At 43.6% G+C, this 233,578-nt stretch overlaps 3 protein-coding genes across 4 annotated transcripts; 1 reads left to right on the top strand and 2 right to left on the bottom strand.

Moving 5' to 3' along the window:
* Window positions 1-43,798: 43,798 nt before the first annotated feature.
* On the top strand, window positions 43,799-83,555 carry FAM3C (FAM3 metabolism regulating signaling molecule C). Its single transcript, XM_081211814.1, has 10 exons — window positions 43,799-44,094; window positions 66,810-66,868; window positions 67,606-67,710; window positions 69,130-69,159; window positions 71,327-71,450; window positions 75,201-75,259; window positions 76,670-76,720; window positions 78,103-78,187; window positions 79,600-79,726; window positions 81,242-83,555. Exons 1-10 carry the CDS (start codon window positions 43,814-43,816, stop codon window positions 81,329-81,331), a joined length of 1,011 nt encoding a protein of 336 aa, XP_081067940.1. The 5' UTR covers window positions 43,799-43,813; the 3' UTR covers window positions 81,332-83,555.
* On the bottom strand, window positions 81,758-98,830 carry WNT16 (Wnt family member 16). 2 transcript variants are annotated; one of them, XM_081211794.1, is made up of 4 exons: window positions 98,536-98,830; window positions 94,627-94,916; window positions 92,068-92,354; window positions 81,758-89,148 (listed from the first exon to the last, which is right to left on the bottom strand). In XM_081211794.1, exons 1-4 carry the CDS (start codon window positions 98,634-98,636, stop codon window positions 88,684-88,686), a joined length of 1,143 nt encoding a protein of 380 aa, XP_081067920.1. In that variant the 5' UTR covers window positions 98,637-98,830; the 3' UTR covers window positions 81,758-88,683. The 2 variants fall into 2 exon arrangements, with proteins under 2 accessions (XP_081067920.1, XP_081067921.1); XM_081211795.1 differs by having other exon boundaries at window positions 94,627-94,901.
* A 10,119-nt stretch (window positions 98,831-108,949) lies between these two features.
* On the bottom strand, window positions 108,950-232,495 carry CPED1 (cadherin like and PC-esterase domain containing 1). The gene is made up of 24 exons (XM_081211499.1): window positions 232,347-232,495; window positions 231,408-231,898; window positions 211,248-211,425; window positions 196,039-196,145; window positions 194,039-194,114; window positions 176,691-176,826; window positions 175,263-175,419; window positions 174,629-174,771; window positions 173,050-173,122; window positions 171,579-171,746; window positions 169,355-169,459; window positions 168,459-168,628; window positions 167,615-167,671; window positions 166,106-166,170; window positions 163,380-163,424; window positions 162,383-162,569; window positions 160,832-161,000; window positions 130,117-130,234; window positions 128,836-128,972; window positions 124,390-124,610; window positions 121,858-121,959; window positions 120,273-120,360; window positions 118,185-118,331; window positions 108,950-114,610 (listed from the first exon to the last, which is right to left on the bottom strand). The coding sequence occupies exons 2-24, from the start codon at window positions 231,663-231,665 to the stop codon at window positions 114,383-114,385; spliced, it is 3,135 nt and encodes a 1,044-aa protein (XP_081067625.1). The 5' UTR covers window positions 231,666-231,898; window positions 232,347-232,495; the 3' UTR covers window positions 108,950-114,382.
* Window positions 232,496-233,578: the final 1,083 nt, after the last annotated feature.

The raw sequence follows: 233,578 nt of genomic DNA, 5'->3' as shown, positions 1-233,578 counted from the left end.
AATCCCTAACCCCGGGGTCACAATTTCAGCAAAAATCTGACTTTTGGCAATTCACTCAAAAATGGTGCCAAAAGCTAGAAAATGCTCTCCTGAAAGGTTTGGCACTCGAAACGGAAGGCTTTTATCACAGGACAAGAAATCAGCCCTCAAAAACTTATCCGGCAGAAAATATTTTTTTGAAAAATCCCTAACCCCCCGGGGTCACAATTTCAGCAAAAATCTGACTTTTGGCAATTCACTCAAAAATGGTGCCAACCGGTTGCAAATGCTCCCCTGAAAGGTTTGGCACTCGAAACAGAAGGCTTTTTATCACAGGACAAGAAATCAGCCCTCAGAAACTTAACCGGCAGAAAATATTTTTTTGAAAAAATCCCTAACCCCGGGGTCACAATTTCAGCAAAAATCTGACTTTTGGCAATTCACTCAAAAATGGTGCCAAAAGCTAGAAAATGCTCTCATGAAAGGTTTGGCACTCGAAACGGAAGGCTTTTTATCACAGGACAAGAAATCAGCCCTCAAAAACTTATCCGGCAGAAAATATTTTTTTGAAAAAATCCCTAACCCCCGGGGTCACAATTTCAGCAAAAATCTGACTTTCGGCAATTCACTCAGAAATTGTTCCAAACGGTTGCAAATGCTCCTCTGAGAGGTTTGGCAGTCGAAACAAAAGGCTTTTTATCACAGGAAAGGAAATCAGCCCACGACAACTTAAACGGCAGAAAAAGATTTTTTTGAAAAAATCCCTAAGCCCCGGGGTCACAATTTCATCAAAGATGTGACTTTCGGCAATTCACTCAGAAATGGTGCCAAATGGTTGCAAATGCTTCCGTGAGAGGTTTGGCGGTCGAAACAGAAGACTCTTTATCACAGGAAAAGAAATCAGCCCTTGACAACTTCACCGGCAGAAAAAGATTTTTTTGAAAAAATCCCTAAGCCCCGGGGTCACAATTTCAGCAAAATTCTGACTTTTGGCAATTCACTCAAAAATGGTGCCAAAAGCTTGAAAATGCTCTCCTGAAAGGTTTGGCACTCGAAAGGGAAGGCTTTTTATCTCAGGACAAGAAATCAGCCCTCAAAAACTTAACCGGCAGAAAATATTCTTTTGAAAAAATCCCTAAGCCCCGGGGTCACAATTTCAGCAAAAATCTGACTTTTGGCAATTCACTCAAAAATGGTGCCAAAAGCTTCAAAATGCTCCCCTGAAAGCTTGGGCGATGGAAACAGAAGGCTTTTTATCACAGGACAAGAAATCAGCCCTCAAAAACTTAACCGGCAGAAAATATTTTTTTGAAAAAGTCCCTAAGCCCCGGGGTCACAATTTCAGCAAAAATCTGACTTTTGGCAATTCACTCAAAAATGGTGCCAAAAGCTTGAAAATGCTCTCCTGGAAGGTTTGGCACTCGAAACGGAAGGCTTTTTATCACAGGACAAGAAATCAGCCCTCAAAAACTTAACCGGCAGAAAATATTTTTTTGAAAAAGTCCCTAAGCCCCGGGGTCACAATTTCAGCAAAAATCTGACTTTTGGCAATTCACTCAAAAATGGTGCCAAAAGCTTGAAAATGCTCCCCTGAAAGCTTGGGCGATGGAAACAGAAGGCTTTTTATCACAGGACAAGAAATCAGCACTCAAAAACTTAACCGGCAGAAAATATTCTTTTGAAGAAATTCCTAAGCCCCGGGGTCACAATTTCAGCAAAAATCTGACTTTTGGCAATTCACTCAAAAATGGTGCCAAAAGCTTGAAAATGCTCTCCTGAAAGGTTTGGCACTCGAAACGGAAGGCTTTTTATCACAGGACAAGAAATCAGCCCTCAAAAACTTAAACGGCAGAAAATATTTTTTTGAAGACATCCCTAAGCCCCGGGGTCACAATTTCAGCAAAAATCTGACTTTTGGCAATTCACTCAAAAATGGTGCCAAAAGCTTGAAAATGCTCCCCTGAAAGGTTTGGCACTCGAAACAGAAGGCTTTTTATCACAGCACAGGAAATCAGCCCTCAAAAACTTAACCGGCAGAAAATATTTTTTTGAAAAAGTCCCTAACCCCCGGGGTCACAATTTCAGCAAAAATCTGACTTTTGGCAATTCACTCAAAAATGGTGCCAAAAGCTTGAAAATGCTCTCCTGAAAGGTTTGGCACACGAAACAGAAGGCTTTTTATCAGAGGACAAGAAATCAGCCCTCAAAAACTTAACCGGCAGAAAATATTCTTTTGAAGAAATCCCTAAGCCCCAGGGTCACAATTTCAGCAAAAATCTGACTTTTGGCAATTCACTCAAAAATGGTGCCAAAAGCTTGAAAATGCTCCCCTGAAAGGTTTGGCACTCGAAACAGAAGGCTTTTTATCACAGGACAAGAAATCAGCCCTCAAAAACTTAACCGGCAGAAAATATTTTTTTGAAAAAGTCCCTTAGCCCCGGGGTCACAATTTCAGCAAAAATCTGACTTTTGGCAATTCACTCAAAAATGGTGCCAAAAGCTTGAAAATGCTCTCCTGAAAGGTTTGGCACTCGAAACGGAAGGCTTTTTATCACAGGACAAGAAATCAGCCCTCAAAAACTTAACCGGCAGAAAATATTCTTTTGAAAAAATCCCTAAGCCCCGGGGTCACAATTTCAGCAAAAATCTGACTTTTGGCATTTCACTCAAAAATGGTGCCAGAAGCTTGAAAATGCTCTCCTGAAAGGTTTGGCACTCAAAACAGAAGGCTTTTTATCACAGGACAAGAAATCAGCCCTCAAAAACTTAACCGGCATAAAATATTTTTTTGAAAAAATCCCTAAGCCCCGGGGTCACAATTTCAGCAAAAATCTGACTCTTGGCAATTCACTCAAAAATGGTGCCAAAAGCTTGAAAATGCTCCCCTGAAAGCTTGGGCGATGGAAACAGAAGGCTTTTTATCACAGGACAAGAAATCGGCCCTCAAAAACTTAACCGGCAGAAAATATTCTTTTGAAAAAATCCCTAAGCCCCGGGGTCACAATTTCAGCAAAAATCTGACTTTTGGCAATTCACTCAAAAATGGTGCCAAAAGATTGAAAATGCTCCCCTGAAAGCTTGGGCGATGGAAACAGAAGGCTTTTTATCACAGGACAAGAAATCGGCCCTCAAAAACTTAACCGGCAGAAAATATTTTTTTGAAAAAGTCCCTTAGCCCCGGGGTCACAATTTCAGCAAAAATCTGACTTTTGGCAATTCACTCAAAAATGGTGCCAAAAGCTTGAAAATGCTCTCCTGAAAGGTTTGGCACTCGAAACGGAAGGCTTTTTATCACAGGACAAGAAATCAGCCCTCAAAAACTTAACCGGCAGAAAATATTTTTTTGAAAAAATCCCTAAGCCCCGGGGTCACAATTTCAGCAAAAATCTGACTCTTGGCAATTCACTCAAAAATGGTGCCAAAAGCTTGAAAATGCTCCCCTGAAAGCTTGGGCGATGGAAACAGAAGGCTTTTTATCACAGGACAAGAAATCAGCCCTCAAAAACTTAACCGGCAGAAAATATTCTTTTGAAAAAATCCCTAAGCCCCGGGGTCACAATTTCAGCAAAATTCTGACTTTTGGCAATTCACTCAAAAATGGTGCCAAAAGCTTGAAAATGCTCTCCTGAAAGGTTTGGCACTCGAAACGGAAGGCTTTTTATCTCAGGACAAGAAATCAGCCCTCAAAAACTTGACCGGAAGAAAATATTCTTTTGAAAAAATCCCTAACCCCCGGGGTCACAATTTCAGCAAAAATCTGACTTTTGGCAATTCACTCAAAAATGGTGCCAAAAGCTTCAAAATGCTCCCCTGAAAGCTTGGGCGATGGAAACAGAAGGCTTTTTATCACAGCACAGGAAATCAGCACTCAAAAACTTAACCGGCAGAAAATATTTTTTTGAAAAAGTCCCTAAGCCCCGGGGTCACAATTTCAGCAAAAATCTGACTTTTGGCAATTCACTCAAAAATGGTGCCAAAAGCTTGAAAATGCTCTCCTGAAAGGTTTGGCACTCGAAACGGAAGGCTTTTTATCACAGGACAAGAAATCAGCCCTCAAAAACTTAACTGGCAGAAAATATTTTTTTGAAGAAATCCCTAAGCCCCGGGGTCACAATTTCAGCAAAAATCTGACTTTTGGCAATTCACTCAAAAATGGTGCCAAAAGCTTGAAAATGCTCTCCTGAAAGGTTTGGCATTCGAAACAGAAGGCTTTTTATCACAGGACAAGAAATCAGCCCTCAAAAACTTATCCGGCACAAAATATTCTTTTGAAAAAATCCCTAAGCCCCGGGGTCACAATTTCAGCAAAAATCTGACTCTTGGCAATTCACTCAAAAATGGTGCCAAAAGCTTGAAAATGCTCCCCTGAAAGCTTGGGCGATGGAAACAGAAGGCTTTTTATCACAGGACAAGAAATCGGCCCTCAAAAACTTAACCGGCAGAAAATATTCTTTTGAAAAAATCCCTAAGCCCCGGGGTCACAATTTCAGCAAAAATCTGACTTTTGGCAATTCACTCAAAAATGGTGCCAAAAGATTGAAAATGCTCCCCTGAAAGCTTGGGCGATGGAAACAGAAGGCTTTTTATCACAGGACAAGAAATCGGCCCTCAAAAACTTAACCGGCAGAAAATATTTTTTTGAAAAAGTCCCTTAGCCCCGGGGTCACAATTTCAGCAAAAATCTGACTTTTGGCAATTCACTCAAAAATGGTGCCAAAAGCTTGAAAATGCTCTCCTGAAAGGTTTGGCACTCGAAACGGAAGGCTTTTTATCACAGGACAAGAAATCAGCCCTCAAAAACTTAACCGGCAGAAAATATTTTTTTGAAAAAATCCCTAAGCCCCGGGGTCACAATTTCAGCAAAAATCTGACTCTTGGCAATTCACTCAAAAATGGTGCCAAAAGCTTGAAAATGCTCCCCTGAAAGCTTGGGCGATGGAAACAGAAGGCTTTTTATCACAGGACAAGAAATCGGCCCTCAAAAACTTAACCGGCAGAAAATATTCTTTTGAAAAAATCCCTAAGCCCCGGGGTCACAATTTCAGCAAAATTCTGACTTTTGGCAATTCACTCAAAAATGGTGCCAAAAGCTTGAAAATGCTCTCCTGAAAGGTTTTGGCACTCGAAACGGAAGGCTTTTTATCTCAGGACAAGAAATCAGCCCTCAAAAACTTGACCAGAAGAAAATATTCTTTTGAAAAAATCCTAAGCCCCGGGGTCACAATTTCAGCAAAAATCTGACTTTTGGCAATTCACTCAAAAATGGTGCCAAAAGCTTCAAAATGCTCCCCTGAAAGCTTGGGCGATGGAAACAGAAGGCTTTTTATCACAGCACAGGAAATCAGCACTCAAAAACTTAACCGGCAGAAAATATTTTTTTGAAAAAGTCCCTAAGCCCCGGGGTCACAATTTCAGCAAAAATCTGACTTTTGGCAATTCACTCAAAAATGGTGCCAAAAGCTTGAAAATGCTCTCCTGAAAGGTTTGGCACTCGAAACGGAAGGCTTTTTATCACAGGACAAGAAATCAGCCCTCAAAAACTTAACTGGCAGAAAATATTTTTTTGAAGAAATCCCTAAGCCCCGGGGTCACAATTTCAGCAAAAATCTGACTTTTGGCAATTCACTCAAAAATGGTGCCAAAAGCTTGAAATGCTCTCCTGAAAGGTTTGGCATTCGAAACAGAAGGCTTTTTATCACAGGACAAGAAATCAGCCCTCAAAAACTTATCCGGCAGAAAATATTCTTTTGAAAAATCCCTAAGCCCCAGGGTCACAATTTCAGCAAAAATCTGACTTTTGGCAATTCACTCAAAAATGGTGCCAAAAGCTTGAAAAGGCTCCCCTGAAAGGTTTGGCACTCGAAACAGAAGGCTTTTTATCACAGGACAAGAAATCAGCCCTCAAAACTTAACCGGCAGAAAATATTTTTTTGAAAAAGTCCCTAAGCCCCGGGGTCACAATTTCAGCAAAAATCTGACTTTTGGCAATTCACTCAAAAATGGTGCCAAAAGCTTGAAAATGCTCTCCTGAAAGGTTTGGCACTCGAAACAGAAGGCTTTTTATCAGAGGACAAGAAATCAGCCTCAAAAACTTAACCGGCAGAAATTTTTTTTTGAAAAAATCCCTAAGCCCCGGGGTCACAATTTCAGCAAAAATCTGACTTTTGGCAATTCACTCAAAAATGGTGCCAACCGGTTGCAAATGCTCCCCTGAAAGGTTTGGCACTCGAAACAGAAGGCTTTTTATCACAGGACAAGAAATCAGCCCTCAAAAACTTAACCGGCAGAAATTTTTTTTTGAAAAAATCCCTAAGCCCCGGGGTCACAATTTCAGCAAAAATCTGACTTTTGGCAATTCACTCAAAAATGGTGCCAACCGGTTGCAAATGCTCCCCTGAAAGGTTTGGCACTCGAAACAGAAGGCTTTTTATCACAGGACAAGAAATCAGCCCTCAAAAACTTAACCGGCAGAAAATATTTTTTTGAAGAAATCCCTAACCCCCGGGGTCACAATTTCAGCAAAAATCTGACTTTTGGCATTTCACTCAAAAATGGTGCCAGAAGCTTGAAAATGCTCTCCTGAAAGGTTTGGCACTCGAAACGGAAGGCTTTTTATCTCAGGACAAGAAATCAGCCCTCAAAAACTCAACCGGCAGAAAATATTTTTTTGAAGAAATCCCTAAGCCCCGGGGTCACAATTTCAGCAAAAATCTGACTTTTGGCAATTCACTCAAAAATGGTGCCAAAAGCTTGAAAATGCTCCCCTGAAAGGTTTGGCACTCGAAACAGAAGGCTTTTTATCACAGGACAAGAAATCAGCCCTCAAAAACTTAACCGGCAGAAAATATTTTTTTGAAAAAGTCCCTAAGCCCCGGGGTCACAATTTCAGCAAAAATCTGACTTTTGGCAATTCACTCAAAAATGGTGCCAAAAGCTTGAAAATGCTATCCTGAAAGGTTTGGCACTCGAAACAGACGGCTTTTTATCAGAGGACAAGAAATCAGCCCTCAAAAACTTAACCGGCAGAATTTTTTTTTTTGAAAAAATCCCTAAGCCCCGGGGTCACAATTTCAGCAAAAATCTGACTTTTGGCAATTCACTCAAAAATGGTGCCAACCGGTTGCAAATGCTCCCCTGAAAGGTTTGGCACTCGAAACGGAAGGCTTTTTATCACAGGACAAGAAATCAGCCCTCAAAAACTTATCCGGCAGAAAATATTTTTTTGAAAAAATCCCTAACCCCCCGGGGTCACAATTTCAGCAAAAATCTGACTTTTGGCAATTCACTCAAAAATGGTGCCAACCGGTTGCAAATGCTCCCCTGAAAGGTTTGGCACTCGAAACAGAAGGCTTTTTATCACAGGACAAGAAATCAGCCCTCAGAAACTTAACCGGCAGAAAATATTTTTTTGAAAAAATCCCTAACCCCGGGGTCACAATTTCAGCAAAAATCTGACTTTTGGCAATTCACTCAAAAATGGTGCCAAAAGCTAGAAAATGCTCTCATGAAAGGTTTGGCACTCGAAACGGAAGGCTTTTTATCACAGGACAAGAAATCAGCCCTCAAAAACTTATCCGGCAGAAAATATTTTTTTGAAAAAATCCCTAACCCCCGGGGTCACAATTTCAGCAAAAATCTGACTTTCGGCAATTCACTCAGAAATTGTTCCAAACGGTTGCAAATGCTCCTCTGAGAGGTTTGGCAGTCGAAACAAAAGGCTTTTTATCACAGGAAAGGAAATCAGCCCACGACAACTTAAACGGCAGAAAAAGATTTTTTTGAAAAAATCCCTAAGCCCCGGGGTCACAATTTCATCAAAGATGTGACTTTCGGCAATTCACTCAGAAATGGTGCCAAATGGTTGCAAATGCTTCCGTGAGAGGTTTGGCGGTCGAAACAGAAGACTCTTTATCACAGGAAAAGAAATCAGCCCTTGACAACTTCACCGGCAGAAAAAGATTTTTTTGAAAAAATCCCTAAGCCCCGGGGTCACAATTTCAGCAAAATTCTGACTTTTGGCAATTCACTCAAAAATGGTGCCAAAAGCTTGAAAATGCTCTCCTGAAAGGTTTGGCACTCGAAAGGGAAGGCTTTTTATCTCAGGACAAGAAATCAGCCCTCAAAAACTTAACCGGCAGAAAATATTCTTTTGAAAAAATCCCTAAGCCCCGGGGTCACAATTTCAGCAAAAATCTGACTTTTGGCAATTCACTCAAAAATGGTGCCAAAAGCTTCAAAATGCTCCCCTGAAAGCTTGGGCGATGGAAACAGAAGGCTTTTTATCACAGGACAAGAAATCAGCCCTCAAAAACTTAACCGGCAGAAAATATTTTTTTGAAAAAGTCCCTAAGCCCCGGGGTCACAATTTCAGCAAAAATCTGACTTTTGGCAATTCACTCAAAAATGGTGCCAAAAGCTTGAAAATGCTCTCCTGGAAGGTTTGGCACTCGAAACGGAAGGCTTTTTATCACAGGACAAGAAATCAGCCCTCAAAAACTTAACCGGCAGAAAATATTTTTTTGAAAAAGTCCCTAAGCCCCGGGGTCACAATTTCAGCAAAAATCTGACTTTTGGCAATTCACTCAAAAATGGTGCCAAAAGCTTGAAAATGCTCCCCTGAAAGCTTGGGCGATGGAAACAGAAGGCTTTTTATCACAGGACAAGAAATCAGCACTCAAAAACTTAACCGGCAGAAAATATTCTTTTGAAGAAATTCCTAAGCCCCGGGGTCACAATTTCAGCAAAAATCTGACTTTTGGCAATTCACTCAAAAATGGTGCCAAAAGCTTGAAAATGCTCTCCTGAAAGGTTTGGCACTCGAAACGGAAGGCTTTTTATCACAGGACAAGAAATCAGCCCTCAAAAACTTAAACGGCAGAAAATATTTTTTTGAAGACATCCCTAAGCCCCGGGGTCACAATTTCAGCAAAAATCTGACTTTTGGCAATTCACTCAAAAATGGTGCCAAAAGCTTGAAAATGCTCCCCTGAAAGGTTTGGCACTCGAAACAGAAGGCTTTTTATCACAGCACAGGAAATCAGCCCTCAAAAACTTAACCAGCAGAAAATATTTTTTTGAAAAAGTCCCTAACCCCCGGGGTCACAATTTCAGCAAAAATCTGACTTTTGGCAATTCACTCAAAAATGGTGCCAAAAGCTTGAAAATGCTCTCCTGAAAGGTTTGGCACACGAAACAGAAGGCTTTTTATCAGAGGACAAGAAATCAGCCCTCAAAAACTTAACCGGCAGAAAATATTCTTTTGAAGAAATCCCTAAGCCCCAGGGTCACAATTTCAGCAAAAATCTGACTTTTGGCAATTCACTCAAAAATGGTGCCAAAAGCTTGAAAATGCTCCCCTGAAAGGTTTGGCACTCGAAACAGAAGGCTTTTTATCACAGGACAAGAAATCAGCCCTCAAAAACTTAACCGGCAGAAAATATTCTTTTGAAAAAATCCCTAAGCCCCGGGGTCACAATTTCAGCAAAAATCTGACTTTTGGCATTTCACTCAAAAATGGTGCCAGAAGCTTGAAAATGCTCTCCTGAAAGGTTTGGCACTCAAAACAGAAGGCTTTTTATCACAGGACAAGAAATCAGCCCTCAAAAACTTAACCGGCATAAAATATTTTTTTGAAAAAATCCCTAAGCCCCGGGGTCACAATTTCAGCAAAAATCTGACTCTTGGCAATTCACTCAAAAATGGTGCCAAAAGCTTGAAAATGCTCCCCTGAAAGCTTGGGCGATGGAAACAGAAGGCTTTTTATCACAGGACAAGAAATCGGCCCTCAAAAACTTAACCGGCAGAAAATATTCTTTTGAAAAAATCCCTAAGCCCCGGGGTCACAATTTCAGCAAAAATCTGACTTTTGGCAATTCACTCAAAAATGGTGCCAAAAGATTGAAAATGCTCCCCTGAAAGCTTGGGCGATGGAAACAGAAGGCTTTTTATCACAGGACAAGAAATCGGCCCTCAAAAACTTAACCGGCAGAAAATATTTTTTTGAAAAAGTCCCTTAGCCCCGGGGTCACAATTTCAGCAAAAATCTGACTTTTGGCAATTCACTCAAAAATGGTGCCAAAAGCTTGAAAATGCTCTCCTGAAAGGTTTGGCACTCGAAACGGAAGGCTTTTTATCACAGGACAAGAAATCAGCCCTCAAAAACTTAACCGGCAGAAAATATTTTTTTGAAAAAATCCCTAAGCCCCGGGGTCACAATTTCAGCAAAAATCTGACTCTTGGCAATTCACTCAAAAATGGTGCCAAAAGCTTGAAAATGCTCCCCTGAAAGCTTGGGCGATGGAAACAGAAGGCTTTTTATCACAGGACAAGAAATCGGCCCTCAAAAACTTAACCGGCAGAAAATATTCTTTTGAAAAAATCCCTAAGCCCCGGGGTCACAATTTCAGCAAAATTCTGACTTTTGGCAATTCACTCAAAAATGGTGCCAAAAGCTTGAAAATGCTCTCCTGAAAGGTTTGGCACTCGAAACGGAAGGCTTTTTATCTCAGGACAAGAAATCAGCCCTCAAAAACTTGACCGGAAGAAAATATTCTTTTGAAAAAATCCCTAAGCCCCGGGGTCACAATTTCAGCAAAAATCTGACTTTTGGCAATTCACTCAAAAATGGTGCCAAAAGCTTCAAAATGCTCCCCTGAAAGCTTGGGCGATGGAAACAGAAGGCTTTTTATCACAGCACAGGAAATCAGCACTCAAAAACTTAACCGGCAGAAAATATTTTTTTGAAAAAGTCCCTAAGCCCCGGGGTCACAATTTCAGCAAAAATCTGACTTTTGGCAATTCACTCAAAAATGGTGCCAAAAGCTTGAAAATGCTCTCCTGAAAGGTTTGGCACTCGAAACGGAAGGCTTTTTATCACAGGACAAGAAATCAGCCCTCAAAAACTTAACTGGCAGAAAATATTTTTTTGAAGAAATCCCTAAGCCCCGGGGTCACAATTTCAGCAAAAATCTGACTTTTGGCAATTCACTCAAAAATGGTGCCAAAAGCTTGAAAATGCTCTCCTGAAAGGTTTGGCATTCGAAACAGAAGGCTTTTTATCACAGGACAAGAAATCAGCCCTCAAAAACTTATCCGGCACAAAATATTCTTTTGAAAAAATCCCTAAGCCCCGGGGTCACAATTTCAGCAAAAATCTGACTCTTGGCAATTCACTCAAAAATGGTGCCAAAAGCTTGAAAATGCTCCCCTGAAAGCTTGGGCGATGGAAACAGAAGGCTTTTTATCACAGGACAAGAAATCGGCCCTCAAAAACTTAACCGGCAGAAAATATTCTTTTGAAAAAATCCCTAAGCCCCGGGGTCACAATTTCAGCAAAAATCTGACTTTTGGCAATTCACTCAAAAATGGTGCCAAAAGATTGAAAATGCTCCCCTGAAAGCTTGGGCGATGGAAACAGAAGGCTTTTTATCACAGGACAAGAAATCGGCCCTCAAAAACTTAACCGGCAGAAAATATTTTTTTGAAAAAGTCCCTTAGCCCCGGGGTCACAATTTCAGCAAAAATCTGACTTTTGGCAATTCACTCAAAAATGGTGCCAAAAGCTTGAAAATGCTCTCCTGAAAGGTTTGGCACTCGAAACGGAAGGCTTTTTATCACAGGACAAGAAATCAGCCCTCAAAAACTTAACCGGCAGAAAATATTTTTTTGAAAAAATCCCTAAGCCCCGGGGTCACAATTTCAGCAAAAATCTGACTCTTGGCAATTCACTCAAAAATGGTGCCAAAAGCTTGAAAATGCTCCCCTGAAAGCTTGGGCGATGGAAACAGAAGGCTTTTTATCACAGGACAAGAAATCGGCCCTCAAAAACTTAACCGGCAGAAAATATTCTTTTGAAAAAATCCCTAAGCCCCGGGGTCACAATTTCAGCAAAATTCTGACTTTTGGCAATTCACTCAAAAATGGTGCCAAAAGCTTGAAAATGCTCTCCTGAAAGGTTTGGCACTCGAAACGGAAGGCTTTTTATCTCAGGACAAGAAATCAGCCCTCAAAAACTTGACCGGAAGAAAATATTCTTTTGAAAAAATCCCTAAGCCCCGGGGTCACAATTTCAGCAAAAATCTGACTTTTGGCAATTCACTCAAAAATGGTGCCAAAAGCTTCAAAATGCTCCCCTGAAAGCTTGGGCGATGGAAACAGAAGGCTTTTTATCACAGCACAGGAAATCAGCACTCAAAAACTTAACCGGCAGAAAATATTTTTTTGAAAAAGTCCCTAAGCCCCGGGGTCACAATTTCAGCAAAAATCTGACTTTTGGCAATTCACTCAAAAATGGTGCCAAAAGCTTGAAAATGCTCTCCTGAAAGGTTTGGCACTCGAAACGGAAGGCTTTTTATCACAGGACAAGAAATCAGCCCTCAAAAACTTAACTGGCAGAAAATATTTTTTTGAAGAAATCCCTAAGCCCCGGGGTCACAATTTCAGCAAAAATCTGACTTTTGGCAATTCACTCAAAAATGGTGCCAAAAGCTTGAAAATGCTCTCCTGAAAGGTTTGGCATTCGAAACAGAAGGCTTTTTATCACAGGACAAGAAATCAGCCCTCAAAAACTTATCCGGCAGAAAATATTCTTTTGAAAAAATCCCTAAGCCCCAGGGTCACAATTTCAGCAAAAATCTGACTTTTGGCAATTCACTCAAAAATGGTGCCAAAAGCTTGAAAAGGCTCCCCTGAAAGGTTTGGCACTCGAAACAGAAGGCTTTTTATCACAGGACAAGAAATCAGCCCTCAAAAACTTAACCGGCAGAAAATATTTTTTTGAAAAAGTCCCTAAGCCCCGGGGTCACAATTTCAGCAAAAATCTGACTTTTGGCAATTCACTCAAAAATGGTGCCAAAAGCTTGAAAATGCTCTCCTGAAAGGTTTGGCACTCGAAACAGAAGGCTTTTTATCAGAGGACAAGAAATCAGCCCTCAAAAACTTAACCGGCAGAAATTTTTTTTTGAAAAAATCCCTAAGCCCCGGGGTCACAATTTCAGCAAAAATCTGACTTTTGGCAATTCACTCAAAAATGGTGCCAACCGGTTGCAAATGCTCCCCTGAAAGGTTTGGCACTCGAAACAGAAGGCTTTTTATCACAGGACAAGAAATCAGCCCTCAAAAACTTAACCGGCAGAAATTTTTTTTTGAAAAAATCCCTAAGCCCCGGGGTCACAATTTCAGCAAAAATCTGACTTTTGGCAATTCACTCAAAAATGGTGCCAACCGGTTGCAAATGCTCCCCTGAAAGGTTTGGCACTCGAAACAGAAGGCTTTTTATCACAGGACAAGAAATCAGCCCTCAAAAACTTAACCGGCAGAAAATATTTTTTTGAAGAAATCCCTAACCCCCGGGGTCACAATTTCAGCAAAAATCTGACTTTTGGCATTTAACTCAAAAATGGTGCCAGAAGCTTGAAAATGCTCTCCTGAAAGGTTTGGCACTCGAAACGGAAGGCTTTTTATCTCAGGACAAGAAATCAGCCCTCAAAAACTCAACCGGCAGAAAATATTTTTTTGAAGAAATCCCTAAGCCCCGGGGTCACAATTTCAGCAAAAATCTGACTTTTGGCAATTCACTCAAAAATGGTGCCAAAAGCTTGAAAATGCTCCCCTGAAAGGTTTGGCACTCGAAACAGAAGGCTTTTTATCACAGGACAAGAAATCAGCCCTCAAAAACTTAACCGGCAGAAAATATTTTTTTGAAAAAGTCCCTAAGCCCCGGGGTCACAATTTCAGCAAAAATCTGACTTTTGGCAATTCACTCAAAAATGGTGCCAAAAGCTTGAAAATGCTATCCTGAAAGGTTTGGCACTCGAAACAGACGGCTTTTTATCAGAGGACAAGAAATCAGCCCTCAAAAACTTAACCGGCAGAATTTTTTTTTTGAAAAAATCCCTAAGCCCCGGGGTCACAATTTCAGCAAAAATCTGACTTTTGGCAATTCACTCAAAAATGGTGCCAACCGGTTGCAAATGCTCCCCTGAAAGGTTTGGCACTCGAAACAGAAGGCTTTTTATCACAGGACAAGAAATCAGCCCTCAAAAACTTAACCGGCAGAAAATATTTTTTTGAAGAAATCCCTAACCCCCGGGGTCACAATTTCAGCAAAAATCTGACTTTTGGCAATTCACTCAAAAATGGTGCCAAAAGCTTGAAAATGCTCCCCTGAAAGGTTTGGCACTCGAAACTGAAGGCTTTTTATCACAGGACAAGAAATCAGCCCTCAAAAACTTGACCGGAAGAAAATATTTTTTTGAAGAAATCCCTAACCCCCGGGGTCACAATTTCAGCAAAAATCTGACTTTTGGCAATTCACTCAAAAATGGTGCCAAAAGCTTGAAAATACTCTCCTGAAAGGTTTGGCACTCGAAACGGAAGGCTTTTTATCACAGGACAAGAAATCAGCCCTCAAAAACTTAACCGGCAGAAAATATTTTTTTGAAAAAATCCCTGACCCCCGGGGTCACAATTTCAGCAAAAATCTGACTTTTGGCAATTCACTCTAAAATGGTGCCAAAAGCTTGAAAATACTCCCCTGAAAGGTTTGGCACTCGAAACAGAAGGCTTTTTATCACAGGACAAGAAATCAGCCCTCAAAAACTTAACCGGCAGAAAATATTTTTTTGAAAAAATCCCTAACCCCCGGGGTCACAATTTCAGCAAAAATCTGACTTTTTGCAATTCACTCAAAAATGGTGCCAAAAGCTTGAAAATGCTCTCCTGAAAGGTTTGGCACTCGAAACAGAAGGCTTTTTATCACAGGACAAGAAATCAGCCCTCAAAAACTTAACCGGCAGAAAATATTTTTTTTAAAAAATCCCTAACCCCCGGGGTCACAATTTCAGCAAAAATCTGACTTTTTGCAATTCACTCAAAAATGGTGCCAAAAGCTTCAAAATGCTCCCCTGAAAGCTTGGGCGATGGAAACAGAAGGCTTTTTATCACAGGACAAGAAATCAGCCCTCAAAAACTTAACCGGCAGAAAATATTCTTTTGAAGAAATCCCTAACACCCGGGGTCACAATTTCAGCAAAAATCTGACTTTTGGCATTTCACTCAAAAATGGTGCCAAAAGCTTGAAAATGCTCTCCTGAAAGGTTTGGTGGTTGAAACAGAAGGCTTTTTATCACAGGAAAAGAAATCAGCCCTCAAAAACTTAACCGGCAGAAAATATTCTTTTGAAGAAATTCCTAAGCCCCGGGGTCACAATTTCATCAAAAATCTGACTTTCGGCAATTCACTCAGAAATGCTGCCAATCGGTTGTAAATGCTCCCCTGAGAGGTTTTTTGGTCGAAACAGAAGACTTTTTATCACAGGAAAAGAAATCAGCACTCAAGAACTTAACCTGCAGAAAAAGATTTTTTTGAAAAAATCCCTAAGCCCCGGGGTCACAATTTCATCAAAAATCTGGCATTCGGCTATTCACTCAGAAATGGTGCCAAACGGTTAGAAATGTTCCCCTGAGAGGTTTGGCGGTCGAAACAGAATGCTTTTTATCACAGGAAAGGAAATCAGCCGTCAACAACTTAACCGGCAGAAAAAGATCCCGGGCTCACAATTTCATTTTTTTTGAAAAAATCCCTAAGCCGCGGGCTCACAATTTCATCAAAAATCTGACATTCAGCTATTCACTCAGAAATGGTGCCAAACGGTTATAAATGTTCCCCTGAGAGGATTTGCGGTCGAAACAGAAGGCTTTTTATCACAGGAAAGGAAATCAGCCCACGACAACTTAAACGGCAGAAAAAGATTTTTTTGAAAAAATCCCTAAGCCCCGGGGTCACAATTTCATCAAAGATGTGACTTTCGGCAATTCACTCAGAAATGGTGCCAAATGGTTGCAAATGCTTCCGTGAGAGGTTTGGCGGTCGAAACAGAAGACTCTTTATCACAGGAAAAGAAATCAGCCCTTGACAACTTCACCGGCAGAAAAAGATTTTTTTGAAAAAATCCCTAACCCCCGGGGTCACAATTTCATCAAAAATCTGACTTCGCCAATTCACTCAGAAATGCTGCCAAACGGTTAGAAATGTTCCCCTGAGAGGTTTGTCGCTCGAAACAGAAGGCTTTTTATCACAGGAAAATAAATCAGCCCTCGGCAACTTAACTTGCAGAAAAATATGTTTTTGAAAAAATCCCTAAGCCCCGTGGTCACAATTTCATCAAAAATCTGATTTTCGGCTATTGACTCCAAAATGGTGCCAAACGGTTGGAAATGTTCCCCTGAGAGGTTTTGCGGTCGAAACAGAAGGCTTTTTATCACAGGAAAAGAAATCAGCACTCAACAACTTAAACGGCAGAAAAATATTTTTTTGAAAAAATCCCTAAGCCCCGGGGTCACAATTTCATCAAAAATCTGACTTTCGGCAATTCACTCAGAAATGGTGCCAAACGGTTGCAAATGCTCCCCTGAAAGGTTTGGCGGTCGAAACAGAAGGCTTTTTATCACAGGACAAGAAATCAGCACTCAACAACTTAACCGGCAGAAAAATAGCCCGGGCTCACAATTTTATCAAAAATCTGACTTGCAGCTATCCCCTAAAAAATGGTGCCAAACGGTTGCAAATGTTCCCCTGAGAGTTTTGGCGGTCGAAACAGAAGGCTTTTTATCACAGGAAAAGAAATCAGCACTCAACAACTTAACCGGCGGAAAAAGATTTTTTTAAAAAAATCACTAAACCCCGGGGTCACAATTTCATCAAAAATCTAACTTTCGGCAATTCACTCAGAAATGGTGCCAAACGCTTGCAAATGCTCATCTGAGAGGTTTTGCGGTCGAAACAGAAGTCTTTTTATCATAGGAAAAGAAATCAGCCCTCGACAACTTAACCAGCAGAAAAAGATTTTTCTGAAAAAATCCCTAAGCCACACAATTTCATCTAAAATCTGACGTTCTCCAATTCACTCAAAAATGGTGCCAAACGGTTGCAAATGCTCGTCTGAAAGGTTTGGTGGTCAAAACAGAAGGCTTTTTATCACAGGAAAAGAAAACAACCCTCGACAACTAAACCGGCAGAGAGAGATGCTTTCGAAATAATCTCTAAGAACCGGGGGTCACAATTTCAGCAAAAATCAGACGTTTGGCAATTCACTCAAATATGGTGCCAAATGGATGTAAATGTTCCCTTAAGAGGTTTGGCGGTCGAAACAGAAGGCTTTTTATCACAGCAAAATAAATCAGCACTCGAGCACTTAACCGTCAGAAAAAAGATTTTTTTGAAAAAATCCGTAAGCCCCAGGGGTCACAATTTCATCAAAAATCTGATTTTTGGGAATTCACTCAAAATTGGTGCCAAACGGTTGCAAATGCTCCCCTGAGAGGTTTGGCGGTCGAAACAGAAGGCTTTTTATCACAGGAAAAGAAATCAGCCCTCGACAACTTCACTGGAAAAAAAATATTTTTTTGAAAAAATCCCTATGCCCCAGGGCTCACAATTTCATCAAAAATCTGACTGTCGGCAATTCACTCAGAAATGGTGCCTAAGGGTTGCAAATGCTCCCCTGAAAGGTTTGTCGCTCAAAACAGAAGGCTTTCTTTCACAGGAAAAGAAATCAGGCCTCGACAATTTAACCGTCAGAAAAAGATTTTTTTGAAAAAATCCGTAAGCCCCAGGGGTCACAATTTCATCAAAAATCTGATTTTTGGGAATTCACTCAAAAATGGTGCCAAACGGTTGCAAATGCTCCCCTGAGATGTTTGGCGGTCGAAACAGAAGGCTTTTTATCACAGGACGAAAAATCAGCCCTCGAAAACTTAACCGGAAGAAAAAAATTTTTTTGAAAAAATATCTAAACCCCGGAGACACAATTTCAGCAAAAATCTGACGTTCTCCAATTCACTCAAAAATGGTGCCAAACGGTTTAAAATGCTCCACTGAGAGTTTTGGGGTAACAGAAGGCTTTTTATCACAGAACAAGAAATCAGCCCACGACAACTTAACCGGCAGAAAAAGATGTTTTTGAAAAAATTGCTAAGCCCCGGGGTCACAATTTCAGCAAAAAATCTGACGTTCTCCAATTCACTCAAAAATGGTGCCAAACGGTTTAAAATGCTCCACTGAGAGTTTTGGGGTAACAGAAGGCTTTTTATCACAGAACAAGAAATCAGCCCACGACAACTTAACCGGCAGAAAAATATGTTTTTGAAAAAATCCCTAAGCAAATTTCAGCAAAAATCTGACGTTCTCCAATTCACTCAAAAATGGTGCCAAACGGTTGCAACTGCTACTCTGAAAGGTTTGACAGTTGAAACAGAAGGCTTTTTATCACAGGAAAAGAAATCAGCCCTCGGCAACTTAACTTGCAGAAAAATATGTTTTTGAAAAAATCCCTAAGCCCCGGGGTCAAAATTTCATCAAAAATCTGACTTTCGGCTCTTGACTCCGAAATGGTGCCAAACGGTTGGAAATGTTCCCCTGAGAGGTTTTGCGGTCGAAACAGAAGGCTTTTTATTACAGGAAAAGAAATCAGCACTCAACAACTTAACCTGCAGAAAAAGTTTTTTTTGAAAAAATCCGTAAGCCCCAGGGGTGACAATTTCATCAAAAATCTGATTTTTGGGAATTCACTCAAAAATGGTGCCAAACGGTTGCAAATGCTCCCCTGAGAGGTTTGGCGGTCGAAACAGAAGGCTTTTTATCACAGGACGAAAAATCAGCCCTCGAAAACTTAACCGGAAAAAAAATCCCTAAGCCCCGGGGTCACAATTTCAGCAAAAAATCTGACGTTCTCCAATTCACTCAAAAATGGTGCCAAACGGTTGCAACTGCTACTCTCAAAGGTTTGACAGTTGAAACAGAAGGCTTTTTATCACAGGAAAAGAAATCAGCCCTCGGCAACTTAACTTGCAGAAAAATATGTTTTTGAAAAAATCCCTAAGCCCCGGGGTCACAATTTCATCAAAAATCTGACTTTCGGCTCTTGACTCCGAAATGGTGCCAAACGGTTGGAAATGTTCCCTTGAGAGGTTTTGCGGTCGAAACAGAAGGCTTTTTATCACAGGAAAAGAAATCAGCACTCAACAACTTAACCTGCAGAAAAAGTTTTTTTTGAAAAAATCCCTAATCCCTAAGGTCAGAATTTCAGCAAAAATGTGACTTTTTGCAATTCACTCCAAAATGGTGCCAAACGGTTAGAAATGTTCCCCTGAGAGGTTTGGTGGTGGAAACAGAAGGCTTTTTATCACAGGAAAAGAAATCAGCCCTCGACAACTTCACTGGAAAAAAAAATATTTTTTTGAAAAAATCCCTATGCCCCAGGGCTCACAATTTCATCAAAAATCTGACTGTCGGCAATTCACTCAGAAATGGTTCCTAAGGGTTGCAAATGCTCCCCTGAAAGGTTTGTCGCTCGAAACAGAAGGCTTTCTTTCACAGGAAAAGAAATCAGGCCTCGACAACTTAACCGGCAGAGAAAGATTTTTTTGAAAAAATCCCTAAGCCCCGGGGTCACAATTTCATCAAAAATCTGACTTTCGGCAATTCACTCAGAAATGGTGCCAAACAGTTGCAAATGCTCCCCTGAAAGGTTTGGTGGTCGAAACAGAAGGCTTTTTATCACAGGAGAAGAAATCAGCACTCAAAAACTTAACCGGCAGAAAAATAGCCCGGGCTCACAATTTTATCAAAAATCTGACTTGCGGCTATCCCCTAAAAAATGGTGCCAAACGGTTGCAAATGTTCCCCTGAGAGTTTTGGCGGTCGAAACAGAAGGCTTTTTATCACAGGAAAAGAAATCAGCACTCAACAACTTAACCGGCGGAAAAAGATTTTTTTAAAAAAATCACTAAACCCCGGGGTCACAATTTCATCAAAAATCTGACTTTCGGCAATTCACTCAGAAATGGTGCCAAACGCTTGCAAATGCTCCTCTGAGAGGTTTTGCGGTCGAAACAGAAGTCTTTTTATCATAGGAAAAGAAATCAGCCCTCGACAACTTAACCAGCAGAAAAAGATTTTTCTGAAAAAATCCCTAAGCCCCGGGGTCAGAATTTCAGCAAAAATGTGACTTTTTGCAATTCACTCCAAAATGGTGCCAAACGGTTAGAAATGTTCCCCTGAGAGGTTTGGCGGTGGAAACAGAAGGCTTTTTATCACAGGAAAAGAAATCAGCCCTCGACAACTTCACTGGAAAAAAAATATTTTTTTGAAAAAATCCCTATGCCCCAGGGCTCACAATTTCATCAAAAATCTGACTTTCGGCTCTTGACTCCGAAATGGTGCCAAACGGTTGGAAATGTTCCCCTGAGAGGTTTTGCGGTCGAAACAGAAGGCTTTTTATTACAGGAAAAGAAATCAGCACTCAACAACTTAACCTGCAGAAAAAGTTTTTTTTGAAAAAAACCCTAAGCCCCGGGCACACAATTTCATCAAAAATCTGACTTTCGGCAATTTCATCAAAAATCTGACTGTCGGCAATTCACTCAGAAATGGTGCCTAAGGGTTGCAAATGCTCCCCTGAAAGGTTTGTCGCTCGAAACAGAAGGCTTTCTTTCACAGGAAAAGAAATCAGGCCTCGACAACTTAACCGGCAGAAAAATATTTTTTTGAAAAAATCCCTAAGCCCCGGGGGGATCACAATTTGATCAAAAATCTGACTTTCGGCAATTCACTCAGAAATGGTGCCAAACGGTTGCAAATGCTCCCCTGAAAGGTTTGGCGGTCGAAACAGAAGGCTTTTTATCACAGGACAAGAAATCAGCACTCAACAACTTAACCGGCAGAAAAATAGCCCGGGCTCAGAATTTTATCAAAAATCTGACTTGCAGCTATCCCCTAAAAAATGGTGCCAAACGGTTGCAAATGTTCCCCTGAGAGTTTTGGCGGTCGAAACAGAAGGCTTTTTATCACAGGAAAAGAAATCAGCACTCAACAACTTAACCGGCGGAAAAAGATTTTTTTAAAAAAATCACTAAACCCCGGGGTCACAATTTCATCAAAAATCTGACTTTTGGCAATTCACTCAGAAATGGTGCCAAACGCTTGCAAATGCTCATCTGAGAGGTTTTGCGGTCGAAACAGAAGTCTTTTTATCATAGGAAAAGAAATCAGCCCTCGACAACTTAACCAGCAGAAAAAGATTTTTCTGAAAAAATCCCTAAGCCACACAATTTCATCAAAAATCTGACGTTCTCCAATTCACTCAAAAATGGTGCCAAACGGTTGCAAATGCTCGTCTGAAAGGTTTGGTGGTCAAAACAGAAGGCTTTTTATCACAGGAAAAGAAAACAACCCTCGACAACTAAACCGGCAGAGAGAGATGCTTTCGAAATAATCTCTAAGAACCGGGGGTCACAATTTCAGCAAAAATCAGACGTTTGGCAATTCACTCAAATCTGGTGCCAAATGGATGTAAATGTTCCCTTGAGAGGTTTGGCGGTCGAAACAGAAGGCTTTTTATCACAGGAAAAGAAATCAGCACTCGAGCACTTAACCGTCAGAAAAAGATTTTTTTGAAAAAATCCGTAAGCCCCAGGGGTGACAATTTCATCAAAAATCTGATTTTTGGGAATTCACTCAAAAATGGTGCCAAACGGTTGCAAATGCTCCCCTGAGAGGTTTGGCGGTTGAAACAGAAGGCTTTTTATCACAGGACGAAAAATCAGCCCTCGAAAACTTAACCGGAAAAAAAAATTTTTTTTGAAAAAATCCCTAAGCCCCGGGGTCACAATTTCAGCAAAAAATCTGACGTTCTCCAATTCACTCAAAAATGGTGCCAAACGGTTGCAACTGCTACTCTGAAAGGTTTGACAGTTGAAACAGAAGGCTTTTTATCACAGGAAAAGAAATCAGCCCTCGGCAACTTAACTTGCAGAAAAATATGTTTTTGAAAAAATCCCTAAGCCCCGGGGTCACAATTTCATCAAAAATCTGACTTTCGGCTCTTGACTCCGAAATGGTGCCAAACGGTTGGAAATGTTCCCCTGAGAGGTTTTGCGGTCGAAACAGAAGGCTTTTTATCACAGGAAAAGAAATCAGCACTCAACAACTTAACCTGCAGAAAAAGTTTTTTTTGAAAAAATCCCTAATCCCTAAGGTCAGAATTTCAGCAAAAATGTGACTTTTTGCAATTCACTCCAAAATGGTGCCAAACGGTTAGAAATGTTCCCCTGAGAGGTTTGGTGGTGGAAACAGAAGGCTTTTTATCACAGGAAAAGAAATCAGCCCTCGACAACTTCACTGAAAAAAAAAATATTTTTTTGAAAAAATCCCTATGCCCCAGGGCTCACAATTTCATCAAAAATCTGACTGTCGGCAATTCACTCAGAAATGGTTCCTAAGGGTTGCAAATGCTCCCCTGAAAGGTTTGTCGCTCGAAACAGAAGGCTTTCTTTCACAGGAAAAGAAATCAGGCCTCGACAACTTAACCGGCAGAAAAATATTTTTTTGAAAAAATCCCTAAGCCCCCCCCGCCGGGGTCACAATTTCATCAAAAATCTGACTTTCGGCAATTCACTCAGAAATGGTGCCAAATAGTTGCAAATGCTCCCCTCAGAGGTTTGGCGGTCGAAACATAAGGTTTTTTATCACAGGAAAGGAAATCAGCCCTCAACAATTTCACCAGCAGAAAAAGATTTTTTTGAAAAAATCCCTAAGTCACAATTTCATCAAAAATCTGACTTTCGGCTATTGACTCCAAAATGGTGCCAAACGGTTAGAAATGTTCGCCTGAGAGGTTTGGTGGTCGAAACAGAAGGGTTTTTATCACAGGAAAAGAAATCAGCACTCAACAACTTAACCGGCAGAGAAAGATTTTTTTGAAAAAATCCCTAAGCCCCGGGGTCACAATTTCATCAAAAATCTGACTTTCGGCAATTCACTCAGAAATGGTGCCAAACAGTTGCAAATGCTCCCCTGAAAGGTTTGGTGGTCGAAACAGAAGGCTTTTTATCACAGGACAAGAAATCAGCACTCAAAAACTTAACCGGCAGAAAAATAGCCCGGGCTCACAATTTTATCAAAAATCTGACTTGCGGCTATCCCCTAAAAAATGGTGCCAAACGGTTGCAAATGTTCCCCTGAGAGTTTTGGCGGTCGAAACAGAAGGCTTTTTATCACAGGAAAAGAAATCAGCACTCAACAACTTAACCGGCGGAAAAAGATTTTTTTAAAAAAATCACTAAACCCCGGGGTCACAATTTCATCAAAAATCTGACTTTCGGCAATTCACTCAGAAATGGTGCCAAACGCTTGCAAATGCTCCTCTGAGAGGTTTTGCTGTCGAAACAGAAGTCTTTTTATCATAGGAAAAGAAATCAGCCCTCGACAACTTAACCAGCAGAAAAAGATTTTTCTGAAAAAATCCCTAAGCCACACAATTTCAGCAAAAATCTGACGTTCTCCAATTCACTCAAAAATGGTGCCAAACGGTTGCAAATGCTCGTCTGAAAGGTTTGGCGGTCGAAACAGAAGGCTTTTTATCACAGGAAAAGAAATCAACCCTCGACAACTAAACCGGCAGAGAGAGATGCTTTCGAAATAATCTCTAAGAACCGGGGGTCACAATTTCAGCAAAAATCAGACGTTTGGCAATTCACTCAAATATGGTGCCAAACGGTTGCAAATGCTCCCCTGAGAGGTTTGGCGGTCGAAACAGAAGGCTTTTTATCACAGGACGAAAAATCAGCCCTCGCAAACTTAACCCGAAGAAAATTTTTTTTTTGAAAAAATATCTAAACCCCGGAGACACAATTTCAGCAAAAATGTGACGTTCTCCAATTCACTCAAAGATGGTGCCAAACGGTTTCAAATGCTCCACTGAGAGTTTTGGGGTAACAGAAGGCTTTTTATCACAGAACAAGAAATCAGCCCACGACAACTTAACCGGCAGAGAGAGATGCTTTCGAAATAATCTCTAAGAACCGGGGGTCACAATTTCAGCAAAAATCAGACGTTTGGCAATTCACTCAAATATGGTGCCAAACGGAAGTCTTCCGGAGGCGGCGCGTTCAGCAATGGCGGTCCTCTTCAGTTGCTGAAGAGGGGCTCCGCGGAAAAGGGTCGTGCGCTGCGGCACAGCGACGACCCACTTAGAGAAACCACGGGTAGAGTGAGCCCGTGGCCGTGGGGTTCGGCGGGCACCAGAAGCGACCTCGGAAACGCAGAAGAGACCCCGTAAGGGGTATCGGAACGTGGAGGGGGTAGCGGTGCTGTGAATCCATCGCTCCTTCCGCGGAAGCGAAGCCGCGCGGCTGCTGCTGATCAGCGCTGACCTTTCTTCCTTGAACAACTGAACTGAAACAACTTACTCGTGAGTAAGAAACCTGAGGCTTTATTTGAACCTAATCTGGCGAAATTTGGCTGAAAGCGGGAGACGCTAAAAAGGAAGTCAGTCTTCCGGCTCTGTTTAAAGTATCGAGCAAAGACTTTTCTAAAGCGGAAGCTTTGAAAGGAGGTTAAAAGAAGTTGGAGTTTATTTTGCAAATTCGGTTTGGACTGTTTAAAATCTAAAAAAAAAGTGATAACAGTTTTACAAGTGGACAAAGACTGTGGTCCCTCTTTCTATTTTTTTTTTGTGGATTACAAAGTTACGAAGCCTGGCTCCCGGGCTGCCTGGATACAAGTAACATCGGACTGCGGTAACTGTATATAAATATAAAGTTATATTGGGCTACTTTGTAGTGGCAAAAAAAAGAGGAACTGTTGCATGCACCTTTGTTAAGAACCTTTATTCTCTGCAGTTAAAATTGAATGTGGAGGGTTCCCCCCCCCCCTGTTTTGGACTTTATTTGGCTCTTTTTTTGGGAACTTAATAGTAGGAATTTTCCATCCTTCCTTCCTTCCTAACTTTTTGGGAGCTCCCCCTACTGGATTGCAGAACTATTAGTCTCTGAGAACTGCTGGTTGACTTGGAACTTTTTATATCTGGATGTTTACTATCTTTTGGATTGTTTCCCATGGGATTTACAATTTGACCTTGACTCAGGGACAGCTGTGGAATGAGTGGCGCAGCAAAAACAAGGGCTGGAAAGAAAGCAAAACAAACTGAACTTTTGCAAACAACTTTGCCTGTGCAGCTACGTAGATCGTCTGTTCCAATTGTGACAGGTCTGCAAGAAGGACAACCTATACAGCCACCTCTTGGGGAGATGGCTGCTGGAGGGTTAGATCCTGTCTCCAAAGAAATATTGGACCAACTGGCAGCATTGAATAAGAAAGCTGATGAACAAGCAGCTAGATTTGATGAACAAGCTGCTAAATTTGACCAGGTGACAGCTTCAATCAATAAATTGACAGACCAAGTCACGAAGAATACACAGGCAATAGGCAATACTGAAAAGACTACAACAGAAAATCGAAAACTAGTCGAGGAAGTCAATACAAAAGCAGATGAAAATAAAAAGAGGATAGAGGAATTAAGAGGGGAGGTAAGACCACTGAGTAGACAGGTTACTGAACAGCAAGCGTACCTGTCCCTGGCAGAACTGAAAAACAGGGAAAGCAATCTGAGGCTTAGAAATATCCCAGAATTAGAAAAAGAGGACTTGATTAGCTTCTTGACAACAGAAATATCCAAGTTCTGGGGATTGGCAGAAGAGAAGGACTTTAAAATCGTCACCGCTTTCAGATTAGGAAGAGTGGTCAAGAAGGATAAACCAAGAGATTGCCTGATCATTTTGAGATCAAAGCAAGAAAAGGATAACATACTCGGCCTGCACTTTAAAAATTCATTGGTGATACAGGGAAAGACGGCAGAAATCTTCAGAGACATACCAAAACAACTACTGGATTTAAGAGCTACATATAAAGACCTAGCAAGCTTATTGAGAAACAACACAATCCCTTATAGGTGGGAATTCCCTCAAGGACTATCTTTTACCTTGAAAGGAAGGAAGGTAAGAATCAGAACAGCAGAAGAGCAAGAAAAGTTCCTAAACGACCACGGGGAGGACCTTCGGAAAGGAGTAGCAGGAGCCTGGCCACCTCCTTCGTTTGGCCTCAACCCGGTTCCACCTCCAGTCAAAGACGACAAAGGAGATACCCCCACTGGCTAATAAATCGATCCAGGATGTCTCTACAGCTTCTCAGTTGGAATATTAATGGCGCAAATTCTCCCGAAAAAAGGAAAAAGATTTTTCACATATTGAGAAAAGAACAATTAGATGTCATTTGCCTTCAAGAAACACATGTGACTAGGCTCCACAGGAGAGTGTTAATCAACAAGAGACTAGGCCAAGAATTTATTTCATCAGACAAGGTTAAAAAAAGAGGAGTAGTGATATATGCAAAAGAGAGCCTAGCACCAAAGTTGGTGTTTAAAGATGAACAAGGAAGAATTTTGGCGATTGAAATACAATCACAAGGAGAAAAATTTTTGATAGTTGGAATATATGCACCAAACGATGGGAAATCGGAATTCTATAAGAGGCTGCATGAGATAATGCTGGACCATATTGACTATACCAACATCATTTTGATGGGAGATATGAATGGGGTAGTCTCCACTTACATGGACAAGTCACAAAACCAAAATTTGAACAAAGACGGCAGACTTCCAAAGACTTTTTTTGAACTGACAGACAATATGGATTTGATTGACATTTGGAGGACAAAGAACCCTCTAGGTAAGGAGGGAACATTCTTTTCTGAGGCCCACCTATCTTGGACAAGAATCGACCAAATCTGGATATCTAGAGGACTGGCACCTAAGACAAGAAAAATAGAGATCTGCCCTAAAACTTGCTCCGACCATAACGCTTTGAAAATGGACCTGAGACTCACACCAGCTGGATCCTTCAGATGGAGAATGAATGACCACTTGTTTAGAGATCAGGAGATCGTGAAGAAGGCCCAAAAAACGATGAAAGACTATTTTGAAATAAATTTGAATACTTCGGTGGAAAAGAAAATAATCTGGGACGCGAGTAAAGCTGTTATGAGAGGGTTCCTGATACAACAGAACACCATCAAGAAAAAACTCTGGAATGGTAAAAAGGACAAGATTTTGGACAAAATAAGAGATGGAGAGAAAAAGCTGAGACTAAATCCAAAATCAAAAGAAGTTTTAAGAGAAATAAAATTCTACCAAACACAATATATGAAATTGATAAACCAAGAAATTGAATGGAAAATTAAACAGATGAAACAAAGATCATTTGAATCGGCAAACAAATGTGGGAAGCTGCTGGCATGGCAGCTGAAAAAGAGACAAAAATTGAACTTTGTTACCAATCTGGAGGTCGAAGGTGAATGTATTCAGAAACCAGAAGAAATTAGAAAGTGTTTCCAGAGATATTTTAAAAAACTCTATACCCAAGGACCCCAAGCAGAGATTGAAATAAATAATTTCTTAAAAAGTCATGGCCTTCAAAAGCTAACACAAGACAAACAAACAGCCCTGAACTATAAAATAACACAACAGGAAATTGAAAGTGCCATTCAGAACATGCAAACAGGCAAATCCCCAGGCCCAGATGGACTTACCTCCAAATACTATAAGACACTGAAGGAATATCTGATACAGCCACTAATGGAGGTATGTAATCAGATTTTGGAAGGGAAGGGGGCACCAGAATCGTGGAAAGAGGCATTCATCACCCTGATACCAAAATTGGAATCTGAAAAGACTCAACTTAAGAATTATCGTCCCATCTCACTCCTAAATGTGGATTACAAAATTTTTGCTGATATTTTAGCAAACAGACTGAAAAAAGTTTTGAATGAAGTAATTCATAAGGACCAAGCAGGCTTTCTCCCTGGTAGACATTTGTCTGATAACACTAGGAATATTATTGATGTTTTGGAGTTACTACAGACAAATATGAATACGAAAGCAGCTTCGATTTTCATAGACGCGGAGAAGGCCTTTGACAATATATCTTGGAAATTTATGAAGAAAAATTTGGAAGGGATGGGAGTGGGAAGGGCGTTTCAAAATGGTATTGAAGCAATTTATTCAGAACAAAAGGCTAAATTGATAGTAAACAGTGTGGTGACAGAGGAGTTTAAAATTGAAAAAGGGACACGACAGGGGTGCCCCCTATCACCCTTGTTATTTATTTCTGTCCTGGAGGTGTTGCTGAATCTGATTAGGAGGGATCAGCTGGTGGAAGGAATACAGGTCGGAGAAAAACAATACAAACTGAAGGCCTTTGCAGATGATTTGGTTTTGACATTACAGGAGCCAGAAACCAGCACAAAAAGAGCTTTAGAACTAATTTCTGAGTTTGGTCGGGTGGCGGGATTCAAGTTGAACAAACAAAAAACCAAGGTTTTGGCAAAAAACTTGACACCTTCAGAAATAGATGGGTTCCAGAAGGAAACAGAATTAAATGTGGTTACAAAAGTGAAATACCTGGGGGTCAACTTGACTGGGAGAAATTTGAATTTATTTAAGGATAATTATGAAAAATGCTGGTCGGAAATCAAAAAGGACTTAGAAACTTGGTCAAGATTGAAACTTTCCTTGTCGGGAAGAATTGCAGCAGTTAAGATGAATGTATTGCCAAGAATGTTGTTTTTGTTTCAAACCCTCCAGATCGTGGACAGAGTGGAATGTTTTGGAAAGTGGCAGAGGGATATTACGAAGTTTGTCTGGCAGGGCAAAAAGCCCCGAATATAATTTAAGATATTAACAGACGCAAAGGAAAGAGGGGGGTTTGCCCTGCCGGACTTAAGATTGTATTATGAAGCTGCATCCTTCTGCTGGATGAAGGACTGGTTTTTGTTAGAAAACACTGATGTCCTAGATCTGGAAGGGCATAGTAATGCTTTTGGGTGGCATGCATATTTGTGGTACGACAAGGTAAAGCTTCACAGACTGTTTAAAAACCATATTGTCAGGAAAGCTCTATTCATTGTCTGGACTAAATATAAGGACTTACTTGAAAGTAAGACTCCGAGGTGGTTATCACCGATGGAGGCTAAGGCCATAAAACTATGGAATATGGAGAGTGGCTGGGTAAAATACTGTGAGATAATAGAAAGAGATGGTGATACCTGGAGGTTGCAGAGTTTTGAAAAATTGAAAGGAAAGGTGCGAGACTGGTTTCATTATGCCCAAATTTTAGAGATTTTTAAAAAAGATAAAAAAATTGGTTTCCAGGTGGAAAAATCAAAATTAGAGACAGAACTACTTGAACCTAAGACGAAAGTGCTTTCAAGAATGTATAACTTGCTGCTTAAATGGAACACTCAAGATGAGATAGTTAAATCAGCTATGATAAAATGGGCACAAGACATTGGGTACAACATTATGTCTGAAGACTGGGAAAGGTTGTGGACCACCGGTATGAAATTCACGGCATGTAGTGCCTTAAAAGAAAACATTATAAAAATGGTATACAGGTGGTACATGATCCCAGTCAAACTTGCAAAGATATATCATTTGTCTGATAATAAATGTTGGAAATGTAAGGAGGCTGAAGGAACATTTTTTCACCTCTGGTGGACATGCCCGAGGGTGAAGGCTTTTTGGGAAATGATTTACAATGAGTTGAAAAAGGTGTTTAAGTATACCTTTCATAAGAAACCAGAGGCCTTCCTCCTGGGCATTGTGGGCCAGAGAGTGTCAAAGAAAGATAGAACTTTCTTTTTATATGCAACTACAGCAGCAAGAATCCTTATAGCCAAATACTGGAAGGCACAGGAGTTACCCACGCTGGAAGAATGGCATTCGCAGCTGATGGACTACATGGAATTAGCCGAAATGACAGGCAGAATCCGAGAACTGGGAGAAGAGGCAGTGGAAGAGGACTGGAAAAAATTTAAGGACTATTTACAAAAACACTATAAGTTATATGAATGTTGAGAATTTGCTAAGCTTTTGGGAAAAACATGCTTCAGTATTGAGATTGGTAAATGATGGAAACTAAGTTATGATTTAGAAAAGTATAAATTGCAGACTATATAACTAAATGAAAACACAAAAACATTTGAAATAAGGTACTAATTTGCTGCTTATTTTTATTGTAAACAAAGCAGGGGATGGAGGACGTGGGGAAGTCCGGTTGATCATGAAAATTGATTTGAAAAAGTGAATTTTCTTCTATAATTTCTTCTTTTCTTTGTAAAACCGCTTTTGTTGTGTTACTGACGATGTATTCTGACCTTGGAAAAAAAGCAATAAAAAATTATTATAAAAAAACAAAAAACAAATATGGTGCCAAACGGTTGCAAATGCTCCTCTGAGAGGTTTTGCGGTCGAAACAGAAGTCTTTTTATCATAGGAAAAGAAATCAGCCCTCGACAACTTAACCAGCAGAAAAAGATTTTTCTGAAAAAATCCCTAAGCCACACAATTTCATCTAAAATCTGACGTTCTCCAATTCACTCAAAAATGGTGCCAAACGGTTGCAAATGCTCGTCTGAAAGGTTTGGCGGTCGAAACAGAAGGCTTTTTATCACAGGAAAAGAAAACAACCCTCGACAACTAAACCGGCAGAGAGAGATGCTTTCGAAATAATCTCTAAGAACCGGGGGTCACAATTTCAGCAAAAATCAGACGTTTGGCAATTCACTCAAATATGGTGCCAAATGGATGTAAATGTTCCCTTAAGAGGTTTGGCGGTCGAAACAGAAGGCTTTTTATCACAGGAAAAGAAATCAGCACTCGAGCACTTAACCGTCAGAAAAAGATTTTTTTGAAAAAATCCGTAAGCCCCAGGGGTCACAATTTCATCAAAAATCTGATTTTTGGGAATTCACTCAAAAATGGTGCCAAACGGTTGCAAATGCTCCCCTGAGAGGTTTGGCGGTCGAAACAGAAGGCTTTTTATCACAGGACGAAAAATCAGCCCTCGCAAACTTAACCGGAAGAAAAAAATTTTTTTGAAAAAATATCTAAAGCCCGGAGACACAATTTCAGCAAAAATGTGACGTTCTCCAATTCACTCAAAGATGGTGCCAAACGGTTTCAAATGCTCCACTGAGAGTTTTGGGGTAACAGAAGGCTTTTTATCACAGAACAAGAAATCAGCCCACGACAACTTAACCGGCAGAAAAAGATGTTTTTGAAAAAATTGCTAAGCCCCGGGGTCACAATTTCAGCAAAAAATCTGACGTTCTCCAATTCACTCAAAAATGGTGCCAAACGGTTGCAAATGCTCCTCTGAGAGGTTTTGCGGTCGAAACAGAAGTCTTTTTATCATAGGAAAAGAAATCAGCCCTCGACAACTTAACCAGCAGAAAAAGATTTTTCTGAAAAAATCCCAAAGCCACACAATTTCATCAAAAATCTGACGTTCTCCAATTCACTCAAAAATGGTGTCAAACGGTTGCAAATGCTCGTCTGAAAGGTTTGGTGGTCAAAACAGAAGGCTTTTTATCACAGGAAAAGAAAACAACCCTCGACAACTAAACCGGCAGAGAGAGATGCTTTCGAAATAATCTCTAAGAACCGGGGGTCACAATTTCAGCAAAAATCAGACGTTTGGCAATTCACTCAAATCTGGTGCCAAATGGATGTAAATGTTCCCTTGAGAGGTTTGGCGGTCGAAACAGAAGGCTTTTTATCACAGGAAAAGAAATCAGCACTCGAGCACTTAACCGTCAGAAAAAGATTTTTTTGAAAAAATCCGTAAGCCCCAGGGGTGACAATTTCATCAAAAATCTGATTTTTGGGAATTCACTCAAAAATGGTGCCAAACGGTTGCAAATGCTCCCCTGAGAGGTTTGGCGGTCGAAACAGAAGGCTTTTTATCACAGGACGAAAAATCAGCCCTCGAAAAAACTTAACTGGAAGAAAAAATTTTTTTTGAAAAAATATCTAAAGCCCGGAGATACAATTTCAGCAAAAATCTGACGTTCTCCAATTCACTCAAAAATGGTGCCAAACGGTTTCAAATGCTCCACTGAGAGTTTTGGGGTAACAGAAGGCTTTTTATCACAGGACGAAAAATCAGCCCTCGCAAACTTAACCGGAAGAAAAAAATTTTTTTGAAAAAATATCTAAAGCCCGGAGACACAATTTCAGCAAAAATGTGACGTTCTCCAATTCACTCAAAGATGGTGCCAAACGGTTTCAAATGCTCCACTGAGAGTTTTGGGGTAACAGAAGGCTTTTTATCACAGAACAAGAAATCAGCCCACGACAACTTAACCGGCAGAAAAAGATGTTTTTGAAAAAATTGCTAAGCCCCGGGGTCACAATTTCAGCAAAAAATCTGACGTTCTCCAATTCACTCAAAAATGGTGCCAAACGGTTGCAAATGCTCCTCTGAGAGGTTTTGCGGTCGAAACAGAAGTCTTTTTATCATAGGAAAAGAAATCAGCCCTCGACAACTTAACCAGCAGAAAAAGATTTTTCTGAAAAAATCCCAAAGCCACACAATTTCATCAAAAATCTGACGTTCTCCAATTCACTCAAAAATGGTGTCAAACGGTTGCAAATGCTCGTCTGAAAGGTTTGGTGGTCAAAACAGAAGGCTTTTTATCACAGGAAAAGAAAACAACCCTCGACAACTAAACCGGCAGAGAGAGATGCTTTCGAAATAATCTCTAAGAACCGGGGGTCACAATTTCAGCAAAAATCAGACGTTTGGCAATTCACTCAAATCTGGTGCCAAATGGATGTAAATGTTCCCTTGAGAGGTTTGGCGGTCGAAACAGAAGGCTTTTTATCACAGGAAAAGAAATCAGCACTCGAGCACTTAACCGTCAGAAAAAGATTTTTTTGAAAAAATCCGTAAGCCCCAGGGGTGACAATTTCATCAAAAATCTGATTTTTGGGAATTCACTCAAAAATGGTGCCAAACGGTTGCAAATGCTCCCCTGAGAGGTTTGGCGGTCGAAACAGAAGGCTTTTTATCACAGGACGAAAAATCAGCCCTCGAAAAAACTTAACTGGAAGAAAAAATTTTTTTTGAAAAAATATCTAAAGCCCGGAGATACAATATCAGCAAAAATCTGACGTTCTCCAATTCACTCAAAAATGGTGCCAAACGGTTTCAAATGCTCCACTGAGAGTTTTGGGGTAACAGAAGGCTTTTTATCACAGAACAAGAAATCAGCCCACGACAACTTAACCGGCAGAAAAAGATGTTTTTGAAAAAATTGCTAAGCCCCGGGGTCACTATTTCAGCAAAAAATCTGACGTTCTCCAATTCACTCAAAAATGGTGCCAAACGGTTGCAACTGCTACTCTGAAAGGTTTGACAGTTGAAACAGAAGGCTTTTTATCACAGGAAAAGAAATCAGCCCTCGACAACTTCAACAGCAGAAAACAATTTTTTTGGAAAAATCCCTAAGCCCCGGGTTCACAATTTCATGAAAAATGTGACTTTTGGCAATTCACTCAAAAATGGTACCTAAGAGTTGCAAACGATCCCCTGAGAGGCTTGACGGTCGAAACAGAAGGCTTTTTATCGCAGGAAAAGAAATCAGCCCTTGACAACTTAACCGGCAATTAACTCAAAAATGGTACAAAATGGTTGCAAAAGCTCCCCTGAGAAGTTTGGGGGTCAAAACAGAAGACATTTTATCACAGGAAAAGAAATCAATCCTCGACAACTTAACCGGCATAAAAAGATTTTTTTGAAAAAATCCCTAAGCCCCGGGGTCACAATTTCATCAAAAATCTCACTTTCAGCAAATCACTCAAAAATGGTGCCAAACGGTTGCAAATGCTCCCCTGAAAGGTTTGGCGGTTGAAACAGAAGGCTTTTTATCACAGGACAAGCAATCATCCCTCGACAATTTAACCAGCAGAAAAAGATTTTTTTGAAAAAATCTCTAAGCCCCGGGGTCACAATTTCATCAAAAATCTGACTTTCGGCAATTCACTCAAAAATGGTGCCATACGGTTGCCAATGCTCCCCTGAGAGGTTTGGCGGTCGAGACAAAAGGCTTTTTATCACAGGACAAGCAATCATCCCTCGACAATTTAACCGGCAGAAAAAGATTCTTTTCAAAAATTCACTAAGCCCTGGGGTCACAATTTCATAAAAAATGTGACTTTCGGGAATTCACTTAAAAATGGTGGCAAACGGTTGCCAATGCTCCCCTGAGAGTTTTGGGGGTCGAAACAGAAGACTTTTTATTACAGGACAAGCAATCATCCCTCGACAATTTAACCGGCAGAAAATATTTTTTTGAAAAAGTCCCTAAGCCCCGGGGTTACAATTTCATCAAAAATCTCACTTTCAGCCAATCACTCAAAAATGGTGCCAAACGGTTGCAAATGCTCCCCTGAAAGGTTTGGCGGTTGAAACAGAAGGCTTTTTATCACAGGAAATGAGATCAGCCCTCGACAACTTAACCGGCAGAAAAAAATTCTTTTCAAAAAATCACTAAGCCCCGGGATCACAATTTCATAAAAAATCTGACTTTCGGCATTTCACTTAAAAATGGTGCCCAGCAGTTGCAAATGCTCCCCTGAGAGGTTTGGGGGTCGAAACAGAAGACTTTTTATTACAGGACAAGAAATCAACCTTCGACAACTTAACCGGCAGACAAAGATTTTTTTGGAAAAAATCCCTAAGCCCCGGCGTCACAATTTCATAAAAAATCTTACTTTCGGCAATTCACTCAAAAATGGTGCCAAACGGTTGCAAATGCTCATTTGAAAGGGTGGCGGTCGAAACAGAAGGCTTTTTATCACAGGAAAAGAAATCAGCCTTCGACAACTTAACCGGCAATTAACTCAAAAATGGTGCCAAACGGTTGTAAATGTTCCCCTGAGAGGTTTGGGGGTCAAAACAGAAGGCTTTTTATAACAGGAAAAGAAATCAACCCTCGACAACTTAACCGGCAGAAAAATATTTTTTTGAAAAAATCCCTAAGTCACACAATTTCAGAAAAAATCTGATGTTCGGCAATTCACTCAAATATGGTGCCAAATGGTTGCAAATGCTCCCATGAGAGGTTTGGGGGTCGAAACAGAAGGCTTTTTAACACAGGACAAGAAATCAGCCCTCGACATCTTAGCTTGCGAAGAAACATTTTTTTGAAAAAAATCCCTAAGCCCCGCGGTCACAATTTCAGCAAACATCTGACGTTCTGCCATTCTCTCATAAATGGTGCCAAACTGTTGCAAATGCTCCCCTGAATGCTTTTTCCGTGGAAACAGAAGGATTTTTATCATTGGAAAAAGAATTAGCACTCGACGTCTTAGCTTGCGGAAAAACATTATTTTGTAAAAACCCCTAAGCCACGTGGTCACAATTTCAGGAAAAATCCGACGTTCTGCAATTCGCTCAAAAATGGTGCCAAACTGTTGCAAATGCTCCCCTGAATGCTTTTTCCGTGGAAACAGAAGGATTTTCATCATTGGAAAAAGAATTAGCCCTCGACGTCTTAGCTTGCGGAAAAACATTATTTTGAAAAAAAACCTAAGCCGCGCGGTCACAATTTCAGCAAAAATCTTACGTTCTTCAATTCACTCAAAAATGGTGCGAAACTGTTGCAAATGCTCCCCTGAAAGGTTTTTCTGTGGAAACAGAAGGATTTTTATCATCGGAAAAAGAATTAGCCCTCGACGTCTTAGCTTGCGGAAATGTTTTTTTTTAATAAATCCGTAAGCTGCACGGTCACAATTTCAGCAAAAAACTGACGTTCTGCAATTCACTAAAAAATGTGCCAAACTGTTGCAAAGCCCCCTGAAAGGTTTTTCTGTGGAAACAGAAGGGTTTTCATCATCGGAAAAAGAATTAGCCCTTGATGTCTTAGCTTGCGGATTTTTTTCTTTTTTAAAAAAAATCCCTAAGCCGCGCGGTCACAATTTCAGCAAAAATCTGACGTTCTGCAATTCACTAAAAAATGGTGCCAAACTGTTGCAAACGCTCCCCTGAAAGGTTTGGCGGTGGATACAGAAGGCTTTCGATGCTCGGCTAAGAAATCAGGCCTTGAAGTCTTAACCTGCGGGAAATCATTTTTCTTAAAAATTCCCTAAGCCCCGGGGTAAGAATTTCAGCAAAAATCTGAAGTTCCCCGATTCACTCCAAAATGGTGCCAAACTGTTGCAGATGCTCCCGTGAAAGTTTTGGCAGTGCAGACAGAAGGTTTTATTATACATGAAAAAACCAGCCCTTGGCCCCCTATCCCCTCGAAAAGCATTTTTTGGGGAAAATCCCTCGCTCACTTGGTCACAATTTCACCAAAAATCTAATGTTATTAGAATAACTCAAAAATGGTTCCAAATAGTTGCAAATTCTCCCCTGAAAGGTTTGGCAGTGCAAACAGCAGGTTTTATCTTAGATTTAATCCATCAGTCCTCAGCCCCCTAACCCGCAGGTTCAAAATTTTGCGAAATGGATGTCTTGGTCGATGGTATCAAAGGCCGCTGAGAGATCCAACAGAACTAGGAAACAGCTTTCACCTTTGTCCCTAGCCTGCCGGAGATCATTGACCAGCGCAACTAAGGCAGTTTCAATCCCATGATGAGGCCTGAATCCCAGTGGAAGGGATCAAATTGGTCTGCATCCTCCAGGCATGCCTGGAGTTGTTCAGCAACTACCCGCTCAATCACCTTGCCCAAGAATGGAAGATTTGAGACTGGGCAATAGTTGGCCATATTGGCTATGTCTAAAGATGTTTTTTAAAGAAGCGGTTTAATAACCACCTCTTTCAGCAGGTCTGAGAAGGCTCCGTCACAGAGAGAAGCATTCACCACAACTCATGGATGGTTGTGGTCTTATGATTCATTGACCTGGCTTTGTACAGCTGCACCTTCAAGTCATGTGGGTCTCCCTTGATGATTCCAGTTTCCATCCAGACCTGGAGGCAAAGATAGTCCTCAAACAGCGACTAAATCTGCTTCCTCGGTAATGACATGGTCTGGTCTTAGCCTAACTCCTCCTATTAATGGCACCATAACTCATTCCTCCAATTTATTTGACACTTATAAACCTTAACTTTTACTCCCCTTCTACTCTTTTCCTGGTTTCCCATCTGCTATCTTTTCAACTGTGTTTTCTTGCTCTACAAAGTTGCTTTCATGACCTTACATTACTCCACATTGTAATCTCTACTGCTGAGTATTTTTGTCAGCCAGTTACGATTATTTTCTTGTTATAACATTTCCCCATATAATCTCTATATAATGTCCAGTGCTCTTTTAAATCCTTATTGTCTTTATATCGCAATCTATTTGTCATACAGTGGTGCCTCGCAAGACGAAAAGAATCCGTTCTGTGATTCTCTTCGTCTAGCGGTTTTTTCGTCTTGCGAAGCAAGCCCATTGAAGGATTAGTGCTATTAGCGGCTTTTAGCGGCTTATCTGCTGATCGGATCAGCTGATAAGCGGCTTAGCAGCTTAGAGAAAGGGGGGAGAAGGGGAAAAAACCAGCAGGAACTCACAAGACATTGTCGTCTTGCGAAGCAAGCCCATAGGAAATTCGTTTTGCGAAGCACCTCCAAAACGGAAAACTCTTTCGTCTAGCGAGTTTTCCGTCTTGTGAGGCATTCGTCTTGCGGGGCACCACTGTACTGGCAAATTCTATACATTCTAATATTTTAAGGTGCCATTCTTCTCAGGATGGTACGGCATCTGCTCTCCACTTTTTTAAAAAAAACAATATTTATTAACCAGCCAATCAAATCAAATCACATAAATTCTGAATTACAAAGCCGAATTTTAAATTTTGTTGAGGGGACCCATATTTCAAGATCCGAAGGGGGATTCTGATCATCTTCTTGCTACTGCGTTAATGTCCAAATCAGTCCAAACAAAGTTCATAATTCTATCCAGTCTTATCTTGCTGTTTCCACATCTCATCTTGTTCGTATATTTTCTCTTTTTTCTTTATGATCTCTTCTGATAATCTCCTTAAGCCGATAAACACCAATAATAATCCTGTGTGAATTTTTCCGTTCGTCCAATCCTCAAATCGAGATGGTTTCCATATATCATCGCATTCATAGATAACATCGCTCTTTCCATCATTAACCACAGAACTGTCATTCTTAAGGAGTTCTGAGGAGTTTCACCCACAATATAAACAGCTCTATTTCTCTATTTCTCCTCCCAGACTTAAGTCCTCCAACAGAACTTCCCAATATGGCGACGGTATTTTTAACTGCGTCATTCCAAAGCCCTTATACATTCCACGCTCTTCTTAAAACATGCTTTGGTTAGAAAGTTTATCTCCACACAGTCGTAAATCCACAGCTTAAGTCCTTCAAACGACATTTCTGACTTGTGAGGGGGGGGTTCTTGTTTAATCACATAGAGGAAAGAAAGGAAAGCTTTCCCCCCTCCCCCATCCAGTCCCTTTGCCATACCGAGTCTTGATGTATCTTCATCTGGTTAATTCTTGTTCTTCCGACTCGTCTTGTCTATCAGAGATCTCTTCTGTTAGCAGTCTTTACTCCCCCTCCTTCCTTGAAATATGTGCATTCGCTTCATCCTAATCATTTCTTTTGAAGTTCTTGCAGCTAGAGGCGCGGATCAGAGGCAGCGTCCAGGAGCGCCGAAATCCACAGGAGGGCATTCTGCCTAGTGCCCCCATCCCCACAAATTCGGGGGTGGTATAGGGCACAGCAGGCAAGGGCAGCCCCCCCCACAATCCTGGGGGGGGGTAGGGAGGCTATTTACTCCCATCACAGCCTCCAAATTACCTCGTGTGGGTTGGAGAGATGTTATTGTCAGCCATCTTCTGATGCGCCCCTAGTGGCCCCTCTGCGCTCTCCACTTTTGTGTTACCAGAATTCGGGCAGCTGTGGTCACATCCATCCATAGAGTAATTTGATCTTTCGGGATTTCTGTTGTTATTCCCAGAAGGAAATCTTCTGGGTTTCGGGGAATCGTCCTTCTAAACATTTCCTTAAGTTCATTATGTACTATCTCCCATAATTCTTTTATTATTCTACAAGACCCCCATGAATGGTAAAATGTGCCAATTGTTTCTTTGCATTTCCAACATAGGTCACTTTTATATTTAGACATTTTGCCTAGTTTGCTTGGTGTCAAGTATCATCTGTGAATGATTTTTGGGTAGTTCTCCTTTAACGTGTAACTAGCAGTGAATTTTAAATTTTGTTTCCACAAATTCAAATCAATATTATGACCCCCATTCAAAGGGCTCCATGCAGGTCGTGAGTGGAGTGAGGAGCAAAAACCAGGATGGGCCAGAATGCAAAAGTGGGCAGAGAAAACCCCCGTCTAGGAAAACAAGGTATTATCAAACTTGAAGGATGCTTCCCAGCCAAGGAGGTTGTAAGCCGGGCTGCGGGGAGCATGGCAGCCTGAGGAGAATCCTGAGGGCTGGATAGAGAAGCCTGGCGTCACATCCCGGTGTTACAACCAGGGGAAAACATTGCTGCAGAGACAAAAAGCCTGCTGTTGTTGGCCTAGTCCAGGCATCCCCAAACTCGGACCTGCAGAGGTTTTCACCCCCAATGTTCTGCCCAGACACTGAGGTCTAGCGCCGAGGGCCTTCTGGCGGTTCCCTCACTGCGAGAAGCCAAGTTACAGGGAACCAGGCAAAGGGCATTCTCGGTAGTGGCACCAGCCCTGTGGGACACCCTCCCACCAGATGTCAAAGAGAACAGTAACTACGAGATTTTTAGAAGACATCTGAAGGCAGCCCAGTTTAGGGATGCTTTTAATGTTTGATGCATTACTGTATTTTAATATTTTGTTGAAAGCCGCCCAGAGTGGCTGGGGAAGCCCAGCCCGATGGGCATGGTATAAATAATAAATTATTATTAATATGAATATTATTAAGGAGGCAAAAGGTTTCCAATATGTCACCCCCTCATCCCCAAACCCTAGAAACTGGGTTAAGAAGGGCAGCAAACTGCTTCTAGCTCAGGCTCTCCCAAACTGGGGCCTCCAGTTGTTTTTGGACTATGATTCGCATCACCCTTGACCTCTGGTCCTAGCTAGGGATGACAGGAGTCATAGTCCAAAGACAGCCTGAGACCCAAGTTTGGGAAACCCTGCTCCAGCCTCTGGCTTGACTAAGGTGGAATCTACACACATATAAAAAATGCTGTCAATATGCTTCTTCTCAAAACGTTTCGAAAACCACATTGAATTTGCCATAGCTCACCCCCGCCATCTAGTGTCACATTTGTATATTGCACCTTGCAACACACATTTTATTGGCAGCTATGTGGCTGAGTCCATATGTGGTTGTTCGGGGTTTCCTCAAGCTGGAGATGAGAGTCGGAAGAAAGGATTGTCTTCCTCCCCCCAAAGAATCCCAGGAACTGTGGTTTGCTAAGGGTGCTAGGAATTGCGGTTCCCAGGATTCTTTGAGGGAAAGCTGTTTGCTTTAAATGCACGATAGTCTGAAACTCTGAAAAACTGGGAATGCTGGTTGGGGGTGATAGGAGTTGTAGTTCTACACATCTGGAAAGTGGCAGGTTGGGGAAGCCTAGGATAGGCTGAGCATGAGATCAACCTCCTCTGGTCCACCGTAATAGTTGAAGCAGCAGGTAGGTCTGGAATTTCTTGAAACTTAAATTTTATTTTATTTTTTAAAATTCTTTATTACAGTTGCCAAAACCACATTCCATTCCCTCAATCGTACCTTACCTTATAATAAACAATCACATTTCTTGAAACTTTATTCTTTATAAATTTTATTTATATTTTTCATCATTACAGTTTCGAAAACCATGTTCACATTGAAACCAACATTTCCCTCAATCATATCTTACTTTATAATAAACAATGCAATTTCTTGAAACTTTCTTCCAGGCTGTCATTCTGTTTTTTTCTGCGCCATAGACATTTCTGTGAGAACACGCCCCAATTCTTTAGAAACAAGCGATGCCACTGCAAGGTCACCCATCTTAGCAAAGCCAGCACAGTAGGTTCTCCCAGCAAAAACCATACAATTAGCAGCTTTTTCGTAGTCCTCCCCCTCAAGTTTATTAAATTCTGCAGCCCTGGATTTTTATATAAAAAAAATCCTTCCTGTAGCACCTTAAAGACCAACTAAGTTAGTTCTTGGTATAAGCTTTCGTGTGCATGCACACTTCTTCTTCAGTATCTTAGTTGGTCTTTAAGGTGCTACAGGAAGGATTTTTTTTATTTTGACTATGGCAGACCAACACGGCTACCTATCTGTAACTGGATTTTTATAGGTGTTCTCCGTGCTGCTCTAAGTCCTTCTGAGAACAACAGAAGTTACTGCCAGGTTAATAATAATAATAATAATAATAATAATAATAATAATAATAATATCTGGCTGGGTTTTCCCAGCCACTCTGGGCGGCTCCCAACAGAATATTAATAATAATATGTAATATAGGATTGCAGCTTTTATCTGTGGCCTTCCAAATTTTGTTGGACTTCAGTTCTGATCAACCCAACCAGCATGACTAATAGTTAGAGATGAGGGTACAGTGGTGCCCCGCAAGACGAATGCCTCGCAAGACGGAAAACCCCCTAGACGAAGAGACTCGCGGAACGGATTCTTTTCGTCTTGCGAGGCACCACTGTATCATAAATCCAGTGCAATCTGGTGGCTCTAACTTTAGAGGTTAGGGCTGCCATATTTCAAACAGTGGAGCTTTTTTAAGCAAAGTTGTTAAGCTCTTTTTTAAAGTTTTGTCCAGAGTTGTCAAGCTTTTTTGGCAACATCGCAGAAAATAAAATAAAATACTGTTTTTGAGCTATTTTTATGGAAAGTCAGCAAAAACGGCACTGCCATCATGGGCTGCCTTACGTCCAGATTTTCCTGGACGTTTAGACGATTTTTGCCCACACACTGCTGCAGCTACAGTATTGGATAAACACAACAATATGTGGAATGAATTTATACAAAATGTAGTAGACTATAAATATTTATATTGGTAATAAGTTAATAATATGGAATTTATAAAAGAATGTACGGGTTAGGGTATTTTTTTATCTATTCATATCATGTTTCTCTCACCTTTACATAGTTCTGTGTTTTGTTCTTTTCCGATTTTTCTTCTTTTCGTATCACTTTACTAATTTATATTTGAATTTCCCCCCCCAATAAAATGTCAATTAATAATTGCCAAAGGGGGGGGGCACCTTTAAAGAAGGAAGAACTTTCAACAAAGAATGGGGGAGATATGCAGATTTTTTTAAAAAAAATGGTAAACAATTAAATACATCAAGCAGTTAAAAGAAATATGTTACTGTGCAGTATACAGTAATGGATAAAGTACAGTAAGATTAATTGGAAGTCAGTTTTAAATTTCTTCTCTATAAGTTTTATAATTGTGTTCAGTATCAGGAGTATATATGATAATTATATTAATCTTCTTGTATCTTATAGTGTGGTGGTTTGTTTGATTTTTCTGTTATTTGTTTGATTGTATGTTTGTTTACTTGTATGTACGTCTGTTTTCTCATAAATGTATTTATTTTAAATTAATAAAGATATATTTAAAAAGGTGACTTTTGCAGAAATACAAAGAGTAAGAAACAAAAGGAGCAAAGAAAGAGAGGCAAATGTTTGTATACGGTCATAGGCGCCGACTCCATGGGGCCTGAGGGGGCTCGAGCCCCCTCAAAAAAATTTTTTGGGGGGCTCAGCCCCCCCAATAATCTCGGGCGCCCTTCCAGCAGAGCGCCGCCGCCGTCCCCCGCCTCCTCCCCACCTGCTCCTTCGCCAGCCAGCCAGCCAGCCGCGTGCCCTAGTCGGAGAGCCCCGGCCGTCCCCCGCGAGATTAGGGAATCCCCGGGGGCGGGGGCTCCTGCCTCGCTGCTTCGCAGCACCACCGCCACTGCCAAGGCACTGCCGGAAATCCCGCGAGAACAGGGGAATCCCGACTGGCCACACCTCCCAGCCAGCCAATCGGCTGGCTGGGGGGCGTGGCTTGCCCTATTTAGGGCCGGAGCCACTTTATTTGCATATTCATGAGCTTATTTATTATTCATGAGCTTTCCCGCCCCCCCCCCCAATATTTTTTATAAGTCCGCGTCCCTGTATACGGTACGGCTGTCATATGTCCGGATTTTTCCGGACAATTATAAGGGTTTCAAAGGTGGAATTGACGTATGCGGGGAATATCCAAAAGGTGGCGCTTTGTCCTGGATCAATCAAAAAATCAAGTCAATCTAAAAATACTGAATGGTTTAGTTTATGCAAAAGATGCAGGAATTTATGGTATGCAAAATGAACAATAGAAAGAGAAGAAGAAAGTCTTTGATATTTTAAGGTTGTTTACATGAATATTCAAAATTGTAAAACTGAAAAACTTAATAACAATTATTAGTTTTTAAAATCACGCTTTTTGGCTTAAAAAATAGTTTGGGGGGTGTCCTGGTTTTTCACTTTTTGAAATATGGCGAGCGGCGACCCTAAGGTGGAGGGAAGTCTAAGCAACAACTATGTATGCAATCGTTATTTGACGATTATTGCTGCCTATTTGGAAAAACCTGAAAATAAAATTTATAGAAAAAAGAAAAAAGAGTTAATGGGTTAAATTTGACGGCGAAACTAAGAGACCCCAATGATGAACCTGCTTCTGGAAAACCCATTTTGGGCTATCCGTTGAAGCATCAAAATGATCTGAAACCGTGAGCTGGATTCGAGATATAAGAGGCGGGAATAAAAAAAGAAATGGTAAAATTAAGTTAGGGGTCATGATTATAACGATAGGGTTGATATTTTTTAAAAAAGTGAAAATCTTTGGCAAATCTTTTTTGAGATTTCATTGGCAAAATTGTTGAGCTGCTCCCCCCCCCCCGCCAAAATTTCGAAAGAACTGGACGTTTCCGAGCTATTTATGAGGAAAAGCGGCACGCGATCCATCCGCCCGGATTTTCCCGGACGCACAACCCGACACCCCTCGCGCCCCCGGCGTTGGCCTGCGTCCCGGGAATTCCGGACTTATGGCAACCCGCCGAAACGAGGGGGGGGAGGAAAAGGGGAACATAAAGAAGAATGCTATATTGTACGCGGAGTCGATTTGTTAGAATCTCAATAACCAGAGGGGGGTTTTTTTGTGTGTTTTTTGGTGGGGGACGACAATGCGGTCCGGGACACCGCACTCTGCGCTTGCCTCGGAGCGCTCTAGGTCTTGGAGCGCCTCAGGCTACGCGAAGGCCGCTGCGCCACCACAGGCGCGGCGGTCCTCCAGCACTAGGGGGCGGCACTCCGTCCCTCGCTCTGTGCAGCCGCTCTGGGCGGCCGCCGCTGGGTACGCATCGCGAGCCCCCACGGCGCATGCGCAGTCGGAGGAGGCGAGGAGGAGGAGGCGGCGGCGGCTGGAGCGAGGCGCTCGCTGCTGGTGGGCCGGCGAAGGCGGCAGGTAAGGCGGGCGAGGGAAGAAGAGCCTCCCCGGGAGGAGAGGCGCGCGCGCGTCCCCTGCGGCCTTTTCCACCTCTCCCTTTCCCTTCGGAAGCGGGGCTCCTTCTACGGCCTCGGTTCCTCTTTCGCGTCCGCCGTTCCTCAGCCGCCTCCCGGCTGCTGCCCGTCCTCGGCTGGGCGCCTGTGGCCGCTCACCTCGGATGCCGGCGGAGGAAGGAGGCTCCCCGGCTCTTCTCTTCCGAAAGGCGAGGGAGCCCGCGCGCAACGCAACACACGCAGCCCTCGCAGGGTTCGAAACTCGCGTTGCTCCAGGCGCATTTGGCGACCGGAAACGCTAGCAGTTTCTGAGCTTTGGGTGCAGCAGCCCTGCGCCTGAGATTTCTGGTGAAACCCGCAGAGAGGAAGGAAAGGAGGACCTTTTTCTGCCCCCTTCCAGCTACTCTCCGAAGACTGGAGAAGAGACCCTCTTCTCTAATCCAAGAGATGATCATTACTTTTGTATACTGCCCTGTGCCCAGGTCTTAGGGTAGTGTGCAACGAAAAGATCACAATATGAAAACACAAAATGCATAAGAAAAAGAAATCCCCCCATCACACTTTAAAAGGGCGTTGAATGTCAAATCAGCCAAAGGCCTGGTTAAAAAGGAACATTTTTGCTTGGTGCCTAAAGGTGTACAGTGGTACCTCGGGTTACAGAAGCATCATGTTACAGATGCTTCAGGTTACAGGCTCCACTAACCCAGAAATAGTACCTCGGGTTAAGAACTTTGCTTCAGGACGAGAACAGAAATTGTGTGGCGGCGGCATGGCAGCAGCGAGAGGCCCCATTAGCTAAAGTGGTGCTTCAGGTTAAGAACAGACCTCCGGAACGAATTAAGTTCTTAACCCGAGATACCACTGTATAATGAAGGTGCCAGCCAACTCTTCCTAGGGAGAGCATTCCACAAACAGGGAGACATTGTAGATAGCACAGTGGGAACTTTTTCACTCTCTTCCCCCACTCCTGCAGGCAGTTTCTAAATTCCCATTGTTCTAGTGGCATTTTGCAACAGCGAATTTCATTAGTGCGAGCAGTTTCTGAGCTCTGGGTGCAGCCCTGCGTCTGAGATTTCTGACGAAAACCACAGAGTGGAAAGAAAGGAGGACCTTTTTCTGCCTCCTTGCTTCCAGCTACTCTCCAAAGACTGGAGAAGAGACCCTCTGAAGAATATTAGGGGGGTGGGCAGGGGAAGGACTAGACCATGTGAAAAATGAATGTAATATTTTAGCTGCAGTTCGTTTGTTTTCAGTTTTGTATTCTTGTTATTAAAAAAGTGTGCCTAGATATTCCATTGTTGTGCCCATAACCTTGGTTTATAAGGTGCCGTTTCGCTCCTAGTTTCATATCTCCATTTCTAACACTGATGCCTTCACATTTATACTTTATTCAGGGAGAGCTTAGTAGCAAAAGGAAGCTTTCAGCTGAATACAGAAACAGTGATTCAAGAGCTGAAAGGAGCCAATATATAACACACATTGCGCGGTGGTTACAGTGTTGGATTAGGACAGGGTTTCCCTGTGCCATTTAGCTCCTAGCTTTCATATTTCAGTTTCCAACAATGACCCCTTGCTTTGAGTCTTGCCTCTGCCCTGAGCTTCCTAGGTTGCTACTCATGTCTTTCTCTCAGCCTCAGTCTACCCAACTGCAAAATGGTGTGTGCGTGCGTGCGGTGATACTGGCTGACTTTAGGCACTTGAGCCAACTCCTAGGGGCTGAGGTCCCTTTGATCGCTCCCAATAAAATATTTGAGGGGGCTGGCTCCCCTCCCAAGTTGGTAGGCGTTGCCATTCCAATGGTGTACATGGACCACATCATGTGATCCATTATGCAGGGCTGAGGTTAGCTGGGCACCCCCAATATTTTACTCAAGTTGGCACCCCCATGCTTGATGAAAGGGTCGCTGCTGCATAACACATGTGAAGCTCTTTGCGTGCTTGAAAACATTTTATTTTGTTTGATATTAATCCCATATATGCCCCCTTCCAACTCTGTGGTGCAGTGATTCTATGCGCATGTAGGTGTCCTGAGAAGTTCAGACTGCAAGGGTTAAATGAACATCCCAGAGCATTTACAGAGTGTGGTTCCCATGGTCGCTGAGTAGCCCCAGTCAGCTGCCACGCACCTGGAGCTGGGGAAGTCTGAAGTCCCAGCTCCTCCAGGAACTTTGAGCACCGACACTTCTTCCGAGAAATTAAATGCTGCTCTTATCCACGTCACCACCAGAGTGGTGAAAGTCTGCATTCTCAAGTCATTATCAGTGAAGTGTTGAGTCATGATTGTGATTTCCTTGTGCAAAGTTTGCAGGGAGGTCAGATGATGTTAGCCCATTGCTGATCATTTGTTCTGATTTGTTTGCCCTGCCGCATGAGGCAGTTGTTATCCCACACTTGCTGGTGCATTTTCCTGTCACTTATTGCAAAAAGCCCATGGTGTGGGTGGGTGGGTTTGCTGTACTTTAATTGTGCAACCCAAATGTGCAGTTGAATGCCACTTGCAAAACAGAGGCCTCTAGGTCTTTGGCAGTGGTTTTCAACCCGTGCGCCGTAGAACCCTGGGATGCCTTAAATCAGTGTTTCCCAACCTTTTTTGGGCAAAGGCACACTTGTTTCATGAAAAAAATCTCGAGGCACACCACCATTACAGCCCCGTGACGTCAGCGCGTCACGCCGGGAGGGACATGAATTGCTAGCAAATTACATAATCACCTCCTTGAGGCCTGGCTCATATTCTCCGAAGGCAGAACCCCATTAATTAACAGGACAGACTCACACCATAGCCAAGACGAGGGGGGAAAACCTCAGTCATGCACAGTCATGCACATGTGGGGGCTAAATGAGGACGAAGACCGGGCAGAGAGCAGGGTTCAAATCACCCCACCTGGCCAGGACAATCCCTGGGTGCTCCCTTGGGCCACTCGCCTGACCCACCTCGCAGGGCTGTTGTTGCGAGGATAACACGGGGAGAACCACGCGCGCCCCCGGGAGCTCCTTGGAGGAGAAAGCGGGCGATGAATGCAATGCACGAAATATATGAGAGGCAACCAGGTTTTGCAGGTGAGGGGCCCCCGCCAGCCTCCGCTTCCAACACCCGGCGCAACGACGCCGAAGTTTCCCCCCGGGCTTGGCTCGGGGAGCAGCGCTGCTCCCCCCCGGCTCCCCTTCGCCCTCCCGGCTCTCTCTGCCGCCCACTGGGGACCCCCCTCACCTGCCAAGTCCGGAGCGCCGGTGGAAGTTGCATGCATGCATGCAGGGCGCCGCGTTGCCATTGCATTGCACTGCACTCCATGCAACGCCTGCACGCATGCATTGCCTTGCACGCCCGCCAAGGGGTCTCCCCGCGGTCCGATGCGTCCCCTCCGGCGTGGATGCAGCATTGCAAAAATAACCCCCCCCCGACGCAGCCCTACCTGGGGGGCAGCCTCCGACGCTCCGCCCGGCCCGCCAGGCCACGCTGGGAAACGTAGTTCGCGCACCCCGCGCGGGCGCGGAGCCCAAGGGCGAGGGGACTACGGATCCCGGCAGCCCCCGCGCCGGGGACGGAGGGGGAGAGGCCGGGTGCAGGGATGGAGGGACGGGTGGGCGAGCGAGTGAGTGAGTGGCAGCCGCCAAGCCTTGGCCGAGAGCCAGGAAGGGCCTCCCCGGAGGAGGAGGAGGGAGGCGCAGAGCGGGAGGGAGGGGAGGGAACCCCAGGGGTCATCTAGTGACGGCGCCCCAATCGAAAATTTGACTAAAAAAAAAAAATTCGAATTTTTTAATTTTTCCCGCGGCACACCAGGCAACATCTCGCGGCACACTAGTGTGCCGCGGAACAGTGGTTGGGAAACACTGCCTTAAATGATGGTCAGGCGTGCTGCGGGCACCACTGGCCTCTGTCCCTCTTTCCTTCCCTCCCTCTTCTGATGCCCTCTTGTGTCTCTGCCTCCCAAAAAGGCTTGCACAGCTGTTTGTTGCAGCAGCCCTGGCTGCAAGCTCCCCAGGGGAATGGTGCCTCTGGTGCTGGCCAGGGGATGCTTCCCAGGCCCCTGTGGGGCAGTGTGAGGAGGCACCTCTCTTTGGGGCGGCGGTGGGGAGTTCAGACACACAATTAGCTGACAAAACCTTGTCAGAAAGGAGCATGCACAACTGCTATGAATTTGGAGGCACTACATATATTTAGAGTAGTTCTTAAGGCAGTTTGATGGAGCCTCTGACTGCAAAGAATTTTAAAAGGGCAGGGTGAATTGAGAACAAAATAATAAATGGGGTTTCATAAGGTAAGTGTTTATTGATGCTTGTTGGGACCACTATCATGCTTTCATGTCCTGCCCCTCTCGTGGGGGTGTGGTAGTAAAGGTTGCTGCAACACTCAGAGGAGAGTGCACATGCTGTCTCTCTCTCTCTCTGGAGCATGGCAGGGAATTGTGCCCTGTGACTCTGCCCAGGGAGAGGGCAGAAGCAAGAGAAATTGAAGAGGCTGCTGTTGCCACTTCCTTCTCTTGCTTGACAAACCTGGTCTGGCAACGTGGAGAATTTGAACCGTGGGGCTCCCTAGAGGGAGAACGCAGGCCACCCACTTCTTCCATGTGCAGTACAGTGGACGCTTGGGTTGCGAACGTGATCCGTGCGGAAGGCACGTTCGCAACCCGCAGCGCCACGTCTGCACGCACAGGTTGCAATTTGGCGCTTCTGTGCATGCACGACCGCCGAAACCCGGAAGTAACCTGTTCCGGTACTTCTGGGTTTTGGCAGGTCCGAAACCTGGAAAAACACAACCTGAAGCGTCTGTAACCCGAGGTATGACTGTGTAGTGTGGAGCATTCCAATCTCTTTGGTAACTAAGGTGAAATCTACACACATATAAAAAATGCTGTGAAAATGCTGCTTTTAAAAAATGTTTTAAAAAATACATTGAATTTGGCATACATGTTCTCTCTGATTTCCCCCCTGCATTCATTTACTTCCCCTTCCTTTGTTAGGTTGTAATCATCATCTAGAAGCAGGAGGCTGACCTTTTTTACTTTGTATAGCTCCGTGTAGGATATCCATTGGTAGATACCACATTCACACCCTTCTCCCAAGTGTTAGCAGTTTGTTTTACAAAAATAAAATATCTGACAGTGCTCAGTTGAGTTCAGTTGTTTTTTTTTGTAAGTGCATGCCTTTAGACTAGGCATTTAAAAAGCAGTAGAGGTCATACCTTTCTTGAATAGTTTAATTAGCGCTTGTGTGTGTGTGTAATTGGCTTGCATTTAAATGTGCATTTAAATGGTGCAAATTTAGGTTTTTGAGCTTGGTCTAAATAGATAAATGAGAAGGGGCGGGCGTCAAGGAAAGAAAAAATGGCACTGACCTTGGGAGACTATGTATAGCCTTTGGAGAGCATTTGGAGGTGCAGTGAGAGTGTGTTTTGACTATACACAATTTTGGCTTTACACGTGATCCCTGGAACATAATCCCTTGTAAATTGAAGGTCAACTCAATAGTACTTCCAGTCCATAGTAATTTATACCTTACTGATGAGCAATCCTAAAACTGAGTACAGAAAAGTGTTTATAGGGCTTATTCCTATACTTAACATTCTTTGTACAGTTTTCAGTCTTCTCCTGCAATTCTATTCACACGTGCCGAAGACTGAACGCAGAGTACTGAGGACTTGCTTCAGAGTAAGCATGCATGGGAATTGCACTAATAATATTATAGTAAAATATTGTACAGAAGGTCATGGGACAAAGGATTCCTTATTATCAAAGCACTACAATATTTGCCTTTCCAGCTGTAAAATAATAATAAAAAACCACAAGTGTTTGCACTGTAGGCTTGGCTTTTCTGATACCATGGCTTTAAATTGCTTTTTAATTTTCATTCTGAAGGTGAACTGTTAACAGCAGAGTTATTTTGCAGTTGCATGATACAAGCATGTGCATTTATATTGGGCCCCTGAGCATCTTTATGTATTGAGAGAGAGAGATTGTAGCCCTTAAGACTGGTGATAGATATGAAATTCTTCCTCAGGAAATAGAGGAAAACTGCACAGAATTCTGAACCAAAGTTTTTCAATGGTCCACAGTAGCTCCTTACTTCCTAGAAGCAACTGCATTAAGCAAAATCTCCGAGTCTTGCCTTTCCTGGCATGCAATTTTTGATAGCAGCCAGCTGTACAGTCTGCATGGGTGAGTTAAATTAAAGCCATGGCTAAAAAATTACCCTCCTGAAGAAGGTACATCGCCTTTTGATCCTTGACATGGTTTCCTTCACAACCCCTAGTTTAGCACTAAAGCATCGAACCGAAAATGCTTGTGGCCGCCACACATGATTGCCTTATGTGATTTCAGGCCAGAGGCAGAAGTGAGGAAGCATAGCGTGGGAAGCGTAGCGTAGAGAGGAAGCACAGCGGCAGAGCACACACTTTGCATAAAGAACGCCCTGGGTCAAACCCTGGCATCTTCAAAGATCTATAGCCAGCAGAGAGTTGATCATACTGGGCTCGATTAACCAGTTCTCTGGCTCAGTATTTTTGCATTTCTGTATTTTTCCATCTGAAGAAATGCATGCAATCTCGCTTTTATAAATTAAATTGAGAAATTGCTAGCCTACCATTTTTCCTTTAATGGTCCGTCTACTGATACACAAATTAATTTTAAAACACCTTTCTTTTGCTTGGGTTGTGTGGAATGAGATCTTTGGTACAATGAGATCTTTGGTACAAGGCCCGTTGGGAGTGCTGGGCAAAGTCAGGGTTAGCCAGACACCAGGTGCATTTGGCACCTGGCTTTTGACCACTTGCAACCTAGTGAGGATGCCTGGGTGCCAGGATGGAGCCATCTGAAGGTACATGCCTGGGGAATCATTGGAACTTGACTATTTTACACACTAAAACCACATCCTGTAGAAATCTACCAGTTACATTTAGTTGCGCAGTCAGAATGAATTTCAGAAACCAAAATGCTTTTTCCGTGCAGCCTGAGCAGGAGCGGTGTACAGCATTGTAGTTAATTGTTGTAACTTGTCTTCCTTTATTCCACCCCACCGCCCTGCTCACAGTTGTGAAGAATATTCTTACATTAGGAATCGTCTGTGTCACCATTCAGAAAAAGAGGCAGGAATAGGCTGATACAGTGGTGCCTTGCAAGACGAAATTAATCCGTTCCGCGAGTCTCTTCGTCTTGCGGTTTTTTCGTCTTGCGAAGCACGGCTATTAGCGGCTTAGCGGCTATTAACGGCTTAGCGGCTTTAAGAAAAAGGAAACAAACTCGCAAGACGTTTCGTCTTGCGAAGCAAGCCCATAGGGAAATTTGTCTTGCGGAACGACTCAAAAAACGGAAAACTCTTTTGTCCTGCGAGGCATTCGTCTTGCGAGGCATTCGTCTTGCAAGGTACCACTGTATACAGGCAGACTGCCCTGGATCAAGTGATGCTCTTTAAGTTCTTAACCGAGCTCAATGTTGTCATCTGAACTAGCCGGATATTTAACTGAGAATCAATCACAGGCAGTCCATCATTTGAAAAATAAGACTTTAAAGCTGTCTTGCCCCCAAATGGAAACTAGACATTTTGTTTGGCAAGCCTAACCTTGGTTTAAGGAACCATTTGGCACCTGGGCTTATATTATCTGAGTTTCTAAAACTGGGCAAAGTGTCTTCTGGTCAACCCCCTTATCTGTCAGTAGCCCTGGTGGGTTTAATGTGACTGCAGTGGCAGTGATCCAAAGAGCATAAAGCCAACTGTATAATTTCCCACAATGCCCCAGGGTGAACCCGGGCTGGAGCATTGTGGGAAATTTAAAGAGTGGCTATTCCCAGTCACTTGCCACTGCTCAGAAAGAAGGATCTAGGAGGGGCCCAGGGCAAGCTTTGTCCCTGGGCTCAGCCAGCTGCCCAGAGATAGCAGGTGCTGACGTATGCTTTCAAAATCCAGCTATTCTGCAATTACGAAACTGAAAAGGTGAAAGTGCACGCACACTTGGAGAAAAATATCTGAGGGCTTGAAAAAAAAATACATCTAATTATTAACCTCCAAAGGAACATGTAATAGAAAAATCATGACCACTGTTGCATAAGAACTGTTATTTCCTAGTTCTCCTTCACAGATTCTAACCTATAGTACTTTTTTGCAGAACAATGTGTAACATTTTGCAAGTGAACTTCCTTGTTTCCTTTCTTTGCCTCTGGTTCTTTAATTTGAGCCAGGCTTGCAAGTGCTGTTAGGATTTGGCACAGCTACATAGAGAAGGGATGGTTTCTGAATATTGGTAAAGCGCCTCTTCTGGTTATGAAATAAAACGCCAAATTCAATCCTGCATAGTCCTTCAAATAAACTTGTACACAGAAGCTGTTTTCTCTTAAGGGAGGTGCAGTTTTTGCAGCAAAGCCAACCAGCTGATTAGAGTTCCCTTCCCACTATGCCCTGCGACTCAGTAAACGGAACGAGATACGAGCTCTTTCCAGAGACAGAGATTACATTTGGCGTTGATCAGGTTAAGAAAAATGATAAGGCGTGGAGGTTTGTGGTGGGAAGGTATGGACTCGATAATTGATAAAGAGTTTCATTTGTAGTGCGCCGAGCATGTCCAATGGCAGCTATATATATCATAGAATCACAGAGTTAGAAGAGACCCTGAGGTTCATCTAGTGCAATATTAGTACTGAAAAAGGGAATCTGCTGCAAATCGCCTGGGGCAGTTTCTAGTCGCTGGTGGTGACCTGGCAACATGCTAATGAGCCTGAAGTAGTTGTGTGGAAATGGTATCAGTTATTAAGAAAAACAATTTGTAAATTAGGATTTGCATATCTGATGCCTAATGGCGTGATGTCAACTGTTTTAAAGTTTTATGTATAAGTAACGAGATTATTTCGCATTAAGTTGAATTAATTTGAATGCTGAGAATAAAGATTTAAGAAGCAGTGTTGACCAGTGACAGAAATTAGGCATTTCTTCAGGGGCAGTGTTAGAAACTCAGATATATAAGATAATCGCCAAATGACACCTTAAACCTGGGTTACGGTCACCACAACGGAATATCCAGTCACTTTTTTAGCAATGAAATTACTTATTATTATCATTGTTATTATTATTTCTATGCTACTTTATATTTTAAAGAAAAAATATCGAAGTGGTTTACAACACATTAAAATATCAAATATAGCAATCCAGAATAAAACAAATTCAAGGAAAATATTTCAGATCCTTCTCTAAATGACATTTTGCCATCCCCATATTCATTTACCTACAGTGGTACCTCAGGTTACATACGCTTCAGGTTACAGACTCCGCTAACCCAGAAATAGTACCTCGGGTTAAGAACTTTGCTTCAGGATGAGAACAGAAATTGGGTGGCGGCAGCAGTGGGAGGCCCCATTAGCTAAAGTGGTGCTTCAGGTTAAGAACAGTTTCAGGTTAAAAACAGACCTCCGGAACGAAATAAGTACGTAACCCAAGGTACCACTGTACTTAATTTATAGCGTTGCCCCACAGCAGAAATGCTCTAGGAAGGCTGTGGGGGTGTAGTGGTGACATTGGGTCAGTCACAGCCTCTTATCCTACCTCAGAGGGTCATTGTAGGAATTAACTGAGGAGGTAAGAGAACCATGTACTCCTTGGAGAAAAAGGTGGGATAGAAATGCAAACAAATAAGCTCTTCTGCTTACCTTACCTGCTTAAGAAATCTGGAGGAGCCAGCCAGATGGAGATGTCAGCTGCCATCCTGGCATCCAGACATCTCTATGTGGTCGCAATTGGACCTGTGCCAGACGCAAATGGGCAAGGCTGTGTGCAGATTTATGAAGGCTGCAATCTTGTAGACATTTCCCTGGGGAGCAAGCTTTATGGGATTAATGGGGACTTCCTTCTGAAGAAGTGTGTTAAGCATTGCATGGTAAGATGCCTCAAGTGTAGCTGCTGTCGAATAAGTGCCAGGAAGCTAGTATATATATATATATTTAAAAACTTATACCTGAAGCAAAATAGAAGACTTTTTTTTTTTGTATCAAAGGCTGTCGATCCACCCCCCACGCTTTTCAAGTTTAAGCGGGCCAGAATGATCGTGTTTTACAATCTTGCATGGGCACGCATGTGGTAGTTACTTATTACTAAATTAAGAATGATTAAGACAGGCTGGTGTTTTTAATACTGGTGCACCTGCTGTGTGTAATTGCAGCCTGCCACGGGTAAAGACCGTAAAGATTTTAGTGAATGGTTTTTCATCTTACCCGCAAATAGCTTTCTCGGAAGTTTAATTTGAGCAGTTTCTAAGAGGGCATTCTCCTCTCCCCGCCCCGTACCAAATAGTTCTAAGAACCATATTTTAGCTTCTGTTTCTGTACATTGGGTGAAAAATCTATATCAGAATCTGCATTTGATTTTTTTTATTCCATTAAAAAATGCATTACTATAGCTGTTACCTTAGGCGCATAGACTTGTGGAGAGGCTCCTTTAAAATCACTGGGATTTGCATCTGAGTCAACATGCCTTGTTGGATCAAGTGGCAAAAAGATAAGTTTCTAGAAAAAGTTGCTTCTTTAGATTTGGAAGCATGGGGCAGCAATTGTGAAATTGGATAGGTAGGCTGTTAATCTAACCCTGGGCAAGCCCTTTTCCCTCCAACACGTGTAAAGATAAGGAAGAAAATCATGTTTGAGCAAGGACATTGGGAGGAATGTGAATTTTCTGTTTCTCTGATAATTGCCCAGCCTTTGCTGTAAGAGCTCCCAAGCAGCCAAAGCCCCCATTATATTCCCTAATGTGGAGAGGAGTGGCTTTCTCTTTCTCACCCAAAAAAGGATTTTTTTCATTTCAGTATTTATTGCTCTGAATGGGAAAAAAAATGTGGGAAATGATGGACCTTGTGAAAGCTCTGGGCCAAAGTAACAACATTCCAGAATTTTTCAACACCGATTGCTTTTCAGAGAGTCAGATCTGGCTTATCCAGTTTTAAAGAAAATGCTATGTGGAAAGGAAACATTCTGTATGGAAAATAGCAGGAGAGATGGGCTTTAATGGGTGATTACTGATTTAAAAGTAAGGATTTGTGGGCAGAAAAATAGGGAATAGGTTAATAGTTAAGTAAAAGTCGAGCAGGAACTGAAAATGAGCAGCCAGTGGGAAATGAAGAGGAAGAAAATTGGGGGAGGGGGAATCAAAGATAAAATGCTAAAATATTTTAAGTTTTTTGAAATGTAATTTGGAAACGTATGTACTATTGAGCCAGCTAATACGGGTGGGAAGTGAAACATCGAGGAAGCAGGGTGGGAAGTCACTTTTAAATTTGCATGAAATTTGAATTAATGTGATGTTAAATTCATTAATTTTTTTGAAAAGTAATAAAAATTAATTGGCAAAAAACAAAGTAAGTAAACATTCTAAACTTTGGTTTTAGTACACTGTGGCACCAAAGTGGGGGTGGGGGGAGTGTTAGAGTGCTGGGCTAGGAACCCATGCAACCATGAACCTTGAGCCTAGACCACTTCACTGGGATGTTCTGAAGAGATAGATGAGGGAAGACCCATGTATGTAACTATGTTCTCCTTGGAGAATAGGTGGAATAAAGGTAAAGGGACCCCTGACCATTAGGTCCAGTCGTGACCGACTTTGGGGTTGCAGCGCTCATCTCGCTTTATTGGCCGAGGGAGTCGGCGTTTGTCCGCAGACAGCTTCCGGGTCACGTGGCCAGCATGACTAAGCCGCTTCTGGCAAACCAGGGCAGCACATGGAAACGCCGTTTACCTTCCCGCCGGAGCGGTACCTATTTATCTACTTGCACTTTGACGTGCTTTCAAACTGCTAGGTTGGCAGGAGCAGGGACCGAACAACGGGAGCTCACCCCATCGCAGGGATTTGAACCGCCGACCTTCTGATCGGCAAGTCCTAGGCTATATGCTTTAACCCACAGCGCCACCCACGTCCCCTAATAGGTGAAATTGAAATGTCATAAGTACAGTCATACCTCGGGTTGCGATCACTGTCGGTTGCACACTTTCAGGTTACAGACGCGCTGAAACCCAGGAGTACCGGAACAGGTTACTTCTGGGTTTCGGCGCTCGCGCATGTGCAGAAACACTAAATCACACTTTGCACATGCGCTGAAGTGCCGAATTGTGTCATGCATGCACAGACGCGGCACAGCACTGTGGGTTGCGAATGTGCCTCCTGCACGGATCACGTTCACAACCCAAGCTTCCACTGTACATAAATTATTGTTTAATGTTCATTTGAACAAGAAGATCTGAGAATGCAGTTTATAAACTGCAATTTCTGGAAGCTGCATTAAGGTTTTGTTTTGTTACACTAAAGTGGTGTATAAATTTTATGAACTCCTCTCATGTTCAGTGCTGTAGATCACCATTACCGGGATTTCAAAGGCGGAATTGACGTCAATGGACGCATTTAAACATAGCAGTAAACCATAGACCAGCTTTGGGTTTGTATGTAAGGTAATAAATTTGGAGCCGAATCTGTAACAAACTCCCGTTTCCAATTTTGTCCAAATGTGGGGAGGCTGGTTTATAGTAACAAGAGAGTTAGGTGTTTTGATAACAGCAATCAGTAGATCATTTCTCGAACTGGAACCTGGCCTGTTATCTCCTCGAGGGGCTTGGAATGCTTGGATACCAATCCTTGTTTTGATCAATTAAAGGGTATATCTTCCTTCCAAACCATGCTGGTTCCTTGTGTACTTCCTTCCGATTGCACTTGCAATTAAGCTACCTATTTACCCCTGAGAGAGGCAAAGGTGTATGATGTAACTGCAATTACTTTCAGTGCTAACCATGTCTTTTGATGAATTGTACGACATAGTGCGTAACAAGTGAGATAATTGCCTTTCTCTTTTGAGAATGTTTTTCCCCAGATTCATGAATGAATGAGCTTTTCCCCTCCCCATTGAATGCAGGTAATATCTTAAACGGAGAGATTCATTCAGCGTAACTAAACATTTTCTTCAAACATGGGCTTGATTCATATCTAACACCAAACTATGAATGTTCAAATGATAGGACTTTTTGTGCTTTCCCTGATTTTTTAATGATTTATTTATTGTAATACCCCCCTTGCCATATGTCTGGGTTTTCCTGGACATTTTGCCAATTTAGTAAAAATCCACCAGGCCACAGAATGGCTGCCCAATTCCCGGATGTGTCCAGGAAAATCTGGATGTATGGCAGCCATACCAAATGAGCCTTGTGTTTGCATGCTCCCTGCTTCCCTCACAAACTTTATCTCTCTCACTTCCCCATTCATGCAGAGCATCGTCTGCCATTTTATCCAAATTTTGCATACCATAGAGCAGGGTTTAGCTAAGGAGTCCTGCCAGTGGAAGCCCTGTTCAAGGACTTCCACTTGCACCACGGGGCTTCCCCCCGCCTTGGAAGTTAGCTCTTGGGTAGTCAGACATCTAGTTTATATATCAAGTGTCAGGGGTTCAGGAGCAGAGACGCAGAGAAGGGAGGAGACAGAGAGCGAGGGGGAGGAATACGAAGGAAAGATGAGTGGGGATGACGAACCGAGATCGCCGAGCTTATCCAGTGAGTCCGAGGATTCCCAGAAGGGAGCGCCAGCGGTCAGAGCAAGGGGGGAAAACAGGGGGACACCCCAGGAAGAAGGGGCCAGAGAGGGATCAGAGAGCAGCAGTTGGAGATCGGGACCCACGTACCCAGCCGGGAGCAGCGGGGAGGAAGGGGACCAGATATCGGGTTCCGGAGGCTTTCAGAAGGAGGGAGGGCATGAGTCAGGAGTAGTCACGCCCACCTCGGGGAGCGACGAAACGATCAAGAGGAAGGTGGAGAGTTGGGCGCGCGCGCCAAGTTCAAATGTAGCGGAAGCTGGCGCAGTAAGCAGCCCAGAGAGTGAGCCAGGTCCCAAAGCCCGCCGCAAGGAGGCGGAAGGGTCGGGGGGTCCGCGTCAGAAGAGAGTAGGAGAGAAGAGACCCCGGGGGGCAGAAGGACCCAGAGACGGAAGGAAAGGCGCAGGAGGTGGAGCAAGGCTAGGGTATTAAGCTGGTGTGCTAGAGGCGGAGACTCAGACGGGTCTTCGCCGGTCTGACCTAGAAGAAGTAGGGCTGCACATTGCAGTTTGGAAATGGAACCTGTAATCCAATAAAGACTCTTTTAACCTGAACGCTGGCTAGCGTGGTCCTATGTGAGCTGGGACTGAGTGGCAGCCCTGACATCAAGGAATGAAACTTGTATGCTTCCCAGCATTAAAAATTTGCCAGGCGCATTTTGCATCTGGCTATTAGCCACTTGGGATCAAGTGACGATGACCAGGCAGCAGGATGGCACCTGACATCTTGGCCATCTGAAGGTGCATGCCCAGCAACACATCCTGTAGAATTCTCTCCACTATATTTTATCTGCATAATCAGAACGAATTTCAGGAACCAAAAAGTCATGTTGAAAAATACGACTTTTGAGCCATCAGGCCCCCCAAATGGCAACTAGGCATTCCGTTTTGGTGACTGTAACCCTGGTTTAAGGAGCCATTTAGCACCTAGCTTATACATCTGTGTTTGTAACACTGATGCTGTCCACCTTCTGGGGCTTCTCATGCACAGAAGTAACCTGGCCACAGTTATCCATGTCTGATGAACTCGACAATAGACCACCGCAACAACTTTTATGTGGGGCTTCCTTTTAAAGAGTTTTTGGTGTGGCACTGAAAACTGCTTTGCTTTCCAGTTTTCCTTACCTTAATACATTACAGTAGTACGTCTGGTTACGTACTTAATTTGTTCCGGAGGTCCGTTCTTAACCTGAAACTGTTCTTAACCTGAAGCACCACTTTAGCTAATGGGGGCCTCCCACTGCTGCCGCCACCCAATTTCTGTTCTCATCCTGAAGCAAAGTTCTTAACCCGAGGTACTATTTCTGGGTTAGCGGAGTCTGTAACCTGAAGCGTATGTAACCTGAAGCGTATGTAACCCGAGGTACCACTGTACATGTTTATTTCATTTTAGACAATTTATTTATTATAGAGAAATATTTATCAACTTATTTTACTGTTTAGTTCTACTAGAATCAGAGATTCCCAAGCCATTAGCATCAAGGCAGAATTAACTTCCTGATAGTTTCACAAATGAGCATCCCATGTTTTTCTAACTCAGTGAGAACACTTTGAATTGATTTAACTAACATAGCATTTTGTCTTTTGTTTTTCTGTGTCCTCTAATCTCCAGCATTCATACAAGAACAGCATTGTTATTTGACTGAGTGTGCACTTTCCCCTTGTTCTACAAGTATCTAATGCTGCATTCTAATCTGCCTGATAGTTAAAGGGGCGGATGGAAAAACCTGTTTCCTGGTCAAAACCAGTGTTAGAAACTCAGATATAAAAGCTAGACTCCAAATGGCCGCCCAAACAAAATGTCTAGTTTCCATTTTGGGGCAAGATGGCTCAAAAGTCTTATTTTTCAAATGATGGACTGACTGTGATTGATTCTCAGCTAAACACCTGGCTAGTTCAGATGACAACTTTGAGCCTAGGTTAAGAACTTTGAAAACTTAAAGAAGAAAAATCACTTGATCCAGGGAGAGTCCACATATGTATTGCCCTATTCCTACCTCTTTTTCTTATTGGTGACTGCTCCTGTTCAGGCAGCACAGAAAAGGCATTTTGTTGTCTGAAATTCATTCCGATTGTGCGGATTAAATATAGTACAGGGCGGGGTATTTGTGTGTGAAAACAGCCCAGATCCAAGTATCCCCAGATGGTGGAGATGTCAGGCCTCATCCTGGTGCCCAGGCATCCTCACTTGGTCACAAGTGGTTGAAAGCCAGGTGCCAAATGCCCCTGGTGCCTGGCTATAATTTTGAACACCGGATTCAGCTGAAAGCTGAGTAAGCTCTCCCTGGTAAACTCTCCCTGAATAAAGTGAATGTGAAGGCATCAGTGTTAGAAATTGAGATGAAAGCTAGTAGCGACATGGCACCTTAAACCGAGGTTATGGGCTCAACAACGGAACACTGGAAGATGTGTAGATATGCCTGTCAACCCCTGCCCTCAGGAAAAGTGTTGGCACTAGGATGTACATAGAGAAAGTAGAGCACAACTTGTGTACACCCTTCATAATTTGCCAGGCGCATTTTGCATCGGGCTATCAGCCACTTGTTTACCTTCCCGCCGGAGTGGTGCCTATTTATCTACTTGCACTTTGACATGCTTTCGAACTGCTAGGTTGGCAGGAGCAGGGACCGAGCAATGGGAGCTCACCCCGTCACGGGGATTTGAACGTTTCTGTCCGCTGCTCTGGTTTGCCAGAAGCGGCTTAGTCATGCTGGCCACATGAGCCGGCAGCTGTCTGCGGACAAACGGCGGCTCCCTCGGCCATTAAAGCGAGATGAGCGCTGCAACCCCAGAGTCGGCCACGACTGGACCTAACGGTCAGGGTCCCTTTACTTGTAACCAAGTGAAGATGTCCGAGCGCCAAGATGGCACCTGACATCTCCACCATCTGGAGGTGCCAGCCTGGGGATCCTGGGATCTCGACTGTTTTCACACACCAGCAAAACATCCTGTAGAATTCTCTCTGCTATATTTTATCTGCACAATGAGAACGAATTTCAGGAACCCAAAAGGTCTATTGAAAAATACAACTTTTGAGCCTCCTGGCCCCCAAATGGCAACTAGACATTCTGTTTTGGTGAATGTAAACCTGGTTTAAGGGTTATATATCTGAGTATCTAACACTGCTTGTGTGGAAGAAGTGAAACTTTTTCTAGGTGGTGAGGACTGCTTCGGAAGCAAAGGCAAACTTGTATTGTTGGCTGTTAATAGGAAGTGGAGGAGGCGTTCGAGCAGGAAATGTCAGTGGGGGAAAAGGCACAGAGGCAAAGAGGACTGAATATTCAGTGATCTGAGAAGCAAGGACATGAGGGAAGAATGAGGAAAACACTGCTGACTTTGCTGGTTCACGTGACTGATAGAATCGCCATGTATTTTCAGGGTGACTATGGTGAAAAAGAGATGAAAAATGTTTACATTTTCCGAGGGTACTATAGTACCCTACCGGACGTTGCCGTCGGGTCAGGTTTCTAGATAGCTTTGTTTAAAAAATTGCAGAAGCCTTAGATCAGTCTCTCTCCATGTCATGCAAATATGGATGTAAGACCTCTGGGTTTTCTAAACTTCCTGCTATTATAACAGGCCTTCCAAGTGTCCCCGTTTTCCAGGGGCAGTCCTGGTTTCTGATCTGATCCTGCTTTCCATTAGGATGTCCCTATTTTCATCGGAAAAATATTGGAGGGTATGGAGTTATGCAAGGATGTCAGGAGGAGATAAGTATATATACAACCTTTAGAAGACGTCTGAAGGTAGCCCTGTGTAGGGAAGTTATTTTTTAATGTTTTATTATGTTTTTATTTATGTTGGAAGCTGCCCAGAGTGGCTGGGCAACTCAGTCAGATGACCAGGGTATGTATGTATTATGTATGTATGTATGTATGTATGTATGTATGTATGAATAGGATGTCCCTATTTTCATCAGAGAAATGTTGGAGAGTATGTTATAAAGCCTCTGCAGGCACATTTTAAAATTTTATATATTCATTTTGTAATGAAATCGTATTTTTACTTAATCGTTGCAAGCCACCCAAATAACTACTTTATAGCATACAGACACATAGCTAAATAAGCAAACCACTCACTGGTTTAATCTGGATGAATTTCATAAAAATCAACTGAAGAGTAGCTGAGTTATAGTAATTTAAAATGTCCAAAGCGCTGAACTTGCAACTGGGTTTTTGTTGGTTTTTTTAATGCCAAGGGACAGTGTTGGGGCAGCAGACTCAGGAGAAGTATTAGTGCATAGAGATGTGAGTTCTAAGCGATCAGAGTAAGCAAGACCGTGGAATGTATATTCAACTGTTCACCTGGTCACCATAGGCAACCACAAATTCTGCCTAGGTGAGTATGCAGAATTTCCCCTAGGTGAGTGTTTGGGCTGGCAGAGAGGCAAGGATGCTCTGCAAGCCAAGCCCAATTGGTTTCTGCAGTGGAAGTGAAATTGCTTCTTCTCCCTCATCCTGGAAGCTGATCAGGCTAGCATGGCTGAGGTGTTCAGCATGTTCTGCAGTTTTAATCTGAAATCTTAGGCGCAACACCGCACCCAGAGCTCATAAACTAAATAAGTGCACCTAGAACAATGGGAATTTTGAAACTGCCTGCAGGAGGGGTGGGGGAAGAGGGAGAAAAAGTCCCCACTGTACTATCTGCAATGGTTCCCTGTTTGTGGAATGCTCTCCCTAGGGAGAGTTGGGGGGCACCTTCATTATAAACCTTAACCAGGCCTTTGGCTGATTGACATCCATGCCCTTCAAAAATGTGATGGGGAGGGGGGATTTGTTTTTATTATGTATTTTGTGTTCTTATATTGTGATTTTTTTTTTTTTTTTTTTTTTTTTGTGCACTGCCCTAAGACCTGGGTATAGGGCGGTGTACAAAAGTAATAATAATAATAATAATAAATAATAATAATAATAATTAGTGGAGGAACTGGAAGATTGGGGCGACAAGGGGAAAGTCCGAGGGGAAAGCGTGGCAGGAACTACAAATAAAAAAAAAATGGCCTGCTTAAGAGGGATAAAATTTCCTGCATTTCAAGGTGAGGTCTATTCACTTTCCATTTTGATGCTTTAGATGCTGGAATTTGTACAGCACCTCAACTCTTGACTCTTCTCTTTTACATTGAACTCCCTTTCCCCCCCCCCCTCTTCTCGTTTTTCTTCTTTCTTTCTTTTTCTTTTTCCTTTCTGTTCCCTGAATTGTTCAGAAAGAGTTCCCAACTCTGCTTGGTGATGTGGAACAATTAAAAGATAATGCAGGCTTTGGTCATAGGCTTAGCAATGGAAAATATTGTGGCGTAATTCAGACAAATTATGGTTGCTGCTGCAGCTGAGCAGATGTGATGCTATAAAATGATCTGATTAACAGCACGTTTATGAGGCTGCCCAAACTGAACTGCTTTGAAATTGGAGTTTTTAAATGAGTTAATTTTAGTGAAATGGAAACGTGGAATAAATTGGCTCTTACAGGCATATTTTAAATTACGTTTATGTGCGGAAAGCCTCTTGAAAGCATTGCTTGGATTTTGAAATACCTTCTCAGGGAATTCTACAAGGGTGGGAGATGACCAATTTTCCAGAAATTGTCGCTGCATGTTAGAATTCCAGATGGTCAAGTCTTGGTCCGTGGTGTAGAAATCGGTGCATCTGAGGACTTCCGGGTTGGCGCGATCGGGAAATGGCGGATTCCCTCCGAGCTCCGGAGGGAATCGGCTCAACGGTGGATGGGTCTTTGCCGTGCCGGCGACACGGGGACCCTTAAAAACCGCAGGCGCGGAAGCCTGCGGACTGAAGACTCGGCGGGTGCCTTAAGCGCCCCCCCTGATTCGCAATGAGCCTTTTTAAAGGCTACGGAGGGGATACAGGGGACGGCGTGGCACTGAGAGTCGACCGCTACCGCCGCTGAGCGAAGCCGCGAGCCATAACCGGAGAGCGCTGACTTCCTTCCTTGAAATTCGGACTGAAAAAAGAACCCGTGAGTAATTTGGAACTGAACTTTAAAACTTTTACCTTTTGAATTTGAGACGACCGGGGGGTGTGCTAAAAGGAAGTCCCCACACCCCCCCTTGCAGACGATCCAGAGCAACGAAATAAGAACTAAGCTGGAGTGCCTACCCTGTAAAGGGTGAGTTTTAAAAAGACAGTAACTTCCAAGATTTAGAAAGGCAAATTTGAGCAGGAGAGTGGAGTGTTGGAAGAGTCTTTGTTTTGTGGTAAACAACCCTCCCTCCCGGGCCCGGGAGCGACCTGATTTGGAGCCTGTATAGAGGAGCAGAATTTGACAGCTGTCAAAAGCTGTCAAATGGACTATTAATAGTGAAAAAAAATTGCTGTTTAAGACCTCTCCGGATTAAAAGGAGTTACAATTGAACTAAAATCTTGAGAAACAAAGAAACAATAATAGGACAGAGGATTGTTGGAGAAAAGGTTACTCAGTAACCAGATTCCCTCTAGGGGGAATTCTGTGGAATTACAATGGCTGTGGGTGGAAAGATACTGAGAGAAATCGAAAGAATGTTCTCACTGGTGGGAATCCTACAGGAGCAGACTACAGCTATGAGTAAACAATTGACGACCTTGGATTTGGAAACAAGTAGTTCTGCTGAAAGTAATGAGGGCCTGAGTGAGAAAGAACCCACAGCTGAATTTGAAACAATAAACAAAGAAGAGGAGAAGACAAAACAAGAAAGAGAACAAGTTATCTGGGAAAGTACTAACCAGAAGCCGGCATCTGGAGAACACAAGCAAGGAGACTATTGGATTAAATCCACTCTAAGCCTACGAAAGATACAGAAGATGAAAGTGGAGGCCCTGGGACTTTATGGAATTCAGGAGCTCGAAATAAAGAAGTACAATTGGGGCCTCCACATAGACTTTGATTTTGACTATCAGCAAGACTTAGGCCTTGTGGAAATTCCTCAGCAGTTGCCTTTAAATATGGGAAGAGACTATGGACTGACTGGATTGATTGTTAAGGAAATCTTTCGAGACTCGATGATAGACAAAAAGGACTACCAACAAAACCGGCGGAGAGGGACTAAAAGAGAATTGAGAGCCTCGGATATTCGGAATCCAGGCTAAAAACTGTTAATTTGGACATGTCTTGGGAAAGGACGCAAAGCGGGGAGGGGAGGGAGGGAAGTATTAAATTTAAACAACACTCAAGACCAGGGGGTTTAGTATTAAGAAAATTATGTAAGAAAAAACGAGAAATCGAGGGAAGAGAATTGGGGTCCAACTTAGGGAAAATTTATTTTTGTTTTTTATAAAAGGACTAATATTAAGATGGAAGAAATGCCAACTTGCTGACATAAGTTTGGGAATAGGGATGCAGGGGAGGGCGTGGGGGGAAGTCAAGGACTAGGGTTAGAAAATAAGATTTTCGGGAACTATTCATGTTTGTTGTTTTTTATGTTTGTTTTGGTGTGTTGTTTGTGTTTATATAAAATGTGAAAACCCAATAAAAATATTTAAAAAAAAAAAAAAAGAAATCGGTGCATCTGCAGTAAAACATTCAGCTGAAGCTGGGTTGCAGGCAGCAGATCCTGCTGAACCAGATCTCTATCTTGGAAAAATATCAGTGTGCACCCAACCTGCTTTTATAATTGGTTTACGCTGTAAGCATCAGAGAGAAGGAAGGTGCACGTGCCTTTTGAGATTAGCTCTGTTCCAGCCTGGAGAATGTAGGAAGAGATACAAACAATCTTCCTCCAAAACACATTTGAATTAATTCTAATCTTGCTGTGCCAGAGTCCTGGCTTTTAGCCCAGTGCCCTACATTCTTGAGCGGGAAAAGGATCCTTAGAATGGGCTCCCCCTCCCTATTTTTGTGAAATTTTAATTTAGGAGCATTCGGTGAAAGATAAAATTAGCGAGGAGTATGTGGAATTGGTAAAGTCGTGATACTTTAGTTTCTTGGTTTCGCCAGTGTTATACACGTGTACGTAGAATCGAGTTATTCAGCAACAGCCTTTGAGCATGCAGGGGGGGAAATCATTATATTAATATTAAGACTGGAATCCTAGGAGCTATTTTAGGCAAAATCAAAAGCTTGCAGGCACCCTCTGGGAAATTGACTCTTCCTTTTTGAGAACTGGGCCCCTGTGTCATATATTGCAAAGTGCTTTTGAAATCTCTGTGGGATTTCAAATCTGTTTTGCATGCAGAATGGGGGACTATTCAAAGCACTTCAGCACTCAGAACTAGGTTTCGTTTTTTGCACCTTCTTGGTTTTGATAGTAGTACAGTTGGCGTCATTCTTCCTGTGCAAACATTTTTCACTGAGTGAGTGTATGCCAAATGAGCGCAGATGGTTTATTCTGATTCCCCCCCCTTCCCTCCCTAGCCTTTATTTTTAATCCATACAGCATATAATCTATTTGGAATTGGTAGGTGCAAATAAATACAGCTCATGGTGCATATTCACAATTCAATTGCAATACGAATGAAAATAGATACATTTATCAATTGCAATACGAATGAAAATAGATACATTTATTGATTTCCATAGGAGAGTTCGTAGAGCACTTGTAATCTCTAACAAATATCATGGCTTCTCTTTTTAATGTTCTGTAATGTTGCCTCTTCTTACCTAATAAAAGTTGTGCAGTGTTGCAGTGTTCCAAGGAAAACAGAATTTTGGTACTTTGGGTTAAGTACTTAATTCGTTCCGGAGGTCCGTTCTTAACCTGAAACTGTTCTTAACCTGAAGCACCACTTAAGCTAATGGGGCCTCCTGCTGCCACTGCGCCGCCAGAGCACAATTTCTGTTTTCATCCTGAAGCAAAGTTCTTAAACTGAAGCACTATTTCTGGGTTAGCAGAGTCTGTAACCTGAAGCGTATGTAACCTGAAGTGTATGTAACCTGAGGTACCACTGTATGGGGCTCAGAGTGCCCAACCTAAAATGAAATGTATACAGATAACCCTTGCAGCCTCTTCTTGTATCCTGTCTTAGTTGCTTACCAAAATAATTTCTAAAAGTCTCCAGATTTCCTTGCATGGTGAAATTATACATTTTTTATTCGGGATCATGGTGTTGTTGTCATCAGCCCATTATAATGTTTTAACGGCACTGATTAACAAAAAATGCTCTGTTTGATTGTTCTAGTACAGTATAACTGAATGCTGCTTTTATCCCTTCATTCTCCTAGGGAGCTGGTTAAATGCAATTGTGTCAATAACGAAAGAAGGGCAACCATGAGAATAGCAGGTAAGAAGAACGACCACCTTATTTTTTGGCTGGTGAAACAAGATACGTTGGTCTGCACGGAAATGAAGATCTGTCCTCACAACGTTTCACAGTTTAGTTAATCATGAGTGTTTAGTTTTGAAATGGTCAGCTGTCATTTAATTCATTGGGATTATATGGCCAGGCTGGTTTAAATTATGTGTGGTTTGAGGTGTATCTGTTTTTTCCAGGCCTGCTTTTCGCAGCATATTAGTATATTAGGAATGGGAGCAGTCAGGAATGGATTTTGGTATGTTCAAGGTCTGGGAAGTTTATCTTTTGTTATATAAATGTTTTTACTTCAGTTTTATAATACAAATGAATAAAAAGAGGAGCAAAATGCAACAGCACTAATCAGAGCAGTCATACACGTTCATGTCAGAATTAATACATTTCACCAGTCCATTTCTATAATAAAGTGCCATGTGTATGATACATATTTTAGAGGTACGTTGCAATATATACAGATACATAGTTTGGGGGGGAACCATATTTGATAATAAGCTCTGTATTCTTTATATTCTAATAAAATTTATTCAAAAGAAACACACACACCCAGCAAGGCTCGTTTTGCTGGGTCAAGGGCTCTTGTTCCTTTTCCAGCAGCGTTCAGGGTGTTGCTCTTTTTGATCTAGAAGTCTTAGTCAGATGGCTTGACAAATGTGTTGTTGCATCATAATAATAGCAGTTGGTTATAACACATCCTTTTTTCGGAGCAGGAGCTGCAAAATTGGCGGTAGCGGTAGCCGTATTTCTGCTGACATTTTACGTCATATCCCAAGTATTTGAAATAAAAATGGACGCCAGCCTAGGGAACCTGTTTGGTAAGTGATTTGCTTCTGTTGTTTTCCCTGCATATAATTTCAGCCAGCATTATGCCACTAAACAGTGTAATCTTACACACATCTATTCAAATTTAATTCCCAATGAGTTCAGTGGAGCTTACTTCCTAGTAAGTGGATAGAGTTGCAGGCTAGGTGATTTATGCATGTTATAATACTGCTTTGAAAGAATTACTGTATTTTTTGCACCATAACACTCACTTTTTTCCTCCTAGAAAGGAAGGGGAAATGTCTGTGCGTGTTATGGAGCGAATGCCTACGGATGGCGGGGGGATCTGCTGCAGTTGTGAGCAGAGGATCCATGGTTCCCCTTCCTTCCCTCCTCCGTGGCTTGCTTTGCCGCTGAGTGGGGAGGAGAGAGGGACAGAGAGCCTGCTTGCTTTAAAGGAGCAAAGCGGGAGAGGAGAGGAGCCTTCTCTTATACCCCTCTTCTGCATTATTAACAGCATCCTTTTCCACCCACCCCACGCGTGGTCCTTGTCCCTTGAGTGCTTTTCCTTCCCTCCCCACTTAAAACGTGGTTACAAATCACGGATCCACATGGATCCTCAGGATTTTTGCACTGGGTCACCCCAAATTCACCATCAGATCACATAGCATGTCCATGGCTACAGCTTGCACCAAAAAAATCACGCACCCACTGTTGCCTGGGGCCGCAGTGGTGCAAAATGTGGTTACAAAGCATGGATCCACATGGATCCTCAGGATTTTTGCATTGGGCTACCCCAAACTCACTGTCAGATCACATGTCTGTGGCCACAGCATGAACCACAAAAATCATACATCCGCTGTTTCATTTAGATTTTTTTTTTCTTGTTTTCCTCCTCTAAAAACTATGTGCGTGTTATGGTCGGGTGCGTGTTATAGAGCGAAAAATGCGGTATTTCTCTTCTGAGCCTTGTGTTCTCATATATGCTGTGAAGGTAAACTAAACTGTGCTGGGTGGTTTTGTTTTGTTTTTGTTTTTTGCAAATTGCTTATCAGCAGCAAGTCAAAGAGTCCTGCTTTCATTTATTTTATTTTATTTTATTTGTTGCTAATTTCTTAGTGTTTTGCTTCCTGTTTTATATACAGAAAAAGTTTTATTTTTAATCTTTACTTATAGCAAATAAAACTTTATAGAACCTAAAATGGCTTTCTTTAATGAGCCAATAACTCAATCACACAATTTAGAATGGAGAAATATTAATTTGTAGGCAGTTATCCCATCCAGTAAAAATACTGTTCCGTGACAGCACGTTCTGCACTAAAACTGGAATTGTATAGCTTCTGTAGGCCAGCATTGTCTAACCTTGGAGAAAAGCCGTAACTTTAAAGCCTTCTCTTCTATTTGATAGATGTTGACGTGTTTTGTTTGTTTGAACATGATTAAGGAATGATATAAAATGTTATCTCTTTCAGCAAGATCACCACTGGAGCTACCTGCACGGCGTAAGTATCGTATAGCAGGGTTTTTACTTTTTCGTGTTCTATGTTCTTAGTTGTTCTATAAATCCAAAATAAGATGCACATGACGCACAGGCAATCTCTAGCCTACTCTCTTATTCCAACTTTCCTAAGAATGACTAGAGCACATGTGAATTTACACACAGTGGCAGAGCAGGACCATAGGGGCTGGGGCAGAAAGCCTTGGTGGAGTGGTCATGAGCCCCGGGTTTGAGTTTCCTTGCTGAAAACCCTTCCAGCTACTAATGAACTGAAGCTAACTCCACCACCTAGATGGGGCCCTAGAAGGTACCTATTATTCCTCCTTTTTCTTCTTCTTCCTGGATGGAGATGTTCCCACTTCATGACTCGGGCTTACAGTAAAGCCATTAAAATTGTTCAGGAGTGTTTAACATTTGCTTTGATCACTTTTTCAAAGAGGTGGCTCATCTCAGACATGGTGGCTCATCCTCTTCTCACTGTACTCACAATAATAATAATAAATTATAGACAGACACACAGACACACACACACCCTGCCCATCTGGCTGGGTTTCCCCAGCCACTCTGGGAGGCTTCCAACAGAATATTAAAAACAGGATAAAACATCAAACCTTGAAAACTTCCCTAAACAGGGATGCCTTAAGATGTCTTCTAAAAGTCAGATAGTTGTCTATTTCCTTGACATCTGATGAGAGGGCATTCATAGAATCATAGAGTTGGAATAGACCACAAGGGCCATCGAGTCCAACCCCCTGCCAAGCAGGAAACACCATCAGAGCACTCCTGACATATGGTTGTCAAGCCTCTGCTTAAAGACCTCCAAAGAAGGAGACTCCACCACACTCCTTGGCAGCAAATTCCACTGTTGAACAGCTCTTACTGTCAGGAAGTTCTTCCTAATGTTTAGGTGGAATCTTCTTTCTTGTAGTTTGGATCCATTGCTCCGTGTCCGCTTCTCTGGAGCAGCAGAAAACAACCTTTCTCCCTCCTCTATATGACATCCTTTTATATATTTGAAACATGGCTATCATATCACCCCTTAACCTCCTCTTCTCCAGGCTAAACATGCCCAGCTCCCTTAGCCGTTCCTCATAAGGCATTGTTTCCAGGCCTTTGACCATTTTGGTTGCCCTCCTCTGGACACGTTCCAGTTTGTCAGTGTCCTTCTTGAACTGTGGTTCCACAGAGCGGGCGCCACTATGGAGAAGGCCCTCTGCCTGGCTCGCTGTAACTTCGCTTTTCGCAGTGAGGGAACCGCCAGAAGGCCCTTGGAGCGGGACTTCAGTGTCTGGGCTGAACGATGAGGGTGGAGATGCTCCTTCAGGTATCCTGGGCCGAGGCCGTCACAGGGATGGGTCAGGGCCAAGGCAGCAACAGCAAGGTTGTGGGAGCATCTTTGTGGGGCTGCTGAACCTGGAGTTCCCCCAACATCGCCACCTTGCTTCATCCTGACCACTGCAGTGCCGCCACTGGGAAGATGCCACTGCCTCCACACCACCCTATATGAGCTGCCACTGGAATGGTCACCTCCAGATTTACACATTCTTTATGTTCTGCCCAGTGAACATTATAGTGAGCTATATCTCGACCCGGGGTCCCCATTTTTTGCTGGACCAGGACTCCATCAATCCTAAGCAGGATGGGCAATGGAAGCTGTAGTCCCAACAACATTTGGAGACTCAAGCTTGGGGTAGCCATTGCATTTACCTCCCTCCTTCTGTGTAATTTGTGGAGCCTGAAAAGGAAAGCCATATACAAACAGCTGGGCAGCTCAGTTGGTTAGAGCGTGGTGCTGACAGTGGCAAGGTTTCTGGTTCGATCCCAGCTGCATATTCCTGCCTTGCAGGGGGTTACTTCCAACTCTGTAAAATATCTATATCTCAGAAAGAATTCACATTCCCGAACGCATGAATTTGCACATGTCTGCTCTAGTAGAAGTTGGTGGGGTAAAGGATGCTGCTTTTATTTCCCAGTTCTTAACCGCTAACATAATATTCATCAAGACAAGTGTGTAATATTTTTGGCTTCACAAAACACTTTCCCAGATGATTTTCTTTAAAAAAACCCCATCCTATTGAAATCAATGTGTTGATGCTGTATAGTCTTCAGAAAGAAAGAGAAGAGATGTTGTATAGTTTTTCTGCTAATGGAATTTATTTTTCCCTCCAAAGCTACAAAACCCCCGAGATATAAATGTGGAACGACTAAAATTTGTCCAGAGAACCATTTTGCATTCAAAATGGCAAGTGGAGCGGCCAACGTCGTTGGGCCTAAAATTTGCGTAGAAGATAATGTGTACGTATCACCTGATTTCTCTTCTGTTGGTTTTCGGAAGGTAGTTTTGGATAATTTGCACTCTGGTCTTGAATAGAAAATGTACATCGCCTTTAATTTAGTTTGGAAACAAAAGACACATTCCCTGAGTGCTTGCAATTGTTCCTGTGCCTAGATCTCTACAGCAGGCTATAACTATATATAGTGTATCACCAAACACTATTGCCCATAGGAGGTTGGCACATTCACGATTCCATTTCTGCTACCCAGTCAAGTTGATTTTGCTTAGGCAGACTTTCTTTTCTTTTCTGATAATTTAAATTACAAATACAGGAGGAGGTGGGGCAGCTTTCATTAGTTCGATTTTTAATGCCGGCTGCCTTTGTCTTTATTCTTTTATGTTTTTGGCGGCGCAAAAATTGTTTCAGTGCTGGATTTTTTTATGTAATTAAGTGCCTTGGCCGCTGTTTTACATTGGATTGGCAGGATATAAGATTTCTTAATAAACAATATCTGATCCAGTCCAGGGAAAATGGGAAGAGCTGGTGATTCTGGCACCAAAATGCATGGTGCGAGAGAAGGGTGCATGAAGCCTGTCTTTCTTTGTTTTTAAGCAACCACATCCATTCTTGCAGCTGTGTGTTGATATGCCAAACCAGCAGCACAGAAAGTGGAAACAATAAAATTTATGGGTATCTTGTGGTTATGAATGTTAATGCATGTATGTTCCACATGCTTCACATAACTGCACTCTATTAAGATAACGTCATAAGACATCAAGCTGGAGGCTACTCTTTTAATTGCAAAGGGTTTTACCCAGTCTTGGCAGTCAGGTCTTGGTTGGCAGAATGGAGAAGGGTGCAGATTTGGGCATTTCTTCCTGCATCTCCTCTCAACATGCTCTAGTCTAGAGGGTCCTTCCAGGAACGTGGGTGGCGTTGTGATCTAAACCACTGAGCCTCTTGGACTTGCCGATCAAAAGGTCGGCGGTTCGAATCCCCAACTGGTGAGCTCCCGTTGTTCTGTCCCAGCTCCTGCCAACCTAGCAGTTCGAAAGCATGCAAGCGCAAGTAGATAAATAGGTACCGCTGTGGCAGGAAGGTAAATGGCGTTTCCATGTGCTCTTGCTTCCATCACAGTGTCCCGTTGCACTAAGAAGCGGTTTAGTCATACTGGCCGCATGACCCAGAAAGCTGTCTGTGGACAAATGCCTGCTCCCTTGGCCTGAAAACAAGATGAGCACCGCACCCCATAGTCGCCTTTGACTGGACTTAACTGTCCAAGGGTCCTTTAAGAGCAGCCTTTCTTAACCTGTGGGTCCCCAGGTGTTGTTGAACTACAACTCCCATCACCCCTAGCTAGCAAGGCCAGAGCTCAGGGATGATGGGAGTTGTAGTCTAACAACTTCTGGGGACCCACAGGTTGAGAACCGCCGTTTAAGAGGGTCCTCCCACCCCTCTGAGGTTTAAGGGGGACCTGGGAGGACTTGGGGGAAGAAGGAATTGCCAGAAATGGCTTCCTGCCCCTTTCCACTGACAAAAGCCTTCCTTAACCATCAGCGGAGTGACACGGTTGGATACAGCCCCAAATGTTTAGTAATAGGTTAGGTTTTGTCACTTTTTACTGTGATTAAAATGGCATTGTAAGATTAGAAGCATTTGTGACTATGGGGCAGCCGCTTTCCTCCGTGTGGCTTCAACTCATCATCAGGGTCAGTAGCAGAACTTTCCCCACCCACCCCCACTTAAGTATACAAAACTCGAAGTCCATTTCTGTAAGATTAGTATCCAGCAAAATAACTTTTTTTTTTTGCAGATTTTTTTGCTCCGTACAGGCCATTTTCCCTAGTGGAGTTAGTCAGTCTCATATTCTGCTTTATAATGTACCAGGATGAAACCTAAGCTGTCCATAGTCGCCTGTGTTTTTGTATCCTGGGTGCAAATTTACTATGGAATGTTGGAGATAATGTCAAGGTTTAAGGATGGGTTTGTTCTAGTGATTAACAGCCATGCCAAATATTTGCATGGTCGCCTTACTGTTCTGCCACCATCCCGAAGGGGCTCAGCCCTGCCAGTCCAATGCTAGCCTTATTTGGAGTAGACTGATTGAAATTAATGAACATGACTAACTTAGGCCCATTGTTTTTAATGGATCTTAATTGGATATATTCCAAACTTTTTCGGTGGGGGTGTATTTCTGGCCCAGTTTCTCTGGAGACCCTTGTCATCTGCTTTCATCTTTCAACTTTGAGAGTTACTGGAAAGAACAAATTGGTCTTGCATTCTTGTGCATGTTCATATTAAGAGTTTTCTTCTTTCAGTCACTATTTCTCTCGAAACTTCTAGAGCCATTGTTTGGCCTCCTTGCTCCTTTGCCCTTTCACCCCAACCAGTCAGCTGGCTCCAAAGCTTCCAGATTGATTGATTTCACTGCAAGATTAGATTACGTATCCAAAGGCCAGAGTTGTGATCTGGAAGCTCAGGTGACTTATGAACCAGGAGAGGAAGTGTTTCTTGATGTATCCGATGAGGTTGATGTCTTCCTTTAAATGCTTCCTCCATTGCTTCATAAGTTAAGATGGCATTCAGGCTGTGCTGAGCAGGGCTTGCAGCTTGGGGACTTCTTTCAGATCTGGCTCTTAACTGTGCACCCCCAAGTTCACCTGTGTCACACGTCTTTCTCAAAGCTCAGTTGGCACACCTGGTGGCGTCCTTGCCCAAGTCATCCTCTGTTAAAATTTTAATCCATTGTTTCTCAAACTTGGGTCCCCAGCTCTTGTTGGGACTACAACTCCCATCATCCATGACCGCTGGTCCTGCTAGCCGTGGATGATGGGAGTTGTAGTCTGGCAACAGCTGGGGACCCACGTTTGACAAACGCAGTGTTAATCGTACACTCTGAATGGAATTTCAGACCTTGAAATCCTTTCTACCAACACTTCGGCAGGAAACCTAAAGTGATGCGTTGCTACCCCCTTGTGGTAAATCCTATGCATCACAGTAGCTAACTCACGACAGAATTGGTAAAACAAAACAAAACCCAACACCTGTATCTTAAAAATGGAATACAATACTTGGCTCACAAATGCTGTTCTGCTGTGACAATCTGATGGTCCATAAAGGACATCATGCGTGATGAACCCAAACCATAACCCAGCAAAGGCCATATCGAGAGTATTTTCTCTTCTATAGCCCTGCTCTTGTTTCAGTTTCTATGCTCTGTAAGATAGTGCCAGAAAAGCTGCTCTGTAGATGGACCTGTTGTTTAACAGGAAGTTGATTAAGATGGTGCATGTTTTTCTTCTCCTTATAATAATAGGAGGTTCTGTTTTCCCAGAAATGGGACATGGGTTGGGTTAATTAGTCGGAATTGCTTAACTTGAAGAACGTGTGTTAGTTAAAGCTGTATATTTTGAGATTGGCTAGATGTGTCTCACTGCTGACAGTGGAATAACTGCAGTCTCCCTGAATTGTAGCTTTTCATAGTAGACCCTGGGTGGACTCCTCTTGCATGTTAGATCAGATGCACAGTCTAATTTGTTATGCTGTCTGCCATCTGTAATAATTTAAAGTGATGATGGAAAAAGAGCCAACATTTCCTGTAGCAGTAAGGTGTGCAAATTTCATTTAGCCCAGAGGGGAGAAGTTCACATCTCTTACAGGACGTCGTTAGAAAGTATACTGTACTCTCCACAACCTCCAGTTGGCAGCGGGGAGTTGGAGAGGGGGGAGAGCTTGTCATAATTCCCTTTTTCTGCGGTTTTCGTTTCAGGTTGATGAGTGGAGTTAAAAACAATGTTGGAAGAGGGATTAATATAGCTCTGGTCAATGGTAAGTGACTGGTTTGGGGTTTTTAAACCGTATCAGTGTTCTTATATTAACATTCCAATTATTTCCAGGCAAGTAGTAAGGAAGCCTGAATGTTGGCACGGAGAATTAATCATAGTAGAAGGCAGATTTCACATTTGGAATGACTGGATCTAGCTGCAAATGAACAGTCAGTGGTAACTTTCAAAAGTGGCTAGCGTGACCTGCAACTAAATGTTGCAGCGTAGAGTAGTCCTGTTCAGGGTCCTTCCAGAATAATTCCGTTCCACTCCCCCACCATCATTTCCCCCCCTGCTTTCCCCACAGAACACGCCCAGTCCTCATTTTTTTGGGGGGGGGTTCCTTTTGCAAACCTTAGGCTTCCACCGATGCTGCTGATAACCTCCCTTCTTTGTGTGTGAATGGCACCATTTTGCCAACATACAGATCTACACTTGGAAAAATAGTGTATATGTATTGACTGTTTCCTTGAGAAGAAAAATGCAAGGTCTGGCTGGCTCTGGTTCTCGCTTTGTTAACTGAATGGTTTGATTTGCTCCTTCCTTCATGGCAGCCGACAGCACTGAAACAAAATCACAGTAAAACTTATAAAAATTGATTGGATCCTAGCACGCGCTTGCCTTTATGTACTTGTTGAAGTCATTAGAAGTAATTCCAGAAAGAGGTTGCTGCCATCACCCTTTGCAAAAACCTTAATAACTTGGGTGACTCTGAGCTGAACTGTTGCCCGTTGCTTCCTAGGATGTTGTCCTCTAGCAGTCCAGCCCCAAATGGGCAGAGTTTTGGGGGTATTCCTGCTAATTACCTACTTCTTAAAACCTTCAAGGAACTCTAAAACAGTTCTGATTGTGGTTTTTTGTAGTTTACACAGTGATTTTGGTTTGCTAATGAAACTGTAGGCCAATTTCTGTCCCCAAACATAATCTAATCTTTGTGTGTACACTGTGATTAAATCCAGCACTGCATCCCTGTTGTAAGCAGACCACCCTGATAACTTTATTAAAAATCTTTACAAAATGACAACTTGCATCTGTCAGTATTATATTTTTTTAAAGAAAAATTAACTAATTTGGAGGACAACTTCAGTGGAGGAGGACATTAGCCGAAAGCTTAGCCAAAGTTGTGTGTAATGGCTTTTAACATTCTGATAATCACTAGCTTTAAAAATGTGGAAATCGCTCGTGGCCTCTGCTGGTGATGGCTAAAGTCAAGCAATGGCCAAAGATGGAGGCAGATTCTGTTGCTGGTTGGCAGCTGTGTTAAAAGCCCACTTTGCTTTGTTATATGCACAACAGTGCAGTGCCTTTTGAAGGGGCTGTTTGCAGCTTCCATGTGAGCAAAATCTGTTCACTTTATCTGTAGCAATTTTTGAACGTGCTATTCCGTTAAATTTACTTATTAATCCTTTTCTAGGCAAAACAGGTAGCATGGTGGATACAAAATTCTTTGACATGTGGGGTGGAGGTAAGTGCTGGAATACTTGCTTCTTATATTAAAAAATCAGTATAAAATGAAAGTAGTTGAGTTTTCCCACTCAGATGTTGAAAGAAGAACTTTGAATTGAAAATTGCATTTTGATTTAAAAATAATAATAATCTCAGAATCTAGACATTTGAAACTTGTTGGCATTGCTAGATTGTTTGCAGACCTGAAATATAAAATCTCCCATCAGCTATCAAATACGTTATATGCTGGCAGGTGTGTGAGCGAATCTGAATGATCTCTGCATTTTTAGCTTGTGCAGATTGCTGAATAGGGAGCTGGACATTTAATTGGATTGATTCATTTAATGGCATATTGATTGATTATTGATGGGTGGGTGGGGAAGAATGAGTTGATTTGCTTCATTGCAAATCAGGTTTGTTTGTTAAAATGTGAAATTTTTACTTTTTAGCTCATTTTCATTTTGAATTATTTTGCTTCCTGATCTTTAGAGGATGCTTGGATTTAGTCTTTTACAATGGATTTTCCTTGCATTTTTTTTTTTTTTTTGCAGCTTATTTTTATGTGGCAATGTTGATTTTGCTACTGACGAGGATGTTCTATTTAGTTAAGTTTTATAGAACGTAGAAATTGTCTCTTTTTTGTTTTGGTATTATTTGCTGTTTATTTGAGATGTCTTAACCTATGTTGTAAACCGCTTAAGAGTTTTGTTTAACTACGAGCGGTATATAAATGGTCCAAAAACAACAACAACAACAACCATGTTTCTGAAATCCACACAGCAAAAGGCTGGGTGTGTTACGGGTGTACTCTCAGCTCACAGCAGGAAATGGGAAGAACTAGAGCCATGCATGGACTGGAGTGTGCACCTAGAAAGTGCCCCCAGAAGTTCACAGCTGGGGAACCTGTGTCCCTCCAGATGTTGTTGAACTATATTTCTCTACTTTTGGCTGGGGCCAGTGGGGTTCCAGCAACATCTGGATGCCACATGTTCCACATCACTACGGTAGCTACAGTAGGATTTTTGTAATTGGCGTGCAGAAGTTCCATAGTAGACAAATAAATGTGGATAGCATTCCCTGGTTGCAGGAAGTTAAAGACCTTAGCATATACCATTGCATATTGGCTGTCATTATCATCAAATGCTAAACACCATGGCATGTCACCTATCACTAATGTGAAACGCCAGAAATAGAAATTTTGAGCAGTCTGCAAACACTTGGCATCGGAATTTAGCAAAGAACATTCAGAGGTAATTCTTTAACATAAATTAGTTTGGGCTCTTAATCCCAGCAACATTGCTATTTTCCATCTCATAACTTCTTTGAAAGGAAGTCCCATGTAGAAATTTTAGCACTGCATGCGACTGTGACTGTGTTGTGCTAAACTTCTGTTTCGTTTAGATGTCGCCCCGCTTATTGACTTTCTGAAGACCATTAAAGATGGAACAATCGTATTAATGGCAACCTACGATGATGGCGCAACTAAGTAAGCAGTTGCTAAGACCACCCAAAAAAAGAGGGTTGTTTACACATAGGGAATCAGTCATATGGATAAGGACTAAGCCAGCAATTTCTTAACTTGTCAGTTGCTGTAGTAGCAGTGGAGGACACCATTTCTCTGAATGTTTGACACTCCTAAGGCCATTTCCCCAGTCTGTAGGAGGCGGCTGAGCGTAAGCATTTGTGGGGAGGAGAGGGTATACTTTGTCAAAGCATGGAGATCAAGGTAGTGGGGTAGGAGAGCAGGAAAAATAATAATCACATTTTGCAACCAATGCAAATTCATTCATTGCAGGGGATTGGACTAGATGACCCACATGGTCCCTTCCAACTCTACAGTTCTGTGATTCTATAGACGAGTCTGAAAAGCCCGGGACCCAAATTTTCATGCTATGGTGGCTCATTTACCAGTAACGTATTTAGCGTTAACTCTGGAAGTGTACATTCGATTCTGACAAAACTAAGCCTCCTGATGTATATTGTTCTCCAATGTCAGGTGTGGGTCTGGTAGTTGTGGTTTTGAGAAAAGGACCTTGTAGATCTAATTAGGTCCGTGGACTGATCTAGCTATATAATCAGGCAAAATGACTAGGAAAATCCCTGAGAACTTGAATGCAAGTGCCCTTGAATGGGCCAGGCTTCTGGAGTTTACAGCTGGGAGCAAGGAGAAGGGGTAGTCGCCTGAGAGAGGTTAGGGTAATTGCCGTATATACTTGAGTATAAGCCGACCCGAATATAAGCCGAGGCACCTAATTTTACCACAAAAAAACTGGGAAAACTTATTGACTCGAGTATAAGCCGGTTCACCACACCACAAACCTGGTGGTGGCGGCAGCAGCAGCGGAGGAAGAACAAGCAGCCCCAAAGGGCTACTTTTGGGCTGCTTGTTCCTCCGCTGCTGCCACCGCTAGCAGCAAAGATGGAGGATGGGGAAGGAGCAGCCCGAAAGGACCGTCACTCAAGTGTAAGCCAAGGGTGGCTTTTTCAGCATAAAAAATGTGCTGAAAAAGTCAGCTTATACTCGAGTATATACGGTAGACGAAATACATAATTTTTCTTCAATGGCCATGGAAGTTCATCTTAAAGCATTGGCATCCAGTAGCATCCATCTGTATCAAAGTGAAAGCATCACTGGACTTGAATTGTACCGTTTTGCCCAAGTAAACACAACTAGAATGGCACATGAATCAGAATGGTTATTTAAATCAGTTGCGTAGATCACGGACAGCCAATGTTACCCCCCAGAGGTTGCTGCTGTCATCATCACTGACATGGTCATGCTGGTTGTGGCAGATGAAAGTTGCACACTGAGAAGCCAACCCATTGGCAACCCATGGTTAATACAGCCAGGACCTTATCAGTTCATTTGTATATTAACCCTTTTGAATCTTTTCCAAGGCTTAATGAAGAATCGCGGAAACTAATATCTGAACTAGGAAGCACATCCATCACGAACCTTGGCTTCAGAGACAACTGGGTCTTCTGCGGCGGGAAAGGAATCAAGACTAAAAGCCCATTTGAACAGGTTTGTTCTCAGGTTAACGTGTGGAAGCGCCATGTGGAGTCCAAGACTCACAGCTGACGTACCTTGGCCTCCGCAGGCAGCAGAATGAATGTGCTTGTAGAATCCTGAGATGATATGAAGGACTGCACTGCTTCAGACTGCAGGCAGAGGATGCCCATTTTGATGTTTCTGCACATTAAACCTTCCTGTAACTGGAAATCCAGCACTTTGAGAGAGAAGTTTTAACTTTGCAGGCTTTCTGTTTGCAGGAAGTGTTTAATATAGGGAAACACTGAGTGGTTTCCACCTGCAGAATGAAATGCTGTCTCCTTTTCTGCCATCCCAGCATTTTAAACACCTTACTCTGCTGCAAGAAGTCTCAGTAATACCTTTTGCCGTAATCCAAAAGCACATTGAATTTCCACTGTTCACCCTGCGAGGGAAGTTGGAACTTGCCGTTTCTGTAACAAATACGGGAACATCTCAGATAACACTCACGGTTTTTGCATTTCCTAGATCATATCTGCATTGCTTTTAACGGGCTCTGAAAATTAGCTTCAGAGCACATTCCTCTTCTTCTGTATTGCAGAGCTGTAGAAATGTATGCAAACTTGCAACTGCTGTTATAACATCTGCGTTGATGTGAATTTTCCCTTTCATTTGGTGCAATTGGAACGTTTAGTTCAGTTCTGTTACACACAAGTTTCCAAAAGCCTCTACCTTTCATGTTTCAGGCACATCAGCAAGTTAAAGTGTTTGCTCCACGATTGCTTCCTTATCGTTTTTTTAAAAAACTACATGGAAGGCTAGAATATAGATTTTAAAAATAAGTTATCCCTGCTCAAAGGCTAAACATATAACTAGGTGTCTTACTAGCTCACTTCCAAACATGTTGGGGCTATTCTACAGGAAGTAGAGTAAGCATTATACCAATTGTAACATACCGTATTTTTCGCTCCATAGGGCGCACCGGGCCATAGGGCGCACCTAGTTTTTTTGGGGGGATAAAGGGGGCTGGCTGTCTTGGCTTCCTCTTTAGCCGCACGCAACCTCTCCAGCCAGGAGAGGCTGCACACGGCTTTGGCAGAAGCCAAGACACCGAGCAGGATGGATCCCGCTCGCTGTCTTGGCTTCATTGGGGGTACCCCCAGCCCCTAAAACAGGTCCAGGAGTGGCGACAAGATTGCACGCAACCTCGCTGCCACTCCTGGAGCTTGCGGATAGCTGCCTGAAGCCTGGAGAACGAGAGGGGTCGGTGCACACCGACCCCTCTCGCTCTCCAGGCTTCAGCGAAAGCCTGCATTCGCTCCATAGGACACACACACATTTCCTCTTCATTTTTGGAGGGGGGAAATTGCGTCCTATAGAGCGGAAAATACGGTATGTGGTTATGTATATATTTGCAAGATCACAGTAGATGAAAGGAGACTATGTAAAAAAGTTTTACTTTTGTAAATTTATGGGGTCTCTTGCTGGAAGCCAATTATCGCTTTAGTATTTTGACTGTTGCAATTGTCCTCCACCCCCCATTTGCAGCATATTAAGAACAACAAAGACACAAACAAGTATGAAGGATGGCCAGAGGTCGTGGAGATGGAAGGCTGCATTCCACAGAAGCTGGACTGAAGGCATCGTCAAATGGACATTTACAGTGCGAAAGGACATTGGAGTGGAAATGCACTTTCTGCTGCTGTTGGGTAGAGAATACTTTGTATGGAGGAAGAAGAATTACTATGTATGGGCACATCCCATCCAGGCTAGTATCTCGCTCAAGGCCCATAAAAATGAATGGGAGCTGAGCAAATGAGCATGGTGAATCGCGCAATTCATTTTTAAATGGGGCTTGTGCAGGGATTTATCCGGCCAGATTGTGCCCCATGTAAATACTCTCCAAGCATGTTTCCACCTTAGAATGTGCATGGGCATTGACATTTTTGAAAATCCGATTTATTTATTGTCAAAACAGAGATCCTTCTTTTGGTGTAAATGTGTACATAGGCCCAGACCGAGGAAATTGCTCTTTCTAAGCATCTTCCTCCTATCCTTACTTGCTTTTCTTTTACCCCCCCGCCCAAAGCACAATGTTCAGGTTATTTTATGGTAAATCTCTTTTAGAACTACCAGCATAGGCCATTAAATGTACCCAATAAATAACTGAACTGATTCTGAGCTATGTTGTAATTTGCTCAAACAATGGTGACGTTGGCTGCAAGTGCATATCTAGTGGGATATGCCAACCTTAGCCAAAAATGCGAACTTATATTTATGCTCTGCCTCTTTGAAAGCAGCATTCTTCTGTGACCTCCCCTCCTTTTCAAACCTTCAGATAGGTGAAGGTTGGGTGTTGAATACAAAATTGTAGGCTTCTATAAAGCACAATTAAACCCTTTTAAAATGAAAACCAATGTTATATCATTGCGTTCGTTGCTATTGTTAGATTATCTGTGGCCCATGCTTCTGGTTAGCAAAACGTACTGCTAATAGAGCAGGATAATGTAGTTGCTTTGTGTCTGTGTGTGTTCAGCTAGACATCTTTTAAAGTTCTATAAACCACCAACCGCGCCAATTGCTTTAGATAGTATTGGAGAGAAACCCACCATTGGCAGTTAGTGTTATTCTGGAAGCAAGCAATTGCATGTTAAAAAGTAGACTTAATTTCTATTAGGAATTAAACTCCGCACGCATCAGCTAATCTGGGGAGTTTTGCTACCTATCCTACAAGTAAAAAACTGAGGAAAGGGGTTGAATATTTTGGGGAAGGGAACTCTTATGGAGCACATCTATATTATAGGACTGAAAATGTTGCCAATTGAATATCCCGTTTTAACAATAGGGTTTAAAAGGGCAGACCACATCTTTAAGGATATTTGATGTTCGTTTATGGTGCATTTCATCACCCCCTGGCAGGTGTGTGCATCCTATCGGTACTGATGGTTTGGAAAATCCATGTGCCACATTTTTTGCTACTAGGCTCTAAAGGGCTCTACATGCACACTGCACACCTCTGGCGATCGCTGGAATCCACAGACTGTTCCCCCCCCCAAAAAAAAATCCCATTCCTTCTCTTCCTGCTGCCCGCCCCCCCCCCCCCGAAAAAAGCACCTCCAGGAAGTAGAAAGACAAGCTTCTTCCACAACTTGCTGGTACTTGGTGAGAATTGTGGGCCCAGTGTTCCTATAAGTGACTCAGGCCATTTGGGTTCTCCTTTGTAGTGGGGGGGGGGGCTGCAGTGGTGCTAATCTCTGCAGTCCTCCACTGGGGTTCCAATTTGGGTGGGGGTTTTTTAGACTTGTATACAACTCAGAGGCAGTGAACCTGCAGCCCTTCAGATGTAATTCAGCTACAACTACCATCCCGTCCCCCCACTGGTCTTAGAGACCTTATCAAAGTGTAATATAATTTTGATGGTGTGTTTGCTATAGGGGATCAAGTTATATTTCTGTGTACAGTCTTGTCAAGTCTGCGCTGTGTTGGCAGATAGGGTTAGCCAACCTTCCCCGCCCCAACAGTAGGAGCATTTTAAAACCAAGCAGTTGACTTGGTTACTGAGAGTTGCAGTTGGACTAATCAAATATTGTTTGCACTAAAGATATTAAAGCAATACTGATAATTATGGCTTAAAATAGTTCAGAAGAGCCACCCAACTTTCCAAACCAAGAGCTGGTGACTGGAATCTGAACTGCTTTACTGTTTTAACCTGTTCATACCATGTTTTTTCTCCCTTCTTCTTAGCAATTTACTGTAGCCTAGCAATAAAATGCACCCTCAACAGTCAAGGCAATTATTTGTAAATACCATGCAGATTTGTTGTTCATGTTCAGAAGAAATAAAACCACATTTCCGAGTATTATATTTTTTCATCAAATAAAGTTTTTAAAACCCACGACCAAAAGTTTTATGGGCTCCACCAGAAGCCCATGTTTTTACTTGGTGTACAAAGATGCTGAAAGCCTGCCTTAGAAAGGTGAAGCACAAACGCGACAAACCCAGGCATCAATCTCCCTACACTAAAAGCAGGAAGTCCTGATTGGCTGCAGCTCTGCTGAGAATCCACACAGTACCAACCTCTTTGAAAAGGGAGTCTGATGCTTGCAAGCTCTTGGGACGTCGATCCCTGGGATCAGGAAGTATGAAAGCCACACTGTAGCTGCTTCATGCATACATTGTGCAAAGCATGCTAGCCGTGGACATCTGCCAGGGAAATCCTGAGCATAGGTTTTCTGAGTGCCACAAAACCTCCCTGTGTTCTGGAACCAACTAGGGTTTCAGCATGTAGGGAAAACCTATATGTGTAGGCGTCCCCTTGCAGATGGCCCTGCCTAAGGCTTGGACTTCAAGAGTGATGCATATGTAACAATAAATAATTTTTTATTCAGTTAACAAAGGTGAAAGAACATGGTCATATTTTAAGTATAAAGCAATGAAATACAGCACCTTAAAAAAAATTAAGCATATTAGATGGACGTTGCTTGGCTACCCCATGAAGTTGCTCCACCTGCAATAATCTTACTCATTCTCCCGTTGAGTCTCTGTTTGTGCAGATGCCACGTGAGCTGTCTGCATCTCTGCTCTCAAACACATGTGATGAGTTATAAAAGATCTAAAAACCGCCTTACCAAATGAGGAAGATTAAGCTTGTCACCATCAAAGATGAAGGGGTAGGATCCAGATCTAACCATACTTCAGGCAGAAACCACTGGAATCAATGGGCTCTAAGTTGGTTGTGGTTAATTTAAGTTCCCACCGATTTCAGTCTAAGCATGTTTAGTTCTGGATCCAACCCTATAACCACATTGCCAGTTTTACACACACTTGCATGGGAAGAAGTCTCATTGATCTCAGACTTGCTGCGGAGAAGCCATGCACGAAATACCAGCAAAAGCTTCTCTCAGTTCTAGAAATTTAACAGGCTTAAATAAAACACTGGATGCGAACACGCATAACTTAAATACATGCACTATATAAACTTTTAGTCGTATCAAAAATACAAGACATTTAAGCACAGATGCTTTCCTTCAAAGCTTCCATTAACATAATAATTACCATGACATCACCCTTCATTTTTGCCGAAGTATAATCAGTCCCGAAAGACACAGTTGAGGCTGCCACCCCTATGCATGCTTAGCTGGGAGTCAAAACCACTGAACTCGATAGGATCAGAAGCAAGCAAGCATAGGAATGAGCTGGGTTAAGTAGTGGGTTTCATGTGCATATGTATTCCAGCAGTTCCAGGAAGCCAACCCACATGTGCATAGCATTTAGGGTTTTATGTACCACACAGTGGCTGCAAAGCAAGATCTGCAAGAGCTAATAAAAATTCTGCTTTTGAGCTGAAACTCGAGGCTTGCCCAATTCCGCCAGCATTTCTTCCCGTCAATAGTGCTGATGTTGACAAAACACTGCTCGGGCTGCTAAGTAGATCTATGAGCCAAGCTGAGTGGCTAAGCCAGCATATAAGATAACCAGTTGAGAGATTATAACCAGATGCAAATAAGTCCATTCAAATCAATGAGATGTTTCCACGAAACCGCCCATGATTCAGCAAAATAGGCCAATGCATAACACCAAACAGGGCAGTCAGCTGCCAGCTCTGGAAGATGGAAGGGGACCACTAGCCATTAAAGCAGGGTGGCCCAACAGGGATTCAAATTTGGAGCGCAAAACTGCCTTCCTCGATCCACACTCACTTGCCCCCCCCCAACATATGTGACATGTTGTAGCAGGTAGAGATGTGGCTTTCAATGCACCATTAGGAGCCTTAGAGCAAGCCGAATGTGTACTGGCAAAGAGGTTTCCTAGGTGGAACTTGCTCCTGTAGTAGCTGATGCAGTAGGTTTTGGAACTGCCACCCATCGGCTAATGGGTAAAGGTAACGTTCGAGGAGCGTGAAAACACCATGCAAAGCTCTTTTGCAAATCCTGCACGGTGCTTTGAAGTCCTAACTTTGGGGCTTCAAAGCACCCAACTACCTGACATCAATGTGAGGTCATGTGTTGACGGGTGGGCAGCCCGGTCCACCTGTGAAGTTTGATCCAGTAAGAATCTGCAGAGCCAAAAAGTTCAGCACCTGAGAAACACTTTCCCCTCACACATCTCTCCCCATAACAACCAGAAGCCATGATCCAGGAAAGCATGCACAACAGACCTATATAATCAGATTTTCCTGCTGTTTTTAGATAAAAGTCCCACGCCATCTCACTGAATTTTAAAATTCAATTCAGAGCTGCTCCTGCTGTGCAACAGATTAACCTACTGTGGTTCATTGGTGGTGATTCTATGATACATAGAGGTTATCTGGTCCAGGCAAGATCTGCACTGCGGGATCAAACAACACCATAAATATTTGCTTGAACCTCTGAACGCCTCCAGCAATGGACAGCCCACGGCTGTCTGAGAATGCATATTCTGCTATTGAATGGCTCTTAAGAAAGGCTTCCCTTAAAAGCTTTAGCCGAAATCTCCTTCCCTGCAATCTCACTGCTGATCCTAGTCCCATCCTTTGGAACAGTGGGGAAGAAGCCTGTTCTGTCTCCCTTCAGATATTTGAAGGCTTGAACTTAATCATCACTCCTTCAAGCAAAGCATACCCAACTCTTTACCCAATGCATTGCACACAGAACTTGGTTTCCAGATCCAACCCTCCTGTAGACATGCTCCCTGTTGCGCACATTCGAACTGCTGACCTTCTGACTGGCAAGACATGCTCCAGTTGGACAATGTCCTTAGAAACAATGGCACCATTCACAAAGCAGGAACGCCTTGACTTGCCTTTTTCACGGCACAACTTTACCCATGACTAATCAGAATGGGCCTTACTTCCATGTAAATGGAATAACAGCCTCAAGTCATCCATATTGGATAAGCTAGAAGAGCCAAGGTAATTTAGAATCAGTAGGTTGGTGAACCAGATTAAAAGAGTTGATCTGCCTTAGCAGCTCAGATGACAGAGCAAGAGACTCTTAATCTTAGGGCTGTGGGTTCCAGCCCCATGTTGGGCAAAATATTCCTGTATTGCAGGGGGTTGGACTAGATGACCCTTGTGGTCCCTTCCAACTCTACAATTCTATGATTCTAAGACATTTCTTCCCGTAAGACCAAAGGCACATCAGCAAACACCTGAAAAACTAAATCAAGAGGATAATTTTGTGTTCCTCTCACCTTTCCTAGAGCCTCTGTTTTAAGAGTTGTGTTGAAAGTGAGGCCATTAAAGGTTGGTCCAGTGTTCTCTTAGAAAATTCCAGAAAGCATAATTGAAGCAAACATAGTAACAGTGCAATCTTGTATGTCTATCAGGAGCTCGCCCCTCTCACTTCAACAGGACTTGGGGCAATTCCAGACGGATGCTATTTGGGGGTGGGGTTCCATCACAAACTGTCAAATTCAGGCTGTGCCATTATAGCTGACTGGAAGGTTTGCTGCAACAAAAGCCATTCCCCCAATAGAACAGAACTTTTTGCAGTAAGGAAAGTGACAGGAAAAGGCACTCGATAGAAAGTATGGGACAATGCTTGCTGCGACGCAATGTCATCTAACCTCTGTGCAAACAAATCAGGATGCATGTTCATTGAATAGCCAACGTTGCCCAAAATTTGCAAGCAAGTTCTGAAGTTTGCAAAGCCCATTTTTTCCTTGCTCAAGTATATGAATAAATCTACAGATTAACCATTTTATTGGACGGAGCTCCAATGCCATCTAGTAGATCCGGACTCACAAAACTTATTGGTTTATCAACATTGGCCACAGAAGTGGCTTTCGGCGCAAGAGGAAGGGATGAGGTGGTGGCGAGGTCATTGTTGTGCAAAGACACCAAAGGAGTTGATCCAGTACTCCTGCTAGTCCATTTGCACCACAATGACCTCCAAGTCACCCCCTTCCTTCCTCCACCCGAGCTGGCAAACCACTTTTGACTGACCATACTTGCAATGACTAGGAAACGACGACTGTGCCAAAGAAACAAGATATTGATTAACCTGATTGGAATAAATGACTCTTGCAGGGTGGCCAGAAAAATCTAAAGGGAGAAAATGCATCCATCCATCATGGATTGATGATCCTCCAGTCAATGGAACATGCGCCAAATTCGCTGACACACACACCATAGTTTTCATAGCACACTGGTGTGTTATAGTCACAGACAGGTGTGTTTAGCAATAGCATATGTGAGACATTTCCATAAAAAGAATAGAGCATCACATCGCAAAATAAAAATAATCAGCATAATTTGGTTGGGGGGGGGGGAATGAGAATGCCTTAAGCGACGAAACCACAACGTTCCCACAAAGCTGCTCCATTTCTCTCCCTTTTCCTCAATGAAGCTTTTAATGGCACTGGAGAAGGCACAACTAAAAATTTAAAAAACCACCAGGAGGTCACAGCTACACAGCATTTCACTTTAACTGGCGTGTACTCCCAGCGCCAAGGTCCAGATCTGCCCAAGAAAGCTATTCAACCCATCTTAGACTCGGCTCGGTTAACTCATGAACATCTCAGTCTTACCCTTAACATTTGATTAGCTAAGCAAACAGCCGTAGAACTGCTGGTAATCCTTTGCTCCCAGAGGTCTCAATAAACAGAGTACTCTTAATACATGGGATCAGCTTATCTCGTACCAGGCCTCATTGTAGCCTCCAAATGTTTCATTTAAGCTCTTCTGGCTGCCTTGAGAACTGTGCGTGTCCAGCGTTGTCAAAGATGTCCACCTCGACTTCACTGATCAAAATACTGACTATTCACGGCGATCATGGACACGAGTCGCTCCAGTAGGCCACCCAGCTAGGCAAAATTCTTCAGATGATCCAGGTCTCCACTACTATTAGTTTTAAATGGGGCCTCTACTTATTCCGAGCTGCCCTTTCGATACAAACCAACACCTTTGGCCTTTGAGGCTCTTCATCTTGAGACGCCTCCTTAGCAGGACCACGAGAAGGCTACTTCTCAGGGTTTCTCTCTCGTCATCTATTTTCAGGGCAGATACGGTTTCACTTGCAAGTATGGACATCAGTCATGGTCTCGCATCTTCTGCAGCGTACGTAACAACACCAAACAAACTTGCAGTCGCATCTCTCCACTTGCCTGACAACGTGTGTGTTGTAACCACGGCCGCAGCACAGGAGGTTGCATCCATCTGGCCCCTCAGAAGTACGGTTGCATTCCCTTCCTTGCGTCCCGGGGACTCCCAGTTTGGGATCTTCAACGCAGTAGTTGGGGGACTTGTGGATGTACAGCAGATCTTCTTTGCGGATCGGTATCTTCCGCTGCCTTTTGTCTTTCCTGCGTATCTTTCTTCTCGCCCTGTCGGAAATCTGGATGCTGCTTTCGTACTTCTCTTTCAAAAGACTGCCAATCTTTGCAAAGGAGGACATAGTCTTCCAGCACGTCTTGAGAGCGCAGGAGCCGGAGACTCCGTGGCAACGGCAATCCACCGTCATCAGCTTTGCAACAGCCTGGGGAAAAGTTGAGACCAAAACAATCCACGATCAAGCAACGTTCTGCTCATTTGTTAAGAGATTCTAACAGATTTGTTAGCAACAGATTCTACGCTTCTAAGGCGCTGTGGGTTAAACCACAGAGCCTAGGACTTGCTGATCAGAATGTTGGTGGTTCGAATCCCCGTGATGGGGTGAGCTCCCGTTGCTTGGTCCCTGCTCCTGCCAACCTAGCAGTTTGAAAGCATGTCAAAGTGCAATTAGATAAGTAGGTACCACTCTGGCAGGAAGGTAAATGGCGTTTCCGTGCACTGCTCTGGTTCGCCAGAAGCGGCTTAGTCATGCTGGCCACATGACCCGGAAGCTGTACGCCGGCTCCCTCGGCCAGTAAAGCGAGATGAGCGCCACAACCCCAGAGTCAGCCACGACTGGACCTAATGGTCAGGGGTCCCTTTACCTTTACGGTTATGAAATGACAACGCCCACAATGTTTAAACATCTTCCATTTGGGAGTCGCCTGCTTCTCAGAAATGAGGCCAGAGATTAAAGAACAAAAAAGCAGGCATGTAAGTGAGAGCCATATGCACAGCTAGAGCTCAGGTTCTTGTTTTCATTGCAACAGTTCTTGCAGCTAAAGAGCCAAGCCGTTTCTCAAAACAGAACTACACCCAGTCTCTTCAGCTATGGCAAAGGTTGCCCGCCTTTTAGGACCAGAAGGCAAATTTCAAATTCTGAGAAAGAGCTGTGGGGCAGCAGTCACAAAAATAATAAAAAAGTCTATTATTACTGTTATTATTGTTGCTGCTATTAATTGTTGTCAAAATTTAAATACCACTCTTCATGAAAAGATCTTGGGGTGGTTCACAGAATGGTTGTTATGGGGTCATGGCATAACACAACACGGCTGCCGTGGTGGTGGCAGAGTTGCATAACTCAAAATTAGAGACAGTGCAGTCGTTGCTGCCGCCCCATCATCAGACAACCTCATACTTGCCACGGGGAACCACCTATGTCCTGCTGGCTCTGATTGTGGAGCTAACACAAAATTGATTTTGCACATGGACAGCAACACAATTGTTGTTGTTGTTTTTGTGTGTGTAAGAACAACAAAAAAAGCATTCCTCCCAGACCAGGAAAATTATGTAAGGCAGGCATGCCAGTCTCACTCTTACACTCTCAGCACGTATAGATACCAGAGACACGCGTGCTTTTCTCTCCAAAACACTAATGCTTGTCTTCCCCACCTATACACAGTAACTCCTTTTTCCTCTACCCAAGCGCACCTCTCATGTTCTTAAAAGCAGCACATCAATCTGTGTAAACATCTGAATAAGCACATATATATATATATTTATGGCAGAGCAGCTGATGTGTGCACCTGAATCACGAGAACCATCCTTTTCACGAGAATCTTGTCCCCTACGGAAATCATAGCTAACCCAAGCCCCAACTAATATCTGAAATAGCATCCCTGACAGCTGAGAGCTTGTAAAATCCGAGTCCAGTACTAATCTGAGCTCCATTATTGGAATATATTAGAATATATATTTTTGTTTTAATTCCTGCAGTGGTGGTGGTAGGATGCTGCTTAGAAGTCACACCTTCTGCGGCAAATCCCGGGTCTCTAAAAACTAGAGAGTTTTGTGGTTAGTCTTGGACTTGGTTGTGATGTTCACTAAGTGACCCTGGACAAGTCTCACTTTAACTTACTTCGCGGCTAGTTGCTGTGAAGATAACACAGGATAAGGAAGACACAAGAGGTGGCAGGGCAGTTATTTTGAACAACCTGAGGGTGGACAGGATAAAAATACAGGTTTGGATCCAGACACGCCCCTCCATGAATGAACAGGCTCTTTCTGCACCCAGCTGGGCCCCTGATTAATCTGGGGTTCCTGGCGAAGGGTGGGGAGAAATGATTTTCACAAATTCCACCTGCAGCCCCCAACACTTGCCCTCCCAGGCGGCTCAACTTTCCGGAGTAGTTTTTTAAGCAGGCTGCAGAGGGAAGGAGGAACAGCTGAAAAACTGCGTGAACGCAACTCTGCATAGGCCTGGATCTACCCCATAATAAATAAGCCACTTTGTGAATGGCCCAGAATTTGTCAGACAAACGCAATGGTGGGGAAAGACAAGTTTTCAACCTTCACATTTAAAACATGAAGGTTTCTTAAAGAAAAGCTCCACACAGGGAATGCATAATCGGAGGGAGCTATCTTTTTGTGTGCAGGTCAAAGAGATGGAAGATCTCGACTGATTTTACTAGCCAAAAAATGGAAAACACAAGAATTACCAACGGTAGAAGAATGGCAGATGAAGATGTTGGAATTTATGGAGCTGGCTGATCTCACTGGGAGAATCCGCGACCAGAAAGAAGAGGAATACCAAGAAGACTGGAAGAAATTTAAAGACTATTTGAATAAATATTGTAATATTAAAGATTTGTAACCACTTGCAAGAACTAATTAGGCCTAGGATTAAATTAGGATTAAATAAATAAGAAAAAGTACGATAAGGAAAGTTAGGAAATTTGATTATGATTGGAATATTGTTATATGAAATAATGACATTGAAAACTGCTACATTTAATTACAAGGAAATTCAGTTGGAAGAGATTAAAGGAAGTAATATGTTTATGAAGTTGGATTTCAATTAACTAATTAAGTCTTAGTGTATGTGGTAGTGTTTGAAGTATTTTATTTTCTTTATTCTTTCTTTTTCTTTTTCTTTCATTATTGTCTTTTCTTTTTCTGTTATGTTAAAGTCATGCTTTTGTATTAAAATTAATAAACATTATTGGGGGGGGGGAGATGGAAGATCTTGGGGCATGGTGGCTTAAGGCCAGGGACATGGGGAAGCAGCCAGGAAACTGTGTCTCCCTCTACTATTCATTGGCTACATATTACAAGTGGAATGGGAGGACAGGAGTCAAATCCATACCAGTCTCCCAGCTTCGTTGTTATGCAGGTTCATGGCTAGCAGCCTGCTGCCATCTTTCCCCGTGACGTTTTCCGCAGGGCCGTCTAAAAACTTTCTGCTCATCCACATTCCGTACTGGATGTCATCGGAGCAGCCGCCCCAGTGCCAGCCTTCGCTAGCCGAGCCACCGCTCTGTAGCTTGGGGTCACAGGCGCATTCAGTCATGTTTCCCACGCTGCACGAATGAGTCACGGAATGCACAAGGCCCGCTGCCATCACCGCCGAGATGAACGCTGTCTCTTTGGTACCTGCAGAAGGACACAGTCATTCAATCAATCTCCTTTATCGGCACAGGAAAAGTGCTTCATATACAGTCGTACCTCGGAAGTCAAACGGAATCTGTTCCGGAAGTCCGTTCGACTTCCAAAACCTTCGGAAACCAAGGCACAGCTTCCAATTGGTTGCAGGAAGCTCCTGAAGCCAATCAGAAGCCACGTAAGCCACGCTGGATGTTTGGGTTCCAAAGAACGTTCGCAAACCGGAACACTCACTTCCGGTTTTGTGGCGTTCGGAAGCCAAAACTCGCAAGGTACGACCAACCAAGGTACGACCAACCATCAACCAAGGTACGACTGTACATGATCAGAACACAACAGAGTTAACGAAACATAGGAGATACTTTAGGATGAAACTGTACAGGCACCGTGAGATACGAAAATGGCTCTTGGGACCTATGGTGACGTAATTTCGTGGCGTCCCTCAAAAATCTTGCCACATTCTCCACAATGTCATTTCTATAATTGCTCAGCAGATAAGACACCCTGGAAGAGTCGATAAATCCTGTCCTTCAAAAAAGGGGGCCAAATATTTATCATATGTTTTTTGCATAAACTGGGAAATAAAATAAAACACGTGTGAGGGATTCGACCTGTTTTGTGCCACAAGGGCAGTGACTTTCACAGGATGGGATTGTCGAAAATCTACCTGCAGGCGGCAAGACATTAAATCTTGCAAGGGAAAGAGCTCTGCGTAGGTGGGGATTGAAAGCTGGTGTAAATACGGAGTGTCCTGACCAAACAAGGGTGGAATTCCCAACCCCAAAGGGAAACAGGGTTTGGAATTCAATCTCTAGGATGTGAGGGTGATCTGACTGCGACATCTGTCACCCCACTGATCACCAGGGTTGGATTCGACTGATCTGGCGGGCTAGGCGGCTGTCCCCTTCCACCCTCACCGCCTCATGTGCTTCCCTCCCAAAGCTGCATGCTTAGTGGAAGAGGCCAAGCATCCCAGATAGGAGGGTACCACTCTTCGAAACATCACTCAAAAAGGTTGGCAGCATTATCCTGTGGCCAGAATGGTGCCCGCTCCCATTAAGCCAGCAGGAGAGAGAGAAATCTTGGCCCCCTTCCCGGGGAAATTCATTCAGTTTATGTCCAGCCGAAATCAACAGGGCAATTTAGTCACAAGGGAGTTCAAAGGGACTTCAGTGTTACCAGCTTGCTTTGGATTGGGGCCAGTGTACTGAGATCACTGATTTTGACCTTTAAAGCCCTTTGTGGCTTAGGGCCCTCGTGTTTACAGGACTGCCTCTCCTGGTATGCCCCGCAGAGGACCTTAAGGTCAATGAATAATCATAGTTTAGAGGTTCCGGGCCCTAAGGAATTTAGATTATCCTCCACCAGGGCCAGGGCCTTCTCAGTGATGGCTCTGACCTGGTGGAATGCTCTGTCCCATGAGACCAGGGCCCTGCAGGATTTAACTTCCTTCTGCAGGGCCTGTAAGACAAAGCTATTCCGCCTGGCTTTCAACTTGAACTTAGCCTGATCTTTTAGTCCCCTTCCTTCCCTCCCCTTTTTATGAAGATTGCCCGCTCTGGGATCCCACAGCTAATTCTCCCCTGGTCTCCATGCTGGCCCAAATAGGACTAATTTAGCCAGCTAGTTTAAAGGACGCAGGTGGCGCTGTGGTCTAAACCACTGACCCTCTTGGCCATGCAAATTGGAAGGTTGGTGGTTCAGATCCCCATGACGGGGTTAGCTCCCGTTGTTCAGTCCCAGCTCCTGCCAACCTAGCAGTTTGAAAGCACACCAGTGCAAATAGATAAATAGGTACCACAGTGGTGGGAAGTTAAGCAGCGTTTCCGTCCGCTCTGGTTTTCTTTGTGCCAGAAGTGGTTTAGTCATGCTGGTCACATGACCCGGAAAGATGTCTGTGGACAAATGCCGGCACCCTCGGCCTGAAAGCGAGATGAGCGCCACAATCCCATAGTCGCCTTTGACTGGACTTAACCGTCCAGGGAGCCTTTACCTTTACCCCAAGATGTTGCAACAACAATGACCACTAGTTCTGCTGGTTGGGGAAGACAGGAATTGTAGACCACCGACATTTGGAAGGCAATTGTTGGCTACCTTTGAATTAGTGCAAAGGACGGGGAACCTTTGCCACATGGTCTCCACTGGCCCCGCGCCAGTCACAAAAGGCACCCGGCTAATTTCTAATGTGCATTGCATGGATGGGACGTGAGACGGTGCGTCTCAAACCCACCACTTTCCCACTCCTCCCAACCAGAAGACCTACCGCTGCTCAGTTCATAGCCAAAGCCGGAGGAAGCAGGAGCCGCAGAGATGGGCGAAGGGTTGGAAGCCGTAGAAGCCGTCTCGAGCGGCAGGAGGCAGTTCCAGCGCTCGTGTTTGAACTGGCTTTGGCACTCCTGAATCCCCAGGCGGGCTCCTTCGCGGATGCTGGGCAGGAGGTTGGGCTGCTTCTTGCACAGGTCCTTTTGACGGCCGTTCAGAGGCAGGTTGGCGCAGCCCAGTTTCTCGGGGACACCGAAGGAGGCCATGCCCAGCCACCTGAAAAAGCAGCCCCTGGGGTGAGACCCAAGCACCAGACATTTCATTTGACACAGGTAAGACGAGAGCGGCCAAAACTGGAAAGAGGAGCCGCGGCTCAAGCAACCCAGCAATGTGAAAGGACTATCAAAACACTAGAGGGTCAAAGGAATACAAACTCACAGAAGACCCACAGAGGAAGTAGCCAAGGCTGTGTCCTTCGGATGCCGCTGGACTACAACCCCCATCATCCCTGACCATTGGCCACGCTGGCTGAGACCAATGGGAGCTGTGGTCCTCGACATCTGGATATTAAACAATGGTCACCAGTTAGATCATATTACACTGATCCTGGCACGACTGCACTGGCTACCAATTAGTTTCTGGGCCCAATTCAAAATGCTGGTTTTGACCTATAAAGCCTTAAATGGCTCAGGACCGCAAGACCTCAAGGACCCCCTCTCTGCATTCATCACCTGACGCCCTTCTTCCTTAGCCTCCTCCACGTGATGTCCAGGTGGTGGCACCATGAGAATGGGCCTTTTCTGTAGTGGCTCCCTGCTTATGGTGAAAACGTTTCTCTTCATCAGGCCTTTGGCTGATTGATGTGGGAAGGGGGGTGTTATTATTTTGTCGTTATGTTTTACTTATTTACTTGTTTTATCCTGCATTTTAATCTTTGACCCGCCCAGAGATCTTATGACGAAGGGCCGTATATCAATCAATCAATCAATCAATCAAGTACAGTTGTACCTTGGAACCGGAACGCCCTGGAACTCAGACGTTTTGGCTCCTGAACGCCGCAAACCCAGAAGCGATTGTTCCAGTTTGTGAACGTTCTTTTGGAAACCAAATGTTCGACGGAAGCTGTGATTTGGTTTTCAAATCTTTTGAAAGTCAAACGGACTTCTGGAATGGATTCCGTTTGACTTCCAAGGTAAATAAATGAATCTGGGCATTTGCTTTTTAAAAAAAGTGATGCTCAGAATACCTTGTAATCTTTATTGGGCCACTTCCGAAAGCATTATATGACGCTTCCAAATGCCACATTCCCCAGCAATAGGTGTGGAACAAGAAGCACCTGAAATCAGACGATAAGCTAGGACTGGAGGGGAGAGGGAGGGGTTAGTACTAGGCATCGTGGATTTATGTGGCAGGGCAAGACTGTTGCCCGAGAGGATCCTGCAGGAGGGATCACTATCTCCCACATTCCCAGAGCGCCGGGTTTGACAGCTGGGTGGAGTCGCCCATCTGTCAATCACCTGGCGCCACCATGACATCAGGCGACCCGTTTTTTCTTTCTTTACCTTACATGACTTCAGGTGAGGGGCAGGTGAGCTTGGCCAAAAAGGCCCCACAAGAGTTTTAGAGAAACTAATGAGGTCCAGGGGCTAGGCACCCTTTCTCAAGCTTGGGTGTTGTTGTTGGGCTACAACTCCCATCATCCTCAGCTACCAGGGATGATGGGAATTGTAGTCCAACAATATATGGAGACCCAGTGTTAGGGAAGGCTAACCCCACTGTGGCCTTCTAACTCGGCAACAGTCCCTTGGTAGGTGATAGATGTCACTGAGGAACTGCACAAAGCCCTTCGACCGGGAAATTCCCATAATAAACAAAGGGCAATTTTAAAAACCTCATTGTACAATGTAGGTTTCCCCTTCTGATATACAGTGGTACCTCGGGTTAAGTACTTAATTCGTTCTGGAGGTCTGTTCTTAACCTGAAACTGTTCTTAACCTGAAGCACCACTTTAGCTAATGGGGCCTCCTGCTGCCGCCACACGATTTCTGTTCTCATCCTGAAGCAAAGTTCTTAACCCAAGGTACTATTTCTGGGTTAGCAGAGTCTGTAACCTGAAGTGTATGTAACCTGAAGCACCACTGTACTGATACGAGATAATTCAAACACAATTCCTGGAGCCACTTGGGCAAATACAGTCATGAGAGACTACTGGACTGTAACAGCCTGTATCACATCTGCAGTTAATGACATTCCCGCAAACACCCCAAGCCCATGGCATTTGTGTGTGTGTGTTTAATTTAATCACCACAAGACATATCCAGGCAGGATTCCACCTTGCCAGATCCTGAGCACAAAATTATCTCTGCAAATGTGAAAGGTGCAGAATCGTTTCACAGAACGCATCCTCTGAGCACCAGCTAAAAAAAAACCTCGCGGGATGAGACCAAAGGCATTCTCTTTCCCAATCAAATGCCCGTGGGAAGCTGGGACGCAAGAAACCCACTACTGTTGCCATTTAACTGGTGTGCTGGATCCGCCCCCCCCCCCCCGCCTTATTTGATAACCCTGGTTTCCAGTATTTACAGAGCAAGGGAGAAATGCTTTGCAGTCCACTTTCTCCATTCCACGCTGGGTGAGAGCATCCGGGGTGATCTGGTGTTTAGAGCGTTGGGAGACCAGCTTTAAATCTTCACTCACTCTTTGGACGGGCCACCGTTTCTTAGCCTAACCTACCTCACAGGGTTGTTGCGAGGATAAAATGGGGAGTGGGGGGAAGCATGCAGCTTCTTGTAGGAAAGATAGGATATAAATAAATGCATGCTCAATTGTAGACCATGTAACCAAGTTTCAAACAGATGCGTACCTTCAAATCAGGGTTTCAGGTTCTACTCAAACAACACACACAAAAGAGATCTGCAAACTTTGCTGCCACCATTTGTGAATATTATAAAAGGGGAGGCAGGTTTGTATTTATTTTTACTAAAGGAATCGGCAAAGTTCGCTTTCTAGGGCGTCCTAGAAACTTGTAAGGATGAAATCAGCCTTCCGCTTTGCTACGTTTGCAATGTGTTATTTGATGGGGAAAATGGCAACCCTGGTGAAAATGTACAGGCAATGTCTCTCTCTATATAGATATATATATCTACGGTATATATCGCGCGCTAACATTTCCCAGTTTAAAAAGGGACCTTTAAAAAGGTGTTTCAGGAGCATTTGCACACATCCTGCCTTGGCCTTCCTTCTCTCAAGAAGACACAGGATTCCTCGGATTCTTTGAGCCTCCTTAGTAAAGCAGCTCCTTTTGGATCGGCATAAATGACTATGCATGCAGCCGCCCCTTTGAGCTTTACTAACGCGGCGGCATTTGTTATGGGAATGAGCATCCTGGCTCACCAGGTGAAGGTTTGAAAGTCGCGTGACAACCCACCAAAGAGCTTTCCTTATAAACAACCGCGCCTCGCACGTGCAGAAAGAAAGAAAGAAAGAAAGAAAGAAAGAAAGAAAGAAAGAAAGAAAGAAAGAAAGAAAGAAAGACAGGCGCTTCCGTGTCGTGCGGGAAAGCTGGCATTCTATTATGCACAGACCCGGGAGATTCAAACCCCGCACGTGTGAAAACTGCCCAAAGCCCGGAATCGAGTTAAGGCCCGGGTAACGTCGTTGGTTTGAGCACCGTGCTGATATAACGCCAAGGTTGCAGGTTCGATTCCCGTATGGGACAACTGCGTATTCCAGCATAGGAGGGGGTTGGATTAATGATCCTCGTGATCCCTTTCCAACTATTATCTTTGAGAGACATTCTGCAGAGCCGAGAACGGCTTGCATTTGTCCCGAAGGCAGGAGAGGCGCAGCCAATTCGATCACCCCACCCCCGGGAGATGAGGGATCCCGCTCGGCACCCGCTTCTACTCACATCCAGTTGCCGTGGGCGCCGCAGGGCCAAAGTTGCCAGAGCAGCGCCGTGCACAGCACGCACAGGCGAGGCAGGATTCCCCAGGGCGCCCCCTTCTCCATAGCCAGGGCATGGAGATCCCCGGGTGATCCCCACCCAGCCGCTCTCCGCTCCCGCAGCTGCGATCTTCAGTCCTGAGCAGAGACAGCGCCTTAAAAGCCCTTCCCCTAATTGAGGGGAGCGCCGCTCACGCGGATCACCTGCGAGGGCAGCGCGATCCCCGGCCGGCGATCCACCGGACGCAACCCAAGAGAGCAGCGCGCCCTCCGAAAGGGAGAGAAGTTCTGGCGCGCCTTGCCTCGTTCCTCTCGACTTCGGCGACTCTCGCTCGCCGCCTCATTGGCTGGCGGCGGCTCATCAATATGAAACGCGCTTCTCATTGGCTGCGGCGCGTTCCGAAGGGCTCGCCTGCACGCGGTCGCAAAAAAAATAAGAATAAAACCGAAATTTTGCGCTGCAAGAAGGGAGAACGCGCATCACGGAGCATCAGGGAACAGTCGCTGCTGTGGATCCTGAAAAATCCTGATTTCCGTGTCTTAACACCATTTTACTAGGAATTCACCGCTCGCTGCCAGGAGAGATGGCACAATAACTCCCTGGAATGTGATAGCAAGCTGAAGTTTGCATCCTTAGGAAAGCTCGCTGCATCAATATTATAACAGATCGGGGTGAGCAGCCTTTTTCCAGCTCGAGGGCCACGTTCCCTCTCGGGCAGCCATCTGAGGGCCGCATGGTTGATTGATTGACATCCAATGCCCTTTTAAAATGTGGTGTGTTTTGGGGGGGGGGGTTTATTGAGTATTTTGTGGTGTTGTCTTTTGATTTTGTTCTGTGAACCGCCCCGAGACCTCCAGCTATAGAGCGGTATATAAATTCAATAAATAATAATAAAAATGCCGGAAGCAAAAACAGAACAGCATGGACGTAGCGTTGCCAAGATTTTTGTTGGGAAGGGGCAGAACCTTAGTTAGCTACGTATTTTTATTGATTGGGCGGGCAGCTGCCCCTCCCTGGCCCCCCACCTTTAGCTGCACCCATGCAGAACAATAAATTGCAACTTTCCCCTTTGTACAGTGGCCTAGTTTTCCCATGCTCACCTATCCTCCATCCATGCATGATCAGAGTTTGAGGATATGTTCCAGCCAGGTCAAAACACTGAAGGCAGGGGCAAAGTAAGGCTGGTGAGGGGCGTGGCTTGGGAAGGGGGTGTGGTCTCTAGGGAGGAACCAAGGTCAGGATTTTAGGGTTGGGGGCTCCCATGTCTAAATTCCTTACCTATCCCTGCAATAGAGCTGAATAAATCTAATTCTTATAAAAGATTTCAACAGCAAAATTAGAATAGTTTCTAATCCTGATAGTTCTGGAGCTTTAAAAAAGTTACTTTCTAAAGAATGAAAGCGTCCTCTCTCCCAGTTAAGTGTGCATAGGACTGCAGACTTGCTCGGTTTTCAGCAAGTGTTGTTGTTGTTGTTTAGTCGTTTAGTTGTGTCCGACTCTTCGTGACCCCATGGACCAGAGCACGCCAGGCACTCCTGTCTTCTGCTGCCTCCCACAGTTTGGTCAAACTCATGCTGGTAGCTTTGAGAACACTGTCCAACCATCTCGTCCTCTTTCGTCCCCTTCTCCTTGTGCCCTCAATCTTTCCCAACATCAGAGTCTTTTCCAGGGAGTCTTATCTTTCCATGAGGTGGCCAAAGTATTGGAGTCTCAGCTTCAGGATCTGTCCTTCCAGTGAGCACTCAGGGCTGATTTCCTTAAGAATGAATAGATGTGATCTTATTGCAGTCCATGGGACTCTCAAGAGTCTCCTCCAGCACCATAATTCAAAAGCATCAATTCTTCGGTGATCAGTCTTCTTTATGGTCCAGCTCTCACTTCCATACATCACTACTGGGAAAACCATAGCTTTAACTATACGGACCTTTGTTGGCAAGGTGATGTCTCTGCTTTTTCAGCAAGTAGCGCGAGCCAAATTATTAAATTGCTGTATCACCTGAAATTGAAATTGTGTTAAATTCTGGAACTGTTTCTCCAGGACAGATTTCAACACATTTAGGAGGGATGTTGTATCGTTTTGAATCTGCTGTTTATGACTCTGCATCTCCCTCGTGCACCGGAGCCAGGTTCCGATGAAGGACCCTGTTGTGGGGACGCCTGGTTGCGCCCCCTAAAAAAAAACCCCACAAAAAAACACCCAGGGGCACAGCCTCCCAGCGCCCCCCCCCCCAGTCTATGGACCTGTGATTGATTTATTTTATTTCTGAAAACAGAGATGGAGGCTGTTTTGACCAGGCCTCTAGCTGTACAGAATGGGGATTTTTACATAAGAATATACGAGAACACTGCTTTAGACCATTGGTCTATCCAGGGCTCTCCTTTTTTAGCCAGAACTCACCGGAACTCAGTTCCGGCACCTCTCAGGTGGGTGCCATTGCCATTCTAAGAGAACGAGGGAGGCGTTCATGGTGAGTTCCGGCAACTTCTTTTTCTAGGAAAATAGCACTGGTCCATCTAGCCATCTATATACAGTGGTACCTTGTTTCTCAAACACCTTGGTACTCAAACGCCAAAAACCCGGAAGTAAGTGTCTGGTTTTTAAACGTTTTTCGGAAGCCGAACATCCAATGCGGCTGTCGGCTATTGTTTCTGGGGCGCCTGCACCAATCAAAAGCTGGGCCTTGGTTTTCAAACATTTTGGAAGTCAAACAGACTTCCGGAAAAGGATTAAGTTTGACACTTTTGTTTTTGCTATTTATTTTGCGTTTTTGTTTTTGAGGCATTTCCGGTTAATTTGTTTCTGTGACTGTATGGAACCCAGTTCAGCTACTGATTGATTGATGGTGTGACTGCGGAAATGGATAACGTTAAATTGCTGTTTTAGGGGTTGTTTTTAAAAGTCTGGAACAGATTAATCCGTTTTGCATTACTTTCTATGGGAAAGCGCACCTTGGTTTTGGAACACTTTGGTTTTGGAACGGACTTCTGGAACGGATTAAGTTTGAGAACCAAGGTACCACTGTACTGTCAAGGGCATTTTGGGGTTTCAGACAGGGGGCGTTCCCAGCCCTACCTAGAGATTCCCTACCTAGGAATTGAACATGGGATATTCTGCATTCAAAGCACATTCTCTGCGGCTGAGCTATGGCCCTTTTCATCAGTTACTGCCCTCAAGTCCAAATAACAGAAGCAAGATGAATGACTGAGGTGGACAACAAATGCACCTGACTTCTCAGAACTTTTCTGAAGGAGTGGGTGGGCATCCATCACATTAGAAGAGCAAGACTACGCTTATTAAAATATGAGTTACACATGTGCTTTGATTTGTAGAACAAAAATAAATAAATATTAAGTGGCCATGGGTTTGTGGGGGGGGGGAGGGAGCCTGACATCCACTCACTTAGGGGAGAAGTTTTGATTCGACCTTCTGTTTTCTACCAGCCCTAGTACGATTCTATGAACTGAAAAACAACATTTCTGCCGTTATCTTGATCTATATCCGAAACGACTTACTTCATCAAAGGCTATCTGACTTGCCTGAAGTCAAGGAAGTGCAGAAATCTTCTTTCAGATTTTTTTACTTGGCAAAGGATGTGAAGGAGGGCAAATGCTCCATAAATGAGATAATTTTACTTCGGGAAATATTTCTGTTGGAGGGTAGGGGAACACATCCCAGTTCTACAGCTGTTGCATTCCACAAACGAGGACAGCCCTATTTAATTGGGTGCGGCGTTTGTGAGGTTTATTGTAGAAGGAAAACATGGGGATATTGTTTGAGAATAGAACATACAGACACACACACACACCAGTAGGTTGCTGTGTTTGTGTATCACACAGAATGATAATGGAAGACTGCCTTTATGGATCAGACGAAGGATGGAGTCCAGCCTTTGGTACATTCTCGTCCCACCTTCCCTTAGCTTTCCTCTTGACCTTGCATCAGTCTCTCTCTCTTTTTTAATAGACATTTTATTGGGGGGGGGGACTCAAATATGAAGCAGTAAAGTGATCGGTGGTTCAAATCCCCGTGACGGGGTGAGCTCCCGTTGCTCGGTCCCTGCTCCTGCCAACCTAGCAGTTCGAAATCACATCAAAGTGCAAGTAGATAAATAGGTACCGCTCCAGTGGGAAGGTAAACGGCGTTTCCGTGCGCTGCTCTGGTTCGCCAGAAGCGGCTTAGTCATGCTGGCCACATGACCCGGAAGCTGTATGCCGGCTCCCTCTGCCAATAAAGCAGGATGAGCGCCGCAACCCCAGAGTCTGTCACGACTGGACCTAATGGTCAGGGGTCCCTTTACCTTTTAAAGTGATACAAAAAGAAAAAAGAACAAAACACACAACTGTGTAAAGGGAAAAATATATATGAATATATACAAAAAACACCATAACCCATACATTCTTTCATAAATTGGATATTATTGTCCTAATACTAATGTAAATATTAATAACCTACTACATTTTGTATATATTTGTTCCAAATATTGTCGCATTTATCCAAGCAGAGTCTACGTCTGTAAGCAGTCCGTTTGTAGGTTGCAAGTGTTATCATATTATCAATCCGCTGATTAAAGGAGAGCATGTCTTTATTCTTCCAGTTCATCAAAATCAGCCTCTTGGCTACCATTAGAGCATGTAAAATCCATTTTTGTTGTCCAGTTGTTAACTTTCATATAGTAGGTATACAGTTCATCAGTTTTATGGGGGGGCAGCCAATGCAGCCAGGGATTAAGGATGGAAGATGGAAAGGGGCAGGAACAGAAAACCATTAAGTGCTAGCTAGAAGCTTGGCTGCGGTCTAATTTTGTCATCCTACTTAGGAAGCTTACTTAGGAAGCTACTTAGGAAGGGACACGGGTGGCGCTGTGGGTTAAACCACAGAGCCTAGGACTTGCCGATCAGAAGGTCGGCGGTTCGAATCCCTGTGACGGGATGAGCTCCAGTTGCTCGGTCCCTGCTCCTGCCAACCTAGCAGTTCGGAAGCATGTCAAAGTGCAAGTAGACAAATAGGTACCACTCCAGCGGGAAGGTAAACGGTGTTTCCGTGCGCTACTCTGGTTCACCAGAAGCGGCTTAGTCATGCTGGCCACATGACCCGGAAGCTGTACGCCGGCTCCCTCGGCCAGTAAAGCGAGATGAGTGCCCCAACCCCAGAGTCGGTCACGACTGGACCTAATGGTCAGGGGTCCCTTTACCTTTACTTAGGAAGCCACCCCAAGCCCCGCGTTTCTTGGACCAATGGGTGTCTACAGAAATAAATCTAATCATCTCAACTGATCCACAGCAGAGTTCCACCAGTGGTGCATCTACACTCACTTATTACTTGCCTGAGGACTCATTTCAGGGATGAAACCAACCGGCTTTCTGTTTGCTGAAACTGCATCCATCTCAGCTGTGCCACACTGAAGAAAAAGACTCTCAAACCCATGTCAGTTCCATTCAGGAATTTTACAAATTTGAAAACTTTGAGGGGTGAATTGGGGGTATATGGTGCCCTTCGTCAGGAGACCGCTTGTCTTGTACAATCGTACCTTGGAAGTCAAACAGAATCCATTCTGGAAGTGTGTTCGACTTCCAAAACGTTCGGAAACCCCTTTGGATGTTCAGCATCCAAAAATAGTTCGCAAACTGGAATAGTCATTTCTGGGTTTGAGGTGTTCGGGAGCCAAAACGTTTGAGAACTAAGCTGTTCGAAAACCAAGGTACGACTGTATTTGGGTGAGTCACTTTGCTGTAAGGAAGTTTCAGCATGCAGGCGCAAGAAGATAATAGCTGTGTGCACCTCCGTAGACTTGTAGCTCACAAAAAGCGATTCAGGCTTTTCTTCCCAGCTGCATCACTGATCTGCAATAACTGGAAAAGCAGAAGCTCATGTTGATTGGTTTGGGGATATATTTGTATCCTGCCCTTCAAACTCCTGAGGCAGTTTATAGCACAGTCTGAAACATAAAGATAACAATAATTGAATGATGGAAACACAATACAGTGAAACAGAACAAAGCCTCTGAGTGGAATGCTCCCTCGAACTACTAAGACTTCATAAAATGTAAAATGCTTGCAGGTTACATAATTCTCGACGGACATTAATTTTCTTTGTTCAGGAAGATGCTAAGACTAAATTGCAGGACAGTAACTGACTGTAACTTAGGGCTCATTCACACTTTTGTTTGTCCCATGATTTCCGAGAAGTTATTCTTTCGTCCCGCTGTTTTCCTCAGAAAATACCCGCTGTTTACTGCTGAACTGGAACAATCTGCAGATTGGGGTTTGTTCTGATTCAGCAGTAGGCAGTGGGTTTTCCCAGGAAAAGTTGTGGGACAGTAGAAAAACCTCTCAGATCCAGAAATCATAGAATTGTAGAGTTGGAAGGGACCACAAAGATCCTCTAGTCCAGCTCCTTGCAACGCAGGAATATTCTATCCAACGTGAGACTCAAACCCACAACTCTGAGATTACGAGTCTCACACTCTACCAACTGATCTGTCATAGCACAAACTGAAGTGTGGATGAGCCCTTATGAATAGTGAACGGAAACACAGATGGATGAATACACCGAAACACAACACATCATTTGCGGAAGTGTCAAGGTTAAAGCTAGGTGGGAAAACGGGATTTATTTAAGTTGCTTTATATTTAACATATATTTAACATCGCTCTTGACATTCTTCAGTGGCAACAGGTTAAAGCCTCCCTGCAGCTGCCTTGGGGAGTTAACTGAAGGAAGTCCTCCAATTCTGACATAAAATGATCTGCTGTGCCAGGCCACTCGTTTTCATTCAAAGAAAATAAAAAAGCCACCCTATCATTTTTAAAGCCTGGCTTCTGCAGTAAATTAACTTCTCGCTGTAGCACAAGCCGTCCAAATAGCTCCCGCAGGCATATTCCAAAGGCTCAAATGATTACATATAACTTGCACGTCAAACTTTCAGCGGATGAATGCATTATTATTATTTTTTGTAATGTTAATGGAAGCTTCGGAGTCAGGAGTTTAATTTTTCATCTGTCGTCTTGGGTGCTATGGAAGTGATTGTCAAGTCTGGGTGCTTCAAAGAGTACTTCTCAGGCCTGTCCCTCGGGACCAGTTCTACATCGGCTGCCACGTAGAGACCTCATTCGCTTGTTCCTCTTGGCAACGGTGAACCTGTGGTAAGCTTCTTGTGTGCAGATTCTTGCCATCGGGTTTGGTGGATTCTTCTGCCCACAGCACCACAAACACCCTGAGGGAAATATAGGCTGTGCCTAAGCGAGCCTCCGTATATGATGTCCTCCTTACTTGGTAACAGCAACCACATGGAGAAATTGCAGTAAGGCTGCGTTCGTGAGGAGATGGTTTGCAACGCTCACAGCCACCATCTCTTCATACAATAATCAGGAGTGAAATATGAGATACTTTGCCCTGAGCTGAATAGTGCAGTGTCTTCTTCCAGTCAAGCCTTCGCTTTGGCCAGCAATTGAGGTAACGTATCTCAGAGAATTAAGTATTTTTCTTCTTCTTAGCCAAGTACAGTTTCGGCTCTTCAGCTTCTGTGCACATCGCCGGCAAGTTGACCGTATTTACTTCAGATGTCTCCTGCCCACTGCAGTTGTTCTGGTTTCCAGAAGTCTTCACAGCTTTGACCACATATGGACCGTAAGGTCTCCACAGATATTCCAGATGCTTGCAAGTAATGACTTGAAACAGAGGGAGTGGTATCACGTTGAGCAGCTCTACACTTTGACAATTTCCCATTTGAAGATTCAGATTGTGAAGGTTAGCAATCATGACCTTATACCTTGGGTAGCAGTGTTAATATGAAAGCTAGGAGCTAGAAGGTACATTAAACTGAAGTTACGGGCGCAACAACAGACTCTCCAGGTGTGTGGGGTTTTTTTTAATAACAAGCATACAAAGCTGAAAATGAATGAACTGCAGCTAAAATATTATGTTCATTTTTCACATGGTCTAGTCTTTCCCCTGCCCACACCCTTAATATTCTTCAGAGGGTCTCTTTTCCAGTCTTCAGAGAGTAGTGGGGAGCCAGAAAAAGGTCCCCCTTTCCTTCCACTCTGCAATCTTAATCTGAAATCTTAGGCACAGCACTGCGCCCAGAGCTCAGAAACTGCTCACGCTAATGAAATGCCCTGTCGCAAAATGCGCCTAGAACAATGGGAGTTTCGAACACTGTTGGGAAGTCCAAGATATATTTTCTGACTAACCTTTTATCAGTGCTACAGGTATTGGTTCTGCTTAGGGTTGTACTGGATAGTACATCTCCAACAAAGCACAGCTAAAAGGGAAGCTTATAAACAAAAATAGTTTCTAAAGAAAGATGTCCAGTGTTGAACCTGGCTGGAAGCTCTAGATCAGTGTTTCTCAAACTTGGGTCTCCAGCTATTTTCAAACTACAGTTCCCATCAACCTTAACCCCTGGTCTTGCTAGCTAGGGATGATGGGAGTTGTAGTCCAAAAACCCAAGTTTGAGGAAACACTGCTCTAGATACTAAGCCAAGAAACACAAAGCTTGTCTATGGTAATTTAGTAGCAATGGAATCACACCCTCCTAAGACCAAGAGACATTTCTTATTACTTCAGGTTTTTCTGGCATACAATAGAATCATAGAATCATAGAGTTGGAAGAGACCACAAGGGCCATCGAGTCCAACCCCCTGCCAAGCAGGAAACACCATCAGAGCACTCCTGACATATGGTTGTCAAGCCTCTGCTTAAAGACCTCCAAAGAAGGAGACTACACCACACTCCTTGGCAGCAAATTCCACTGTCGAACAGCTCTTACTGTCAGGAAGTTCTTCCTAATGTTTAGGTGGAATCTTCTTTCTTGTAGTTTGGATCCATTGCTCCGTGTCTGCTTCTCTGGAGCAGCAGAAAACAACCTTTCTCCCTCCTCTATATGACATCCTTTTATATATTTGAACATGGCTATCATATCACCCCTTAACCTCCTCTTCTCCAGGCTAAACATGCCCAGCTCCCTTAGTCGTTCCTCATAAGGCATCGTTTCCAGGCCTTTGACCATTTTGGTTGCCCTCCTCTGGACACGTTCCAGTTTGTCAGTGTCCTTCTTGAACTGTGGTGCCCAGAACCGGACACAGTACTCCAGGTGAGGTCTGACCAGAGCAGAATACAGTGGCACTATTACTTCCCTTGATCAAGATGCTATACTCCTATTGATGCAGCCCAGAATTGCATTGGCTTTTTTAGCTGCCGCGTCACACTGTTGGCTCATGTCAAGTTTGTGGTCAACCAAGACTCCTTGATCCTATATAGGACTTGAGTCCTGACGCAAACTAAGGAACAATGGAAGATGAAATTCGTAATGTGGAAGCTACAAAATCAAACCACATAACCGGGACTCAAACATCAGCAGTAGCACCCCACAGAATTTGTTGAGGTTATCTATATTCGTGATGGCATTGACCACTTGATCAGCTGTGCAGTTTTTCACTGATGCTTTTCCTTTGGCAAAGGTTAGCAAATTTGCTTCATTTTGGCTGATATTCCAATGTTTTCGAAATAATAATAAATAGACATAACACTGGCAAATCTGTGTCTTTTGCCACTGTCATTTTACACTAAAAGTGCTTGATACAGGGCTGGATAATTGCAAGGGTAATTCAGTAGTGACCTCCACGGTTGTCATCTAATTAACTTCAAAATGAAGAGCTTTGATTCAGCTTAAGTATTAAACATCAGCAGTGCGGGCCAGTGAAATCCAGTGCATTTCTACTTAACACTAAGTCCCGTTGTTAAATAGAACTTAATCCTATGAAGGTGTATACAGGATTGCAGTCTGCAGGCGCTTCTTTTAAAGTATTGGCTCTGTTGTTGTTATTTTCCTTTTTATCATCCATGAAAATTACTGCCCCAAATAAATTGTCAGTCCAGTCTTGTAATGTCTGGAATAGAAAGGTATTAGAGACAAGAGGTCACTCTGCTTATCGTCTGGAGCTGAAGCTTGTATTAAGGAAGGAGTAGGTGCATTTAAAGGACACGGGTGGCACTGTGGTCTAAACCACTGAGCCTCTTGGGCTTGCCAATTGGAAGGTTGGCGGTTCGAATCCCTGCAATGGGGTGAGCTTTTGTTGCTCGGTCCCAGCTCCTGCCAACCTAGCAGTTTGAAAGCATGTCAAAGTGCAAGTAGATAAATAGGTACCGCTCCAGCGGGAAGGTAAACAGCATTTCTGTGCACTGCTCTGGTTTCGCCAGAAGTGGCTTAGTCATGCTGGCCACATGACCCGGGAAAAGCGAGATGAGTGCCGCAACCCCAGAGTCATTCGCGACTGGACTTAACTGTTAGGGATCCTTTTCCTTTACCTTAGGCATATTTAAGGGAAATCATAAAATAAAAAGACACACTAATAAATTACTAAAAAAAGATTCTGATTGATGGTCTGTTAAAATGATTGTGCTTTATTTATTCAACAACAACCATAAGTATACAGTTTTCAGATCAGACATACAGGTCTCCACATATTCTGCAATGACAATAATGTACGCTGTACGCAATTGCAGATCTTAGTAGCAGCAAGCAGTGCCATAAATCTCTTTTCCTGTGTTCTTAAAAAAAAGGTGTCCCATTGAAAATACTGAATATGTGAGTTCATAAAGAAACTATAATGTATGGTGTAACAGCTGGCAAGCATATGGATATACAAACATGTCACCGTAGGACACATTCATGAAATTAATTTTTGCCTTGCTTTTGGGATTTGGCTAAGGTTTGCCCCACCGGATTCAATGGTTTCATTTCTCCTAGAAAAGCATTCTCTTGCTCTCAATTAATCACTAACTTTTGGAGTTAAGTAGGAGCGTGTTTCAAGGGTAATTTTTCCTTCATCCCCATTTGGGTAATGTTACTGATTGCACACTTCTGGTAAATGGTGCAGAACAGCGAACATTGGCTAAACTCCATCTAATACAAGTCTTAGGTCTCTGTCTTCCCTGGGGATCCCAATTTGCAGGAGGGAGCAAGTTCCCTAGGATGTTATGATGTGGCTGTGAGGAGTCTCTCATGCTGCCAACTTGCCACAGGGGGATTCAAATCAATCTGCCTTGGCTGACCAATCGAAAGCCCCGATTGACCTCCTGAAATAACAAAAATAATTTATTATTTATACCCTGCCCATCTGGCTGGGTTTCCCCAGCCACTCTGGGCGGCTCCCAACAGAATATTTAAAACATGATAAAACATCAAACATAAAAAAAATTCCCAATACAGGGCTGTCTTCAGATGTCTTCTAAAAATCAGATAGTTGTTTATTTCCTTGACATCCGATGGGAGGGCATTCCACAGGGTGGGTGCCACTACCGAGAAGGCCCTCTGCTTGGTTTGCTTTAACCTCACTTCTCACAGGGAGGGAACCACCAGAAGGCCCTCAGAGCTGGACCTCTGTGTCTGGATGGGGGAGGAAACACTCCTTCAGGTATACTGGGCCAAGGCCTTTTAGGGCTTTAAACGTCAGCACCAACACTTTGAATTGTGCTCGGAAACGTACTGGGAGCCAATATAGATCTTTTAGGACTAGAGCAAAGTTGGCCAGAGAGAAGACTGCTCTCCTCTGGTCCCCTCCTGGACTATGCGTACAGCCCTGGCTATGGGTCTCCAACAGTTTGGTCAGCAACTTCTCTGCCATCCCTCATTTCCTTGCTTTCCAGATTTTGCCACTTGGCGGGTTTCCATAAAGTGCATGACTCTGGAAGAAATTTTAGTCACTAGCACAATCAGACCTGTGATTTTACCTTCCTCATTGCAATGCAGGGGTTGGGACTATTAACATTTATTGTCTCAGCTTGTTAGCCGTGGGAGAGGCATTGGGCAGCATCTATAGCTGGGTTAACCAGGTAATGGGTGCCCCACTTTCCTCAGATGGAATCCCCTTAATGGATCTTGTGGTGGCACCTATGCCTGCAGCCCTAGCTCAGGGAGGGGCATTAGGCTGCTGAACCCCCAGGTTGCTAGAGGGGTGTAAGTGGGCAAGACATTCCAGCTAATTCCTCATATGTGAACATCAACTAGCAGTCGGACCCATTGATAGCAGGATCACCACCCCATGCCATGCCAAAGCTGTGCACTGTGTTGTGGCTAGGATAATTATTCCCCTATCAGTCTGGAAGCACAGTTCATCCACCTAGGCTGCTAAACCTGTCTCTGTGTCACAACCAGCTCAAAAGCTGGACAAATGGATTGAGAGCAGATATTTCATCCGCGAATACCTTAAGTTGTTTGGAAGATTAGACACAGGCCTGAGATTGACAAAGCCCTTTCTAATCAGCAATGATTTTTCGAGGAGTGGAAGGGATCACCTTTCCTTGAAAGCTTGGAGGACCCTATTCCCATCTAAAGTGGCACAGATTGTACCAAGCAAAAAGTATGCAAAATTCATATCAGCTACCATTAACCAGGCAGAAGGTGCAGATGCACAGAGGCAAAACTTGTGTCTTTAAATTTTTGCTTCCTCTGACTATGGAAAAACATGTTCCAGAAGTCATTGAAATAACTGTGAGCTGTTTTGGTGAAATGACTGCTTCGCTCATGTGCAAATTGACTCTTTGGTCACACCAAATTATGCTAATTCACTGTGGAATAATTTGGAAAAGTTGTTTACCCAAGAAGAAGTGTTAGAAGTTAGTTAGGGTTGCCATATTTCCAAAAGTGAAAATCCAGACACAATCCCCCCCCCAATCTAAAATAATAATGAAGTTTTAAAGGTATTTTGAAGGGAATTCATCAAAATCTACACTTCCAACATAGGTATGGATTTTCTCAGACATTTCTTGCAATTTCTACCTGGACACTTGTTTCCGATGGCCGAATGCCATATATGTCTGGGTAATTTTGGAAATATGGCAACCCTGTGTTAGTTGAACGGTTTCAGGGAACTAGTGACTAAAGGCACAACTTCATAACTTCATTGTGAGCTATTGCCAGTGAAATACTTCTACATCATTTCAGTTCATTGGTTATGCTGGCTGGGACTGAGGGAAGCTGTGGTCCAAAATATGAGGAAGGTTATGCTAGAGAAAATTTTGAAATTTAAAAACTGAGTACCGCAATGTATTCTATAATTGATCATGATGAAGACAGCACACAATAAAGGGATACTTTCTCCTGATCTCTTCACATCAAACAAACAAACATTATCTCATGGAAATCTTGTACCACATAATACACTGACCAGACTCCTTTTTACACATTTACTTTTATCAATGATGAGCAACTACTTATGAAAATATCTGGTCCACACTAATTATTACAGTAAATGTCAGTGGGCTTTCATGCTATAGTGATAACTTCATATAAAAATATACGTATAAAAATATAGCCTGGGTCGCTTTCGAAACAGCAGCATCTGAGGAAAATTAAACACAATGTACTACAGCATAGGAAAACCATACAATGGTGATTATGCAGAAACTGCATTGCACATTTGCCAGCATGAACTATAACACAACCAAAATTCATTCTTAATAAAAAAGGAACCCGAGTCCCACTTTAATACTACTATGAATATAAACATCTTTGTACAAGCAACCCTCTCTAAGTTTTTGCTTCCATTGCAAGAAAACCCAGTCACAAGAAACCACATAACGTAGAAAAGAAAACAAATATATAAAGAACACAGCCAGAATTAATATTCAGAAATCTAAAGATAAAAGGTAGTGATTTTTAAGACTGTACAATAAAACAGGCCTGCTTTCCCCCCACAAACATACCTTTGGCCCTGCTGCAGCATCTTTCATGCTGGAGTCAATGTATGAATTATTTCTGCGACAAATATGTATTCATTTCTTTAAAGCCTACAATGAGAGGGAAATGCTGAGCTTGCAAATAGAATGCAAATAAGGGCAGGGCTTATTATATGTGCAAATTTTGAGGTCATCCACTGGGAAATGTGGAAATTGTACCTTCATTTTATAGGTGTGATGGCTGGTGGCACACACTTGGCCGGATGAGGGGAGGCTGCCAGTTGGGGTATTCCAGAACTCTATGAGAAATTGCACATGCAATCTATGGACCTTCTGACTCATAGCAGGGTTCCAAAGATCAGTTCAACAAGCTCTGCCTGTAATTTTTGGGTGCTGGAAGCATCCGCCATGACGCTTCTGACCTTTGGGAGCGACTTCCGACATAGCACAGGAAGTCACACTCATAAGCAAAACAGAGGGTTGATGTATTGTGATGGCTCAGACTGTGAGCCAGAAAGTCCTCTGTCCAAACTTGGTATCAGGCACTAACTCACTAGGTGGCTTTAGTAAAGCTTTGCTATAAGGTGTGACCGGAAAGTTTGGTGAATGGTCACAGAAATTGGACAGCGAGAAATATTCGAACAGACATACCTTACAGGCCTTCAAAGTAGGCCATCTCTGATACAATGCACCATTGACAATGTTTGTAGAACTGTTGGAAACTTCTGGAGAAGTCCTCTTTTCGAACTGCTTTCAGATCGCTCGTCACAGCAGCTTGGAGGTGTGAAATGTTGGAAAATCTGTGCCCTTTCAGTGCAGATTTCAGTTTTGGCAAAAGAAATCAATCTGGTGGGGCCAGATCGGGAGAATAGGGTGGGACAATTCAGTAACCTCAGTAACGATTTCACGCGGAATATGCAATTCTTCTGCCATCATTCGGATGGACAAGCACCGATCCCGCATCAATAACTCACAAACTCTGTTGACATTTGCCGCTGTTCTGCTTGTCAACGGTCTGCAAGACGGAGGGTCATCTTCAATGGTTTGCCACCCTTCACGGAAAAGCTTAAACCACTCTTACACTGTCTTTTGAGTTACAGCTTCATCTCTGTACACAATTGTGAGCATTTCGTGGGTTTCTGATGCCAATTGTATATTAGAATATTTCTCGCTGTCCGATTTCTGTGACCATTCACCAGACTTTCTGGTCACACCTTGTATTAGCTATTGTGCAATCCAAAACATGCCAAGTCTCTGCTCCCTTTTAAAAAAAATTGTTGTAAAGCTCCAATAAAATGAGTGGCTTCTCCATGGCTGCACACTTGCGGGTGTTTGGAGAAGTTCTCGTCTCACATCCAAGAATAGTTCATAAATTAAGGAGGACCAAGAGGTACAAAACAACATATTTAGGGCCAAACTAGACGTGATGTGAGAAAACAGCTGTGGACATGTGTGCAATTTTAATTAGTGCTGCAATAGGGAGGTTAAGTTAACTTGCAGCTCAGATCTAAAGCAACCTGCCCACAGGGTGATTTGGAAAAGAAAATGATTTCATGATCTCCAGTCATGGCACTCCCATGTCGTGTCTGCGTTGGCCCTTAGGACTAAAGGACCTGTTTGTCATCATTACCTAAGTGCAAATGCTAGAAATGGACATCTGGTTCTATAGATGAAGATGTGATGCCTGTTCTTAAGTGCATATTCTTGTACTACTATTTTGCTATGCCATAAAACTCTTCAAAATGGAATGAGATTTGTTTCACCAGCAATATAGCATTCTAATCTGTACCTAAACTTGAGCAACATATATCACATCCTATATAACATTACATTTACTTAGCTTACAACTGTTTAAACATTTGGCAATATTTCAAGTAACGTCTCCCCCTCCCTTTGCCCTCACTGCCATTTCTCGTGCTTCTCTGTCTCCCATTCTGAAACCACAGACACGTGTGGACACATCTTGATTTTATAAGGCTTTGCGGAAAGTGCCACATGTCTTGAGTTATGCTGGTATGTTCAGCCACTCAGAGAAGTGTGTAAAAAAATAAAATCCAAATCTGGTATGGCCTGTGTATCGCCACATGGGAAAGAGAGGAGGCTGGAACCAGGCACTTCAGCCAAGCAAAGTTACATTCCAATAACCTTCCTGTCATTCGCACAAATGCGGCTGAGGAGGATTTCTGAATACACCTGGTTTATTGGACCTCGCACGTGATAAGGGGACTGAGAATTTGAGGCGTAGGCTTGCAGTTTCATCAGGTTGCTTTGGCTGTTGAAAAATTTGCCCAGAGCATAGGGCCTCGATAACATCATTGCCATGGGAGAGCTTCCTTCAGAAGCTTTAGATTTCACCACCTGAAAAAGAAAGAAAATGTGCTTGTGAAACTTTCATACGGGTGTTTGAGGGTAACAGAATGCAGAATCCGTTTAAGCTATGGATGAATTGCAGAGGGATAGCTGGATTCTATTTCTGCTTTATTTTGGATTAGCCTAACAGGCTGATTAACTTCCTCCTGGAGCCTGATTGGTCTTCTCCTGTAAGCCAATCAGTTGTTGCATTTTAGGATCCCACTTGCCTATTGTTCTAGGATCCAAGCTTAGTATATAACAGCATTTCATATCGGCTGTAAATAATTCGTTCTAACAAACCCTGACTCCCCTCCAGGGAGCTCTCAGCCGCAGCGTCTGCACGCGCCGCCATCTACAAAACGGTTCGTGATAATTTTGAAGCATGGAACATCATCGCCCTGTTGTCAAGCCCTGCTTGAGCTTCAGGGCTCAGAGACCAGCCGCCGCTATCGCTTTTCACTTCTGAGCAACTTGAGCATTTTGACGTGACTGCAGATTGACGCGCCTCCTCTAATTCTTCAACTGTTTCATTTTGAAATGCTCCATGACTGAGAATCTCCGAGTGCACCGTCCTGCTTTTCACAGCAGGGATCATTCTGGTTGAAGTCAAACACCTGAAACCAAACCAGCTGACGCAGCTGCTTCTCCTCTTCCTTTCATTTCAGCGCATCAGCTCCAGACAAAACAATGTGTTGATGTGCTTTGAAGTGCTATCCCATTGAGGCTCCTCTACAGAAGCAGAGTGGTTCCATGATATGTTAACTCTGAGGTTTGTATCCAATGGAGACTCTTGCCTCAGCAAAAAAGGCTTCCACTAGCACAAATCAGGGTCCAATCTACATTTCCCAGACATAGCCGGTATTTATCCCTCATAAACTGCATCCTGGTGGAAAGCGCTGAAATGTCCGGTAAAACCCATACGTATGGCAGCCCATGTCGGACGTGTAGATTTTGGCAAATTTCAACAACTTTGCCTGAAGCTCAAACTTTTGTGTCCAGATTTTCAAAGCAACCCTGTGCTTTCTCCCATACTGTTTCAGAGGGCCCCCAAACTCTCAGGAGCAGCTTTGGGGGGTGACAACATGGGGCTTAGCAGGATAGAGGCGATCAGCTGGCAGTGGGTATTCTAACTTGCGCAGATGGAAAGGCATTCCTCAAAAATATCAGTGGATCAGCCTTAAATGTTGAAGGTACATTCCATGTCTTTTAGATGGGCAGTTTGCAGTTTTCCCAGTAGTGGCAGTTTTCCCAGTAGTGATGTATGGAAGTGAGAGCTGGACCATAAAGAAGGCTGATCGCTAAAGAATTGATGCTTTTGAATTATGGTGCTGGAGGAGACTCTTGAGAGTCCCATGGACTGCAAGAAGATCAAACCTATCCATTCTTAAGGAAATCAGCCCTAAGTGCTCACTGGAAGGACAGATCCTGAAGCTGAGGCTCCAATACTTTGGCCACCTCATGAGAAGAGAAGACTCCCTGGAAAAGACCCTGATGTTGGGAAAGATGGAAGGCACAAGGAGAAGGGGACGACAGAGGACGAGATGGTTGGACAGTGTTTTCGAAGCTACCAGCATGAGTTTGACCAAACTGCGGGAGGCAGTGGAAGTCAGAAGTGCCTGGTGTGCTATGGTCCATGGGGTCACGAAGAGTCGGACACGACTAAACGACTAAACAACAACAAAAATGGCAGTTTAAGAGATGGCCAACTTTTGTCTTCTTGAGGGAATGTTCTATTCTCCAGACATTGTTTGAGGGCCAGGAGCACAGTTTGCCACAATAAACTGACCCCCCCCCCAAGAGGTCAGGTTCCATGACCAATTTGGTGCTATCTAGCATAATTAAGGTCTTTATTATGGAGCATGGTATACTGTGTACAAGTATGAACCAAATCCAATATGGAGATGTAACCCTGAAGTGTGTCATATCTGCCCTTGAAAGCATTATTCTTTTCTCCCTGAGTAAACTGTTGGAATGACATTTTACCCGGCTTAATATTTAGCAGGACCATAAAAGACCAGATAATATTACAAGGGGGGACTGCCCACCGGCTATTTCTGATTGCAAGCAAAGTGCTGTAATGTACACAGAGATTGCTTAATGCACTTTAAATGGTATCTTTGGGGAAATCTCAAATCTCTTTGCGATTAGCACCTGCCGAGGGAAAGAAGTGTGTAAATGCATGCGGATAGAGAGGTCTGCTGTAGGGATCTGCAGATCGAGATACAGATCAGCCCGATGCTGACAGAATCTCTCAATGCGCCTTCTCAGTTCAATGAGCACAAGCACAAACTCTTCATCCCTGGTCCCTTATTCTGCATTTCTATGCGTGCTTACTCATGTGAAAGTCAATGGGGCTTGCTAGTAAGTGCATTCAGGGATGCACCACAACGTCTGAAGCCCTAGTGTGGGTTGCCTCGGTGTGCTTGCGTTGCAAATCTTTGCACCAAAGCTTGACAAAATGTTGTTGTTGTTTAGTCATTTAGTCGTGTCCGACTCTTCGTGACCCCATGGACCAGAGCACGCCAGGCACTCCTGTCTTCCACTGCCTCCCGCAGTTTGGTCAAACTCATGCTGGTAGCTTCAAGAACACTATCCAACCATCTCGTCCTCTGTCGTCCCCTTCTCCTTGTGCCCTCCATCTTTCCCAACATCAGGGTCTTTTCCAGGGAGTCTTCTCTTCTCATGAGGTGGCCAATGTATTGGAGCCTCAGCTTCAGGATCTGTCCTTCCAGTGAGCACTCAGGGCTGATTTCCTTAAGAATGGATAGGTTTGATCTTCTTGCAGTCCATGGGACTCTCAAGAGTCTCCTCCAGCACCACAATTCAAAAGCATCAATTCTTTGGCGATCAGCCTTCTTTATGGTCCAGCTCTCACTTCCATACATCACTACTGGGAAAACCATAGCTTTAACTATACGGACCTTTGTTGGCAAGGTGATGTCTCTGCTTTTTAAGATGCTGTCTAGGTAAATCTCTCAATTGACAAAATATAGCCCTCTAATTGGCTCAAGACCCCTCGGCACCACTGTCCCAGCAGGGGGCAGGAAGGAACCATGTGGCTCTTGGATGGATGCTGAAAAACATCTGCCCAGCTGGGGTGCAGGGTAGGGCAAAGCTGATGTCCATGCCCCCAGCTTGCTAGCGGGATCCACAAAAGCAGCTTAGGGTTAGTTCGGACAGTAGTTGGGACGTCCGAAGGCCATGGGAAAGTAGAGATGCTTTATTCACAATACAGTGATACCTCAGGTTACATACGCTACAGGTTACAGACACTACAGGTTACAGACTCTGCTAACCCAGAAATATTACCTCAGGTTAAGAACTTTGCTTCAGGATGAGAACAGAAATCGTGCTCCGGCGGTGCGGCAGCAGCAGGAGGCCCCATTAGCTAAAGTGGTACCTCAGGTTAAGAACAGTTTCAGGTTAAGAACGGACCTCCAGAATGAATTAAGTACTTAACCCGAGGTACCACTGTAATGTTGTGGCCTTGTTTAGCCCCCCCCCCCCGTTATTGCTCCCCAATCTTGCTTTGGCATGGGCGCCCTTGGCTCACGTCAAGGATTAAATGACAAGCGATTACCTCGTGAAAATGGCACCCGCACTTCCCTTGCAAAAACTCCTTGTACCGTCCCATGGTAATAATAAAAGTATCAACCACTTCATAGCCATATTGCTTTGCAGTGTTCAAAATAGCTTGGTTTTCCTTCCACAGATCTCTCACTTCGGCCTGCAATTGAAATCAGGTCATCTCATATTATCTCATTTATCCAGCTTTTAGTTAAATCAAGACATGTTATCATTGGGACAGTAAGCATATGGATATTATGTACAGGTGTTGGGCTGGAGAAAAGATAACCTTAATTCTTGAGTTATTTGATCAGTGTTTCCCCCAGCAAATAGTTAAGCGCAAGCATGTATTTCTTCAGAAGAGAGGGAGGAACAGAGGGGGAAATATTGTGTCCCTTAGATGTCACACTTTTTTAAATAACTGAACCCCAAACTTACAGATGTGCACAACTGAGAACGTGCAAAAAGTGCTGTGCTCCAGTGTGGTAGTTTGGGACTAGAAACAGAATTCTACCACACCACATTGCATGCATTTAAACAATTTTCCAAATTTTTTATTTTTATTTATTTTTTATGTTATTTATTTGGTTGATTTTTATTTTTTTATTTTAATATTTTATTTATTTGATTGATTGATTTCTTCATCCGATGACCACAGGGTGGTTTACAACATAAAAACACAAAAATACATACCATAGTAACAAACAAAAGCCATACCCACCCCCGACAGTCTAAAAGGCCACAGTCAAAGGCCTGGGAGAACAGATTTAATACATTACAGTAACAAATGCATAGATGGTACATAGCCTGAAAATCATAGATGATAATAATTGTATGGTACTGTATAAACATGTTTTTATTTTTGTGGTTGACAGAATGGATGAAGGGGCTTAAACTGTGGATACGAACTATCCCTAGAACCTGTTTTCAATGCCAAGGCTCAACTTTGAAACACGTGACATAAGAAAATATGAACGGGCCTTTAGGCAGGTGCAAAGTACATCACTCAATATTCATAGAGAGGTTGCTCACCAGGATTTAAGGGAAAGGGCTTCCAAACCAGGCCAAACGCTAACCCCTTCTGGCCAAGTGTTTGGATTTAAAGCCAATTTAGGGAGCCTCAGAAACAGTTTCTACGCAAATGCAATTCTGGTTCTAAACGCAGCATAAGGGGTCTTTATAGTATGGTGTATTTTAGAATGGGGTTCAGAGTTTTTAGGGGGGTTTGAATGTTTTGTGTAGTTTTTATGTAGTTTTATGTAGTTTTTATGTAGTTTTATGTAGTTTTTCAATTTCATTGTTCCGCATGGGACAATGAAAATAAAGATATTGTATTGTATCATTAAAATTAAGGTACACTGCTGCTACTGTCTGTTTGTCAATTTATAGTTTGTTTATTTGATTGTATGTTTGTCTGTTGGTTGGTTTGCTTTCCTGGCATAAATTTATCTATTTTAAAACAATAAAGATATAAGATATACAGTTAAAAATTAAATTAAGGTACAGTGGTACCTTGGCTGTCAAACTTAATCCGTTCCGGGAGTCCTTTCGGCTCTCAAAACCATTCAAAAACCAAGGCGCGGCTTCCAGTTGGCTGCAGGAGCTTCCTGCACTCAAGCGGAAGTTGCGGAAGCTGCGGAAGTCACAGAAGCCACGTCGGACATTCGGCTTCCGAAAAAGGTTCACAAACCTTTCAGGTTCCAGGTTTGCAGTGTTTGGGAGCCGATTTGTTCGAGAGCCAAGCCGTCCGACAACCAAGGTACCGCTGTATTAGTAATGCCAAAACATGCAGCACCATCTAGTTCAGTAAGTAGAGCAGGAGACTCTTAATCTCAGGGTTGTGGGTTCAAGCCCCACATTGGCCCAAAAGATTCCTGCCTTGCAGGGGGTTGGACTAGATGACCCTCGTGGTCCCTTCCAACTCTAAGTTCTACGATTCTACGTGTTTAGGATGAGGCACATCACATAACCTGGCAAAATATAATGTACGGGCATAGCAGCTGTGCTCGACAGGAACATGCCCCACCATACTTCTGAGGAGCAATGTGTCAAACAAAATAAAATTGCAAAAACATCCTAACGGAGAAAAAATATAACCTACTGGTGACAAGAAATGCACTCCATCCACTGGCAGGTGAAAGCCCATTCCCAGGGATTTTATCACTACCAGGATATTTGGGAGATTCGCCCTGTGGATCAAATGAAATAAAACAAACATTTTATTTACAGATATATAAAACTGACGTACCATAAACACCTCTTACTTTTGTCTCCGTTTCGTATAATGTCCCATACAATGCAGAATCAGATAAAATGATGTCTGTTTTTTTTTTCCTGGGAGCAGCCAGTTTGATACTGAGGATATGAGCTATCAAAAGTGTAGCACAGGGTTCGCAAGCCCTTGGCTATCACCACACTACATTCCGGATCATGTTTTGTCAGTGAATTGTAGCTCATTTTGGTGAGTGGGGTTTTTTTTATTGGAATCTGTCTGGTATTTGAGTGACACCTTCCCAGCAAGCAAAGTGAGCTCAAAATGGCTTACGACAGTAGCAAAGCACTGGAAAATGAAAACATGTCCTAATACGAAAAACTGATCAGTTATGCAGAGTTGGCAAAGTTGAAACATTAACTACGTGAGAAGGACAATTGTAACTTCAAGGAAGATTGGGAACTTTTTAAATAGAACAGCTATTTAAAAAAACAACAAAATGACATGGGCTCCTTGGCAGGTTTTGAATAAACATCCACAAATTTATTAATAGAATATATGACAGATAAGGTAATGATATGTACAAACTTTAACATGCAGAGAATAATATGTACAAAGAAATCAGAGAGGTGAGCTGAGGGAAGTCTTTGGTGAGGGGGAGAGGGAGGGATGGGTAGGGGAGATAAAAAGGTGGAAAATAATGTAATTGATTATTTGGATTGATAATTTGTTCTGTTGAAATTGTCTAATAAAAATATTTTTTAAAAAAACAAACAAACATGCTCTAATACAAAAGAAATGCATGTCATTCCATAATTCACAGGCTAAAACTGAAGCTTGCAAGAGGACAGGATATTTGGGAGATTCGCCCTGTGGACAGTGACATAGCATGGGTTGCCAGTGCCCGGGGCCACATGAAGGGGGTACGTATGCACATTCCACTGTCTAACGACATCCCCATCACCCAGCAGATCGCAGCCCTAGAGCTAATAAAAGAAGAGTTGTTTTGTTGTCTGCAGAGGGAAGGTTGACATATGTCCTGATTTTCCCAGAAATACTGCAGCCTGCAGCAACGTCCAACAACTTTGGGCCAAAAAAGAGCTCAACAACTTTTCTCACCAGATTTTCACTGTTTGAAATATGGCAACCCTTGCAGAGGTCACTTCCTGGTTCGCATGTAGAAACCCATTTTCAACTGAAGCCCACAGTTGTATTGAGGCAGCACGGGGTGTTGAAATTTTGCACCCCTAACAATTTTGCACCCAGGGCAACCGCTCCTATGGCCTCCCCCCATGCTATACCACTGCACAGAGCACTATAAAAGGTATTGAAATCCTTTGGAAGAATGGGCTCTGTGAAGATGACTGCCAGAAAACCTCCTAGGCACGGAGAAGTCATCATGCGAATTGAAGTGGAAGTTATTTTACAGTTTGGTGTAAGAACAGCAACGAAAGACTGTAGCGTGGACACTTACCGCTTCAGCACTTTTTGAATAATATGTAAGTGGTTGAAATTGAGCCATTGGACACCACCGACAACTAATATAGTCTGGTCTGTGTTCTCTAGCGGCTGTGATCTGAAATAAAGAAGAAAGCCAAAACTGCAAAATATACCCTGCAGCAGAATCAGAACAGATGGCAAGCGTTCACTTCAGCCAACCCTACAGGCCATTCCTGGCCACAAACGGCTGATGTCATTTAAAGTTACATAAGCTTAAAGAAATTAGAGACATATTAAGTAGTTATACTTTTTCTCGTTTTCATTTTGCACAAATCTAGATGTAGATTTGGCAAAGGCAGCACACACACACACACATACACACACACACTGTCAGGGAAGAGGATTTCAGCATTGTGCCAAGATATCAGCATTGCACTGGAATTTGAAGGAGGTTGCAGGGTGACCTCTTCACAATCTTCTCTTTTACTCAATGTGCAGAAATACCCATGGAATAGTAAAGGTAAAGGGACCCCTGACCATTAGGTCCAGTCGTGGCTGACTCTGGGGTTGCGGCGCTCAGTGGCGTAGCGTGGGGGGTGCAGGGGGGCCCGGCCGCACCGGGCGCAACATCTGGGGGTTAGGGTTAGGGGGCGCAAATCCACGGGTTAGGGGGCGCAAATCCACGGGTTAGGGGGCGCAAATTACTTGCCTTGCCCCGGGTGCTGACAACCCACGCTACGCCACTGGCGGCGCTCATCTCGTTTTATTGGCCGAGGGAGCCGGGTCATGTGGCCAGCATGACTAAACCGCTTCTGGCAAACCAGAGCAGCGCACGGAAACACCGTTTGCCTTTCCACCAGAGCGGTACCTATTTATCTACTTGCACTTTGACATGCTTTTGAACTGCTAGGCTGGCAGGAGACCCATGGAATACTACTGACAAAAAGGGGGCATGAAGAAGAAGAAATAATCTGTCAGATGATACATCACTAAGAGGCAGAGTGTGATGTACGGCTCAGGACCGCAATACCTCAAGGACCGCCTGTTTCCATATGAACCTACCCGGACCCTGAGATCAGCTTCTGACGCCCTCCTACATGTGCCTCCTGCTCGAGAGGTCCGGAGGGTGGCAACATGGCAATGGGACTTCTCTGCAGTGGCTCCCCATCTGTGGAATGCTCTCCTTAGGGAAGTTTGCCTGGCGCCTACATTATACACCTTTAGGCACCAGGCAAAAACATTCCTTTTTAACCAGGCCTTTGGCTGATTTGATTTAGAATAGAATAGAATTTATTATACTCTGCCCATCTGGCTGGGTTTCCCCAGCCACTCTGGGCAGCTTCCAACAAAGTATTAAAATACAGTGGTCTGTTAAACGTTAAAAGCTTCCCTAAAGAGGGCTGCCTTCAGATGTCTTCTAAAAGTCTGGTAGTTGTTTTTCTCTTTGACATCTGGTGGGAGGGCATTCCACAGGGTTGGTGCCACTACCAAGAAGGCCCTCTGCCTGGTTCCCGGTAACCTCACTTCTCGCAGTGAGGGAACCACCAGAAGGCCCTCGTCACTGGACCTCATTATCTGGGCAGAACGATGGGGGTGGAGATGCTCCTTCAGGTATACTGGACCGAGACTGTTTAGGGCTTTAAAGGTCAGCACCAACACTTTGAACTGTGCTTGGAAATGTACTGGGAGCCAATGTAGGTCTGTGCCCTGTACATTCTATGCCCTTCTAAAATGGGGCTATTTTCTGGAGGGAGGGTGTTATTGGGTTGTTGTTTTATTCTGATTATATATGTTGTGATCTTTTCTGTGAACCGCCCTGAGACCCCCAAGTATAGAGGCAGTTACTGAAGCTCAGCATTATAGTAATCAGGGCTGCCGACTTGCCCCGCCCCCTCATTGAGGGGTCCCAGCATCATGTGATGTGTCCTGCCAACGCTCTTGTGTTGGCAGTGGGGGATGGGGTGCATGGAGGGTGATCTTCCGAACATCCCGCGGATATACGCCAATGCTTGCCCATGCTTGCCTGGCGGCAGGGGATGCCAGCCCCCTCAAAAATTTGGGGGGGCCTCAGCTCCCTGCCCACAAATATTGAGGGAGCCAAAGCCCCTTCTGCCCCCTATAGTTGGCACCCTAAGTAGTAATTCCTTTTCATCAATACAAGAACTGCATAAAACGTCTACAAGAGACTCAAACCTCTCACAAATTCCTTCCCTCTTGTGGCTAGAGCAGGGGTCAGCAAACTTTTTCAGCAAGGGGCCGGTCCACTGCTCCTCAGACCTTGTGGGGGGCCGGACTATATTTTGAAAAAAATTATGAATGCCCCATAAATAACCCGGAGATGCATTTTAAATAAAAGCACACATGCTACTTATGTAAAAACACACTGATTCCTGGACCATCCGTGGACCGGATTTAAAAGGCAATTGGGCTGGATCCAGCCCCCGGGCCTTAGATTGCCTACCCATGGGCTAGAAAATGCTAGCATAGAGACATTGGATGCAAGGAAATCAAGTGAATTGCTGTCAAAAATGGAACGATACCTTGGGAAACAGACGCTCCATCATACCTGAGTAGCAGCTGCTCAAGAGCCTCTTCAAAGGTTGGTCTTTGCTTTACGTCAATCCAAAACTGGGGGTAATAGGAGTAGCTGATAAAAGTGTCCCCGTTGTTCACGTTATGATAGAACTTCATGTCATGAGCCTTTTGCCATTCTTGGAGAGTCTCGTTCACTCTCTCTATTAAGTAATACATCATCCCTCTGTTGGTGGAATCGCCAATGAAAAGAACCTTTAAGGGCAAAAAAGCATATTGCAGCATTTCACGTTCTCAAGTTTGCAAGCATCTGCGGAACAAAAGCAGCTTAAATCGAAGCGCTTTTGCTCAGCTGAGAGGGTATTTATTTGTTTTCTTATAGTCAATGAATTTCTACACAACCGGTTGTCATAAATAACCTCTGGGCTGTTTGCACGTAGAAAATCATTAAAGCGACAAAACGCAATCACACCATAAAACCAATACTAACATCTGTAGGAAGCCAACCATGAAAAGCAGTACCCGTTACAAGTGGGCAACATGGATCAGCCACTTTCAAATACTTGGGGGGAAATACGCCACATATAAACGACATCAACCTGCCTGCTGCAGGTATTTGTAGGTATTTGTGTTCCACTTCTAATTCTGGCAAGGCTAACAATTCGCTAGAAGCACCCATGTTATGTAGAAAGACAGGAAACTGACTTATACCAAGGTGTAATCTACACACATATAAAAACCATTCTGAAAATGCTTATTTTTTAAAAAAAGAAGCATTTTAAAAAATACATTTAATTTTCCATAAGGCTCGCCATCGCCATCAAGTGTTGCGTTGTATATTGCACATAAAGGTAAAGGTAAAGGGACCCCTGACCATTAGGTCCAGTTGTGACGGACTCTGGGGTTGCAGCGCTCATCTCGCTTTATTGGCCAAGGGAGCCGGCGTACAGCTTCTAGGTCATGTGGCCAGCATGACTAAGCTGCTTCTGTCCAACCAGAGCAGTGCACGGAAACGCCATTTACCTTCCCGCCAGAGCGATACCTATTTATCTACATGCACTTTGACGTGCTTTCAAACTGCTAGGTTGGCAGGAGAAAGGATCGAGCAATGGGAGCTCACCCTGTCGCAGGGATTCGAACAGCTGACCTTCTGATCGGCAAGCCCTAGGCTCTGTGGTTTAACCCACAGTGCCATAAAGCACACTTAAAACATTTTATTTGCAGCTGTATAGCTGAGTCCCAAGTCTACATAGTCTGGGATTGGCCTGCCAAGCTTTCAGGCAGGAGTTTTCCCCAGTCCTACCCAGAGATTGAACCTCTGATTTTCTGCAAGCAGAGCAGATACTCTGTTGCTGAGTTATTCCCCCCACCCACCCAACCGAGTATGTTTTGTGATCCGTAACTGTGCTTTGTCCTTAACACAAAGCAAGTGGGAAAGAATGGCAATTACCGTATTTTTCGCTCTATAACACGCACCCGACCATAACACGCACGTAGTTTTTAGAGGAGGAAAATCCGTAGGCATGCCACCCGTAGGCATTCCCTCCATAACACGCACAGACATTTCCCCTTACTTTCTAGGAGGAAAAAAGTGAGTGTTATGGTGCAAAAAATACGGTAATTACCATTCAATTTCAATTAAAAAATGTGCAATAATTATGGTCTTGGTCAAGATATTGCCCAGCATTATAGCACTGGACAGCTATGTTGGAAAATGACCACAAGCTAAAATTTAAACTATTTGACAATTGCCTAGTGTAGAAGGGAGTCTGTGATTTTTGCTGCAAGGACCAACCATGGAAATATCTCATTATGTCTATAAAATGGGATTAAATTAGACAGGTATCATAAATCAGGCACAGTTAAGAGACTTACAGCAGAATCTAACCGCATCTACTCAGAAGTAGGTCCTACTGAGTTCAAGCTTTCTCCCAGGTAAGTGTGTTTTAGATTGCACCTTTAACTCCAAAATGCTCATTTGGGTAAAAGTATACAAGTTCCTGTTTAAACAGGTGTATTGTAAGGCCGTTAGTAAATATTGTCTTTTTAATATTTCGTGTTCTTAATAATACATTGCTGAGGGCGTTTTATTACAGCAGTAAAATGTGAATAGCTTTCTTACCATAATAAATAATATGTATGCTTCATCACCTTTCACTTAGAATGTAATTGTGCAATTAGGTATACCTAGTTATCTGAACAACTACTTATTATTCATGACCTGTTCCTCACTTCAACTTTTTCTGAAAAGTTGACGTGTACAATAATTAAAGTTTTATGCTTCAGCACATCACTGAACTATTACGGTAAAAGTTAATTAACCATAAACTTATATGAGGTTTTGTGACACAGATGTAAAACTAATTAAACAATTTTTATTTGGTTTTCACATTCCCCCCCCCCAGCACTGTTAAGCTCATGTCATTTCCCAAATGGATACAATTTAACAAATGTAATATAGCCTTCACATAGTTTGCGTTAATAAGGGCTTCAAAGACAAATTGCTGCATATAATATGAAAGGAAGTGAGTAAAGAACTTCTCAACCCGAAATTCCTTTCAGTCTCCACATATGACTGATTAAATTTGCTAACACACCATTAATCTATATAGACCCTCTTTTAAAAAAAAATGCTTTGGGGAATTTATATATTCCCCCTTTTCATGTCTCAGCCAATCCGTGGCTTTCGTTTCACCACAGGTGATCTTGAGTTAGTACTGACAGAAATAATTCAAGCACAAGGTCACATGCAAGGAAATGGGGAGGGAAGTGGTTCTGATGAAGGGAATAGCACCTATTAGAAATAGACTGAAACTCCACTCCTGGGTGGAATCTACACACATAAAAAAAAGCGCTGTGAAAATGCTTTAAAAAAAGTTTTGAAAAATACGTTGAATTTGGCATAGCTCACTCTCACCATCTAGTGTCACATTTGTATATCGCGCTTTACAATGCATTTAAAACGTTTTGTTTGCAGCTGTATAGCTGAGTCCCTGGACACATTTAATGGCTCCCATTGGACCAAGCATTCATTGGACAGCATAAATTGGTGTGTTAATTTGTGTGTTATGTTCCAGCTTTTAAGTGATGTAAAAGCCACTTCTAGAAATCTAGCGGAATAACATGCAAGTTTAGTGCTAATTTCCGTGTTACATTTGCTTCCAGAAAAAAATATATGTTTGCAATCCTGGAATCCACTTGCAAGCCTGGAAGTTTGTATAGGGCTGTGCACCTATAGGGTGCTCTGTAAGTGGGATTCCTTTAGGAATCACTTTTCCTCTCCTCAGCAAGTGATCCTGCAGGGTCCCACAACTAGCTTTCCTTAAGAAAAGCTCCTTTTCCTACAGCTGGGTTTATCTTTAAGTGTGCTTAATTGTAATAAACGTTTCTTAATTTGCATAACATATAGCAAAATCTGTACATTTTTTTTTTTTTACTTACTTGTAAACTTGGGCCACCGGCTATTGTACCTGAGACACAGATCTCTGTCAAATGTTAGACAGTCAAGCCATGCCTATTAAGAATTGCATTTCCAAGCAACCATCTTAGAATGTTCACTACAAGAAAAGTCAGTCTAGTGAGGTCCGGCTGAGACCTGCACAAGAATGTGAAAGAAGATTTGTTAAGATTATTACGCAGAAGCAATGCCATGCATTAGATACCCAGCAAAAGAAACAGAGTGCATGCAAAGTGTGTCTATGCTCCAACCATAATACAGTGGTACCTTGGTTCTCAAACACCTTGGTACTCAAACACCCTGGAACCCAAACACTGCAAACCTGGAAGTAAGTGTTTATGAACTTTTTTCATAAGCTGAACGTGCTCCGTTTTGAGTGTTACGCGTCCGATTTGAGTGCCTCACTTCTGTTTTGAGTGTTACGCTGAGGTCTGTCTGTTTTTGCTATTTATTTTGTGTTTTTGTTTTTTGCGGCTCTTTTTGTGTGTAAATGTGTGGAACCCAGTTCAGCTATTGATTGCTTGATTGTGTGACTGCAGTACACTGTTTATGGCTTCCATTTTATGGATGGATTGTAAAATTCATGTTAAATTGCTGTTTTAGGGGTTGTTTTTAGAAGTCTGGAATAGATTAATCCATTTTGCATTACTTTCTATGTGAAAGCATGCCTTGGTTTTGGAATGCTTTGGTTTTGGAACGGAATTCCGGAACGGATTAAGTTTGAGAACCAAGGTACCACTGTACGTTGTGTTTTAGTCTTCGTCTGAAACATGTCACATCTTAATGTGTGACTGGGACCTATTTCATTCAGTGCCTGAATACTGTCAAGTCAAAGCCAATTAGAAATGGAAGCACGACGGTCACAGGGAGATAATTCTGAAGTAATATCAAGGCTACTTTAATATATTAATAATAGCATATATTCATGTGCAAACTTATGCCAAAGAATGTCGGGACAATGTATTTGGTGCTGAGATAAACTGAATCCCTTTTCAGCTCTCCTGTTCCAAATTTACAACCTACCTTTTTGTTTTTTACACATTGTTGCAGCTCTGGTTTGTTCACAATGGGATATTGACAATCGTGCGGCTGCCATGTTATCTGCCTCCAATCACAGGTTCTGTTGTCAGAACAACTCAGACAGGGCACAATCCATTGTCCTAAAAACAGAACATAACCACACTTTGGTTTTCATCTGGGTTTTTGTTAAACACACTTGTATTTGCTGTTACTAAGAGGAGGTGTCTGTGACTAGGACCAGATTTCTTTCCACCGCCTGGTCACTGACTGTCAGACAAGACCTCAATGTGACAACCTTTAAGCTTGGCAGAATAACGCAAGAATCTTATTTTTGTATTTGCCTTTCCTCCAAGGAGCTCAAGGCTCCTCCAAGGAGCTCAAACCTAACTCACAGCCCTGTGAGTTAGGTTAGGCTCAAAGATGGTGACTGGCCCAGGGGTCACCCAGTGGGAATTTGAACCTACTTTATACCAGGTCAGATCGTTTGTCCATCTAGACCAAGGTTTCCCATCATCCCTGACCACTGGTCCTTCTAGCTAGGGATGATGGGAGTTGTAGTCCAAAAACACCTGGAGACCCAAGTTTGGAAAACAGGCCTAGGTTTTTCCTATCACCTGCTACCTGGTCCTTTCAACTAGAGATACCTGAGAACTTGCCCATGCAAGGCTTGAGCTCAATCACGGATTTTTGATCCCTTCTCTAAACATTGCAAAGTTATATTTTTTTATAATTAATTTATACAACACTAGACAAGTGTTGAACAAAGTTCCTGCTGTCGACACTTGCCTCTCCTGGTTCCTTAGGAGATTAGGGTTTTGCCACTGTAGTATCCAAAGAAAAGCCTTCCTCATTCTGTATAAAGCTTTGCCCATCTTAAGCTGCCACCATGAAAGGAGAGAGTCTTCTCTCCTTTAATACTATTTTAAAAGTCTTTTTCACCAGCTCATTTCCATCAGTATCCTATGGATGTTGACTTAGGAGCTAAAACCCATTGTGGTCAAGGGAGCTTATTTCTTGATCATAATGGCTACAGGAATATCTAGGAGTAGTAAGGCATTGTGCACTTTTTAGCAATATTAAAATATTGTTATATATCCAACAGACATTTGTTTCTCAAGAAGCACACAGAGTTCTGACCTAACCTAGCTGTGTCATCAGCATTCAAAGTTCATGGTTCATTCTTGATCTTTTTCACTTAATGTGGCTCCCTGTAGCAAAATAACCTGCATTCTAGTGGGAACAGGATGCCTTTCTGAACCTGTATGAAATATATCAGGAACAAACCTTTTGTGTCTCCCGTTTCACATGTTTTCAACTGCGGCTCTGAAATGGCTGACAGGTAGTCAGCAGAGAGAGGTTGCAAGCCACAGGGTTCTTCAGGATGAATGAGTGTGCCACAATCCTGTATTAAAATGTGCAGATACGATTTGTTAACACCCAGCCATTATTTTGTAATATCATATATAAAATACACTGGACAATACAATATTAAGAACTCCCCAGTTATGAGGAATGTTTCAAGGGAAGCTGTTCTTTCCTGGTTCCTGCTGTCAGGCATAGCTGGCTCTGAAACGTAACCAAAAATCAAACATACATAATCCCAACTCTGCAACTATGGACTTTTTCTTCTTCTGGGGATGCACAAGTCTCTCAGTCATAGTTCCATTCAGCTTCTTGCTTTCGGAATATTAAGATCAGTTCTCCACATTTCCACATCAGTTTGCAATTTTAAAAAGTTATCATGAAAATTTGCCAGGTTACCTGCATCAATTTGTACTAAAATACACATGGTGGTTTGCAACTTTGCCTAATATACCAATTTTGCAAAGCAATTCCCCCCTAAAATAATACATTTTTTGTATGCCATCTTCACAAATATATGCATTTCTAAGGATTCTTTACCACAGTTTATGTACTTTTGTACATGTTACTTTGCTAGATAGCTGTATTGCAAAATTCAGTGTGCATTTTGAAGGATGATAGTGTTGTTGTTTTTAATTTCTATATAGCTCTGCATCTGAGGATCATAGGGCAGTTTACAATATAAAGACACAAGAATACATGAGAAAACAAAAACAGTACCCCACCCCACAGTTGAAAAGGCAAAGGCCTGGGAGAGGATTTTGCCTGATGCCTAAAGACATGCAATGAACATGTGAGTAAGATAGTTGCCTTTAAATATGGACTGAATTGAATTTCTCTCCCATCCCTAAATGATAGTACAACAGATGTGTTTTGCATGTAGAAGGTTGCAGGTTCGATCCCATGCAGTTCCAAATAGGGTTGGGGAAAATTCTGGCTGAAACCTTGGAGAGCTACTACAGGTGCAGCAGAGACAACACCGAGAAAGGTGAACCAATCTCCAGTCTTGGAACAAGACAGCTTCATATACAGAAGTATCACAACCATGCGCTTTCCGTTGGTGAATCTGTCAGGTCCGTATGGAACCTCTGAGCCCAGGATTTACACAACATTGGAACAGTAACCACCAACAGTACTATCAAAGGCTTCTACCATGTGGCATGACAATTTGCACAAGCCTTCACAGGCAAATTCCAGATTCCTGAAGCAACTGCTATTGCCGTCGCCCGAGTGTCATAAGAAAACTGAACAGGAATTTTCTTGTTCATTTCTTGAGGATGTTACAGGTATTTAAGCAATATGCCAAAATCTTTGCTTTCATTGCGGGCTGATTAAATGCATCTTTGTCAAGATGCCTTCAATTCAGCTAATGAAAATATGACGAAAATGTTATTTTATTTTGTTTAATGTTTAAAACGACCCCTGATCTCTTGCAGCGGATGAATGCAGGATGTATGCAGTATGCGAGGGAAAGCTAATGTCTTGTGATCAAAGGCGGCATTAATATTGCCTTGTAAAATGGAGTGGCCAAAGGTCAGCTACTCACATTTACTTTAGCTCCGCATAAGATACTCTGAGGATTTTATTCAGAGCGTGTGGCTTTGGAAGGTTCCTTACAGGCACTTGCAGAACTGCAGAATTTCCAATGCTTTATTCAAAGATGAAAGTTGACAAAACTTTGGAAGTTGTCAAAAATATCGGACACTCCAAGAACGAGAGGCAGGCAAACAAATTATATTTCTTTTGGGGGAGGGGCACCCTCATTTATACAAGGCAATCAGGAAGGAACCTTTGAAATGTCTGGACTGATTTCAAAAGAAAGCAAGGTTGGCAGGTGCCCTTTAAATCATAGCGTGATAATGTTATTTATACCACTGCAAGTCACAACAGAGAAGATTCAATAGGGAACAACAAATGAGCACCTAGTTTAGTTGGAGTAGTACAGTTTATGTTGAGTTAATCATGCCGCCATTGATTCCAACACCTGAACTCTCTGGAGGTCTCCCGAAGGGGTTCTACTGAACCCACAACTTATGTTATTAATTTATGTTCAAGAGAGAGACATCCTGAAAGGGAAATAAATTACACAACCTCTAGTGAATATACCAATATGGTCTTAAATGGATTATGGCAATTGATTTCAGCAGGTTATTTGGTAACTTGGCTTAATGTCAGCTGAAAAAGCGACACACTTGTATGTAAATCTAAGCAAGCCATAAATATATCAAGAATATGTGTTTCAAAATATTAGCAACAAGTTTGATTGAAGCTTGGGTCCATGTTCCTGAGATCACATGATTACAGCTATACTTTTCACATATTAAAAGAGGGAGATATTAAAAAGTTCAAATTTCTTTAAAACACTTGAATAATTACATCCTTAGAGCATCAGCATCCTATGATCTCATCCAAGGCATTTTCTGGATTCATCAAACTTGAGTCCAGCAATAAATCACTGAAATTGTAAAACAGGAGTAATAGAAAAACGAAATGAACTAGCTTGGGGATAGATTTGCACAGTTCTGCTGCCCTCATAAAGAAATGTCTGTGTGCTGCCTTTGACTTCCTATTCATTCATTTAACTTGAATAGCATTTATATTTCAAGAAATCTCAAATCTAAAAAATAATAATATGAACATTGCAAAAAAGCATCGTCATATGTCATGATGAAAATCAGGAATTCAAGAACCATGCATTCCTAGTGGTAAGGGGCACCATTCTTTTAATGAGGTACTGATTGATCACTAAAAACCCTGAAAAAGGAGTGAAAACTGAGAAAGGAGACTGCATTTGGTGTGGACTGCCCATTCACAATCACTTGATGCTTTGCCAAAGGGAAGGCACAGTAAGATTCCCACAGAACAATAGGAAACAGGAGGGTTGGTTATATTAAAGGAGACATATGCCCTCTAAATCAAAACAAGTACAAACAGGACTCACCCAGAAACATACAATTGTTTTGAAGAGCTTTGCTAGTGATAAAACAGAACCACAATTACCATGATGTGCATGGCATTTGTTAGCTCTGAGCAAACAAGTTTTCCAGGTTTCTGAATCGCAAGTGTTAAGCTGTGGGTGAACATATCAGACGACGCAGTGATTCTTCAAACAGCTCTTGTTTATTCAGAGGCCAGAACAGAACTGAACTGAAGGGCTCAGTCAGCCTGCTTATATAGAGCTTCAGTACAACGTTACTGTAACAACTTTCTAAAACTATCCAATCACTGAACGTCACTTTTGATCCTTCATTTGCATAACTATCTAAAGTATTCCCTGCTGGCCCAGGGTGAGAACTTCAGTACATAACAGCAAGGAAACCTGCAGCTTCTCTTTGCCCAATCGTCCAACAGAAAGATGGGCTTCCATATCACAGGTAGTATAATATATCATCTCATATAATATTTATCATATAATTTTCAGCTCCATGAAAAAATATCTCAAATATATGTCTCAAATAGGCCAAGAGAACATCACTCCATGCCATAACAGAATGAAGTATGCAGTCAGCTTGGTATGACAGCTATATCTAAAGAAGAGGAATAGTATTCTTGCTTGCACTGTTCAGTTGTGACTACACAGCTCTATCTCACTTAATCAGGACAAAATGAAATTACCAATTCCTTCTCCGAAACATCTGCAACCCATTGCATTTTTTTTAAAAAAGAAAAAGTTCCTCATGAATTCTTTTCAGCGCTCTCTTTAGTCAGCTGATGTCCGTTTTCATACACAACCAAAGTGTACGATGAAAAGTGATTAACAAATGCTGTAGGAAAAGTAGGCTAATAACATTAGTCGGAATGAGCTCATAAAAAGTCAAATGGGATTCTCACTGCAGAGAAATAAATTATGAGCAGATGGGTTAACCCCACTCTATCAAAAACGATTCATGCAGCAGAGCGAATGAGAAGCAAATGCCGCCATAATTGCCACGGTGGTTTCTACTGCAACCCACCTGCCTCAGGGTTTTATCCAAATGATCGATGTATGTGTGCTCCACCCCCAGCCACATTCTGGGCTCTCTATAAAAAGCCTCAAAAAGTCCCATCTAAAAGCAACAGCACAATATCCAGCTCAACACATTGAACTCTTTGCTCTCTTTTGGGGGGAACGGGGTGCTCAGATTAGATATGTGCTTCCATGCTGGAAAAGACGAGAAAACGGCTGAAGATTTGGTAAAAAGTTCATGAATTAAAAGGCATTCCACCCTGAGTGAATGAGGTAGTGGATAGCCTTGCTCAGTGCCATTTTTCTAGAAAAAGAGGTGCTGCAACTCCCCATAAACACCTCCCTTGTTCTCTTACAATGGCAATGGTGCCCACTTGAGAGATGCCGGGACTGAGTTCCGGTGAGTTCCGGCTGAAAAAAAATAATCCTGGCCTTACTAATGCTATATTCTGGATAGAATTAAAGGGCAACAAATAATCATCCATGATGATTTGCCAGAGATGGGAAGCGGCGCTTGTGAGGTTTTCTGTGTCAAGTATCATTTTAGGTACAGTCGTATCTTGGAAGTCGAACAGAATCCATTCTGGAAGTCCGTTTGACTTCCAAAATGTTCAGAAACCAAAGCGTGGCTTCTGATTAGCTGCAGGAAGCTCCTGCAGCCAATCAGAAGCCATGGAAGCCCTATCAGATGTTCAGCTTCCAAAAATATTTCACAAACCGGAACAGTCACTTCTGGGTTTGCAGCGTTCGGGAGCCAAAACGTTTGAGAACGTTTGAGAACAAGGTAGAGTGGTACCTCTGGTTATATACTTAATTCGTTCTGGAGGTCCGTTCTGAACCTGAAACTGTTCTTAACCTGAAGCACCACTTTAGCTAATGGGGCCTCCCACTGCCGCTGCTGCACGTTTTCTGTTCTCATCCTGAAGCAAAGTTCTTAACCCGACACATTATTTCTGGGTTAGCGGAGTCTGTAACCTGAAGCATATGTAATCCGAGGTACCACTGTACTACACACCTTGACTAGGCTAGTTGCAAACCAAATTCATATCGGGGTTTTCTTTCAATAAAAAAGCGTAAGGTTTACTACAGCACAACGGCAAAGGATGAAATTGGCTGCCATTAGTTCCTGCACAGCTAGTTCCTTGAAGATCTGGGCTACTCCTCTGGGTGTGTAAGCATCTGGAAGATTCCCTTTGAAGTAAATATGTTCTGATAAAAGTCGGAGAGGAAGTTAATGCGGCATCAGGCACACGAACAGGATTAGGCTGCTCTCCCCCACAACGCCACAGACCCAATTAGTTCCTGCCCTTCATGCAAAAGTGGGGGGTTACATGTGTGTTGAGGGATAATGCTAATGCAAAGCATACTCTGTTCGCAGGCATATCTCTTTGTTCGTGTTTACCGTCTACTCTCTAATATGCTTCTAACAGATCCGAGCCGCAGGGCTTTGATGTTTTTAATTTTGTTAATATCACAAAGGCCTCATATGAAAGCAGCGTCTCATATCGGGTGCGATGGCTGTACATTTATATTAAAAAAAAACCCATGAAGCCATATGCTTCATCTCCCCATTTGGGGAATTAAGGAATCACATGGGTGAGAAGAAAACGCGCCGGCTGGGCTGCTGAAAAAGCAGCCTTCTTCCCGCCGATAGATTTCCAGAAGAAATTAACGAGGACGTTTCTCTGTCTACCTCTTACTTGAGCGAGGGAATGTATAAAGGGGTCCGCCCTAGACCTTGACACAGCACAGCCCCTTGGTTAGGACAGTTCAAATCCTCTGCAATCCCTTCTATGATTTTTAATGGGTTGGGTAAGAACCAACTGGAAAGACATTTGTATCTTTCTATTCATAACAATTTGAAAGACCGCTGTTTACGCTGCATCCAGTGTGCTGCTTTGGAAAGTGGCGTGCACATGGCGATAACCACAAATCCACATCTATCCTGATCTATCTCGCCTTTTAAAATGAAATCTTAGGTTTGCTTTCCCAAACCGGCTTCAATCCAAATTGGAAATCTGGGCCTGATTGCCTTGATACAGGAACCTCCGGTTCCTGACCAGCCATTAGGCATGCAGGCGTTTGTCTCAAACTGTTGTTTTGGGTGTGGTGAAAGGGCATCAAATTGTTAGCTATGATTGTTGTGTTTTTGCTGCCAGGAAAGCTGGAGTTCCCGTGGGAGCTAGACGTCAACTCGCAGCCTTTTGATCCAAAGGGAAACCACAGAGCTCCACAGATGCAAGAAGAGGATGCTTGTGAGAACCCAAGCAGCACAATCTGAGGATTCTCCTAACATCCTTCCTCTGGCAGTGGAGCTAGAACAGAGCCATGGTGTCTGCTTGCCATCGATGAGTGGATAAAGACCTGAGAGCTGGGGATGGGGAAGGAGAGGTTGGTGTAGGAAGTACTCATGAGGTGATGGAGGAGAATGAGGGGATGTGGGGGGATCAATGCACAGGAACTAGAGCAGCAGGACACATCACCAGAGGGATCCCTGTCTCCATGATCATGGTGGGTGCTGAGGCATAGGGAGCAGTGAGAGGGGTGCTCTAGGAGGCTGAGACGGACAAAGGTCTACAGCCCAGATCCCTAGCTGGCCAAGTGAGGCTTGCTAGCTCTGGGAGGACATGTGTTGTTATGTACTGAAGTTCTCACCCTGGGCCAGAAGGGGGATACGGTAGATAGTTATGCAAATAAGGGATTGAAAGTGACATTCAGTGATTGGATAGTTTTAGAAAATTGTTACAGTTACGTTGTAGTGGAACTCTATATAAGCAGGCTGACTGAACCCTTCAGTTCAGTTCTGTTCCAGCTTACAAATAAAGAGCTGCTTTGGAGAAATCGCTGAGTCGTCTGCTATGTCTACCCACAACTTTACATGTGTGATTCCTCAGATGGAGGAGACTTGGGTGACTTGCTGTCAGGGACTGGACTGATGAGGAATGGTGGAGACCTCCCCCATTCTCCTGCACTTCCCAGAGAAGAGGGAGACGGTACAGATTTAGAACAGTGGTTTGCAGAAGGTCACAGTTCAGAAGCTGCAGAGGGGAGAAGATGGGACATATTGGGAGAGGGGCAGGAGGAAGAAGCAGCAGCACCAGAGGAGAGACAGCTGACAGACTCGGTGTCTTTGGAAAGCAGGCCAGACCCACTCCCTCCCAGGTCCAGGCAGGTATTGAGAGTAGGAGAACAGAAAGCTCAGAGGCAGAAAGCACAGATCAACCAACTTAGGGATGACATATAACAGGAGAGATGGAGGGGGTGGGACTTTACTCACAGCAATGCCATTATCCAAGAGGCAGCATTACACATCTCTTTCTCTGAATATTGAATAAATTATCTCAGTAAGAACTTCTTGTTTCCCCGTTTCTGGCTGCCAGCTATGAGGGAGGGGGATCGGATCCCTTGAAGCCTGACACCTGCCTCATCAAACCCAGATGCTGCAACCAGCAGGCAAAATATCAGGGGCGCCCACTTGGGCCTCAGGGTATGGGTGCCCAGCATGTGCGCTGCGATGTCACATCATGACGTCACATGCCCTGCAGCCTCAGAACCTGATATCTTGAGTGATTTCTTGAGTGATATTCTGAGTACCACTTAGGAGGGTCATTAGGTGTGGATTAGTTGCTAAAGCTTTCGTGTCTTGACCTCTTGACCTTGTGAAGAGTTTTTTCTGAGAAGATGGCTGTACTGCACTTAGTTGTGCTCTGGCTTGGCTTCGTGTATAGGGGCGAGCTGTGGTTTTGTGCCCTGTGCCAGCCAGATCTGTGTAGGGATTGCATGGGTACTTGCTCCTAAGTGGTACTCAGAATATCACTCAAGAAATCACTCAAGATATCCCTCAAGTAATTAATGAACAAAAGAAGAAAAGACACACTAACCTGGGAACTTCCTCTCTGCCCAGAACGTTGGAGGCTATACACCACACCCCCTCAACAGTATTTATAGGAACTCAAACACTGAGATCCTGCTCTGTTCCAGTAACAAGAAGCCGAAAGCACCAGCCTGAAGATGACGAGTGAGACCTCGTCGAAACGTCGCCTAGACACCCCAACTCTTACACGGGAAGACACCCGAAGACACCAAAACCTGCATTCCTGTACCCGTGAAAATCTACGAAAGCATATATATATACACACACACACACACACACACACACACACACACACACACAGCGGTACCTCGGGTTAAGTACTTAATTCGTTCCGGAGGTTCGTTCTTAACTGAACTGAACTGAAACTGTTCTTAACCTGAAGCACCACGTTAGCTAATGGGGCCTCCTGCTGCCGCCACGCCGCCGGAGCACAATTTCTGTTCTCATCCTGAAGCAAAGTTCTTAGCCCGAGGTATTATTTCTGGGTTAGCAGAGTCTGTAACCTGAAGCGTATGTAACCTGAGGTACCACTGTGTATATCTGTGTGTGTGTGTGTGTGTGTGTATACACCAGGAAGCAATGGGCGAAGCAAGCCCATTGAAGGATTAGCGGATTAGCGCTATTAGCGCTATTAGCGGCTTTTAGCGGCTTATCTGCTGATCGGATCAGCTGATAAGCGGCTTAGCGGCTTAGAAAAAGGGAGGGGGGAAAGGAAAAAACCCCAGCAGGAACTCACAAGACATTGTCGTCTTGCGAAACAAGCCCATAGGAAATTCGTTTTGCGAAGCACCTCCAAAACGGAAAACTCTTTCGTCTAGCGAGTTTTCCGTCTTGCGAGGCATTCGACGAATAAATGCACGTATCGCAGAACACAAGAATGCCGTCAAAAAAGAAGAAAAAACTTCCTCTCTTTACCAACACATGAAAGAAACAGGACACGAAATTAATTTTTCAGATTCCAAATTGCTCTTTAACATGGAACACCACCACAAGAGAATAATCATGGAAGCCATCGAGATAGAGAAACACCCTCAAAACATGAACAAGCGTGACGATACGTCCCGCCTACCAGACATCTGGAAAATAGCCCTCCCCACAAAAACCGACACCAGAACCAGAGGCACACAGAACGCCATCTCCAATCAACCACACCAGACCCAAACCCAGACCCTCTCCACAGATAAATTACAGACACCATCCAGTAGCCAAACCATAGTGGCACCTCCGGATGCTGCACCCCCCTGCAATCCCTACACAGATCTGGCTGGCACAGGGCACAAAACCACAGCTCGCCCCTATACACGAAGCCAAGCCAGAGCACAACTAAGTGCAGTACAGCCATCTTCTCAGAAAAAACTCTTCACAAGCTCAAGAGGTCAAGACACGAAAGCTTTAGCAACTAATCCACACCTAATGACCCTCCTAAGTGGTACTCAGAATATCACTCAAGAAATCACTCAAGATATCCCTCAAGTAATTAATGAACAAAAGAAGAAAAGACACACTAACCTGGGAACTTCCTCTCTGCCCAGAACGTTGGAGGCTATACACCACACCCCCTCAACAGTATTTATAGGAACTCAAACACTGAGATCCTGCTCTGTTCCAGTAACAAGAAGCCGAAAGCACCAGCCTGAAGATGACGAGTGAGACCTCGTCGAAACGTCGCCTAGACACCCCAACTCTTACACGGGAAGACACCCGAAGACACCAAAACCTGCATATATATATATACACACACACACACACACACACACACACATATATATATAAAACCAACATTTTCCAGAAGTTATTGATTAAGGGTTTGCCTTCTGGTGCACAGCAGATAGAACGCACAGTCTCCTTGCAGCTTGCTAGCATGACAGCATGGAGGAACCTTTTTTTATAGATTGGATGCTGAAGCTGGAGATAAAGGACAAGGTCCCGGTTAAAAACTGACTCTGTTCTCCACAGCAGAAAGTTCACAGCACTCCATACCCCCAGTTTATTTCAATTCAGGAAGAGTAATCAAGGAACCAGGAGTGAAAAGCAACTCAAGCCATTACAGCAGCAATGAATTAATCTGGGACACTGAATGAATCACTAAGTTCAAGCACTTAAGTCTGCCGCACGAGGCCATGATGAATGAGTTAACAGGGTAGCTTGGCAGGTGCATAAAACACAAGGCAAGGTTGCTGCTGAATTAAAATGGTGGAAAACACAGTTACCTAAATTAGGATTTACAGCTATAAGAAATATAGAGAAGGAAATTTTGGGGTAAGGCAATATGTGAACAGATGAAAGTCAAGGGGTTCTGGAATCAAGTGGCGCCTTCTGTTTTCTGCTGCTTCTCTGCTACGCTTCTCTATACCTGAAGGAGTGTCTCCACCCCCATTGTTCAGCCTGGACACTGAGGTCCAGCGCTGAGGGCCTTCTGGCAGTTCTCTCCCAGCAAGAAGTTACAGGGAACCAGGCAGAGGGCCTTCTTGGTAGTGGCTCCCGCTCTGTGGTACGCCCTCCCATCAAATGTCAAGGAAATAAACAACTATCTGACTTTTAGAAGACATCTGAAGGCAACCCTGTTTGGGGAAGTTTTTAATGTTTGATGTTTTATCGTGTTTTTAATATTCTGTTGGGAGCTGCCCAGAGTGGCAGGGGAGGCCCAGCCAGGTGGGCGGTATTGGGAAATGTCTATTCCACCTTAAGGAGCAGACATGGAACTGTTACGTGTCACATGTCTGTTTACATTCCAGCACTGTTTTGCTGGCGTTAGTGGAACTTCCGCTGTGTTATTGCTTTTGCTTTTTACTCTCTCGCTGAGAAGACAAAGAGAGAGACGACATGTTTCTTTGTCCTGATTTATGATTAATAAATCTGTAGTTGTAGTATGCTTCCACAAGCCTCACACCTATTCTGTTTGCGCAGTTTGCCCTGCTGATATAGTGTGCCCTGGCTTTGAAGCCTGGGTCGCTGATTTATGCTGGAGCAGAGGCCGATGGGTCTTCGCAGCAGGATGGCTAGAAGGAGACGACCCAGCTGGGGCTAGCCAGCTGGCCTTTCGACCCTCTGTATGCCGACAAGCAGGGTATAAAATCATCATCATCATCATCATCTCTATATGCTGGCACAGGGGAAGGGAACCTCAGGGGCCAAATGGCTCTCTGTCTGGCCCTCAGAATTCTACTTAGGCGACATCCCTCATTGGCCAACTCTTTTTGCCTAGGTGGAATGTGTCTTTTTAACTAAAAATATATATTTTTGTTAGCTTTCAAATTATTATGGAACCACAGAGAGAAGTAAACAATAATTCAATAATATAGCCAACTAAAGGCAGGGCGTGCAAAACCTAAATATATATATTTCAAAATAACACCCAATCTAAAATCATGACAACCATATTCCTCTAGATTCTGCAGGGAGAGATATCTGTAAATCTGAAACCGAAAAGAAAAGAAATAAAGTTCCATCATACAGAACAGAAATGATCAAGATCTCTCTGCCCTGTAGTGATCCATAACTAATGTGTTATTCCCTGCTCCCCCACCAGTCTACATCTCTCATTAGCCCTCCAACGGGTTTTGCCTGGATGAGTTCTGATGATGCTTCTTCCTTGTGTGGATCGAGGAAACAGAGGGGTGTAGAAACTATCTTACTGTAAAAGGGTAACATTTGCATTCGTTGCTCCACCCACATTTGCATAAGGCCCCGCCCACTGCTGGCATGTGGCTCTTGGAAGCTTGTTAGAAAGGGAATGCAGCCTCTGGACTGAAATAAGTTTCCTACTCCTGTCACGTGCTGGTGCTTTGCCTGATAACAGATTTTATAAAGCACACCAGTTATTAGAAATTCCCTAGTGCTGTGGAGAAGATTATTTTTGTGCTCCAAAAACGTAGCTTTTTTAATTAAAGGGAAATGATTATCTCGAATCGGCACAGATGTTTTATGTAGAAGTTGCAGCACAGGTGGAGAGGTGTATTCTGTGTCGACTGAAAATAGTAAAAAAAGATAAATAGTGTTGGAGCCTCTCTGCAAATCCAGTGTCTTCAGGTTGTGTCAGTTATGCAAACTGGCATTTAAAATTCCTTTAGTACAATATGACCTGGAATGAAACGTTTGAGATGCTTCCACTAAGCGGCACACACCCCTCTGAATTTGGCTGCAGCTTCAGTCCAGAGCCCATGATAATTAATATAATTTATCATGCATAATGAGAAATCAAATTATTACGTATGACATATCTTTAATCTGTGATTCAATCTCTTTCTGTTGTTTAGTAAAACCAGATGGCCACAAAATACAGCTCTCCTAGAATCCAGCAAAAATGTGTTCAGGCAGAAACATGCTCTCTTTCCAAAACTATTTTAACCACAGCTGATGACAATACAATACCCTAAACTGGGTGCTCCTGCTCAACCACAATGCAACTGGTTTGCCTAAATCATGTGTATGTTCACACATTCCTGTATGCAACCTGCATGCTGAAAGACAGTTGACTACCTGCATCCTGCTGTTTACTCTGCATCCAGCGCTGTACACATAACATTAGCCACAATCCATCTCTATACTGTATCTATCCTGTGGTTTCTTATGAAATACTCTGTTTCAATGGGTTTTCTCCAAACCAGTATCATTCTGAATTGGGCAGGGGGGATGGCATAGTTGGGTTTTAAGCAAGCAATGCTCACATAGCTTTAAGCGTGCCAATATTGCTGTACTGGGGATGGAACGATAAACCGACTGTGTGGCGAATCACAGATTAAGTCCACCTTTCTGTTAGTACCTTTGGGTGCAGCTCATCAGGTCCTGAATTCATTTAAGGTAGCTAGGTGTTCCCTTATCACCTCTTTTCCTATCTTGGACTGCAGCTCCTTCCTTGCATTGTTTATTCTGTTATCACCAGGTTGGGCACTGGTTTCCTTTTGGGTGAAGATAGAGGCAACGTAGATATTGAGCAGTTCTGCCTTCTCTCTGCCACCTAATAGGATCTCTCCATCTTCTCCATGCAAGGAACCTTGCTTGTTCCTCCTCTGGCTTTGAACATAGCCAAAGAAACCTTTATTATTATTTTTAACCTCTCTTGCAAGCTTGAGCAAGCTTTGGCCTGCCTGACCTTCTCCCTGCGACTGCATACGAACCAACATTTCCCCAGTGAAAATAGGGACGCCCGATTCCATAATAATAATTTTACATTTATTTACATCCCACCCATTTGACTGGGTTGCCCCAGCCACTCTGGGAGGCTTCCAACATATATAAAAACCGAATAAGACATTAAACATTAAAGAAACCCTTCCCTATACAGGGCAACTGTCAGATGGCTTGGGGGGGGGGGTCGGATAACTCCATATCCTCCAACATTTCTCTGATGAAAATAAGGACATCCTGAGGAAAAGAGGGATATTCCAGGATCAAATTAGAAACTGGGACAGCTTCTCTAAATCAGGGACTGTCCCTGGAAAATAGGGAGACTTGGAGGGTCTGCAACTGTTAGCTACTCATGTATACTCTTCCTTTGTGATTTCTCCTTATTTTGTAAACGAGGGGCCTAAATACAGTATTTTTCGCTCTATAGGACGCACCGGACCATAGGAGGGGGAGAACAGGGGGAAAAAATTCTTCCCCTCTCTGCTCAGCGCCCCCTCAGCGAAGCGGCAGGAGAAACCGAGCCCCTTCCATTTCTCCTCCCGCTTCACTGAAGGGGCGCTGACCAGAGAGGGAAAACTGTGCAGCGCCTCTCCAGCGAAGTGAAGCCTGGAGAGCAAGAGGGATCGGTGTGCACCGACCCCTCTCGCTCTCCAGGCTTCAGGCGGCTATCTGCAAGCCTTTGGAGCACAGCGGGAACTCCTTCTGCACTCCGAAGACTTGCGGATAGCTGCCTGAACCCCCGGGAGTGCAGCGGGAGTTCCCGCTGCGCTCTGGGGGCTTCAGGCGGCTTCAGCGAAAGCAACGCGAAGCCTCTGGAGCACGGGGGGAGCTCTCCCTCTGCGCTTCAGAGGCTTCACGTTGCTTTCGCTGAAGCCAAGGAGCCTGCATTCGCTCCATAGCACACACATTTCCCCTTAATTTTTGGAGGGGGGAAGTGCGTCCTATAGAGCGAAAAATACAGTAATTGAAACTTGGTCTACATGCACATTACTAGTTGTAGGTACATTCCATAACTCACATCAAGGCAAATAATGCCCCAACTTCGTACGTTTGTAGAAAATATAGCATAAATTTTGTTCAGTAGTGATCTCTCTCTAGTTTCATATGAGAGAAAATGTGTAGTTCAGATCACCACTTTGGATTATATCTGCTCTCTTGGCTTAAATGAAAGCATAACAGTTCTTCTCTCTTTCCACCGATGAAACATTTATTCTTGAGCTTGCACTATTTAAACCATGCCATATAGTTGTTGAAGATTAAGAAATCTTCATACCACTGTGGCACACAACCCCTCTCCTGATTTCTGCCTGGTTTTCCCATGTTATTACAGTAGCTCCTTATTCACAACAGCTCCTTATTCACTGACTTGTTTGTCAGTGCAGAAGCCAAAATTTTGCACGGTGCTGCAAACCACCTTATTGTAGATTGAGTGATGGCTTTGCTGAACTTCCGCTCCCATTTGAAACCAACAAGTTCTGTTGTGTACTAAAGTGGGCGGTTAGTTAGACAAACCCAGAAACAGAAAACAGCTCCTGTGAGCAGGTAAAGTTGTGGCAAACTGCCTCTACGTGGATAACAGGGAATAAAATAAGTTGATTTCTCCCCTGTCTCAAAATAGCACATCTCAGCCTATCTGAAGAAGTGTGCATGCACACGAAAGCTTATACCCAGAACAAACTTAGTTGGTCTCTAAGGTGCTACTGGACATTTTTTTTTAAAAAAATAAATTTAGCACATCTCAGAGAGGCTTTATCCAAAATAAAAAAGACAATACAGTGGTTCCTCGGTTAAGTACTTAATTTGTTCCGGAGGTCCGTACTTAACCTGAAACTGTTCTTAACCTGAAGCACCACTTTAGCTAATGAGGCCTCCTGTTGCTGCCGCGCCACGGGAGCACAATTTCTGTTCTCATCCTGAAGCAAAGTTCTTAACCTGAAGCACTATTTCTGGGTTAGCGGAGTCTGTAACCTGAAGCGTATGTAACCCGAGGTACCACTGTACCTTAAAGCAGGCTCCTATTCCAAAGAACTCATGCTAGCAAATAATCAGGGTGAGTATTTATGCTCGCACATTTCAGAGGAATTTCCTTGGGTGGTGGCAGATGTCAGTGGGGGAAACCCTGGAACATAGTATTGCTGTAAAATGGGGTGGCGTCAGACAGAAATTTATAACTAGGTGGCTAGGGGACAAAATGACTTGGGTAGGAGAGGATACACAGATCTTTCTGGTGACAAGCCATAGCTTTGTAGTTGTGGCTTAGCCTATTAAAAAAGAACAAGCTGAATGCTACGTGATTCACTGCAATTGAACAATAAAGGAAAACCGCAGGAAACTGTTGTTAAAATGTTGAGTTGCATTAAAAATGCACAGGATCCTGGTTGTTTTAATGAGGGTTACTGTACGTTGCTATTATTGTAATGATATTGGGATTTACTAAAGTTTTACAAAAAAAATATTTTGTTAGTTTTTTTAAAATGTTGACTGATGCTTCACTTTTTATTGTGCAGGAAATGGACTTTGGCTAAGTCCAGACTGGGGAACTTATGTCCTTCCAGTTGTTGGTGAGCTACAAATCCCAGTTGGTGATGCCAACTGGGGTCGATGGGAGTTGGGAGTTTAACAATACAGTGGACACTCGGGTTGCAAACGTGATCCGTGCGGAAAGCACATTTGCAACCCGCACCATCCGCAACCCGCAGTGCCACATCTGTGCACACGTGGGTCATGATTCGGCGCTTCTGCGCTTGCACTAATCATGATTTAGCACTTCTGCACATGTGCAAGCGCAAAAACCCAGATGTAACCCATTCCGGTACTTCTGGGTTTGGCGCAGTGCGCAACCCAAAATCGCACAACCCGAAGCGTCTGTAACCCAAGGTATGACTGTATGTGGAGGGCCACAGGTTACTCAGCCTGGGACTATGTAATAAAGATCTCTGTGTTTGTCACATCCTTGAAACATCACTACGGCAACCCTTCAACCCTCCTTTTAAAAGCACAAGGAAAGTCGTCCTCTGAGCAAATTTGTACTGGCCAAAGTCAGTCCACATGGACAGAATGTCAACTAGGACAGCAGGAACCAAATTCAAATAATATCTCAGCCACCTAGCTTTGCGGCGGTCACTATCTGCCAGCCTAAGGTAACTTACAAGGTTTTTATGAAGGTACAGTTGAGGAGCGAGGAGTTACGCATGATGCTTTGATCTCATTTGACAAAGTCATCATGTAGATCTTGGCTGAGATCTAATTACTGTTACATAACCAAGGTGGGGGTGTCCCTCCTAAACACTAAAACTAATAAATGCTAGGATTTGGGATTATTTGTGATATGAAGAGGGAATATAAGCTGCAAAGGAATTTCTGGGCTGCCTTACGCAAACCAGCCTGGATGGTAGAGGGAAGAGCAGATCAGTTAGCATTACAATAGAGAGCCACTGAGGGTTGTCAACAACTCCTCCCAGGTGTGACCAGAGACCGGAGGTCTGGAACTGCCCTGGGGAAGGGCAAGGGGCTTCTGGGAAGAAGAAGGGGGAGATCCATCTTGGCCAGGCAGAAGGAAGGACTGCCTGCAATGCTTGGGGCCATGCTGTGAGATCTGGACCCCCTCCATGCAGACTGAGGGTGTTAAATGGGCAAATAAACTCTATTTCTTAAAGCGCGACAGCCTCCACCATGTCTTCTATTCTCCAAAGGGACACAGACCCTGTGTGGGCGCCTGAGATCCCATGAGCTTTTGCCACAGCTTGGCAGAGAGAGGGACCAGCACTGGTCTTTTGTAACATTACTTTTGGTAAGCCCAAGGACACTGGGGAGCTGGAAGAGCTGCAGAAAAGCGCAGGAACAAATCCGAAAGAGAGGATATGATGGAGATCTATGAAGTTATCCATGATGTTTCCATGATGTTTCTATGAAGCTATCCATGATGATATCCATGATGTTTCCTGCTTGGCAGGGGGTTGGACTCGATGGCCCTTGTGGTCTCTTCCAACTCTATGATTCTATGTAGAAAAAGTGGATACAGGGAATTTTACTCCTCCTCCCATGATACTAGAATCTGGGGCCATCCAATGAGATGGAATGGTGGAAAACAGAATGGTACACAGCTGAACTGTGGAATGAAAATGTGGCGAAGACCATTAACTTAGATGCTTTTAAAGGGGATTCATAAGGGATAAGTCTATTAGTGGCTTCTAGTTTTGATGGCTATATGGTACCTTCAAGTTCAGAAGCAGAATGGATTCCAGCTATAATGATGGTAATATTGCTTATTACCAGAAAAGGTGGAAACTTGGGGCCAAGCTATAGGTTGCATGCTTTGAGACCAAAGATACTTTGGTCTGTTCCAGCCTCACAAACACACACACCATGATGTGGCAGAGTCCTGAGTCATCTATGTTAAGTTGTGGGTGAACATATCAGACGACATAGCGATTCTTCAAACAGCTCTTGTTTATTCACAGGCCAGAACAGAACTGAACTGAAGGGTTCAGTCAGCCTGCTTATATAGAGCTCCAGTACAACGTAACTGTAACAATTTTCTAAAATTATCCAATCACTGAACGTCACTTTCGATCCCTTATTTGTATAACTATCTATTCTACAGTATCCCCCTGCTGGCTCAGGGTGAGAACTTCAGTACATAACAATCTACAACAAGGATATCTGCTAGAGTCTTTTTTTAAAAGAAAAGTTTTGAGAAACACAATTTAATAATCCAATTTGCTGTTTTTACAAAAGCAATTTTGCTTCTCTTTATTTGGCCCGTAGGCAAAATGTTCCTTGAACGCTAACAACTCTAACGAATCAATTGTGTCTACTTCAGGCAACCAGATACTCACAAAAATGTTAATCATATTTAATTAGTTTTACACAGATGAGTTCGTTCTAAATAATTGTGATTTGTTAATTCTAAATATTGATTCAGATATCAGATTAATTAAATTAAAGCAGTTGGCTGTAATTTAGTCTTTCTGAAAATGAACGTATGATCCAGAGGTCAAAAGATTGCATCTAGACATATGAATTAGTATATCTATAGATATCCTAATTCATATGTATAGATGCACTTTTCCTAAGACAAACTACCACTGCAGAGTATCAGAAACAAGAATGAGGGCAGAATTCAGTAGAGAACCCCTACCCTAAATCCTATTGAAATGAATGAAGCAAGGTATATCCTGCACTACAACACATCCATTTCATGTCCATGTTAGATCGCACCCTTTTTAGCAGCTCTGATGCCAGAGATCTCTTCTAGAGGACAGCTATTTCATCTAGTCATTCCATTCATGCTTTGGAATAAGTGCGCTTTCCTTCAAAGACTATAAGCCATGACAAGTGCGACACTCTCAAGGTTACGGAAAGATAAAAGTGCTTTTATAAATCACATGTTTGCATACGGCTGCAACTCGTGACCTATATGCAGAGGTCTGCGGTAGGTACCCTCTGATTTAATACCATGTTAGGTTCACAAAGGAAAAACGGCATATGTTCCACCAGGCAGCTAAAATGCGCTCTACATGGGGCTACCTTTGAAGGTGACCCGGAAACTACAACTAATCCAGAATGCAGCAGCTAGACTGATGACTGGGAGTGGCCGCCGAGACCACATAACACCGGTCCTGAAAGACCTACATTGGCTCCCAGTATTCTGAGCACAATTCAAAGTGTTGGTGCTGACCATTAAAGCCCTAAACGGCCTCGGCCCAGTATACCTGAAGGAGCATCTCCACCCCCATCATCCACTGAGGTCCAGCACCGAGGGCCTTCTGGTGGTTCCCTCACTGCAAGAAGTGAGGTTACAGGTAACCAGGCAGAGGGCGTTTTCGGTAGTGGCGCCCGCCCTGTGGAGCATCCTCCCAACAGATGTCAAGGAAATAAACAACTATCTGAGTTTTAGAAGACATCTGAAGGCAGCCTTGTTTAGGGAAGTTTTTAATTTTTGATGTTTTATTGTGTTTTTAATATTTTGTTGGGAGCTGCCCAGAGTGGCTGGGAAGTCCCAGCTAGATGGGCAGGGTATAAGTACAGTGATACCTCTGCTTAAGAACTTAATTCATTCCAGAGGTCTGTTCTTAACCCGAAACTGTTCTTAACCTGAGGTACCACTTTAGCTAATGGGGCCTCCCACTGCTGCCACGCCGCTGGAGCATGATTTCTGATCTCATCCTGAGGCAAAGTTCTTAACCCGAGGTACTATTTCTGGGTTAGCTGAGTCTGGAACCTGAAGCATCTGTAACCCGAGATACCACTGTAATAAATTATTATTAGCATTATTATCATTATTATTATTATTATACCAGTAACATCTTTTTCTGCACACCCACTCACCTCTTTTAGGTTTAGAAGAGTTTGGTGATACTAAACAGCAACCTCACTGCATTGTGAGTAGGGTTGCCATTTCATATTTTCAAATGTGAAAATATGTAAAATTGTTGAGCTTTCCTTTCTCTTTTTGAGCTATTTTTTAAACGAAAACCACCAAAATCTGCACTTACAACATGGGCTGCCATATGTTCAGGACATTTCAGCAATTTCCACCCGGACACTGTTCCTGATGGCCAAATCCTGGCTACGTCCAGGAAATTCTGAATGTATGGCAACTCTAACTTCTCCCTAACAAATGGCTACAGGTACTTGTGGCAGAGGGTGCCATTTTGGATATTTAAGAACTGGAACTTAGGGAGCTGTGTTTCACAGATCAGATCAGAAGAATCTTTATTTGCATCAGCCACTAGCCATAGCAATAAAATAAAATAAAATGTACTGAAGATAGAGGTATATATACAAAATACATATTGAAGGTTTACATCAATAATCACACTGTTTGCTATTAGTATATAATGGGGGAAAATATATATAACCGAAGCTGATTCAGAAATTCTAGCTGAAGATACCTAGAGACTATAAGGGACCACTGTCCACCCTTTCTGTCCCAGGATTTGGGGACTGGTGAGACCTGTGTCTGTGCTTTAATATGACTTGTGTGAGGAGAACTGCTGAGATACACTGGGTTCGTGGTTAAATCTGTCTATTCCTGCTCAATTTGTATTCTAAATTCTATTCATGGGAACAGTCAGTTACTAACTATTCAGAGGTTCTGTGTGCACTTGATGTGTAAAAATAAATCATACTGAGAGGTCATGGGGTTGCAAGTAAGCACTCAGATGGACCGTGGGAATGCTAGTAAGTTTCCTGATGTCCAAGCATTGCTGAATTATATGCCTGTGCTTTAAGGGCCTCTCTGAAGGCCAGAGGAAATGGACCCCACAGGCTCCCATGAAAGCAAAAAGGTTCGTATTCCAGCATGGAAAATCTCCCTCAGCAGTTCATCAATACCTGGAAGACTCATTGCTCTCTCTATGAGCCATCCATTGCAGTTAACTGCCACTCAGACTACAATTCTGTACACTTCCCTGGGAGCAATTCCTACTGAACTCAATGTGATTTACAAGGGTTGCTGAGAAGCATGGGCAATGTTGCTGTTGAGAACCTGGGGAGCTGAAAGGAGGAAGTGGGTCTGGTGGATGCATTGTGAATATATCAGTGCCCCCTGCAGACTATGAGAGTAATCACAGGCTCTTTGTAGAGTGGACAAAAGCTTTAAAAGACATTCCCCCTCCCCAGTGTTTATTTCTTAGGGTCAGTGCTTTTTTTTCTGGGGGGGGGGACACAGGGGTATGCATACACCTAAAGATTTTGTGAATCTTTGTACTTTTGTCCATTTACTGTACTTATTTTTCCCTACTTGAACTATAAAATGTTGATTTTCTTGAGTCAAAATGAGAGTACCCTAAACATTTTTTAAAGAAAAAAAAGCACTGCTTAGGGTCCATATAAAAAACCGCGTCAGTGGATATGTGTGCCAAGATTCATACTTGTAACCCAAAGTACAGTGGTACCTCGGATTAAGAACTTAATTCATTCTGGAGGTCCGTTCTTAACCTGAAACTGTTCTTAACATGAAGCACCACTTTAACTAATGGGGCCTCCTGCAGCTGCCACCACATGATTTCTGTTCTCATCCTGAAGCAAAGTTCTTAACCCGAGGTACTATTTCTGGTTTAGCGGAGTCTGTAACCTGAAGCGTCTCTAACCTGAAGCGTCTGTAACCCAAGGTCCCACTGTACAACATTTTAGGCTTGAGCACACAAGACAAGAGTGCACATTTGTCACTTTTCTGCTCCTGCAGAGGCATTGCTTACAATTTTTTTTAAAAAAAAATGTTTAGTGTGGGTCAATGTAGCAGCATGCCAAGTTTTGTCCTTCTGTCCCAAAATGCTAAAAGCTAAAATTATTAGATTTCAGGCTTAACCATTCCACTAAATAGCCTGACCCGGTGCTAGAACATTATATAGATGAAATGGTTAAATGCCTGGATCCTATAGCTTGTACACAGACATGCATCTGCTGCATAATTTGCCTGGACCATTTCATATTGACTGGTCATACATGAGTGCAGAAGTAATGGGCAACTGATCTATGGACTTCTGATTATACGGGAGGGTTCATAAGCCCTGACTATGTTGTGGCATGCATCAATCTGGTTTGCTGGCATGAAATAGGCTCTGAAATATACAAATAATTAAGTGTAGGAACTTCAGATTTCTAAGCCCTACCACAGCAACTCTCTCTCTCTCTCTCTCTCTCTCTCTCTCTATATATATATATATATATATGAGCAGTGCTTTTTTCTAAAAAAATGTTTAGGGGTACTCTCCTTTTCCTACTCATATTGAAATACTGCCCCTCAATGAGGCCAAACTTAGATTCACAAAATGTTTAGAGATATGCGTACCCCTGCGTATCCCCAGAAAAAGTACTGTATATGCGCAAAGGAAAAATAAATTACAGGGACAAGCATTAAATGTGAAAAATATATTGCCCAAGTCACCGAATCTGTTGTTGCATATTTTCTCAATGCCACAAAGTGAACACTTTCTCTCCTGTGGCTAGTGATTCATTTTGCTTCCGACGACCCACTGGCCCATAAGCGGGAAAAGTATTTCCACATGGAAAATAGGTGGAAACAAAAATTTATTGGTATCGAAACAATAATTAATAAGGAATGTCAGAAAGAAGAAGGAGCTGCCAAAACTGATTCCAGGTACAAGTCTTTCCTACTGTGTAAAATGTATTCACCTGGTGGGTTATACATTTAAATCCTGATTTTTGTGTATTCGCCTTCCTTAGTCTATGCAGGAAGCAGACAACAGGGGATAAGGCAATAGTTCATTTTGTGAATGGGTGTTGAAGTGTTACATACAGCTATGTAACTGGCTATTGAACTCCCTGAAGAGGCCAGGCTAGTTTTCCCCCTACAGTATTTGTACATACCTATAGGCTCACGTATTGTTATGTATTTTTTATTCTTCTGGTGTTCCAATTGTCTGCTGGCAAATACTGTTTAATAATCTGATAACTATTTTACTGCAATATTTCATGGATAATAATTTTAGCCTAACCTTTTTGGGGGCTGCATTGTCTGTATGCAAGTATGTGGTACAGTGGCCAAGGAAACTTTATAATTGTTGAAGGAAGTCATTGAATGATAGTTTGCTTGTTAACATGCTTGAGCCAATGTTCATCTATTGCTGTTTGTGCTAGTATTGTTAGTTTTAGTTTGTAACTGGTTTAAAAGGGAAAACACCATAGGTAAAATAAAAGAAGAATTCCCTGGGTCCAGATTTGGGGTAAGTGAGAAAGACCCAGTAGAGATTTAAAACAACAAAACATGCAGCAATGTAAGGTGTAGAAATATTGGCTGTTAGACCTTTAAAATAGTCCCTTCTAAGTTCTTTCCAAAATTCTCCACTTCTCTTAACATGGAAAGAGGCCACATGTTTGGTTAACTTAAGAATGGTTTACTTACAAACTCTTCAAAGGTCAGATTCATGTGCTTTTCCACACAACAGCAAGAAAAGACAGGTAGTGAGGGACTGTGACCTAGGTAAGCCTGGCATGACAGCTTACTCTATGGTCTTAACCCCTTCATGTATTAATTAGAGATAAGAATGTTGATTATATGTGGCTGATTTACCCCACAAGTATCACATCCATGTTATTTCCATTTCTTTTTGAGGCATTCCCTGCTCGTTAATACTAGCTTGAGCATTAGCTGGCCTCCTATGATTTATTCCAAGTTCTTCACATGCGTTTGTAATGCATTTATATTGAGGACAAAATGGAGAATGGAGGAAAACAAACTGAAATCAAATCCAACAACGAAAGGTCAACAGCCAAGTTTGGGTGTGCAGTGTCAAAATAAATAATGAATTTCATAAGCACCTTACAAGTTAACACACACAGAGAGAGAGAGAGAGAGAGAGAGAGAGAGAGAGAGAGAGAGAGAGAGAGAGCCACAAGCTATAATTAAAACCAAGCAGCTTGAGGCATCTCTAGAGAAATCTCATGCTTTTAACTTTATTGTATTGTATATGTTGTGAGCCACCTCGTTGTATCTTGTGAAACAGCTCTTTCATATAATATAGCAATGAGGCTTACGACATATAAGATGCAATGAAATTTGTCTATAAATACCTAGAAAACACAATTAAAAACATCAGTAGACACTGGTGGGTTTAAAGAAAAAATTGTATTGTGAAGGCCTGTCTAAACAGTGCAATTTTTGGAAAACGTTTGAGAGAAGGAAAGGATGGTTTCTGCCAAAGCTCTATTCCAATCCTAAACAGGGAGAAAGAGTCCTATTTATTGCAGGTGACTTTCCTTCCAAGTAAGGAACTGTACGGTTTTGCCCCCAAATGTTATCTATTTATGAAGCATCACTGAAGAGGTTTGGACCAATTAGAATGGTTATTTGGTTGCTCATCTATGCCCATGAGCTCTGGGATGATAACCCACTTGTCTTATCTGGATTGCTATATTTTAGATAGCAAAATCATCTCCTTTCCATGTTCCAGACTCTTGAAAGAAGGAAGTTCTCCTCCACGCTCTCGTCTTCTTTTTTTGCTGCTCTCTTATATTTCACGACCCCTGAGCTAATCCCACTATTGTTCCTATTAGCAAGTTTAAGCAGGCAAACTTCAAACAGGCTAGCAGTGGGTCATGAGGTTTAGTGGGCACATAGATAATCATCTAAATTACATTTCTAGGGCTGATGGACCAGACAGGCTTAGAGGGTAACTTTACCAGCTTTCACTGTTAATCAGCAAGGATTGTGTGTCTCAGTGTGTATCTGCCTTCGCCTCCCTCCTGAAGGGCTGGGCTATTGGGGCTGATTAACAAAGGCAGCTGCATTAGCTTTCCTCTCTCGCTGAAGTTCGTTCAGGAGGCCCAAACGACATGAAAGGCAAACGCGACCACAGCTCAAACGCCAAGCGCTCATCACTGTGAAATTATCCACCCTCCGCTCGCAAGATTACTATCGTCAGCAAAACAGTTGTTGCCAATTTTCACAATCTGTTAACACTTCGAAACTTGCCTACTGACGGATCCTCTTTCACCTCGATTGTGCATCTCATCGAGGGAAAAGTGCAGCAAGCTACTTCACATTGTCTATCGAGTTCGAAAGTGATGGCTTCAGACAGGCTCAAAGGGTTTCGGTGACTGTGTGCTCTAATTAATAGGGCTTCGTTTCAAGGCAGAAGGAATCAACCAAGCAAGAAAGGTTGGGTGAGTGAAATTAATACTCACAAGCACATTTGTTTCTTGCAAACATGAGGCCTTTAAAAATGAGGGGGAAACACACAACAAAATGACCTTGTTACACCAGAAATCCAGACCCATCAAGTGTCCCTATTTTCCAGGGATAGTCCTGAATTTACAGAAGCCGTCCTGGTTTCTGATTTGATCCCAGAATGTCCCGCTTTTCCTATTTTCATCGGATAAATGTTGGAGGGTATGGCAGGACACCCCTATTTTCACTGGAGAACGGATGAAGGGTATGAAAATCCCAATCTCTAGATCTGAATATTGTGTGAACAGTGAACGGTGTGAACAATTCTATGATTCTAAGCATCAAACCAGGAAGTTCAAGAAGGTACCTTTAATAGCTGTAATGCAAACAGTAATTTCAGTTGACCTGTTGTGGGTTTGAAAAAAATTATTATTGCAGCATTATTTTAGCAAGAAGCAGGATCCTTGTCACTGCATCTATTTCCCTTAAACTGTTAAAGATGCAACTACTCTGTTTAAGGTTAGGAACTGGGAAGCAAGAAACAGTACCATCACCTACATATGTTGACAAATTCTACATTTGAATTCACATTTCAAAATCATTTTAAACATAGCCCTGTAAGAGCACAAGACGAATCCTGCTGGGTCAAGGCCAAAGCTCATACAGTCCAGAATTCAGTTGACTTCGTAGGCTATGATGCTCTATAGTATAAGCACAAAAGAAAGAGCAGGAGGAGGCCAGGGAGATTAGAAGACATTCATGAGAAATAACTGAATTGTTGCAAGCGGCCCAACATAGCCAGGACTGCGCCATAACGGGGAATGAGATCATAGCTAATTATAAGTGCCTCATCCTTGCGAGGAGAACAGATGAGGAAAGGCTAAAAGCCATACACAAAAAAAGGAGCTTAAAGAGAATTTAAATTAGCTAAGTGACACACAGAGTTAATCCTTCCTCAGCCTGCTGCCCATTAATGAAAATAGTCTGCTGATGTCATTTCATTCATTTGTGACCCAACTGCAAAAACAGACTCAGCATTCTTAAAGTCTGAGCTTTCAGGGCTGGGGTAGGTTTACAGCAAAATGGACAAAAGTAGACGAGGAAATCTACTTGGGAAACCAGGCTGCCCCCTTCTTATTAATATTTCAAGGAACGAACAAAAGCAACAAGGAAAATATTTCAGATCAATTGTTGGGCGACTCCTTGCCTAGCTTCATACATGGCTTTCATTTAATGGATTTTGAACCACTTTAAACTGTATCCACGGCCTCTATTTGGAGAGAAAATGGAGAACTTGTGGAACCAACTTAGGGAAAGGGGAATACAGTCGGGAGGGGAAGGAGGGAGTCCCAGAAAGAAGGTTATGAAAATAAGGGTTTAAAATTGGTCTTTCTGTTTCTTTCTCTTCTTTATCTTTTCTATTTTTTCTATTCTGTTATTATTGGAAATTTTAATAAATATGATTAAAAAAAATATATATTTGGAGAGAAAATGATGCACTTGTTGGGCGATTTGAATAGCATATCTAAGGCAAGCAGTACCATTTGGCTGAAAGGAACCATTCTGGAGAAGCAATACATCAGCCGTGAGAATTATTGGGGATAACCTCCTGGTTTGGACAACCCATGGCCCTTCTGTTCTTGCTGGGCTTCGACACCTATCCATCTCAGCCAGTATGGCCAGTATGGCCAAGAGTTAGGCATCGTGGGAGTTATACTCCCAACATCTTGAAGGTCATAAATTGCCCAGTCTTATTCTACACTCTGCAAGGACTGCCACATCTCCCTTCTGTGGGATATAATCCATTGGTGCAGTCAAATGCAACATTCCTTATTTCCCTAGAGTGGGCACAGGCAGGGGGACATCCAGTCAGGGTAACTTCCTGTTCCACTGGTCTGGAGTTTTCCTCTCCCTGCATATGACCCGGGAGATGGGCGTAGCTCTGGCTGGCTCCATAAAAGAGCCGAGTCATCCAGCCATTTTCTGAGTCTGTTTTGTCTTTCTATTGTCTTGATTCTTGCAGTTTTGTCTTGTCTTGTTGATCTTTTGCTGCCATGCTGCTCTCTTGCAGCCATTTTGTATTCCTAATGTCATTTTACTGTCTGCTGGCTCTCAGCCAGCAGGACACAAGTTCAGTCTCCATATGAGATTAACTCACAATTTCTTTGTGTAACTACCAAGTAAAGCCTGCCTTTCAGGGATCATATCGTGAACTAAAATGTGAGTAAACTTTTTGTTACTCAGAAAGACTCTCGTGTCTTTATTCTTTTAGGAGGGATAAAAGGGGACACCAGGAAATAATCTTAACTAAGAGATTCAAACGAATCTGCAAACTGGCTTCCAGCTATATTGATGGGAATCTACTCTGCTACATCACTTATTAGCATAAGGGAAGGAAGGATAATACTTATTCAATGTATCCTTTCCTTCTGTCTTTCACATTCCACACCTTGCCCTTATCCTTTTTGTGTTCCTCATTCCTGAGTGTCTCATGCCATGATTTTCAGAGGAAGGCAATGGCGTTTAATGTCCTGAAGGCATTATGCAACTCAACTGCTTCATTTCTTCTCGGAAGAACACAGTGTTCTAGTGATCTTTAAGAGGAGCCCTACTGGACCTGTTTATTCACAGGTCCACCTAGATCAGCATCCTATTTTTACCAGTGGCCAGTCATGTGGATCCAGGAATCCTACAAAGGTTGATGCCCATCTTCAACGTATGTTCCACAGAACACTTAGAGGTATACGGCTTCTGAGCAGTATTGGTCTTCATCCATCTCCATGCACTTGTGCAATTCTTTTTAAAAGCCAACTAAGCAAGGAGCCATCTCCACATCCTGTATCAGTGTGACTTCTACATAAGAATCACGTGTACAAGTTACAGTACATGTGTGGGATTTTTGGAGTGCTGCTAACCAGGTGAATTTGATGCTTTTATAAGGGTGGTTCCCCTTCAGCCATTCAGCATTTGTGGAATAAACTAAAGATATTTCCAGAATTCTCAAAAGGGACCAATGTGATGTTCTTCCCTGGTGGTGGGATAGCTAAATATACTTTTACCATGCCCCAAAATGAGCTACAGTAATGGCACAAGAGGATACTAAGATTCCACCTACCTTGCCAACTAATTAGAGATGGGACAGAAAATGGCACATATCAATTTAGAAGGCACTGGAATAGAGAAAGAGAAGTGTGCACTTTTTCGTTAATTAATGGGGACACTTAATTTTATTTTATTTTTGGAAATTTAATTATTATTTTTAAGGGCTATAATCAGTTATTCAGTGATGCTGGCCTAGAAAAAAACAACAACACTTATATGGGCTTCTTAAGTGTAGCGTTTTTATTCTATTACTTGCCTAGACTAGTTACTATAATCTGTATCCAATCAAGTCATACTGAAAGTAGACCCATTGATATCAATAGATTTCATTGGGTCTACTCTAACTTAATTGGACGATTCAGAATCTGGTTTTGGAGACCACTCTACTGAGGATAAATTTAATATTTGCAACATGTGAAGAGAATTGCAAGATAATTGCGCAAGTCTTTCCAATCTGTGTACTTCGGTATTTCCTTTTATGTGCCCCTCACACAGCTACTACAAAGTTATTTGAAATACGATGCTGGAAATGTGGAGCCGAAGTTGTAATCACATTTTTTCTTTCTTCCTGAGACAGAAACACACATTTTAAACATAGTCCTTTCAATCCAAATGAAACCCAGCATAAACCCTACAGCCACCTCTTAATTTGCAGGGAACCCTCCTACAAGCCGGTCTAATGCAAACAATGGGAAACCCGTGCTTCTTAAAATGCCATCGTAGGCTCAACAGTTTATCCTCCGACTAATTTGCTTTTAATGAGGATATTATGGGTACTGTAAGAAAGAGAAATAACAATAATTTGGTGCTCTTAAGAGCTGTTCAGCTTTGGAACTGCACACTTCTTTGCTGAATAGCCTTGAACTTAATCCAGGATTACTCAAATGCATGAGAACTGCCTTCAGACTGGAAACAACATCCCTAGCTCTCCCTTTGTGTTGCAGCCTTCATCACGGTATCAGCTTGCAGTGAAACTTGAATATCCTAACGGGATTAGACATGAAAGAGAAGAGTCTCAGGATTGGGCTTTCAACTGAAACCCCGCTGTGAGAAAGACCACGCCACTGTCTTTGACCTTTTCCTTCCTATGCATGAGCCCAGTTGTGCCTAGCCGAGGGTCTAAAGAAGACCCCGCCCCTTTGCTCTCTGTTTATCCTTTTGCTCCTAGAACAGGTGTCTGGTTACTAAAGAGAAAAGGCATGGAAGCCTCTGATCTCTGGCACAGGCAAAGCCCGCCAGCATGAGTAATGTGCTTCAGAAATGGAGAAAAAAATAAATACACCGTCACTACAATATTCAAGCTATGGGGAAATTCTCGTGTGCAAACAGTGCCTTATTTGCCTGTTCCCTCTCTAAACTCTAAAAGCAATCATTAGACACTTTAATAATATATAATGAATGGGATGGCTTGTTCCCGGAAAGGGTGCCTTCCTTAGAATTAATACGAATACTGGCCAGGGTCCAAGGATCTAGCTCAGGCACACCCAAATGCCTGGGCCTGCCCCGCGGGAGTTTTGGCTTTCCGCCTTTAAATAGCAGGCTGCTGTGGTGCATCGCAAACTGCTTTGGGAATTCCTTCATTTTCAAAGCGGTTTGCAGCGTCTCGTGGGGGCCTGCTGTTCACAAGACGCAAGCCCAAAGGTCCCCTGGGTACATGGAAATAGAAAGATGTTTGAAGCGGCATGCCGCACGCTCACAATTGGCACAGGCGTTCCTGTTGTTCTCCTGAAAGGCCTTAAGTCCGGACGGCTATAACACAATTTGAACTGAAGCAATGTTTGGACAATGAAGTATGTGTATTAACCAATAGTCAATCACTTTCATAAAATGGCTAGTAAGGTGACGCCTTCCCTCTTGCCTCTATTATGGTTTCGCCTGCAAAGTGAGTTGAGTTTTGAAGAAACGGCACAAGAAACTGCCTTGTATCAAGCCGGAACATTAGAACATAAGAGGTGGCTCCTGGATCAGGCCAATGACTCATCTAGTTCAGCATCCTGTTCTCACAGTGGTCTGCTTGGACTACTGCAATGCACTCTACGTGGGGCCACCTTTGAAGGTGACCCGGAAACTACAACTAATCCAGAATGTGGCAGCAAGACTGGTGACTGGGAGCGGCCACCGAGACCACATAACACCGGTCCTGAAAGACCTACATTGGCGCCCAGTACATTTCCGAGCACAATTCAAAGTGTTGGTGTTGACCTTTACAGCTCTAAACAGCCTCGACCCACTATACCTGAAGGAGCGTCTCCACCCCCATCGTTCAGCCCGGACACTGAGGTCCAGCTCCGAGGGCCTTCTGGTGGTTCTGTCACTGTGAGAAGTGAGGTTACAGGTAACCAGGCAGAGGGCCTTCTCGGTGGTGGCGCCCGCCCTGTGGAACACCCTCCCATCAGATGTCAAGAAAATAAACAACTATCTTCTAAGACATCTGAAGGCAGCCCTGTTTTAGGGAAGTTTTTAATGTTTGATCTTTTATCGTGTTTTTAATATTCTGTTGGGAGCTGCCCAGAGTGGTTGGGAAAACCCAGCCAGATGGGAGGGTTATAAATTATAAATTATTATTATTATTATTATTAGCCTGGAACTGTTTGGAAGTCTATGATTCTATGATCAGTTGCAAATTACATGGCCTACTGTTGCAGTATGGACAGATGTAATAGGGACTATCCAAGCGCGCAATCATCCACATGCACTTGGGAATTGCTTTTGAGGACTTGCAAAAGTAGGATGCCTCTGAAGCAGTTGGGAACTGAGAAATATGGCCCAGGAAGAGGAAAAAGGATTGACTAAAACTGCGGAGGCAAGTGAAAACATGCGATCCACAGACAACAGAGAGGAGATCCTAAAACATTATAGGACAATTTGATTCCTTTGCTGGAGAAGAATGCATGAAGCGACAAGGGTTGTACATGAGAAATTACTTCTACTATTCCACAAAATCAAACCGTACCTGCACAAAGCCGCACACCATAAAGTCGTCAAACAATGGCAAGCTTGGGCGGTCTTCTCGGTAAATGATGATTTTGTACATGCTCACAACCTCATGGAGTGATTGAGATCTATCTGTTACCAGGACATTTATTCTGTTTATTCCTAGTCCAAGAGGGTAATTTGCTACACTGTTGAAAAAAGCACAATAGCAAGAAAATATCAGCGAAAAGTAGAGCAACCTGTGCACTTTATAGCTTCTCATCGGAGGCCATAAAAACTTTTAATGGTTTTTTTAAAAAGATTATAGATGAACTGAAGGTTTATCTGATGACATGCAACTTTGTCTTTCTGCCCCCCGTTCTCATTAACATTCCCAATGCTCTTTTAGCTCTATATGTCTGGATTTGAGATCTCCATGGTTTTCAGTAGAGATGTTTATTTTAGTTCATAAAACACAGGTGTAGAGCATATTTTGGTTTCTACCTTTAGCAATCTGCATGATTTCACTACAAAGCATTGTTCATGTTACTGAATGAGCATACATGTACATAATGGAGAGGAAGAGCATGGCAGTAAGCCCCATTCCCCAATCTACGCATGCACAACCAGTTCTGACCCAATTGGGTACAGGTCTACAGCGTGATGCAAACTGGGCTCATTATTGCATAGCTGGGAACCTTATTTCTGGAGGGCTCTGGGCTATGTACACAAAGTTTACCTGTTCTGCAACTTGTACATGCATAGGGATTGTAGAGTCATTAACATACCCTGGTCAAAGCCTGCTGCGGCAAATCTGCATACACATCAAGGACCCCTGGACAGTTAAGTTCAGTCAAAGGTGACTATGGAGTTGCAGTGCTCATCTCGCTTTCAGGCCGAGGGAGCCGGCGTTTGTCCACAGACAGATTTCTGGGTCATGTGGCAGCATGACTAAACTGCTTCTGGCACAACAGAACACCGTGATGCACAGAAACGCCATTTACCTTCCTGCCACAGTGGTACCTATTTATCTACTTGCACTGGTGTGCTTTCGAACTGCTAGGTTGGCAGGAGCTGAGACAGAGCGACAGGAGCTCACCCTGTTGCGCAGATTCGAACCACCAACCTTCTGAATGGCAAGCGCAAGAGGCTCAGTGGTTTAGACCACAGCGCTGCCCGCGTCCCTATACACCAAGTCATATGAAGAGCACCACAGCATCAGGGCTAATTTATTGGAGCAAACTGCCCCGCAAGGCTGCTTAAAGGGGCACCTTATAAACTGCTTCACCTGACAAATCTTCCATGTGAAGCAGCATGCTCTTCTCCATGTGAACTACCAAACCAGTTAAGGATAGTATGGAGAAATCTGCTACAGCAAGCCTTCCTAAGAAGCAAGACTATTGAGAGATAGACAACTAAGGCATAGTTGGAGCAGATCCACTGAAATCAATCTCCTTATATCTATTAAAGTTGATGAGTCTCATCTGAGTATAACTTACTTGGATTTCACCCACATTGTCTTATCACTAGGATGTGTGTGTATGTGTTTTAACTCCATGTCTCTTGAATAATAGCCCACTCTCCCAAATACCTTGGTCCGGTCTTCTCATCCAGGTGGACTTCACAGCGACAGTTTGCAGGTTCTGCTCTAATCTTTATTGTCACCACATCAAATGGGACTTCAGAGTAGTATTCCTTGATCTTTGGGTCAAAATTAGGATTTAAATCCAAATGTGGATTGGTGAAGATCTGCTTGATATGAGGTAGGGAATCTTTATCTGTTACAAAAAGGGAAATCAATTTTTTTAAATAAGCAACTGGGCATTATCAATGACTTGACTCTTTATTCTTGGTCAAATTCTATTCCCTTCTGTCAGGCATTTTTTTTTATAAAAAAAATTTGCATATGAAAGTGGATTAAAAAAAAAGGTTTCAAATACAGTCGTACCTTGGAACCTGAACGCCTTGTGAGTTGAACATTTTGGCTCCCGAACGCTGCAAACCGGAGGTGACTGTTCTGGTTTGTGAATGTTCTTTGGAACCTGAATGTCAACGTGGCTTCCAATTGGCTGCAGGAGCTTCCCGCAGCCAATCAGAAACCATGTCTTGGTTTCTGAATGTTTTGGAAATCGAACGGACTTCTGGAACTGATTCCATTCGACTTCCAAGCTACCACTGTAATCCAAACTGTTTCTGATGGGCAGTTCCATGGTTCTTCCCCAAGCACCACATGAAGTAAGATCTTTGAACAATTAATATGGATTAGAGTGGTAAAAGATCTTCCCACAGATTAATTGAAACATTTGTGAGGGTAATGAGAGGGAAAATGTGGCTAATGATGGAAGTCTTGGAAATGAATCAATTTGCAAGGTAGTTACCGTATTGGAAGAAGGAGACTGAAAGTAGATGATGTTTTGTTTCCTTATAGGTCTATAAATCCACCACTAGTATTTCTCAGTGCCTAAATATTTATTTTACCCAAGCAACTAGTGAAAGCAAAAATCATCCTCCAAAAAGGTTACATGAATACAGCGTGCAATTTTGTTGAATGAGCGCCACCTATTGCCAAAATCTTAGGTTTGACTTACCATGACTGCAGTGTATTTCTTTAGCCAGATTTAAAAAACGCAAACCTAGAGGATAAACAAACACAATTCAGGGTGGTTTGTGATATCTCTACTACATACATCTGCATCTGAGAAGAAATAAAAATATCATAGGGTTGCCATATTTCAAACAATGAAAACCTAGAGGGGTTTTTGCCTGTTTTGGCAAAATCAACATTTTTGAGCTACTTTTATGGAAAATCAGCAAAAACGGCTGCCATACATCCAGATTTTCCCAGATGTTTTCCCACCTGGACACTGCAGCCAACTGCAGTATTCCAGATATGTCCGGGATGTATTGCAACCCTAAAATATCATGGCAGGTAACTCTTTGGGTTAAGAACTTTTCTTCAGGATGAGAACAGAAATCGTTCTCCGGCGGTGCGGCAGCAGCAGGAGGCCCCATTAGCTAAAGTGGTGCTTCAGGTTAAGAACAGTTTCAGGTTAAGAACGGACCTCCAGCACGAATTAAGTTCTTAACCTGAGGTACCACTGTACTTTTCCTAAACATATTTCAAGAAGCAACAGCCTTAGAGGGAATAAATGGACAGTCTTATTCAAAGAGGGAAGAAAAGCATTGTGTAGGGACCATTTTATTGACAGGGGAGATAAAATGTTGAAGGTGGGACTCATGCAATAACATCGCATGCACCATCCAAAATGTGTTCATGGCTCCAGCACAGCCACATTTCCCACACTAAATAACCAAGAATGGTCAGGATAGAATCTGTATTCATGACAACACTCAAGCAACTGCTGTTAAGACCCATTTTGTGCCCAATAAGCACAGGACACCTTTGCCCGGCGGTGCTGTGGCCCATAGATCGCAGCAAAATACTGGGCAAGGTTTTTTGCCCAGTATCTTCTCTGTGTGATGGGCTCATGGGAAAAAGCTGTCCCATGAGCCCTTGCTGCAGCGGGGCACCGGGGGGGGGGGGGAGCCTATATAAGACTGCTTTCCTTGGAGCTCACAGCCATTTTGCTTTGAGAGCTTCCTGCCCACCCAGCAGCGGTTCTCAACCTGTGGGTCCCCAGATGTTGTTGGACTACAACTCCCATCATCCCTGAGCTCTGGCCTTGCTAGCTAGGGGTGATGGGAGTTGTAGTTCAACAACATCTGGGGACCCACAGGTTGAGAAAGGCTGGTAGAGCCTTCACTGAGCAGTTTAGGGTCGCTGGTTGACTGGGTCAGAAAGAGTTTTTCCCCCCTCTCAAGCTGATTGGCACTTGGTTGGTTGTTTTCCCACCTTTCTCTCAGTGAAATTATGCCTTTCCTTTGTTAGGCAGAAGAACGTTGTTTGTTTGTATAGGGGGCCCCCCATAAGGGGCCTGAGGGGAGGACTGACCACAGCAAAACCCAAGCGTGGGCTCAGTATCTGCCTGGTTGGAATCTTCACCCTCGTCCCCCAGTGAGACTGCTTGCTTGGCTTGCACCACGGCAAGGTTTAACACTGGCCGACTCCTGTCCTACAGGTTTGGGGCGATCGAAACCCAGCGGATCCATTCCATTAACCTGGGGGTTGTGGAATGATGAACTAACTGATCCTGGGACCCAATGCCATGCCAACCCTTGCCCTGCCTGCTGCTGTCAATAATGACCGCTCCCCACACTAAACGGGGGGGGCGCCCTTTGTGTGGTCGAGCGCAGCCCCTGGACCCTATGTGGGTCCATTAGCACAGGCTTGGCTTCGCCTCCCCCCCCCCCCCGGGTGGGATACCTGGAGGTCTCCGCCTACCTCAGCCAGTTGCCCAATCCCGCCTGGGGAGGCGTTGCCAAGGTGACCAGGCCAGGTAGGGGGAGGGACCACCTGCCCACACAATAGGGGGAGGGTCTTACCTGAGAATCGCCAGTTGGCTCCAGAGCTTCTCCCACCCTACCCACCCTCAGTTAAGACTTCTTTTGCAGGTTAACCATTTCTCCACAGGTACGCAGGCGCTGCTACGTCAAGGTCGCTGTTGAAGGGCCAGAAAGGAATTCCCCTGCATTGGCAGGTTTGCCTTTCCCGTAGCAAAAAGTCACAACTTTGGCGCTATCAGGCCTTGGGAGGAATCCTTTAGTCTATCTTCCCAAAATGGGAGGGGGGTGCATGCAGCGGTGATCCACGCCCCCCTTCTCTTTGTGGCGGCGATACCAGGGTTCCCCGTTAAAGTGGTTGTTTTGAGGGGAGGCTTTGGCCGTACGCCTAGAGGTCGTCATTGCTCTCCCCTGTGATGGCAGCATAACGGGGGCAGGCTCTCTCTGTTTGAATATATGTTCTCCAGGGCCAGCCCATCCCTCCCCCCCCCCACACACACACTGGATAACCCTGATGTTCCCCAGATCCCTGGCGGGGACTGGGAGGGATAAATGCCCAATTCCTGAGCCAAGGTCTACCCACATCTGAAACATAATAAAGTTGTGGCCAATTTTAATCCCATAGCACGTTGTCTTGAGTCATTATTCCACATGGGGGAGGGCCACCCAGGGTTTGGGGGACTCTGCCTGTCCACGCAAAGATTTGGCCTGATTTTATCCCGGCACCATTGTACAGTCTGGTTATTTTGCTGTTCTCATGGGTCACATAATGCACCCGCCTGGGCAAATGGAAATCTCCTTGAGGCAATTCTACTTGGCTGCTTCAGTTCAGCTACACGGCCTTCATATTGCTCTACCCATAAGTGATCCCCCCCCGCAAATAGAATGAGAGAGAGAATACAAACTTTATTACCTTCATGTTTTTCTCTAATTGCAGAAGATCTTGTTTTCATGCCACCCTTCTCTGAGTAACCAGTCCTAATGATGAAAAAGCAGAGAGATTTCTAAACTAACAAGTGCAAGGAAAGAAAACATCTGCATACAACACTAGTGTGAGGTTTCTTCCCCCTCCCCTTACTCTCCCCCCCCCCCAAGCACTTTCCTTTCACTAGAATTCTTTTGGTAACTGCTGACATTAATAAAACGGAAGAAGCTATTCTGGAATAGTAAAGGAACCCATAAAGGAAATAGAGCTCGACCTTTGTAGATGGTCTTTGCTTCAATAATCTTTATAGGGAAAGATAATATAATTTAATCTAGCATGGGTCATATATATTTTTCATGGCATTCCATTAATAATGGTTTAAAAATTCATTCAGTGAAAAGTTTCCATTGCATATGCAAAATGACATTTGCCGGTTTTTGCCAGAGGCTTGACTTTCCCTACAGGGTTGGGACAAAAAAAAAAAGTTGCCACCATCATGTTCTGCTTGTGAGTTTCTAAAATATTTGAATGCTGGACAGTGTGATCAAATTCTGCTACGCAATTCTGATGACCCTAATCACTGCTACTGATAAATGATTCACAGAAGCAAACAAATGAAATTCTCTAGGAGGGACTCGCTGCTGTGCAACCCCCACTCAGTTCAACAGGACTTGTAGGAGAAGTTTGTACACACTCAGTTGATGCAAACAGAGGTTGTGCAGTGACTGTATCTGTGCCCATTATTCCCTTGGCACCGGCTCTCCCAAGGTGCTCATGTGACTGTTGTTGTTGTTGTCGTCAGGGATGCAGGTGGAGCTGTGGTCTAAACCACCGAGCCTCTTGGGCTTGCTGATCAGAAGGTTGGCAGTTCAAATCCCTGCAACAGGGTGAGCTTCCGTTGCTCTGCCCCAGCTCCTGCCAACCTCACAGTTTGAAAGCACACCAGTGCAAGTAGATAAATAGGTACAGCTGTAGTGGGAAGGTAAACGCCATTTCCATGCGCTCTGGTTTCCATCACGGTCTGTTCTGTCAGAAGCAGTTTAGTCCTGCTGGCCACATGACCCAGAAAGCTGTCTGTGGACAAACGTCGGCTCCCTCGGCCTGAAGCGAGATAACCTTGTACACCATAGTCACTTTTGACTGGACTTAACCACCCAGGGGTCATTTACATCATCATCACCATCATTATTATTATTATATACCACCCTCCATCAATAGATCTCTGGGCAGTTCTCAGCATAAAGATACAAGATAAAAACACAAAATAAGAACAAGTGCAACTTAAAAATTTGCTTTATACTTCTTCTTCTTCTTCTTCTTCTTCTTCTTCTTCTTCTTCTTCTTCTTCTTCTTCTTCTTCTTCTTCTTCTTCTTCTTCCCCACCAATCTGGCTGGGTTTCCCCAACAACTCTGGGCAACTTTTAGCACATATAAACACATGCTTTTAAGTAAATGTACCTTAAGTAAATGTGTACTGGTGTGCTTTTAAATTCTCACCTAAGGCTTGACCATTTGGTTTTCATCCAAGGCACGTTTCTGGAATCCTTGTTTTGCCTGTGGAAAAAGAGTAAATAATTCTTAAAAGTCCTTGATTCTTAGTGCTAGAAGTATACGGACTGAACGGGAACATCTTTGCCTTGCCCAGTTGCAAAGAAACATTGGTCTAATATTAGAAACGTGATTTACAGAACCAAGTCACGTGGATCCTATGGCGTTCTTCTTGTCTTACACATACACTATAGACGTTATCAATAATTGCTATCTTATAGCAGTGAGCTGCATTCCTTTGTGGGTAATAAGCCAAAGCTAAATGTGGCCATGACCACTCTACTTCCTGATTTCACACACAAACCCATCCCCCGCTACAATGCAAATTGTGAAAAAACTGCCCATTCACTCTAACGGGAGATATTATTCACTAATAACCCAGAGATGCATTTTAAATGAAAGGACACATTCTACTCATGTAAAAACACGCTGATTCCCGGACGGTCCGTGGGCCAGATTTAGAAGGCGATTGAACTGGATCCGGCCCCCGGGCCTTAGTTTGCCAACCCCTGCTCTAGGGAATAGATTGGGTGAAGCAGAACAATTGAGTACCTTGTGATCCTCAGCAATCTCATTCCTGTCTCTTTTAAATTGATCCTAGTGTTTTGAAATGTTTTAACTCTTAATGCCAAGAAAGGTATTTGTATTTATAATTGACTAGATGACCCCAGGGGTCCTTTCCAACTGTATGATTCGATGCAACGAAGTGTATCATTGCAGAAGTCCAAAGGGTTGTCATCTTTTCATGGAATCAACCTCTAAACCCAGAAATAGGATCAAATTGCCACCTTACCCCTTTGGAAGGTTTGCACGTGGTACTTTGTTAATGACGTGCAACTGTTCAAGTAAATTTGAAAGGAGCCAATGCACAGCCAGGATCGAGCCAAGTTTTTCCCCCGGATTCACCATACGATAAAGGTCATGCATCAAAAAATGGGTCTTGGGAACAGTGGAGGGGAACAGCTGAAAGGGGAAAAAGTGAATGTGGATCAGATTAGTAAAGACATGCAGTTGATTTATAGTTGTAGAAATATTTATAGACTGCTTAATCATAAAGCTCAACAACAACAACAGCAACATTACGTATACCCCACCCATCTGGCCAGGCCTCCCCAGCCACTCTGGACGGCTTCCAACAGAATAGTAAAAACACAATAAAACCATCAAACACTAAAAACTTCCCTAAATAGGGCTGCCTTCAGATGTCTTCTAAAAGCCAGATAGTTGTTTATGTGGTGTACATAGTTTAATTACCAATAAGCCAGTTAAAGCCACAAAGCTGTTTAAAAATATACGTAAAATAATTATCAATAGAAGGCTAAATCGGTAAATCTTTTAAAGCAAATATAGCTAACTAAATTATACAACTGTGTAGGTTGAAATAAAAAATCAGCTGGCATAAAAAATGATAGTGAGAGCGCCTGTTTAACGTCAATGGGCAGGGAGGTCAAAATGATAGGTGCTGTCAGGCTAAAAGATTTAATCCAACATTATGTGGCCCTTGTGAAATTACAAGTACAGACTGATAAGTCTTTGTATCTCTTACTCGTTTGAAAAAATAAGACATATTTCTCCCTATTTTCTTTCTTCCTGCTCTGGTGAATAAAAATCGTATCAGAGGTATGTGGGGAAATATTCGCATTGGCAAAAAAGACTTGCTATAAAACAAACCCACAGATGTTGGCTTACCACTTCGTATTGTCCCAGATTCTGCAGCTCTTTTACAAAATTAATCAGTGGGTTTAGTTCTTCTAAAGTTAGACAATGGTCAGATTCCTTTGGGAGATGCTCTTGCTGTGAAAGGAAAGAAGAAGATCATAGGCAGTAGGGGAAGCCTTGGGTCCTAAGGCAAAGTACATGTGTTCTGAGGCAGACTGCTCTCTGCTACTGGCACCCTGACTCCTTGGCCAATAAAAAGCTTTATCACTTGAATCTGTTGGGTTTTTATAAGCTTGTCCTTTGCTGGCAAACAGTTGGAAGATGGACACATGCATAATGACCACAACATCCAGAAGAAATCCACCTTGCATTGCCTCGCTGGACAGCTCCATAATGATACTTTTAAGGACCAACACATATTTCAAACACAGGACTTTCCCCCCAAAGAATGCTGTGAGTTACCCCCTCACACAGCAACAATTCCTAGCATTCTTAACAAACTATAGCTCCCATATTTCTTTGCTGTGTTGTAAATGTGTAAGGTAAGAAGGTCAAGTAAGTCTGGACAGTTAAGTACAATCAAAAGTGATTACGGGGTTGCGGCGCTGAAATATACTCATAGTTGAGTAGTTCTTTATTTCGTGCTCTTTATTTCAGCTCATAGGAACAGTGATTGATTTCCCCCCAAACCTCAGGCTTTATATACATTATTTACAAAATGAGTACCGTCTGATTGGTTGCTTGTGTTTCCCTCCTGGCGCCTGATTGGGCTGCTGCTGTAGGCCAATCAGTTGTTGCATACTAGTATCCTACTGGCCTAATAGGCCGATTAACTTCCTCCTGGGTTCTGATTGGGCTGCTCCTGCAGGCCAAGCAGGTTGTTGCATTTTAGGATCCTACCTGCCTATTGTTCTAGGATCCAAGCTTAGTACACAACAGGTGCTCATCTCGCTTTCAGGCTGACAGAGCTGGCATTTGTCCAAAGACAGCTTTCCAAGTCATGTGGCCAGCATGACTAAACCGCTTCTGGCGCAACAGAACACCGTGACGGAAGCCAGAGCGAACGGAAATGCCGTTTACCTTCCCACTGCAGCAGTACCTATTTATCTACTTGCACTGGCATGCTTTTGAACTGCTAGGTTGGCAGGAGCTGGGACAGAGCAACAGGAGCTCACTCCATCATGGGGATTCGAACCATTGACCTTCTGATCGGCAAGCCCAAGAGGGTCAGTGGTTTACACTACAGCGCCACCTGCATCCCCATTGTAAGTGAGAGCCAGTGTGGTGCAGTGGTTAAGAGCGACAGACTCGTAATCTGGTGAACCGGGTTCGCGTCTCCGCTCCTCCACATGCAGCTGCTGGGTGACCTTGGGCTGTTCACACTTCTCTGAAGTCTCTCAGCCCCACTCACCTCACAGAGTGTTTGTTGTGGGGGAGGAAGGGAAAGGAGAATGTTAGCCGCTTTGAGACTCCTTCGGGTAGTGATAAAGCGGGATATCAAATCCAAACTCTTCTAAGTAAATGTGTACTGGTGTGCTTTAAGTGTATGGTTTGGATCTGCCGGCTGAAATCAAGTAAGTGAGTTTAGGATTGGGATATTGGAGGTACAGCTGCAAATACATCCTAGAATCATAGTTGGAAGGGACCACGATGGTCATCTAGTCCAACCCCCTGCAATGCAGGAATCTTTTTGCTCAACATGGAGCTTGAATCCAGATTAAGAGTCTCATGCTCTGCTGACTGAGCCATCCGAGATATATAGGATAGGCTGAAATAGTCCATGGTTTGGAGGATTGTCAGCCTATACTTTCCTAACTTCTCCTGCCTGTTGAAGAAGGCCAAATGATTTTTTTTCATAGAATAAAAGAATGCAAACCATGTTCAGGATAAACAGAATACTAGAAACAGGGTGAGCATACTATCTGAACTTATGAGATTCTACATCATGCCAGAAGCATGTTTCTGGAACCTCATATCTCTGCCTCATAGCACAAGACACGACCCACCTCTGAGTTAAAACAGAGTAACATTAACATTAACCATGGTTAATACTGGTGCCAAGTTAAACCTGGTCGAGAGTAGCAGAGGATTTTTGAGAAAGAAGTGGCTGGGTTGGCAGGAGTATAGCCATACTCTTATGCTGAACAAACACAGAAAAGCACAGATGTTTTACAGGGTGATCAGATTGTTGTTGTTTTTTTAAAAAGCGACTAATTAAGTGTAATAAATATTAGATAAACAGATCTACCAATACCTTAATCCCTGTTGATCGGTAAATGTTCTGCAAAGCCTCAAAGAAAGTAGAGGAAGATGACTGATTTGATAAGAGAATTCTGAAAGTATCTCCAAGAACAGTTTCTTTAACAGTTTGGTCCTGAAAATCCGACTCTCTGTCAGCTTGAAAATCAAAGTGTTCATGTACCTAGGAAGGTTATTAACTTAAGGTTATTAACTCATTCAGAGATGAATATTTATCAAATGCACTACTCTCAGTACCTACAGTTTGACCATTAATGTAGAATCCACTGGGGGTTGTCTATCAGAACAGAATATGGGCAGTGATCATATTGGGCTAGGAGCCCAAAGCAGGTCTGGGAATTGTGTGTTGAAGTCCCCAAGCCACCCCAAATAAAACACAATTCACACAGAAGTTTTGTTTAAGGTTTTTGGCATAATTTTGGCCACAACTTTATTAAAATACAAAAAATGTGAGTGGTTGCTTAGGCATTGGTTGCGACTATCTGACCCCGCACGGGGACAGACTGACATTCGCATGCCTGCAAAAGTCAGAAAGGGAAAGCATTTTGGGGAGAAAGCTGGAGCTGGTTACCATGCCCTCACCCCCCCCCAAATGCTTCCAGGGGCACTTGCGTGGCCCTAGCCGCTTGACAGGGGTTCGGACAAGAGCATGGCGAGCCCCTGGATTCCTTTAACGGAATACCCTTGCAGCAGCAGCATTGGAGGGGCAGGCACAGCCAATCCATACCCCTCCACCAACCAATTCATAAAACCAATGCCTAACCGCAACCTTACAAGTTGTGACGATTTGCTACGCAGTAGGCAAAAACCAAATGGCACCAGTCAATCAGCCAAATGGACAAAATTCCTACCGGGCCTCTGCTCCAAAAGCAGACAACCCCATGACAGGCATAGCAAGGTCAAGCAAACAACCCTAAATATGGGGAGGGAGGGCGGGTGATCCAATGCGCACAGCGAAAAGAGGAAGCTCAATGCTGCAGCAGGGAATATATAGCTTATGGCTGTCAATCACAAAATGGCAACATCACATTCTCCCCAACGACAAGAGGAGTCTAATCACAATGGTGGCCACTATCTCTTACCCGCCCAGCAACAGTGGGATTCTTGTTAGACCCCACCGCAACACGTGCTCTCCATGAAGGAGAACACGCTATGCCTTATATAGAGTCACACTGAGTCCAACTATGACACATCAACTGTCCCTCTGGAGGGGCTGACAACATGCATAGACCTTCAGCTCCAGGCTAAATTGACTTGTGGGGATGGAGATAGCCCTGCAAGGGTGATGCAGGTGTTTCATATTACTGTTTCTGGTTTTACTTTTATGTTCACCATTCCAGTTGATGCTTTAAAGCACAGTGGTTTCTGCAGTATAAGAAAACTTCACTGGGAATTCCTATAGGATTTCCTCTCGCCTAGCCACAGTCAGTTGCTCATATGGGGAAATGCTACTGATGCTTGCTTACCTCAAGAATAACCGGATCCATAGAGCGGCTGAGCCCAACGTCGAAGGTTAGCATCTGAAAGCAGGAACTGCACCTGAAGTAAGATGACAGAAATGAAGAGTTGGTTCTGTCTTCAAAGGAGGCGATGACCTAAGATACAGATTTCAAAATGCACCCCGTCTCTCTCAGAAAGCCCCCTTTCCCCATTTGAATGACTGGCCTGTGAGAAATACTGTTGCGAGGGGTCTTTTTTGTTTTTGTTTTTTGTAGAGGGGGTGGAGATAGATTGTATGCATGAAACCAGGATTCAAATCCTGGACTAGCTAATAGCTGTCAAGCGTCCCTTATTTGGAGGGACAGTCCCTTATCCCACCGCCATGTCCCGCTGCTGTCCCTTATTGATGATGTCCCTTAAATTTCCCGGGTTTCAAAGGAAGCAGCTCCTCTCCCTCCCTCCCTGCCGGCCAGGGAGGAGGGAGGCTCCAACTGTGTTGCTTGGCTGCATTGCTCACCCAATAAGGAGTCTAAGAACAACTGGGGGGGTGGAGCTTGCATGCCTTGTGCCGATCAAATCGGCCGCATTGCCTGGGGACTTGCCTTTGCTCAGCGCTTCCCAGCGGAGAGGTGACAGTGGTTTTCCTTGCTGCATCCCCTTTGCTGGGTTGTTGTGCTGTGGAAACCACCACTTGAGGCTTCGTTTGGCTGCTGGCTGGGCTTTCTGCCTTTGGCTTGGAGGGGCTCAGAAGTTGAATATAGCTGTACTTGGAAAATCCCTTATTTTGGCTGCTGATCCCTTATTTTCAAGGCTGCTGGTCCCTTATTTTCAAATCTGTAAGTTGACAGCTATGGAATAGCCAGGCTAGCTTCCTGGAGAGATAATGGCCCTCTAACTATGGGCCATTAAGGAAACAAAGGAAGTGACTCTGTGCCAGACAGAAAATGGGTGGGGGGCCCTCCTTCAACTCGCTGGTAGTTAGAAAGACAAAGGCCAGAATTGAGAATCGAATTATGTGAACTAGAAACTAGAAGCTGGCAGCAAGGCAGCAGGCTGAGGAGGCAAAGAGTGAGAGTCATGTCTGATTTCTGCCAGAATCAAAGGCAGGGGCAATGGGAGAAGCAAGACCCTCTTGGGGCATTGAGGCTGTGAGCCCCTCCACTGTAGGCTCAGGTTGTATAAATGTGTAAATAAACCATATATTATAAAGACACCACAATCTCCGCTGATCCTCATTCAGAGGAAACCGAGCCCAGAAACCCTGGAATCTTGCACCGCTCAATGATTGGGGTTGCCTGCAACAATACTTTAACCAGGAAGGAACAAAACACCTCGGAAAGTGTTCAGTGGCTTCAGACAGCAGATTCCAAGAAGATGTCTTTTAAAAAAAGAAGTCTTTCTCCTTACCAACAGATACCTCTTTCTTTCTTTCTTTATCTATCCCTGTTTTAGACTCTGAGCGTTCAAACAAACCCATCAAGGCAAAGCTACATGGCTCCATTATGTCCCAGACTTTGGAAGCCAGATTGAAGGCACCCTCATATTCCAAAGAGCATCTCTAAGAAAATTCAGCTTATTTCAATTTGTGTGCTTCAATCTCCTTACTGGCTGGAGGCCTTTGGTCCGGAAGAAGGGGCTTCACTAAAAACCTCAGTTATCAATAAGAGTTTGGTTATTGCTTCTTTCATGTCCTCCAGCGCCTGCTGTGGGGAACTGCCTTTCAAGACGGTTTCGAAAAAGGCTTGCAGCTGCAAATGAAAAGGAAAAAAATGCAGGAGTTTTCAAAACCCTGAATTATGTTGCATTTCTTCATCTTCATGAAATTCGTGAAGCCACAGCCCAGCAAGAGATGGGATCCAATATTATATCTGTAATATGCAGTCTGGCTGAAATAAGGACACTAACATACTATCAGCATCTACCGGATGCTGAAGGAACTGGCTGTACCACTATCCGGTCAAAGTCTAAAAGGGTGAAAATGATAGACAGAGAAAAACATGGGTGGGAACTTTAAAAAAAGAAAGAGATTGTCCTATTGTATTCTGCACATCTCTAGCTGATGTCAAAATCTGAGCACTCTCACCCGTGCATTTATAAAGCCAACTTTCATTTCAGTGCATGGTGGGTAAGTTGCAAGGAGCTTCTTACACAAGTGGGGAGATAAAACAAACCAACAAACCAAGCATTTTTCAAACTCTTTGGTAATAAAACTGAAATGAAGATGAAAGCACAGGCTTACCTTGACTGAAAAGTGCTTCTTCTTGGGCGGATACCAGACGACAGCAGTCGAATGAATGAATGCCCGCAGAGGTGTTAAAGATGTCACCAGAACGTACACTTTGATGATGACTGAAATGTTTTGAATTTTAAAGGTGTCTTTAGCGGGTGATGGATGCCTGGAAAATGACAGCACAATGTTAGGCGAGGGCTGCTTCCTTTCTATCAAAAGTTCTTCCCTTCCTGTTTAACTGGCACAAAAATGCTTCCCATTATGTTCCTCAGTGCTGGTCCAAACATTTTCCTGCTGAAATGGAGCCAAAATGGTACCCCACCTTCTGAGGACCCATAGTTTTGAAAATATCTCACTGCACAATTCAGACACCAACCTTTGCCCTCCATTTCACAAAGCAGCAATATACCCCCAAAGCCTAGCAGAACCAGCATGCTTCAATTTGGACACATTTTGATGCTATGCTAAACACCAGTTTAGCCATATGGTCAATATTTGCTTGCTTAATGCAAGCCATAGTTAACATTAGCCACAGTTTTGTCCATTCAGATGACATGACAAGTTGTGATTGAATAAAAGCAGAAACAAAAGCCTCAGATGTTCTTGCAGCCACAACGATGGGGGAGAGAAAATTGGTTGCATGTGAGCAGGGTCGCCAACTATAGGGGGCTCTGGGTGCCCGAGCACCCACAAGTTTTTTGTTGTGGGTGCTTAGCACCTACACTGTGGGGTCCATGACGCAACTTCTGGTGCCTCACGTAGCACCGGAAGTCACCTCCAAGGCCTCACGAGACCACAGAGATGCTTTCTAAGGTCTCGGAACCTGACTTTCAGTGGGACTGGAAGTCAGGTTCTGAGGCCGGGGTGTGTGTGTGTGTGTGTGTGTGTGTGTGTGTAACGTCATGACGTCACATGCCCTGGGCACCCATAACCTGCTGCATATGAGCATGGAACAAGGATAGGCTCATTCACATAATACTTCACTATAGTTCAGTATAACACAGGTCCTGAAAGACCTACATTGGCTCCCAGTATGATTCCCAGCACAATTCAAAGTGTTGGTGCTGACCTCTAAAGCCCTAAACAGCCTCGGCCCAGTATACCTGAAGGAGCGTCTCCACCCCCATCATTCACCTTCGAGGGCCTTCTGGCGATTCTCTCCCTGCGAGAAGTGAGGTTACAGGGAACCAGGCAGAGGGCTTTCTCGGTAGTGGCGCCTGCCCTGTGGAATGGAACGCCCTCCCTTCAGATGTCAAGCAGATAAACAACTATCTGACATCTGAAGGCAGCCTTGTTTAGGGAACAGTTCCTTGCAAATACCCCTTCCAGTTCCAAAACTGGCATCATAAAGGAATCCAGCTATATCATAGGAAAATTGTAACATCTAGTTCAACCCATGCGGACGCAGTTATTAAGAACAGAAAACCAGTCTCTTACTGCTGAGCGTTCTCGATCGGCCGATGCAACATTTGTGTAAAACTTGTCCTTCTGTTATCATCTTGGGACTTCATGGTATGAAGAGGTATAATGTTTGATTCGGGGCAGGCAGAAAGGGCAACTGGAAGATGTACATCTGAAACAACATCAAGTTGGAGAAGGAACGAAAACGAGAAGATTGTTAAAGTAGCTAGCGCCTCTCTTTTCGGGAATTGCAATGTTTTGTTATTACTTTCCGCTTTAACGTTTCTCCGCGTACACAGAACACTTTATTATTCCACCTTCTTACATTTTATTTATTATGCTCATGCCATGTTCTTCTTACAAGGAGATGCAGAGTGGCTTATATAAGATTTCCAGTGGGGGAAGATTTTCAGACACTTTGTCAGGTCCTTACAGGCTTAACTGAATTCAAAGTGGGAAGGTGTTGGTCTTCCAAGACCATCTGTGGTGGCTCATGCTCAGTGAAACTGATGGGGAAGAAGACAGGGAGGCCAAAATGAAGTGGAGCCAGAGTCAACGACATGCAGAGCCCACTAATTCTAGCTATGTCCCCATCTCCCTCCATCCTGAGTTCTGCAAGGGCAACACCGACACTAAGGGCATAGCTGATAAGCAGTGCCACTCCTTGGACTGGATATAAGAAAGGTGGCAGGCAGGTGGGGGCTTGATGAAGGCAGAGGTGGCTGTGGCAGTAACTGCTGGGATAGCTTAGTCAGTAGAGCACTACTCTTAATCTTCGGGTTGCAGGTTCAAGCCCCACCTTGGGCAAAAGATTCCTGCATTGAGGGTTATAGAAGACCTTTGTGGTCCCTTCCAACTCTACAATTCTATGATTCTACAAACACCCTTATAATTAATAGTCAATTGCAATGGGGACTCTGAGATCTAATTCGCACATTTTATTTGAGAATTACTTTTTATTCTGTGTAATAAGAAATTTCAGTGGATATGATATATAATGCATTGGGGGGGGTGTGTTTAAAATAACTTTTTCTAAAAACCAAACCCCAAAGCCTTTCTTTTAGGTGCTGAAATTCCAATGGAGCAGAAAAGACTATAGTTATGTATTATCACGGCTGTGCAGATGTTATGGGCCCAGGGATAGAAAGAAGATCAAGTCCCAATCAGAGAAGAATGGCAGATCAAGTTGATGGATTATGCCGGAATGGCAAAAAGGACCAGAAGAATAAGAAATCAGGAAGACCAAAATTTTAATAAGTAATGAGGAAAATTTATAATTTATCCTGAAAAACACTGTAAACAGCTGAAATTGTTAGTAGGATTGAATAAAACATCTAGTTTAATGGTGAATTTTGGACATAATGGAGATGTAAAAGGTTTGGATTGTCATAAAAGATGTAGGAGGGAATGATTAAAAGTAGGACCCACAACGGGGAGGAGGGAAGACCAGGAGATTCTTTGGAATCTTGTTTTTATGTTGTATGTTGGATATGTGATTGTAAAACTTTAATCTGAAAAACCAAATAACTAAATTCTTTTAAAAAAAACAGAGAGCAGGCTGAGAAAAAGACCTAACAAAGAAAAGAAAAAGTAAGAAATTTCAGTGGATCTGATCATGGTTTTACTGCAAAAGTAGCGACTGCTGTTTTCCCCACTCCCTACTTCAGATGATGCCATGGACTTTGGCTAGCACAACAAAAGTTCAGCTGACTTATAATTAAATATGCATTGGACTGGGTTATAGGGAAAGTTTGGCATACCCAAATTCCTTGAAATGGTTAAACCCACAATTATGTTCTTGAGGCTGTGATCCGATATGCACACTTTCCTGAGAGTAAGCTCCACCGATCACCTTGGGACTTCTAAAGTAAACATGCACAAGATAGGACTGAAAGAGTCATATATTTCCATGATGGGGCTTATGATATGCTTTACACATTGCACAAAATGGTGGGATAGGAAGTGAACATATCCGGTGTTTTATATAAGTAATCGAATCGATGGAATGCTGCCAATCAGTTGAATTAAATGCTTCCGGCATAGCACCAATAAATTGCTTCACAGGAGTTATCTACGGTGATGAAACTGCAAACGTATTGTAATGAGATCTGCCAGTAGAGGGCACATTCTCCCTTCCCCTTCCCCACGCTTTTGTGACAAAGCCTTTTTTGTTCATATGTGGTGTGGCTTTTTATTAACTGCAGCAAAGTCCATTTTTAGACATTTCTTAATGCTTAAGAGAGAAGTCAAGCTGTGCTTATTATTCCCAGATCTCATTACTTAGCATGAGACCACACAGTGCTAAGCTTATTAAGTGATTAATATAACTTCTACTTAAACAGATGCACTTTATTTCAATATGCCAATCTAAGAACATAACTGAGGCTGCAGGATGTCTAATTATTGCACGGGAATAAGGAATTGGTGACAAAATATTATTCAAAAGAATACACATTCCAAAGTACCTTGGCAGCTGCATACAAGGCCACAATGATCTGATCACAGTTATGATTATTACTGCCATGCTATACCATGAACAACAAGACCTATTTCAGAACAGGAGCAATGACATAATCACTCAAGAGCACCTGGGTACGTGATGGTCTGCCTTTGCTTTTGGAAGTGAATTAGGGGAATACTGAGGTTTCCAAGTTTGCTTGCACCAGTTAGCATAGAGAAAGCCAAAGCACTAAGAAAGTACTCAGTCAGAGGCTGGATACATCTTTCCTTTCTTTTGATGTGGCTCCAAGGTAAAGGTAAAGGTAAAGGGACCCTGACCATTAGGTCCAGTCGTGGCTGACTCTGGGGTTGCAGCGCTCATCTCGCTTTACTGCCCGAGGGAGCCGGCGTCCAGCTTCCGGGTCATGTGCCCAGCAGGACTAAGGCACTTCTGGAGAACCAGAGCAGTGCAATGAAACGCCGTTTACCTTCCCGCCGGAGTGGTACCTATTTATGTACTTGCACTTTGACGTGCTTTCAAACTGCTAGGTTGGCAGGAGCAGGGACTGAACAATGGGAGCTCACCCCGTCGCGGGGATTCGAACCGCCGACCTTCTGATCGGCAAGTCCTAGGCTCTGTGGTTTAACCCACAGCGTGTCTTGATGTGGCTCCTACTTCATTCTAAATGGCAGCACTTCTTAGCAAGATTGTTAGATTTTGAATTTAAAGCTAAAGTTCAAACTTCAGCTAACTGAAGATCTTTTGTTACAGCTTAATGAGCTATTCAGGTTAAACTGGTGCAGTCAGAAGTAGGCAGCAAGAGGTTACTCCAAGGAAATGATACATAGGCTTGTGAGTTGAGGCCCTGCTTTGTGATGAAATAAGACATATGGACGCAAGTATTTTAGGTTAATGGGCTAAAAAAGGCCACAACTTTATTGGTTACAGAATGTGAGTGGTATTGGCTTAGGCATGGGACCAAACAGACTATACTTGACTCCTGTCTGCTCAGCAGGGAGTCACACAAGGGTTAACAAACTGTAGGGGGAGCTTGGTGGTGCAAATCAACTGGAAGCTTTCCCCTAGAGTCACCGGAGGGTCGTACTATGGCCCTAGCCACCACCTGGGCTTCGGACAGGAACTACGACCGCCGGATTCCTTTAATGGAATACCCTTCAAGGGGAGGGGTAAGTGATGGCTACAATCTCCCCTCCGACACACAACACGTTTTCCAGTGCCTAACTGCCAAACCTTACAAAGTTGTGACGATTTGCTACGGGGTAGGTGAAAACCAAGTGGCTGGTGCCAATCCGCCAAGTGGAAAAAATTCCTACCAGGCCCCTTGAACAGGCAACCAACGGAGGTCCGTAGCAAGGTCAGGTGCTGAAGCAAAACCTAGAGGGAGGGCAGGCGGGTGATCCGAGGAAGCAAGAACAAAACAAGGAAGAGCTGTTGCTGTGAGAGCCAGTGTGGTGTAGTGGTTAAGAGCGGTAGACTCATAATCTGGTGAACCGGGTTCGCTTCCCCGCTCCTCCACATGCAGCTGCTGGGTGACCTTGGGCCAGTCACACTTCTCTGAAGTCTCTCAGCCTCACTCACCTCACAGAGTGTTTGCTGTGGGGGAGGATGGGAAAGGATAATGTTAGCAGTTTTGAGACTCCTTAGGGTAGTGATAAAGTGGGATATCAAATCCAAACTCCTTTTCTTCTTCTTCTTTGTGGGCACGCGGCCATTTAAATGCAGCTAAACCATGCCCCTCACCCAACTGGATTGGCTGGCTGGGGGGCATGACGCTGGCCCAGGATTTCTGTGACACAGGGGGCCTGGCCACGCCCCCCTGCGAGCGTGGGAAGCAATTCCTGCTCACAACCCCTCCCCTCTGGGAAGAGGAGAGGCTTTATGCAACAAACTACTGCTCTTTGGTACATGTGCGATAATGGACCAATACTTGCAATTTTGGATTCTTCTTTGGTCATGGCTATGAATTTCATCATGATGGCCAATGTCTCATCCTTCTCCCATAGGAAAGGATTTTGTTTTTGTTTTGTCGAGAACTGAATTTAAGATTGGGGTGGGCGGGAAATGAGAAACTTGCAGGATGAAAATTGACAGTTTCCTTCATCTGTACAGTGGTACCTCAGGTTAAGTACTTAATTTGTTCCGGAGGTCCGTTCTTAACCCGAAACTGTTCTTAACCTGAAGTACCACTTTAGCTAATGGGGCCTCCCGCTGCCTCTGCGCTGCTGCTGCTCGATTTCAGTTCTCATCCTCAAGCAAAGTTCTTAACCCGAGGTACTATTCCTGCGTTAGCGGAGTCTGTACCCTGAAGCGTCTGTAACCTGAGGTACCACTGTAACCCCCAAGTAAAATTGTACACTATTGCACTGTAAGATGCACCTAGCAGAAGGGTTTCCTCGTTTACTTGTGGTTAAGTAACCCACGTAGTGCATATGGTTTGATGAATAAATCAGAGCTGGAGTCGTTTAAAAGCTACATTCCTCGTGCAGCAAATGACTGAACAGCGTCCTTCAAATATAATAAAGCAAGTGCAATCAAATGACTGCAAGAGAGAGAGAAGAGCAGGCAACTGTGACGCAAAGTGCTTCAGCAGATAAACAGGAATCAGCAGCAAAAGCAATATTTGAATGGGTGGCCCTGTCGCAAAGAGCATATACAGCAGGGTACGCATGAAGGGTGACCAAAAAGGATGAGCAGCTACTTATACACACTTAATAGAACCCAAGAAGATAATATAGATTCATGAATTTCCCCCCTCCGAAGAATGCGGCCCAAGTATTGTGGTTAGATTTGAACCGCACTCTGAATAACGTGTCCCCCCCCCCCCGAGTAACGGGACAAATGTTCTTCTGCATTTGTTTTATAGATCAAATCTTCTGTAAAGACTTCAAGAGCTATATCTACAGCTGCCAAATGAGCGTGATATTTCATGTGTCTGATGAAGTGTGCTCTGGCCCGCAGAAGATTATTCCACAATAAATGTGTCACAGTGCAATCCTGCTAGTGTAGTTGGGCGGCGGGGGGGGGGGGGAGAAACTCAATGATTCTTTTCTCTGCAAAAAGTACGAAGATCTATGTCCTGCCTAATGACTCGTCCCACGAAGGAGAATGTGTCAAAGTAAGAAGCCATTATTCCACCGTAGGTTTATTCTAGGGTCTGGCTGTGAGAGGATAGTATTGGAAGTTCTTTTTGTATAGCTAGCAGCTGCTTCTGTGAAGGAACACAGGTTTTTCCTCATTGGCCTGAACGAGAACACAGAGACACTACATTAGGATAGGAAGAGAATCAGAATGCCCCGTGTAAAGGAAGATCTGTGGGTTTGTGAAAATCAAGAAGGCAGAAATGAGTGCCCCTCTATTAATTTGAATTTCCTGAACATATCAGCCACAGTGCTTCCCTTTAGGAAGTCGACAAACTTTCTCTGATAACAGTTTGCTTGCTGCCATGCTTGACAACAAGACTGACAGATACAAACAAATCAAATCACATCATTTTACATCAGAATGGTACCCGGGTTACAGATGCTTCATGTTATAGACTCTGCTAACCCAGAAATAGTACCTCGGGTTAAGAACTTTGCTTCAGGATGAGAACACAAATCACGCAGCAACAGTTGGAGGCCCCATTAGCTAAAGTGGTTCCTCAGGTTAAGAACAGTTTCAGGTTAAGAACAGACCTCCAGAACGAATTAAGTTCTTAACCCAAGGTACCACTGTACACATTTCTGAAGGCCTGGGCCACTCCCAACGTGATCGGCTGTCTAGACTTCAGAGCTGCGAATCCATGACTCAGAGTTTAAGGGCCAATGGCAGAGGCCCAAAGTCTGAAATATCCTGTGACTGGATAAAAGGTAAAGGTAAAGGGACCCCTGACCATTAGGTCCAGTCATGACCGACTCTGGGGTTGCGGCACTCATCTCGCTTTATTGGCCGAGGAAGCCGGCGTACAGCTTCCGGATCATGTGGCCAGCATGACTAAGCCGCTTCTGGCGAACCAGAGCAGTGCACAGAAACACCGTTTACCTTCCTGCCGGAGAGGTACCTATTTATCTACTTGCACTTTGATGTCCTTTCGAACTGCTAGGTTGGCAGGAGCTGGGACCGAACAACAGGAACTCACCTCGTCGCGGGGATTCGAACTGCCAACCTTCTGATCGGCAAGTCCTAGGCTCTGTGGTTTAACCCACAGCGCCACCCGCGTCCCTCCTGTGATTGGATATCATGTATTAAATCAGAACACAGGGGCTCAGAATCCTTAATCCAGACTCAAACTCAGGCAAACACAGCTCATTGAATACATGACGCTGAGCACCCCTCAGGGACTTCAAGAGCCAAGCTACACAGTCAGTACATGTCAAATCCACCATCCGAGCCCCATAGTCCAAGCTGTGAGTGTTGGTGGTGGGCATTTGGGGGGAAGCCAATTTATTGAAGCACCAGTGAAAGGAGAAGATGCTTAATCCTTTTCTCCCTGATGTGATCAAAATCATACTTCTACAGTGTGCAGTTTGCCCCATTGGGGTGGGCGAAGAACGCATATACATGCAGTTATTCACATATGACAGACAACTATCAATCCACTGTTTTATAGCAGAGAGCATTGCAGCATGAATTGGCACCCAAAATCCCTGACGAACATCAAGTATATAAGGAAAGGAATAACTGTGTCTTGATTCGTCTTTTCCCCCTTCTGTTATTTAATCCATCATATCCAAAAAGTAAATGAAAACATATCGATTAAATTTCAGAGGACTGGGATGTGGTTAAAGAAGGCTTTAACACTTGCATCAGGGGAAACAATTTAACTTATCTCTCTGTATCCTCCCATGCCTCCTCTTTATTAAGAGAGAACATTGAACATTTTGCAAAGAGAAATTCTGATCAATTGATTATGTCTGCAAGCAGCTACGTATTAGAAAGTATTATACCACCTCATCCGAATGTTTGGAAAAGGTGCAAGAAAATCTTCGTGCATTTTTTTTAAAAAATGGAACAGAGCCTAACTCAGAGAGAAAAATACTTTCATTTCTCTAACCACAATGGCCTAGCCTTTTGAAAAATCTTGCACATACCAGTCAAATTATCTACTGAATAAGCTAACTGTTCTGAAGCACAGTTTTCTAATTATCCATGGTTTTCAAAGTGGTTAGGATGGAAAACTAGAAAGTGAAGGATGAAACCCTCAACCATTCAGCTACAATGATGGGATATAAGCTTTGGGAAATGCAGAATAGCATTGTCCAAATGATATTGCTTTTGGGGGTGTCAGATAACAGCACTCTAAAATGCAGATATGATAAACAGCCAAATGAGGACTGAGCAAGCTCAGTAGCTGTGGAATATTGACCAAATGTTAGGGAAATAAAACAGAAAACTGTGTGCAAGAGAGGAACTGGGCTAGACCAGGGGTTGTCAACCTGGTCCCTATCACCCACTAGTGAGCGTTTCAGGATTCTAGGTGGGCGGTAGAGGGTTCTACGGCACAAGCTAAATCTTTCTTCCATCGAGCACTGGTGGGCGGTAAGGAAATTTACCATCAAGAAAGATGCATTAGTGGGTGGTAGGTATAAAAAAGGGATGCGGGTGGCGCTGTGGTCTAAACCACTGAGCCTCTTGGGCTTGCCGATCAGAAGGTCAGCAGTTCGAATCTGCACGACGGGGTGAGCTCCCGTTGCTCGGTCCCAGCTCCTGCCAACCTAGCACTTCGAAAACACACCAGTGCAAGTAGATAAATAGGTACCACTCCAGTGGGAAGGTAAACGGCGTTTCTGTGTGCTGCTCTGGTTTCGGTGTTCCACTGTGCCAGAAGCGGCTTAGTCATGCTGGCCACATGACCCGGGAAAACTGTCTGCGGACAAACGCCGGCTCCCTCAGCCTGTAAAGCGAGATGAGCGCCGCAACCCCAGAGTCGTCTGCGACTGAACTTAACTCTCAGGGGTCCTTTACCCTTTTTTTAGGTAAAAAAGGTTGACTACCACTGGGCTAGACTATCCATGACAAGGACATGGGCTGGCTAGTTGGAACCCTGAGCATAAGCACTCCACACTGCAACATTTTGTTGCAGGCCCACTTATATGTTAAAGTCCAAATGCACAGCAGTGTTTGTGACTCCCCCTCCCTCCAGAATAAAATGCAAAACAAACCCCAGATCCATCTGGGTCGCGCAGAACTAACTGTGCGCCTCTTTGGATTCCAGCCTTTGTTTTGAATAGGGAATTAATTTAAAACAATAATGCTTCTCTGTTCCATGTTCCATCTGAAGATTATCTAACAACAGAGCAATCTTTGGTTTTGCTGCTACGAACCCCAGCAAAATAGCCAGAAGGACCAAGGGTACACATACAAACACACACAGAGCTAGGTTGATGTATGCAGGAATCAAGAGTCTTTACATGAAACTGAGAGCTTTTGCATTTTTGCAGGCAAATGCACAAAAAAAAAAAAAAAAAATCAGGGCTGCTGAGCATTGCACCAACTTTGGCCCTGAGTATTTATTTATTAGTAAGGCAGAACAGCAGCAGTAGTTCTGGTGAATGTCAAGCAAGGGTATGTCCCAGTGTGGGATGGCCAGGCAAGGGGCCAGTTAAGCTGACTTTTCGTTTGCTTCACTGCTAATTTTGCGCTGCTCCATTGCCGGGGAAAGCAGTGCACCAACTGGGTCTTCTGTACAAACCTGCTCCTGCACCAACAACATTTCCAGTAGCAGGAGCATAGGGTACCGGGGAAAGGGGCAATTTCTATTCGCTCAGTTTGTCCAAGTAGGTTGCTTTCCTCCTCTGGTAGCACCTCTGGGGAAATAGCAAGGAAAGGGCTTCAGAAAGAAGGGGAACGGACTCCTTTTAAACTAGGCCAGGCGCCAAGAATGTGGCAGTCACCCTTCTCCTCTAAACAGTTTCTCGAGGCTCTGTCACTATGATACAAAGAAAAACGGTACAAGAGGAAGCAAAATTTGCTTTCCCACCGTGGTCACCACGTGAGAATTCCAAGAAAGTTAAGATTCTAGGATTTCAAATAGAGGCACGGGTGACAGGTATTTAGTGAAGCTACAAAAAAAATTAAAAATCCCACAGAATCTAGACACATATAAAAAAATGCTTTCTTAAAAAATGTTTTGAAAAATACATTGAATTTGGCATAGCTCACCATCGACATCTAGCATCACATCTGTGTATTGCACATTGTGACACATTTAAAACATTTCATTGGCAGCTGTGTAGCCGAGTCCAGAATTAAGCAGTGCGGAGGCATATATAAACACGTAATGGAAGTTTCATCGGTATATTGACAGAAAGGAAGAAGTTCTTCGTGACAACATCATAGGGTGTTGTTGTTAGTTGTTTAATCATGTCCGACTCTTCATGACCCCATGGACCAGAGCACACCAGGCACGCCTGTCTTCCACTGCCTCCCACAGTTTGGTCAAGCTCATGTTGGCAGCTTTGAGAACACTGTCCAGCCATTTTGTCCTCTGTCATCCCCTTCTCCTTGTGCCCTCCATCTTTCCCAACACCAGGGTCTTTTCCAGGGAGTCTTCTCTTCTCATGAGGTGGCCAAAGTATTGGAGCCTCAGCTTCACGATCTGTCCTTCCAATGAGCACTCAGGGCTGATTTCCTTAAGAATGGATAGGTTTGATCTTCTTGCAGCCCATGGGACTCTCAAGAGTCTCCTCCAGCAACTGAATTCAAAAGCATCAATTCTTCGGCGATCAGCCTTCTTTATGGTCCAGCTGTTACTTCCATACATCACTCCTGGGAAAACCATAGCTTTAACTATACAGACCTTTGTCGGCAAGGTGATGTCTCTGCTTTTTAAGATGCTGAGTGATATATAATACAATCTATATATTCTTATCCTGACTTTCAGTAGAGATTTCCCTGTAAGGAGCAAGCGTAGTATCATCTGACTAAGAAGCAAACTACACATGACAATCATATGCCAGGCAGCTATTGTTGTTGTTTAAATGCAAATTGCATTAGTTTAGGGATGGTGACCAATAGTTAATGGGATTTGAGTAGGTGGGCATTCCTGAGGAAAATCCATTTTCTGAAGGTAGTATTGGGGGGTTTGCGGGGGGGGGGGTCCCCTAAATTTTTGCCAGTGGGGGATTTCCTCTCAAAGCAATGATGTGTAGTTTGGTTTCAAGTGATTTCTGATGACACTCTGGCAATTTTTAAAGCAGTAATTATTTGTGTCACTAATTGTGGACATGTGGGTGTTTCTCTTAGGAGGAAAGGAAGATATTTCGGTTCAGGCCCACTGAAAAGAGACCTAAGAGACTTACAATGTGGTGGCAGTTGAAATGGAATATGCCTGATTGGCAAATTTAACTATGAAATTTAGAGACCAAGAAGAGGCAGGTTTGAAAGAGGATTGCAAACCAATTCCTACATTTCGGGGAGGGGGGGTTAGACTAGACAGAATCATAGAATCATAAAATCTAGAATCATAGAATCATAGATGACCCTTGGGTCCCTTCCCACTCTACAATTCTGTGATTCTATGAATATTTGAAGAATCGTTGTAAACATGTAAAAACATAGGTAGGATTTGAATGAATAGTGGCAGTAAAATATGTATTTGGGAATAATGGGAAAGGATGGGGAATAGGATAATTTCAATATGCAGCAATACAAGAAATTATGGAGGGGCAGCAGGGGTGGGGAGTCAACTGGTAATTGAATATCAATGGGAAAGTATGTATGTTGTGTTCAATTTGTAAACTCTGGAAACTTATAAATAAAATTCAAAAGAAGAAGAAAGAAGAAGCAAAGCAACCAGAAATGTAGGTAGCTTCCAAGCCATGTCTGCTGAAATATTCTCGGAGTTGAGTGTGAATTTCATGCTCTTTATTCAGCTCATAGTAGCAATGAATGAAACTTTCCCCAAGACGTCTAGCTATATATACATTATTTACACAAGGGGCCTTGCATCATTGACAATTCCGGGCTTCTCCTGTAGGCCAATCAGGTTGCGGATTCACCTCCCCAGAAGCCTGATTGGCTGCTCCTGCAGGCCAATCAGGTCGCTGATTCACTTCCACCTGGAGCTGGATTGGGTGACTCCTGCGGACCAATCAGACTGCTTCATTCTGGATCCTATTGTTCTAGGATTCAGCTCAGTACATAACATCTGCCATGTTGATATCTGCAGTTTTTGTTGTTGTTTAGTCATGTCCGACTCTTTGTGACCCCATGGACCAGAGCACACCAGGCACTCCTGTATTCCACTGCCTCCCACAGTTTGGTCAAACTCATGCTGGTAGCTCCAAGAACACTATCCAACCATCTAGTCCTCTGTTGTCCCCTTCTCCTTGTGCCCTCCATCTTTCCCAACATCAGGGTCTTTTCCAGGGAGTCTTCTCTTCTCATGAGGTGGCCAAAGTATTGGAGCCTCAGCGTCACGATCTGTCCTTCCAACGAGCACTCAGGACTGATTTCCTTAAGAATGGATACGTTTGATCTTCTTGCAGTCCATGGGACTCTCAAGTGTCTCCTCCAGCACCATAATTCAAAAGCATCAGTTCTTCGGTGATCAGCCTTCTTTATGGTCCAGCCCTGACTTCCATACATCACTACTGGGAAAACCATACCTTTAACTATACAGACCTTTGTCGGCAAGGTGATGTCTCTGCTTTTTAAGATGCTGTCTAGGTTTGTCATTACTTTTCCCCCAAGAAGCAGACGTCTTTTAATTTCGTGACTGCTGTCACCATCTGCAGTGATCATGGAGCCCAAGAAAGTAAAATCTCTCACTGCCTCCATTTCTTCCCCTTCTATTTGCCAGGAGGTGATGGGACCAGTGGCCATGATCTTTGTTTTTTTTGATGTTGAGCTTCAAACCGTATTTTTCGCTCTCCTCTTTCACCCTTATTAAAAGGTTCTTTAATTCCTCCTCACTTTCTGCCATCAATGTTGTGTCATCTGCATATCTGAGGTTGTTGATATTTCTTCCGGCAATCTTAATTCCAGCTAAGGATTCATCCAACCCAGCCTTTCGCATGATGAATTCATCTGCAGTCTAGAAACACTATTTTTGTTGCGGAAGATACCACGAAGATGAAGAGAGACACGGCGTCTCTGTCAGGGCTAAGGGAGTGTACAGTGGCTGGCAGCCAAACTGAGCAGCAGACTCACCACATGCCGCCATCAGGCTGGAGGATGAAGGGAAAGGCTGCCTGTGGCAAAATTGTTGTTTTGAAAGCACGTTAAAGAAAAACACAGGGGAAACCGGGTTCACCCGATTGCAGAGGCAATGTGAAAAGTATTGCGAAAGACGGAACTAATCTAAGAAATATAGGCACTTATAAGAAGCAGTTACACTGCCATTATTTATCACTACTCATCCAAAACAACAACAATCCTCTGCTGATGGCAAAATCCAGACAAAAAGAAACACATTAAACTCCCATCAATTGCAATGTGAGAGGTAAACATCTGCCAGTGTGGTGTAGTGGTTAAGAGCGGTAGTCTCGTAATCTGGGGAACCGGGTTCGTGTCTCCGCTCCTCCACATGCAGCTGCTGGGTGACCTTGGGCCAGTCACACTTCTCTGAAGTCTCTCAGTCCCACTCACCTCACAGAGTGTTTGTTGTGGGGGAGGAAGGGAAAGGAGAATGTTAGCCGCTTTGAGACTCCTGAAGGGGAGTGAAAGGCGGGATATCAAATCCAAACTCTTCTTCTTCTTCTTCTTCTTCTGCTTAAGCCTCTCCCATAAAAAAATCAAATGGTTTTCACATGGCTAGATCATGCCCTTAACTTTCTGCTTTGTTGTGCCTCACCCCTGTTAGGAAAACTCAACGTTTATTTGTCTCCCTCTTTCTCTTCCCTATTTTGTTCTCTCATTCTAGTGGTGACTTCTCATTTTTGGTGCACAGCTATTAATTTGCGAGGAGGCATCACATGCATCGCACAACAGCAACCCAAAGGAGCCCGTTCCAATTTCCTTTCCAAGATTATGCACGTGACCCCGGGCAATAAAACTTAATAATTCCAAGCCGTAATCCTTGCGCTGAACGCTAATTCGAAAGGTGCTGCCAGGAAAACTAAAGTTAATCAACACAGCAGATACAGGAGAGGATATCCTGACTGAGGAGAGGAGCCAAGGGAAAATAGAGAAACAATAGGAAAGTGTTTTATTTTTATTTTGAAATTGCTCCTCTTGAATAAATGTGCAGGCTATGTCCTTGTTTCTAAGATAACTCAGCCCTCCCCCTTTTAAAGTTCAAGTGTGGGTGAGGACTCGGTGGCAAGAACAAGACACTCCTTGGTGTGCCATTTGGCTGTGTGAGCCACTTTGACGCCAAAACAATCCTTTTCCTTTTAGAATGTAATAGTTAAGTTCATTTCCCCCCTAGGTATGTATATCCTCCAACATTCCTCCAATGAAAATAGGGACATCCCATTCCATGATGATAATTTTACTATTTATATCCCACACATCTTGCTGGGTTGGCCCAGCCACTCTGGGCAGCTTCCAACATATATTAAAATATTAAACATTAAAAAAACCTTCCCCATACAGGATTGCCTTCAGGCAGCTAGGGGGTTGGACAACTCTATATCCTCCCACATTTCTCCAATGAAAATAGGGACAGCCTAAGGAAAAGGACGCGGGTGGCACTGTGGGTTAAACCACAGAGCCTAGGACTTGCCGATCAGAAGGTTGGCGGTTTGAATTCCCACAACGGGGTGAGCTCCTGTTGCTCGGTCCCTGCTCCTGCCAACCTAGCAGTTCGAAAGCACATCAAAGTGCGAGTAGATAAATAGGTACCACTCCGGCGGGAAGGTAAATGGCGTTTCCGTGCGCTGCTCTGGTTCGCCAGGAGCAGCTTAGTCATGCTGGCCACATGACCTGGAAGCTGTACGCCAGCTCCCTCGGCCAATAAAGCGAGATGAGCGCCACAACCCCAGAGTCGGCCACGACTGGACCTAATGGTCAGGGGTCCCTTTACCATTAAGGAAAAGCAGGACATTTTGGGTTGAAATCAGAAAGGAGAACGGCTTTTCTAAATCAGGGGTGCCCTTGGAAAATAGGGACACTTGGAGGGGCTGGGTATGCTCAACCATTAAAAAGATTATCTTTCCCCCTTCCCCCAGAAAGCTTCTAGTCCCAGGTTTGTGGTGGGCGAGTTACCACTTTTAAAAATGTCATGTCCATATCAACAGGTGCACAACAGGCAGAAAATTCAGATCATCATCACCATTATCATCATTTTTTATTTGCATGCCGCCTTTCCACAGTTAAAAAAACAATGTTCAAGGTGGCTTACAGCATAACAAGATTTACATAATTTCAAAAGTCATAAACAATAAATAAACCACATCAAAAAAATACACAACCAACTGGGAAACAATTTCCACATAAATCTAAATCTAAAACTAAGAATACAGCATTAATATCACAGTTTAAAATGACATAGGTAAAAAAATAACAGCAATTTAAACAAAAAACAAAACAAAACGGAGCCCTCTCTGCCCAGGAGCAGCAGCGGCAGCAGCAGTCCTCTATAGAGTCCACCAGGCCCCGCCCTGGGCCAGGTGGTGAGTGGCAGGACTGGGGCCCTCAGGCGCTGAGCAGGGGAGTCATCCTGGGTGGTAGCCGCAGCAGCAGTCCTTATGGGCCCCGAGCCAGGTGGTGAGTGGCCGGACTAGGGCCACTGACAGGTGGGCCACTGACATCATGCAATAATGCAGAAACTTACCCTAGAACAGAAGGGAGATCTGGCTGTGCTGGTAGATCTCGCTACCATTTGCACTAGATTCCTGGCAAGTATTCCTGGCTCCCAATTGTTTACCAATGGCAGCGACAAAAGGAGCCACCTTGTTGTTTTCCATACGGAGGAGCATAATGTCAGGAGCGCCTGCACATTCAGGCTGGAAGGGCACATCACTAACAGGATTGATACCTCAAGGAGAACGAGGCCTTAGGACAAGCCTAGTACGGCCACATTCTCCTTTATCTGCCAAGGGGGTCTGAATTACTCTCTCATTCACCAAAGGAGGTGTTATGGGGGTTCATGGGGCTTGCTTGACAAGCCTTGCCCTCCAACGCAGCCACAACACAGCCATCTGCACATATTGCTGGTGTACGAAGGGGCACTATCAGTGTAGGAGTGCATGCCCCTAGGACTCTTCCATGCAAAGGGGAGACCCTCATTGAACCAGTGTCCCCTCCTGCACAAGCAATGATTCGAGCAATGATTCTTCAACATCAGCTTCGTTGGACTGGTCATGTTGTGCAGATGCCTCATTATCATCTTCCAAAGCAACTACTCTATTTCAAACTTAAAAATGGTAAACGTAATGCCAGTGGTCAACAGAAGAGGTTCAAAGACTCTCTTAAGGCAAATATTTTAAAATGTAGTATAAACACCAACAACGGGGAAACACTAGGCCTGCGAGCGCTCCAATTGGAGAACAGCCTTTACCAAAGGTGTCATGGGTTTAGACGCTCAAACTCGGGACGAAAGGGAGAAATGTGCTAAAAGGAAGGCATGCTTGGCAAACCCTCACCATGATCAACTCATGCCCAGAAACCTATGTCCCCACTGTGGAAGGACGTGTGGATTCAGGATTGGTCTCCGCAATCACTTATGGACTCACTGTTAAAACCAAGTTTATGGAAGACAATCCTACTCAGCTACGAGTGATCGCCAAAGAAGAAGAAGATGCATAGAGGTCCTTCTCACACTGTGAATGCACAGACACAGCAGGGCATGTTTGCAGTGATGCTTCTCTGCTTGCTCCCAGGGCAACCACCAGATACACATGTTCTTTCAATGCATGGAGAGCTGTGCTGGTCCCGTGGGTTACCCGAGAGGCAAGGTCCAAGTCCGGTCTGTGGTCAAAGGTGCAACGTGGAGCCAGTCCATAGTAGCTGAAGCTGGGTGCAGGGCAGGGAGCCAGGTGAAGTCAGGAACAGGCTTGCAAGCAGGGAGCCAGGGCAGGTCAGCAGCTCAGGCAGGAAAGCAGAACAAGGTTCAGGCAGGAACCAGCAACCAACAATGTTGCTCCCGCAACTTGGGACTGGGGCTGGCCGGCTTTTATCTGCCCCAAGGCATAGGGTGCCCCCAATCCTCAGGTGACTCGCCCCTCCTGGCCTTAAGGCAAGCACTCCTGCGGGAACTTAGTTCCCTCCGCCTCTCTGCCCTGAGCCTCTGCAGCTCTGGAGAGGCTGGAGGGTTACCGGACCCAGAGGCAACCTCTTCTTCCCCTGACGGGGCTGAGAGTGGAGCACCTGCAGGCAATGGGTCCTCCATCACCTGAGGGGCCAGAGCAGACTCAGCTGGTGCCTGCACCTGAGGATCCAGCACAGGTGAGGCTCATGCCCCAGCCCCGGTTTTGGTTCTGGAGTCGGGGAATCCTGTGCAGGCTGGGATCCCTCAGGTTCAGCATCCGAGTCTGAATCCCAGGCCATCACAAGAGCACTGAATAGCTTTAATGCCTCTGAATGACATTTAAGTACCGTGCTGGTCCACACACGAGGCAGGATAAAGCAGCCGCCTCAGGCGGCAGAAGCAGAAGAGGCAGTTCCCCCCGCCCACCCCACCACTTTCGGGACATGGCACTGCCACTCGTCTTCCACACCTCTGGGGTGGAGAAGACAAGTGGGGAGGCTTTGTGGGACGGACCCTCTTGCTGCATTTCGGCAAGAGAGGGGGTGTTTCAGTGGCAGCAGAAGTGGGGGGCAGGAGAAGACAGGGAGGTGGGGGACAGGGCAGGATATGGCAGCCAGGGGAGCAGGAGGCAGCCCATTCTCATTTCCCCTCAGGCGGCAAAACGGGATGGGCTGCCCTGGCACAATGAGTAACAGGTTATTTTCGAGAGCGACCCAAGATGAGCCAAGGTGGGTTCACATTCCAGCAAACACACAAAGATTTAAAAAAAAAAATTAAGCAAACGTCCATTGGAATAAATCAGAATGTTACCTGGAAATGTTCTGACTATCTGGCATAACCCTTCTTTCCTGCAAAGCAGGCGCTGTATTTGGGGAACGGCATTTGCCTGAAAACAATGGGAGAGATTCTGATCATTGGCGTTTCCTTTTCGTAGCTTCGGCGTCACTTTTATTGTGCCCGTCAAGGATGCCACTAAGGCGTTCTGCTGCTCCAGAGATATTAGCTGGGACTCGTTCCCTTACGTGGGGAGAGAAAATGGACAGAAACTATCTTGAGGGTTTCAATCAGCCCTAAATCCTGTTCGTTTTTAATTGCAAGTCATGTAGGTGTGAACATCCCCAAGGAATCAGAAATAGATGCAAGTTCCCTCTTTGGCATTCAGTCCAAAACCCTACTGGCATTTAGTTTATTTATAGATACAACTGCCAATTGCCTAGGAGAGATGTTTATGCTAGATGTTTATAAAAGAGCAATAAAGCCTTTTAAAAAAAAGATCTTAAAGTCAAGCCTGCCCTGGCAAGAAAACTTGAGACACCCACTTACACCCAACAGCAGGGGCACTCAATCCTTTCAAAATGCCGAGCGCATGTTGCACACTTTGATTCCTTTTGTTCCCAAGCATTCTTGCCTCAATGAGACATTTGTGTCCATTTCTTTGGAATCCTATATTTTTATTGAAATGTGTGAGAGCTGAATTCCAGCTGTGGGTGAGGTGAACTACAGCAATCTAGGTCAGATAACACAGAAAAGCAGAATCATTGTGGCACTGTGTAGAAATTTCAGTGGGCATGATCCAGTCAAGGCTAAGCCACTCTGCTTTCTACTTGTATCAAAGGGGGAGAATTAAACTCTTCACGAAGCTGTCTTCTCCAGAATCAAGCCGACAAGAAGCTACCTCTCCAGCATCTCAGAGGTTTTTTACTCCAGATCCTTAGCCTGAAATGCTGGGATGTCCCTGCACCCAGGATATGAAGCTGCCTTCGAATGAGTCAGACCATTGGACTAGCTAACTCAGGCCAAACCTCAGGTGATGTCAGTCACAGAGTTCCACCCTCAGATGAAGGCTGTTGTGCCCCACACCACAATAGCTCAGTTGGTTAGAGCGTGGTGCTGATAATGCCAAGGCTGCAGGTTCGATCCCAGTAAGAGACAGCTGCATATTTCAGCATTGCATGGGGCTGGACTAGAGGATCCTCAGGGTCCCTTTCGACTCCACGATTCTCTAATTTGCCAGTACATTCATACCTTGGAAGCCAAACGCCTTGGCAGTTGAACGTTTTGGCTCCCGAACGCTGCAAACCCGGAAGTGGGTGTTCTGGTTTGCGAACGTTCTTTGGAACCCAAACGTCTGGCACAGGTTCCGCAGCTTCCGATTGGCTGCAGGAGCTTCCTGCAGCCAATTGAAAGCTGCGCCTTGGTTTCCGAATGTTTTGGAAGTCGAACGGACTTCCGGAACAGGTTCCATTCAACTTCTGAGGTACCACTGTAAAGGGGCTCTGCCTGGATTAAGACACTAAAGCATGGGTTTATACAGTCCTTTTTTTCTGGGGGGACGCAGGGGGACGCATATCCCTAAACATTTTATGAATCTAAGTTTGGCATCATTGAGGGGCAATATTTCAATATGAGTAGGAAAATGAGAGTACCTCTAAACATTTTTAAAGAAAAAAAGCACTGGGTTTATTGCAGGCCCAATCCAATTCAAGCCCTCAACACCTGCAATTTTCATTGCCACAAAAGCCTCATTGAAACAAGTGTTGCCTGTTCCTGGCAAAAATTCACCAAGATCTCAGGAGGCTGTTTTCTTTCAGTCTTATTCTCAGAGGTCTTTCAAGTAGAGTTTTTGCAGATTGCGCCTGAGACATCATTCACACAATGGTCCTCCTCTAACACCAGCAAATTCCCATACCAGTTGGATAGCTATAACATTAAAAGCGTACAATAAAGGTCCCAGAACTAGCATCTAACTGGGTGGGCCAAAAACTACTTAAGGGCATGTCAAAAACAAAGATGACAGTTTTGAACCATACCTTCTGAAGTAATGTTGCTCCATGTGATTCTACTCTATTTAAGCAACTTTCGTGGTCGGCTTTGCTGGAAGATAGGCAGATCAGAAGATCCCAAGAGCTTAATTCATCTGTACAAAAGAAAGAGAAGCACAATAGGAAACAACTATTTTAAAAAATTGTCCAGGTGCCACTTGTATTTGTTGCTTATGAAGTAGCATTTGTCGGGCACAAGACTCAGGGCCTCACTTGATGCTGTGCAGAGTTTCACAACTTTTACTAATATGTGGTACCTTGGGTTACACACGCTTCAGGTTACAGACTCCGCTAACCCGGAAATAGTACCTCGGGTTAAGAACCTTGCTGCAGGATGAGAACAGAAATTGTGCGGCGGCGGGAGGCCTCATTAGCTAAAGTGGTGCCTCAGGTTAAGAACAGTTTGAAGTTAAGAACAGACCTCCAGAACGAATTAAGTTCTTAACCTGAGGTACCACTGTACAGCTAAAGACTCCTCTCAGTTCTTGTCAGAATTATTTTGCCTGTATAAAGGTAAAGGTACACCTGCCCATACGGGCCAGTCTTGACAGACTCTAGGGTTGTGCGCTCATCTCACTCTAGAGGCCGGGAGCCAGAGCTGTCTGCAGACACTTCCGGGTCATGTGGCCAGCGTGATGAAGCTGCTCCGGTGACCGGCACCAGCGCCGCACACGGAAACGCCGTTTACCTTCCCGCTATAAAGCGGTACTTATTTATCTACTTGCACTTAAGGGTGCTTTCGAACTGCTAGGTGGGCAGGAGCTGGGACCAAACGACGGGAGCTCACCCCACCGCGGGGATTCGAACTGCCAACCATGCAATCGGCAAGTCCTAGGCGCTGAGGTTTTACCCACAGCGCCACCCGCGTCCCTTTTGCCTGTATAGACACAAGTATTTATTTTCAGAGGGAAGCACAGTGCAAATGGACACCATTAGTCGAAACTGAACGGCACTCAAATCACCACAGCTAAAGAGTATTATGGGGGGAAATGAGACTACAAATCCCAATGCGGCTTAGTGGGTAGAGACCGGGAGAGAACCTGGGAGATCAGGTCTCAAAGGCAGGCCCACTTAGCCATAAAGTTCACCAGTCACAGTCTTTCAGCGTAACCTACCTCGCAAGGGTATTGGGAGGATCAAAATGGAGAGAAGGAGAACCACCATGTATGTCACATTGAGCTCATTGGATGAAAGATGGTATAAATGTGCATTTGCCCGGAATAGTATGTTACAGAATCACATTGTTGAGTCGGAAGGAACCCTGAGGATTATCTAAGCCAACCCTCAGCAATGCAGGAATGTGGAACCAGGCAGAGGGCCTTCTCGGTAGTGGCGCCTGCCCTGTGGAACGCCCTCCCATCAAATGTCAAGGAAATGAACAACTATCTGACTTTTAGAAGACATCCGAAGGCAGCCCTGTTTAGGGAAGTTTTTTAGGTTTGATACTTTATCACTATTATTATTATTCTGTTTGGAAGCCACCCAGAGTGGCTATGGAAACCCAGCCAGATGGGTGGGGTATAAATACTAAATTATTATTATTATTATTATTATTATTATTATTATTATTATTATTATTATTATTATTATTATTATATTATGCAGCCTTCCCATATGGGGATCAAACCTGCAACCTTGGCGTTTTCAGCACCACTCTGAATACAGATCTCAGGAATTACTCTGGTGAGCTTTTAGCTTCACTGAAAGGTGGCCAGCTAAGCTCCATATTTCCTTTACCTGTCTAGATCCCGGCAGCGTGTTGTACACATTAAGCAGCATATTGACAACTGGCTTCTCATAGATATGGGGCTCAATATTTTCATCAAGATAGCAGATGGCAGCAAGATAACATTCTCTCCTCACACGCTCTTCAGAACGCTGCCCTCGGAACGAACCACTTGGAATGCCTAATCTGGCCAAGCAATGCAGATGAACAAAGGGCTGGTAGGAGTAGAAAGGCAAACATTCTTTCATCCAAAGAGCTTTTGGAGTGGGAGAATATTATTCTGCAAACGGAGGTACCAAAAACAAAGACCTCATAGGACAAACGGGCTTAAAATAAACTGAGCTACTTTCAGAAATATTTTGCATCGTAAAGAAGAAAAGTGCAAAAACCCCTATGCCAAAATAGCCCCTTGTAGCATGCAAAACAACCTTGTGTAACTTTATGAAATGAAAAAAATAAACACAAAATGTGTACTTGAGACAGGGGTGGTTCGAAGAACGAAGGTGACCTGGGCAAAGTGACTCCTCTACAGACCCTTGAAGTGTCCCTATTTTCCAGGGATTGAATTTCCGGATTTACTGAAGCCATCCCAGTTTCTTATTCGATCCCAGAATCTCCCTGTTTACCTTTGTTGTTGTTTAGTCATTTAGTCGTGTCCGACTCTTCATGACCCCATGGACCAGAGCATGCCAGGCACTCCTGAGAGCCAGTGTGGTGTAGTGGTTAAGAGCGGTAGTCTCGTAATCTGGGGAATCGGGTTCGCGTCTCCGCTCCTCCACATACAGCTGCTGGGTGACCTTGGGCCAGTCACACTTCTTTGAAGTCTCTCAGCCCCACTCACCTCACAGAGTGTTTGTTGTGGGGGAGGAAGGGAAAGGAGAATGTTAGCCGCTTTGAGAATCCTTAAAGGGAGTGAAAGGCGGGATATTAAATCCAAACTACTACTACTACTACTACTACTACTACTACTACTACTATTCTTCTTCTTCTTCTTCTTCTTCTTCTTCTTCTTCTTCTTCTTCTTCTTCTTCCTGTCTTCCACTGCCTCCCACAGTTTGGTCAAACTCATGCTGGTAGCTTCAAGAACACTGTCCAAGCATCTCGTTCTCTGTCATCCCCTTTTCCTTGTGCCCTCCATGTTTCCCAACATCAGGGTCTTTTTCAGGGAGTCTTCTCTTCTCATGAGGTGGCCAAAGTATTGGAGCCTCAGCTTCAGGATCTGTCCTTCCAGTGAGCACTCAGGACTGATTTCCTTAAGAATGGATACGTTTGATCTTCTTGCAGTCCATGGGACTCTCCAGAGTCTCCTCCAGCACCATAATTCAAAAGCATCAGTTCTTCGGTGATCAGCCTTCTTTATGGTCCAGCTCTCACTTCCATACATCATTACTGGGAAAACCATAGTTTTAACTATACGGACCTATGTTGGCAAGGTGATGTCTCTGCTTTTTAGGATACTGTCTAGGTTTGTCATTGCTTTTCTCCCAAGAAGCAGGCGTCTTTTAATTTTGTGGCTGCTGTCACCATCTGCAGTGATCATGGAGCCCAAGAAAGTAAAATCTCTCACTGCCTCCATTTCTTCCCCTTCTATTTGCCAGGAGGTGATGGGACCAGTGGCCATGAACTGTTTACCTTAGGACGTCCCTATTTTCATGGGAGAATTGTTGGAGGATATGCCTTTAGGCTTGCCGCACTGCAAAGAACACTCCAAGGGAGCTGCCATTTTGCTTTCCCACAATGCCCTGGAATGCCTGCCGTAATGTTGCTCCAGGGGATTGTGTGAAATTAAAATTGAGGTTCGCAGCCACAGCTGCCCATTGTGCAGGAACTAGAGCAAGTGTCAAGTACTGGGGAACTGGAGCCCAGGCAGCTGTCAGCTGTCCTAGGAATTCAAGTGCCAACACTTACTCCTGACTTGAGAGATGTCTCCAAAAACTGCCACAGTTATGGGACAAGTATGTACCAGGACAGATGGGAGGTTGCAACTTTTCAACTTTCCACTGTTCAGACATTATCATTATCATTCACCATCATGCTATCACCTGCTTATTTTTGAAAACTGTTATTAAAGGCAGAAGGGCAGGCCTGGCTGTTGTTTTTTTGCTGATCAGTTGCCAACCTTTGTGGGGTCCATCTTGGAAGCAAGAATTCGGTGGCAGGCAAGCAACAGCTATTAAAATCCGATTATCGCAATGACAAACAACTGTGCAGTACTGTTTCTGTTTATAGCAACAAGCTACTGAAGATATGAAGAGGGCTATTAAATCATTATTTATTAGTATATAAGAGCCAGCTGCAACCACATGCAAATTCCTTCCACAATCTCAAGCAAAATAAAACATACAACTTGTTGACTATACATCTGACTAAGTCGTCTTCAGAGTCGAATGGGTCCTCTAGATTTGGATGTTTGACTAGATTTGGATATCACAGTAATAATGCCAAATTTCAGTATGAATGGTAGTAGATAGGAAAAAAGATATTTAAATTTTGAAAACCCTAAAACAGAAGGGAAACAAACATAACGAGAGCCACAAGCCTGACGCATGAATTAGTAAAACTGAATTTGTGCTTGGTTTGCTACTGTTGTTGTCTGTTTAGCTTTCCTTTACAGGCAAAATAAATTAAGACTGTATTAAGGTACAAACATCAAATGGCAACACTCTGCTCTCTTGACAACATCCTGTCATCGCTACAGGATGATCCCACAGAAAAGATGCCTGCTTTTCCCCTGGGCACCTGTTAGAAGCCCAGTTTTACACCCCAAAGAAGAATCAGGAGTACAGGAAGACATCATCTGGCTAATCAGAGGGACAGAAAGTTAAATGTAACCCAGCCAACTCTGTTAATCAACGTGAATGAGTCCACCCAACAGAATTGTCTTGATATGCATTAGGAATAGTGCCTTCCCCATTCACAGCACCATTGTTATTTATCTTCTGTGTCCATGGAAACGAATTAAACATTGTCAGGATGAATATACGAACACTTCTATAAACAGAGGAAAATAAACGAGACTTTACAGCTTTAAGGCGCCATGAATGGCATGCCTAAGGAGAAGAAAGATGTACAGTGGTACCTTGGGTTACAGACGCTTCAGGTTACAGACTCCGCTAACCCAGAAATAGTACCTCGGGTTAAGAACTTTGCTTCAGGATGAGAACAGAAATCGTGTTCTGGTGGTGCGGCGGCAGCGGGAGGCCCCGTTAGCTAAAGTGGTGCTTCAGGTTAAGAACAGTTTCAGGTTAAGAACGGACCTCCAGAACAAATTAAGTTCTTAACCCAAGGTACCACTGTACCAACATCTATTTATTTCAAGATGAACACACCTTTGCAACTGAAAACAAATAACAGAAATCCTAGCACGTTGTGCTTTTCTGTTTCTGTCCTGGACCATGGCACTTTGGATGAACCTTCAGACTTTTGCAGAATGCGCTCATCATATTGGCAGTCCCAAGGCCTGCTTCCTACATACTGGACGCATCTGTCAAGAGCTGGTTTCTAAGCCAGAACTTCTCCCTCCAGAAGATCTGAACCTAAAACTACAGTGCTTTTTTTCTTCTTTCTGGAATTGGCCTCTGGCATCCAAGGAGACTACAGTATGAGAAAGAGCTGCTCCTGAGTTCTGACTCCGCTTGCAAGCAGATTACAACATTTTCGACTTCCCTCCATGCCCGGAACCCCTCCAGCAGCACATTTGATAAAGCGTGTTCTCCTTCATGGAGAGTACGGGTTGCGGTGGGGGCCGACAAGACACACCAAAATTGTGGGGCGGGCTAATTGATCGTTGGCCACTGTTGTGATTGGGCTTCCGTTGTTGTTGGGAAGAAGTTATTGTTGCCATTTTGTGATTGACAGCTTGAAACCTTAAAACTCCCTGCACGAAGCGTAGAGCTTCCTCTTTTCGCTGTGTGCATCTGATTACCCGCCCACCCCACCCCCCTATATTTAGGGTTGTTTGCATTGACCTTGCTATGCCTGTCATGCGGTCGTCTGCTCTTGGGGCAGAGGCCCGGTAGGAATTTTGTCCATCTGGCTGATTGGCTGGGGCCATTTGGTTTTTGCCTGCTGCGTAGCAAATCATCACAACTTGTAAGGTTGCGGTTAGGCATTGGTTTTTGGTTTGGTTGGTTGAGGGGCATGGATTGGCTGTGCCTGCCCCTCTAACGCTGCTGCTGCAAGGGTATTCCATTAAAGGAATACAGGGGCTCACCATTGCTTTTGTCTGAACCCTGTCAAGGGGCTAGGGCCATGCAAGAGCCCCTGGTTGCTTTTGGGGAGGGCTGAGGGCAGGTTCCCTGCTCTGTCGCTATCCCCAAAATGTATTCCCCTTTTCTGGCTTTCGCAGGCTTGCGAAATGTCAGTCTGTCCCCACCGGGGGCAGATCGTCGCAACCAATGCCTACGCAACCACTCACATTTTTGTATTTAAATAAAGTTGTGGCCAAAAATTATGCCAAAAACCTCAAACAAAAATTCTGTGTGAAGTGTGAGTTATTAGGGGTGGCTTGGGGACCTCGACGCGCAATGCCCCAGCATGCCAACCATCCTAGAATCATAGATTGCCCTCTGAAATCACATCTCTCTTAGCTCCCCATACTGTTAGCTGCTGCTCTGAACCCTCACCCTGTGGGAACCTTCACCGACTACCCATTGACTTCCTGCTTCCTACAACCAGGTCCCTATTGCAAACAATGTTTTCTGTAACTGATTCTGTTTACTGGGCCAAGTCACACAACCACTAATTTAGGGTCAGCAGAAATGAAAAAGATGTTCAAAATAACGTTTGTAGAACAACAACCCGGAAGCCTTTCTCTTGGGAATTGTAGGGACACAACTACCTAAATTGTATAGAAACTTATTCATGGACTTGACTACACTGGCAAGAATGTTACTTTCCCAAAAATGGAAAGAAGCAGAAGTCCCAGCAAAGGAAGAATGGATACAAAAACTTGTGGAATATGCAGAAATGGCAAAACTTACCGGAAGAGTAAGAAATCAAGATAGTAAACTTTTTATAAAATAACGGAAATGGTTTCTTGAATATTTACAGATAAATTGCAAACAGATAAAAAACATTGGCAAGATTATTGTAATAACCTGAAGCTTCATAAGAGTATATATTTAAAGTAGATAATTAAATGAATTTGGATATGCAGAATATATTTAAAAATAAATTTAAGGAACTGCAGAAAGAAGGGAAAGGGAGTCAAACTTTTAAACAATTTTAAAACGATTGTAAAAATAATGAAATGTATAAACCTGAAAAGTATTAAAAATATATTTTTAAAGGACATGGATCAGAATGCACATCCACTGGGGGTGCTGTTCATTGATTTCAGTGGGACATGCCTTTGGGTGCGCTTTTTTGAACCTCCAGCTAGCTTACATCGGAATTTGTATATATCTAGAATTTGTGCAGAGTTTGTTTGCATGAGAATAGGTGCCAATCATCCACCCTCCCATCGACATTGACCAACAAAGAATAAATAAATTGGATAGAATTGGCCAAAAGGTTTGCTTGGAAAAATTATCTAGACCTGTGCAACTACATTCTCCACATTGTGAGCTAAACCTGTTGGATTATCAAAGCACCCAGGGCTCACACATTTTCAAGACTATCTTCACATCCATAAGAAACAGAAACCTGCTTCAAAATAAACAAATTAAATAAATGCAGGATGTTATGTTTTTGTGACCAGTTATCAACATCTGAAGCTGTTCTGTACCTACAAATAATTGTGAATTACTGAGAACCTTGTTACAAAATGAAAGAAACTCTGGTACTTTGGGGGTGGCGGAAGTTGAGACCCTAATTATGTAATTTAAGGCTGGAAACAGATTTCAAAGAAATGCCTATTGTGCATGTTTATGAAGGGTTCAGTGTTTTAACAGTTCTTTACAGCATTACGATACTTTTGAAATTAAGCATCCTACCCCGCCTTGCTCTTTCACCCTCCTTAAGCTTCAGAAAGTTTTCACTGTAAACTGAAACACCGACTCTCAAAAGCTGCACGACAATCTACACATCTCTATACAAGCAATGCTAAACTGCAAGAACATATTATTATCATTCCACAGCTTTTGTTTACAGACGTACTCTGCTGAAAGATGGGGCTAAAGGGTGCAACTGAAATGAATATTTTGCTTTCCAAAGGAAAAAAAAAATAATGCCTGCAACATATGCTTTGAATTAAGAAGTAAACGTTGCTTGTCCTGGGCCAGTTGCGCTCACATCTTCTGTATAAGAGAAAATAAGGCAAGAATGTTGTGGTACTTTTTAAGCTATTTACTGCACAATTTATTTATTTATTGCTTGACTTTATTACTAAGATGTTTCTCTCGTGGTTACTCTAGAATGGATGCATTAATGGCACAAGAACATTTGTGCTTCTACTAGAATCACTGGGTCCCCAGGCATGTTTATTTAACCTTAACTCTGTTGGACTGTTTATACTGCTGGAACTTGAGTTCAGTTCACTTTAAATTTCTCAGACTTTCTTGTTTAGAAAAGCTGAGCTTCTTGTGACCTCTCTATCCATGGTGTTTCCTTTACCCCCCCCCCCAGCCACGAAAAGAACAGAATGCCTAGTGTCCCATTTATTTATTTTTAAAAACATATTTCAGTTCCTTTAAAAGGCGGGTCCTTCAGCCCTAATTGAAGATGGCAACCAGATGTTTACAGAACACTATAGCATTTTTCCCTTCGGGGCATCTGGTGCTTTTATTTCCGTTTGCTACAGCTATTTATTTTGATGAAAGAAAACTTGCATGCACTGCTTGAATTCTACAATCACATATTAGGTTATATACGATACGATAATCTTTATTGTCATTGTCCCATATAGAACAACGAAATTGAAAAAAATCTACATCAGACATTCAAAAACCAACAAGCCTGCTATCCCAGCTTGGTTAACCCCCTAAAAACTCTGATACCCCATACAGTGGTACCTTGGGTTAAGTACTTAATTCGTTCCGGAGGTCCATTCTTAACCTGAAACTGTTCTTAACCTGAAGCACCACTCTAGCTAATGGGGCCTCCCGCTGCCGCCACGCCGCCAGAGCACGATTTCTGTTCTCATCCTGAAGCAAAGTTCTTAACCCAAGATAATATTTCTGGGTTAGCGGAGTCTGTAACCTGAAGCGTATGTAACCTGAGGTACCACTGTAATTAAATACAATATACTCCCATAAAGACTACCTTAAAGGTAAAGGGACCCCTGACAGTTAAGTCCAGTCGCGAACGACTCTGGGGTTGCGGCGCTCATCTCGCTTTACTGGCTGAGGGAGCTGCCATTTGTCCGCAGACAATTTTTCCAGGTCATGTGGCCAGCATGACTAAGCCGCTTCTGGCGAATCAGAGCAGCGCAGGGAAAAGCCATTTACCTTCCCGCTGGAGCGGTACCTATTTATCTACTTGCACTTTGACATGCTTTTGAACTGCTAGGTTGGCAGGAAAAGACTACCTTACACTGTGTTTAAAACCAAAATTGCATTTGGATAGAAACTGTTTCTCAGGTAGCTGGTCCTAGTCTTTATAACCCTGTACCTTCTTCCAGAAAGCAGAAGCTGGAAGAGATTATTTCTGGGGTGCGCACTATCCTGCACTATCTCTGCAGCTTTCTTATGACACCTGGAAGTATAGATTTGATCCAAGGTGGGAAGAGTGCACCCAATTATTCTCTCTGCAGTCTTTACAACCCTGGATAGCATTGTTTTTTCCCTGGCCGTGCAGCTCCCAAAGCACACACACAGACCATAAGTTTATACACTCTCCACAGTACAATACATAACTGGCTGCTATTGGATGTTGAACATACCTTTCTTCCTCTATTTGTGCTATTTGTATGCATGCAGAAGATGAGACACATACCTCGCTACCATGAGAAATTTGGCCTACCCTTCTGCATGTGCCGCTTTTTACATGTGTGTAAGAATTTTGCATGAACTCCACCTGAAGTGCCACAGTCTACGAAAAGCTTCACCATTTGATTCTGTTGGGAGTATAAATGGACTCATGTTGTGGCTATACTGGAGCCTTCTCCATATCCTCCAACATTTCTCCAATGGAAAAAGGGTCGTCCAATGCTATTTTTCTAGAAAAAGAGGTGCCGGAACTCACCATGAATGCTTCCCTTGTTCGCGTAGAATGGCAATGACGCCTGCCTGAGAGGTGCTGCAACTGAGTTCCTGGTTAGTTCCAGCTAAAAAAAAGCCCTGGGAACATCCTATTCCATACCTTCCAACATTTCTCCAATGAAAATAGGGGTGCAGGTGGCGCTGTGGTCTAAACCACTGAGCCTAGGGCTTGCCGATCGGAAGGTCAGCGGTTCGAATCCACGCAACGCGGTGAGCTCCCATTGCTCTTTCCCAGCAAAGAGCCCACCTAGCAGTTCGAAAGCACACCAGTGCAAGTAGATAAATTGGTACCACTCCAGTGGGAAGGTAAATGGTGTTTCCATCTGCTGCTCTTGTTTCGCCAGAAGCGGCTTAGTCATGCTGGCCACATGACCCGGAAAAACTGTCTGAGAACAAACGCGGGCTCCCTCGGCCAGTAAAGAGAGATGAGCGCCTCAACCCCAGAGTCATTCGCGACTGGACTTTACTGTCAGGGATCCTTTACCTTTTTATTCAATAATAAAGATCTTCTTGGCTCAGGGGTTGCATAACTCCATACCCCCTCTGATGAAAATAGGGATGTCCTAAGGCATCCTTCGGCCCTCCAAATGTTTTGGACTACAATTCCCATCACCCCTGACCACTGGTTCTGCTAGCTAGGGATCATGGGAGTTGTAGGCCAAAACATCTGGAGGGCCGCAGGTTGGGGATGCCAGTCCTAAGGAAAAGCAGGATGTTCCGGGACGGCTTCTGTAAATCTGGGACTGCTCCTGGAAAAGAGGGACCTTTGGAGGGTTTGCAGCATGATGGCCTTCAAATGTTTTGGACTTCCGCTCCCATAAGTCCTGGCCAGTCCCATAAAGTATCGACTCTTGCTGAGTGAGGGTACATTCATATGGAATAGTTGCCTCGCAAAACTGATATGGAAAATTTCTTCTTCCGGTAACGTTACATGCCAAGACGTAACCTCAGAACTGGATTTTGTAACAGCAGGAGCTGGAAAGGGTATTGCCTGTTTTCCTGATTACAGCTTGTCGAAGATCCTGCAACTCCACCAGGAAACCAGTTTCCACAGCCGAATTCCTTTTGAACACTGAAAGCTGCCTACTTAGTTCCTCCAGCTAGGTTTGTGTGGGTTTGTGGATTGTAGCTACTCTGCCTTTTCCTTTCTTTAGTGGGGAAAGAGCCTCTTAACTTGGTTCCTTCTCCTGACCAATAAAACCAGTGCCTTTAACGTTCCCTAATACGTTCTGCATTTTATGCCCTTATGTCATATGGTTTACGTCCTCTGAATTTGCTACATCTATTTATGTCTGTTCTAAAAGGTCTTTTTTGGCAAAACCAGACTTCAGCAAGAGGTCCTACGCACGCTAAGTAAACTGGTGTAAAAATAAATGCAGTCAAATGGCAAGTAAAATGAGTAAGAGCGTCTTAGTAACCGTAGATCAGAATGGCAGCTGTGTTGTGTCCCTCCCATTATAATTTGTGATTCTCCCCTCCCCAACCTCAACCCAAATGGCTAATTCTGCCTCCTTTTCAGCAGCTGCATAGGACTGTTGGGCCAAAAGCTGAGCAGGAATTTATATCCTTCTTTGGATATGTGTGTGTGTGTGTGTCCTCTTCAGAAAGAAGAGGAAGTGGCTATCTTTGGATGACATATTCTGATTACACTGGATTGTAATAAGAGCAAGAAGAGGCAGAAGATATGGTCCATGTATAGAAGCACTAGGAGCAAGTGTAGCTGTGGATGAATGGCCTGAAATTTAAGGAATATGGTTATTTACTAGCTGCCCATTCCTAGAGAAGTTGATAGGGATATATGAGGGTTACTACTAAGGGATGTGGGTGGCACTGTGGTCTAAACCACTGAGCCTCTTGGAAGGTCGGCGGTTCGAATCCCTGCAACGGAGTGAGCTCCCGTTGCTCTGTCCCAGCTCCTGCCAACCTAGCAGTTCAAAAGCATGCCAGTGCATGTAGATAAATAGGTACCGCTGCGGCGGGAAGGTAAACGACATTTCCGTGCACTCTGGTTTCCGTCACGGTGTCTTGTTGCACCAGAAGCGGTTTAGTCATGTTGGACACATGACCCAAAAAGCTGTCTGTGGACAAACACCGGCTCCCTCAGCCTGAAGCGAGATGAGCGCCACAGCCCCATAGTCATCTTTGACAGGACTTAACCGTCCAGGGGTCCTTTATCTAGGGAGGGAGAGGAGAGCCAAGGGTCCACCAAAATTTTTCAAAGAAGGGACTGATTAAGTTGCCTCAGCCACTTTGGGCAGCTTTCAACATATATAAAAAACATAATAAAATGTTAAACATTAAAAAAACTTCCCTCTACAGGGCTGCCTTCAGATGCCTTTGAATGGTTGTATAGTTACTTATCTCCTTGGCTCAAGGGTTGCAAAACTCCATACCCTCCAACATTTCTCTGATGAAAATAGGGGCATCCTAAGGAAAAGCGGGACATTCTGGGATCAAATCAGAAACTGGGATGGCTTCTGTAAATTTGGGACCATCTCTGGAAAATAGAGGCACTTGGAGGGTCCGATATACTAGGGACATAGGAAGCTATGTTAGAGTAAGGTAAAGGGAAAGGGACCCCTGACCATTAGGTCCAGTCGTGACCGACTCTGGGGTTGCGACGCTCATCTCGCTTTATCGGCCGAGGGAGCCAGTGTACAGCTTCCGGGTCATGTGGCCAGCATGACTAAGCCGCTTCTGGCGAACCAGAGCAGCGCATGGAAACGCCGTTTACCTTCCCGCCAGAGTGGTACCTATTTATCTACTTGCACTTTGACGTGCTTTCGAACTGCTAGGTGGGCAGGAGCAGGGACCGAGCAATGGGAGCTCACCCCGTCGCGGGGATTCGAACCGCCAACCTTCTGATCAGCAAGTCCTAGGCTCTATGGTTTAACCCACAGCGCTACCTGCGTCCCTATGTTAGAGTAGGTCACATCATTTGCTCATTTAGCCCAGTATTGTGTTCTCTCTGGCTGGCATCAGCATTCAAGAACTCAGGCATTAGATTTGTTCTGCTACCTTGTCCTTTTAATTGAAGATGCCAGGAATTGAACTTGGATCCTTCTGCATGCAAAGGTAAGCTTTACTAGTCTCTAGGCGACTCCTGGCCCCATGAGTGGTTCAAATGAAGAAGTAGCCCAAAGGATCAAAGCATGGACTTCACATAATAATCTTTACTGCTGAACAACTATTATGTATTCAAGGGGCAGAGATAAAAAAAGAAAAGTTTCTCTCTCCATTATCACTCTGATCTGTTGGTTTACATCAAAGCCAGTGTTTCAAAACTCCTTAAAACACTCCTCTTAACTCTAGGATATAGATAAATGAGACAGAATTTGGAAACCTGGAAGTAAGGAGGAAGAAACCCCGGATAATTACATTAGACAAGGAGAAGTGATTCTTGTCTTCTTATCCTACCATTTTCAGTTCATCTGTTTCAGTATGTAAAGCCTGGCTCTCTTAAATAGGAGCACGTTTTTATACATCAGAACCATTCTGCTAGGAAAATGTTATGACACAACATAAAGCATATGCTTTCAGAAACGAGTACGTCGAGTACTGTGCTTGCAAAAACACACGGAAATGTTATTTGCTAGCAAGAAAAAAGGAACGATTTTCCATCTGTTATAGAGAAGATCATCGCTTTGGTATGTAAGCAAGTTACTTCATTTCTCAAATTTATTCAAAAAGCTTATTTGTAAATCTGGAAACACAAGCAAGCTACAAACCCTTTCAGCTCATGGAACAGACTCCCCCCAAATTAAAAATGTCGCCTGTTTGATGTTTTCCATACAATTCCCAAATGGGCAAGGCTGCAGGTACATCTGGACATTGAAAGAAAGCTTTTAAATCCCCTTTTATGGCTGCAGGGGGTGGGGGATGTAAGGAATTATTACAATTATTCATGATCTCAGAACATGAATAAACATCACCTGTACTGGTGAACCACGCAGTGCATCAGAGTGTATTTGATTACAAACCTTTAAGGAAAAGAGTATTCTGTGTTTTGCAAGAGTTGGCCATAAATCGCACACCCCTCACAGCTGAGAAGCAGGCAGCCTTATACTGCCTTCAGGCTGAACATCATTCACACATTTATGTAATCCTTCCCATCCACTCGCATTAATGTGTGTGTGTTGTACTCTGTGTCCTGCCCCTATTAGAGGTATGGTTCATGGGAACACACCGGCAGGGCCTTTTGTGTTGTGGTGCCAAGACTTTGAAACTTCCTGTCGCAGGAGATCAGATTGGCTCCTTCCTTCAAGCCCTTTAGATGCCTGACTAAATGCACATTTAAAGCACTTTAGTTAGGGTTGCCATATTTCAAAAAGTGGAAACCCAAACACAAAGTTGTTCAGCTTTCTTTGCAAAATCAAATAAATAAAGTTTTTCAGCTATTTTTTTAGGAAATTCACAAAAAAAAAACCAACACTTCCAACATGGGTTACCATATGTCCGGGTTTTCCTGGACATTTTTCGGAAATTCCGTCCAGATGATATTTCCAACAAACAAATCCCGGATACCTCCAGGAAAATCCAAACTTATGGCAGCTCTACATTAGTTCTCTCGGAGAATCCTGAGAACTGCAGTTTTGTTTTAAGGGTGCTGGGAATTATACCTCTGTGAAGTGGAATAACAGTTCTCAGGATTTGGGGGTGGATGGGATGGAGAGTCATTTGTTGGATGAGCTTCAAATGTATGGAACCTAACCTAAGGCTTATGTTCATATTAGCAACTTAAAATGCAGCAACGTCATTCCCGGCCCCGACTCCCACTGTGTTCCAAATCACATTTTTACAATGCTGTACACACCAGGGAGGGGGCAGGGATGTCTTCACCAAGTTTGTTTCTCTGTGCCTGCAACCCCACCCGGCCCCCAAATTCTGACTCAGCAAAGCTGTCGTCTGCACATGTGCAGTGGCTGTCTCTAAGGTACACACCTCAGCTTAACCGTGACTTGCGTTTTCAAATCAGATGGAAGCTGGTTTGAACGTAAACAAATAAAACAGAAGTGTTTCCCATGATAAATATGGATAGCGGCTAACGTTATGTGCGCCTGGCTTCAAACATCAGTAGCGGGAGCACGATGGAGCTGGATTAAATACTAATGCATGCACTTATGCAAATTTCAAGCTGCCTTTTGCCTTTTGCACTGTGACTGAGGTGAAAGAAAACTGCAGATAAAATAAAAATAGTATGCAGTAACCCTAGACCTGGAAACCCTCTGAATAATAAACTGTGGAATATATGGTCATTAAACTCTCCTCTCCCTCATGATCTGATCGTGTTACAGTTGGGAAAATACTACGGCTCCGTCAAGTCTTCTCACCTGGATTGGGGATTGCATGTTCACTCAGTTTCCGGTCTTCAAGGACTGTAACTCTATAACGGTGCTGTGCAAGGATGTGTCGATATAACAGGAGGTCTTGTTCGCTGCCGGAAGACGGGATGTACAGGATTACTGTCCTTGTCTGACTTCCAAAGAATTTAAAAATGGAGTCCTCCATCTAAAACAAGAAACAAGAAAAAAGGCAATACACAGGACCGTAAAATGCTATCGCATGCAAAATAGTATATGTTTTTCCTGGGAGCAGTTTCAAACAACCATATTATTTATGCAATAATTACAATAGTAATGTAGTCATGTGACATTTGAATATCTAGTTATATTCTGACTCACTAGGGGACAGTCATTTTTACTTCCTAGGAGTAGTATTCCTCAGTGGAAAGAAAATTCCCACCTAGTAAGATACAGTGGTACCTCGGATTAAGTACTTAATTCGTTCTGGAGGTCCATACTTAACCTGAAACTGTTCTTAACCTGAAGCATCACTTTAGCTAATGGGGCCTCCCGCTGCTGCTGCGCCGCCGGACCACAATTTCTGTTCTCATCCTGAAGCAAAGTTCTTAACCTGAAGCACTATTTCTGGATTAGTGGAGTCTGTAACCTGAAGCGTATGTAACCTGAAGCGTATGTAACCCGAGGTACCACTGTAATTCCCATAGGAGTTGTTAGCTGGTTGTCTGAATCCACTTTGACTAAATAGTTTTGGAACTGCATTTGCCCCCAGAAATGCAACAAAGGACACAGAACGCAGGTTCTCTTTGTAGTTCCCAGGACAAACCCAAAATTAGGAGGTGGTTCATGCAGAGTTTCGTTTTTTATATGCTGGCTCCTTTATACATGAATTGTTCTTCTCATTGTTCTCTACAGACAGGATATGAAAATCCGCACACTGCCCCCCAAAATCTGCCTTTGAAAACAAGTAAAACAGGTACCATACAGGTGTGCCTGGACAGAATATTTCATAGCTTGGGTGCCACCACAAAAAGGTTGTATATTTGGCTGCACCACAGTGGTGAAAAAACCCAGAGTCCACATGGGAGAAGTCAATTGTTCAGATACAGTGGTCCCAAGCTGTTTTTATATACAGTGGTACCTTGGTTCTCGAACTTAATCTGTTACGGGAATCCGTTCAACTCCTGAAACCATTTGAAAACCGAGGCGTGGCTTCCGATTGGCTGCAGGAGCTTCCTGCACTCAAGCGGAAGCTGCGTTGGATGTTTGGCTTCTGAAAAACGTTCACAAAGTGGAACACTCACTTCCAGGTTTGCTGTGTTTGGGAGCCGATTTGTTCAGGAGTCACGCCGTTCGACTAGGTACCACTGTACATTGAAAACTGCCCAGAGTGGCTAGGGCAACCCAATCAGATGGGTGGGATATAAATAATAAATTTATTATTATGGAGTAGGACGTCCCTATTGTCATCGGAGAAATGTTGGAGACTATGGGAAACTGACTAATTTTTAAGACTAATGGCATCAATCTGGCTGCTAGATTCTGAAATTTCTCAGAAGACTTTAAACACAGCCCCCTATGCAAAATGTTTCATATCTACTTGTTGTTAGATCATACATAGTAACTGTGGCAAGACTATCTGGTAACCACTTGATGGATCTTGTAATAAAATACAAGTTTCAAGTTCCCGTTGGGAATGTAATTGTGCAGAAGCTTTAATTTGGAATTTTGATTATGTGTACAGTGGTACCTCGGGTTACAGATGCTTCAGGTTACAGACGCTTCAGGTTACAGACTCCGCTAACCCAGAAATAGTACCTCGGGTTAAGAACTTTGCTTCAGGATGAGAACAGAAATCATGCGCTGGCGGTGCAGTGGCAGCGGGAGGCCCCATTAGCTAAAGTGGTACTTCAGGTTAAGAACAGTTTCAGGTTAAGAACGGACCTCCAGAACGAATTAAGTTTTTAACCCGAGGTACCACTGTACTAATAATCTGAACACCCACCATGCAAAAACAAAACTGGAAAGTTAGAGGGCTGCCAGATAAGCTTCGTATTTGCTAAACTGATGCCAAGGAGTGTTTACAGGAGACATTATGCAAACACGGAATTGTGGGTCTTTGGGTATTGGCTATATGTTTCACTATAAATGAGTGTCAGTCAAAATGCTTCCAGTTGTTGAGGTGCCCGATAGCCAGCTATAAAGTGACGCTTGCAGCCATATTTTCCCAGCCGCAGGAAGTAGTTTTATGTTACACTTGGCTCAAGTATAAAATTCTTCGCGGGGGGCAAACACATAACTATGTTAAGCTCTTTGATGAACGACTAACACGTCTCTGTTTTTAATATAGAGTATACCTCTTTCCCTGACTACAATCAGTACAGTTGATGCTAGCTGAAACTATTCCATTCACATTTTATGAAATATGTTGAACAAACGTGTCAGGCAAGAAGTTTCGAAATATTCCAGGCAGCAAATGCATTGTGCTCATAAGCAAAAGTAACCAGGAGTAAAGAGGAATTTAGGATTTCAACGGTGTTGTGTTACACACTCTTGTAATTCATGCTTGGCCAGCTGAGGTTGTATTTATAACCTATTTATTCAACAGTGAAGCATTGCAGGGGGTTGGACTAGATGACTCTAAGATTCTATGATTTGAAGTACAATTTTACCTCAAAACACCCCTTCATCCCTTTTTACCCCTTTCTGCTATCTTCTTCTGATATTTCCTTCCCCATTATATTCTTATTCTCAGTTAGCCTCAAGGGCTACTAAAGTCTCCTATTGCTTCATATGTCTGCCTCTCTATTTTTTTCTAAATATAATTCAAAGAGTGTTTTTTACTGGAATTATGTAAAACCAACTGGAGAAATTCTGTCATGAAGTGAGATGAGGGTGGGGGGAATTAAGATTTGTTCACAAGCAGTGGCATTTCATGGAAAGTTCAGCTTCTGGTTTGAATTCAGCTGAAGGCATCAGACAATAATGCAGATGATATTTCACACAATTACACTGCACCTTGGGTTTTGTAGTCTTTAGAACAGGGGCTCCCCTCTATTGCTGTGGACCTGAAGGCTACAGCTGACAACCAAACTAGATGTGGCAAAGGTTACAGCTGAATGCATCACCAATCTCTTGAAACTTTTGCAGATAGCAGCTGCAAAGGGTCCTGATTTATATTGGACAGAGCTCATGTGTGCTTTTTCTTAAAAGTGCAAATAGTAATGTGGGGGGGGGGGACCTATGGAGGAATGGTGCAATGTGACAAGTTCCTCTTCCCTGTGGCAAGGTTCAGACTGGCTTATGTCCTGCACAACCTCACTGTTTGCAAAGGCTTAATACTTTGTACATCCCTTATGTCTCATGCAGGCTTCACCCTGAACAGAGACATATGATGGACAGAGACATATGACCATGTGTTGTATGAGTAAATGCAAAGTTGTATGAATGAAAGGCGGTTTGGCACAGAAGGATTGGAATACAGTGAGGATAAAGAGACTGACGAAGCTATTGTAAGAAAGCAAAATACCAATTGTCACATGGTGCAAAGCGTTCAATATTTTCCTTGATAAATATAAATGAATCTGCAGTGGATTTGATGGGAAACGACAGCTTTCAGCCAGCAAACTGTTTTACAATGCTATTTCACTGTAATAGAAAGTAAATGTTAAGCCAGATTCCACTTTAAGCAGAATTTGGCAGTCACCCAAGCTTTTTTAATACATAAAGTCCTACGCCAGTAGAGTCTAACATACCTATGAGTCATGTTTTCATCTACGCTAGGCCCCAGTGGAATCTGGAAGTTCAAGGGAGAATGCCGGCTTGCGTTTACCATCTGTGTGCCAGGTAAGGACAGTCAGTGAAGGAACACAGCAAGACAATTTTAGTGCCTAACCCACAGCTGTGGAATTCCTTTCTCCTGGAAACTTGCCAAAATCTAGTTAACTTTCACAACTTTCACAAAACCTTTTCATCTGGACTAGAATTTGACAGTTTAGGCAAACCAAATATTAGTGTACACACACACACACACACACACACACAGAGAGAGAGAGAGAGAGAGAGAGAGAGAGAGAGAGAGAGAGAGAGAGAGTCTGTTGATTCGTCTTAACTGTGATTACAGTTACATCATCCAGCCAAACAGTGCAATACATCAAAAACTGTCGCTTAAACTGAACCCCCAAGCTCTCCAAATCCTTGATTCCAGAAACACAATTTTGGCCATTGCAGAAATGCCTGCTGACTATCTCTGCGTGCATCCTGGTTCACACGGTCATCTCCTCCACATGAGAATAAAAATAAATAAAAGGACAGTCCCAATGTGTCACACTCTTCTGCCATGACTCTTTTGCTTGCAGGTAATCATTTTCCAACACTTTGGACAGTTCAGCATCCCTCCCACTTGGACTTTCTCCTCAGAGTCTATGGCGTACTGTCTAGGGTTGCCATATTTCAAACGACAAAAATCTGGGAAGCCAAAAAAGGTTAAAAATGCCATTTTGGAGCTATTTTATGGAGGATGGGCAAAAAAATCACTATTAATAATAATAATAATTTATTATTTATACCCCACCCATCTGGGCGGCCTCCAACAAAATATTAAAATACAATAATTCACTATCGACATGGGCTGGATTTTTCCTAGCAATTTTTCTTTTTGCTGATTTCGGCCGGACACTGCTGTATTCCGGATATGTCCGGTAAATTCCAGACGTATGGCAACCCTAGTCTTGTCCCTGTTTATTGAGGCCTTCTGGTGGAAGCAACCTCACAAAGAGAGACAATTGCAGACCTGCCCGCAGTGCTCCCTTCCCGGAGGGCAAAACCAAGGCAACAACAGATGCAAACAAAACAGGCAGGGCAACGTTTAGGGATTTAAAACTGGCCACAACTTTTATTGATTACAGATGTAGGTAGACTTTGGCTCAGGCATTGGGTGTTTATCCATTATCAGCGTCCGGATGGAGGGCTTACTGTACGTTTAAGGAGGATCCTGCCTAGGATGGAGGGCCACTCAAGATGCAGATCTAACTAAGGCAGCCCTCCATAGAGTGAAGCTCCGTGGCTTCCAGACAGAGACTTCCACTGAGACCCCTCTCACAGGGAAGGTAAAAAAGGGTAAAGGAACCCTGGACAGTTAAGTCCAGTCAAAGGCAACTATGGGGTTGCAGCGCTCATTTCGCTTTCAGGCCGAGGGAGCCAGCATTTGTCCACAGACAGCTTTTTGGGTCATGTGGCCAGCATGACTAAACCGCTTCTGGCGCAACCTGACACTGTGACAGAAACCAGAACGCACAGAAACGCCGTTTACCTTCCCACCACAGCTGTACCTATTTATCTATTTGCACTGGTGTGCTTTCAAACTGTTAGGTTGGCAGGAGCTGGGACAGAGCAACAGGAGCTCACCTCACGAGGGGATTCAAACCGCCGACCTTCTGATCGGCAAGCCCAAGAGGCTCAGTGGTTTAGACCACAGTGCCACCCGTGTACACTGGCAGGAACTGATGGGAATTTTAGTCCAACAACACAATCCTCTGGTTAAATTAACATGTAATATAAATATTGGGACGTGGGTGGCACTGTGGGTTAAACCACAGAGCCTAGGACTTGCTGGTCAGAAGGTTGGCGGTTCGAATCCCCGTGACGGGGTGAGTTCCCGTTGCTCGGTCCCTGCTCCTGCCAACCTAGCAGTTCGAAAGCACATCAAAATGCAAGTAGATAAATAGGTACCGCTCCGATGGGAAGGTAAATGGCGTTTCCGTGCGCTGTTCTGGTTCGCCAGAAGCGGCTTGTCATGCTGGCCACATGACCCGGTAGCTGTACGCAGGCTCCCTCGGCCAATAAAGCGAGATGAGCGCCGCAACCCCAGAGTTGTCCGTGACTGGATCCAATGGTTAGGGGTCCCTTTAACTTTTTAATATAAATATTATTCCATAAGGATGACATAAATGTTCTACAACTTTTCTCTAAAGGAAGAAAGCAAAATTGTGTGTGTGTGTGTGTGTGTGTGTGTGTGTGTGTGTGTTTGTAATATCTGACCTTGGAAAGATTCAAGAATTCTAAATGTTTTAGTCAAGCCTACTACCACTAATGGTCCAGTAGAAACGATAGCCATTTCATTTTTGTGCTTTTAATTAGCAAATAAAACTTTGACAGAATTTATACTTAGAAATAAAACGGCCTGACTGGAACATAGCCAAACCAAGCAGTAATTTTCCTTCACAGGCAGCAATAACGGTTAAAAATAGTTCCTAAAAACATTGCACAAGTCAGTTTTGGAAAACAGGATAATAGATCATCTAGCCTCTCATTTCCAAAGCGCCTAGGCAGAAAGCTTTTGTACTGGATTGTTCTGCTTCTGGAAGGAGTTGACCCAAACACTTTCTTTATAAAATCTTGATTTAAATGCAGGTGCTTTGAAATCTTTCCTTGGCCACTTGTTTAACAGACCACAAAATGTAAAACAGGGTCTACTTCTAGACATTAATGTTTCCTACTGCAAAAACACACATGTAGCACTAAGAGAATAAATATGTTCTAACTGGACGATGGAGAATTCAGCTTCTTTAGTGGAAACTTCCCTTTCCCTTTGAAATCCAGGATCCCTAGTTTTCTCTAATTGTGCCATTAGCAACAAGATGTTTAGCATACAGGACTGGACTTAGCATATTGTTAAGCTTTCCATTTAGCCACTGTATCCACTGGGTAGAAACCTGAGGTTTGGCTTGGCAAACCCGAGTTCAGATTCCATGGATTGTTTCAAGATTGGGTTCTGCACAGGACCTATACTGAAGGCAATAGATTCATATTAAATAGTAGCAGGATTTGTATTTCTGTTATATTGAGATCCATCTACACAATACATTTAAAGCAGTATCATACCACTTTAAACAGCCACAGTTTCTCCCAAAAAATCCTGGAAACTGTAGCCTCTTAAGCTGCAGAGAATTGTTAGAATATCCCTATTTCCCCCTCCAAGTGTCCCTATTTTCCAGGGACAGTCCCGGATTTACAGAAGCCGTCCCGGTTTCTGATTTGATCCCGGAATGTCCCACTTTTCTTTAGAACATCTCTATTTTCATCAGAGCAATGTTGGAGTTATGAGACCCCAAGCCAAGAACCTAAGAAGACATCTGAAGGCAGCCCTGTACCTCGGATTACATACGCTTCAGGTTACAGACTCCGCTAACCCAGAAATATTACCTTGGGTTAAGAACTTTGCTTCAGGATGAGAACAGAAATCATGGCGTGGCGGCAGCAGGAGGCGCCATTAGCTAAAGTGGTGCTTCAAGTTAAGAACAGTTTCAGCTTAAGAACAGACCTCCAGAACAAATTAAGTTCTTAACCTGAGGTACCACTGTATTGGGAAGTTTTTTTAATGTTTGATTTTTTAATTATGCTTTTGTGTATGTCAGAAGCCGCCCAGAGGGGCTGGGGTAACCCAGTCAGATTGGTGTATAAATAATAAAATCATCATCAACATCATTATGGAATAGGACGTCCCAATTTTAATCAGAGAAATGTTGGAGGGTAACTCCCAGTCTTTCCTGAGAAGAAGGACTGATTGTTAATCTGCTTAGGGAACTGTAGCTCCGTGAGGGGAATAGGGGTCTCCTAACAACTCCCAGCATCCTCAGCAAACTACAGTTCCCAAGATTATTTTGGAGGAGCTAGGGGTGCCAACTTGAATAAAACATTGGGAGGACCAAGTAAGGTCTTTTCTGTATAACTGATCACAAGATGCAGCACACACACCTTATTTGAATGGCAATGCCCATCAATTTCAAATATTTGGGGGGGACGACAAAGGGGCCTTGGCCCCTGGGATTTGGCTCCTGTAGGGGGAGCGATGACTAAATAGTGGCATGATGCGGCTTTAAATGCATAGTTCTGCTAAGGCAAGGAACTTAGTATTGTTTAGTACTGTATAGCTTAGTATTGTTGAGACTTTCAGCAGTTCTTCTGAGTCTCAATCAGGGTATGCCAGGGATAAACCTGGAATGTTTTCCATGTAAAATGCGTGCTCTATCACTGACTCACGGCCTTTACTTTCTGACCAACAACATATAAAGTTTCTTCCCCCTTCTTTTGAGATATATTTTAAAGACCTGAACTGTGTTTTGGTTAAAAAACAACCTGTCAAATTTCATGCTTCCCCTTTTCTGAATGAGTATCATTAAGCTGTTAACCATTTTGTACACAAAACGTCGCCATCACTATTAATTCTGTTTAAATTATTGTCAGTTGAGCCTGTCATAATTCACAGTGCTTTGGTAGCGACGTTCCAATTTATGCAGAACTTTGCCAATCTTGCTTTTTCAGACCCGATTCTACATTAAAAAAAAAGTACCTCAGGCTGAGTCTTGGCATGAAAAGATTCAGTAACAACAGATGAAAAGAGCCTGGTCAAATAATTTATGCTTTTTATACTCCTCTAACTAGGGTGGGTGGATGGTTTTACTTTTCCAAAAGCAGCCTCATTTGCTGCACTCAAGAACAATTTTGAAACAGATAAGCATATGTGATGTGCTGACGGGGGTATATTTATCTAGTTATAAATGTCACTGAAATAACCATCAGATTAGTGGACGTGCAGAGTTATAGAATCTAGTAATGATAAAACAGAAGCAGACATATAGGTGCATCTATGAAAAAGTAAGGGACGTGGGTAGCGCTGTGGGTTAAAGCACAGAGCCTAGGGCTTGCTGATCAGAAGGTTGGCGGTTCGAATCCCCGCAACGGGGTGAGCTCCTATTGCTCGGTCCCTGCTCCTGCCAACCTAGCAGTTCAAAAGCACAAAGTGCAAGTAGATAAATAGGTACCACTCCAGCGGGAAGGTAAACAGTGTTTCCGTGCGCTGCTCTGGTTTGCCAGAAGCGGCTTAGGCATGCTGTCCACATGACCCGGAAGCTGTAGGCCGGCTCCCTCGGCCAATAAAGCGAGGTGAGCACCGCAACCCCAGAGTTGTCTGCAACTAGACCTAATGGTCAGGGGTCCCTTTACCTTTACCTTTATGAAAAAGTAATACAGCTGCAGTTGTTATCTCTGACACAAAATGTCTGCTTAAATAGAAGAGACGCTCAGCAGCCATAAGGTTTGTGGCCACCTCAAGAATACGTCTCCCAAGGACATAGCTGCCGTGTTTCTGTGTTTTCTCACCTTGTCTTCTAGGACCCCTGGACGGTTAAGTCCAGTAAAAGGTGACTATGGGGTTGCAGCGCTAATCTCACTTTCAGGTTGAGGGAGCCAGCGTTTGTCCACAGACAGCTTTCTGGGTCATGTTGCCAGCATGACTAAACCACTTCTGGCACAACGGGACACTGTGACAGAAACCAGAGCGCACGGAAACGGCGTTTACCTTCTCGCCACAGTGGTACCAATTTATCTACTTGCATTGGCGTGCTTTCGAACTGCTAGGTTGGCAGGAGATGGGACAGAGCAATGTAGTTCACCCTGTTGTGCAGATATGAACCGCCGATCTTCCAAAAGGCTCAGTGGTTTAGACCACAGCACCATACGCATTTTGTTGTAGCGACCGCTGGCTCTCCCTCACATCAAACTAATGACAGTTAAATGCAGCATTACTGCTTCTCTGCACCCCATTGCAAAAGTGCAGGATTGTTTATCAGCTGTGAGAACTATAAGTTATTCCCACTTGGCTTCTGCAATGGTCCTGTAAGAAGGATTGCGACTGGGGAAGTGTGATGCAAACCAAAGAGCACAGATGCGATGTGATGCAGTTAACTCAATGGCCCTTCCTAAGCAGCCGGGTTATGTACGGTAACTCCTCTCTCTTATTTCAAAGGTGGGTGGGTTGAATGAATCCAAGTAGATTAGGCCAGCTTCATGGGGTTCCTGCTCCAGTGTGGATTCCCGCCCCCCCCCCACCCCTTTTGTGGATTGTGTTTCTAATCAAAGTCAGACATAGATGAGGCAGGATTACTAAAATTACATTTTATGCCAAGAGAGTTCTAAAGAATGAGCTCTGCTCCTCCCCTTCTATCTTTCAGAATGTTAGCCCTAAAAAATAAAATAAAATAAATCTTCTTTTTTCGCCAATAGGACAGCAATTATGCACAAGTTCCTGAGCCAATTTCGTATTTAAACAGAAATGGCTTTGAAGCTATGCAAGCTGAAGAGAGCACCAGAGGCCAGCAAAAGGCCTTGCATTAAAAAATAAGATGAAAAGACAAAGTGCTTTCCCCACTGAATATTATATTATATTACATTACATTACATATATTATATATTATATATTATATATTATATATTATATATTATATATTATATATTATATATTATATATTATATATTATATATTATATATTATATATTATAATTTGAATTTATATACTGCCCTATATCCGGAGGTCTCGGGGCAGTTTAGAGGACAAAATCAAAATATAAAACCACAAAATATATGATCAAAATAGCAACAACAACTCAATACCCCCTCCCCACAAAAAACACATTTTAAAAGGGCATAGGGTGTCAATAAAATCAACCAAAGGCCTGGTTAAAAAGGAATGTTTTTGCCTGGCACCTAAAGGTGTATAATGAAGGCACCAGGCGAACTTCCCTGGGGAGAGCATTCCATAAACTGGGAGCCACTGCAGAGAAGGCCCGTTCTCGTGTTGCCACCCTCCAGACCTCTCAGGGAGAAAGTACACGAAGAAGGGCCCCAGAAGGTGATCTCAGGGTCCAGGTAGGTTCATATGGAAAGAGGCGGTCTATGGGGTATTGCGGTCCTGAGCCGTTTAATCTAATCTACCATCATCTATCTATCTATCTATCTATCTATCTATCTATCTATCTATCTAATCTCCTGGATATCTGTGCTGGTAGGTTTGCATCACATTTACCCAGAAATTAACAGAAGTCATTTGCCACATAGTTTCTACCACAGATTATATGAAGTAGTGTGTAAACACTGAGCATCCATCCACATTTTGTATTGACTAAAATATAGCATGTTCGTAACCACACTCCAGCGAAGTTGTTGCTGGAAAATGGTATAAGCCAGCCATGCCCGCTGCGAATCACCCAGGCATTTGTCAACGGCAAGCAAATTTCTGGAAAGCAAGTTAAATTTATTGGGACCACCAGGAATACAATGGAGCTATAGTGAAATCTTGGTGTCTTGTTTTCAGGGGTGCCAAGGGATGGATGGAAGTTGGCTAAAAGCCACTTGGCCCAATGGAAAGAGATCCACTCAAGTAGCACCTGAGTCAACTTCATTATTTATTGTGCTATAAAGCATGTCCTCCCTAAAAGAGGGCACGTGTTGCAGTGAGACGTGGAGACTGACCTCCTGGATATGGGTGGGTATATTGGACAGCCACAATGCCCGATTGCTGGGTTTAATCTGGCCAATGGGGAGCTGATTAAACAGATCAAGGGACCTATTTATGCCCATGCACATGACCCAGAGCTTCCTCTTTCGGCTCGTGCATCGGAACACCCGCCCACCTCTCCCTAATTTAGGGCATTTTGCGATTGACCTTGCTATGCCGTCGTGGGTCATCTGTCATTGGGACAGGGGCATGGCAGGAATCTTCCCCACTTGGCTGATTGGCTGTTGCCATTTGGGTTTCGCCTGCCGCGTAGCAAATCGTCACAGCTTGTAAGGTTGCGGATAGGCACTGGTTCAGGTGATAGGGATGGGAGAACGCTCTCACCATCCCTATGTGAATAGTATTCCATTAAAGGAATCCAGGGACTCAACTTGGTTTGGTCAACCCCCGAGAGGGGGTTGTGCCCATGCCTGAGTCCAGGGGAGCATCTGGGGAGTGGACATAGTCCGTTCTCGGGCTTTCTACCTACCTCAGGTGTTCACCCTTGGCTGACCTATGATAGAGCTCTGGGTCAGCGCTGCCTGCAAGGGTGCAGGGAGCTAGTCGAACCAGAGCCTATGCAAGCACTCACTTTCTGTAATCAATAAAGTTGTAGCCAAAATTCTGCCATAAACCAAAACTATAATTTGAGTCAATTGTGTGTTTATTTAGGGGGGGAGGTCTCTGGGTCTGAACATGCAAATCAGCTGCCAACAACACCCCCAATGTACGTTTCTGAAACACGTTTCTTTGTATTATCATATGGAGCTCCGCCAGTTGTCCACACCCCTCCAGCATGTTTTATTGGGATATGGTTTATTTAGGGCTGCTATATGTCTAGGACATTGCCAGGATTTCGAAGGCAGAATTGACACCCAGGGAGAATTTCTGAAAGGTGGCGCTTTGCCCTGGATCTTAGGCAAGTCAACTGCAAAATCGCATTTTTGCCTTAAAAAAAGAAAGCTCGGCAACTTCAGGGTTTTCCATAAAAAATGTTCAGCAATTTTGAGGTCTTCCTAAAAACAGCTCAACAACTTTCAGGGTGTCCTGGCTTTAACTTTTTGAAATATGGCAACCCTAGAATGCTTGAGTGCTTCCTACATTGCTAGAAAGAAACTAATTTCCTCTATCTTTCTTTTTTTCCTTCTCTGGAGGCTATTTAAACATTTGTTGGCTTTTTATATCACTAGTATTTTTGTTCAGGAAGGAGGAGGATTTGAACTGCAATGGCTGGAATGCTACTCTGCTTCTCATTGTTTGCTATCTAAATATAGGGCAGGCCCCTAAATCAGGGAGATATGCTTTGACTGTTGGCATCGTAGCACACAGAGTGGGCTGAACGGCTTATGTGGTTGGTCGACAGAACTTTGGGTGTTGGGTGGAAAGATAGTGCTAAACACAAACTCATTTTGCTTAATAATTTGACATATATATTCCAAAAGGAAGATGTGGGCTATTGTTCATGTATGAGTTATTTCATGCAGATTATAAATTGAGTGGTACTGGGTTTAATGCTTGGACGGAAAGGTTATGGAAAACAGACCTGAAATTTACGGCATGTTGTATGCTGAAAGAAAATTTTATGAAAATGATGAACAGGTGGTATTTGACTCCTAGTGAGTTAGCAAAAATGTATAGAATAAGTACAAATACCTGCTGGAAATGTGAAGAGAAAGAAGGTTTTTATCGTATGTGGTGGTCATGTAAAGCAGGCTCTCCTGTTATTTTGGGACTACAATTTCCATCATCCCTGACCACTGGTTCTGTTAGCTAGGGATGATGGGAGTTGTAGTCCCAAAACAGCTGGAGGGCCGAGTTTGGGGATGCCTGGTATAAAGCTTTCTGGGAGATGATATATAATGAAATGAAAATATGTTTAAAATAACTTTTGTTAAAAAACCAGAAGCTTTTTTATTAGGAATTATAGGTACCGACATTCCAAAGGAGCAGAAAATACTTTTTATGTGTGCGAAACAGATGCTTTTAGCCCAGAGATGGGTTGAAGAAAGAGTCCCTACAAAAGAGGAATGGTAAACCAAGCGGATGGACTACATCAAAATGGCAAAGCTGACTAGAAAGCTCAGGAACCAAGAGGACAAAAACTTTTTAAAAGAAGGTTGTTGTGAGGATAAAATGGAGTGGGGAGAGCCATGTACCTTGAGCTTCTTGGAGGAAAGGTGGACCCCATGAGGTCTGGAGGGTGGCAACAAGAGAATGGGTCTTTTCTGTAGTGGCTCCCCATTTGCAGAATGCTCTCCTCAGGGAGCTTCACCTGGTCCTTTCATTTTATATATTTTAAGTGTCAGGTGAAAACGTTCCTCTTCAACCAGGTCTTTGACCGATTAATATCCTATTAATAGCCTTATGAATGTGTATGCGGGAAGGGGGGGTTATTGTTTTGTTGTTTTGGTTTAATTATTGACTTGCGTTTTATCTTGCATTTTGTTCTGTGAACCACCTGGGATCTTGTGTTGAGGGGATCGGTATATAAATTTAATAGAATAAATACATATGAATGTAGTAAATAATTAAATTTCCAACCTCTCTCCTCCCTTAGTTGCCTTATGGTCAAGCACTGCTTCGAAGTCCGAAAGCAAATATCAATAAATTTGCTGTGAGAACTGCATAGATTTCGTCCAACTTTTAAAACAATAAGATTGGCCATTCTTCTGAATGCTCAGAACTTGCACAGCTACAAATATTCAGCTCAGCTGACTCTAAACTGGTCCTCCATTCAGCTGTCCCTATTTTAGGTTGATTGCAGTTCCCACAGGAGTGTGGGTCAATCTGGGCTAGCCACAAAGAATGTACTACCTACTGTAATTGAAGTTCATATTTCAGCAACAGGAAAGAGGATGAATACCAGAGCCAGGCCTTGTCCCTAAATATACACACCAGGACAAACTTTTGCCTCCTTGTCATGTTGTATATTGTGGAATCGTTTCCGTAAACTTCCGAGTCAGATCATTAGTCCACCTAGCTAGTGGTTCTCCAGAATTTCAGATAGGGATCTCTCCTAGCCCCAGTATATTCTCCTTTTTTTAGTTGTTACTCTAAATGCCTATCTATCTATCTCAGTGTTTCCCAACCGGTGTTCCGCGGCACACTAGTGTGCCGTGAGACGTCGGCTGGTGTGCCGTGGGAGGGAGGCGGGCGAGTCGGGCGGTGAGAGGCGGCGGCGGTGGTGCCGAGCGGCGGGGCAGCGCGTGCAAAAGGGAGGAGCGCGAGACAGCGGAGGAGGAGGAGGCCGGCATGTCCGGGCAGCAGCAGCAACAACAGCAGCAGCAACTCCCGCCGCCGCCCCCTCCTCCGCCCGCTATCGCCGCCACCACCACAACAGCCACCGCCGCCTCAGCTGCCGCCGTCCCTCAGTCCCTCGCTCTGCTGCCTCCTCCCCCCCACCCCCAAAGCTTGGAGGTTCCCCGGCAAGGGGGAGGGGAAAAAATTAAAAACTTTCCCTTACGTGCGTCCCTCCCGGCGTGACGCTGCGCGCTGACGTCACGGGGCTGTAATGGTGGTGTGCCGCGAGATTTTTTTCATTAAACAGGTGTGCCGTTGCCCAAAAAAGGTTGGGAAACACTGATCTATCTATCTATCTATCTATCTATCTATCTATCTAGGGGAGGGGGAAGGTGACAGTACTGTGTACTCTTGAGTACCCCCAGAAAAAAGTACTGCCTAGCCCTACTGGGACATATTGGAAACTTTATGCATTTATGTGGTCAGGGATGATGGAAGTTGTGAGTTCAGCAACATCTGCAGGCCCACAGGTTCAACATCACAGCGCTAAGGTGTGAATATTGCCCTAAAAGGGTTCAAAATTATTGGAAGGGACAAACTTTTGTCAAGCGTCTTAAAATCTACAAGTGATAAAATACTAACAAGCAAAGAATAACATTCTAGATGCGTTATTTGGCCATACTTGCTTACAACTATGTCATCAAATTACACTCAGACCTGCTACTAAGAAATCAGCAAAAGGGTATCTGAATCAGTGTTCTTTTTTTCCTAAGAAAATGTTTAGGGGTACTCTCATTTTCCCACTCATATTGAAATACTGCCCCTCAATGAGGGCAAACTTAGATTCACAAAATGTTTAGGGGTATGCGTACCCCTGTGTACCCCCAGAAAAAAGCACTGATCTGAATTATCAGCCACCCCTTAGATGAAGCTATATCTGGATTACAGAGCAATTTCTAGATGCAAGCTGCCCAATAATGAGAGGCGACAAGACTATTTTATTTATAGTCATGACATAGATTTGTTTGTAATAAGAGAAATGGTCTGGAGGACATTTAATTTAAAGAGCCGTCGGCACATTTTCTAACAAATGTCATCAGGAAAATAGCTCGTACAGCCACAAGAGGTTGTTCACTTCATAACTATGATCAAACAAATGACTAAGGTTGAAATATTTCAGCACAGCTGGAATGTGGGTAACTCAAGGACAAGTGGTTGTTTCTGGCACACAAAGGAACTATAAACAAATACTATGATGTGAAAAACATAGAATATTCTCTGGCCACACTTAAGAGCCTCTGGAAAAGGTGGAAGCACATTCCTAAATCTGGATCATTCCCTCGAAGTTTTGTCTTTTTGCTGTCATGGTTGCTTTTCAGAAAATCATTTCATGAACCTGAAAGCAGCCTTGCACGCAGCTCTGAAATACTGCCGATGTCTACATGCACTCCTGAGGGCAATTTGGGCACAAGAAACTGTGCTAATTAACCTTTGAAGTCACTTGGGGGGGGCCCTATCATTTGACGTGTGTCTTAACTCCATAAAATTCCTAACGCTGTTTCGTAGATCATTGGAGTACTGGAGCTTGTCAAAGAAAGAAAGAAAGTGTAAAATCCAGTATTTAACAGCATGCAATGTCATCATAAAGCTAGGTCATTGCACTGAGGATGGGGTGGATCAACTTTTAAAAGTTTACTGGATGAGAGGGTCACACTATTAGAATTTTCCTCTGCTGTGTTAACTCCCCGAGTCCAAGATGCAATGTAAGAGCTTTTGAACAAATACACCAACTGTGTAGACTAGCCGGTGTGTATAAATAGCTGTCCGACTAGCAAACTAGCAGTACAGAAAACCTCAGTTGTGCACACCACACCCTGTAGTAAACAAGCTTTCATTCTGCCAAAACTATATTATTCCTCTGGAGGAAAACTAACTTGTAGTACCCAAGTGGTGTTGTGCATAGTGTTGGGCTTTGACCTGGGAGACCCTTGTTCAAATTCTCGACTAGCCATGAAGCTCGCTTGGAGACTTTAGGCCAGTCCCAGTGTTTGTCAGTCTAACCAGCACACATTCTTCATGCAAAACTGAGGAGAAACCATGTATGCCCCCCTAAGGTCCTTTGAGGAAGGATGCGATAACAGTGTACGGTCGTACCTCTGGTTATGAACTTAATTCGTTCCAGAGGTCTGTTCTTAACCTGAAACCGTTCTTAACCTGAGGTACCACTTTAGCTAATGGGGCCTCCCGCTGCTGCCGCACAATTTCTGTTCTCATCTTGGGGCAAAGTTCTTAACCCAAGGGTTAGCGGAGTCTGTAACCCTAAGTGTTTGAAACCCGAGGTGTTTGTAAGCTGGGGTACCACTGTATTGAATGAGTAGATAATGTGTTAATCCACGTCAAAATAAAAAAAATCCTTCCTGTAGCACCTTAAAGACCAACTAAGTTAGTTCTTGGTATAAGCTTTTGTGTGCCAAGAACTATACCAAGAACTAACTTAGTTGGTCTTTAAGGTGCTACAGGAAGGAATTTTTTTATTTTGACTATGGCAGACCAACACGGCTACCTATCTGTAAGTGTTAATCCACGATAACTCTTTTTCTCAACAGTCAAATAGACAGGAATCCATCTCCTATAACTGCACACATTCAGGATATTTCAACAATTGTGTACCAGGAAGCCCACCAGACACTCAACACTGCTTTGAAGTGTTGAAGCAATGATTCTTCAACATCAACTTTGTTGGACTGGTCATGTTGTGTGGATGCCTGATTATCGTCTTCCAAAGCAACAACTCTATTCCGAACTTAAAAATGAAAAGCGTAATGCTGGTTCAGAAGAGGTTCAAAGACTCTCTCAGGGCAAATCTTTAAAAAATGTATTATAAATACCAACAACTGGGAAACACTGGCCTGCGAGTGCTCCAATTGGAGAACAGCTTTTACCAAAGGTGTCATGGGTTTAGAAGACGCTCGAACTCAGGATGAAAAGAAGAAACACGCTAAGAGGAAGGCATGCTTGGCAAACCCTCACTGTGATCAACTCCTACCTATGTCCCCACTCTGGAGGATGTGTGGATCCAGAACTGGCCTCCACAGTCACTTACGGACTCACTTTTAAAACCATGTTTATGGAAGATAATCTTATTTGGCTGCAAGTGATAGCCAAAGAAGAAGAAGCCCACCAGAGTTGCCACCACCGAGAGAACCATAAATACAGAGCACCACTCACTATTATTTTCACGCATCCCTACAATCTCTAGTTCAGGCCGATGGAGCACTGCTTCACTCCAGGTCATTAGGGCCTACAGAAAAGAATTGTGGGTGATACAAACTTAGGAGGACTGGGTTTAGCCCTCTTCTTCTCAATCCCACCCTCAGACCCTCCAAGTCCCTATTTTCCAGGGACAGTCCCAGATTTACAGAAGCCGTCCCAGTTTCTGATTTGATCCTGGAATATCCCACTTTTCCTTAGGGCATCCCTATTTTCACTGGAGAAATGTTGGAGGGTATGGAGTTACGTGACCTCCAAGCCAAGGAGATAAGTAACTATACAACCTTAGGAGACATCTGAAGGCAGCCTTGTATAGGGAAGGTTTTTTTTTAATGTTTAATGTTTTATCATGTTTCTACGTATGTTGGAAGCCGCCAACCCAGTCAGATGGGCAGGGTATAAATAAAATACAGCAACAACAACGGAATAGGTCACCCCTATTTTCATTGGAGAAAGGTTGGAGGGTGTGCACCCTTTGCTGTTATGCTGGTAGGTCAGGTTAGCTGTTCCAGAACACAATGAGCCAAGCAAGAAAAATAGTCCAATCTCCCTAATATGCCAGCATCAAATGGCTTGGACTTTGAAGACAGCATCATATTTTTAGGTAATAGGTCAGCATACAGATGAGAGGGGAAAAAATTCAGTAGTCCTGGAAGTCTGCTTCCATGATATGCAACGACAGAGTCCAGGATGCAGCAAAACTTTGGAGGTCCTCATAATCAGAACATTCAAATTGTTTTTGGTCTGAAATAAGAGGGCCAGTTTGGAGGGTTCATAGCAAATCAGCTTAGCACTGTGCTAGCCATCCAAATCTGTTCAAAGGATTGCAATGAGGCATAAGCAGGATTTTGGGATAGGGTTTACTGGAGGCTAAGTCAACAATCCTATACGAACTTGCAAGGCAGTGAGGCCTACTCAACACAATTATTTCTGAGCAAACACACTTGGTACTGGAATGGGAATAACTATATATTTACTGAGTCAAAGGGAAATTCTCTACCCAGCAAATTCCATCATAGTAGTTCTATGATTATGGAGGAAGCGTTTAAAATGTACGAAAAGTGGTTGGTAAACACTCAAGGATATTATTATGTAGACCACTTCCTGTGACCAGAGGCTAGCACAATGCATTCTATGATCACTACTGTTCCCTGCTTCCTTTATCCTATTTGATATGCAATCCTATCCTTCTCCTCCCATCCTTCATCTCCCTGTTTCTTTCTGACATATTCTATATGATTTGAAGCCGTAAGTCTTGGAAGAAGCAAAGTAGGATAATAACAGATAAATGCAAATCTACGGGACGTGCCTGGAGTTACCGTTGCCTTTGCCGTTTCACAGGACTTTGGGTTTCTTGTTATGCATTTAGTGCAAACGACGCAGAACCACATACATTTTCCAACAAGATTGGGGTACCACAATTGCTACTGGGCAACTGCACTTTCTCCCTTTCTCGAGGTGCTTTGATGTGGGGGCTTAATATCATAAACGGGTCATTCAGAAATGGTTGGCAACAGATTTTGTTTAACTTATCAGATTCTCCTGGAAAGAGTGCTCTATATTAAATAGGACATGTAGAAACGTGAGCTAGCATTTGATCCCAAGGATGTTGTACGGATGCTGCGGGATGCAGGCATGAGGAGAACCCATCCTACAGTCAACATCCATCTCAGAAGTACCCTCTGTCTCTCCCCATTCTATATGTCCTTTTTGTGTAAGCCCACCCACCTTTCCTGGACCAGTTCCATTGACCATGCTCTTTGTGCTTCAGCAGGGATGGAGCAGGAATGCGATTCGGTTCGCATCAAAAGGTGAAACTGCCCAGTTCACACTTCAGAAACAATACGCGAACTGGATCGCAGCCCTCCTTCAAAATGTGCAAGTCGCTGAATTTTGCAATGCCGTTCCACAGTCGAGTCACGAGTACAAAGATGAGCATGCTAGAGTACAGTATTCATACATATTGATATGTTAGGGAATATAACATTACAAAAATACGTTGCGTTTGCAAAATTGTGTACAAATGTGTACGTTAGGAAAAGTTCACATTAAGATGCTGATTAACTTTTATGAGGACCTTTTTGCTGTTGAGGCAAACTGATACAGAGAACTGAACTTAAGATTGAAAAACTGAGAAAAACAAATCTAACATATTTGCCCATAGTTTCACTCCAGGGGGGTGTCATCACTTTGGAACACCCTCATCTAGCCAATATAACAGGGCCAAGGATACACCTTAGCTAGCAAGCAGATCCATCTCTGCTTATTTGAAGGTTAATTTTAGCTGTGACTGCCAGAAATGCGCCTCCAGTTTCTAAGCCAGTTTTTCATTCTGTACTTGTCTTACCTCCTTCCGTCCTTGTAGATTGCTTGAAGGAAGGACGCAACGGGCTTGCCTTGCGGAGACCTCCTTGTACCTCCTGTGCTGTACCAACTCCGAAACCACTTTGTCTGGTAGAACTCCATTGCCAACTGGTGAGATGTATCTCCTTGTCCTTAAGGGTGTCAGGGTCTGGTAGAAAAGACAAGCAGCCAGCACCAGCAGCACCAGGAACGGGCGAAGTCGACACCACCTCCGGCCAGGCAGAATCTGCCGGCAAGCCATGGCCACCCTGGGTTTCTAATGTTGTCCCGTTTCCACATTGTAGGAAGAGTCACTGTGGCTACTGTTCACCAGCATGAAATAAAGGGAGAAACATGACTTGCCCGCGGGGAAACAGAAGTGCTCTCCATCACTTCTGGGTTTGAGCTTTCCCATGGCATCAGACGGCGAGAAGTTCGAGGTCTCCAAAGCAAAACAGACTACGGCAAACGGCCCTCCAGGAAGCAGTCCCTGACCTGTGCAAAAAGAGAGGAGGCAGGAAAAGAGAAAGAAGTCACACGTACGTACGTTGTGTGGGTTGGGAAGGAGCAGACTTCAGCATCCTGAAATAGTTAGGGGCAGAAGGAATCTTACCGTTTGGAAGAAAGTTTATCCCACAAAACTCCAGCTGAACAACTGCATCCGTGAAAGCGAAAGGTTAAAAATTATGAGGTGTCTTTGTACAGCTGAAAAGCACCACAGATTTCCTCGTAGGTTCCCCCCTCCCTTCTGTTGCTTTTTAAAATACCGTTTCCTTCATTCCAGATCTTTTTAAATTGCCCTTTTCCTGTCGGCAAATGTGCATGCCTTCTCTCAAAGAGAATTCATCTGGTTTTGAACAAGCCGAAAGGCTAGATTTCCCTCGGTTAAGTTTCTTTCTTTCTTTTTTTCCAGCTTTTGGAGTTCGAAGTTATGTTTACTTACTTGGTTCTTAGCCCTGTCAGATGTTTTCCATTCTCCCCTAACGGGCTGTTGATTAAAACCACTCGGAGCAACGCAGCCTCATGACTCCAGCTCATCTACACACACACACAGCACTCCATCTGAACTCAGTTGGACCACAGACATATAAATAAAAAACAGGACTGCCCCGAGGGGTGGGGTTACGTTCACCAAGCTCTAAAAAGCCTCACACGCTGGAAACTGTAGGAGCAAGGCTGCTGGATCACACAGCGACAATGTGCCCCCCCCCTCACATGCTTCCAAGCTATACAAGGGCTCTAAAAATGTGGCTGGAATACAGACAGCTCAAACATAATGAAGAAAGAGAAATGTTAAACCAGTCTGAGAACTGTTGCTCTATGAAGGGAATAGAGGCCTCAACAATTGCAGGCACCCCACCCCCCTTTTAAAGCTACATTTCTTTGGGGAAAGCCATAGCTATTTAAAGTGGTACGATACTGCTTTAAATGTAGACTGCAGATAAGGCCTTTGTATATTAATTAGCGGCTTCTTGTTCATGTCATGTGATCTTATTAAAGATAGGATGGCATGCAGAGAAGAAAGGCATGGAAATCTAGTAAGATTTAAAAACCAAACAAACATGCTTCTGTAGGTCAGGCATGGGCAAACTCCGACCCTCCAGATGTTTGGGACTAAAATTCCCATCATCCCTGACCACTGGTCCTGTTAGCTAGGGATGATGGGAATTGTAATCCCAAACATCTGGAGGGCTGGAGTTTGCCTATTCCTGCTGTAGGATGACCAGCTTCATATAATCAACTTCCTTAAGTCAATTTAATATATGAAAGGGTTAATTCCACAGAGTAAGCTGCTTTGCAAGGCTTAGCTATGTCACTTCCTCTTACCTTGGGAGGAAATAGATAATGAAGCCTCTACCTGTGAGTTCTGTGTGTGAGGTTTGAGCTGGTCGTTCCAGCTCAGTTGCATGGCTTTCACCAGCCTCTTTTGTGTTTCCATGCCAATAGTTTAGGGGCTTTGACTGTAGCACCCTGCTTGTGGTTAACGCTTAGCTGGAATGAAATATTCAACGCAGCAATAGAGAAATTAAAATAATAATTTATTTGTCAGACAAATAAATGAGAGACACAGTGGTATATGGTTACCAATGCTCTGCCCTCCCAGCCCTCATGGCCAGCACTTATATTCCCTCAGCCCAGTCCCCTTGCTCCTCCTTTGGCTGCCTCTGTCCAATC

The sequence above is a fragment of the Podarcis bocagei genome (assembly GCF_964188305.1).
Source record: "Podarcis bocagei genome assembly, chromosome: 10".
NCBI lineage: Eukaryota > Metazoa > Chordata > Lepidosauria > Squamata > Lacertidae > Podarcis > Podarcis bocagei.
Note: the sequence above shows the minus strand (reverse complement) of the source record. Positions and strands in the feature narration are given on the sequence as shown.

Bases quoted from the DNA above. Each gene is read 5' to 3' on its own strand.
- FAM3C (XM_081211814.1), top strand. From the start codon at position 43,814: ATGCGGTCCGGGACACCGCACTCTGCGCTTGCCTCGGAGCGCTCTAGG. The intron at 75,260-76,669 runs GTAAGTGACTGG...ATCCTTTTCTAG, and splicing joins TAATATAGCTCTGGTCAATG to GCAAAACAGGTAGCATGGTG. The intron at 78,188-79,599 runs GTAAGCAGTTGC...ATCTTTTCCAAG, and splicing joins TACGATGATGGCGCAACTAA to GCTTAATGAAGAATCGCGGA.
- WNT16 (XM_081211794.1), bottom strand. From the start codon at position 98,636: ATGGAGAAGGGGGCGCCCTGGGGAATCCTGCCTCGCCTGTGCGTGCTG. The intron at 92,355-94,626 runs GTAGGTCTTCTG...GTCCTTCTGCAG, and splicing joins TGGCTATGAACTGAGCAGCG to GTACCAAAGAGACAGCGTTC. The intron at 89,149-92,067 runs GTATGGATTTGA...ACTTTTCCCCAG, and splicing joins ACAACGAAGCTGGGAGACTG to GCTGTTGCAAAGCTGATGAC.
- CPED1 (XM_081211499.1), bottom strand. From the start codon at position 231,665: ATGGCTTGCCGGCAGATTCTGCCTGGCCGGAGGTGGTGTCGACTTCGC. The intron at 174,772-175,262 runs GTAAGCCTGTGC...TTTCATTTGCAG, and splicing joins AGAAGCACTTTTCAGTCAAG to CTGCAAGCCTTTTTCGAAAC. The intron at 169,460-171,578 runs GTATTGGTAGAT...TTCCTTTCACAG, and splicing joins ACCGATCAACAGGGATTAAG to CAAGAGCATCTCCCAAAGGA.